Source organism: Dendropsophus ebraccatus, chromosome 2, assembly GCF_027789765.1.
Source record: "Dendropsophus ebraccatus isolate aDenEbr1 chromosome 2, aDenEbr1.pat, whole genome shotgun sequence".
In the NCBI taxonomy this organism is placed as follows: Eukaryota; Metazoa; Chordata; class Amphibia; order Anura; family Hylidae; genus Dendropsophus; species Dendropsophus ebraccatus.
This window is the reverse complement of record NC_091455.1, coordinates 54,674,929-54,963,286: the sequence shown is the minus strand read 5'-3', so window position 1 is coordinate 54,963,286 and position 288,358 is coordinate 54,674,929. Positions and strand designations below refer to the sequence as shown.

At 42.2% G+C, this 288,358-nt stretch overlaps 1 protein-coding gene and 1 long non-coding RNA gene across 8 annotated transcripts; one reads left to right on the top strand and one right to left on the bottom strand.

The window, feature by feature from the left end:
• Positions 1-91,689: 91,689 nt before the first annotated feature.
• Positions 91,690-211,137, top strand: FAM110B (family with sequence similarity 110 member B). 7 transcript variants are annotated; one of them, XM_069960012.1, is made up of 4 exons: positions 91,690-91,806; positions 132,420-132,560; positions 177,771-177,862; positions 208,140-211,137. In XM_069960012.1, the coding sequence occupies exon 4, from the start codon at positions 208,453-208,455 to the stop codon at positions 209,566-209,568; it is 1,116 nt and encodes a 371-aa protein (XP_069816113.1). In that variant the 5' UTR covers positions 91,690-91,806; positions 132,420-132,560; positions 177,771-177,862; positions 208,140-208,452; the 3' UTR covers positions 209,569-211,137. The 7 variants fall into 7 exon arrangements, with proteins under 7 accessions (XP_069816113.1, XP_069816114.1, XP_069816115.1 ...); XM_069960013.1 differs by lacking the exon at positions 91,690-91,806 and adding an exon at positions 122,892-122,939; XM_069960014.1 differs by lacking the exons at positions 91,690-91,806; positions 132,420-132,560 and adding an exon at positions 138,879-138,978.
• LOC138784440 (uncharacterized) lies at positions 114,792-122,748 on the bottom strand. The gene is made up of 3 exons (XR_011361842.1): positions 122,651-122,748; positions 116,140-116,261; positions 114,792-115,120 (listed from the first exon to the last, which is right to left on the bottom strand). It is a non-coding gene; the product is annotated as an uncharacterized lncRNA (long non-coding RNA).
• Positions 211,138-288,358: the final 77,221 nt, after the last annotated feature.

Here is a 288,358-nt window from a genome sequence, read left to right as displayed (position 1 = left end):
ACTGTGACTGCCATGACTTGCCATGTATCAAAAGTAACCTCATTGTTTTTCAAGTGTCTATCATCAGTAGTAAACAGTATTACATTGCTTTCTAATATAGTTGTTGTTATTATTATCATTGTCATCATTATTATAGTTTCTCTGTGAGCTAACATAATATCTTACTTTTGCTTAAATAACTCTATCCAGGCTTCATTAATACTGGCATCACAACTTCCATAGTTACAGATACCATGGCAGGTACCTGATATAATCCATCTGTCAGATCTGTCATGATCTATTTGCCCCCCTTGTCAAAAATTAGGTGTATTAGAGGCCGCCAGTTTTTTTTTTTTTACCAAATACTATTGTGCAACATGCTATGTTTTGCAGTCTGTCAAAAACCTGACCAAAGAGAACAGATGGAAGTAAAGACTGAACCTTATCCAAGCCTTTATTTTTATTTGTTCCACATTTATATAGGACAATGTGTTCAATAGTGTTGGGTGCATTTGGCCTCATGACATCATTACATCACTGCACCAAACGGGAGGAAACAGAGGCATTTCTGTTTAGGTCCTATTAGAGGAGCTATATATCGAATGGAAGGAGGGTGTCTAAAATTATAGGTAATAGGGGGCCAGCCTTTCTACCTAGCCAGTGGTCTGCCTATCTATCTAATGTCATTTCCACTGATTTAAGTAGTAGGGGTCTGCCTATCTGTGAATGTAGGAGGTCTGAGTACCCAATGGGGGTGTTAGTTTGGTGACAAAATTAAGGGGGAAGAGATCTACTTACTGTGGGTACAAATAGTGCAAATGGTAGAAAAATAAGGGAGGGAGGGCCTACCTAATGGGTGGAATCATTGGCACAATTGTACCAATATTGTGGACTTTGCCCACCTGCTTACTTAAAGGGGTTATCCAGCGCTACAAAAACATGGCCTTGTCCTTCCAGAGACAACCCCACTCTTGTCTCCAGCTTGGGCGGGGTTTTGCTGCTGAGTTCCATTGAAGTGAATGGAGCTTAATTGCGAACCGCACCTGAGCTGGAGACAAGAGTTGTGTTGTCTCTGGAAGAAAGTGGCCATGTTTCTGTAGCACTGAATAACCCCTTTAATATGGGGTTTACCTGTTATATAGAATGTATATCTACCGACTGTATGGGGCCCAAAGAAGGCATAACATCTACATAGCAAGCAAAAAAAGGGTCACTATGTGGGGGCACCAGTAGGGGCATTATTACCATATGAGGCATTACAGATGGAGTATTTATAAAAGGATTCTGAGGTTGCCAGTAAAGTGTGTAGCCTAAGCTATTTGTTTGGTAATTCTGCAGAAATGAGTCTAGGTTAGAAGTTGTCATACTCCCAATCCCTAGTGCTGAAGTTAAAGGGGTTATCCAGCGCTACAAAAACATGGCTACTTTCCCCCTACTGTTGTCTCCAGTTTGGGTGGGGGTTTTGAAACTCCGTTCCATTGAAGTAAATGGAGCTTAATTGCAAACCACACCTGAACTGGAGACAACAGTAGGGGGAATAGTGGCCATGTTTTTGTAGCGCTGGATAACCCCTTTAAGATGCATCTTGTATGTGATATTAAAAGTATCTTGCACTGTATAGGATCTGAATATTATATAAAACCTGTGAGTTAGATCAGAGCATTGTACAACTAACACTATATAGTAAGTCGCCACATCTCTGCCTTCCCATACCACCATAGTCAGCATAAGTGTAGGGAAGCAGCTAGGAATATTTCCTTCACCGTTCTTGTGACTGAGCCGCTGATTAACTTCTTTTAATTATTTTCAATATAATGGTTTACTGTTAGCAAGACTGACAACTATTAATCACTAGGATATAGCATTACTTTCCAATTAGTGGGGTTTCATCTACCAGGACCCCCATTAATCCTGACTGTACCTAAATGCAGTTACGGTATCTAGGAATACGCAGCTTGCCGTGACAACACAGCATTACAGTATAATTCCCCTGTGTTTTCAAGCACTGATTTAATTAAGAAACATCTAGAAGGATGTGTGTTATGACCCGTGGTGGGTGGGAGATTGATCCCAGGTAACAGGTGGAAGTTATTTTTTACTTTTATATCCCTCGGATCTGGGGACCACATGCAGGCATTCATTTCTTGTGGTTATGTTGTAGACTTGCTATTTATAATAGTTAATTTTAGATCACTGCAAATTGACTTTATTATACTAATGCTATATTTCTCATAGGGCTAGATTTACATAATAATGCTCATAATAAATGAGCTATAGTTAAACAATATATGCAATTGACTGAAGATGGTATTATTAGAGAAGAAGGTCATGATCTGATTTGGGTTAGAATTGCAGATATCCAGCTGATATGTAATGCAGAATGACCCCCGCACTTCACAGGTAGGGCTTTTGCTAGTATTACGCTGGGTTCACACTACGTATATTTCAGTCAGTATTGTGGTCCTAATATTGCAATTGAAAACACAGAAAGGCTCTGTTCACACAATGTTGAAATTGAGTGGATGGCCGCCATATAACGGTAAATAATGGTAAATAACTGCCATTATTTCGATACAACATTGTTTTAAAATAGCAAATATTTGCCATTAAATGGTGGCCAGCCACTTAATTTCAACATTGCGTGAACAGATCCTTTCTGTGTTTTCAATCCACTCCTGGTTTTGGTTGGAATATGAGGACCACAATACTTACTGAAATATACTGTGTGTGTGAACCCAGCCTCCTACTGTATTTATGAGCATGGATTTGTGTGGATGAAGGCTTATACACTGGCGCTCAAAATTTAGAGCCAATTCTGAATGCCATAGAAATTGTGACAAATTCTAATTCTCCATATATCGATCTGAATAACCACGAGCAACTTATTCCTCCAGTGACTGAATTACGGACACTCCATAAGAGTATAGGCACAGATGGACATAATGGCACGTTTCAAACAACACATATGGCACTTTTTGTCAGTAAACCCACAGTGATGATTTTATGTGCGTTGGATATTTTGGCATCATGGAGATCCTCATACTCAGAGGCCCATTTTTCTGGCAGCTGAATGCCCCACATGTCTTTTTTGAAGTAAGGGAAGAATACTTTACACAGCAGCTCTTACGTGCACATTTTAGTGCCAGTGTTTGTGCTCCTTAAAGGGTAACTGTCATCATGATTCCCCACCTGAATGGCGTGCAGTCGCTCCTGCCGAAGCAAGTTTGAGTAACTATGGACGATCAGCAGGATTATGCTGATAAACCCACTAGTAGTGCATAATACAGCAGTTGAAATGCTTCCCTATCCTATGTTCATATACATGTCCGGTAACTTTATGTGCAGTAAATTCATCTTTTATTGCAGCCTGCAGCTGCAGCTGTGAACTAGGCATGGAGGCAGAGACAGGCAAAGAGGCTTCTAATGGGCAGAACAGAGCGCACTGACAGGCAGAGAGTCATGACTAGTTACAGCCCGGTCTCCTCCCCCATGCCTAGTTCACGGCTCTCTCCATGGCTCGCGCACCTGGCATAAAAGGTGCATTAAAGCAGATCTTATTCAAATATGTATCCATAAGCGATGCAGTTGTAGCAGTTGCAACCAAACCCTGATGTCTAAGGAGGCACAAAAGCCCCTCTGCCACATATGTCACCACTGCTACAGTATATACACTCACCGGCCACTTTATTAGGTACACCATGCTAGTAACGGGTGGTCTTCTGCTGCTGTAGCCCATCTGCCTCAAAGTTCGACGTATTGTGCGTTCAGAGATGCTCTTCTGCCTACCTTGGTTGTAACGGTTGGCTTTTTAAGTCACTGTTGCCTTTCTATCAGCTCGAACCAGTCTGCCCATTCTCCTCTGACCTCTGGCATCAACAAGGCATTTCCGCCCACAGAACTGCCGCTCACTGGATGTTTTTTCTTTTTCGGACCATTCTCTGTAAACCCTAGAGATGGTTGTGCGTGAAAATCCCAGTAGATCAGCAGTTTCTGAAATACTCAGACCAGCCCTTCTGGCACCAACAACCATGCCACGTTCAAAGGCACTCAAATCCCCTTTCTTCCCCATACTGATGCTCGGTTTGAACTGCAGGAGATTGTCTTGACCATGTCTACATGCCTAAATGCACTGAGTTGCCGCCATGTGATTGGCTGATTAGAAATTAAGTGGTAACGTGCAGTTGGACAGGTGTACCTAATAAAGTGGCCGGTGAGTGTATGTTATATACTGTATGTATGTGAAATGTACTGTAAGAAGTAAAAACATTGTAGACTAAATTAAACTATGCATGTAATATTTTATATACAGTAAATGTACAGAACTTTACAAATTATATATATTTATATATATTTATATTTAAAATGTTTATTTCTTTCTTCTGAAAAAATAGTGCACCGTCTCTGTATGATCTATGCAAAAACATCAATGATGTTTGAACCTTATAGAGACTAATGACTGGCTTCCATAATTACATGGAGAGATTCCAAGAAATCTGGGAACCTTTTGACTCACCACAGAGTCATCTTTACCAGGCAGAGTGTTATTATAGCATTCTATATTTTGACTTCCAGCTCTTCGTGTTCTCGGCATGCAGAAGTATTATTATTTTCCTTCTCCCTCCTTCTTTCCTTTTTCTTTCACTGTATTTTTAACTTTCCTTCCCCTCGACACCCACTCTCCTCCTTAATGATAAAGCATAATCTTTCTGTACACCTGTAGAAGTTTTTTTTTTTCTTTTGCAGTATGTCTTACTCGGTGGGATATCTTTTTTCTTTTATTCATTTTTATATTTTGAGTATTTGATGTTAGAGAGAAGAGTCTCTTATGTTTATTTGTGTTGTTTTGTCCAAAAACAAACTTGAAAACTAACTAAAATAGTGTGTTTTAAAAGTAAGGAAATGGTTTGAAAAAAAAACAAAACACAGTAATCACTGAACTCAAGGAGATCAGTGAAAAAATTCCAATGAAGTACTCAATCAAGAGTCTCCACTGATGCCCCCAAAAATTTAAATATGCAACACAAGAGTCCGTGGAGTCTCAGTTGCGAGTCTCAAAACACGGGATAGCCAGATATCTCTAGCCTGTTGCCACGGGGTGTCCCACTCGGTTGCGAGTATTGGAACATAAATAGGGAAACAACAATAAGGAAATGGTTTGGCAGATAATGATATAATTTTAGACACAAGCTCTGGGGGAAGGAGGAAAGATGTTAAGATGTGCCAACGGCAGCAGGCTGGCCCCAATGTTTGTGTACTGACCTCTGGAGTGAGAGACGTGGCGACCTATGTGTGTGTCAGTCTCCCAGACTGCTCGGTGGAATACTGCTAGAATACAGCTAAATTGGTGTGTGCCTCCTAAGTGCTACGACCTAATTACACTGTGGATCATCCACATGTACAGTAACTGCTGATGCCACAAGGTTCACCTGGATTTGGGGATTTTCTGCCATTCTTCTCCGCACATACTCTTTCAGGTTGGATAGGGACCATCAGTGGATGCAATTTCTGGGTTTCTTCTGGACATTTCTCAAGGACATTCATAGAGTCACTTCTGTGTTGTCTTAGCTGTGTGAAATTGTCTTGCTGTAAGGTGAACCATCAGAACTATCTGTACACTTTTATATAATTAAGCATTCAAAGAACCCTAACCAGTGTCCCTGTCCCAGCCATTCATAAGCACCCCCACAGCATCATGTTGTCTCCACCAGGCTTTACTGTAGGGATGACTCTTAGAATTGAGGCCAAAACATTCAATCTTGGTTTCATCAGACTAGAGAATCTGGTTTTTCTCAATCTGAGGGTCCTTAAGGTGCTTTTTTTCAAACTCTAGGCGGGGTCTCATGTCTCTTACTATGGAGATGTTTCTTTCTGGCAACTTAACTACAAAGCCTGATTGGTGGAATGCTGCTGACCTTCTGGATGCTTGTCCTGTTGCTGTCAACAGTTTATGTTGCGGCCTCAAGCCTGCTGGAGTGATCATCCATGCTGGTTATTTAACCATTTAAATGCTGTTGTCAAAACTGACAGCAGCAGCATTTAAATGGCAGAGCCACATATCATTAGTGGTGCAGTGGTCTGGATTGAGACCCCACACCGAGATTGCAAAGCCTCCCATAGCTGCCTGCCTGAGATTGATGCAACCTGTCTCCAGCAGCAACTGAGTACCGAGACGATGGATCAATGTAGTATATACAGTAGGTACTACGTTGATCTATATGAACAATCAAGATTGGGGGGACTACTGTAGTGTTATAAGAAAAAAATGTCTAAATATAAGTAAATACATTTAAAATAAAGTTTAAATGACCCCCCTTTGCTATTTTTCAAATGAAAAAAATATTCAAGCAAAAAAATAAACATATTTGGTATTGTTTCATGCTGAATCGCCCAAACTATGAAAATATAATGTTATTGATCCAGCATGGTGACTGTCGTGAAAGTTAAAAAAAAAAAAAATGGTCACAATTTTTTTTTTTTGGATCACATAACTTTTAAACTGTTCATATACATTATACTATTTTCAGGGGAGCCTGACGATTTCAACAGAACCAGCCAACAACCCAAAGTTTACATGGTCATCTGACAAATGATGTTGAAAGAGAGAGGGATCAGCCCACTGTGTTTCAACATACCAGATGAGTGTGGTACCACCTTACTCCCCTCCCGTTATGGGGGAATCAGAAAAGATCACTTTCCTCTGCTATATAATGAGTATGGTTAGATTTAATTTCTTGCTTTCTTGCCAATGATATAACGTTTTAGCACAATTATTTCATAGAATACCTATGTATTGTCTACTCTGCTGTGATTTTTTTTCTCAATCCAAACAGGTACAATCTACATGTTAAGAATCTGAGGAATTGGTAGATGTTGCACTCTAATCTAAAGTCAACATGAATAATATTTTTTTTATTTTATTTTTATCCATATAAAGCATGTATTTTTATCATAGGTTAAAGATCCTTTTTGATGATTATTGTATATCACAATAGTGAACCTCTTTATGCTGCTCTCAATGTTGTTGTCATGGAACGGCTGCATCTTCAATAAACACTGCACAGAAGTAGGTCAAGTATTTTTATTTACCATGTTTTTCTAATACACTTAATACATAATGTTGAATCTTGTCTTGTCCATTATACTGCGGATGTGAGCAGAACGCACGGTTCCCCGATATTTGCAAATATGTGATTTTTCTTCCAAGGACGGTGGGCTAGACAGACATTTAAAGGCAGTAAGGGGGATGTTAAACCCTTATTAAGAGAACAAACCACACTGTTAAAATAATTAATTGAAGACATTAAACACAAAACAACTCAGCTTAAATACTGTATTGAACCCGGCACAAAAGCACATGGGATATAGCTGGTAATGCTGATGAGAGTTCTATTTAGGCTGATTAACATTAAAATGCTTAAAGAACGGAAGTTTGGCAACCATGCTTTCGAAAAAGGAAAACCAAACAAGTTGGATTGCAAGAATGGGCGGCAGAAACACTTTGTACCCTTCCAAATAGTGAAATGTGAATTGTTTCAGGGGCCAGGGACCCATAAGTCATTATCTTTCACCCCACAAAAACATTTACTAAATAGCCATTCAGAAATAAGCATATAAAAGAAATGCATTGCTGTAGGAAATCCAGAGAATCCTCAGAGCCAATATGTTCCTCATCCTAGATATAGTGCAGGATTAGATTTCTATGTTATCAGTAGTGATGAGCGAGTACTAAAATGCTCGGGTGTTCGTTACTCGAGACGAGTATTTCCCGATGCTCGGGTGCTCGTTTCAAGTAACGAACCCCATTAAAGTAAATGGGAAACTCAAGCATTTTTGCAGGGGACCCAAGTTCGGCAGAGGGAAGGTCGTGTGAGAACCTGTCAACCACAGAAAATGATGGAAACACCACAGAAATGGACAAGAAACAGCAGTAATACAGGGATCGGCATTACCGGGGTTAGTGATCCTCTGCAATAATGCCGATCCCTGAATTAGTTAATATAATTAATTAATAAAACAAAGTTTCGTTCTAATAAAGTTACTTTCGTTGTTCAATAATTTAATTAAACCGAATCCATACTTGTGCAATTAAATATACTGTTAAAATATATATATATATATATATATATATATAGATATAAATGTATATTTATATATATTTATTTATTTATTTATTTACAGTATATTTAATTGCAAAAGTATGGATTTGTTTTAATTAAATTATTGAACAACGAAAGTTACTTTATTAGAACAAAAATGTGTTTTATTAATTAAATATTAACTATTACAGGAAGCTCTATTAAAGCTGTTAATTCATATTGCCGGTAATAAAGCTGACTGTAACAATTAATACTTTACTTTGATTAAACATCAAATGTTTCTTCTAATTATTCTATCACAATAGCATTAGGTGTTAAGTGACCCCCCTTCCTTGCTGGGATGGGTGCAGTGCTGGGGAAGAAGTGGGGAGAGCTTTATACTCACCCTCTGATGTCTTGATGTTGTCTCTTCTATCTTCTCTCTTCACCGGTCCGCGGCACAATAAAGTCACTGTGCTGCGGACCGGCTCTTTATATGTGCGCTCAGCCAAACAGCTGAGCGCACATATGAATCAAAATTTTTCTTCTAATAATGCTATTGTGATAGCATAATTAGAAGAAACATTTGATGTTTTAATCAAAGTAAAGTATTAAGTATTACAGTCAGCTCTATTACCGGCAATATGAATTAACGGCTTTAATAGAGCTTCCTGTAAAAGTTAATATTTAATTAATAAAACACATTTTCGTTCTAATACAGTCACTTTCGTTGTTCAATAATTCAATTGAAACAAATCCATACTTTTGCAATTAAATATACTGTAAATAAATATATATATATAAATATACATTTATATACATATATTTATTTTAACAGTATATTTCATTGCAAAAGTATGGATTCGTTTTAATTAAATTATTGAACGAAAATAACTTTTTTAGAACGAAAATGTGTTTTATTAATTAATTATATTATCTACTAGAAAATGTACCCGGCGCTGCCCGGGTATAAAGTGTCAGTGTGTTAATTAGATTTGTTCTAAGGTGCCCAGGAGGCCAAGCTAAAAGTATTGTTTCATCTGAGTTAATCAGTGGAATTAGTGTATACCTGTAGTGCATAGTTGGAGAGGTTCTGTATACCCACAATGTATAGTTTTTAGGGGTCTCGCATATCTGTAGTGCATAGTTGGGGGGGGGCTGTATACCTATAGTGTATAGTTGAGGGAGGTCCTGTATACCTGCAGTGTACAGTTGGTGAAGGTCCTGTATACCTGTACTGTATAGTTCGGGGGTCCTGTATACCTGTAGTATATAGTTGGTGCTGTATAACTGTAATGTATAGTTGGTGGAGGTATTGTATACCTGTAGTTTATAGTTTGAGGGTCCTGGATACCTGTAGTGTATAATTGGTGGAGGTCTTGTATACCTGTAGTATATAGTTCGGGGGTCCTGTATACCTGTAGTAAATAGTTTGAGGGTCCTGTATAACTATAGTATAGAGTTGGTGGAGGTCCTGTATACCTGTAGTGTATAGTTTGGGGTCCTATATACCTGTAGTATATAGCTGGTGGAGTTCCTGTATACCTGTAGTATATTTGGGGTCCTGTATACTTGTAGTATAGCGTTGGTGAAGGTGCTGTATACCTGTAGTGTATGGTTTTGAGGTCCTGTATACCTGTAGTGTATAGTTTGGGGTCCTATATACCTGTAGTATATAGTTGGTGGAGTTCCTGTATACCTGTAGTGTATAGTTTTGGGGTCCTGTATACCTGTAGTGTATAGTTTGGGGTCCTGTATACCTGTAGTATATAGTTGGTGGAGGTCCTGTATACCTGAAGTATATAGTTGGTGGAGGTCCTGTATACCTGTAGTTTATAGTTTTGGGGTCCTGTATACCTGTAGTGTAAAGTTTGGGGTCCTGTATACCTGTAGTATATAGTTTTGTGGAGGTCCCGTGCACTTGTAGTGTATAGTTTTGGGGTCCTGTATACCTGCAGGGTTGTATTTACCCGTATGGCAGTGTTATTCAGTCACAGTGTGTCGGTATTGGTCATGTCTGGTATGGGGGTGTTATCCAGTCACAGTATGGCGGTATTGGTCAGGTCTGGTGTTGCGGTGTTATCCAGTCACGGTATGGTGGTATTGGTCAGGTCTGGTATAGCGGTGTTATCCAGTCACAGTATGGCAGTATTGGTCAGGTCTGATATGATGGTGTTATCCAGTCACAGTATGGTGTTATTGGTCAGGACTGATGTGGCGGTGTTACCCAGTCACAGTTTGCCGGTATTGGTCAGGTCTGGTATGGCGGTGTTATCCAGTCACAGTATGGCGGTATTGGTCAGGTCTGGCAGTGTTATCCAGTCACAGTATGGCGGTATTGGTCAGGTCTGGTATGACAGTGTTATCCAGTCACAGTATGGCGGTATTGGTCAGGTCTGGTATGACTGTGTTATCCAGCACAGTATAGCGGTATTGGTCAGGTCTGGTGTGGCGGTGTTATCCATTCACAGTATGGCGGTATTGGTCAGGTCTTATATGACAGTGTTATCCAGTCACAGTATGGCGGTATTGGTCAGGTCTGGTATGACAGTGGTATCCAGTCACAGTATGGCGGTATTGGTCAGGTCTGGTGTGGCAGTGTTATCCAGTCACAGTATGGCGGTATTGGTCAGGTCTGGTGTGGCAGTGTTATCCAGTCACAGTATTGTGGTATTGGTCAGGTCTGGTGTGGCGCTGTTATCCATTCACAGTATGGCGGTATTGGTCAGGTCTTATATGACAGTGTTATCCAGTCACAGTATGGCGGTATTGGTCAGGTCTGGTATGACTGTGTTATCCAGCACAGTATAGCGGTATTGGTCAGGTCTGGTGTGGCGGTGTTATCCATTCACAGTATGGCGGTATTGGTCAGGTCTTATATGACAGTGTTATCCAGTCACAGTATGGCGGTATTGGTCAGGTCTGGTATGACAGTGGTATCCAGTCACAGTATGGCGGTATTGGTCAGGTCTGGTGTGGCAGTGTTATCCAGTCACAGTATTGTGGTATTGGTCAGGTCTGGTGTGGCAGTGTTATCCAGTCACAGTATGGCGGTATTGGTCAGGTCTGGTATGACTGTGTTATCCAGCACAGTATAGCGGTATTGGTCAGGTCTGGTGTGGCGGTGTTATCCATTCACAGTATGGCGGTATTGGTCAGGTCTTATATGACAGTGTTATCCAGTCACAGTATGGCGGTATTGGTCAGGTCTGGTATGACAGTGGTATCCAGTCACAGTATGGCGGTATTGGTCAGGTCTGGTGTGGCAGTGTTATCCAGTCACAGTATGGCGGTATTGGTCAGGTCTGGTGTGGCAGTGTTATCCAGTCACAGTATTGTGGTATTGGTCAGGTCTGATATGACAGTGTTACCCAGTCACAGTATGGCGGTATTGGTCAGGTCTGGTATGGAGGTGTTATCCAGTCACAGTATGGTGGTATTGGTCAGGTCTGGTATGGAGGTGTTATCCAGTCACAGTATGGCGGTATTGGTCAGGTCTGGCAGTGTTATCCAGTCACAGTATGGCGGTATTGGTCAGGTCTGGTATGACAGTGTTATCCAGCACAGTATGGCGGTATTGGTCAGGTCTGGTGTGGCAGTGTTACCCAGTCACAGTTTGGTATACCTGTTGTGCCCTGTATATACATGTACTGTATGGATGGAGTAGAGGGTCCTGTATACATGTACTGTATAGATGCAGTAGGGGGCCCTGTATATACATGTACTGTATGGATGGAGTAGGGGGTCCTGTATATACATGTACTGTATAGATGGAGTAGGGGGTCCTGTATACATGTACTGTATAGATGCAGTAGGGGGCCCTGTATATACATGTACTGTATGGATGGAGTAGGGGGTCCTGTATATACATGTACTGTATAGATGGAGTAGGGGGTCCTGTATATATATGTACTGTATAGATGGAGTAGGGGGTCCTGTATATACATGTACGTACTGTATAGATGGAGTAGGGGGTCCTGTATATACATGTACGTACTGTATAAATGGAGTAGGAGCTCCTGTATACATGTACTGTATAGATGGAGTAGGGGGTCCTGTATATACATGTACTGTATAGATGGAGTAGGGGGTCCTGTATATACATGTACTGTATAGATGGAGTAGGGGGTCCTGTATATACATGTACTGTATAGATGGAGTAGGGGGTCCTGTATATACATGTACTGTATAGATGGAGTAGGGGGTCCTGTATATACATGTACTGTATAGATGGAGTAGGGGGCCCTGTATATACATGTACTGTATAGATGGAGTAGGGGGCCCTTTATATACATGTACTGTATGGATGGAGTAGGGGGTCCTGTATATACATGTACTGTATAGATGGAGTAGGGGGTCCTGTATATACATGTACTGTATGGATGGAGTAGGGGGTCCTGTATATACATGTACTGTATGGATGGAGTAGGGGGCCCTGTATATACATGTACTGTATAGATGGAGTAGGGGGTCCTGTATATACATGTACTGTATAAATGGAGTAGGGGGCCCTGTATATACATGTACTGTATAGATGGAGTAGGGGGCCCTGTATATACATGTACTGTATGGATGGAGTAGGGGGTCCTGTATATACATGTACTGTATAGATGGAGTAGGGGGTCCTGTATATACATGTACTGTATGGATGGAGTAGGGGGTCCTGTATATACATGTACTGTATAGATGGAGTAGAGGGTCCTGTATATACATGTACTGTATAGATGGAGTAGGGGGCCCTGTATATAAATGTACTGTATAGATGGAGTAGGGGGTCCTGTATATATATGTACTGTATAGATGGAGTAGGAGGTCCTGTATATACATGTACTGTATAGATGGAGTAGGGGGTCCTGTATACATGTACTGTATAGATGGAGTAGGGGGCCTACCAGTTATTTCTGTGGATGTTGTGAGGCAGCTTCCCTAGCAACCATTGCTCCCTGTGAAAATGAAAGCAGTAATCCTATTGGTTGCTAAGGCTCCAAATGCCGTGTCTGCTGCAGCTAATTATATCACCTGTGTTTGCAGTGACGAGATTTTCCCATTCATCTCTATGGGGCGCCTCTCTTTCCCCTCCCCCTCCCCTCCTGTACATCTGGCGGGGACGGGACCTTCGCAATAACCTTCCCGGGCACCCAATGTATCTGTGTGCCAAATTTGGGGTCAAACGGTTCAGGCGCTTGGAAGTCTATAGAGGACAGACAGACAGACAGAAGGACAGACAGACTTTGATTTTTATTATATAGATTACAGGAAGCTCTATTAAAGCCGGTTCATATTGCCGGTAATAGAGCTCACTGTTTTTGATTAGTGATGAGCGATTCCTTATAAGTAACAAACCCCATTGAAGTCAATGGGAGGCTCAAGCTTTTTTGCAGGAGACTCAAGTTCGGTAGAGAGAAGGTCGTGTGAAAACCTGTCAACCTCAGAAATTGATGGAAACACAACGGAAATGGACAGGAAACAGCAGGGGCAGCATGTATGCATGCTTCTGAGGCTGCCTAATGGCACCATTATGCTTAATTCCCAGGGAGCTTTAACTTTATTAAAACAGCTAAACAAACAATTGTTTAGCTGTTTTATAGAACTCGAACCCGAATCTTTGCAAGATGCTCGTCCGAGTAACGAGTACCATTGAGTACCCTAATGCTCGAACGAGTAACAAGCTCGGACGAGCATGCTCACTCATCACTAGTTATCAGTCAAGTAATAACCAAATACCTTATATGCTATATACTAGCCTAAAGTGAGTTTACCACTAGGTACATCACTTTGTGTTTTTTCTACATGGATAGACTGTCGCTAGTGCGGGGATGCCAGTGCCACAGACTTTTTTTTATAACCGCCGCAGGTTTATTCCCAAGCACCAGCCCGACATGAAGCACTGGAGGGGGCCCAACAGCCCCCGGTGTGATGACCTCCCCTCCCCTCTGTGATGCGGCTCCATTGATTCTGGTACATATATGGATAGGACGTAGTAATTTTGTGACTGTGTCGTGTTCATTTCCCAGATGTATACTTCTTTTGTGCAGGACTCAAAAGTGTGAACGACTTTGCTTTTGAATGCTGCACAAAAGAAGTATACATCTGGGAAATGAACATGACACAGTCACAAAATTACTACGTCCTACCGATGCAGGCTTGGACTGGCCCGCAAGGGAGCCCCGGTGGGCCCTACCCATTGTTGGGCCCTGAGCAGGAGGTTTGCATCCCTGTTTAGCAGCTTCAGGATGACATATAATCCCCCAGTTAGTTTCATGGGACTTCCCCTTTAAGAAACTTAAGTGGACGGCTGTGCTGTTTGCATAGAGCAGGGATGGGGGACCTTCGACCCTCCAGCAGTTGCAAAACTACAACTCCCATCATGTCTGGACAGCTCCTATACACTAGAACAGGGATGGGGGACCTTCGACCCTCCAGCAGTTGCAAAACTACAACTCCCATCATGCCTGGACAGCTCCTATACACTAGAACAGGGATGGGGAACCTTTGGCCTTCCAGCTGTTGCAGAACTACAACTCCAATCTTGCCTGGACAGCCGAAGGCTGTCCAGGCATGATTGGAATAGTAGTTTTTACAACTGTAAAATATTCCCTGGTGGCCCAAGGTACCCCAGTCCAACACTGTACCCATACAAGTGAACTGGGCCATCATCCCCACACCAGGCTGCCCGTCTGGCTTACTTCAGCACCCTTTTTTCATAGTTTACCGATGCCTAGCCAACGTAAGACTGTAAAAAGGGTGTGAACCTAGCCTTAGTTGTGCAAGAAATCCCACAAACAGTTAGTATATAATAGGAAGATAAATAGATTGCCATGCATTGGTTTAGCAGGGGTTGCTGTGTACTGTGCAGCTAAGACACTGCATAGCAATTTATTTATCTTTCTAATGGTGCATTTACACAGGCAGATTTATCTGACCAATTTTAGAAGCCAAAGTCAGGAATGGACTTGAAAAGACAGTGAATCTCAGTCTTTCCTTTATGACCTGCACCCTGTTTATAGTCTGTTCCTGGCTTTGGCTTCAAAAATATGTCAGATAAATCTCTCAGTGTAAATGCACCATTACATGTACTGATCATTTGTTGTGCGTTTCTGGAGTTACAGATACATCTGCGCAAGCACAGCATAGAAGTCCCTGCTGTCACCCCTCTACTATAAGTTGTAGAAGTTGCAAGAGACAGATTTGCCGATTGAAAGGTAGTGGATGACAAAACAGACATAAGGTAGACCCCTAGTGGCCAGAACTATTTCATACTACATTTGGGGGGATCCGCACATTAGACAGATTGTTTTAATGTTATGGCTGACTGGTCTGTAGATGATAGATAGATAGATAGATAGATAGATAGATAGATAGATAGATAGATAGATAGATAGATAGATAGATTTTTTTGCCCACTAGGGGTTCCCCCTTTTGTTTTGTTTGTCATCCACTAACTTTCAATCAACAAAAAAATAAAAAAAATATATATATCTACTGTACATACAGAAACTTTCAAGAGTTTGTGTTAATTTTTTATGAGTTTCCTGTTGACCTCGTGTAAGCCCTTGGGCCTATTCTTTATTTTAATTCACAAACTAATCCCAGGTTTGCCATCAGTAAATATTTACATGTTTATATATCTAGAAACCTAGCATTAATAAACAGCAAAAATAAGCTCCAACATCCTGTGTGATAAAGACTAATAAAGTCTTCTTATTTATATATCTGACCATGCATAGTGGTATTGAATCAGCGCCAGGGAATGTAAAGAGAACATGGACTGTGGCATATGGTTCTCATTAAAGGAATGCTCATAAAACTACCATAAGACTAACATTTAATTGTTTTACATAACAAATGGTCCGTACAGGTTCAGATAACATCAAACTACATACACCCCACTCTGAAATGATTTCCTGATCTGCCCATAAAAGTAACTTTCTTGTTAATCTTGTACTCAGGGGAATGTAGTATTTTTTATTAAACATAGGTCTTCGAAAATTATTGGTTTTCTTTTCTGTTGTTTATATATTATTTAACAGAATGTAACAAATTGCTGTTGTTTTTTTTATTAGGGGTGTATACAGATGACAGGGGTCCAATAGCAGAAATCAAAATGGAGCCTGTTCTTGTCACAAACAAACCTTGATTAGGGGGTTATCCGGGTAGCAAAAACAATATTCTAAACATTCCCCCATCCCAATACCACCATCTGTCTAATATACATGTATAACCTACCCTGCACCCAACTCAAACTTATCTGATCTGGACTTCCAAAATCTTCTTCTTTGTGTCCTTTCCGACTATGCTGCTCCTTTTTCCTCTCTGGGGGCCGGGTTAACTGTCTATTGACTGTTGACAGTGCTGGCTCCCTCCTTCCCGCCCGCTAACCAGAGCCTTTCCACCACTTCATAGCCAGAGCAGGCATCTACCTCCCGCACCACCTGTCAGCAGCCCCCCCCCCACACACACACACAGAAATGACAGGTACTGGAGCGGGCATCTCGCTTCCTCGCCACCTGTCAGCACACACACACACACACACATTATTAACAGGAACAACCCCCACACAGTAATGACAGGAGGAGCATCTCCCTCCTGCATCCCCTGTCAGCATTTCCCCAAAGAGATGGCATAACCCTGAGTGGGCATCTCCCACCTGCTCCCTCCTGCTTGAAAGAAATTGCTCAGACCTGCCAGCACCACCCCACCCCACCCCCACCCTGGCAGCTCTGATACATCACCCGCACAGCTCTAGGCAGAAAAGAAAACTAAGGGGACTGGACCAATCATGGAGAAGCACTGCATGATAAGAAATGTAGTTTCCCGGCTTGCACCATCCACCATCTTGGATATAGACCAGCTTTTAGAAAAACATGTACCCCAGGAATAGCAGCACCTAGAAAAATGGGAAATAAGACCACCTGGGGCCATTTCATTTTTTTTTAGCTCGAAGGTGGATAGCCCCTTTAAAGTGTATGTACCACCAGGCCCAGGCTGAAGCACTGGAGGTGGGCCGACCCACCCTTAGTGGGAAGAAACTCCAGGCCCTACATGACGTGACTCCATTAGAATCAATGGAACCCTATCATAGAGGGGCTGGGGTTTCCTCCCACTAAGGGTGGGTCGGCTGGCCTCCAGTGCTTCAGCCTGGGCCTGGTGGTACAGTCACTTTAAGAGCTTACTGGGGTAAAGCATTATGGATTTTGTAATTTTGCTTTTTATACACCTTTCATGGGTGTATGCATCCTATGGTGGCTTGCCAAAAGAATTCCAACACAGTATACACAATTGTGGTTCAGATGACCGGTCTTAAGCCCCTATTACACGCGGCAAATAGAGAAGCAATGAGCGCTGTCAGTGCTTATTTGCTCCTTGTTCATAAGTGCAGGGGAGGCAGCAGGGAGCTATGGGGGGGCTGCCCGGGTAATCGCTAGATCATGCGGGCAGCCCATAGAGGATAGCAGTGGTCTGCTCCTATTCCATCGAGCGACGGCAGCAGATCGCTGTTATATGAGTCGTTGGTCTTTCACAGGTTGAAAGACAAACGACTGCAATGATCAGCCGACATCGTTCATCAGCCAATATTGGCCGAACACGGCCGATAATCGTTCCGTGTAATAGGGCCTTTACAGTGTGTTTACACAGACACAGATTTATCTAACAGATTATTGAAGCCAAAGCCAGGAACAGACTATAAACAGGGAAGAGGTCATAAAGAAAAGATTGAGATTTTTCTTCTTTTCAAATCCATTCCTGGCTTTTGCTTCAAAAATCTGTCAGATAGTCTGTGTAAACACATCATTGGCCCCTGTTGTCCAATAAGTGACTGGCATCCTCCTATACTCCTGATGCTATTTCACACCACCATACATTTATGGACACCACCATTATGTCCATACAATTGGACGTTTTTCCTTCTGTTCTGTAAGAGAAAACGGTAAGGTGTCCAATGGCTTAACTCTCCAACCTTTTGTGAGCCACGTTCAGATGCAACAGATGGTGTTGGTCCCCACTATATAGAAAAATAAACAGAATAATAAAAAATAGAAAAAGGTGATAAAAATATGGCTGAGCAATACTATTACTACAATCTAGTCATTGAGGCAGTTAGCACAATAATACATCTGCTGGTCTGAATTGTAATTACTCCTGAAAGGGTGTGAATACATTTACAATTACCATTGTGATTGCCTAAGAAGTCACACCTGTACTGATTGTAATTCTTGTTTTATTCACTAAACTGCAGGAAGGGGATGAAAAGGACTGCTCATCTGTAATAGTATAGTCATACAGTTCTCTATGAATTGGCAGAGTGACTCAGGAGTATTCTGCCCTTATGACTACAGTCACTGGAGGAAACACTCAGCGTAAGGGCCGTTCACACTATGAATCCGCGCGGATAACCTCCAGCAGATTATGTGCGCGCTCCCGCTTGAACATCGTGCCTTCTCATAGCCTCCATTCTATGCTCAGGCAGATTCCGCCGTCCCCCAAAAAAAGGAATATGTCACTTCTTTTTTTGGCGGACGTCGGAATCTGCCTGAATAGAATAGAGGCTATGGGAAGGCCAGATCTTCAAGCGGGGACAAGGGGGGTGGGGGTTAGAGATGGAGGTTATCCGTGTGGATTCCATAGGGCCCTATTCCACCCGACGATTATCATTCGCATAATCGTTAACGATTAACGATCTCAAACGACCGCTATTGCGAAAGACCTGAAAACGCTCACTCATTTCCATGGAACGATAATCGTTTCTTATGATCGTAGCTGCTATCATTTTTTCTTCGCTATTGCGTTCGTATCTACTGCGAACGGCCGAACGACGTCTTATTCAATGCGAACGTTTTGCGAATGATCAACGATAAAAATAGGTCCAGGTCTTATAAAGCGATCAACGATTTCTCGTTCGGTCGTTAATCGTTAACTGCATTTCAACCGAACGATTATCGTTTAGATTCGAACGATTTAACGATAATCTGAATGATAATCGTCCGGTGGAATAGGGCCCTTAGTGTGGAGAGTGGGGTCTGTTGCAACTGCAACCACCGCAACCCATATAGCCATGCTGGAGTTCTTTCTTATATTACCAGATGGATAGGCGCACAATACTGTCATATAATTACATATAGAGTTCCCAAAGAACTCTTTGTTTTACTCCTATTCCTCTACAGAGTAGCAGATGGTACACCATTGAGTTTAAAGTTGGACTCATTAGTGAAAGTGGAACAAACTTGTAATTCTAACTTTCTCCTCAGTATCGCTGGAGGGAACATTGCATCCATTTTTTGTTGTTTTTTGTTTTTTTTGTTTTTTTTTTACTCTCTAACTATTGAGTATATATTGTTTATGATGAAGATTCTTACTGACATGCCAGATGTACTGCTGAAATATAGATAATTCTCAATACTGTCTGGGGTGTTATGCGTATAGCAGCGGGTCTCAGATGAGCTGTAGTACTGGTGTGCTCAATAAAAAAGAACTAATGCTCAAATCCAAAAGTATACTTGCCGATCATTTCAAGAAAATAGAACAAGGAGAACTACATTATTCTCTGTCTGACACCACCTCCATGGAGTCCATGTGTAGACATGCTGGAAATAGACAAATAATTTCGGAGATCAGAGTTTAGGAAAATTATTACATTTATTATTATATATGTTATTATTATAGTTTCTATATAATTTCTAAATTTCTAGTTATAATGACTTATATGTGCAGTTTAGGCACAATTCTCTCACAATTTGTATGTTTGTGTTACATTAATGGTGCGTTCACACCTACAGGATCTGCAGCTGATTTTCTGCAGCAGATTTCAGTTAAATAACTGAACACAGCATCAGATTTGATGCTGTGTTCAGTTATTTAACTGAAATCTGCTGCAGAAAATCAGCTGCAGATCCTGTAGGTGTGAACGCACCCTTATATGGGAATTTAAACAAATAGTTCAAGGCTATTGAGGCATTCACAAGGTCTCACAGTCCCAACTAAAGTGAAAGAATAGTTGACTTTGTCTACAATATATAGCATCATTGGATACAGGTTTTCTGCTGTTAAGTGTCAAAATTTGATCAGGTGAGGGGGATACCAGAAAGTAACTGGGTAACAAACTCGGCAGAGAAACAATTCCAGAGCAGACTGTACCATTACTCTCTGCAGTGTTTATTCTATTCAGTACTGTAGCTACTTGTATGGACTATAATGGCCAGTTCCATTCTGGTTTGTGAAACTTCCAGCATACCCTTACTAGTGGATAGATTTGGATTCTGGAAAACATTTTAAGGGAGAGGAGGCTTCTTCCTGGATTAAAGTGAATGTATCACCTAGATTTATTTATACTGATTAGATCCATATACTGGTACATGTTTTTTCTTTCTAATCTGTTTCTAGTTCTGATTGTATTGTTTTTTCTTCAAACATTATTAATGGGCTGCCATCTTGCCTGAGCTGTTTGTCTTCTGTTTACTACTGTCACCGTTTGCTGTGATAATAAACATTACTTTCCAGGAGCTTCTTCCTTATCATCACAGATAGAACAGGAAGTGTTAGCAACTTACCTGACTTTGCATCAGCAGCGGTCTCCTGTGCTCAGGGCATGCGGACAAGACGCAGCTGATGGTAATCTGTACACTGACCTATTTCTCTGCTCAGGTTGCCTCTGTTGTGTTCTCTGGCAATTGCAGGGTTAACCTTGGTTTGGCTTGCATTCTGTGACAGGCAGGTTTGCTCCCAGTGTGTGTGTGTGTGTGTGTGTTTTAGGTGTCTCTGGTTGGAGATTAGGGGCTGGGCCAATCCTGTCCTGAACCAGATTCTTGGTTCCTCCTATAAGACAGTCTGTGTCTGTAGGAGTTGCTGGGTATTTTGGTGTGTATCCACAGTGTCTCAGCTCCCTGGTTTGTATTGTCTCCTGTTTCTGACCTTTTGGCTTGTTCCTGGACCTTCCTTGTTTGCTGCTTGCCCTGATCTTCTGCCTGTGTTCTGACCTTGCTTTTGCCTTGTAACTCTGTACCTCTGCTACCTGACAGTGTATGACCCGGATTGCTGACCTTTCTTTATTGTGTTTTGTTTGTCTTGTTTTGTCTTGTGTTTCACCTACTCAGTGTAGGGAACGTCTCCAAGTTACCCGCTGTCATCTAGGGCAGATTGTGGTAAGTAGGCAGGGGCACTGGATTGGGTCAGTTCAGGGCTCACTTGTCTGTGTCTCTGCTCTTGTACCTGACTAGTCATTACAGGAAGTCTCAGCTTAAGTCCCTATTACACGAAACAATTATCGGCCGTATTCGGCTGATATCTTCCTTTACAGCCGATAATCGTCTTGTGTAAAAGAAGGCAACGATCAGCTGACATTAAAGGGAACCTGTCACCCCATGGCCCCAGGCAGCAACTGACATACAGGGACATAAAGCTCAATATAATTACCACATCAGTCCCGTCCCGGATCCCGCTTTTCTCCCGGAGAAATCGCTGAATCTTCTTCTCTCGCCCTTTATGGTAATGAGCCGAGATGAGTCCAACGTCCATAGGAATCGACGGATGAGTCCAGCTTATTCATGAGGTCCTCTTCTCATTGCCGCCCATCCACGCCTCCTGGAACTTGATTGACGTCTTCAGTCTTCTCACGAATTCCCACGCAGGCGTCGTTGCGGAGGTCTCCTCACTTCTTCTGCGCATGCGCGGTCAACAGTGAAGCTGTGGAGCGGCTTCAATTGTGAACTGCGCATGCGCCGAAAACGTCCGTCACGGCGCCTGTGCGGGATCCAGCGAGAAGAAAGAAGACGAGGAGGAAGAAGACCGGCGTCAAACAACAGTCGGAGGCGTGGAGAAGGCTGGACTTCAGGCCCGGCGGCGCTTATTACCATAATGGGCGCGAGAAGAAGAATCGGCAATTTCTCCAGGTAAACATCGAGATCCAAGATGGGACCGGGACTGATGTGGTAAGTATATTGAGCTTTATGTCCCTGTATGTCAGGTGCTGCCTGGGGCCACGGGGTGACAGGTTCCCTTTAACAATGTCGGCTGATCGTTGCTGTTGTTTGTCTTTCTACAATGTTGAAAGACAAACAACCAGTATAACAGCGATATGCTGCCGTCGCTCCGTGGAATAGGAGCGGCAGCAGCAGACCGCCACTGTCCTCTATTGGCTGCCCATACGAACTAGCAATCACCCGGACCGCCCCCCACAGCTCCCTGCGGCCCCCCGTACTCACCCGCTCGCTGCCACCGCGTGTAATATCGGTGGCAGTGTGCGGGGAACTGCAAGATTTCAGGTTTTAAAAAATATGTTTAACGTAAAAAACCTAATTTAAACAATATTTCATTCTCTGATGACACTTTCCCTTTTCGGTGGGTGTTCAAATAGAAATGTGCAAATTAAGATGCATTATGGCTTGGTGTATTGCTATTTATGTTATGTAGGGTATCGTTTTTAGGTTTGTCGTTATTAATTTCTACACTTCCCTTCTGTAATATTTATATGCTAGAAATCTTACCTTACCCTACAACTTACATGACTTAAATGGGCACTGTCGCAAAAAAAACAAAAAAAAACCTTTTGATATGTGACTTCCTGTTCTGTCTGTGATAATAGGAGGAAAACTGCAGTAAAGTGATCAGTGCAACAGTCGATAGAAAAGGTGACAGCAGTAGATAGAGAAAAATAATTGAAGATCTCAGTTCAGCTCAGCCTCCCCCTCCTTGGGAATGACCTCCTCAAAGGTCTCAGAGTCTGCCCAGTAACATTTCTCATTCATGTCAATGTGACAGGTCCTGTGTATTGTTGCCTATGACCATTGAGCTTGCTGTAAAGCAGGGATGGGAAACCTTCGGCCCTCCAGCTGTTACAAAACTACAATTCCCATCAGTTTTGCAACAGCTGGAGGGCCGGAGGTTTCCCATCCCTGCTGTAAAGCATAACTCTAAGTGCTGTTATAAACAACTCAGGTAAGATGGCTGCCCCCATAATATGGTACAAAAAATCAGCTATTAATGTTATGGTTGTTTGCCTAGTATATATTTATGTTGCAGAATGGCTTTTTATGCCCAATATTCTGGGCAAAAGTAGTCCTGCAGTAAAGCTTTACTTTTAAAGCGACTCTGTTCCCACAATCTGACTCCCCCAAACCACTTGTTCCCTCAATAACTGCTTTTAATCCAAGATCTGTCCTGCAGTCCGTTTGGCAGGTGATGCAGTTATTGTGCTAAAAAAACAACTTTTAAACTTACAGCCCCATGTCCTACGGGCGTGGCTTAGAATATCTGTACCCTAACTTTGCACCATCCCTCCTCCCCACCCTCTTCGTCATTAGGAATGCAACTGGAACATTTTCTCCATGCTGAACATTGCACAGGTGTCTTAATGATCAAGCCCATGTGCCGGGCTGACATAGCTGACGAATAGTAGGCAATCTGCCTGGAGCATTTCTAATGATGAGGAGGGCGGGGAGGAGGGACAGAGAGATTGTGCCAGCCTAATGCATACACAATCTAGGCCACTCCCATAGGGCACGGGGCTGCGAGTTTAAAAGTTGTTTTTTTAGGACAATAACTGCATCACCTGACCAGGACAGATCTTGGATTAAAAGCAGCTATCCAAAGGTTCAAGTGGTTTGGGGGGGAAGGGGGACAGATTGTGGGTACAGAGTCGCTGTACGTTACACACTAGTTTTTTTTTTTTTTTTTTTTTTTTTGGGGGGGGGGGGGGGTTCTTTAAAGAAAAAAACTTCCTAAACCAGTATACATCTTTTTTCCTAATGCTGAAAAGCTGTCTAAGTTAGAGACATGAAGAAATTAAATAAGAACTAAGAAAGAACATTGTGAGACCATAAAAGCAATGATACTTAGAAGAAATCCTTATCATATTTATCTGCCAAATTATTGCTACAAGGGGAGCATTGTTTCTCTGATGTAGATCTATTCCCAAATGTCAGCTTCTGACCCTCCTGGACCCTTCACTATTATTTTTGGCTTATTGGGTCATGTATCCTACCTTTTTATGTTTTCTCCTATGAGAGCCAGGTTTTCCGGTAAAATATATTGCCACTATCACAGTGCAATTTTCTGAACTGGTTTCAAAATGAAAATGACTTAGCGTAGTAGCTGTAAATGCAGCTTGCCCTCTATTCTGCAGTGTATTAACCCTGGAGGAATAGATTCTCCCATCATGCAAAACTTTTCTAATCCACAACAATAAAAAAGCGCAAAGTTGCTTGCATATATTTTCATGATGCGGGGAGAAGATGCGATTCATTTTACAGCCATTGATTTCTCAGTCCACGAAGGAGGCGATTATTCTTCTCTCATTTACAATGCTGCAAGATCACATTGTAAATGAGCTGCTGAACGCAGAACTTGGCTAAGCCGCCTAATATGTTGGTTAGTCAATATTTATTTTACTTGGACTTCTTAGAGCTCAGTTTTGTTTAAACTTGGAATGCTGACAAGCAGGCGGTGAGGGAAATGTGTACTGAATGCAGGAGGTACAAATGCTCTATTACATTACACTTTTTATTGGCACAGAGAGATGACTTTAAGTCTAATGACATCTACTCTTAGGCTATGTTCACACTACGTAAGTCTCCGGACGTAGCGCGTTCCGTAAATAAGCGGACGGAGATTTACGTAGTTTGAGTACAATAGAAAGTATACGATGTACGGCTGCACAGTTCACACTACGTAAGAACTTACGTCCGGATCGTACGCGGCGCCGTTAAATATGAACCAGACCATTGTTTGAGGACGAAAATGCCGTAACTTACGCCCGTAGCGTAACATACGGTCCCGTACGTAGTGGTGATTTCTTCATTTTTGCACTTTTCTTTGCCGATCCAAAAGTTTCTGTGGGGTGTCCGGGGCTAGGCGAAGATTTCCAAGTAAAAGACCGCAGTCAAATCGCTACGTAGGGCGCTCGGGAAGCGTAAGCAGACTACAGGCGTAAGCCGTACGTACGTAGCCGGCCGCAACTTACGTAAATCCCCGGCCGGAGTTTAACACGTATATGTCCGGCCGCGAAAATATGCGGCCAGAAATATACGTAGTGTGAACATAGCCTTAAGATGCCTGGCTACTAATAAAATCTCCTGTCATTTCCTGTTGTTTTTTTGTGGAAATGAATACATCAGGGAGGGATTTATTAAACATGGTGTAAAGTAGAACTGGCCCCTAGCAACCAATCAGATTCCACCTTTCATTTTTTGAAAGAATCTGTGAGGAATGAAATGTGGAATCTGATTGGTTGCTAGGGGCAACTGAGCTAGTTATACTTTACACCAGTTTGATAAATCTCCCCCATGGTGTTTTATAGGAAACATGCGCCATGATATGTTCTTTCTATCGGTACCTTGATTGCGGTACCTTGACTTATTGGTACCTTGACTTATTGATCACTTTTTAAAAAAAAAATTCTGGATTTGATGCGACCAAAAATGCGCAATTTTGCACTTTGGGATTTTTGGGCGCTTACGCCGTTTACCGTGCAAGATCAAGAATGAAATAAATTAATAGTTTGGGCAATTACACACGTGTTTATTTATTTTTATTTATAAAATGGGAAAAGGGGGTGATTCAAACTTTTATTAGGGGAGGGGATTTTTTATTAATAATAGAACATTTTTTTTTTTACACTTATACTAGAAGCCCCCCTGGGAAACTTCTAGTATAAGCGCACTGATCTCTCATAGAGATCTATGCAGTATAGTTATACTGCATAGCTCAATGAGATAGGCACTCTATTGCTTTCGGTTGCTGCAGCCGAAAACAATAGAGTGCCGAGCCAGGATCAGCGCCATTATAGCGCAGACCCCGGCCCAAGTCAGATGCGGGGATCGCTCCTTTGCAACCACGTCGCGGGATGTGAAAACCAGGCATGTGGAAAAGCTGCTTTTCAAATGCAGCTGTCAACTTTGACATCTGCATTTGAAAAGCTAATTAGCGGGCACGGCGATTGGACCGTGCCCGCTAATAGCCGCGGTCCCGGGCTACAAGAGTCACCCGGGATTGTGGCGGCTGAGAGCGGGTTTGCAGCGCGGCCCCCCTCTGACCTCCCTTGACCTCAGGGTGTAAATTTACTCCCGTGGTCGTTAAGGGGTTAAACTGCATACATTACCTATCCATGATCCAGGGCTCCTCTTGCGGTCTTCTACCTGAGTCCCGTGCTGCAGCTTCAGAGTGTCCTGTCTTAGCTGACAGGCCGCTCAACCAATCACTAGCTGCGATGGTCCGGCTAGTAATTGGCTGTGCGGCCTGTCAGCTAAGACAGGCCGCTCTGAAGCTGCAGCATGCGGGACCCAGGGAGAAGCAGAGCGCAGGAGGAGCCCTGGACCATGGATAGGTAATTTATGCACTTTGCAAATCATCAGCCGCCGGCCGCACACCGCTATTACACGTAATGATTTGCGGTCAGTGCCCAACAATTATAGGTCCAAACCTTTATCAACGATCAGCCAATGTGTTTATTACACAGAACGATAATCGGCCAGATTCACTCGATTATTGTTCCCTGTAATAGGACCCTTAGGAGAGCATGGAGGAGAAGACTGTCACCCTGTAAAGCATGACCTGCAGGCAATCTGCTGTTTACAGCTTGTTATCTGTTATTAGTTACATCTCTAGTAATAGATACAGCAACACAGAACTCAGGGAGTGGGGGTAATTTACAAGTCTATGTAACTTTCTGGCACAAGCTGATAAGTACAGGAAGGCATACATTGTTTTTTTTTTTTTTTAATACAGTCATTTATAAATCTTTTTTACTTTAAAACCTTTTGACACTAGTTAATATTAAAAATTTTTTCTCTGCAGTACCACTTTAATGCTATGCACAGGAGAGAGATAAAGCTTGGGTTGTGGACCTACAAGGGGAGACAGCCTGCTGAAAATGATCCACACTGTGCATAAAAGGTAAATCAAGGCTTCCCTCTCATTTCCACCCATACAGTTTAGGGTAGCTGTGCCTCGTGTAAATACCACTGTACCTACTACTCAATGTCCAGAGTGTGATCTCACCCCTCCTTTTGGTCTGCAGGCTTGTCATCATCATGGTGGTGTGGCATTGGGGCAGTTGACCACTACTGTATAGTGGAGTCATTTCATCGCTTGTCATCTGTAGGAGAAGAACTGCAACACTCTGGCACAGACAACAGGAGAAGGAAGAGGACCTGGACAGTGTTGTGGGTTGACTACACTGCTAGATACAACATGGGGGTTAACTTTACTGCTAAGGGCATCATCCTAGGAGGAGCCCAGCTCTTGTCCTGTTTTCTGAAATAGAATGAGAACTAGCTGTGCTATATGGAGGGGATTCTTAAGGGGCTCAATGACAATAGTGAGAGCACTAAAGTTTCCTTTCCACCATTCTGCCTATCTTAAAGGGGTTATCCAGTGCTACAAAAACATGGCCACTTTCTTTCAGAGACAACACGACTCTTGTCTCCAGGTCAGATGCAGTTTGCAATTAAGCTTTATTCACTTCAATGGAACTGAGCAGCAAAACTCCGCCCAAACTGGAGACAAGAGCGGTGCTCTCTGGAAGAAAGTGGTCAGGTTTTGTAGCACTGGATAACCCCTTTAAACTTTTTTTAAAGATTACAGATAGTCAACCAATAGTAAAACCCTACTAAGAAGGCTACATTTAGTATTAGACACAGGTGCTCTTTAAGCACTTTATGGTTGCATTATTTTTATACTTTATGATGGTATCACAGTATATTTGAAAATAAAGAAAGAGACAGCTATGGCAATGTTCACCTCTGTGAAACAGACTCCATATCTGTCAGCATTTTTTTGTCTGGTCAAATTTTACGAAATGATGGACACCAGTTAAAAACCCAATGGACTCAATTAAAATGAATGGGGTATATTGGTGTCTGGCATGCAGCTGACCTACTAGCTCATTTACTGCTGTTGAATGGAATATACGACAGAGGCCCCAAACCGAGTGTCCAAGGCAGAAGTGAACCTAGCCTTATGTTTATTGTATTGTATTTTTTTAACTAGCCATTATCAGGGTATTATATAATATAAATATAGGAAAGTAAATGTATTAAAATTTTACTGAAGTATATTCTCCTTAATTTATTTATTTCTAAAAATGACCAGGTTCGGTTATGGGAACATATTCAACTACATCTAGTAATACATCTTGATCTCTACTTTTTCATCCCTGAGCTTTATTCACTTATCATATTTTATGCTCTTTGGCAGCTCATTTCCTCAAGTGGGCATAAGCAGTTAGTGTGTCAAGAGTGTTATTTGACTCATGTTAATAAAAATGTCAGCAACAATATGTGACTATGTATAAAGGATTTAACAGATGAAGCACAATTTTTGCCTCAAAGATACCCAGAAACTAAACCAGGACTAATGAATGTCATAAATTATGATTCTCTTTACAGGAATATAAGTCAAAAGCAAAACTGTCTGTCTGGGTGGATCCAGGAATGACAGCTACGGTAGGAAGGAGGAAAAAAGTGGAAAAATAGTGGCCCCCATATGGCTGTTTGCTTTATTTTGTCATGCATCATCATATTGAATCAGATAAAGCACAGATACCTTCTTGCAAAAATATCACCCCTGGGCTCAGGTTGTGTGTGGTATTACCATTCTGCACTATCCATGGTTGTTTTTGGATAAACCTTTTCAAGGGATTTTCTGGTGCCATGACATATTTGCCCAGAGGGTATGGCGGTAGAAATAAAAAAAAATGTACTTAAAGTGTCACTGTCATTATAGCTTTCAAAATCTACATCAACAGTAAATGTGATATAAAGCAAGTTTTCCATATACATTCATTATTTTTGTTGTTGTTATCATGCTGTAAAACAAAGCTGAACTTACCAGAAATCCAGGTCCATTCTCCAGAAGGCAGATTTTCTGACTTCTGCTGGTTGAAAAAAAAAAGAGTATCACAGGAATTCTGGCCAGTACAGAGTTATGGCTCAATGTGTCCATCAATTACATGACTGCCTTCTCTCTGTGAGTGCTCAGATGGCCTGGGAAAAACAGGACTTCCTGTTTTCAGAAAACAGGACGTGCCGTGTTTTCCATGATCATATCTACTGCTGATTTAGATTTTGAAAGTTATAACGACAGTGACACTTTAAGGCTGAGTTCACACTACGTTTTTTTTTTTCATTTGTTTTTTGCAAAAAAATGAATAAAAAAAACTGATGCATTTGTGTGCATCCATTTTGATCCATTGACTTCCATTATAAAAAAAAGGCGACCTCATTTTTGTGCCCGTTAAAAAAAAAGATCCGTTTTGATTTTTTTTTTTTTATAATTGAAGTCAATGGAAAAACAGATCAAAATGCATCAGGTTTTTTTTCATTTGTTTTTTGCAAAAAAAAAAAAAGAAACATGAACAAAAATGGATTGCAAAAACGTAGTGTGAACCCAGTCTAAGGGTGGGTTCAGACTGAGGAATTCTCGTGGAAAATGTCAGCGGAATTCCGTCAGCTGTCCGCCCGCACATCTGGGCGCTTTTCCGCCGGTCCCATAGACACCATTCTATGGGCCCGCCATATTCCGCTATACGCTGAAAGAAGTGTCATGTCACATCTTTCAGCGGATCGCGGAATACACCGGCCCATAAAATGGTGTCTATGGAGCCGGCGGAAAAGCGCGTGCCCGTGCGGGCAGACAGCTGACGGAATTCCACGGACATTTTCCGCTAGAATTCCTCAGTTTGCACCCACCCTAACTCTCTGGTTGCTCCACTGTGGCCACCACTTCAAAGACCCTGGAGGAAGTGCCCAGGTGATATCACTATACTCTACGCATGCATGAATTATACTACTTGGGGGCACATTTGGGGCATAAAACTACTTGAGGCACAGAAGTGGAAATTACTACTAGTCTGGAGCAAAGAAGGGCAATAGACTATGTGTGACCACAGAAGGGGGTATTCTACTACATAGGCGCACAGAAGAGGCATTATTTTAATGTGGTGGCCTAGAAGGGGCATTATAGTTGGGGGCACAGAGGGGAGCATTATGATAATGTGGGGGCACTGAAGGAGAATTTATTATTATTTAGGGCTCAGAATGGGCATTCTTTTTATAACATGAGGGAAAGGAGCATTATAATAGCGTGGAGGCACAGAAGAGATCATGATAAAGTGTGGGGGCTAAAGTGGGTTACTATTCCTCTCAGTGCTCTATGAATGCTGAGTTTGTATAGTGAGGAGGATGGTGCTGGAAAAGTGTTGAGCCTAAATTGTTTGTCTAATAAGTTCTACAGAGACGAGACATGGCTGGAAGGCCGCTCCATGACAGCATGGGTTAAATGGAGAAGAAAAGGGAAAGTGAAGGGCTCTGATAAGTCATCACCTATGAGTAACTGGATGTGACTGTCATCTATTCACAATACTGTCACTGGCTTTTATTCAGTAGCAGCATTGGGGGTATTGTTTAGTTAATAGGCAGTGAAAATGTATAATCAGGATTTGGCAGTAATATTTGTCCCATGTGTAAGGTTAACATTGGTAATATTTGGCTTTGACATACTGGGCTTATTCAGTAACAGTATAGTAGTGGTAATATGTGCTCATTGTGTGGCAGAATTATTTGGCCTTAGTGTAGTAATATTTGTCCCTGGTATAGTGGTATTATTTGGTAACCGTATATATATAGAGAGAGAGTTATACAGTCAGCATTGCTGATTCAGTTATATACTGCAGATTTTTTGCACTGAAGACCTTCTTTATTATTTATTATGATTATCAGTGGGGGCGCTATTTCTATTTTCGCACAGGGAACAGAGATGCTAGAATTGGCCCTGGGTTTCTGGGCACTTGTTATACCAGTATCGGGGGACATTAAAATTAGATTATCTTGGCTAATTTGCAGCATAGCCATCACCAGAAGTTGAGCAAAGTGGTGTTGATAGAATCTCATAATGTTACAACCTTCATGAAAGGCATGGCTAAAATGCCTCCTTGCATCATGCTTAGTATATATTCAGCCTCATTTGTGATTTTTCATCTGTATTTTTCATCTGTCAGTATCTGTTTCCTTAGCGTTCACTGCTGTGATAGAAACTAATAGGGCCACATGTATCATCCGGCGAATGGATGATTTTCGGCGGAAAGTGCCGATTTGCGTCTTTTTTTAAGCAAAAATGGCGGATTTGCGAATAAAATATTCGCAAATCGGCACTTTCCGCCGAGTACGCCAGGGGGCGGAAAGGGGGCGGAAAAGGGGCGGAGAGTGGGCGTCATGGAGGGCGCGGACTCAGAGTCCGCGCGATTTATCATATGTTCCGCCAAAATATACGCCGAAAACCTACTCCAGTCCTCAGCTGGCGTAGGTTTTCGGCGGTGCGCAACGGCGCGCACGGGATTTATGTAGAGGCAGTCCGCCTCTACATAAATCTCCGTAGCGCCGGAGCTGCGGGGGCATTTTTACGTCCGGCGTAAAAAACGCCGGACTTAATAAATGCCTCCCATAGTGTTTTTGGAAGGGATCGGTTAAGAAAAAATGTTGAGGCAGAAATGAAAGCAGATGAGAGGTCAAAAATGAAATGGGATCAAAAGAGTAAGGTGGGACCAAGAAAGAAAGTTTTATTATATTATATTATTATATTATATTATATTTTATTATATATGAAAGTAGCAAGACAGTAGAATTTTATGCCGCACTGTGTTTTAATGGTTAAACTGTTATAGGAGTTTTAAAAGGAGCCTGGGCACCTTCCTTTAGATATACAATATAAAAAGTTATGGATTCACCAGTACATTGCTGGAATGTAGGAAGATTATTGCAGGAATGGAGACTACAATAGGCATTTGATGGCATATCCTTTCAAGACTATGGTTATGAGACAGTGGAAGTAAGGCTATTTAGCACTGGGATTACTAAGACTGAGTGAAGTTTGATTCTACTTGAAACAAAATAAAGTTAACTCACCTTATGATGGTCCTGCTGCCCTCTTGAAGCACAGATTAATAAAGTAGACAGGAGCACCAACACATTTCGGACTAAGCATCTTTTAAGTAGTATTCCTATCTTCATAACTATATCTAAAACATTAGGTAATTAAAAGGTAATCAAAAAGGAGCACATTAGTATATGTACAAGCTCCCCTGCCTGCCAACTTGCCATCTGCAGTAATCCATTGCACTGACAGCTCCCAGCACAGTGGAGCTGTCAAAGTTGGTGTAGCTGAGCTCAGCACAGAACAGCAGAGCACAGGACAGCAGCGGTGGAGCAATCTTTAAGTAATGTGCAAGGTAAAAAAAGGTAAGGTGGGAATAACTCCTTAAGCATGGTCAGACCATGATTAAGGATAGTTAGTCCACTGATCTTCTCACACACATGCTGCATGCATTAAAGATACTATTTTAAAAGGAAGATGCTAGTGTCTTCTTTTCTTCTAATAAAGTTTGAGTCACTAAGAGAGTCAATTATTGGTAGTGTAATGAATAGATACTGTCTCATCTATTGTGTCAGTAAGGGAGAATATAGATAAAATGTTAGGTATTGCTTGAAAGAGAAGTCCTACTGAATTTAAAAAAGCGGGAAAAGAATAAAAAACCTTAACTCACCCGTCCCTGTGCCTCCATTGCGCTGCTCCTGGGCCATACTAGTAATTTTCTGATGGAAACTGGGTATGTCACGTACCCGGCTTTTCCAGCTGCAATGTTACTGCCCCGCTGAGCAGCCAATCATTCAGCAAAGTATGTGATGTTGCAGCTGGAATTTCTGCAGGTCACCAGTGGCTGTCAGCAGGACCCAGGAGAGGTGCTATGGGGCACGAGGATAGGTAAGTATAGTTTATTTATTATTTTCCTGCACCCCCCTGGCTTCCTGACTTTTTTTTATTTGGTGGGATTTCTCCTTTAAGCTAGACTCACAGGCTCTCAGAAAACAACCAATCACAGCTTATTTTTAAAGCTTAAAGCCAAGCTGTGATTGGCCTTAGAGTGATAAAGCTGGGATTTTTGAGCAATTGTTGTATGGGTGGGTCCAAAACATAGATAAATTAGCAAATCTACATTTTAGTTTTTTCTCTTTCTTGGTTCTGTTCCTGGTTTTGGCTAAATGTAGTGACCTAAATACTGTATATAAACACAATCTCAAAGTGTTTTGCAATGGAGGTGTCATCTGACATCAATTAGAGACTGAAACAGATAAGTAGCATTTCTCTGGAATAAAAGCCCATGTTATCATCACAATGGGGAGTGCCAAGAAGTCCTCAAAGTGGGTAATCAGTTTACTTCACTTCAATGGGATTATAGCTCCAGCCAGTCACAAGTCAGTGCAGCAGCTGACCAGTGATATCTAGGCTGTTTCTAGAAACTATAGCACAAGGAGTAGGCAGAATGAACTGTCAGTATGTATATATATACCGTGTTTCCTAGAAAATAATACAGTGTCTTATATAAAATTTTGCTCCCAAAGAGGCACTATGCCTTAATTTCGAAGTCTTATTCTAACATCTCTCCCCCCCCCCCCCCTCCTTCCCACAAGAATACTCCCCAACATCCTCAGTGTGTTCTTGCAGGACGGATGCTGAGTTACGTCATCCAGCAGTAGCATGGACGAAGAGCGCACGGTGGCGGGATGTGCGTCAGGTGACCTCTGGCATGCGTCTGGACGTGCGGCAGGACGTGGGGGCCACGGACCAGTACGCTTGCGGCACTGGCTGTAAAGATCCGCAAAGGGATTAGGTGAGTCCCAGGTGGTGGTGGGCAGCGGCAGGTGGCGGAAGGCAGACTTACTTTAGGGGGACACCTTACTTTCGGATGGTGCTTTACTTTAGGGTTGGGGAGCCTTATTTTCGGGGTATGCTTTACTGTAGGCTATAGCAAGAAAGAGAAAAACGGGGGGGGGGGGGGGGGGAAAGGGCGCTTCCTAGTGCAGTATTGTATAGATGGTATGTAGCAGTAGTGCAGAGATCAATCCCCAATGCACTCACCTTCTTGTGTTGTGCAAAGGATAGGCACAACACTATCTAGTGCTTCAATCAAATATCGCAGCTCAGCACAAGATCATCCACACAGCATGTGGAGCACATAGACAAACAGCAAAGGAATCCTTCAAGGACTTGGGGATCCAACAATGATCTTCTAAAGTGCCAAGCGCAGATAAAAACTAGGACCGGGTAGTCAATGGTACATAGCCGCATATGCGGTTACCAAAATAGTAACTCCCAATCAAACTAGTTATAAAAACAAATAATTTATTGGTAGCAGCGACGCGTTTCGGCACCAGCATCCATAGGATGTAGGCTTGAGAAAGGCACCTATGGATGCTGGTGCCGAAACGCGTCGCTGCTACCAATAAATTATTTGTTTTTATAACTAGTTTGATTGGGAGTTACTATTTTGGTAACCGCATATGCGGCTATGTACCATTGACTACCCGGTCCTAGTTTTTATCTGCGCTTGGCACTTTAGAAGATCATTGTTGGATCCCCAAGTCCTTGAAGGATTCCTTTGCTGTTTTACTGTAGGCTAGTTAGTAGGCTAGTTGGGGTGTCTTATTTTAGGAAGATGTCTTATTTTCAGGGAAACGCGGTATCTATATATATAAATTCATAAATAGTACAATGCATAGATTGAAATTTTTACAAGGGAATCTCAGAAAAATTAGATGATTTCAGGATAGAATTCAGCTAAAAATGCCAGTGCATCCCCCAGAAATGGTTTCTTATTAGTTATTTACTTCTCCATTGTTAATAATCCAGGAAATACAAAATTTAGAGGACAAATTTAAGACTGCATTAAAAAAGACTCCCACAGGAGGAATACTTCTGCAGCCATCAAAGACAGTTTCCATATTGCTGGGGTTGAAATTTATATATTTCTCACTGATGACTAACTGTTATAATAAACCATGTTTAAGCAACAGACAGGAAATCGTTGCTTGGAGCAATTAATGTCTAGTGCCGGTCATCGTCTCTTCTACACTTTATGGTTTGTTTATGCAAATAAACACATAGGAAGGAAATGTATCGAATAAAAAATCACTTTAGGATCAACACTTTTCCATTTCATTTAGCTGGGCGATATAGTCTGTTATAGCATCTAGACAGTTAATGTCTCATTGATTGCTATTTATTACAGATTGATTTGTGCTAATTATTGTTGCATAATAATGAGTTGATTTTTTCATTATTTTCTTGGATTTTTTCCACCATGTTAGAAAAGCAAAATAATGTTGTTTCCGAATATGACATTGCCACTAGGATTCTTTCCAACACAAGCAAAAATAATAATAATCTAATAATGGCCAACATAAAAATATGACTTCCTATGTTTATCCGACATTAGCTAGGACCTATGGCATTTTGGATTATGTGGCACTTCACCATACCATCACACTATGCCCACTGTATACCTATTTAATTTGCTGTGGCATGCATAGGTTTATCTGCCATCTTTATTCTTATTCTCATCCTAATACAGCCTACATTTTCCATGATGCCTATGGCTTTGCAGTGGCAGAGGGGGTGAAGCCTCAGTTCAGTAACATAGAATTTGTGTAGCCATAACTCCCACTGTCGCGTATCACAGGGGTACTCAACCACTTTTAGTGAAGGTCCACTTACCGGGGTTTATTGTCAGGTGAAGGTCCGAGCTGAACATCTGTAGTAATCGTGTTGTTTTGTCATTGAACTATTTACATACAGAATTGATGCTTATTAGTGGGAAACTGGCATTTTGTCTCAATTACCAGCCCTTATATAGTCCCCCTGTGCGCTCCCCCAGTAGTATATAGCCCCCCTGTTCGCCGCTCAGTAGTATATAGCTTCTATGTGCGCTCCCCCAGTAGTATATAGCCCCCTGTGCACTCCCTCAGTAGTATATATCCCCTCTGTGCGCTCCCCCAGTTGTATATAGCCCCCTGTGCACTCCCTCAGTAGTATATAGCCCCTCTGTGCTCTCCCCCAGTAGTATATAGCCCCCTGTGCGCTCCCCCAGTAGTATATAGCCCCCTATGCGCTCCCTTAGTAGTATATTGCCACTCTGTGCGCTCCCCCAGTAGTATATAGCCCCCCCTTTTGCCCCCCCAAGTTGAATATAGCCCTCCTGTGCATTCCTCTAGTAGTATATAGCCCCTCTGTGCGCTCCCCTAGTAGTATATAGCCCCCCGTGCACTCCCCCAGTAGTATACAGTTCCCTTGTGCGCTCACCGAGTAGTTTACAGCTCCCATGTGCACTACCCTAGTAGTATATAGCCCCCCTGTGCGCTCCCCCAGTAGTATATATCTGCCCGCTTTGTGTTCCCCAGTAGTATATAGACTCCCTGTGTGCTCCCCCTCCCATATAGCCCCCCTATGCACTCCCCCAGTAATATATAGACCCCCTGTGTGCTCCCCCGTTTCTATAGAGACCCCCTGTGTGCTTACTCCGTTTGTCCAGAGACCCCCTGTGTGCTTCCCCCATTTGCATAGAGACCAGCTGTGTGCTACCCCCATTTGTATAGAGACCTCCTGTGCGCTCCCCCTGTTTATAAAGACCCCCGCTGTGTGCTCCCCAGTAGTATATAGTCCCCCTGTGCTTCCCCTCCCATATAGAATATAACATAAAAAAGAACAAACACTTATACTCACCTGGGTACGGGCGTCTCCTCTTCTCTTCCCCTTTTGTGGCCGCACTGCAGTGGTCACAAGAGGCTGCTCTCCCTTTGTCCTGGCACCGGCGCAGTGACATCACTCGAGCGCCGAAACCAGAGGCAGAGTGCGGTCTCTTGTGACCGCTGCGCTGGGGTGACTGACAGGTAGGGAGTCGATAGCTCCCTCTCTGTCAGTACTGCTTCTGCACGGTAACTATGAGTGCTCATTATGAGCGCTCATAGTTACTGTGCAGAGGGGAGCAGGGTAGTTCAGTATACAGGTATACTGAGCTGCAGTCGGGGTCCGGACAGCTGGCCAGTTGAGGACCCCTGGCGTATCATATAAAGTGCAAATTTAGCCTGTTTCCTTGTGAGGAGTTTCTCCCTGTTACACACAGGAGAGCAGTGTCAAGCTGCATCTCACAGGTCACACTAGAAAATCCAGACCCCTGTGCACTCCCTCAGTAGTATATAGCCCCTCTGTGCGCTCCCCCAGTTGTATATAGCCCCCTGTGCACTCCCTCAGTAGTATATAGCCCCTCTGTGCTCTCCCCCAGTAGTATATAGCTCCCCTGTGCGCTCCCCCAGTAGTATATAGTGACTGACAGGTAGGGAGCCGATAGCTCCCTCTGTGTCAGTACTGCTTCTGCACAGTAACTATGAGTGCTCATTATGAGCGCTCATAGTTACTGTGCAGAGGGGAGCAGCGCAGTTCAGTATACAGGTATACTGAGCTGCAGTCGGGGTCCGGACAGCTGGCCAGTTGTGGACCCCTGGCGTATCATATAAAGTGCAAATTTAGCCTGCTTCCTTGTGAGGAGTTTCTCCCTGTTACACACAGGAGAGCAGTGTCAAGCTGCATCTCACAGGTCACACTAGAAAATTCAGACACAGGCCCATCCTGCCTTGCGGCAGGCACTGGTGAGGGCCAGCAGCTCCTTAGACTCTGCTCCATGGTGCAGCTTACGTCATTGCTAGTGGTGGCACAGTGGATCCACAACACCCATCGTTAGACTTACTTTTACATGTGCATAATATTCAATACTTCACCAAAAGTGGTAGAAGTGGCATCAAGTTTCCTAAAATAAGGATCAGAAAAGCTCCTAAAAATCTGTTTCCCAGCAGAGCATGGGTTAGCTGGACTTGTGTAGAAGTGCATACACCTTCATTAGGTTTTAACTACAATTTACACCCGTATTTAGGCGTAAATGTAAGTTAATTTTGTGCGTGGAGTACAAAGTCCTACTGTGTCATCCCCCTTTGCCCGCCAACTTGGAGAGTGAGGCGCAGACCCAACAAAATGTCATATTTTTACACAAACAAAAAAAGTTGCAACTTTCTGCAGGGTCTGTGCCTGGCATGGGATAACTAAGCCTGGGCCTTTATGTATATAAGGCAAAGGTCACACCTAGTATTTTAATATATAAACTGTTTTAGGATTTACTTTGCCTTTTGGTAATAAACATTTCTTCAATACAATTTTTGATATATTGTGAAATAAGCCTCCTTGAAGAAATGGTTTTTTAGGGCATGCTTAAAGCTGGGAATAATAATAGGGAGGCTAATGTTCCAAGGCAGTAAGTTTCATAGGATAAGTGCAGAACGGAAAAGTCCTGGAGGTAAAAGTGAAGAGATGTAATGAGGGCTTACGTGGTAATAAATTACAAAAGCAAATATAGGAAATGATGATTGATTACAGAAATATTCATCTACATGTTTTATTCCGTGCTGTAAGCACATTGTCTGCTATAAACTTACAGTCAGAGGACTATTTAGAAGTATAACCACATGAAGAACATTACACAAGAAAGCAGTAAATAAAACAGTACCTCTATAAAACGTTCTCTGTTTATGTATATAGTAATGCAGTCAAATAAAAAGGAAGGGTTGGGGGGGGGGATCCATAAGGTTAAGTAAGTCTTGACAAAAAGACACACATTTACTAGTGTTGTGCTTTAATAGGCACAAAGCCGCTGCACAGTTTATATGGAGATGTCGCCAATGCCCGATTCCTTTCCTTTCAAATGCCGCTTCATGTCAGGGAAACTCTGAAACTGCAATACCAAGAGGAAAAGGTCAAGGAATTATGGAAATCATAGGAATGATAGATATGTTAATGATATGCAAATAAAAAATGGAAACAGAGAATTAAAAAAATCTCGATTTATTTAGTACAAGCGCCTTGTGTAGAAATACTTGCACTTGCACACCTTGGCATGCTACCTGTGAGGGTATTAATGGTTGTCTGAGGAATGTTCTGCCAGGCTAAATGCACTTGGCCATGCAGATCATCAAGATCCGCTGCTGGCACTTCTCTTCATAATTGCTGACCAATGATGCCCGGATGTGCTCAATGGGAGACAAGTCTAGAGATACCATGATAGCACATCTAGGCCATGGATTCTGCTTTCACAACCACAGACAACATGTGACCTGGCATTGGAAGTGTTGAAAAACAGCTCCTTGATGAGAAATGGTCATACTACTGGTTCCATGATCAAATCAATGTAATGCTGAAATGTTATTGTGCCTGGAATTAAGGATAGGCAGCCTGGGAACCCCATTTTGCCACGCCACACCATGATCCCAGAGGTAGGACCGTGGTGACGTTCCCTTTTGAAGACCTCTTCATGGTGTTGCCCATGTTGTCTCCAGCATCTTTGGCTAAAAAAAGCAAGTCAAATCACTGAAGAGGATAAACCTCCATATTCTCTAATTTTACTCACAGTGGATCACTGTCTAATCGCTTCCATATACCTGGTCGTTCCAGTTCATCGTTGCTCTCTCAACCACTGGGACACAAAGTGCTGAGCAGTGCTGACATCTCGATTAATGATGAGCGAACATGTTCGTAAGTGTTTGTATTCGCAGATCATGAACAATTTGTTGAATATAGTTGAACTTGTGAACCTACGCAACTGCGTGACTTACGCTTTGCACTTGATAATATGTATGCAAGTGCGTACAGCGAAACGTATGCAATCTGTACGTTCGTCATTTGTTTGTGAATGTTAGGCAAACACGAATTGATCACTATAATTTTATTTTTATGTTTGTGTTAAGAACCAAACATCGGGATGTTCGCTCATCACTAATTTTGACCTGCACGTTTTTCGGTCTGTCAATTCAAGGATTTTGTACCTCTCAGTTCGCAACAAGTGGTGATAACTCTGCGTCGATGAATTGGAGGTACCACACAAGTACTGAATTAATCAGATTTCTATGGTTTCAAATAGCTAAAAATTTTTGATTTTGATTCGGTTTTTGTACCATTGAAGTCCCTGCCTCAAGTGACAATGAGTTCCAGGTGCATCAAAATTTGATCAGATCTTAATGACATCTGCCACTCACTCAATATGTATAAGCTTATGACTTGTTGCATATTCAATGTTGAGGAATATTGATTTCATAATATTCAGTACACCATTGTATAAAAATAGCCACCTTCATGGTGCAAACAATAAACAGCAATAGTATTTAACAGGTTAACAGTATGGTATATCTTATTATTTTCATAGTCTCTGCTTACAAGGTTCCTGCCCTTATGCTCTAAATAAAGACTGACATAATAGACAAAGTTGCACGAATAAGTCAGTGCACTCAGGATTGAGATAATAATAATAAGGGAGGCTGAGAGTAGTAGGAGCATGAGTAGATGGTGATAACAGTTGACTATTAGAAATTAACATGGTGCCTTATTGTGCAGATAGCTCCATGCCAGGCAGGTAATATACCGTATGTGATGCAGTAATCTGCCTATCTGCTGAGGTTCTGCTTATTACAGACAAAAAGTTGATATAGACACGAACAAAGAAGTCACATGCAGAGGATGAATTAATGAATAAACATCGCTGCTGACTTCCAAGGAACTAAAATAAAGAAGACGTCATTAGGGTGCCTTCACACACACTGGATCCGCAGCAGATTTGATGGTGCAGATTTGATGCTGTGTTCAGTTATTTAGATCAAATCAGCTGCAGATCTGCTGCGGATCCGCAGCAGAAAATCTGCTGTGATGCGGTGTGTGAGAAGCTACCCTTAATAATAAATGGCTATGCAGTTTGTCACCAAACTATTGCCTTCAGCAGGCGTAATAATAACAATAGTAACACACACTATATATTTGTGAAAATTTGTTTGAATTTATCATATCCTAGGTTCAAAATCACAGGTCAACCTGAACACCAAAGGGATGCAACAAGAAATGTCATGAGAGTAAATATATAAGTGTAGGAACAAGAATGCGAAAAATTAAAGTTAAGTAACAGATAAGGAAACCAATGTAATTGTACGCAAAGGAAGTCAGAGCTACGCACATAATGTTAAGTCAGAGGAGAAGTGCTCAACCACTACAGAAGAATAAGCCGATCTGCTCACAGATGCCAAACAATAAGTGACCTTATGTAAAATAAGAACATAAAAATGCAGCACAAAAATTTAAATGTAAATATAAGAATGTGAGACGGCCATGGTAACAGGATGCCACAGGCCAATCATAGAAAAACCTGAAGCAATCAGATTGCCATAAGCATAAGACTTTACAAGTGAAATAGTGTGGTGGCTGTTAAGTTAAAAACAAGTTGGCTAGCAAATTGAAAATAAATAAATAAATCAGGAGCTTAGAAGCTTGCCAAGTGAAGGTTATAGTTAATTACATACTGTATAATGGCTACTGTTGTTTCAAACCCTCTTCTTCTTCTTCTAATGTGATTCCTAACATATTTGTGAATCACTTCATTGATCAAAAATGACTCCCTTTCCTAGAAAAACCACACATCTACCATCTTCTGTCCACTGCTAAGTTTATCTCTTGTAACAGCAAGTGGTGTTGGGGCTTAGCATATGCTATGTGCAGGAGAGAGGGAACCTATAATACCTAGGCTGTGGACCTGCAAGCTGAGACACCCTGTCTGCTTAAGATGATCCACATTGTTCCCAAAATGTAAATCACTGTTCCGTCTCATCTCTTACCACCCTTAAATATCAGGGCAGCTGTCACTTGTACTACTACTGCTTTGTGCCCACAGTCCTGCCGTAGCAGAGAGGAGTATGTAGTGTGACAAAGAAACTGTGTGTGTTCTACTGATAAACACCCCAGCTCTCACCCTCTGAAATGGAGAGAATAAGGAATAGCTGCACACCATAAGAAGACTATAAGGGGTTCAATAAAAGCAAGGGAACTAAATTCTTTGAACTCAAACAGGTCTATGATTAAATAGAGGAAGAATTAAAGTAAATGAGGATTTTCTATTCCCATTGATTTATAGCAGCAAATAGAGGACAGTAAATTAACCCCTTCACGTTAACCACACGGCTATATACATCCTTACTGCTGATGTCTCGTGAAGTAAGATTGTGTATAAAGGTTCCAGGCATAAAGACGTTTTATTGTGTGCAGGGCATTAGTGTCCGTTAGTGTCCCAGCAGCAGAGCATAATAACAGGCAGCCACGATCACACTGCTGCCTGTCATTAACCCATTAAGCACTACGATCTGTAGTGGTTGCTGTGTTTAAAGAAGTCAGTGACAGGAGAAGTACCTGTCACTGACTCATTGGGACCGTGACATTGTGATCACTTTTCCTGACAGGCGGACTCTACGAGAAGAGTGCAGATAATACTGATTGCTTATAAAGTGTAAAAATATATATATTTAAAAATATTTTAAAAACCCTTCCCCAGTAAATTTTAAATCAGCCCCTCTCCAATTATAGAAATAAAAATATGTAAAAAAAAATGAAAATAAAAAGGATTGCTGATATTCTTTTATATATATATATATATATATATATATATATATAAAATGAAAAGTGATCAGAAGCTTTTTACACCAATGGGTTGGTGGAAAAATAAAAGTGCTCCTCCAGCGAGAAGAGTGCTGCTTCATTGTGACCTGGACATTCATGCATCAATGACCTTTGGTCATGAAGGGGTTAAAATCCATACAATGCCCATCTATTGCAGATGTATTGCAGGTTTCACCATAGATTTCCTTAACTGTAAAAAGCAAAATCTGCATATTATCTAAGATGTTAATCAGGGCCGTATTAACAACTGCTGCTGCCCCAGGCACTAAACGCCCCATCTTCACGCACCGATTGGCCTAACCAGACCTGACCAATACCACCATACCCCCCACCCCCCCCCCCACCCCCCCCGGAAAAGACAACAGATTTACTGGCAAGTCTAAACAAGAGGTGGGAGACTAAAAAAATAAAAACCAAAAAAATTGTTATTTCCCTTCCCCTGCTCGATGGTGCTGCCCCCCTGCAAGGTGCTGCTCTAGGCACCGGACCACGGGTGCCTAGTGGTAAATACGGCCCTGATGTTAATGTATGTCTCACAGCATGTGAACCCATCCTACCCCTAGCCTTAATCGGGACCAGTATAGTTTGTCACAGTAGGAAAATAATCAGCACTGGGTTTCCTTTTCTGGGGGAATAAAAGCAGTTGTGAATTTTTTTTTTCTCCTTTATATTGTTAGTAGTTTCTTTGTTTCTTTTTTTTTTTTACGTATTTTGTGTCCTGAAATGACTGTCTGTCTTTAACAATACACTGGATACATGGCACGTAGCTGAAAGTCTAGAAATATCCAAAATGAAAAAATGTGGCACATACTTACTTTCGATTTGCTTTGGCACAACCTGAGACCACCATCACAGAGGCATGCTTTAAAAATACTAGAGAAAATCCTGTGACTTATTTCCCCAATAATATCAATACATCAAAACAGCTTTCAATGTGGACGTTTGCAAAAACAAAAAAAACTCTGTCTGAAAGTTGTCGGTATATAAAAGTTTTAGTGTTACCTCACAGTGGATGATCAAAATAAAGTTACCTCATCTAAAATTAAAGTGGCAGGCACACTATCTGAGTGAATGAAAACAACTGCTTCTGGTCCTGTTCACTGTGTACTATGGGTGCCAAACTGCAGATACGCATGGGGGACGGGTGTCAACACCCCGCTGGTCAGTGACTGGTGACTGTGCATAGCTCATAAGTCTATTTTGCCCTGAAAACCCCTTTAATTTTTTTTTTCTTTAGAAATATTGGCCATTCTATGTCTATTCCTTCATATACGGTATAACAGAAATTCAGCTAAGCACATGTGCATGTCATTGTGTATGTAGGTGTTTGTGTGGACGTGTGAATGTGAATTGAATTACTGTCTGCCAAACCAGTTTCATTTTATAAGGGTGTTTCCTTACTTTACTCTCTCTTTACTTTTGAGACACCCTGTCCATTGATCTGAATGAAGAAGAAAGACAGAAAGCTGTGGAATATATGTGTCTTGGTTAGCACAAACCAAAAAGGAATACATTAACCACATTAAGTTCCTGGCAGCTTTTGGTGAATGAGTTGTGCAGATTTATTTTTCTGGGAAGGCAAAACGTTCCATATAAATAGGGATTAATATTTTCTATTTTCTAAGGAGTAAAATTTGTAAAACTTAAATTGTTCATTGCTTTATTATTTCCTCTTAGGTGAAATGTTCAGAAAATAAATGTCTAGATCTTATACTGTTGTATTATGTGATGACTGTAAGTATTCAGGTCCTTTTTGCTAGACTGGAGGGGGGGGGCATGGGACTTTAAAAGGTACTGCTATCACTTCACTAAGGAATCAGATTACATATTGCCTATAGAAGTCTTTTTAGGCTGCGTTCACATGTAACGGATCCGCAACGGGTTTTTAGCTGCAAATTCTCCTGCCAGTTCTCAGCTGCTGCTTTCTGCTAAAACACAAAAATATGTGTGTGAGCCTTTCGCTCTGTCTCACCTCCTCCCCCCGTCCCTTCTGAGACAGCTGATGCAAGTCCTTGACTGGCTTTATCTGCAACTTTGTAGCTTCTTTCTAATGCTGGTAAGGTTATTCTGAGGACAAGTTGCTAATGAACTCACTGTGATTTTCCCTCATAGCATTACAAAGAAGCTACAAAGTTGCAGATAAATCTAGTCAGGAACTTACATCAGCTGTCTCAGAAGGGATGTGGGAGAAAGAGGAGACAGAGAGAAAAGCTCACACAGATTTTTTGTATCTTCAGCAGAAAGCAGCAGCTCAAAACTGGGAGTAGGAGACTGAATAGATAATAAGTATGGAATGAATTGTCAGTCTTACCAGCAACAAATCATAAGTTACATTTGTGTGAAATACCAATTTATAAAGTGTAACTACCATTATCACTGGAGACAGGATGCCTGTTCAGGCGTACGTCGGAGATACAATGGTGCTGCTGGAAAAATTCTGTCTCCGTTGTGCCTGAACAGGGAGCACAGCGGCAGGATTTTGACAGTGTATCCTGCCACCAATGAAGACTGATAGTTTAAATTACCCATACATAATGATCAAGTATAGTTTCCCCGTATTCTAATATATACGCAGCATCACAATTGTGTCATCCTATGTCTACCTTAACCCTTTAACGACCTGGGATCATTGATTCCTCAATTCCCAGGTCGTGATTTGACATCAGCTTATGGGATCATAATGATCCCATAAGCTGATGTCCGGGTGTCTGTCCCCTCTCCTATGTCCCCTACCGCTGTCAAGATCTTGTGACAGCGGCAGGAGAGAGAGGGGAAGGGGCAGAGCGCACAGCCTGAGGCTTCCGGTTTCTATGACTACCATCGGGGCTCTGCGTTCAATTCGGAGAGCCCCGATGGACACCAGAGAGACAATTCTCCCTCTGTAGAGGGAGAACTCTCTCTCCGGAGCCCTATAGATGCTGCGGTCGTGCTGACCACAGTATCTATAAGGTAAACTCTCAGCACCAGAGTGCGATTCCGGTGCTGAGAGTTGCGGCGGGTCTCCAGCTATCACGGATAGCTGTGACTTGCCGCGGATGACACAGGTGCAGCTCCTACGCCTGTGTCATCCTGTGCAGTAAATTAACGTCGCTGCAGCACCAGGCATAGGCTGCAGCTACGCTAATTTACTGTGCAGCGGCGGGAGAGGGTTAAAGGACAACTCCCATGAAAAACTTTTTCCCAGTAATTGAAGCACATTACAAAGTTATATAACTCTGTAATGTGCTTCAATCACCTATCTGCCCCCTTCCCTATCTTTTCCCCCCTCCACCCCCCACCAGGAAGTGTAGGAAAGTCACACATACCTAATTACTGTCGTCACCAGTTTCTTCTCTCATCTCCTTCTTGTGACGATGAGTCATCAGCAGGAGGGCTGGGCTAGCTCCTGTTACACCAGCCTCCCCCTGCCCTGCCTTGTCAGGTGACTCAGCTTGCTCAGCTCCCATTGGCTGAGCAACTGCAAGCCATCTGAGTCCATGTCACTTGCTTATCTTCCCTCGTGACAGACTCCTGGCACATAGGTAGCTCCCCCCTCCCCTCATACTCTCTCCTGCTGCCGAGTGGACTCAGTGAGTGAATGAGTTATGTCACTAGGGAAGATAAGCAAGTGACATGGACTTAGATGGCTTGCAGTTGCTCAGCCAATGGGAGCTGAGCAAGCTGAGTCACCTGACAAGGCAGGGCAGGGGGAGGCTGGTGTAACAGGAGCTAGCCCAGCCCTCCTGCTGATGACTCATTGTCACAAGAAGGAGCTGAGAGAAGAAACTGGTTACGACAGTAATTAGGTCTGTGTGAGTTTCCTTCACTTCCTGGTGGGGGGTGGAGGGGAGAAAAGACAGGGAAGTGAGGCAGATAGATGATTGAAGCATATTACAGAGTTATATAACTTTGTAATGTGCTTCAATTACTGGGAAAAAGTTTTTCATGGGAGTTGTCCTTTTAACTACTTTTCAACAATGGTTTCCAAAAGTGGAAAATAAAAAACTTTGCAAATATTCATGTCCATGATAACAGACTACAGACAACCCCTGTGTATTTCCCATTGAAGTGAAAGGAGCTTAATATCAAACCACACCTGAACTGGACGAAAGTGGCCATGTTGTTGTAACGCTGGATAACCCATTTAAAACAACGGCCGTTGCTTGATCCTCAAAACAACGACCGTTGTTTTGAGTGCCAAATAACGGCCATTGTTTATGTGTTGTGTGAACATAGCCTATGCCTGTAAACATTTTATCGAGATGTATTTATATTGTAAGAATTTTTTGCAAGACCTAAACTAAAATGCTGCCACCGTATATATCAATGGCATACGGTATAAATAAATATACTATATTTCTTCAGGATTTGCTTTGTCCCTTGTGTCTCTTACTCCATATTTTCAACTCCCTTTAAGTAAATTTAGCTAGTAACAGGAAATAACTTTTGGGAAAAAAAGCACATTAGGTAGAATTTGGTGATAAAATACATTGCAAATCCTCAAAGCGCTCTCTTCTTATAGAAATAAACATTACCGTCCAGCATTTGCTATGTAAATAGATCCCATTACTGGAACTGATGGAAGTGTGTTGAATGGCTAATGAGAATAATTGATTTTGCCAGCTTTTTATCTTAATTCTTAATGTGTTTTTTTTTTTTAGAGAGACAAAAGAATTCCAAAGAAGTAAAAGGAAACAGGCAATATGATTCTTGGCTCTTCATGCCGCACTGACAGAAAATTTCGAACTGTTTAAAACAAAAGAATATTCATGTTGCCTGACAAGTTTTTGATGCCAGAACTAACATTTTAAGGAAAACAACAAAAAAAGCTAAAATGAAACCGCGTGTGTATTCTGTAGCCAAAATAAACAAGTAACATTTTATGTTATTCCGCTGGATTTGTGAAAGGAAGGTCTTTAGTGATACATATTTATCAAAAATATTTTGGACTTATATATAGATATTTAGGAACGGTTATCACCGGTATCCCAAGGATCCATACTTTCATACTTATTATGATTATTGAATAAAGAACTGTTCTCACTCCTGGGGGTTGCTAATATTTGTCCAATCTAGGATAAATAAATTTAAAGAATAATATTCTTATGGATTTTATATTTTTTGTAAAAAAAAAAAAAAGTCTACAAGATGTCTGTATGTTATTCTGAGGAAGAAAAACAGCAAAATCACGTAGGACAAGACAAATGCTTCTATGATAGAAATTATTAACAGAACACAATCCTGATTCAAAAGCAAACTGCTATGTATAAAAAATAATTGTACATGTCTTAAAGGGTACTATTACACAAAGCGATTTTTCAACGATAAACGATCTCAAAAGACCGCTATTGCGAATGGCCTGAAATCATTCGCCCAATTACACAAAACAATGATCGTTACTTATGATCGTTCTTGCGGTTATCTTGTCATCGCTATTGCATTTGCCGCTACTGCGAAAGACCGAACATCTTATTCCATGCGATTTGCAAACGATCAATGATAAAAATAGGTCCAAACTCTATCAAACGACTAACAATTTCTCGTTAGTCGTTTAATCGTTACCTGCTATTACACTAAACGATTATCGTTCAAATCTGAACAATCTAACAATTTTTTAAACGATTATCGTCCTGTGTAATAAGGCCCAAGGGAACCTCTCACTAATTAATACTATTTAACCCTTAGACGACCCAGGGCGTATAGTTACGCCATGGAAGTCTGTCCCCAGACGACCTAGGGCGTAACTGTACGCCCTGGGTGTTTCTCCCGCTATGAAGCGTGCTCCGGAGCGGAGCGCGCTTCATAGCAGGTGGGGGCCGGCTGCAATCAGCAGCCGGGACCTCACCGGTAATGACACGCTGCAGCGATCGCGCTGCCGCGTGTCATTAACTCCTTAAACGCCGCGATCGCGGCGCGACCGCGGCGTTTAAGTGTAAGTGACAGGGGGAGTCCCCTGTCACTTACCGATCGGGACCCCCGCAGTGTGACTGCGGGGGTCCCGATCGGTAAAACGGGCCGCCGGAGCTCTCTCACCTGCCTCCGTGCGGTCCGATCGGCGCTCTGGTCACTGAGCCTGCACAGGCAGGCTCAATGAGCAGAGCGCCGATAACACTGATCAATGCTATGCCTATGGCATAGCATTCATCAGTGTAAAAATCCAAGTAGTGAATGTAAAAGTCCCCCAAAGGGACTTCAAATGTGTAAAAAAAAAAAAGTTAAAAACACTAACACACTACCCCAAAACCCCTCCCCCAATAAAAGTTGAAATCACCCCCCTTTCCCATTATATAAATAAAACATATAAAAATAAATAGATAAACATATAATATACCGTAGCGTGCGTAATTGTCCGATCTATTAAAATATAACAAGCGTCATTGCGAACGGTAAACGGCGTACACGAAAAGAGGGAAAAAAGTGCACGGATTACCGATTTTATGTTACATTATATATATAAAATAATTAATAAAAAGTGATCAAAACGTCCGATCTTCACAAATATGGTGTTAATAAAAACTAGAGATCATGGCGGAAAAAAAGACACCCCATACAGCCCCGTAGGTGAAAAAATAAAACCGTTATAAGCGTCACAATAGTCCCATTTTATTTATAATTAATTGCCAAAAAAAAAGGATTTCATTTAAAAAAAAATATATAACATTAGAGAATCTGTGTAACCTGCATATGGTTGTGTTCGTACTGACCTATAGAGTAATAGTATCATGTCGCTTTTACCATATAGTGCATTACGTAGACACAGGAACCCCCCAAACGTTACCATATTGCATTCTTTTTTACGATTTCACCTATTTATATCTTCATAAATAATATATTTGGAATTCCATCATACATGTTATGGTAAAATGAATGACGTCATTACAAAGTACAACTATTCCTGTAACAAATAAGCCCTTACATGGCCTGTAGATAAAAAACTGAGAGTGCTAGAGCTCTTAGAAGGGGAGGAGGGAAAAACGGAAACACTAAGATCAAAATTTGCGCGGTCCACTGGGTCATTTTGGGCCTGGTCCTCAAAGGGTTAATCTATCGGCAGTATATAGTGGAAAAAGATTCAGTATAACTTGTAACATGTTTACTAAAATCCCTGCTCATTCTGCGTTAAAGGAGAAGTCTGGCAGGGGAGAATAATTTCATTGTGGGGGTGGGGGGACACAATAAAGAAGGTATATTTATTTACCTGTTCTGGTGCCCGCGCAGTGTGTGTCCCACTCCTGGACCCCGCTGACAGCCTGCACATCTCCCCCTGCTGCTACATCACGACCCAGCTGACAGATGCCCCACTCAGCCAGTAAGTGGCTTGGGTGGGATATGGGCTAAATACCCCCCTTTAGTGATGTGGTAGCTGGGTTGCGGCATTTGAAAATTGGGTTATCCGGTATTCGAAAATTGTATTTAAATAAACTGTTACCCCAAGATATAGCACTTACTAAAACACTGTTATGACTAATAGTACTGGATTCAGCATGCTTGATTCAACCCTGACAGGAAAGCAAAAATAGAAAACCTACAAAAGGTGTATTGTCTCCAGCTCTCTGACTCCTCCCTCTTTTTTGAGACAAGGCATCATGCCCTGATGTCAAAGGAAGCTTGGCAGGATTTTATCTCTAAGCTCTAGAAATGTTACCATCTTTGATCAGCCCCTTCCGCCTACATCATCAGCTCACTCTTGTGAGAAGTGCTGTGGGAGGGGAATAGGTAGGGTGGGAGTACTGTGATCAATAGCTATGGGAAATCAGTATGGTAATTGTAGTACTGAGTATTGTAGTACTGAGCAACTGCTTGACCAAGAAGTCCAACCAGGAAGTACAGAACTAAGATCTCCAAAACAAATGGATTTTTGTTGGTTTCATAACTGGCATGTAGTTAAGCAAGGCATATTAATTATTTTTTTTGTTTTTGCCTAATGTTGGAGTAGCCTTTTAAAATGATCCCATGAAATCTTGTGAATTAAAGGAGAACTCCTTTAAATTAAAGGAGACACCTTTCCTACTTGTCTACGCTGCTTCTAGCTCCTGATTAAAACTTTTACAAATGAACCCAATTTTACATCACGGCACCTGGCCGGGAAACCACTTTTTTAAGCATGCATTGCACATCAGAGCCAGCTATCTATCTATCTATCTATCTATCTATCTATCTATCTATCTATCTATCTATCTATTTATGTATTCAACTACATAGATAGATTAAAGAAAGAGAGAAAGCAAGATGAAACCACGGGGTCTCCTTTCCCCTATACTACTCAGGAGAGGCGATTGTTTTCCCGCCCTTGGCCAGGTGATCACTACAGATGAGGTGTTACAACTTGCCTGGCAACATAAGAGACAGATCATGTGACCTCTGTCTAAGAAGGGAGGGGGAGGACAGAGGAGTGGAGACAGAGTGGACCAGAAATTGAGTATTTTCTGCAGCTTCAGGGTGTGAGTCAGGATGTGCTCTCACTGCAGCTTACCCCTATCAACAGAGAACACAGCAATGTAGCCATACAAACCGTTCCTGTGTATGGGGAGGACAGGTGCCAGATGGGAAACATAACTAAGAGCTGGATGATCCTTTTGCCATCAGTTATTGAAGATGTAAAGAGATGAAGAGTTTAAATTAACCTCTTACAAACATTAACCTTTTACAAGCAGTGGTGTCCACGCGCTTGTGTCTGTTTATCTGTTTTGGGCATTTGTCCTGATCTGGTTGTGCAGGATTTTATTGGTGTGGGCTATTAGGGTCAATACGTTTTTTACTGCTGTACTTGTGTGGTGTGTTTACTAGAGTTAAGTAAACTTCAAACATGTTGGGGTTCAACTGTGTCTCATAAGACCCAATGGCTCCTGAATAGAGATGAGCAAATATACAGTAATAATAAAGTGAATTGCTTTGTTAGCTCTGCAGTCGGCATATCTGTTTTTTAACTCAGTGCCGTTCAGTGCCTCTCCTCCTCAGGTGCTTGAAAAAGCTGGATCCTAGTTTTCCAGGACTGGATCTAGCTTTTCCCGGCATGCGGATCGGCATTGAGTTAAAGGACAGCTAGCTGATAAGCCGACTGCCAAGCTAACAAAGTGATTTGCTTCATTAATACTGTATATTCGCTCATCTCTAACCCTGAATACTATGAAACATACGTATACTGCACACCACCTGTGACAAAGTTAAAGGAGAAGTCAGCTGAAAATTTTTATTTAAGTATCGTATTGCCCCCCCAAAAGTTATACAAATCACCAATATACACTTGTTAGAGGAAATGCACATAAAGTGCTTTTTTCCCTGCATTTACTACTGCATCAAGGCTTCACTTCCTGGTGGTGATGTCACGACCCGACTCCCAGAGCTGTGCGGGCTGTGGCTGCTGGAGAGGATGATGGCAGGGGGACACTGAGGGGCACTGTAGGGACACTGAGCATCTCTCTGCCATTATCCTCTCCAGCAGCCACAGCCCGCACAGCTCTGGGAGTCGGGTCGTGACATCACCATGTTATCCAGGAAGTGAAGCCTTGATGCAGCTGTAAGTGCAGGTGAAAAAGCACTTTATAAGCATTTCCTGTAATAAGTGTATATTGGTAATTTGTATAACTTTTGGGGGGCAATACAATACTTTTTTTAAAAAAAATTGCCGGACTTCTCCTTTAAGGACCCAATTTCTCGCTTACAAATGCACTCTTAAAACTTCCTTATTATTATTATGCATAAGGTTCTTTCTGAAACTTCTCATTAACTTTTTCAGCTTTTGTAAATGTGTTATTTTATGCTTCTCGCTGCAAAGTTGTTGAGCCCTAGAAATATTCTTACTTAATTAAAATGCTTCATCAGTAACCACAAAGTGTTCTTAAGAGTGTCCCGGATAATCCCCCAATTTATCCATCAAAACCATTTAAAGAACCCCATGGATCAACTTTTCCGAAATGAAGTATTCCTATTTCATATCCAAACAACCCTTGTTTTTAGTGCAATGTAATAAGGCCCTTTAGTGGTAATAATACCTGGAGAACAGTCAGCCTGCATTCAGCTCCCAATATTTCTCTGGAGTGGACCAGCAATACTTCATTATTATATACCACGATGAGCAGTATAAAGCAGTCATTGACCTCATTTTACCTTTATGACTCCATTATAAGCTCTGTATGCCATCCACCTAAAGAACCTGACTCCCATTCTAATAATGTTGCTATAAATGTGGTGATTGTGCTGCCTGTGAATTTATGGATCATAAGAAATGCTCTTTCAGAACAAATGAAAATAGGAAAGAAATGAGATATTCTGGATTTTATAACTTGGGCGCTCACCATCTAGTCTAATGTACTGTGTTTGTGGTTTGCAGCGTTCTGTTGGTTCCAACGGGGCATTAAATTGTGTTTGTTATAAATTATTGTGAAGAGCCAACCGTCTAGTATAATCTACAGACTGAAATATTAGTTTCCATTTAATTAGATCAAAGGTATAATCTTGGCATATCAATGTGCTTAGAGCCGAACAGAAGTAATGCTGAAAGTTTGCTTTTTGAAGGAAAAGATATGCTTAGCTGTAAATGATTAACTGAATATAGATCTACCCTGACAGCTCTATTTATTTAGTACTGGAGGCATATCTATACCCAATGCCAACCAATATAAACAATGTACAAAGGGGAAAAGAGGTATGGAGGGGTGGGGGTCATTTTTAGACCTTGCTCTTTGGTGCCCCTCTTTGGAGGTAGTATCCCTGCAAATCCCTAAGAGCTTTGGAGCATGACTGGGGATTTTAGTAGCTGAGACAGAATCTCTTGTAAAAGGAAAGTTTCCCAGCTGTAGACAGCTGTTTTGAAGTTGTAGCCTCTTGGTACAGCACAAGGTGCTAGCTGGTTACCAGAGAAGTCTTTATAATAGGACTAAAGGAGTTATGTTTCTCCTTGAGAAGAGTGCCAAAAAGACACGGGGAGACTGAGGCCCCCTTCACTGGTCCAGGAAATTTACCCGGATTTCTTATCAAAAAATCTCGGTATATTTCTGCACCCATGGGGTTCTATTGGGCGCAGATGGCCTTCCAGATTTTTTCTGAGGAGTGTCTGTGCCGGAAAGTAACTCCGGAAAATATAGAACATGTCCTATATTTGTCACAGATGCCTTATAGAACCCTATGGGGACATTCTAGATTTCTAGATGCACATCCAGAATCTGCCTGCAGCCGGTGAATTAGTTTTTTTTTTTTAACTTCTCCATTTTGACCAGTTGAAAACATTAATGGGCTGAAAGGCTTCAAGAGTAGTGTTTCCTGGCAGTGAAAACAGCCAAAGATGTGTGAACGAGGCCTTAGAGTGTAGGCCATGCATGCTGCATTGCGATTTAGGGGAAAAGGATATGTAAAGTAGGTCTCTTCCAAAAGGAAAGGAGCTGGATCTCTGGTGTCACCTTTTAAGAACAAACTATTGCCCATACTTATTTATCGGGTTACACCAATTTATGGCATACACTGTCTTAAAAAGTTCACCCTTGTTACTACAGGTCCCCGAAATCATCAACGGAAAAGCTGTGTACAGACATTACATTTTTGCCTGTAATTGAGACTATGCATTAACAAACAAACTGCTGACCCCTTCATTTGAATCCCCCAATTCACGTCCATGATCTGTGCCACAAAAATAACTGACAGGTCCTAGTAAGGACCCGCAAACGCAGCATGAATCACTATTGTCTACTGAATGGGTCCGTGAATTGTGGAAAACTACGGGTGCACATCTGTAGGGCTGTCCATAGCTACGGGTTTGTGGCTACGAACAGCCATAGGGAACATGTAACTATAGCCTAAGGCATCCAAGGGCCTGAATAGTGAAACAAAGTATACCTATAAATGACATTCTGCACTTGCCTGCATATAGCTCTACTCTGTAACACTGGTACGGAGATTTTTTCCCACATCCTTATAGCATTGTCGCATGTTAAAGCACAAGAAGTTGGTCATACATAAACTGAATATATATATATATATATATATATATATATATATATATATATATATATATATTGTATATTCACTCACCGGCCACTTTATTAGGTACACCATGCTAGTAACGGGTTGGACCCCCTTTTGCCTTCAGAACTGCCTCAATTCTTCATGGCATAGATACAACAAGGTGCTGGAAGCATTCCTCAGAGATTTTGGTCCATATTGACATGATGGCATCACACAGTTGCCGCAGATTTGTCGGCTGCACATCCATGATGCGAATCTCCCGTTCCACCACATCCCAAAGATGCTCTATTGGATTGAGATCTGGTGACTGTGGAGGCCATTTGAGTACAGTGAACTCATTGTCATGTTCAAGAAACCAGTCTGAGATGATTCTAGCTTTATGACATGGCGCATTATCCTGCTGAAAGTAGCCATCAGATGTTGGGTACATTGTGGTCATAAAGGGATGGACATGGTCAGCAACAATACTCAGGTAGGCTGTGGCGTTGCAACAATGCTCAATTTCCGCCCACAGAACTGCCGCTCACTGGATGTTTTTTCTTTTTCGGACCATTCTCTGTAAACCCTAGAGATGGTTGTGCGTGAAAATCCCAGTAGATTAGCAGTTTCTGAAATACTCAGACCAGCCCTTCTGGCACCAACAACCATGCCATGTTCAAAGGCACTCAAATCACCTTTCTTCCCCATACTGATGCTCGTTTTGAACTGCAGGAGATTGTCTTGACCATGTCTACATGCCTAAATGAGTTGCCGCCATGTGATTGGCTGATTAGAAATTAAGTGGTAACGTGCAGTTGGACAGGTGTACCTAATAAAGTGGCCGGTGAGTGTATATATATATATATATATATATATATATAAACACACATAGGGCCTTTTACATGTTGCTATTTCTACAGAGCTGTTTCCCAGCAATATAATCTTCTGAGAAATTTGTTAACTCCAAGCAACCAAAGCAAATCTTTTTCTTATAAACCACACACTACTTTCTCTGGCCAGACACCTCTCCTACTTCTGGCCAGACCGTAATACGGCATACAGTGTAACAGGCTGACTTCTAATTTCAGAATAATATAGGAAAATATAATCTTATTAATCATCCGCTTCCTGCTGGGATATGAAAGCTGCATTTGTTACATGTCAGGAGATAAAATTGTGGAACCTAATTGAACAAACTGATAAAAGGGTCTCATTCATAATCCTGTATACACAACCAAGGCGGCCGCCAAGCTACTGTAGACAGGACTCTAGAATATGCCAAGTCCTCATTGTTAAGAGAATGGGATTGATAAGGGTTGATAAGTCTCATAATATATTAATTCTTATCATTTTGCTACATTTTAAAGAATCATATATCTTTAGCTATAATATATCAGTCATAAGGCAAGGTGAGAGCTTTATGTCTAGTGGAAGGATTTCACAGGTCAAAAGAAGGAGTGTTTGATTCTCCGGTATCATCCCGATAGGAGTAGTAGTGGAGTGTCACTGGAGAACTATGCTGCATGCATCTTATGCAGGGATGTTCAATATGCACGGTGAGGGGTGCACATTTAATGCTTTAAAGGGAACCAAAGGGATATGGTTCCCTGAACCGCTGTATACAGCTCCTGCAGCAGCCGTGGCACGTACCGGCCGTGGCTGCAGCATTAGCTGTATACCCAAAAAAGGGACTTAAATCCCCCGGGCGCGTGACAGGCAGCTTCCTACTGAGATATAAAAGTAGTCATCTGGACAGCTTCCCGCCCATATCTAGTCACCGCGCTCTGCCTGTCAGCAAGCTCCGAGGGATGATTGACAGGCAGAGAGGCCAGTAAAGGACCTTTCTGCCTGTCATTCATCCTCTCCGAGCATGCTCACAGGCAAAGCACGGTGACTACATATGGGCGGGGAGCCACCCAGATGATAACTTCCCTGGAGCTGCCTGTCACGCGCCCGGGGGATTAAAGTGCTTTTTTTCAAGTATACAGCTCCTGCTAAAGCCGCGGCTGCTGCAGGAGCTGTATACAGAAGTTCAGGGAACCATATCAGCCCAATTGGGATGATTGGTTCCCTTTAAGTCAATAAAAGGTCCTTTGTGAATGGACTTGTGCTTGTCCTTGCAATGCTTTGTGATGACAAAAGGCAGTGTTACAGTGACAGCTATATCCACAGCCCCCAATAGTAGTGTCATCCATAGCCTTTCAAAACAGTGACGGCTATATCCACAGCCCCCAATAACAATGTCATCCATAGCCTTCCATAACAGTGATAGCCACAGCCTTCCATAATGTTGTCATATTCTACAGCAACAGCTATGGTCTTTTTGTCAACCCTGATATAATGTTTTTCTGTCACATATTGAAAACATTGATACTGAGTAGAGATCAGCGAACCTAGAGCATGCTCGAGTCAATCCGAACCCGAACTTTCGGCATGTGATTAGCGGGGGCTGCTGAAGTTGGATAAAGCCCTAAGGCTATGTGGAAATCATGGATATAGTCATTGGCTGTATCCATGTTTTCCAGACAACCTTAGAGCTTTAATCAAGTTCAGCAGCCCCAGCTAATCAAATACCGAACGTTCGGGTTCGGATCGACTCGAACCCGAACCCAGTTCACTCATCTTTAATACTGAGTAAATTACAAGTTATATTAACTTTTATGGGAGAACAGTTAGTAGGACTGATATACAGTACAGTTCGGACATAAAAGCAAAGGCTGCACAGACATCATTATTATATTATTATATACTGTATATATAGCCCTTGCTGCATGATTATCAAACTGTGTATAGGCTCGGTAAGCAAGCCACGATCTAGCAGATCAGTGCTCGCTTACTTGGAAATGTCATGACATTCAATACAGCACTAAGGGCCGTGTCAACGGGAAGATTATCGTTCTAAAAATCGTTAGATCGTTCAGATTTAAACAATAATTGTTTCGTGTAATAGCAGGCAAGGATTAAATAACCAATGAGAAATCGTTGAACGTTTGATAGAATCTGGACCTATTTTCATCGTTGGACGTTCACAAATCGTTTGAACATCGTTTGGTGTAATAACACGTCGTTCTCTGGTCTATTAGCCAGGAAAGGACAAGTGCAAGAACAACTGTAAGTAATGATCATCGTCCTGTGTAATAGAGTGAACGATTTAAGATAGTTTGTCATAGTGGCCGTTTGAGATAGTTTATTGTTAATCGGCCGCTGAAAAATCGTCCCGTGTAATACCCCTCTTTTTTTTCCCCATAAGGAATCTGCAGGTACTTAGACCCAGTGTAGCCTAGTCAATGGATGAGTCTTGGAGTGTTTATAATTGAACACAAGGTTTCATGAAGACAGATTTTAATATCCACCAATCGGCTGTTTGCCAAGCATGTTACATAGTTACATAGTTAATATGGTTGAAAAAAGACACATGTCCATCAAGTTCAACCAAGGAGGGGATGGATACAGGGAAGGGGGAGGGATGATAAGTTCTATACAAGAGCCATAAGAATGATAGATAACTGATAGTCTTTTTTTTTTTTAAATAAGGGTCATTACAAAGAAAGTGGAAGCAACGTGGAGAGGCAAATGCACAAGGTAGAATATGAAACAATTTTCTTATTATAAATTCATGTACAATGTATGACTTTCAAATCAATAAGAGACTTGAGCATTTACCCAGGTGCCCCCTGCTCGGCAGAGCGGAGGGTGCCCAGTTAATCTAGTACATTTTTTTGTTCTAATTATTGTATTTATCGTCCCTTGAAGGGATGTTTACACGAAATATACAAAAATTTGAAAAATGATTTTTTTTTATAGTTTTCTGCAAGATACATTAGAACTTTGGCAGTGTTACTTTTTCTGTTCTAATTTTTGTATTTTATTTTATTTAAACATCCCCTTAAAGGAGAAGTCCCTCCAGTGCCCTGTGTCCCTTAGGGCACTATTACTCGGAACGATAATCGGCCGAATCGGCCCGATTCGGCCAGTTATCACTCCATGTAATAAATACAATGATCAGCTGATCACAACGATCATCGGCTGATCGTTGATATAGGTTTGGACCTATTTTCGTCGGGCGCTGACCGCGCACCGCTACGTGTAGAAGCGGTTTGCGGCCGGCGACTGATGATATACGCTACCTATTCACGTTCCAGGACTGCTGCTGCGGTCTTCTTCTCCTCGGGTCCTGCGCGCTCTAGCTTCAGAGTGGCCTGTCAGCTGACAGGCCTCCCGGCCAATCACAGGCCCCGGCGGCCCCGGCCTGTGATTGGCTGAACGGCCTGTCAGCTGAACCGGGGAGAAGAAGCAGCAGCCCTGGAACGTGGATAGGTAATGTATGTAGTTTAAACAAGGGCTGCAAGGACATCGGTAACGATGTACCTGCAGCCCTTGTTTAACGATTATCGGGCCGTGTAATAGGTCCAGTAAACGAGCGACGATCTAGCAGATTGCTGCTAGTTTACAGGTATTATCGGGCCCCCATCGGCCTGTGTAATACCACCCTTAGGGCCCTATTCCACAGTAACGATAATGGGCCAAATCGGCCCCATTCGGCCGATTATCGCTCGGTGGAATAGAGAGAACGATCAGCCGATGATCGTGTCATCGGCTGATCGTTTATTTAGGGCCAGACCTAAAATCATTGTTCCCCCACCGCGCATCGCTACGGTTGAATAACGGTGCACGGCGGGCGACCGACGATTTAAGAAGCAGCAGCAGCATACATTACCTGTCAGGTCTTCTGCTCCGCTCCGTCCTTCTCCCCGGGTCCTGCACGCTCTGGCTTCAGAATGGCCTGTGAGCTGACGGAGCGCTCAGCCAATCACATGCCGGGACCCCTGCGGCCTGTGATTGGCTAAGTGGCCTGTCAGCTGACAGGCCATTCTGAAGCTAGAGCGTGCGGGACCTGGGGAGGAGGACGGAGCGGAGCAGAAGACCTGACAGGTAATGTATGCTGCAAGGGCTGCAAGGACATCGGTAACGATGGAATAGGCCCAGTAAACGAGCAGCGATCTAGCAAATCGGCGCTTGTTTACAACGTTGATTGGGCCCTCCTCGGCCTGTGAAATAGTACCCTTAGTGTCTCCCAGCCATCATCCTCTCCAGCAGCCACAGCCCGCTCAGCTCTGGGAGTCGGGTCGTGACATCACCATTTTGTCCAGGAAGTAAAGCCTTCTCCTTAAGGGATAAAATATACAAAAAATTAGAACGAAAAAATGCAATAGGTATAACTGACAGCCAAACAATCAGCCGTCAGTTATTGAAGGTGTGTGACCACCTCTACCCAAGTCGGCTCAGTCCAGCATCGAGCTTGATTAGGCCCCCTGATGCATACTAGCTCAACACTTCATCAGTCCTCATCACTGTTATGGATTTCCATTTTATTGATGATATAAAATTTTAAGCTTTAGGAAAGTTATTCTGTATAAAAAGGGCATACTGGGCCCTTGTGGGGCCTTATAAAACATGCACACACCAGAGGATTCTCCAGTACACTTTTAGGCTAGTCTGACTAGAGCATAATAAAATCATTACACTCTAAGTTGGATTCACCACTAAGAACATAGCTTAGCATGACATACAGTGACATAATTTTCCACTGGTAAATTCTACCATAGAACATATTCATACAGTAAGTTTCCAGCACACTAATGTTCTATATTACAATATAAATGTTACCTTCAACTGCTGTTGCTTAATACGTTTTTTGAAGACAACAAGAAGGATTTGTAACTAGGTTTAATTCTGTACAAAATGGGAAATAAGTTTAATTCTGGTAATGGGGAAACAAGGACCCCAGGGGAAAATTACAGAGCATGACGCTCCATGTTACATCTGCTCCCAGTATTATAGTATTATTTTAACAGAAGTGGATCATTTCTTTTCTACCATTCTACTATTGTACTCTTTTACAGTATTTACTGGCTACAAAACATATATAACTAAGTGCTGCTGAAACTGGTGGCGCTATAATAATAATAATAATAATAATAATAATAATTATTATTATTATCTAATAATCCAATAAAAGATATTTGATTGATACTATCTACTACTAATGATCAACCATAATGACACAATTTATTAGTGTGCCCTATGGGTATTTGCACAAGAGAATTTTGTTATGTCACAAGTTTACAGTACACTGCAAGCGCGCTTGTTTAAATGGCCTTTATTCGTATTGGTCACAAATAGCCATTGTCTATGGAGATGAATATAAGTGCATAAAATCACAGTTAATAATGTTGCTATGTTTATTGTCCTCATTACAATTCATGTACAATTGATCATTTTTATGGTCACAAAGGGGATGATCATGATGCTCATCCTGTGCAATGAATGGCATATGAGATAGATTTATCAATACAGGCGTAGGGGCACGTTCTAGAGCTATGTAAATGCTGGCATTACTTTGAACAATGCCTGGAGTATATTTGTAAAACTGTTTTATGTCTCATGATTTATGTCCCCAATAACTGTTATTGCTGTAAAGCAGGCATAGCATCAGATCAGGCCTCTCGTTCATTTCTTCATTCAAGTTAGGCTCTTTTTACATCATGTTTGTGTGTTGTCCAGCATAGGTATACATTGGAAGACTGCCTGATGTATACTTTCACCCAGCAGCGTATTATAACAGGCCCATTTTGGGCGGTAGCCCGGGGCCCTGAGCTCCTGGGGGGCCCATGGCCACCAAAACAGACTTTTACTTTAGGTGTGTATTGTCTTCTGGCTAAATTCTGCCATGATTTGCAAAAAAATGCTGCTTTTTTACAGTGATTTTCCAGAAATTAGGGTATTATGACATTATTTATCCTGTACTATGAACACCACGCTAGTGCTGCCATAGTTACAGAAGTTTGGGGGGCCCAGGCTTAATGAACAGCCCGGGGCCTATGGTAAAGTTAATCTGCCCCTGCTTCCACCGTATAGCACTTTGTGACATGTTTCAAAAACTTATATTGCATTTTTTTAAGTAGGATCCTGTTCTTTGGAATAGCACAATTCCATTTGGCAGGAAAATGGAAACCCCACTGGAAACCGCCCAAACAGAGCCCAAAATTACACTTTTTTGGCCTTCATCAGGTGGTTAGGGTCTGTGGGTAGATTTTCTGTATGCACTGGGAGATTTCCAGATGCATAAAACAAATGGACACCACTGACGTAGTGTGAAAAGACCCTCAATTTCCCTTCACATGTCTTCACACATATTGAATTTGCTCCCCCGGTGCATTCTTGCTAGGGTTTCTGGGTCTAGGCTCACTGACAGCCCACTTAACCAATCACCAATTGGCTGAGCGGGCTGTCAGTGAGCAGGGTCTTGGAGAAGCAGTCGGGAGCACAATGGGGGAGTGCTGTCAGGTAAGCATTGGCTGTTTATTTATTTTTTTAACGCCACAGCAGCTAAGTGGTTAAACAAGACACCTGACTTGACAAAGTAATGTGTGAGTATGACGCCTCTGACCTTCCTGTATGCTCCCGCTGGACATCTTCCCCCTGCACATCTGAGCCCATGTGTCTTGAATAAACTGCACATTATATTCATCTGACTGGTGAGTCTTGGACTCTGTATTTCCCAGACATATCCAGCACATGTTTATCTGTATTTCCCATATATTGCCAGCACAGGACTGGCAAACAGCATTTAGCAGCGTACACATACTGCAAGCAGAGCGCCATGTATAGACCCCCACCTCCATGTATAGACCCCCACCTCCATGTATAGACCCCCACCTCCACTTTTGAGTTCAATAAACATATTTAAAATTACAATACTGCTATAGAAAATGGAGGTTCTTAGAATACAAATTGATCAAATAGTGTGTACAAACCCTTGATATATGCAGTATCTTAGCATTTGAAGTGTGATGCAGTGAGCACCTGCGTAGTAATAATGGTGGTGTAGGATCTGCTGACCAATTTTGTTGTAACTCTGTGTTTATGTGGGGAAAGTGGATTTCGATTCTGTATAAAAAATACAAGTCCTGATGTATTTAGTACTATATTCATTTCACTAGGACCAAATGAGCCCACAAATGTCCGTATTCTCGCCACATGACTTGCAGAAGGAAATGCTGGTGGTTTAATGTTTCCGTGCCATCTAGAAGGACACACAATGTGACAGGTTCCCTCAGTTGAAGAAGAATCTGTTGCATTACAGTCTGAGTTCCGGACTATGAATTAATTTCTCCCGAATCCCTCATCATCCATCACAATGACAAGCGAAGAGATGAAAAGTTCTGCCCATAGTCCTCTGATCAATCTTGTCCACAGGCGGATACTGCTGAACGTTGCAGGCACCATCTCAGTGGAAGATGACATCTGCAGACAGTAAATCATGACAACAAATACATTCTAGAGGTGTGCAATACATCTCTTCCATGATGGTACAAAGAGTATTGTGCCTTTTATGACCTGAAGCCGAAGAAATCAAAAGAAAATGTTTGCAGGCCATGCTGTAACATCCAGCTGATGTCTCTCCTCACATCGGCTAGATAGATTGCTCTCTCTACACACAAATCCTAGGAGTGCATTCAGTTTACAGCAGAGTATTAAAAAAAAGGAGGAGAATTAAGTTATAATCCATTTCTCTAACACCAAACAAAACTTTTTATTGAGTTAATAAAGGACTTTGTTATAAGTTGGTTTCTAGGACTTTCCGTGTCACTAGAAGAGAATTTGACCGCTAAGTAGTTGACGCTATTGAGTTCTTTGGTGATTATTAGGCCATAGTGACACAGCTTTATTATAGGTCTTTGCAACCTCTGAAATGTATGGAGCATAATACAGCATCCATGGGAGTTTATAAGACCCTACTGGTCTGATATTCCACGTGCATAAGAGATCTCTTAAAGAGTACCTGTCACTATGGCCACTGACAGATCAACAGTGAATTCGACTCTGCACCTGGAAGTATGGATATCCATAGCAACAATCAAATCGACGGTCGCATTTCTGTCACATCGTGTTTGTTGCTATGGTTACCCAAGCTCCCAAAGTTGAATTCCCTGCTGATCCAGCAGTGGCCGTAGTGACAGGTGCTCTTTAAAAGAGAAGTCCCATAAGACGGCAGTCAATACACTTAATACTAATGTCAACTGAAACTGCTACTGGTGGTGGGTTTGACCGACAGTATAAGATTTATAGGGGCCATCGACTCTTCACTGACAGATGATGTCAGTAGAGAGGAGGGTCAAGATTATGGATTTTCACTGCCAAACCTTTTGTTCTCAGAAGGATAAGCCAGTACAAGAGCTACCTGGCTGTGGCTAATCCCACTTCCTCATAGACAACAGATGAACGTCGGTCGTGCTGAACATTCATGTGTATGGAGAGGATAGGCAAGATAATTGTCAGCTGAACAATCATTGAACCAAAAGTTATTGGAAACACAAAAAAACACACACAAAAAAAGCAACAGCTCACCCCTAATGGCAAGATACAGACCCTATACAGATATGAAAAATCGCTCAAAGCAGCCCCCCAACTGCTAAAAAAAATCTCCATAAAAATAAATCTGGAATACAGGCAAAAAGACAAATTTAGTCAGCTCTCTTAAAACACCATTCACACTAGGCAGGAGCACGTTGCTATGGCTGAAATTGCAAACTCACAAAAACACACACACATAAAATATCTTTATGAAGATTTTTTTTTTTAGTAGTTGAGGGGCTGCTTTTTTTTTATTGATTTTCATATCTCTATTGGGTCTGTATCTTGCCACTAGTGGTGAGCTTTTCCATTTTTTGTGTGTTTTTGTGTGTTTGCAATTTTAGCCATAGCAAAGTGATCCTGCCTAGTGTGAATGGTGCTTTAGGAGAGCTGACCAAATTAGTATTTTTGCCTGTATTCCAAAAGTTATCAAAGGTGTATAGGCACCATGGACTCTACACCTCACTTTAGATGCTGGGCTTATATGAGCCACAGAGTCCCCTTTCAAGTTTAACCTACTAGTTTAACAGGGACATACATTTAGGCATAAAGCTACCAATTAGAGTCGGTGGGTAGAGAGAGCTGCTGAACAGGAATATCCAGGACTTTCCATATTGCCTGGCAGTACTGTTGACTCATTGTCAAAAATCACTACTCCTAAATCCTCCTCTTCGGAAGTCTTCACTAACACAATTCCTTCTCCTTAAAGCGTAACTGTCATATTTTTTATTGCAGAAATCAGTAGTATAAGCGATTTTAACCCCTTCACGTCAGCAATCTGTATATATACGTTCCTATTGCACATGCCCTGTGCAGTAGAAATGTATATATACGTTCCTGACTGACAGGGGCTTTGTGATGAGAGTGGGATCGCTGCAGGGACAGCGATCCCGCTCTCATCTGAGTACAGCACCAGAGATAATGAGGATCAGCTGCGATCCCGCAGCTGACCCCCATTAACCCCTTAGTGACCGCCGAAACGGCGGTCACTAATGGGCCGGTGCCGCCACTGCATTTCATCTCCCCCCACCGTGGATTTACTTGAAATAAGTAAAATCAGACCCCAGATCAGCCCCCCTAGTGCCCCAGTCACTAACCCCCCCTCCCGCGGCGGCCATCGGATCCAAGATGGCCACCGCCATCACTGTGAACAGACTAATGTCTGTTCACAGTGATCTAAAGTAAAAAATGAATGAAAACCCCATGCACTCCGCCACCGGAGGTAGCGGAGAGCATGGGGCAGTCATCGGGACCCCCCTGTGGGGTCCCGGTACAAGCTATCAGCGGTATATACTATATACCGCTGATCGCTTGTGCCATGTGGAGCCCGGCAGTTTTTATCCCCTGTCACCATGAATGATTGGTGACAGGGGATAAAAAGTGATGTCCCCCCACCCCCCAAGTCGACCCCCACCCCCCCCAGTCACCCCCCCTGCCCCATATACGTTACCTGATCCTGGAGCTCCTTCCTCTTCAGTGTCCTGGGTGGTAATGAAGTGCGCATGCGCTCCACAACCAGCCAGCTCTGAAAATTTTAAGTGACAGAGACCAATTTGGTCTCTGTCACTGAACTATGATTACTGTGATAGAAAATATCACAGTAATCATAGAAATATAGTGAAAATGAATGTATAAAGTACAAAAAGTGACAAACATACAAAAAAATAAAACACACACTTTTTATTATAGTAATAATTGCAGTTTACTCCCAAATTACCCCTAACCCCCCCAGATTACCCGTAACCACCGCACATTGCCCGTAACCACCCCAGGTTGTCCGTAATCACGTCAGATTGCACGTAACCCCCCAGATTACCCGTAACCACTGCACATTGCCTGTAACCACCGCAAGTTGCCCGTAACCACCTCATGTTGCCCGTAACCACCGCACGTTGCCAGTGACCCCCTCCAGATTGTCCGCAATCACCCCAGATTGCCTGTAACCACCCCAAATTACATGTACCCACCCCAGATTACCTATAAGCACTTCAGTCTATCCGTAACAATTCTAGATTGTCTGTAACCCCCCCAGGTTGCCCGTAACCACCGCAGGTTGCGCATAACCACCCCAGGTTGCCCGTAATCATGCCAGATTACATGTAACCCCCCAGATTGCACGCAACCACCGCAGGTTGCCTCTGACCACCGCACCTTGCTTCTGACCACCGCACCTTGCCTATGACCACCGCACGTCACCTATGACCACCGCACGTCGCCTCTGACCACCGCACCTTGCCTCTGACCACCGCACCTTGCCTCTGACCACCGCACGTCGCCTCTGACCACCGCACGTCGCCTCTGACCATGCACCTTGCCTCTGACCACCGCATGTTGCCAGTGACCACCGCACCTTGCCTCTGACCACCGCACCTTTCCTCTAACCACCCCAAATTGCCAGTGACCCCCTCCAGATTGCCCGTAACCACGCCAGATTACAGGTACCCACCTCAGATTACCTATTAGCACTTTAGTTTATCTGTAACCACAGCAGGTTGCCTGTTTGCCTCTGACCACCGCACCTTGCTTCTGACCACCGCACCTTGCATATGACCACCGCACGTCACCTATGACCACCGCACGTTGCCTCTGACTACCGCACCTTGCCTCTGACCACCGCACCTTGCCTCTGACCACCGCACGTCGCCTCTGACCACCGCACGTCGCCTCTGACCACCGCACGTCGCCTCTGACCATGCACCTTGCCTCTGACCACCGCATGTTGCCACTGACCACCGCACCTTGCCTCTGACCACCGCACCTTGCCTCTAACCACCCCAAATTGCCAGTGACCCCCTCCAGATTGCCCGTAACCACGCCAGATTACAGTTACCCACTTCAGATTACCTATTAGCACTTCAGTTTATCCGTAACCACAGCAGGTTGCCTGTTTCCCCCCCAGATTGTCTGTAACCACCCCAGATTGTCTGTAACCACCCCAGATTGTCCATAACCACCCCAGATTGTCCGTAACCACCCCAGATTGTCCGTAATCACCCCAGATTGCCTGTAACCACCCCAAATTACATGTACCCACCCCAGATTACCTATAAGCACTTCAGTCTATCCGTAACAATTCTAGATTGTCTGTAACCCCCCCCAGGTTGCCCGTAACCACCGCAGGTTGCGCATAACCACCCCAGGTTGCCCGTAATCATGCCAGATTACATGTAACCCCCCAGATTGCACGCAACCACCGCAGGTTGCCTCTGACCACCGCACCTTGCTTCTGACCACCGCACCTTGCCTATGACCACCACACGTCACCTATGACCACCGCACGTCGCCTCTGACCACTGCACCTTGCCTCTGACCACCGCACCTTGCCTCTGACCACCGCACGTCGCCTCTGACCACCGCACGTCGCCTCTGACCACTGCACGTCGCCTCTGACCACTGCACGTCGCCTCTGACCATGCACCTTGCCTCTGACCACTGCATGTTGCCACTGACCACCGCACCTTGCCTCTGACCACCGCACCTTGCCTCTAACCACCCCAAATTGCCAGTGACCCCTTCCAGATTGCCCGTAACCACGCCAGATTACAGGTACCCACCTCAGATTACCTATTAGCACTTCAGTTTATCCGTAACCACAGCAGATTGTCTGTAACCACCCCAGATTGTCTGTAACCACCCCAGGTTGTCCGTAACCACGCCAGATTGTCCGTAACCACCCCACGTTGCCCGTAACCACAGCAGGTTGCCTGTAACCACCCTAGATTGTCTGTAACCACAGCAGGTTGTCCATATTCACCCCAGGTTGCCTGTAACCACCCCAGGTTGCCGTAACCACAGCCGGTTGCCTGTAACCACCGCAGGTTGCCTGTAACCACCCCAGATTGTCTGTAACCACCCCAGATTGTCTGTAACCACCCCAGATTGTCCGTAACCACCCCAGATTTTCCGTAACCACCCCACGTTGCCTCTAACCACAGCAGGTTGCCTGTAACCACACCAGATTGTCTGTAACCACAGCAGGTTGTCCGTATCCACCCCAAGTTGCCCGTAACCACCCCAGGTTGCCTGTAACCACCCCAGATTGCCGTAACCACAGCAGGTTGCCTGTGACCACCCCATGTTGACCGTATCCACCCCAGATTACCCGTAACCACCCCAGATTACCCGTAACCACCTCAGACTGCCCGTAACCACCTCTAGATTACCCGGAACCACCCCAGACTGTCCGTAACCACCCCACATTACCTGTAATCTAATTTTTTTATTTTATTTTAGTAACTGCGCTATTCTAATAACTATTACTAGCTGCGGTTTTGCTCCAGCAAATTGGCGCTCCTTCCCTTCTGAGCCTTGCTGTTTGCCCATACAGTGGCTTATGCCTACATATGGGGTACCATTGTACTCAGGAGGACCTGCGTTACAGATTTTGGGGTACATTTTTTCTCCTGTTCCTTGTGAAATTTAGAAATTTCAAACTAAACCAACATATTATTGGAAAAATTAAAGTTTTTCATTTTTACTGGCCAATTTTGAATACTTTCCTCTAATACTTGTGGGGCCAAAATGCTCATCCTACCCCAAGATGAATTCTTTGAGGGGTGTACTTTCCGAAATGGGGTGACTTTTGGGGGGGTTCTATTCTGTAGACATTACAGGGGCTCTGCAAACGCACCTGGTGCTCAGAAACTTCTTCAGAAAAATCTGCACAGAAAATGCTAATTGGCGCTCCTTCCCTTCTGAGCCCGGCTGTGTGCCCATACAGGGGTTTATACCCACATATGGGGTACCGTTCTACTCAGAAGAACCTGCGTTACAAATTTTGGGGTACTTTTTTTCTCTTGTTCCTCGTGAAATTGAGAAATTTCAAACTAAAGGAACATATTATTGGAAAAATTCGAGTTTTTCATTTTTACTGTCTAATTTTGAATACTTTCCTCTAACACCTGTGGGGTCAAAATGCTCATCCTACCCCAAGATGAATTCTTTGAGAGGTGTACTTTCCAAAATGGGGTGACTTATGGGGGTTTTTCTCTCTGCTGACACTACAGGGGCACTGCAAATGCACCTGGCGCTCGGAAACTTCTTCAGCAAAATCTGCAATGGAAAAGCTAATTGGCACTCCCTTCCTTCTGAGCCCCGCTGTGTGCCCATACAGTGGTTTACGCCCACATATGGGGTACCGTAGTACTCAAGAGAACCTGCGTTACAAATTTTGGGGTGCTTTTTCTCTCATGTTCCTTTTGAAAATGAGAAACTTTAATCTAAACGTATATATTATTGGAAAATTTAAATTTTTCATTTTTTTTACGGCCTAATGGTGAATACTTTCCTCCAGCCCCTGTAGGGTTAAAATGCTCATTATACCCCTAGATTAATTCTTTAAGGTGTCTAGTTTCCAAAATGGGGTCACTTATGGGGGTTTCCAGTATACAAGCCTCCTAAATCAACTTAAGAAAAGAACTGGTCCCTAAAAAAAATCAGTTTTGGAAACTTTCACGAAAATGTGGTAATTTGCTGATAAATTTCTAAGCCCCGTAACACCCTAAAAAAGTAAAATATGTTTATGAAATGAAGCAAGAATAAAGAGGACATATCGGTAATGTGACTTAGTAACTAATTTATGTGATACGACTTTCTTTTTTTAGAAGCAGAGAATTTCAAAGTTCATAAAATGCTAATTTTTCAATTTTTCATGATATTTTGATGTTTTTCACAAAAAACACACAAAGTAGTGACCAAATTTTGCCACTAATATAAAGTGCCATATGTGATGAAAAAACAATCTCAGAATCGCTAGCATACGTTAAAGCATCACTGAGCTATAAGAGCATAAAGTGAGACAGGTCAGATTTTGAAAAATGAGCCTGGTCTTTTAGGTGCAAATAGGCTTTGTCTTGAAGGGGTTAAGAAACTCTGTAATAGGTTTTATCAGCCTCAAGAAGCAATCTCCCAGCCTCCCCCCCTGACTTCTTATCTGTGCATTATCAGGCAAACACGTCTTCATTACAGAGAAGCCAGTGAAGACGGGTTCTGCTCTCTCCATTCTATCCTTATGGAGGGGGGAGGGGCTGAGGGAGATGAGGGAGCAGGAAGAGGTGACATGAAGGTCAGCTGTTTGTAGACTCTCTGGGCACCTAAAATGCAGGATTCTGGGGTCAGAAAGGTCAGTCCTTATCTAGGAACTTACTGAGAGAAGATTGCAGGGTGTTGTGCTTTGCAAGACTGCTCCGTGCTCAGTCACTCCTAACAGCCCCTCCCCTCTCCATAGCCACATAATGGACACAGAAATCCTGCTTCTTCTGAAGAGAGGGGGGAGGCTGGGAGATTGCTTTTTAGTCCAGAAGAAAACTCTTTTGGTTTATAAAACCTATTACAGAGTTTCTTAAAATCGCTTGTACTGTTGATATTTAATGTTTTAAAAAAAAATGACCCTGAAATGACAGTTACGCTTTAAGTGAATTATTAACAGAGATGAGCGAACCGGGTTCGAGTCCATCCGAAACCGAACGATCGGCATTTGATTAGCTGGGGCTGCTGAACTTGGATAAAGCTCTAAGGTTGTCTGGAAAACATGGATACAGCCAATGACTATATCCATGTTTTCCACATAGCCTTAGGGCTTTATCCAAGTTTAGCAGCCACCGCTAATCAAATGCCGAAAGATCGGGTTCGGATGGACTCGAGCATGCTCGAGGTTCGCTCATCTCTAATTATTAAACATGGGCCTGAAGTTTCCAGCGCTTTGACCACCTATTAAGTAAAATTAGATCATTTTCCATGAAACAAACATTCCCAGGAATATGAGTCCTATATGAGCACTTTAGCCTTGGCTAAGGACATGATTCCACAGATTCTCTAAGGAAGAGAAGTAATTGCTATGTTTGGTCATAAATTTCTATCAGCAGATTGATCTTTGCGCCAAACAGGTCCCATTATGTATGGCATCAATCAGATACATACATCTGCAAAGTAAGCACTTCATGCCAGCAGTCAAGCATGGCGGTGGTAGTGGTGGTGGGATTTGTGGGGATGCTTTGAATTCTATTGTGAAATACAATGAAGAACAATGAGGCAGTGGAAACATTGTTATTGTGAGAGTTGTATAATTATATGAAATGCATTTAGAGACTTGTTTGTTACATTTATCTCATATAAACAGTTCATAGTTAGGATATAATTATGTCGCTATAATTTCTATTCTTGTTTTCTTTTTCTATTCTTCTTCTTAAAAGAAAATAGGATAGGAAGTTTCTGTGGCTTACCTGACAGTGATGTATTTAGACGTTGTATATGACTAAAAGTAAATGTTTAGCCTTAAAAAACCATCGAAAAGCGACATAATGATAAAAGTAGGAGAATAACTTAAAAAATGCTAAAAATGTACAGTATGTCCAGCTAGTGACCAACTTACAAGTGTTAAGATAAAGTTTATTATTTTTGGTCTATTTTTCTAAATACAAACTATCCAGGGAGCAGATTACGACATAGCATAAACTTTTTCCAACATCTGAAAACATAGATAGGTTTAGATATTCATATCTTCTAATAGTGGCAGGAAATATTTGTCCATTTAGCTTACATACTGTAAAGATTATGTCCACTTTAGAGTTTCTAGATTTCATAAATTTGACTGAAAATGTGTCCAGATCTTTATTTTTTTTTTTTTTCAAACTTTTTTTATTGTTTTAACATATAATAGCTTACATCGTAAAGAGAGGACACCTCAGGTGTCGTGTCCATAAAGAAAAGAATCACATATAGCGCATATTCATGTCCCAGAACAATCAGTGTGGTAGTGAATAAGAACATTAGGTCTAGCATACAAAATATCCAACCGTATTCCTTCTATAAACAAACTAAACCCTGCCCCCCTAACTCCCCCCTTACCCTCCCCCTTCCACAGATGCAGGTCCCTAGAATCAAAAAGAACAATGCAAAAGTATTACAATGAGTGTTGTACATACTCGGGTATCAGACCATTAAGCTTTTAAACGACCCAACGTCCCAGCAATATCAGAAGTCAGGTACCACTTGGTCCCTCTAAAAACCTTCATGAGATCCTTAATTTCCATATCGGTATAAAAGAGCTCAATAAAACTTCTCCATTTCTTAAAGAATCCTATCGTGCTCTTTTCCTTAAGAGTTTCGCATTCTATCCTGTCCATAAATAAGAAGTGTTTCATCTGTAAAAATACCTCTGTCATAGAAGGCATGACTGGCTGAAGCCACGCTCTCAGTATACACCGTTTGGCCACCAATAGCAATGCATGGAGGGCCAATGGAATATGCATGGGCTCCGGAGCCGAATGGAAGAGAAGAAGCTGTGGCGACATAGGAAGCTTCAGTTTCCACTTGGCCTGTACTATCTTTACCAAGTGGGACCAAAAGTTACAGGTGTGGGAACATGACCATATGCCATGTGTTAGGTCTGTTGCCGGTTGGTGGCACTTAGGACAGGCTAAAAGTCTGTCTGGGGCCAAAGGATGGGGAGGAATGTTAAAACCATAGATGGCTCTGTGTATGAGTCTATACTGCGATTCTCTCCACTTCTCATTGGGTACGGCCCGCCGTACCGTGGCCCAACCCGATAAGATTTTTTGGGGCAGATCTATATCATCAAATATGGTGGCCCATTTATTAAACATGTTGGCACCTAGTGAATCACTAGATCTGTCGCCTAGTTTACGGTATAAATATGACAGAGATGGGTTAGAGGGTGGGGCAGTAATCATTGCGTCCATCTCAGTCAGTTTGGTCAGAGGTGCTAGATTTTTTAGGCGTGAGGTCAAAAACCCCATCAGTTGAGAATAAGCCAAGAACTGAGATGGAGGCAACGAGAACCTCCCACATAGCTCCGGGAAAGTGAGAAGCCTCCTCTCCTGAGTATGAAACAACTGTTGCAAGGTAAGGATCCCCGCAGCTCTCCACTTTTGGAACATCGGGTTGTTCTTTCCCTGAGGGAATTCTGGGTGGCCCCATAAAGAAAGGTATCTGGAGAGTGATTGGGGTAAGCCGTACATTTTCCGCACTATTTTCCATGTTGCTATGGTATCCTTTAGAAACAGGTTATGTTTGACCTCCGGGGGTAGGGCAGCATATTTGGTATGTAGTAAAGCGGACAGGGACCAAGGGTATGCCAACCCCGCCTCCAAAGCCCAATTAGAATAAAAGTTAGACCCCTGAATCCAATCTATACAGTGCCGTAGGAGGCATGCCATATTATATCTTCTCAGATCAGGAAAGTTTATTCCCCCCCTCTCCCGGGGCAGTTGGAGCTTGGCCATGGCTATCCTAGGCCTCTTCCCAGACCATATATATTTGGAGAAGGCGGACTGTATCTTGGCAACATCTTGGTGGCGTAACAGCAGTGGGATGGTTTGGAGCAGGTATAATAATTTCGAAAAACTGAACATGCGAATCAGGTGGCATTTGCCCAGGAATGATAATGGTAAGTGTTCCCAACGCCTCAATTCTGAAAGGATTTTGTGAATCAGTGGGGGGTAGTTTAAATGGTAAAGTGTTTCTGGGGTGCGACCAATATGTATGCCTAGATATTTGATCGGCTTAGAGGTGGCTTTTATCGGTGTGTCTTGAGGTAACTGAGAGCGTAAAGATTGCGAGGCCGATATGTCCAGCAATTCACTTTTGGAGAGATTCACCTTAAACCCCGAGTAATTGCCAAATTGGTTTAGCATATTGTAAAAGATCGGCAAGTCATTCACTGGAGAGGCCAGGAACAACATCAGATCATCAGCGAATGCTGTTATTTTAGTTGTCACTCGCCCCACCCTAATGCCTTGGACCTTACTATTCTCAATCCATCGGAGGAAGGGTTCCAGTGATATATTAAACAGCAAGGGCGACAAAGGGCACCCTTGGCGTGTCCCCCTCTGTAGGGGAAATGGCTTTGACAGAAACCCTGAGGTATGTACCCTAGCTTGCGGTTCAGAATATAAACCCCCTAAGAAAGTCCTAAATGTCCCCGTGAAGCCCATTCGATCAAGTACCGTTCCCAGCCATCCCCAGTCCACGCTATCGAACGCTTTCTCGGCATCTAATGTGAGGAGGGCTGGGGAGGGGTGGGAGGCCGGTTTAGTACGTACATTATGCAACACCGCTACCACTTTTCTTATATTAGCAACCGCCGATCTTCCCTGAACAAAGCCGACCTGGGATGAGGCGATGAGGTGCGGTAAAAGAGTAGCAAGTCTGTTCGCCAGCAATTTAGACACTAGCTTTAAATCAACATTGATCAGGGAGATCGGGCGGTACGCTGTCGGGCTCGTAAGGTCTTTCCCTGGCTTTGGTAACACCTTAATGTAGGCTGTGTTAACTTCCCCTGGAATCCTATCACCCGCTAAGTAGCTGTTATATAGTGTTGTAAGGGTAGGTGTGATTTGGTCAACGAGTGCCTTAAAGAATTCCCCTGTGTACCCATCCGGGCCAGGGGCCTTATTGTTTGGTAATGTCTTGATGGCCGCCGCGACTTCCCCTTCAGTGAAGGGGGCGTTCAACATGTCTCTATTGTCCGGTGTTAAAATGGGCAAGTCTATGTCGTCCCAAGGAAAGGGACATGATCCTTTCCCTCCCGTCCCTCCTGAATACAGCTGGGCATAAAAATCTCTCAGTAAGGTGTTAATTTGGTCCGGCCGGGAGACCAAGGATCCCGAGGGGCTACGCAGTTGTGTTATAGTGGATAAGGGATGCTTGCCCCTGGCCAAATTGGCCAAGAGCTTGCCTGACTTATTGCCAAAGCGGAACAGTCTCGCTTCTTGGCGGGACAGATACCATGATTCCCTTGTTCCCAACCAGTATTCATATTCCCTCTTTACTGTCTGCCATGCTTGTCTGGTAGTGTCTGAAGGGGAAGACTGGAAGTTAGTGTAGGCCGCACGCAAGGCAGTCCCCTTAAGTTCTAGTTGTGTCACGATTTCCTTTTTTCTTTTAGCCATGTAGGAGATTATTTGTCCCCTCAACACCGCCTTCGCCGCGCTCCAATACAGCTGCGGATTTTGCACATGCTCCGAGTTGTGGGTCTGGTATTCAAGCCACCAGCCCCTCAACAACTCCAGAAAGGAGTCATCCGTTACCAGCTGGGTAGGAAAGCGCCAAAGGAAGTCAGTACCCCAAGTATGGGCTGGACGTATGTCTACAAGCACTGGAGAGTGATCAGAAATCAGTAGGTCGCCTATATCTACATTCGTGACGTGGGATAATAGGGGCTTCGACAGCAACATATAATCAATACGGGACCACGAATGATGTACCGCTGAGAAGTGGGTATATTCCCTACCTTCGGGGTTCCTATATCTCCATATGTCCGTTAGTCCCGAGGCCATCAGAAACGTAGGTAGGGGGGTGTCCCTTCCACTAGCGCCTATTGTAGTCGGGGCCACAGAGCGCCTGTCTTCCAAGGTATTAGATACAACATTAAGGTCTCCCCCTACTATTTTCATGGGGATCGTATCATTCAATAAGGTGTCCCTCAGGGAGTCTAGAAAGGCCTGCTGTCCCGTGTTTGGAGCATATATGCTATAAATGCTAAATGATTGAGGGGTTCCTTTGAGAACAAGGCTTGCCACCCTCCCCTCAGTGTCGTGTAGGGCGTTGGTAACAAGTGAGGCGAGGCGTCTGTGTATGAGGATTAGGGTACCTGCCTTACCCCGGATTGCCGGAGATCCCACCACTTTGCCAACCCAGAGTCTCTGCATACGAATAAAGTCCGCCTCCTCCAGATGCGTTTCCTGCAATAGAGCAATATCACATTTGAGACGTTTTAAATGCCTAAGTACCATTAGCCGCTTTTGTGGTGAGCGTAGTCCCTTTACATTCCAAGTCGTAACCCGCATAAAGGCAATTTAAGTTGTGTAAAAGAAAGAATCCTGCATCTGTGGAAGTTCCCCCCCCCCGCCCCCCCCCAACAGAAAACCGTGGCAAACAAGAAAACCAAAACATAACATCGTCTAAATGACTTCCTTTTTTCCACCATGCCCGGTAAATAACCCGGACTGGGCCTGTGGAGGTAACTCCAGAACAACCAGAGTCCTGGCATTACGCTAACCTTCTTACACTTATCAGATATAGGGAACGCTCTTCACCCCTCTGGAAGCGGTTTGGTAAGCTGTAAGGGTAAAATCAGATTAAGCAACATATAATAGATACAGAGAGTAGCTATTGACACCACATACGTTACGTGTGTCCCCCCTCCCCAAATAGTAGGATAATGAATCAATGCTGATCCCCTGTGGGTGTATGGAGAGTCATGATATCTTCATTTGGTCATCCCTCCTCCTTCCCTGAAGAAAGATCAACTGTTGATCTGGCCCTCCTCAGGCCTCTGCGGCGTTGGGTCTTTGGTGCCAGAGGTGATAATGATGGGGCCGTTCCCTGACCCAAATCCTGCTGGTCCCAGGACGATCTACGTGTTCCTTTGCCGTTTGACCTGGAGAAGTCACTTGGGTTATTCACGGAGGGGGAGGGATCAAATCCCAAGGTGTCTGCAGCTACCTGAGGATCCTGAAAAGTCATTGTAATCCCATCTGGATGAAAAACCTTCAGTGTCGCCGGATACATCAATGCAAATTTCAACTGTTTGTTGTGAAGGATTGAGCACAGGGGGGAGAACAACTTCCTCTTTCTTGAGACTTCTGCAGAATAGTCAGCAAAAATTAGCAGTTTGTATCCTTTGTATAGGACAGGTTGGTTTTGTTGTTTAAATGCTCTCAGGATCGCCGTTTTATCCGTATAATCCAGATAACGCACGATTACTTGTCGTGGGCGGAGATTAGTGGGAGTCTGTTTTTTGTCCATGTCGTCCGCCGAGCGGAGATCAGGTCCTATGCGGTGTGCTCTTTCCACCTTACACAGTCTAGAGATGCGGAGCAGATCAGGCAATTCAGACTCGCATAATTGGCGCAAGTCTTTCTGTGGCACCGCCTCCGGAATGCCCACTATGCGCAAATTATTGCGCCTCGATCGGTTCTCCAGGTCCTCCACCCGATCCCACAACTTTCCATTTTCACGCTGTAACTCTCTGAGCCCTGTATAGGAAGAATCCATATCGTTCTCCAGGGAGAGCAGTCTTTGGTCTAAATCATCGATGCGTTCATCATGTTGTGCCACTTTTTGCTGCAATTGTTGGAACGAGCGGGCGACCGTGTTTGCCAACGTCTCTTGTATGTCAGGTGCAAGATGGCGAGCCACCGCCTCCACCAGACGTCTGTAGTCTATGGATGCGTCCTGGAGAACGTGTTCTCCCTCTTGGGTGCATTGGGGGGGTGGAGGACCCAGCGCATCAGGAAGGCTGGAATTAGATGCCACGTCATCCATAGGAAGATCTGGGGGGGTTGTTGTCAGTTTCGCGGATTTTACCCCCTTGTTTTTAGTCTTTCCCATTTTGACCAGATAGGTATCCATTAATGATTACCTGTGTCTCCTGCACACATAAATAGATGTGGATGGTTAAGAATCTTATGAGACAGGGGCAGAACAGAGCTGCAGATATGTAGGCTGGTATATGAAGCTGACGGCTTATGCCCGGTATAATGTGTGCTGCTATGAACGGGAGGGTAGCTGGTAATGTCTCTGGGCACTAGCTGCTACTGTCACTATGACAGGGCACAGTGAGGCAGGCGTACTGTATGTAGCAGATAATGGCGTCCCGCGTCTTTAGCCGCACGTGGCTTCCGCGTGTGGGTATAATGTGAGGGGGCTGATATGACCACCCGGGCCCGTTATACTGTCTGTGCGGGGGGTTATCGGTTCCCCACCGAGTACCTCACTGCTCTCCTTCTGGCTCTGCCTCCCGTGCTGCCTCTCTGCCTCTCTCTCTGCCCGGCTCCTGTGTGCGGAGGGAGCGTGTCTGCTGGCAAGATGGCGCCGGGTCCTTATGGGAGCTCCTCACTGCTGGAGGCGCCGGCCTCGGTGTGCGTTCCGGTCGCTGGACTGACCTCCCGCTTGTCTGCCTGTGGTCCGGTTCTTCCACCCTACGGGGTGCAGCGCATGCGGCCGTGGTAAGGGGGGGATCTCAGCTGATGTTCGGGGTGAAGGCGCGGAGCTCCCTCTCCACACAGCCTCACATGGCGGCGCCGGAACCGGAAGTCCAGATCTTTATTGACGTCCTAAATTAGGAATATAAAAAAAGTAGGAAAGGAACTCTTACACACCCTTTTCAAGGTAACTTTCCTTTAAAGGGGTTATCCAGCGCTACAAAAACATGGCCACTTTTCCCCCTACTGTTGTCTCCAGTTCAGGTGCGGTTTGCAATTAAGCTCCATTCACTTCAATGGAACAGAGTTTTAAAACCCCACCCAACAGTAGGGGAAAAGTGACCATGTTTTTGTAGCGCTGGATAACCCCTTTAAAGTCTGTGTCTTACTCCAACTTGGAGTTTTAAATGGTCACTGGTCATTACCAATAAATAACGTTACATCAGCAGGGGAGGTGATATACTACATCTCAATTACTAGAAGACTGCAGCTAAGGCTCCATCACTAAGGCCAGTTGGTCTTTATTAAAAGCAAAAAAAAAAAAAGGCAAAATGCAGAAAGTGATGTCAGTTATCTCTCTGCTCTGCATAGGCTGGCCCAGTGAAGGTGAATTCTGATTGGCCAGCAGCTGTGCACACCCCTGTACACGCCCCTGTGCACTGCTGCAGCTGAGTAAACTGATCTAAAGCACATACATAAGACAAGCATTACCTATATATTTGCTGTTTTCTTTTTATATGTCATGACAGGTACACTTTAAAATGTAAGTGGAAATGTATGCTCAGCTGGAGACCTCTCCAAAGGAAGAGATCACCCATCTCTTTTGTTGAGAGTACTGTGGCTTAGCCCACATTCTGTTACAGCAGGTGTCGCTGTGCCCCCTGCCGGACATCTTCTTCCTCGGGCTCCTGCTCCTACTCCCGTCAGCGGTCTCTCTCTTCTTTGGGCCGGCGCATGCGCCTCTGTCTCCTATTGCGCACACGCTGGCTCTACTTAAATTTAAAGGGCCAGTGTGCCCCTAATTGGCTGCTGCATAAGAAGCCTTCTCCTATAAATTGCAGCCCTGCCCTGCCATATCTGTTGGAGCCTCTGCATGCTTCCTAGCCTGTAGCCCCAGCAAGCCCATGATATCTGCCTTCTGCGGTTCCAGTCCTGAGTCCTGCTGTGTTCCTGCTGCCTGTGGTACCAACCATGAGTCGAGCTTTGTTCATGCCAGCCTGCCTGTCTACGGGTCTCCAGCTGCACCTCGCCCAATGACGCTAGCAAGCCAGGGGTAGCAGCCTAGGGGCCGCCTGCAGCACCAAGTCCATCCCAACTTGCAGTGGGCACCGGTGAAGACCAGCGGCCCCTTAGACTCTGCTCCCTGGTGTAGCTTACGCCATCACTAGCGGTGGTACAGCTGATCCACGACCCCAGTTGTGACACATTCCCAGTCTCCTTGCAGTTCAGCTTCGGGACACTTACGGACACTTAGGGACACTATTTTCAGGAGTATAATGTATGGCTTTATTATACACAGGGGCACAGTGAATAACACTATGAAACACAGGGGGCATCGTGTGTGGTACTGGTATATTCCCAAACACTATTGCACTGTTTTTAAAGGGAATAATGTTTTGAAAAACGGTTGAACCTCATTGGCCCATTGTGGCACAGTCACAGTCTCGCCTCAGCTGTACTATGAGAGCAACAAAAAAACGTTCTTTTTCCACATTTACCATGCTTTTTATGGCTGCAATTCCCGGCATATGAGTATACTCAGCTAAGAATTGATGATGTCATAGACCAGCCGTCACTCTGGGTTTAATGGCCAAAATATAAACACTAAACTGTGGCGTCCTTATAGTCTATAGTCTATACGAGGCCTTATTCTTAGCCAAATTATCTACATCTGTAGCCTTCATAAACCCACTCCTCTTTTTGAAGATGCAATTAGGAGCCATTAAACTCTTAAAAACTTTATCTATGTGAAGACGACATATAAAGATCCGTCTCGGCTTTGTTGCATAACAATCCTGTGCAGCAACATCTGTTCATAATGAGCGTGTTTGTGATCATTGTCTAGTTTAGCTTTTGCCTCCCACAAAGCTGAAGCATCTATAATACGTCCATATGTAGACGATGCGTCTGTTATCTGTCCTTTCCTCTTTCTGTATGTTTTCATTAACCAGCAAAGATTAAAGAATAATCTGAGAAAATGCCATTATAATTAAATACAGTTGTGGAAGTTTCTAGAAAAAACAGATCTATACCCAAACAGTAAATTGTAATCAGATCAGCGGTGTGGGAAATGTAGAAACTGCCTTGGATGTGTACAAAGATTCACTTCAGTGTTTTATCATGTTTTCCAGGGACATTCGAGATGGTAATCATAATTTAAAATGCATTTAAAACTGATTTCAAACTTTGAATGTGGATAGTCAGTTCTATGTTCCATAGTCATGAGAAAGTTAAGATAAGTACAGCATGTTTCCTTATGGAGTTAGGTTAGTCTTTGGCTAGTTCAGCACATCGTGTACTTGTCACAAAATCCTCTAAAATATTCAACAACAGAGCACAGTACATGTTAAAGGGGTATTCTGCTCAGACATACCTTTTCATATGTTGCTACCCTTAGTGAGACGAACAATTCAGTCCATACTTGTTATTATCTATTCAGTCTCCTTCCCCCTGTTCTGAGCTGCTGCTTTCTGCTGAAGACACAAAAAAACTGTGTGAGCTTTTCTTTCCGTATCCCCCTTCGCCCTTTCGAGACTTTCGCAACTTTGTAGCAGCTTTGTAATGCTGGGAGGGTTAATCACAGTGAGTTCATCAGCAACTTGACCTCACATTTAGCCTCCAAACATTACAAAGAAACTACAATGTTGCAGATAAAGCCTGCCTGGGACTTGATTACATCAGCCATCTTGGAAGGGTGGAGGCAAAAGCTCACACACAGAATTTTTTGTCGTCACCACAAAGAAGCAGCTGACAACTGGAGGATGGAAGCTAATTAGTTAATAACTAGTATGGAATAAATTGTAGGTCTCACCATGGGCAGCAACATATGAAAAGTTATGTTTGAGTGGAATACCCCTTTAAGTAATAGGGGGTTTAACAGCCTTGTTCACTCACAGCTCACAGGCTTTGCCTGTTAAGGAACTGCTGTAGATTCCCACCATAGACTTTATTTATTTCAATGGCTAAAGTACACACTAGAAACAACAACAGAATCCACAAATCAGTCACATTATTGCAGATGTCATTATGCATCTTCTAATAGGTTCCGCGGGTTAGTTATGTGTTATATGAACATAACCTGCAGATTAGTAAATAAAAGATCCTTTTATTATGTAGAACTAATGTGTTATCTTTTTTGAATTGTCTGTTGCCATTTCTAAAGGTGCCAAAAGGAACAAAGGTAAAAATTAAGAAATGTTGTCAATTTTAGTTACAGGCAAATGCTGTATATTTCTTGTATCAGCCAAATACAAAGGGTTTACAGAGGCCGCACTTGATGCAGATCTATTTCTGGGCGAGGAGTAAGAAGTGGCCACATTCTACATTTGGATGGACCATGTAATTATGTTAATATGACTCATTGGGTAAGCTTGTGTCAGAGAGCGCCACTTATAATTCAGAATACGGAGTGGGCCAGATGGCTGTGTAGGTATAATCAGCAAGCAGGCTAAATAGGGAGCACTCAGTCACACGCCAGATACTTCGTTTGCCAAAGTCACCTGCCAAAGAGGTTTTACACTTACCTATTATCAGTGAGTTTAAATACACTGGGAACTAAGGGAAATAAAATAATAAAACATGCTTTACTGAATTGTGCTGGGAATTATGTATAGGTTACAGATTTTAAAGGGGTATTGCGGCTTAAAAATTATTCACAAAATAACACACATTACAAAGTTATTCAACTTTGTAGTTTGTGTTATGTAAGTGAATGGCCCCCTTACCCGTGTCTGCCCCCCCCCTCTGCTCAGCCACGATTGGCTAAGCATAACTGAGCCGTACTTTTCACGTTGTGGAACACTGCCTCTGCTTCTGTGGGATCCCGGCCGGAGAGTACACACATTGTATACGCTCCGGCCGGGATCCCGTGCGGCGCCGCAAAGAACTAACTAACAATTCAATGAATTGCGGCCGTAGGAAACCCTGTCAGTTCACACAATGAAGCGAGCAGCTCCGGCCGCTTGCTTAATTGTGAATTGCGGGAGGTTCTGATGCGGGCGCGCGCTGATCCGGGCAGAGACCGGCCATTCTGTGACCCAGCCGGGTCACAGAACGGACGGTCTAATACGTAGTGTGAACATAGCCCAAAGTTGTATAACTTTGTAATGTGTGTTATTTTGTGAATCATTTTTAAACGCCGCACTACCCCTTTAAACTCCTCACCCATAAAGCTCTCCACAATTCTGTCCCTCCATACATCTCCTCCCTCATTTCCACCAACCATTCTACCCATGTTCTTTACATCTGGAGAAGAAAGCTATGTGTCATATTCACAAATCGCCCGTTTGCGCTTAAAATCATTCACAAAACGGCACTTTGCGCCAAAAACACACATTCCGCCACATGATACATGTCCCCCTATGTCTATGGAGCTTCTATAGAGAAAGATGGGAAAAGAAACACCTAGCTGAGTTTTTTCCCTACTTTTTCTAGCAATCAGTGGGGATCTGAGCACCCAGACCCTGACTGATTTAAACTTAGCTCTCAGCTAAGTGCTTCTCTCTCCATCTTTCTCCTTGCTGCAGGAAACAGGCTGTATGACATACAAAAAGTTTTTAGATTCTTTTTTAAATGCTAAAAAAAAAATTAAGTTGAAGTGATCTGTCCTGGTGACATATACTCTTAATACCCCCCCCCCCCTTTGGTATTTCTTTACAAGAACTCCTGAATAACAATTAAAAAAAAAAAGATCTACGCTAATTGTATAATGTAATGAATAATACCACGGCTACAGACTGGCACTTCAATATCTGAATCCTTATTCTCTAAGGTAAAGGTGGCGATGCTTAAGCCTCAGCAGCCATTAGTGCCGGTATAAACCACGCAATGTCTAATGTGAAATGAATAGTGTAGACAGGCAGAGGCTCATGTAGCATCATGACCTCATCTCTATCAATAGGTATATGACATCATCAACTCCTAAGGGCTCAGCAAGGGACTTTAATTTCATTTACAACATTACCTCGAGCCGGTTTAATAAATGTTGTTCTTATGAGAGCTGATGGATGGTATACACTATACACTACAGGGCAGCTACTCGATCACAATTCATCTGCTTCCCAGACAAAGGACATATTGATGCAGTAAATGCTGCTGCTGCTTTTTAGGACAGGCAGATTTGGCTTTGTGCCTCCTGTAATGTCTCGAGTTGACGTGATGTGAAGTGCAGCTTCTGTGTGCTTGCTCTTTTGTTCTCAATGTCAGGAAACATACTGTCATACTGTCAGGTGCGTGTGACTATGAATAGGCAATGCATTTCTCCAATTTTGCACTGTATACAGTTAGGGTGCCCATAAACATTTAAACTTTCGCTATGATTTACTACCTATATACAAGCATTGGGCTGGTACAATAGAATACTGAGGTTTAATGTTCCTGTTTTTTGTCTATTGTCTACAGCCGACAATAAGTAATGCATACAAATAAGGCACTACTATACGGGGTCAGCTCAGAGCAATCGATGGTAGTTTTGTCTAATTTGACGGTAAGAAAAAGTGCAGTGTGCTTCACTATTCTTACTGTAAAAATAAGAGCCTCCATAATGCAACCTGGCAGACCCGTTATGAGTAAAAGTGGTCTGTCGGGTACAGTTGTTGTCTATCAAATGTTAGGAGTAGTTAAAAAAAAAATCTTTCAAATCAAATGGTGCTAAAAAGTGCCAGAGATTTGTAATTAACCTCTATTAAAAAAATCTCAAGCCTTCCAGTACTTATCAGCTGCTGTATGTTCTGCAGGAAGTGGTATTCTCTCCAGGCTGATACAGTGCTCTCTGCTGCCACCTCTGTCCATGTCAGGAACTGTCCAGAGCAGCAGCAAATCCCCATAGAAAACATCCCCTCTTCTCCAGACTGGAAAGAAAACCACTTCCTGCAGGACATATAGCAGCTGATAAGTACTGGAAGATTGGAGATTTTTTATAGGAGTAAATTACAAATCTCTCCTCCTAAAGTTAGACAGGCCTATGTGTAGACAGTTCATACCTGCTCAATAGTAATTCCAAGAACCCTGAAAGAGCTATCCTAGGTAGGTCTCTCTTTCATTTGGAGGAGACTGTGAAATCCTTAGTCATGTCTCATGTCTTTTTATTGGGTCAGAATTTGACTTACAAATTACTTGGCTTTAAAGAGGCAGTTTTCTTCCTTCTAAAGAAGAGTTAATTTGCAAAATGAAAAAATTTTCAATACCCCTATTGTTATTAATACTGGTTCCTGTCATACATTCACTTCCATCATCCTCTTACAGCATCACCCATGACATAAGTTCCCACAGCAGTAAAATAACAGCTAATGCTAGAAACATTTAGAAAATAAGGGCCATAATCTCCTTAACCCCTGAACTTATTTTGACATCAGACTGCGTCATAATGGTGTTAAAGGGGTTGTCCGGCGATAAAAAATTATTCACAGAATAACACACATTACAAAGTTATACAACTTTGTAATGTATGTTATGTCTGTGAATGGCCCCCTTCCCCGTGTTTCCCCCCACCCACGCTAGACCCGGAAGTGTGGTGCATTATACTCACCGCATCTCGTGTCGTCCACGGTCTCCGATCGTCAGCAGTGACGTCTTCTTCGGGAGGCTGGCGGATCTTCCCGAGTGCCGGCCGCCCTCTGCAGCGTCATTCGAAGCTCAGCCGCGATTGGCTGAGCATAACTGTGCTCAGCCAATCGCGGCTGAGCGGCTGATGACGCGGCCACGTCATCAGCTGCTCAGCCGCCATTGGCTGAGCACAGTTATGCTCAGCCAATCGCGGCTGAGCTTCGGATGACGCTGCAGAGGGCGGCCGGCACTCGGGAAGATCCGCTGGCCTCCCGAAGAAGACGTCACTGCTGAGGATCGGAGACCGTGGTCGGCACGTGACAGGTAATGTATAGCGCACCACACTTCCGGGTACACGGGTGGGGGTGGTGGGACACGGGGAAGGGGGCCATTCACAGACATAACATACATTACAAAGTTGTATAACTTTGTAATGTGTGTTATTCTGTGAATAATTTTTTATCGCCGGACAACCCCTTTAAGGGTGGCGACATTTAATTGGCTTTTAAAATGCTTTCCTGGTTGCCAAGAGGTAGGTTCACCCACCCGCAGTGCTATTGGGGGAGATCCGTTATACTTACCAGGCTGGGCCTCAACAACGTAATGACGCCAATCCCGGCTCAGCAATCTTTTACTATGGGCTTCAGCAGCCCTTAGTAATCGAGCATAGAGTACATAGATCAATGCAGTACATATGTACTGCATTGATGTCTATGAGCAATCAAATTAGAGTATGAAAAATAATTTTAAAAATTTATTTAAAAAATCCCATAAATATAAATTTGCTACTGTATATCCACGTGCGGAATCACCCCAACTAATAAATTATCACATTCCTTATGGTAAATGGCATAAGCACAAAACCCAACCAACCAAAACCCAACCAAAGCGTAAAATTGCAGATTTTTGGTCACCTCGCATCCAGAATATTTTTAACTAAAAGTTGTCAAAAAATTGTATATACGTTAGCAATATACTGATGAAAAGTGCAGATCACGGAGGAAAACATTATGCCTCACACAGCCGCATAGACCAAAAAATAAATAAAATCGTTCTAAGGATAATAATAGAGCAATTCTGAAAAGAAAAAAATATATATTTATTTATTTGAAGTAGAATCTTTTTAAAAGCAGTAAAATAAAACTTAGATAAATTGCCTATTGTAGTAATTGTACATAGATAAAATGTTAGTTTTACTACAAAAAAATGCATAAAGATAATTTTTTTTCCCCTTTTTTATAGTGGAAATAATTTTGTATAATATTTTTTTGTATTATATAATATAATTCGTGTGGAGGGGGTGGAACGGGGGCGCGGACTCTGTATCCGCTTCATTTATCATTTTTTGCTACGAAAAATGATACTGAAACCTTTAAAATTTTTGCACAGGCGGGCTCCGTGCAATCGGGATTTATGTAGAGGCAATGGGCACCTTGCTACATTGTAGCCATCTCAACATGCCAACAGATCAGCACCTTGCCTTGGGTAAATTATACAGAACTGCAGGCCACACTGCTCATTGCTCATAGGCTACTCCCCTCCTGCTACCCCCTACCCCCAATTTATCAAAAGTGCTTTAGGTGTCATAAAAAAGGTAAAAAGTTGCAATTTTTTACACACAAAAAATTCACTTCTTTTATGCACGAGAAAACTGACATTCCAGCATGATCGCCTCTATTTCCTGCACTACTATTTGATGTCTCTACGTATATATGTCTGTATTCATCTATTAATTGTAGCATGATGGTTTTTTGATTTTAGCATGCGTACTCTTTGTGGTGATATGTGATGACAGGGCTGGCTGGCTGCTTTGCTTAACCACAGGATATTTTTCTCTGCCCTTTTTGGTCCATCTGTTTTTTTCTTTGCTTAAACTTGGCATTCCACCTGCTAAGCCATCATCCCTGACATATCACAAGGTTGCATTCTCCGGAATTTTCTGTGTCTTGGAATGTGCCGGTATCTTTGCCTGAGCTTCAGCCTATAGCTGGCGGCTTGTGTTCCAGCAGCTGCTGCAGCCTCAGCTATGCCAGCTCGGAATAAGCAGCCCAGCTAGAGGGAATGGCATTGTAATGGTTATAGGAACAGTTGATAAGTGACCTGGTGTCAGGACCAGGAATGCTGTTTTCCACTCTCACTTTCCGTTCTGTAAATCATCCCCAAAATAAACGTAATCCTTTTAGCACTTGTACAGACTTGTGCGTGAGCAGAGTCATTTAGAGGACAGGTGTAGTTCTATGAAGATGTAAAGATTTCCTTCTATATACTGAAGCTCCTGCTTGTTGTTTATTGTCCTTATAAACTCCTTATTAAAGGGGTAGTGCGGCGGTAAACAATTATTCACAGAATAACACACATTACAAAGTTATACAACTTTGTAATGTATGTTATGTCTATGAATCGCCCCCTTCCCGTGTCCCACCACCCCCGCCCGTGTACCTGGAAGTGTGGTGCATTAAACATTACCTGATCCGTTTCACGCATGTCCGCCATCTTGTGCCAGGACGTCATCTTCGGACGGATGGCCGATGTGCTCCGACCGTCCCTAGTGCCGGCCGCCCTCTGCAGCGTCATCAGATGCTCAGCCAGATTGGCTGAGCATAACTGTGTAATCCTGGCACAAGATGACGTCCTGGCACAAGATGGCGGACATGCGTGACACGGATCAGGTAATGTATAATGCACCACACTTCAGGGTACAAGGGCGGAGGTGGTGGGACACGGGAAGGGGGAGATTCACAGACATAACACACATTACAAAGTTGTATAACTTTGTAATGTGTATTATTCTGTGAATAATTTCTTAGCGCCGCACTACCCCTTTAAGGTGCAGCACCTTTACCACCACCACAATATCATGTCCCAGTCTGCTATAGGTATATTCCTATAAATCAATGTAGTTTTTATATATGTTTTACACTTTTGCAGTTATATACATGTACTATGACAACAATATACATATTGCAATTACATGTTCTTTCACTATAGTAGTTAAGCTGGGTGGGGTGAAATAATTATGGTCTTCCTGTAATGCTTTTTATAGTTAGACAAAAAGCATGGTTGGAACTATATACGTGTAAGGCTGGGTTCACACTGCGTTTTTGCAGTCTGTTCTTTTCATCCTTTCTTTTTTTAATAAAAAATCGAAAAACTGGATGTATTTGTTTTCATCTGTGTTGATCTGTTTTTTCCACTGACTTCTATTATAAAAAAAAATATATCAAAAGACGGATCAAAACGCATCCGTTTTCTTTGGCGTACACAAAAACATGGTCAACCACATTTTTTTTTCCATATTTTTTTCATCCATTTTTTGCAACAACAACAAAAAAAAAAAAAACGCATGAAAAAATGCATTGTGAACCCAGTCTCACTTTATAGGATTCTACAGTAGATAAATGTGTCCAATCATTTAAAAACATCACTTACCTCTTTTTCTTAAAGGGTTACTCTGGAGAAAAAGTGGTACTCTATAGATCTGCTACTGCTCTGGACAGTACCTGACATTGACAGGGGTGGCAGCAGAGAGCACCGTGTCACACTGGAAAAACAAACCACTTCCTGCAGGACATACAGCGGCTGAAAAGTACTGTGATTTGTGATTTTTAAATAAAAGTCATTTACAAATCATCTTAACTAGACTTTTTTTTTCTTCAGAGTACCCCTTTAAGATAAGATTCCCTTAGAGTTTATACTATATTGTATAAGTAGAAAGACAAACAGACCAACCTCCATCATATGCTACATCACTCCTAATCTGCTGACCATTCATTGGGGTATGTGACATTCTGCAGACATTCCGGAACACTTCTTCACAAATCAAACACAGGGGTCTGAGTAAGACTTTTACAATGTGGATGAACATAGAGGAGACCATAAAACAGTCCCGTATGATTCATGCTGGTGTGAGAAATATCTGGGAAGTGTTTTACAGCATTCCTGTACAGCTGTTTTCCATAGCTGACAATCCTTAGGAAGCTATAATGGCCGTCCGTGATTGTGGTTCACTTTGTATTCAATGCAACATTAAAACAAGGGAGACGCTGCACTATATTCGGCTTATATATACCATGGGGGAGATTTATCATGTAACATGAAACTGGCTCAGTTGCCCCTAGCAACCAATCAGATTCCACTTTTCATTCCTCACAGACTCTTTGGAAAATAAAAGGTGGAATCTGATTGGTTGCTAGGGGCAACTGAGCCAGTTTCACTTTACACCATGTTTGATAAATCTCCCCCCATGTCTTCTGTAGTACACAAGACATAGATCAGGGGAACTGATAGGAGCACTGTCGCATCATCTGACCCGCCCCTTCTAATGATAATCAATGGAGGGGGCGGGCCAGGCGGCAATGCTCCTAACGGTACTCTGGAGTGGAGTTTACTGCAGGACCGGCACTGGGAAGAAAGGTTAGAGACGTACCTCCTCAGCGTCCCGTGTGCTATAGGGGACTATCAGTAGATTAGATTCTTCTAACCTGATAATAATTGCCCTTTAAACTATGGGTCTGTCTTTTCTTGTGTGTATGGACGGTATAGGGGATGAGACACCTATAGGGATAGCACCACATTATATATTTTGGTATGACATCACTAGAGCGGTCCAGTAACAGTGTAGCACTGCAGTTACTTTCTAGCGGCAGCAATCGGATAACAACTAATGGCTTATACTGGGCCTTCATCTCCCCGCAGTAACAGAAAGCAATGATACCAGGAGGGATTTGGCTGCTCAATGAGGAATGACAGGATCTTTTCCAATTTGGCCACTTATTTGACATTCAACAATGATCTTGTCACTTACTCTCCGAGAACAGGATCAGACATTGTGCGGCTTTCATGTTTAGAAGAGGAAGAATGGTGAGCGTAAGAAAAGAGCAAGAAATACAGGAGGTTACCGCTTGGCTACTTAGAAAATCTACCAAACATAGATCATTTGGATTTGTTGGAAGTGATGGGTGGTCTAACCCCACTACTTCTAGGCCATGAAGCCATTAATATTGAAGCTTTTTTTTTCAGCCAAATCCCATTGTTGTCACTGAAGACAATGATATTTTCACTTAGACTTTCATCCAAGCAATAATATTGCAGCATTTCCCTACATGACCTACATAGTAACATCTTCCTGTAGATTTGCAGGCAAATCTAAGAAGACTAATGTCCATACCAAAGTCCTTAGCATTATTTTATGTTTATGGTTAGCACATGAACAGAAGAGATAATATACCGTCCAACAGACACTCTGACTGGTTTATACCTATGCAACGCCATATGCATTATTCAGCAACATTCAGAAGCCCCATAGACAATGAATGGAGGGCTGGTCGAGCATACAAGGTGATCTGATCTCCATTCTTTCCAGAGAACATCTACGTTCTCAGGATCAATGGGGGCCCTAGTGTTTGAATCCCCACCACTAAAGGGGTAATCCAAGAAAAAAAAACTTGTCCCCTAACCACAGGATAGGGGACAAGTAAGAGATTGCAGGTTGTCCATCTATTTAACTACTAAGGCAGGTGGCTGCTGGGCAGCTCCTGTGCAGTCAGTGTGTCACAGGACCCGCATACTGGCAGAGATCAGCGGAGGCTGGGAGACATCAAAATGACCGAATCAGTTGTAGGGAATCAGGAGAGATGACTATAAGACTTATGTTCTCATACTGTTTAGGGACAAATATGAGAATGCAAACTATGTGCACCTCTTTAAGGAATCTTACTTTAATAAGTTCATGTTTGGACTAGATAATACAACGTCACTCTTATGGTACTTTTACACGGATCGATAATTTGCCCGATCGCACGATTAACGATTTTGAATGAACAATGTTTTTTTTATAACGATCAGCGTTTAGACGGAACGATACATCGTACGGAAAATTCGCTTTGCGATCGTTTTGTGATCGTTTAAGCCTATCTCACACATAGGTGAAATCGTTGAAAGAATGTTTACACGGAACGATCTGCGAATTTTTTTCGAACGATCAACGATGATTTGAGAACATGTTGAAAGATCAAAATGAACGATTTTTTGCTCGTCGTTTGATCATTCGCTGCGTTTACACGTACGATTATCGTTCATATTCGACCGTTATCGTGCAAAAACGAATGATCAATCGTTCCGTGTAAAAGGACCATTAGAGGGGTTGTCCATTATAAAACAAACAGCCTGCTTTGGGTACAAAATAACTAAATTACACTCACCTTGTTTTGTCCAATGCTGCTGCTCTTGTCTGCCCTGATACCTCAGTTACTTCCCCTGGTGGCTGCTGAGGACGTTCTGACTATACTTACCTGTATCCAGGTCCAGTCTCCTGAAGGCAGCTTTTTAATCTTGTGCTGGTTAAAAAAAGAGACTAAACACATGAAGTCCCGGCCAGTACAGAGAGTCACGGCTCTAAAAGTCCATCAATGAAATGATTGCCCTCTCTGTAAGTATGCAGATCATCTGGGAAAGACAGTACTTCCTGTTTTTGTCTCTAAAAAAACAAACAAAAAAACGCGTCAGAACACAGGAAGTGCTGTTTTTTCCATAATAACTAAAAAAAAAAAAAAAAAATGAGTGTTGCAAACTTGCTTTATTTCCATCTCATGTTGATTTAGTTTTTGAAAACTATAACAACAGGAACACTTTAAAGGTAAGGTATATGCTTGAGACGACCAGAGGGGGGGAATCAAAGCACTAGAGAGCAGCACAGGTAAGACCCTTTAAAATGACAGCTGTCAAGGAATGCGTCTGTAGTAATCCCCTATGAAACTGGCCTTAAAGAGGCACCACAGAATAGGGGATAACATGCTGATCAGCTGGGGTCTTTAGGACCCCCACCAATCATGAGGATAGAGAATGAATGGAGACCTGGCTGTGCATGCATGGTGCACTCTCTTAATTCCTGACATCATTCCCTTTGAGCTTAGATATTACATTGATGTGCCTTCTTTTCAGTCAGGAATTGAAAACACCCCAATGTGTTTTTTATGTTATACCGAAAACAGACTGCACTGTACCTTTCTGTGTCAAAACTTAGGTAAATATCCATCACAGTATGAAAAAATGTAACTTTCCAGGCATAGAGATGATCAGAAAACTAAATACATGTACAGCTCCTTCTCCAGCTTGCTGCCATTAGCAAGCTGACAGCTAGGTGGCGCTAATACTCCCCGTCCATCAAGGTTAAAATCCCAATAAAACGCTAAAAAGCAGAAGCATTGGTGAGATCCCTCCCCCTCCCCAGGAAGTGGAAGGGCTGAGCTGTTCCTGCAGGCTGGAGAAGGCAGAGTAATTCACAAGCCCAGTGCTGTGTCTGCACATCAGCAGAGACCTCTCACCCCCTCAGCCATTGTGCCGGTGCTGCAGCCTCATACACACAGGTGAGACCCTCATTCTGCTTCCCCTGGCTGCTGCACAGTCTGGATGGATGACTTGCTGAGTGATCAGCTGTGCATGGTCATAAATCTGCCAGAGCATGCAGGAGGTCCAGCACCGGGTATAGCAGTTGTCACTTAGTGTATAGTAGTGTGGGCTATGCTAGGAAGTATAATGGGGCTAGGTGTGCAGCAGTCGGGCTCTTCCACTGACTGCTCATTGTTTGCTTTCCTCTTCCCTTTGTCAGTGGCTCCTGGATTACTGACTTGTGCTGTACTGTCAGTGTGTTCTCAGGGACTTGGCTTTCTTATCATCCTTACTGTTGACATAATAGATTGTCAGTGTTAGAAGCAGAAGCTCTTCCAGGTGTATACATGGGAAGCTGTCAGTGCTCCTTTGTTCTCTAAGTATATGAGGCTATATAATAGTGTAATAGAAGTAAGTGATTGTTATGGCATTGTTCCTGCCCTTATTACATGCTTATGGATAAGACCATTACAATCTCCTTCTGCTATATATATATATATATATATATATATATATATATATATATATATATGGATCTATTGTACTTTGTCTCATTTTAAAGCTCTCCATATGACCTGTGTGCGGTGCTCATACCAGCCAAGTTCTAAAACCCCCCTAAAGGTCCAAATGATGTGAGAGCCAGGGCTTCTTTGTTCCAGACATACTTGGAGTGAGTCTGAATCAATGATGTCTTATGACTTGTATGTTATTGTTGGTGACTGATAAAGGGTTAATGATGGATTCCTCTTGGTTAAGGTCTTTTTGCATGTCGTGTGTCTGGTGAGCTTGGATTTGTGCAGCTAATGTGAGTGTCTGGTTGCCATGGGTGATACGTGTTTACTAGAACGCTGCGCTGTTCCAGACAGTTTACTACTTATTCTGTGAAGATGAGACTGCCTGGCTGCTGTGATCCTCCATCGGAAAGCCTTATCTGCTTTTCTATGCATTAGGCTCAGCCAGGCTTCCAATTACTATAGTAGCTGTTTATTGATTTGGTGTGTATTCACTCTCTTGTTGTGAGCCCCTTGCCCTCTCATAGGGGCTGCCTGAGGGGAAAACACAAATGGGGAATGTTTGAATAGGGACTACGCTTGTACCTCCTTCCATTTTGATGGGTGTATGTAAATAAACGCCTCTCAGTATTTCCAGGACGCCCATTTTAATGGTTGGGGTTATTGGCGGATACAACGTTTGAGAATGTAGAATTAATTGGATTGATCTTTCCTGTTATTCCATTGAATTACATGAATTATTTTTACTGTATTAGTAGTCTGCTTTCTTTGGGGAAGTATTTAATCCTGTAACTGTTATGGATGGCATTATGGGCACAGAGAACTTGTCATGGCACAGCCGTTCATTACTGATATCTGCCTGTTGTAGCTGCTTCCAATTTTGGGGCTGGTATTGGCTTCTATCTCTTACATAGAATCTTTCAGGTGATCTCTATTTTAAGCAGTTGACATGTATATAGAGAGGGAGCAATGAAGAGTATTTTGCTGGGACTTGTAGTTTTACAGCCCCTGTAAACGTTAAGTGACATAAATGCACAAGGCATGTAGATTACTATTTTATGCCATTGTGCTTTGGTACAACCTTAAAGGGGTTATCTGAGGACAATTTTTTTTTTTTTTTTTTTTTTTTTTTTTTTAGAAATAACATATACCTGCCCCTAATTCCTGTCAATGCTGTTCCAACAGCTCCTGGTCCTCAGTGCCCTTTGCCTCTGACACCGTGTTTAGGGACTGACAGCAGCAGTGATCAACCTATGCCATGTATTGGCTGAGTGGGCATGTCCTGCAGGGTTGGCATCAGGAGGGGAAAAAGCTGAGAGCACTGGGGACCAGGAGCCATTGGGATGGCAGCTATGGCGAGCCAGTGAGTATTTTATTCTTTGTATTTTTATTGTATATTCACATAAATTAAATGGGTCTCATCCACATCCCTGGATTTGCTAAATAAGTTTACTGGGAAGAGGAGCTTTGGCGTTTTTCCCTGTATTCTTGGATTCTGAACACAAGCCGCTATAACATAATAAATGGGGTGGTACTATTTAGCCTCCAGCTACTTATACATGGTGGTTAGTACGACTTGTAGGGGAATCATAAAGCTTATCAAAATATGTTTTGGTTGGGGCACAAAACTTTATCTCTTTCCCAGGCAAAGGAAAGTTTGGATTAATTGATTATTAGCCAGCCAGGCACTGCTGGAATCCCTAGAATGAAGGATTTGGCACAGCATTGTGGCTCTATAGTTAGGTCCTTATATAATTTTTTTTTTTTTTTTTTTTTACTCCTGTTTACTAAAACATTCAAGTTACGGTTACATATACTGCTCAAAAAATAAAGGGAACACTCAAATAACACATCCTAGATCTGAATGAAATATTCTCATTGAATATTTGTTCTGTACAAAGTTGTATGAGCTGACAACAAAATCATCAATGGAAATCAAATTTATTAACTGATGGAGGCCTGGATTTGAAGTCTCACACGAAATTAAAGTGGAAGCACACACTACAGGCTGATCCAACTTTGATGTAATGTCCTTAAAACAAGTAAAAATGAGGCTGAGTATTGTGTGTGTGGCCTCCACATGCCTGTATGACCTCCCTACACTGCCTGGGCATGCTCCTGATGAGGTGCCAGATGGTCTCCTGAGCGATCTCCTACCAGACCTGGACTAAAGCGTCTGTGGTGCAACATGACATTGTCAGATGGAGATGTGCTCAATCAGGACTGGGGAACGACTTGGCCAGTCCATAGCTTCAATGCCTTAATCTTGCAGGAACTGCTGACATACTCCAGCCACATGAGGTCTAGCATTGTCATGCATTAGGAGGAACACAGGGCCAACCACACCAGCATATGGTCTGACAAGGGATCTGAGGATCTCATCTCGGTACCTAATGGCAGTCAGGCTACCTGCGGCCCTCCAAAGAAATGCCACCCCACACCATTACTTAGGGTGTGTGCACACTGAGGAAATTTGACAGAAAATCCGTTGCGGAATCCGCCCGTGTCATAGACTCCATTCTATGCACGGGCGGATTCCTTTATCCGTCCAAAGAATGAACATGTCACGTGCTCAGTGCGAACCTGCTTTCATCTGTGAAGAGCACAGGGTGCCAGTGGTTAATATGCCAGTCCTGGTATTCTCTGGCAACATCATGCACGGTGTTGGGCTGTGAGCACAACCCCCATCTGTGGATGTCAGGCCCTCATACCATCTTCATGGAGTCTGTTTCTGTTTGTGCAGACACACGAACATTTGTGGCCTGCTGGAGGTTGTTTTGTAGGCCTCTGGCAGTGCTCCTCCTGTTCCGCCTTGCACAAAGGCGGAGGTAGCGGTCCTGCTGCTGGGTTTTTGTCCTCCTATGGCCTCCTCCACGTCTCCTGGTGTACTGGTCTGTCTCCTGGTAGCGCCTCTGGACACTACACTAACAGACACAGGAAACCCTCTTGCCAAAGCTCGCATTGATGCACCATCCTGGATGAGCTGCACTACCTGAGCCACTTGTGTGGGTTGTAGATACCGTTTCATGCTACCACGAGTTTGAAAGCACCACTTACATTCAGAAGTGACCAAAACATTAACCAGAAAGCATAGGTACAGTACTGAAAAGTGGTCTGTGGTTACCACCTCCAGAACCACTTCTTTATTGAGCGTGTCTTGCTAATTGCCGATAATTGTTTCTTCCTAAGTGGACAGTTAGATTTCACAGAAGTTTGATTTACTTGGAGTTATATTGTGGTGTTTAAGTGTTCCCTTTATTTTTTGAAGCAGTGTATATAGGATATGGACATAAAGTCCAGACTTTCAGCTTTCATTTGAGGTCATCCATGTTAAAATTTAATGAATGGTTTAGGAGTTTCTTTTCTTTAACCTGTTACTTAAAGGGACCAAAAGTAATTGGAAATTGACTCTTGGACTGTTTCATGGGCAGTTATGGGAAATTCCTTTTATGTCATTCTCAATTAAGCAGATAAAAGGTCTGGACTTACGGCCCTGTTACACCAAATGATTATCGCCAGTACTTGATCATTTACCAGTTGTTCCAACTGATAATCGCTTGGTGTAATAGGTCATGTTAAAAGGCAAAGATAGGTCGACATGCACAATTTTGGCTGATTGTTGTCTTAAAACATGTTCTATTAACCCCTTAAGGATGGAGCCAATTTCGTTTTTTGCGTTTTCATTTTTTCCTCCTTGTGCTTAAAAGGCCATAGCACTTGCAATTTTTCACCTAGAAACCCACATGAGCCCTTATTTTTTGTGTCACTAATTGTACTTCGCAATAACAGACAAAATTTTTTCATAAAGTACACTGCAAAAGCAGGAAAAAATAAATCTGGTGAAATAAAAACAAAACAAAACTCATTTTGTTTATTTGGGGGGGTATTTGTTTTTACGCCATTCGTCCTGGGGTAAAACTGACTTTTTATATATGTTCCACGAGTCGTTACGATTATAACTATATGTAACCTGTATAACTTTCATTGTATCTGATGGCCTGTAAAAAATTCAAACCATTGTTACAAATATATGTTCCTTAAAATCGCTCCATTCCCAGGCTTATAGTGCTTTTAACCTACAGTCTATGGGGCTGTATGAGATGTCATTTTTTGCACCATGATGTGTTCTTTCTATTGGTACCTTGATTGCACATATGCAACTTTTTTAATTGCTTTTTATTACAATTTTTCTGCATTTGATGCAACTGAAAATGCGCAATTTTGCACTTTTTATTTTTTTGCGCTTACGCAGTTTACAGTGTGAGATCAGGAATGTGATTAATAGTTCAGGCGATTATGCATGCGGTGACACCCAAACAAGTTTGTTTATTTATTTTTATTTATAACATGGGTAAAGAGGGGGTGATTCAAACTTTTATCAGGGGAGGAGGCATTTTATTATTGACCTTTTTTTTTTTTTTTTTTTTTTTTTTTTTTTTTTTTTACATTTATACTAGAAGCCCCCCTGGGGGACTTCTAGTATAAGCACACTGATCTCTCATTACGATCTATGGTGTATAGATATACAGCATAGATCGATGAGATAGGCAGCCGGAAGCAACCGAGTGACGAGCCGGGATCAGCGCCATTACGGTGCAGACCCTGGACGGAGTAGGATGTGTGGATCGAGGAGAGATCCACCCCACTAGACACCAGGGAACTGCTCCGGAAGGTAATCTGATGCAGCTGTCAACTTTGACAGCTGCATCTGATTACCTGATTAACAGGCAGGGCAATTGGACCGTGCCCGCTAATAGCCGCAATCCCGGGTTACATGCGGCACCCGGGACTGCAGCGGTTCGGAGCAGGGTCGCCGCACGGCCCCGCTCTGAACTCCCTTACCGACCGCAGGGTGTAAATATACGCCTGCGGTCATTAAGGGGTTAAAACAGCAACTATAGTGATGGTCTGCTGGCCTTTGCTCCCTGTAATAGGAGCAGCAGCAGACCTCTGTTATCTTCTATGGGCCATCCGGATGATCTAAAGATGATCCGGGCAACCCCTCCCACTGCTCCCCAGGTTTGCATAAAAATATAAGAAACTAAAGCATTTTTTAAAAAATTCTATGACTTTTTTCAACCCATTGAATTAAAGACAGTCTGTACCGGGGTGTGCTGAATATGAAGATGGGCAAGGAGAGGCGCTGCATGCACGGGTGCTCTAGGCCACGCTACATTGACTTCTTGATGCAGAAATAAAACTTTTTCTCTAAAATACCGGCACTGGGAGAAAGGCCAACCCTTGAACCGGACACTGCGTGAGGACCTGTACAACATGGTACTTGCAGTTTGCCGGTGGCTGCATGCTGGTACAGATTCGCCTTAAAGCTGAACTACATTGAGATATTTTTGTTCAAAGTTCATTGTGGTAATGTACAGAACCAAAAGCGTCTGTCCAAATATTTATAGACCTAGCTGTATATATATCAGTCTATATTTTTGCCATTTGTGGTCTATTGTTGTGAAAATTAAAAATGAAGAGGTGGCCTGTGATATTGTATGCACTGGTAATGTGCCCTCAAGGTGTAACGTCACAGTAGCCATTGAGCCCTCACCTTGGAATAGTGGAATGTAAGCCTCACCCACCAACGGGGTACTTTGGTACGCCTCAGGATCCTTCACCAGTATATCATGCACCAGTGGTGAAAAGTAGTAGAGTTAGACCTGAAGGCAAAGCAATGGGCGCTGCCATTTATTAGCTTTTTTTAATATATCCACATATCATATAATTTCAATTTGATAATGTGTATCACCTCCTCTGTTTTGCTGCAGGGACGATCGCAGTGCATTAGGTTTCGCTGCAGATATATATATATATGGTTCAGTAATATTGTTAATGGGGGCATTTCCATATCTGGCCCATGGGGATCCTGGAGAAGTGTTTTATACTACTACAGCCGGATCCTTATCTAGTGTTTCAAATCTGGTGCACATCTGTCACAACATTCAATAAAATCCACCTCCTGGTAGTCTGTGCAGGAGGAAACAGCTGTGGTAAATAGAAAGGGGGAACTGTATAGAGAGATTAAGTAATGAAGCTTTCCCCATTAACTGTATCATGTTCTACATATGCATTCCTGTCACTGGGCATTGAGACATAGGAGCACAGACAATGCAGCAGTGTATGGGGGATATGGAGCAAATGCTTTCTTTGTAACGCTAAATTTATTTTTCTTCAGGAGTCGTGGGAAGGTATTTCTCTATATTAACAGATTGTCCCAATGGCTGATGCCAAATCCCTTTGACTCTTCTCTAGTATCTTGCTTACAAGCCTATATTAGATTATTATTAATAAAGTCTTTGCACAACTTTTTTTTTTTTTTTTTTATCCTCTGACTTTATAAAAGATACATTTCCATGTCTCCAAGCTATGCTGTAGATTCTCGCTGACTTCGGAGGAGCTCTCACGCACATTTTCATATTTTTAATGTGGAAGTCATAAGCTATCCGCCAGAGGTGAGCATTGCTGGGTGGGTAGCACTGCTTGGTAGGGATTCCTGTTTATTTTGACATTTCGGTAGACTGAAATATGCTCAAAGGTGCAAAAAAAGCTTCCATGTCTGATTAGAATTTTGAGCAATTTCATAAAGTTAGTAAAGTTGGTATATCTAGTGGCTGAGTTGATATATCTCCAGGGCTGAGGTTAACCTGAGAGAGTTGTGATCCCAAGACCTGTAGCCAACCATCAGAATGAGAAATTTCTCTACCGGCAAATAGCTAAGGAGACCCGATTACATAACTTTATACAGTTTGATTCACCCTCCTGTCCTCGAGATATTTGGGTTAATAGATTGTCTGTCTGACAAAACTGTAAATAGTCAAAGGGGCGTAAACTAAATCATGGCCGTTTTATATCGCGATGGATGTGATGATACAATGAGAGGCGTAAATGTCAAAACCCCTGAATTTGTAATTGCACCCATCAACTGATATTCACCTGATCACCCATCACCTGATTTTTAAAATGTATGCCCATTTTACAATTTACTGAATTATCAGACATATAAGCTCTTATATCTCGGCGATGTGATGGCGTATCCCAAGCTAATGGTCCTTTTACACAGAACGATTTATCGTTCGAATTTGCACGATAACGATCGAATTCGAACGATAATCGTACGTGTAAACGCAGCAAACGATCAAACGACGAGCGAGAAATCGTTCATTTTGATCTTTCAACATGTTCTCAAATTATCGTTGGTCGTTCGCACAAAATTTGCAGATCGTTCAGTGTAAACAGTCATTCACCTATGTGAGATAGGCTTAAATGATCGCATAACGATTTTTCCGTACGATGTATCGTACCTTGGAAACGCTGATCGTTATAAAAAAAAAAAACATAGTTTATTCAAAATCGTTAATCGTGTGATCGGGCGAATTATCGCTTTGTGTAAAAGTACCATAAGTTATTGGCAATCATGCTCAGGGTTCAGGACCTCTTCCGCACAATCCTTTATCTACAAGCGGCTGAGATTGAGGAGATTTTGTGGGTTAGCAACTAGAGATGAGCGAACTCTTGGCTTTTGATTACTGGCGGCTGAAGATGTTGGATGCAGCAACAATGGTCCTTTTACATGGAGCGATAATTCGACCAATCGAACGATAAATGATTTTAAAGTAAGGATGTAGGTTTTTAAAATTTTTGTAACTATAAGCACTTAGACGGAGCGATATATCGTTTGAAAAAATTGTAATTGATCGTTTTAAAACGGCTTAAGCCTATCTCACACAGGCAAAAGACTGTTTACACTAAGCGATCTGTAAGTTTTCAGTGAACGACCAACGATGATTTGACAACATGTTGAAAGACCAAGATGAAGGATTTCCGCTCATCACTTGATCGTTCGTTGTGTTTACACGAGGCGAATATCACTCAAATGTGATCGTTATTGTGAAAATTCGAACGATAATCGCTCTGTGTAAACGCACCATAAGACTGCCTGGAAAATATGCATATCCGTGTTTCCCAGGAGTCCCTAGGGCTGCATCTAGTTTCTTTAGGCACTGGTAATTAAATACTATGGGTGCAACACTCTAGGATGTGCCAAGAGAAAGTGTTTTTTTTTGTTCCTACTGTGCGTACAATAGCCTGTACAATATTAATAAAAAAATAATAATAATAATATGTATATATATAATTTTTTGTATAATACAATATCTTAGTGTGTTTAAATTCCAATTTTGATGAGTGAACAGACCAGTTGAAGAGAGAAAATGGCCATAAAATTCAGGACTCGTGCACATGGCAGACCTGTGTGTGCAGAACCTGAATGGTGGAACACAGCGTCCCTGCTGCCCATGTGCTGCCATATGGTGCCTCCGTACGGCATCAGATTATGGCGTTATTCTTACTTAGAAGTATTGCTTTCCAGGAAGAGTCTTGTCATAATATGGCATCAAATGGAACATGCTACAGTGTTTTTTCAGTCTATTTAATCGAGAATAAGCCTCTGTATTACTTCATTAAAAAGGAAGGAACACCATAGCCCTATAGACTTGGGTACAGTAGAATTTCTGTGACTGTTCATGTGAATAAGGTATTCTGATATCCATGCATGGATTCTGATCATCAAAGTTGCTGGGTAGCTCTAGCAATTAGGCTAAATATATTTGGATCAATCACAAACTTACAATATGATATTAGTATTGTGCCAATGTACCATGTCATATACTTTCTGTCTAGCCGATATTTAGCCCCGTATCCCTGCACTGTGTATGTCCTTTGGTGATGTTTGTAGTATTAATTATATGCTGTTTAGCATCCATTCATGAAAAACGTTATGTTCTGTAGAGTCAGTAGATGTTCATCAGCCGTCCCAATGGAGTGATGTAATATTTTGCACTTTATATCAGGAACATAGCAGGGAATTAATTTCAATTTCCAAGCATGTATTTATTGGATACCTTACACTTGGCTCACAGGTTTGTGGCTTGTCTGCGTCACATGGCGTGCTCCTTAAGCCAAATAAAATTCTGCAATTAGTAGTATGCATTGCCAAGTCTTGATAAAGCGGCTTCAGGATTTTTCTGTTCGGAGTATGATGCCAGAGCATATAATTAGAGAAGAATAATTGTAAGGCTCAATGGTGTTGTCTTTCAGTGGAGGAGAGTGGAGCACAATTACTGCACTATAATTTATCATCCCAGGAGTAAGTTGCTTGTGTATAATTCCTTTCAAGTAGGGCTGGAAAACTGATGAACATTTTGTTGGATGAGAAACAAATGAGGTAACTGGGAAAGCGGCTATTATGTCAATTATATTGTACAGCGAGGAACTTCAACTTTTTGTCCCACTAAAGCTGCAAAGTCTTTTACATGGCGAGCTATAGGTAAATGGGCAAATCCACGTGATTGTCATCTCTCACACACATTTACATCTCTCGATAATCGTTCATTTGAATAGCAGTTAACGACCGAACAAGAAATGGTTGATCGTTTAATAAGACCTGGACCTATTTTTATCGTTGCTCGTTCGCATTGAATAATACGTCGTTTGGTCGTTCGCAGTGGTGACGGAACGCAATAACGACCACAAGATGACTGCAAGAACGATCATAATTAACGATTATCGTTCCATGTAAATGGGTGAACAATTTCAGGTCTTTCGCAATAGGGATTGTTTATCGTTAACGATTATGTGAACGATAATAGTCCCATGGAATAGGGCCCTTACTCTTTCTCACCCTCCCTCTCTATCTCTCTCCCCTGTCTGCGATGCTCGCTTTGATAATGTAGACACAAGAAATTTTAAAAGCTAAAGACCAGAATTAGGCTAGCAAGAACACTTGAGGATGGGGTCAGACTACACAAAGTTCCATCTGCTACTATGACAACACTTGGATCAGCACTGTAGAATATTTTGAATCAAAACTATATGCAAAAAAATCTAAAAGGCAGTACACCTGCCTTTAAAGTGGTTGTCACATCAGGAAAGCTTGGGACCCACGTCTCAAATACAGCCGAAACCATGCCAATCTTGATGATTGGCGCTTGTTGCATCCCTATATTGCCCCATATCTGCCCATGTAATAGAACCTTTACACAGTCCTTATAGATTTATTTGGCTAATAATTGCCTACAAGGGGTATTCCCATCACAACAACTATATCTAATGGTCCTTTTACACGGAGTGATAATTCGCCCAATCGCACGATTAACGATTTTGAATGAACAATGTTTTTTTTTTATTTATTATAATCAGCGTTTAGACGGAATGATACATCGTACGGAAAATTCACTATGCGATCGATTTGCGATTGTTTAAGCCTAAGCCTATCTCACACATAGGTGAAATCGTTGAAAGACGGTTTACACTGAATGATTTGCGAATTTTTTACGAACGATCAACGATTTGAGAACACATTGAAAGATCAAAATGAACGATTTATCGCTCGTCGTTTGATCGTTCGCTGCGTTTACACATACGATTATCGTTTGAATTCGACCGTTATCGTGCAAAAACTAACAATCAATCGTTCCGTGTAAAAGGACCATTAAACAGTAGCTCATTAAGAGTTAAGAAACTTTTTTTTTACTTAAGCTGTGTTTCCCTGCTGGGCACTCTGAGCTGTCTGTCATGTTTACAGACCGCTCCCAGCCTCATGGAGCTATCAGGAAGGGACTTTAGCATAGCAGAGCTGAACACAGAATAGCAAAGTGCAGAGCGGATGAGGACAGTGCGGCTGGCCATAACAGTCAATCACTGTGGAGGGGTCCAACCTCCACCCAAAGCAGGAAGTGAAAACAGACGAAGAAGCATGGGGAGGTCATTTTGGCAACTGAACATACCTCTTTAATGAATCCCTGATTTTTTTTTTTTTTTTTTTTTTTTTTTTTATTTTTTTTTAAGGAGATAACTCTGCCTGTTCTTTTGACATGTCGAAAGTTTTTTGACCAGTCCAGGATTCAGACCCTGACCAATCACTTCCCGTTCTTTGCCAGTGAAAAGAGACTGGCTCGTAGACTTTCCTTATCAGTCTGACTCATCACTTGACATAGAGCCGGGAGAGGACAGAGCTGAGCGCAGCTCGTTTCCAGTTGGTTCTCACAATCTGTCAGGTTCCCCAATTTCCAAAAGTTTTCAAAAGTAGTATGAAGGCAACTTGTAAAGGAGTCTCCTAGAAACAGATGAAAATTCTAGCTGTCATTATACTAAGGCCCATTTGGATTATGGATACAGCAATGTTCTACAATATGTTTAATACACTAAGTTCCCAGACATCCAGCCGTGAAGTGACCCAATATTGATTTCACCCCCTTGTGGTATTGAGAATGTGACATATGGATTATAATTCACCATACTGTCACTGCATGAGTTGTGGCGAATAATATATAAGTCATGCCATCCACAGGAAGGATTTACTAATCTTATTAAAACTCCAGAACAGCCTGGCACAGTTTTGATGTTCTTAATATGGAATAAATCCCATGTATTGTTTAAGTATAAACCTTCTTCTTGGTGTGTGTGTTTTTTTTTTTTTTTTTTTTTTTTTTTTTTTTAGATAAGGCTTTATAGCATATCTGTATGCAAAAAAAAACACAAATGTCTTGCATTTTTCAAAACCAAGCCCATCAGTTGATACATTATTCTTCCTAAGGGGATTTTCGTACATGTTGAGTTTCATTGCGTTAATGCAATGAAGGACGGCAATTAAATGATAAATTACTGCAATGAGGTGATGCAGTAACACAATGAAATGATCAATTACTGTAATTTAAAGGAGATGTCCGGCTGTTTTGAAAATCCGGCAGGAGGGGAATTTGATAACGAGTACAAACTTACCTCTCCCCGTGCCCATGATGAGTGGCGGGACTGTGCTCGGATCTCCGGGGTGGATACGTTGTGACTTTGCTGATGGACTGGCCAGTCAGACAATCAGTGACTGGAGCGGCGTCCTGACCTGGCCACTTGGGACAGGCATCACAACTCGGGGGTGGGTGGGGGCAGTTTGTGCCTTCCTGGCGGGGGTTCCAAGACCTGTCACAACACGGTGGCAAGGGGAGACGCAAGTGCCTACTTATTATCAAATTTCCGCCTGCTGGCTGCTGGATTTCGAAAACGGCCAGACTTCTCCTTTCAATAATACATTTTAAATTACATTTTGGAAGCCAAAAGCATTCTTACTTCATACTTTTTAAACCGATTGCGACATGTTCCTCAAATTTTTATAATATCCCCAAAACTTGGGATATAATGTTTCCGACATTCCACATCACACTGCGGGGTGGAGGGGTTAAGTCTACCGTATTACGAGCGTTCCCTAATTAAAATTGTTCCTTCGTTACCTTCCATTAGATCCCACCTGACAAGTACATTAATATAAGAGATTAGCTGGATCCTTTTGTTTGTGAATTGGCAGTATACACTACAGCTACCGGCGTCAGAGCTGCTACTTTCTCATGTTATTTGGATGTGCTGGGAATCAGATGGGTATTTTGTTCTTTAGTTTATAAAAGACGTTCAATGGAAAATCTAGTTCTGGATTTCATCCAGCATTGCTATGCATGTTTTCAAACTTGCTGCTTTCATGTGATTTAACACTTGGCATATTCTCAATAGATAGACACAGCATGAAAATGCAAGCTAGGCATCGAAGATACTCTTAGCAGTTTGTGTACATCTTGGCTAATTTGTCATGCCCCCTTGGGGTCTATATACTTGATCAAATTTGCCCATTATTAAAAATGTCAGACGTAGGTGGCATTGACATGGGAAAGCTTGCTGAACGTTTGTTTTATTAGTTATTTGATTTGTCTTTGCTAATTGGAACAAACGCTGCCCTTATGTTCAGTTGTTCTAGGTTTTTACACTTCATTCGGTATATTACTGTACATTGCAGCTTTAAGAAATACTCAGTGGTGGAGATTTAATAAACTGATGGTCCCAGTTGCTCCTAGCAACCAATCAGATTCCACCTTACATCTTCCATGGAATCTGTAAAGAATGAAAAGTGGAATCAGATTGGTTGCTAGGGGCAACTGAGCCAGTCCTACTTTACACCCTTTTGATAAATCTCCCCCATTGTGTTTAGCCAAGATGATGACTGAAGTTCAGGCATATGGGGCTACTTTTTTTTTTTTTTTTTAACTTTCCTTTTTACTGCAACAACTGAAGTACAGAGAGAACCACAAGTGCACACACTAGAACTGAATGTGAATCACGGCTGAATGTGAGCAGCGCTAATCTTCCCCTATAACAATGCTGACCACATGCGCCCTATAAGTATCGGCTATAACAATGAACCCACTTTACTTTCATGCCCCTCTTACCCGTTCTATCATTTAGGCTTTTACTTAGGGTCATTAGACCTACCGTCTGGTCAGGACGTGTCTGTTATGCTCATCTGATATAGGCCTATACATTTCAATAACTGTCAGCTCTACTAACCTCATCATACACAAACTTTTGGCACAGCGGATTGTCTGTTTTCTATATGGGGAGGGGTAAGCCACAGCCAGACTGTTCTGGGGTCATTTCATCTCTCCCATAACAAAAGGGTCAGGCGGCAAAACTCTAGCACACCAAACCTTTTCTCTACTGATATCTGTCTGTGGACCGCTGGGAGACCTCCCCCATACATCATCTACTTTAATCAGAACCGAACTGCCCGGGGCCAATATTGGCTTCAGTAAAAAATGCATAGTGTGTGGAGCCGCATCATAGAGGGGCCGGGGTTTCCTCTCACTGGGGCGGGACTGCCCACCTCCAGTGCTTCACCCCTGGCCAGTGCTCTGTATTAGACTGGCGCCATGGTTCTAAAAAAAGGGCCCTGGCACCAGCTTCCCTGCGTCATTCTATTCATGTGCCAAACTTAAAGCGAATGTACTGATGGTACATTCGCTTTAAGGTTCTAACAGACTTTTTTTTTTTTTTTTTGGTTTAGGTGCCTGACATTGTTAACCATTAACACTAGATAGTCACGCAAAAGCCACTTATATTGGTCTTCACGAACAAAACAAAAATACTCATTATTGAGGGAGGAAGAAGTGACTGAAGTTGTCCAGAGATAACCTACTCTGCTAGGGGATAAAACCTATTTATTTTTCACATAGCAGAATAAAAGAGCAGTATTTGCAAGCTGAATGAATTACTGTTTACATACTTGTTAGGGCTTAGGCCGCACCTGTGCAGGGTGCCATCCTTCTGGTATGTTTAGTTAATGACACACCACACTATCCTATGTTAGGAAAAAAAATGTAGTTACTGAAAGAGTAGTAGGTACTTGGAAAAAACTTCCAGCAGATGTGGCTGGTAAATCTACAGTAACTGAATGTAAACCTGCCTGGGATATCCTTTCTATCTATCTATCTATCTATCTATCTATCTATCTATCTATCTATCGTCCATTTTTTATTTTTTTGCTGACAATTACAGATGAGCGAACCATAGGCTGTATCACAGTTTTCTAGGTGTTCCTTACGCCGTATCCACCCGCTGCACGGAGCCGGCAGACAGCGGGAGTCAGATGCCGAGATTTCTGGTTTGTTCTAGGGATGGTCCGAACCTGCCGAGGTTCGGGTTCGTACGAAACCGGACTCTCTGTAATGATTCCCGCTGTCTTAAACCTCCGTGCAGAGGGTGGATACAGCGGGAAGACCGTCGGGAAAACTGGGATACAGCCTATGGCTGTATCACGGTTTTCCAGGCAGTCCTCCCGCTGTATCCACCCTCTGCACGGAGGTTTAAGACAGCGGGAATCATTGCCAAGAGTCCGGGTTAGTATGAACCCGAACCTCGGCAGGTTCGGACCATCCCTAGATTCGTACGAACCAGAAATCCGGCAGGTTCGCTCATCTCTACTGACCATCTTCTATGTAGTTTTCAGTAACCATATGACCTGCTTGTGAACTATTGTGTTGAGAACAGTAGACATGTGGTTCAGGCTTTGTAATGTGCTTGGAGAAGGTTTAGTAAGGGTCATGGTATGACTTTGTGAGTCTATCCGTAACTCCTTGTATATCTTGACCAGTGGTATGCACAAATTGTAAATTTTTTCTTTAAACAAAGCTAATATTTTACTGTATTCCCATTTCTGTGCTTCTATCTTTGAATAGGCCCAGTCTAGTACAAATACTAAACATATCCAGGACTGGATTTTATTCTAGCAGCATTTGTAAGGTATTTTTGAGGTGTCTTGTTGGGAAATACATTAGGGGATTAATTTAGGTTTACATCCAGTGTACATGTATGAGGGATGTCACCGCATGGTATATACGATATGGTTTTCTACTAAATGCTGATGTATGAAATACATTCTAGCCAGCAAGTTTACAAACTCCAATGGAAAACATCTGTGTTTGGGCCAAAGTAACACTCTGGGTCTCCTTTGGGAGATGGGGAGTGTGCAGACACTTGTTGCGCAACATGCCAGGAGATTCCCAACGCATATGGCAAACACACCACAATGGTGTAATACTAGCTTTATGCTATGAAGCAAGAATGGCTCAGAAACCCATCAGGTATGGATTTAAAGGAAAAATAAAGAAATCTCTAAGAGTGGAAAAGGACATGGCCATATACACTGCAGTCCTAGCCTATATTTAGTCTAAAAATAATACAAATAAAAAAATATAAACCAAAATGTTTTAATAAATATTATATATTTTACTGTTTGGTTTCCTGTAACAAATTGTGAGGGGCATTACAATAACCAGATGGATCGGTAAATATACGGATTGCTTTTCCCTCCCCGCAGCTTGTTGTAACATGTGGAAGTAATTTCCATATTTTTGTATGTGTGTCATACTACTTTGGGAACGAAACTCGCAGGACACTATTTATATGGACATAATCTTACTCCGTGTCAACACTACAGAACATTTCTATACTTTACTACAGTATATTGAGCAGATCCTCCCCCCCCCCCCCCAATGAATCAATTTAGAAAAAAATAAAAAGTATGACTGCATACAGTTAAAATCTATTAATATAATATTTTTTTTTCTCTATCACTTCTTTTTTGACAGTGAGATACATAGGAGTACTGTGTAAACAACAATATTGCTCACCACTTGGTGCGATCAATTTATCTGCCTGTGTAAAAGAATCCTTCCTTGCAAATTGACTCTGTAGCACATGGATTTTCTTACTTTTAGGTGGTTTTCTGTTGAAGACATTTTGGACTACTGAAACAGATTCTTAGAGTGATATAACTTTTAAAGTATGCTGTAATTTGTTTATGGCAGCTCCTCTTAGAAATAGACCACTGCTGAATAAAAAGAACTGTGCGTTACACTATATTTTCAAAGTCTTATTGAAATTTGTGAGAGATGAGCTAACCCCGAGCATCTTCTGTATATGGACCGTATTCATGAAAAGTGTGCCTGCCCCCTAGGGCTGCCTGGAAAACAAAGATACAGCCCAGGGGCTGCATCCAAGGTTTTGAAAGCCTTCTCTCTAGATAAAGATGTTTCCCTAATGGTTAAAGGGGTTATCCAGCGCTACAAAAACATGGCCACTTTCCTCCGGAGACAGCACCACTCTTATCTCCAACTTCGGTTGGGTTTTGCTGCTCAGTTCCATTGACGGAAATGGAGCTTAATTGCAAACTGCACCTGAACTGGAGACGAGAGTCATTTTTGTTTCTGAAAGAAAGTGGCCATGTTTTTGTAGCACTGGATAACCCCTTTAAAAATCTAAATTTTAGGGTGTGTTGAGAACCCACTTTTGCACCTGTGTGTAGCTTTGTAGTTGCCCTTGCTCTGATCTGAAGGTAAATTTCCGTGCTATAATTTTACTTTGGGTTGTAATGTTGGTTAGTGCCTCAATCTGTAGCTGAGGAAATACACATAAAGCTGAGACCAGTGATCAAACACAATGTGATCACACTGCAGTTTCAAGGGTGACTATTAATTTCTGTGTTTTGGTGTATTATCCAGGTTATTAGGCTGTTTTTACAAGTATGTTAATTGTTTAAAACTTTATAGGTTATCCTTAAAGCATACATGCACTCCGATGCCCTGCTTTATATTTTAAGACCTATAAATTGGCACTTTGTTTCTAATATATGTACAGACCCCATTACTGCATTCTCTTCCTTCACTAGGAGGTTATGTTCAGTCAATAAAATACTTAAATCACCACATAGAGAAAATGAAGACCAGCACTTACCAAACCCAGCACTTACCAAACTTGCTGTGATAGCAGTCTGTTTATTTTATAGACTCACGAGTATGAGGGAGGGACGTAGTCACAGGTGCATCCTGGCGACAGCCTATTTCATACCAACAAGTACTTCTTCCGACCAAGGTATTTGTTTGGCCAACGCAATGCAAAAATCAAATGCTATTTTTACTTTTATAAAATTTTTCTGCTCCCCCAAGGGCAGTTAATGTAATGAATTTGATAAACTGCCCAGCCCCTACTGGGACTATAGAGAAAAAGAGGTCAATTGATAACCAAGATCGGAGCTGTGGTGGGACCTTTTTTGACATTGGGATATCCCTCTTTAAAGTGAGAACAAACAATCCTTTTAGATGTTGCTCCTTGGTTCAGACCTACACCAGATCCACAGATGCACAAAAAAGTTAAACCACCTGTAAAGTCAGTGTACTTTTACTGATCTCTAGATCTTTTTACTTATGGCTCTATATCATCACCAAAGTACCACCGAGTATGTGTCACCATCTGTAAGGGTTGTATTTTTAACAATTACATCATAGTCACAATTTATTTTCTGTGACAGTCTCCAGGGTTTTCCTCAGTTCAGCTCAGTTTCACAATATTGCGTTAATGATTGCTTAGAAAATAGTAATTTGATAGCTAAAGGGAGTAATGGATAACGTAAGTGATTCTAAAGCACCATTGCATTAAAATGTCAAAAGTTTTTAAAGATGGTCATTAACTGAGAAATGTAATGCTATCTGAAAGGTGAAGGACACCTCATTTGTAAAGATAATTTGATTTAGCAAGGACCCAAACGTCAACTCCGAGAAGAGTAGCTATGTTTTCGTGAGTTATTCGTGTGTGGTGTCTAAATGTGAAGCTTTCTATCAGCCTGACTTTTACTGCAGTCCAGTTGGAGCAGATGGGATGTATTGTTTGGAGACATGATTGGGGCTTTGAAGGTAATACGCTCCTCACTGAAACTTTTCAAGTTTACGGACCCACTTTGGTGTATTTGGAGATTGTCCACAAATCTGTAGATTTTCTGCACAGTAATTAGGCAAGTACAAGTTCTTGAGGAACTGACTAGGGATTCCTAGCCAGATACTCCTCAAATCAAATTTGGAGTGGAATTTTATGCAATGGCATAATTCCAATTGGAATCCTCATGAACAATTTGACAAGTCAGTTCTGGAAACTAAATTTCTACATGGTCTCCCATTTAAATCAATTTGACTCAGATTCCATGAAGATTTCAAGTGGATTTTGAGGCTTCTGGAAATCTTTGGATTATTTGAAATGTTTCTTAACATACCTTAAGGCAGGGCTGAGAAACCTGCAGTCCTCAAACTAATGCTAAACTACAATTCCCATCATGCCTGTACAGCCAAAGCTGTAAGGGTATGTGTACAGCAAGTAGTGTCTGGCAAAATCCATGTTTTATATGATTGATATGACCATGTTCACAAGTAGACGTTTCAGGCTATGTTCCCACAGTATTTTTGCTCAGTATTTTGCAACCAAAACCAGGAGTGGATTGAAAACACAGGCTATGTTCACACACTGTTGAAATTGAGAGAATGGCCGTCATTCAGTGGCAAACAATTATTTCAAAATAACGGTCGCCGTTTTAAAATAACTGCAATTTGGCATTAAATGGCGGCCATCCACTCAAATTGCTGTTATTTTAAAAACTGGGTCCATTGTTTTGAAATAATTGTTTGCCATTGAATGACGGCCATCCACTCAATTTTAACAGTGTGTGCACAGTCTTTCTGTGTTGGTTTTGATTGCAAAATGCTAAGCAAAAGTACAGTGTGAGAACATAGCCTCAATGTGTAAAATTCTGACATTGAACCGAATTTTGCTAAAAGAATTGACATGTCACTTCTCGAAACCAAATCCACATGAAAACAGACCTTTGATATCAATAGGGCTTTGTGTTTCCACCTACAATTCTGTGCCATTTAAAGAGGTTTTCTATTCATGACTGTTTTAAAAATGGTTTGCAGGTAGGGGTGGTGGTGGGGTGGGTCAGAAAACCATACCATCTGCCGTATTGAACTTCCTAGTTAGTGGTCAGCCCTGGGGATGGTCCGAACCTGGTTCGGGCCGGGTTCGTGAGAACCCGAACACTTAGAAATGATTCCCGCTGTCTGTCTGCCCTCTCCGTGGAGAGGGTGGATACAGCGGGAGGACTGCCTGGAAAACTGGGATACAGCCATAACCATAGGCTGTATCCCAGTTTTCCAGGCGGTCCTCCCGCTGTATCCACCCGCTGCACCAAGCGGGCAGACAGCGTGAATCTGATGCTGAGCGTTTGGGTTCATATGAACCCGAACCTCGGCAGGTTTGGACCATCCCTAGTCAGCACGCCAGCTTATATAGAGAGCTATAAGAGATGGCTAGGACCCAACTTTACCTTCAGTGATTGATAGCACCCCCTGCTTTTTTTTTTTTTTTTTTTATAGAATCACCCCTTCTTGCCAAAAAGATCTAGAAAGAGTCATTGTTTGTCGGACAAATATTAAAGGTTTATGGACCCTTCAAAAAATCACTAACTTGCTTTTTAGAAGACGCTAATTAAGCTTCTGTCCCTCATCTTCATTATAGAAATCATCCCAATAGCTCTAGTTCTCATGTGAGATTGTGAGTTGCCCAGGCATATTATAGGTATAGGTAAATTTAAATATGTCACAATTAATATATATCACCCCAAATTCAGGATGCCGGAGAGACTCCTTTGCTGGCATAAGTAATGCACAGGAGAGGGTTGTTGTCACCCAGCACCCAGGACAGTCCGGAATTGGATTATTGGAGAATAGCCAAGGAACATTCTAGCTTGTATTTTATTATCTAGAGAGCTATAGGAGACAGCTTAAAGGCATACAGCTGTAATGTAGAACTTGTAGATGGAAGTCTAATGTGTCGTGGTTTAGATTTTACTATAATGCAGTAGAGCAGACGAGATTGCCCTTGGCTGGCAAGCTAAAAGGAAACGTTAACTGATAATGGTAAACTAGCGATTGTTAGCAGTGTGTATTATACTGTGTATGCATCACTCCCTGGGAAGTATTAGAACATGTTTTATAGTCCTTTTATAAGATTGTTTATACACTGAGTGCAGTAGATCTTGTTTATTTAACCACACACGATCTTGGATAGTGTTGTCAGACAACATTCCTGCACCAGATTCTACCTAATTCCTACCTTTTTATTGGTTTCCTATGTCTTCTCCTGGCCGGGGTGTATGTGTTTTACATTAGCCATGGTTAGTTGACTTGATTAAAGTACTGGAACATCTGGACTTCCTTTTTACCTTTCAGTTCCTAACCTCTGACTGGAAGGAAATTCAATCCACTTGTATTTGTTAGGACCCTCATTAATCCTGCAGCGCTCATTTGAATAAATAGAGGTCTGGGGAGGAAGGGTGGGGGGCCTCGGCTATAGGTTTTGGAACTAGAATAGAAAACTCATATTTTGTAGTACTATTTGGACTCGGCTAAACATATACGTTTTATACAAGAAGCTTTTGAGTGTGATTCCAGTTTCCTGTTCCTCTCTTCTGCACAGGAGGAATGTTCAGTTGTCATAATGATTCCAGTGTGTGACTTAGTGGCTGACTGCGAGCCAGCAGAAACTAGCAAAGCCTTCATGACGTGGCTGGAGTGTTCGTTTAGGGTTTGTGTTGTCTTAACCCATCGCCAGGGTTCACATTTATACATTGTCTATAGGGCTAGACTGATGTGCTTATAACAATTGCTTTGTCAAGGCTTTATATTTTGCCTAAAACATGAAAAGTTTTGCAAAAAAAAAAAATTCTGACTAAAATAGCAATTCGAGATGGGCAGGCATGCTCGATTAGGTACAGTATTCTCTTGGGTATTGGGCCACTCGAAAGTACTCTATACTGAAGCGAGTACTACACCCTGCTCGGAGCTTTAGGGCTGTGGAAATGCATAATGCATTTCCACAGCCTTAATAAAGTATACATGTAATGATTAGATCTTCTGGATCATTGGCAAGATCCTCTGCTAATCTGGAAGGTCAGACATTAACATCTGACTGCTTCTCCATATCCATGGAGACCTGCCCTTCCAGATGATCTTGCCGCTGATTCAGAAGGTCCCATTGTGACAGGTACACTTTAAACCACATGGGGCTAAGGAGTGGGGAAAGCATACTTACAGCTCTGGTCTTCTGTTGGCACGGCAGACGCTGATTGGCTGAGTGGCAGAGAGAAGACCAGAGCAGTATTTATACTTCCCCGCTCCCCTTTTTACCAACAAAGCAGTCTTTGCTCCTAGAGAGTTAACTTAACCCCTTTGGGCCAGACTGTCACTTTTAGATTAACCAAGGCGGGGACACTTAGAAAAAAATGGGAGATTCAAGTATTTAACAAAGTGGTTCTACAAGAAAAGATTTCTTGACAATGGACACTTTTTTGGAAAGGGAACTTGTTTAAGGTCTTGACTTGTCAGCAAGTTTGGAAACTCAGAAGAGTTTTTGATGATCCAAACAGTTTTGAACTATCAGCCTTCTGCTGACAGAGGTCAGGTACCTGCTGCTGTGGTCATGCAACTTGACTGAAAAACATTGGTGTGTTTCACAGCCTTGAGTGGCCAGGAGACCTGCTCTGCTTGTTCTTTGTGTTTTTGTCTCCTTATGTCAAAAGTTTTCATCAGTCAAGGTCTAGGTGTTAAGACCCCACCGATTGCTTGATAGAACTGGGAGAAGTGTGTAGCTGAGAATTTCATTCCACTGCTTGTTGCCTTTTTCTTGCGGCAGGAGACTGTGTCCATAGACTTACAATGGAGCGCAGCTGCAGCGCAATGAGGAATGCAGCAAGCTATGGAGGGAAGCACTTGGCCATGTCTACCTCCTGGCTCTGTCTAGCTGTTGGTGGGGGTTCTGAACAACAGCAGACAGACTCTTTTAAAACATTTGAAAAACTGTTCAGCTCCTCTTTGTATATGGATCCTGTACATTGCATCATCACTAGAGATGAGCTCAACTCCAGCATGGTCGAGTTTGATCATTCAGCATTTGATTACCAGTGGCTGAAGAAGCTGGATGCAGTCCTAAGGCTGCCTGAAAACATGAGAACAGCCATAGGCTGTATCCATGTTTTCTCGGGCTGCATCCATCTTCTTCAGCCACTGGTACTCAAATGCTGAATGATCGAACTCGACCATGCTGGAGTTCAGCTTATCTCTAATAATCACACTTAGCCATTTTCTCAAAGTTTTTACTATTCTAATTTACTGCTGTGAAAACGTTTCAGAAAACTTTAGAATTTCTACTGCTGCACATTTTTTTTTTTTTTTTTTTTTTTTGTCCTGGCTTCTGTGATACATATATTTTTTTTTATTTTCTGTATAAGCATTAGTCATTTGGGAAAAATGTGTCCATGGTGACTTAGTTTGAGTCTCTCATAAGCATTTAGTATATGAACGCGCCCCATGTAATTCAGCTATTTCTGGATGTGTATTATTTTTCTGATGTGGTTGTTGGACAGTAATAAATGGTGTAATTTCCACAAGTAGTATAGTAAATAAACAGTGTGTACAGTCGATAAAAAGAATCACTTGTGCTCCTTCCCTCCTGAGTACAGAGCCCGACACTGTTAGAAATGGAAACTGGTCCAAACGCTGTAGGATCACAGAACATGCAGCAGCTAGAGGAGAAAAAAAAATGATAGGAAAATAAATCTTGTTCTGATTTAAACAACATAGTTGATTCCACCTTACCCCCCCCCCCCCCAAAAAAAAAAAAAACAAACTGCTTTATATTCATCCATTGCCCAGCCACCTTGGAGGGATTGGGCTGTTCTACAGTACTACATACAACCTGTGGACAGACTTGGCACTGTTTTTAGAAGAAAGCAACAATGTTTTTCTAAAACTGGACCCCATTACCCTTTGCTGGCATCCACCGCAACTTGCTGCACTCCTGTAGCACACAGTTGGCTTTCAAAGTAGGGATTATAGTATATAACTACTATGTCCCTTACGGGTTAAGATTGCAGGCCATCACAGTCATTGTAATCATACTGGCAGAGAAAAGAATGGCAAGTTTAAATATTTGGACCCCTCATTTCCATTTTGGTTTTTTTTGCAGTTCCCAGTACTGCAATTGAATGTTATAATACTATAGGAATCTGGGGTGGATCAGTCACAAACCACTATGCAGCTGCTGCCCAGACTGATGTTGTGTTTTGACCCTCGGCATTGGGAAGACCGTTGCCTGATAGGATTGCCAATCCAGGTTGTCGGTGCTCATCAATAAGATCCTTTACAGAGGCCAATGGGAAAACACTGCCGATCATTTCAAATATTTCCAGGAGCAAAGCCCTGTATTAATTGTGAAGATGTGCTGCTGACTATTTTTAAGGCTGCACAAAAGGTGCAGTCCGCTGAGGAGCAAGCACATGCTCATTCGACAGCTGATCGATGGTTCTATTAAACTAGGCAATAATCATCCTGTTAAACTGATAATCACCTCTACAGTAAAAGGGATGGGTGAATAAGGATTGTTTAAGGTCCCTATTACACAATGTGATTGATTATTGGCCGCATTTGGACTATTGTCAGCCATTACAGCCTATTGTCAGCCATTACACTTTGTGTAATAAGAAGCAGCGATCCCCCACCCCCGCGCAGCTCCTTGTCTGTCCAACCAACCCCACACACTTACCAGCTTGCTGTCTGTGCGGGTAATAGCACCGAAAACAAGTGGGGAACAAGGAGCAAGGGAGTGCCGACCTGTCAGGAGATTGCTCCGTGTAATAGGGGCTTTAATTTGGTTCCCAACAAGAGCTAAAAAGGGAAAGAAACTGTTTACATAAAGGTACTGAATTGAGTCATGCACACTGCATATACTTTATACTTTTTGTCAGCTGAACTGAAGAATGATATTGGTGAGTATAGGGTGGGCGTGATAGAATTATACTGGCCAACACCTTTGTTCTCTGAGAGATAAACTGCTGCCCGAGCAGTCTGGCCACTGCTTACTTCTCCCCATAAAGAGCACAGTAACATTCAGTCTTGTTCATGTGCATGGGGAGGAGGACGGGAGCAATAATTGTTTGGCGACCGTTATTAAAATGTATGGTGGACCGGAAGTAACCTTTTTTTGTGTGGAAAAACCTAGGCACAAACTGCTAAAGTTGCAAGAGCAACGTCATAGTAACTGTTGTGGAGACAATCAAGTTTTTATTTTTAGTTGAAAATGTCTTTTGATGTCTTAAGTTACGGAAAAAGTACTAGAAGTTCTGTAAAGGTCACGTCCTACATTACTAAAGGTGAACCCATTCATCAAACTGCATGAGTTCTTATCTCCTCAGTATCATGGTTGGCTCATTGGACTTGGCGGACGATGTTATCCACTAGGAATGAAGGATTTGGGGGAGCAGGTGACACATGAAAAGTATTTCATACAGTGTGGAGGTGGACGCTGTTGTCTACTTACGTTTTGTGGTAATGGACCCTATTTTAAACAAAGGCATGAGTAATGACTACTGTCATCCATGACGTCTTCCTACACCTGTATAGTGGATTTTACTGTGAGATGTAAAGTTTGAATTTAAAGGACAGTTTTGTGGTTCTAAATATTTTATCATCTCTGGTTTTTGGCAGAATGTCACAAATAATTAATGTGCGACATTACAGAAGCTTTTATAAGCCCTTTATGAAATTGTGTCGGGATGAGAAGTCCCGGTGTGAACTAAACGAGTTGAGAGATATCTAACCCAATTATCACGGTAAAGTAAGAAATGGAGACTTTTTCACTTGGCCAAGGCGTGTAACATAACTTATAGTGCTGGAAGACACTAGTGGGATTGTATTCAGGCCATAAACACATCATTCAGCAGTGATTTGGATAGAACATTTCTGATTGGCTGCTTGTGGCTTTTATTACATACATTCATTAGCTCAGTTTGTATGGAAAAGCAATGAAGGAGTGAGAGAGTCATGAGTTAAAGGGCACCTGTCACATTGAATATGAGGTTCAATCTAAAGGTATCCTGGTAAAGGAGGAACGGAGTGGATTAATATGTATTTTTGCAGTCAGGTGGGTGGTTCTAGTCAGCTTCGCTTTGGCTGTCCAGGCATGATGGGAATTGTAGTTCTGCAACAGCTGGAGGGCCGAAGGTTCCCCATCCCTGATATAAAGAGTTGTCGATATTGTAGATATTTACATGAATAAATGACAACTTTCCGACAAAACCATGTATCGATCTGCTCCATAATATGCTGTCTGCAGATAAGACCACATTTTCCATCTGATATCCCCTTAGTGTCCCTGCCACTTTAATAAACTGCCGCCTGTGGTCCCATATTAGAGACCATCTCGACAATGCGGTACAGAGCTGGGAGACAACGCACTTGGGGTCCTATTAGTCCCATTAGACAAAATAATTTTTAACGATAATCAATTGCAAACGAGAGCTGCTTGAAATCATTCACCGTATTACACAGAACGATAGTGGTTAGTTACCATAGTTACTACGATCGTTTACGCCATCTTATCTGAAAGAGCGAACGATGTGGAATTACTCAATGATTAGTGAACGACTAACAATGATTTTGGTGTCAGCAGAAAATAATAGATCAATGACACATGAACGATTTCTCGATAGTCATTTTATCTTTGCCTGAATTTGAAACATGAAACAATTATCGTTTAAATTGTAATATAACAATTTTTCACGTGATAATCATCTCCTGTAATAGGGCCCTATCTGGCCTCAGTCTATCTGGTGATCAGATTCCGTCTGGACACTCAGACCCCAAACCAATAAAATCTTTTGATGTCTCTGACATATAAAAAGTTGTGGTGGGGGGGATGTTTTTTTCTTTTTTTTTATTTATTTATTAGTAACCGTACCCATCCAACTTGCAAAGAAAGATTAACCCTATTAACCCTTAGGCGACCCTAGACGTACCCGTATGTCCAGGGCCACCTCACCACGTTCAGAGCGGGGCGGTGCGGCGGCCGTGCTCTGAACCGCTGCGGTCCCGGGTGCCGCTCTTAGCCCGGGACCGCAGGTATTAGCGGGCACTGTCCGATCGCCGTGCCCGCTAATACAGTAATCGGATGCAGCTGTCAAAGTTGACAGCTGCATCCGATTACCGAATGCAGCTGTTCCCTGGTGTCTTGTGGGGAGGATCGCTACTCTGGGACGTTGTCCCGGAGGAGCAATCCACACATCTTACCCCTTCCGGGGGTGCATTATAAATTACCTGATCCGTGTCGAGGGCCGTCCGCTATTTTGTGCCAAACGTCATCTTCGGACGCACGGCCGAATCCCTGTCGCCCCCCCCCCTCCACCGCGTCATAGCTGTGCTCAGCTGTGATTGGCTGAGCACAGTTATGCTCAGCCAATTGCGGCTGAGCAGCTGATGACGTGGCCTCGTCATCAGCCACAATTGGCTGAGCATAACTGTGCTCAGCCGATCACGGCTGAGCACAGTTGTGACGCGGCGGAGGGGGGGGGGGGGCGGCGGCAGGGATTCAGCCGTGCCTCCGAAGATGACGTTTGGCACAAAATGGCGGACGGCCCTCGACACGGATCAGGTAATTTATAATGCACATCACACTTTCGGGTACACGGGCGGGGGTGGTGGGACACGGGAAGGGGGCGATTCACAGACATAACATACATCACAAATTTGTATAACTTTGTAATGTGTGTTATTCTGTGAATAATTTTTTAGTGCCGCACTACCCCTTTAAGGGTACAAACACACGTACCAGATCTGCAGTGGATTTCTTGCTTCGAAATCTGCTGCGGATCCCTTGCCTGTCAGTTTCTAAGAGAATACATACTGGCAGCTGGATTCGCATCCCGCAGCGAGTGTGTGAGAGCCCCCTTAACCCCCCGCCGGCTGGCCAAAGCATACTGTACCTGCTTTGGGGGTTCCCGGCTGGACGTCCCGGTCAGCCAATCAGTGCTCTGCCCTGCTGTAGTTACTGATTGGCTGAGCGGGGTGTCCAGACCCCGGTGGCCCCTGAAACAAGCCGGCGCGCAGAGCAGGTAATGTATGCTTTGGCCGGCGGGGGTTAAAGGGGTAGTGCAGTTATGCTCCACCCTGGGGCCTCCTTGTTTTTGTTTTGCTTTCTGATTCATAGAACATCTCTATATTGTTATCAGCAAAGACTGTCTGGTACGTAAACGCTTCAGGATTACTGATCTCTGCAAAGTAACGTACTACCAAGACTATTAGGGCTCAGCCACACTAGCGTTTTTCTTTGTTTCTAACGAATCCGTCTATATTAATTAAACGGATGAGCATAAACTGATGAGCAGACTGATTCAAACTGATTGCAAAATGTTCATCTTTTTTTAATGGTCCGTTTGTATTTTGGCTTAAAAAAACTGACTTTTGTACATCAGTTTGTATCAGTCAGCATCCGTTTTTCTATCAGTTTATTTTTCTTCTTTGGTTTCTTGCTGCTTCTGCGCCTGTTCAGTGCGAAAACGCATGAAAAAAACTGATGTGAACGGAAATACCTTCCGTTTTTAGAACCGTCCTCATTGACTACAATGTCAAATAAAAACGGAAGTGCACTTTCCATTCGTGATCCGTTTTTTTAAGCGAAAAGAAAAATACTGCAAACACTATTTTTTTTTTTTTTCTTCCGTTCAAAAAAACGGATCTTGAACGGATTGCATGCAAACGGAGGACACTAAAATATCATGGGAATCTATGGGGATTTTAACGGATCCGCCAGTTTCCATTTTGCTTACTCCAAACAGAAAAGGTAGACGGAATGGTGCCGGATGGTCAAACGCTGATGTGAACGTAGCCTTACTTTATTTTTTTTCTCCGTCTTCCCATGAGATCCTGCATAAGCTGGAAATGTTGAGTACAAAGCGTGTTGTTTTGTGCTGTGTAGCTCATGATTATTCTATAGGTAGCATTCACAAAACTCCTCTAAACTATCACAAGGAGTAATCTGGATTAACTTGTTTGTGCTTAGTTTATCCCTAATTGGAAGATACAGAAGCCGGGAACCCATCCTGTCTATGTCAGAGTTAAATAATTTGTCTTCAGAAACAGACAGGTAAAAGTCGGGAATGTGTGTGAACAATGTCCTGTAGATAGTGGAGGATAATAGCTGAGTGTTAGTTGATGTCCCTAAAATAATAGCACATAGTATAGTAAATAATTATGGGAGAGATTTGAAGCTTTGACTAATCCCTGAAGCTGTGTCTGACTGGGATTGGACTGCGACAGAATCCTTCCATCTGCTGGCTGTAAAACAAGGGGTGGGAAGGGAATAAATGTAGCTGTTCCACATGGTGTTGGATCAAGGATCCTGTAGGTAAGTGCCAGCAAAGTGAGTCAACAATATAAAGGTTTAGTCTATGCGAGAGAAAAAAAAAGTGTCGTCCCTATAAATCTGCATTTAGTACCCCATAATGAGATGTAAAAACTGAATGTTATACATGTTTTTCAGTGTATTAAAAAAGCAACAACTAAAATTTTACTTAGACTTAAGTATTCAGTGCCTTTGCTTTGGCATCTCCTATTTCTCTTGATCATCTCTGACCTAATAGGAGTCACCAGTGGTAAATTTAATGGATTGGATGTGATTTTGAAAGACAGTCCTTTCTAAAGGCCCTATTACACCAACAGATATTTTTGCAACCAAAGCCAGGAATGGACTATAAGTAGAGATCATGTTATAAAGGAATGAATTTTTCCTCTTTTCCAATCCATTACTGGCTTTGGCTTCCAAAATCTGACAGATAATCTGTCAGACATGTGTTGGTGTAATAGGGCCCTAAGGTCTGACAGCAGTAATGAGCAAAAACCAAGCCATGAGGAGGAAAGAACTGCCTATAGAGCTCACAAACAGGATTGTGGAGGTACTGTTCCGGAGAAGGGGACAAAAAAGTGCGTGTAAAAGTCTCAAAAAGCACAGTGACCTCCATAACTGTTACGTGGAAGAAGTTTGAAACAACGAAGACTGTGTTCCTTAAGCTGGCCGCCCTACTAAATTGAGTAATTTTAGAGCGAAACCTAAGAGTGGATTCAAAAGTAATGGTAACTATAAAGGAAGGACGTATACTTCTCATTCCTGCCGAATCCACTCAGGCTTTGGCTCAAAAAGTTCAGCCGCAGTTTCCAGAAAACTGCCATGTGTGCAGCCTAAGAGAGGTGACCACAAACTCAATGGTTACTCTGGCTGATCTCCAAAGATCCAGTGTGCAGATGGGAGAAACTTCTAGAAGGTCAACCATCACTGCAACACTTCACATTCTGGGCTGTACGGTAGAGTGGCAAGAAAGTTGTCTCGTGCATAAAAGACACCAGCCGACCCGGAGGCCTTTAAGGTACTTTTCACTTTTCAGTGGCTGGGATAGGGAGACTGGTCAGGATTGAAAGCAAAGAACAGAGATATTATTAATGAAAACCTGATCCAGAGTTCCCTGGACCCAAGATTGACCACCAAGACAGCATTATGGGGTACTGGGTGCACAATTATATATTTTTTTAAGAGGCTATGGAGTGCTTCATTTTGTTTAACCTAAAATTTCTGGTGCTGATTGGTTCAGTGGATAACATAAGAGATTGTTGCAGAAGACACCAGACTCAGAATCTCCTGGGTGGACCTGTGGCCAGCCGCTGTAATTACAGCTTTTAGCACCAGTTGACCTCTAGAGCGGCGTTCCCCTATAGCCTTTGATCTTGTGGAGCTGTATGTCAGACAGTGGGATGACTCACTAATTTTCTCCTCGCTGTTAATTACAAGTAAATTAATTTAGTGTTATGACGCACAGCCAAGATAATATGTAGAATACTGCAAACCGCAACGTCTCCTAGCTTATTTGTTCTATCATAATGGTCCACTGAAGAGACTCACATAGCAGTCATATGCAGCTTCCCTACATTTGAAGGGAACCTTTCATGTTAAAAACACAGTGCAGTCTGCTGGCAGCTTGTTATAGAGCCAGAGATGAGTAGACTGCTATATAGTTTTGTAGAAAGAGTACCAGGATAACCTCTCATTTATTCATAAAATCCTTTGCTGGGTATATAATCATATAATACTTTTGTTTAGTATGCTTCCAACAACGATAGATGGACAGACAGAAAACATGGTGAATAAATTGGGTGTAGTTAAAGGGGTATTCCGGCGCTGATTAAAAAAAAAAAAAAAGTCAATCAATCATAAACATAGTTTTTACAATTACCGTCCCTCCGGAGTCTGTCTCCATTTGAATTTCCCGCTGTTTGCGGGTCCCTGAAGCTCCAGTTGGTGGCTTCACTTTTTCTTCCTGGTTTGGGCTTCCCATGATGCACTTTGTCTCCTGTGATGTCTAACTGACTCTGTAAAACTGTTAGATGGCTTATATCTTGCTCAGCCAATCAGAGTCATGTGACAAAGAGAGGCTGACTTAACAGGGCTTAGACCTGCCTCCCTCTTGATGATGTCATTGTCACAAAATGGCTGCCACAGAGCAGCCTGGGTACAGTCATTAGGTAAGAATGAGTTTACTTCACTTCCTGGTGGGGGGTTGAGGGGGGAAAACATAGGCAAGGGAGGCAGATGATTGAAGCATATTACAAAGTTATATAACTTTGTAATGTGTTTCAATTACTGGGAAAAGGCTTTTCGCTGGAGTACCCCTTTTAATTTCTTGCTCATTTCCGTTCTCCTCTGTCATAGACTGATCATTGCAAGAGTTAACATTTGTTCCAGATAAATGTCCACTGCAAACATCTGTGATAGGCGAACTAACAAAGATTTGTCAGCTGATCGCATCCATTATATAGACATAAGCGTTTGTTGGCATGACCCAACCGAGAATGTGCTGCAGAGAACCAGTACACGTCTATGATTTTAGGAGGAATGATCCCAATAATTGGCCAATGAAAATAAATGATCGCTGCTTGATTCCCTATACATTTACCAGTATATAAGGACCTGATGGTGTATGGGGGGGGGGGGGGGGGGGGTAGACTTGTGCACTTATCCTGCACCATGACAGTCCACTGTGACACACTCATTTACCCAGCTCAGAGAACCACAATCATTATTGAATAGATGTGGCCTATTTAAGCAGTCTTTGTGCAAACCACATGACAAACCATATGACTGGACAGAATAGTAGCTCTTTGTATTGAGGCCGCTGGTTTCATACCACTACATATCATTGAAGACACCATTGTTAACCTTTCAAATGATGTTTGTGACTCCTGACAAGTCTGGCTTTCCAGTTCTTTCTATGTTTCTATGACATGTCAAAGGTTTTGTTAAATGACAGCAACTTTTTAAATGAATTCCCCGTCATCATAAGCAGCTGACTGTGAATCTTATGTTTCAAACAACCAGAAGCCTAAGGGGTCCGAGAGCCCTGTGGAGTATAGATCTGTGTGGCAATGTAGAGAAATGGATGCCCACCAGGGAGCCAACAGTCCCAGGTCAAGGCTTGTAAAATTTTACAAGGTGGCAGTCCGACAGCTTTCAAAATAATGTGGCAACTAGAGATGAGCAAATCTTGACCACACTCTGGTCCATCTGAACCTGAGTGTGCAGCATGGGATTACTGGTGGCTGCTGAGGGTGGGTTCATACGGACCCTTGCATGCTCGAGATTCCCTCATCTCTAGTGGCAACACATCCCTGGAAGCCGGGTGTACAGAGACTGGTAAGGGCCAAAGGAAGCATTGCCCCTAGAGCACCAGGTCAATATAGTGGATTTACTTTTATTTTTTTTTTATTTTGTGTGCTCGCCTTTAAAAAAAATAAATAAATTGTTTCCATTTTGTTATAACTGGAAGTAACAAACCAGTCCAATCTACTGTGGTCATGTTAAGGCTAAGTAAAGTTAGTGCTTGCCCTCACATTACATCGCCTATGGCTTTAAAAAGTCACCTTACACCTTTGGGCTTTGCTTGTCTAAATTTGACCTGTGAGCTATACCCCTAGTGTCATCAATAATTAACCTCATTCTGGGAACCTCTTTGAAGTTGCATGTATGTTTTTCTTTATGCTGTTTGGACGCTGCGGGATAGAGTTTAGTTAGTGTTTATGCATTTTTAATGCTTCTGCTCGGCTAATAGTTGAACAAATGTGTGTACTAAATATGACGGGTTATGATCGTAGGTTATGTGCAGATCACCTGATACATCAGCCATACTTTCTACATAATATATAAAAGTAATCCAAAGATGACACAAGTAATATGAAACTTGGTAATGTGCTTTTGGTCTCCAAACTCCCCCTTCCCACCACCCCCACCCCCAAACTATTATTGTCAGCATCCCATATCCTTTGTTCTAAGAGGGGGGGAGATGTCTCAAATCACCTATTTCCCTCCTCTTCCATATTTGTTTTTTGTTTTTTCGCTCCAATATTTTTATATATTAATAATTTTAAAAACTTTTGAAAGTCCACTGTAGCCTAAGTTCACACTGAATTTATAGAGCATTTCCCATGTATCCATCGGCATCCCATATCCCGGTGTGGCATACAACAGCAGGCATATTTCATGCCAATGATCCATAATCAAATTTGCGATTGAGTCCTGGTAAGTGTTATCCAAGATTAGTAAAACACTTTTCATCCAAAACAGCGCCACCCTTGTTCACAGGTTGTTTGTGGTATTACAACTCCATTACAGCTCCATTAACACAAACTGAGGACAAGAGTGTTGGTGTTTCTTGGCGCAGTCAATGGTAACACTTTTGGTTGGAAGGACATTGTTTATATTTTGTTGGTTTTAGAAGGATGTAAAAGTGGCAGTAAGGTGTACAATATAAGTTCATTACTGATTATACTAATGTCCCTTATTAACTGAAACTCCAGGTTCACTCTGTTCTGCAATCTGACCTTGCTGTTACGGAGAAGGTCATCCTGATGTTTTTCACTTAGTATTAGTCAAAAGTAAAGGTCAAATAAAAAAAAATATTGTAATGCTACCCTCTGTCAAATTTACTTGTGTCTCCTATGTTTCCGAAGCTTACAGGCATATATTTGAATAAGGTCCTAACCGTTGGTTTTATATGGAGCATCTCAGGGTTCACAATTATTCCCATGGCAGGAGCCGACATGCATACTCATCCCAATGTAAACATGAAATACATCCTGTGCCTTTCCATATAGATCGCTGACAGTGTTTGATTGCTTTATTGTTTAATCTATTTATTTGTTTTCCTAGCAGCAGTAACATGGCTTTTATAGATGGAGTTTAGATTTTCACTGTTTGCTTAATGGATTAAATTAATGCCAGATGCACAGTGGGTCACGGGAAAAGTAATATGAAACCATGTTAGCAGTTTTTCATTGGAAGCCCCTCATGAGAATTTTAGTGAGTGCTTATAAAATGAGTAGTCTTGCTGCAAGTCGGAGCCCTCATTTAGTTTCGCCACCTAACTTAGAGCTTATTATGTGTTAACTGGGGACCTATGGGAAAAGGCTTGTTGTTGGCTTCCTATACTAGGTGTCGCTGAGCACATTGAGGTTTTACTCTAGTGAGAAAGTAAATGTAAGCTGGAAATTGAGCTGAGTAGTGAGGTCTTTTATATTTCAATTGCGTTTTTTCTTTCCTTTCGGCTGAGAAATGGATACAGTTGTAGCCAGTGTAGGCAACGCTCTGCGAGGTATTAAGGCTGACCATTTGTTAGTGTATCGGTCTGGAGCCTAGAGGGATATCTTCAGCTCCCCGATCATTGCATAGACTGGACAGAGTTGTATCCACTGCTTAAGCAGAACTAGGTGTCTATGGATAGGCATCCTCTGTTCTTCATTGAGGACAATCCTTAAAGAATTATGAACAATTAAGCACAAGTATATCACACTGTGGAATACAATGGGAGAATCCGCAGCCCTCGTGCATCTCCACCCAAGCCCTAGACTCCATTCTATGGTCGGCAGATTCAGCCGCCCACCCAAAGAACTCATGGATTTGTGGACACTGCGGACGTTTTAATCTGTTAAAAAAAAATTACGGTTCCACAAGAATTACACTTCTATAGGACAGTCTGTCACATTTACAGTGCATACTAGAGCTTCTCTGTAATTTTTGTGGATTGTGGAAATAAAAATGTCACAAGGGGAAACTAGTTAGAAAAACAGACCTAAGAATGCAAAAAGAGGAAGAAAATAACATGGAAATAAAAGGCACAGTAGAGGTAGTTTTTGTTTCTCCTGCTGGTTCCCACCGAACATCTAGCATCTCTAAAAACAAAACAAACAAAAAAACATCCCTTTCGGTCGTCTTGACAACTGTTAGGGAGATTAGGAGGCCCTCATACATATTATACAGTCAGATGGCCCCTCCAAAATCAAAATCAGTGGGCTTGACCAACTTTTTTTCCTTAATGTATAAGAGAGCCTTTAAAAGTTCCTGTGTGTTGGGGATTGATACATTTGTTTGGTACTCTATAATGGAAATACTTTAATATTCTGCTAATCAGGCTCAATGACAACAAAATGTCAATGACCTCAGCGCTACAAGACAAGGTGAGTTCCCCAAAGACTCTTGGATCAGAAGCAGTGGTGGGTTGACCTTTGCTTCCAGCAGTGTGATCTTTTCTCGGGGTGTTATTACATCGACACCATTTTTTTTCAAAATTAATGTAATGTAAGTAGCTTAGAGTTCTTATTCTATTTGGTTTGTTTTCTCTACTTATTTCTGTGTCCCCGATAGAATAGCTATTCTCGTTCCTGACATTTGTAACTGATTGCAGAACCCTTTTCTGCTGCTCACTTGGCTGGAGAGGACATGACTAGAGAGAAGCACTCCATGGTCCATCAGCCCCAGTATGGTGCTGTACAGTAACATTAATCAGTCTCTCAGGTTGCAGCTTGCGGCGGCTCATGTCTGGCTGTTCAGGGAAAATGGTGCATTGCAATGTGCAGAGAGAGAGAGACAGTCTAAAACAAACAGAAACAATACTGAATGGCTCAAACATAAATTGTACAGAGTAGTTAGCATAATTTACATTTGAGGGGTTTTGCTTGCTCTTATGATAGACCAGTGGTGGTTGATCCGTTGGCTCCAAGTCCTGCTAAACCTTGTCCATTGGATACAGGTACTGTACATATGGAACGGCTGCTGTGCCTTGACTAACATTACGGAGACTGTGGCACACCATTGAGTGTTTAGTTCTTTCCTTCTAATAACTGGTGAAGGTTCCAATGGGTAGAGCCACTCTGATTCCAAAACCGATACCTGCCAATCCACAGCATACACATATTTTGCTATGGATTTCACCTCTCTATGGTTATCCAGGCTTAAAAAAACCTGAACAATCGACACTTGTCCAAGGTTGGGTTTGGTTTAGCGACTCTTTCATTGAAGTGACTAGAGCTGAATTATAATACCACACACAACCTGAGGACAGGTGTGGTGCTGTTTTTCAAGAAAGTAGCTGTTTTTTCTTATTCTGTGTAACTCCTTTAGTTCCTGCACCATAGATACATTTCCATGTAGATAGACTCCACATCATGTGGTCAGAATTTCTCCAGACCTCATCCACATGGCTGGTATTGTAATCAGTTCTGAAATTTTGAAGGAATATTCCAGGTATATGTGGCCATATGCTAATGGCCCCCAAAGCTGCGGTTCTGCTACAATCTTTCAGAAGATGAACAGCCTGGGCTCCCAGCTGTTATATTTTATGTACAGTTTAGAGATATCGGAACATGAGTCAGACTTGTGCTATGGTGTATTTGGTATATATAGACTGATGACAGCTTAGAATGGTTTCCATTCTGTGTTTTCATTCACTGACAGCAAGTAGAAATCTTGAAAATGGTATGGGATTAAACGGCTTTTTACAGGATCCCTTCCAGGTAGAGAGGTAAGTGTGAAATAAGACATTTCTATCTGTTCTGACTACATTCTCACTATGAACAGAACATTTTAGGTGATCCGTGCCATTTATATTAACAGGACTACATTATTAAGTTGCCATGCAGAACTGATGTTGGGAAAATCTACAGTTTGATCTGCTTGGATGGGATAAAACTTGTGGCTTTTTTTTTTTTTTAAACGCCATCTCCCTATGGGAATATCAGATGGAAGTCCTCACTGAAAAAGTTGACTGTGAAAAATGGAGTGTAGAGTAATCTGTGATCCTGGGAAAGGCAATGTATACACACATCTGTTTTGACGTAAGTGAAATCTGAAATGCTGACTTTCCTAAAAGTTAAACTCATGTTTTCGTGGAGTTGACTTGGTTAGACTTTCCATTATTTGATACATGTAGAAAACGTATACAGAATTCTTGACATTTCCCTAAGTTTTGAAGGTTGGTAAATTTTATTGATTTCGATGCGTGGCATGCGCTGATGTCGGCTTTGGTTACAAGTAATACAATGTGTTCACTTTCTATAATGCTTTTCTGTGGTTCTATGAAATCACTATAGATTTCTGCCGCATTATGTTTACACTGAAGATCCACAAAGCTAATGCTTGAGTCTGAATGTCCGTCCAGGGAATGCTGCAAGTCGGGAATAGTTTTATGGCTCAGACATCTGTGTCATTGAAACTCTGTTTAATGGTGGTTTCACAGGCAGCATTTTTTTTTTCTGGAAAATGCCACTGTAGTTTTCTTGAGCCAAAGCAAGAAGTGAATCAGGAACAAGAAGTCCTTCATTTTATAGCTGCCATTAATTTCAAATCCAATCCTGGTTTTGATAATCTGAAAAAAAAAATTAAATATTGAAATGGATAAAAACAAAATTGGGAAGCCACTCTTAAAGGCGTATTCCTGTAAGTATTATATACCACCTATCCACGGGATAGGTACAATTATTGGATTAATTAAAAAATAATAAAAATAACTTCTTTCAAATCAACTGAGATTTGTAATTTACCTATTAATAAATTACTATTAAATAAAAATCCAGTCTTCCAATACTACTTAGCTGCTGTATGTCCTGCAGGACGTGGTATTCTTTACAGTCTAGTAAGCAGGAGAGGTTTTCTATGGCGACTTGCTACTGCTCTGGACAATTTTTGACACGGACAGAGGTGGCAGCAGAGAGCACTGTTTCAGACTGGAAAGAATACACCACTTCCTGCAGGACATACAGCAGCTGATAAAGGTGAATTACAAATCTCTGGTACCAGTTGATTTGAAAGAAAACATTTTTTGGGGTGAACAACCCCTTTTAAAGTATTGCTAAGAAAACATCCATGTTTAGCCACCACTTTGTCTGGAAAACATGGATACAGCCAATGACTATATCCATGATTTCCACATAGCCTTAGGGCTTTATCCAACTTCAGCAGCCACCGCTAATCAAATGCCGAAAGTTCGGGTTCGGATGGACTCGAGCATGCTCGAGGTTCGCTCATCTCTACACCTGACCCATACAGAGCAGGAAGCTGCCACCAGAATGTGGTCCCAGAGCTGCTGTGCATCTTCCTCCTTGTGGCGTGTTCCATATTACAAAGACGTTACTTCTAGTGGTCACGAGAAGGCGGCACAACCTAATCTGGATAAGTAGTCAGTCTGCCACCATAGTCTAATCTCACAGCTGTACTGTGTGTGTGTGTGTGTGTGTGTGTGTGTGTGTGTGTGTGTGCCTTGCAAATGTGTGTTCCATAATTAAAGGTAATTTGCATACGTTACAGTCTGTATGCAAATGAGGTTTGTGTCACTTGATTGTATTATAAAATTAGTATTGTCACTTGGTTGAACACTTAATACGTTTCACCTCCTTATGTGATCTGATTTAGCTTGACTTGCTGTTTTATTTTCTGTTTGTGCCCATCTGGGTAAATCAAGCATCTTCGATGTGTTCATGAACTCTTGGTCTTTTGGTGTGGGATTTGTTTTATTTTATTTTATTTTTTCTCATTGCATATTTTAGAAATAAGCATTTGTCGATCTTCTCAGGATATATTAGTGGTAGCAAAAAAACTAAAATAAAAAAAACTGCATTGTATTAATGTAGATGACCCTGCTGTTAGAGCAGCAATATGGTGGCTGCTCATACGCATTAGAGAGACTATTGAACGCAGCCTGTTTGTTGCCTAGAAAAGATGAGAAAAACTAATGGTGCCTGAATTCCCGCAGTACACAGCAGACAACACACATTATGTCGGGTTTATTTAGTAGTTCCTTAAAGGGGCTTTGCAAACATGGACTCTTATCTCCTGTCTAGTGGATAAGCGATTGGGGGGGTTCATTTGAAGGGTTCCCCATGATCTCAAAAACATGAATCCATTCAGACTGCGGCTTCCGTACTGGCAGTTCTCATTTTGTCCCACTGCTCCATTTATTGTCTATGGGAGTGCGGAAGCTAGCCAGGTCATGTATACATACTGCGGCTTCAGATGTAGCATTCTCCGGATCATAGGTTTCCAGTGGTCAGATCCCTAAAGATCAGACACAGCCTATATCCTGTGGCTATGGTGTCAAACCCCTTTTTGTTTATTATGTAAAATTTTCCTGGATGATAGGGGGGGGGGGAATATATAAACAGATTCCACCTTTCATTTTCCAAAGCGTCTGTGAGGAATGAAAAGTGGAATCTGATTGGTTGCTAGGGGCAACTGAGCCAGTTTCACTTTACACCATGTTTGATAAATCTCCCCCTTCTTAACTCTATTACACATACCGTGCACCTACTCTTGGACCACGCTGTGTATATAAATTGTTATTGTTTGTTATTATTATTATTTTTATTATATTTTTTTTTTTTTTTTTTTTTTTTTTTTTTTTTTACCAAAGTCCCGAGCCTACAATCATACTCTATTATCTGTCCCAGAATTCTTTCTAATTTGCCTAATATGCATTACCCATCTGTGAGGGAAAGATGTGAAGTTTTCCAAGTTTGACAAGTTGTGTGTTATGACCTTTAAGGGTAGCATAGTTATTTGTATAGTACATCAGTATGGCACAGAACAGCAAAAGTATAGCGATTTAGATTGGTTTCTGACTTCATGGTGACATTGTGATACCTGGCTTTAATAATTAATAAGAATTGTCATCAATATCTCAGCTTGAAGCCTACACAGGGGTCATTGATCTGTATGGAAAGATGCAGTTGTAGAACTTAAGTGGATAATGGGGTGATGTCATGTTCTTTTTCTTCATCTAATCTGGAAAGATGAGTCTGTACGTGGTATGGTTTTTTACATATCGGCCTTCTGTTTGTAGGTTGTAGTATCTAATCCATTCACTTAGTATAATGTAGAAGAGGCTATAATTTCCTTTAAATCTATCCTTTTTAATAATATCTATTTGTGTAGAGCCAATAAATTTCGCAGCGCTTTTGGTTGGCCGCCAAAAGCCTAACTTAAAGCGACTCTGTGCCCACAATCTGACCCCCCCCAAACCCCCAAACCGCTTGTACCTTCAGACAGCTGCTATTAATCCAAGATCTGTCCTGGGGTCTGTTCGGCAGGTGATGCAGTTATTGTCCTAAAAAACAACTTTTAAACTTGCAGCCCTGTGTCAAATTGGCGTGGCCTAGAGTACCCATGCTCTAGGATTGTGACACCCCTCTGTCCCTCCTGGATAGCGGGATAAGCCAAAGGGGAGTCTTTGTTCCCTATTGCCATCTGTTTTAAGTTGGTGGCAACATTTCTCCAAGGAGACAGTGGTCTTAAAGCATCTTTGAAAGCAAAATCTCATTAACCAGATGAGCATTGTACAGTCATAGGCTCGAGATAAGACCTGGTCAAAAAGAGATCTCTAAAGTTGAATTTATTAATGTTCAAGTGTGTCTGCACCCACAAAAACATACTGTGGCTGTTCTGTAACCATTGAGCTTATTGTGCCTCTCTGACTGCAACCCTTAAGAATCTGTGCTACTGTTAGGCTGAAGAAACCTTCGTAAACCCACCTGCTTTAATCCATCCATTATTTAAAGGGAACTCTGTAAATCACCTCTTGCATGGTGTAGCTGAGCAAAAATCACAGTTCTTTGAAACATTGTTATATTTTTATTTTGATTGTATTACCAACATTAATTTTAGTTTTCCATCTCTTTTTACAGATAAGACAGCTCCTGCAAAAAAATAATAAAACCTACAGAAGACACATCTGCCTTATGACATGACTGCCCTCATCCCTCTGAGATAGTAACATAACCTCACCAGACCTCTTCCTGGGAGCAGAAATTGGAGTCCGCCAGGAGGTAAATCCAGAAGTCATATTATTTTTAAATTTTTTTAAGAACAAAGAAAACTTCAAATGTTGTGATCAGGAGAGAGTGAAAAGATGCATGCTACACTTTCCTCTTCATGCGTCCATCCATAGACTAAGGGTATGTTCACATTGGGAAATAGGTGAGAGTTTTCTGCTTAATATTTCCTCCTCTTCAGCTCTGGTGGAATGCGAGTGGGAAGCGGAAATTCAAAGCCTTATTGACTTCTATGGGATTTCTCTACCGGAATCTGGGCGCAAAGTGGATCTGTGCGTAGATTCTGCAGTTTGCAAGACAGAGGAAATCCCAATGGGACATTGCTCTGTACATATTTTACAAGCAGAATTTCAAGGGGAATAGAAGCATGTAAAAAGCATGGATTCCGCTTGAAATTCCTTGCCTGTTCCTTAGTGTGAACATACCCTTAGAATGGAAGCGACTGAATGGTGGTCACTGCAAGCTGGCTTGTTCTCTTGATCAGTGGGGATTTCGGCACGGAACAAAACTTGTTGAATCAAAAGTTTTTTGTTTATTACATAGTCCAGTTTACCTTTTTTATGCTGTTGTATTTTCATAGTAATGTTCATGTGCAGAAACTTGTGTTTCCAGACCCAAAAGGTTGTCCTAAAAATCCTTTCACTGACAACCACATCAGTGACTCAAGCAATTACACATCCCATTTTCCGATAAGAACATCAGTTACGCTAACCAAGCTTCTACTTTTTCAGCAGTGATGATTGTTACCCATGGGAAACCTAGAGTTCAGTTTACTACGAAGAGATATTTCTCATGATTTGCCCCATTTTGGTTAACCTTGTACTGTGAGGTCACAAAAGCCCTATTGTTACTGTTTAACATTCCTTCAATTTGTTTAGGCTGAGCGATAGCAGATATAAAATTCTACAGTTGTTATACCACCAGATGTTCTTTCTGCAACTGCACGGCTGATAAAATGTGAGGACTACAGATCCAAGAATATATAATAAATATAGAAGATATAAAATATATTGCCTTTTATTTCCTTTTAACATAATATTAGCGTTTTTTACTTTTTTTTTTTTTACTGCCAACAACTTCTCATACACTTTGAATACCGTACTGCCTTCAGGCTTTCAACAAAAGACAATGACTCTGCTTTTGCTCATCAGCTAAGTTGTGGGGGCATGGACATGGAAATGACAAGATAAGCATGTTCAGTCACTGTGTAATTGCCTTCGGAGAAGATACAAATGGCTTGGTTTTTAAATATGAAGGAGTTCTGACTGAAGTAAATTCCTCCACCGGCTGAAAAGTTTTAGTGGGCTGTCAAATGTTCCTGCGATTTTGTGTTTTGGCATGCACACCCAGGCTAAGGAGTGTGAGTCTCATCGTATATTACTATAATATCATATAATAAGTTAGGCTTTATATTCAGGTGCGTAATTGCCTGGGGTGACTCCTTAATAAACCTTATTGCCTGTAATAGCTCATAAAAGACCCAGTGATGTATTATGACAGTGACCATTATGTAGTTATGGATACATGTGTCATTGGTAACTATCTAAAAATAACATGAAACTCTGCATCTGACCTGAAGAAAATATCATACCATTGTGATGACCTAAATGCTTCTGATCTCATTTTTAAATATTTTTTTATTTTGAGTAAATGCAGTTTTTTTTTTTTTCTTGTACAAATACCAGTGAGACATAACAATAAAGCCATCTGCCTAATAGGAGGAAAAAAAAGTCAGTACATCCAAACAGTAATGAAGTAAATGTACCGCTGCATGATGTAGTGGCTGAAATGCAAAAACCAATATGCGAAAATGACAGCAGCCTAATGTATACTGGCAAAACGGCTCCGACCCATTGGGGCTTGGACTCACGAGACTACTGAAGAGTATCTTGCTATTGCAATAGATTCGGTGTGTGATCAGGTGATTCTTCCATAAAGGAAACTTGTTTTTCCACTACATCCTGTGAATTCTGTGTTAAGATCTGGTGATTTTTGGAGGCCAGGTCAATTTGACATGTTTCTCGAAGGATTCCTGAACAATTTTTGCAATGTGGCTGGGCACATTATCTTAAGCCACTGCCATTACAGAATACCATTGCCATAAAGCAGTGTATTAAGTGTACAATTATATTTGGGTAGGTGGTTCAAGTCAAAGTAACATTTATATGAATTCCAGAACCCAACATTGCCCTGTTCATTATACTGCCTGTGCTTCGCCAGCTAAGTGACAAACATGCACATGTCCCTATGATGTAAAACATCAGATCAGACCACCCAGGCTTCCTATACCATTTCTGCTGCCACTTTTAGCAGTGGGCAGGGGCAGCATGGGCATTCGGAGTGGTCTATAGCTGTGCAACTCCATACAATGCAAACTGCTATGCTATGTGTGTTCTGACATTTTCTATCCTAGCCACCAGCCACAGCTATTTGTACTATAGCAGCAGTGGGTACAGAGCAGAAATGCTAGCCATCCATACCCACTTGGATCACCAAGCCTTGAATGCACATGAACTTGTTGCTGGTTTACCAGTTGTCTTTACTGGGACCACCATTGGTAGCTTCTAACTGCTGCTTACTGGGAATACCCCATAAGACATGACCCAGTCACCTGGTCACCATTTGGCCCTTGTTAGAGCCACTGAGATTTTTCCATTTCTTCCAACACCTCATCTTGGTTAGACCAAGATGGGTTCCCTATTGGGCAGCCCTGTAATGCATGATCAAGGTCAGTCCTCCAGAGTGAACCATTCTATGCAGTAGCTCTCCTCTCTGGCTAATAGAAGTATGACATCCATATGTTCTTCTGGGACATATGGACAGAGTTTGCTGTAATGGACAATCCCTTTAATCTTGATAGCTTCCATCTACAGAAAGACACAGGAATAGATCTTAAAGATAATAACCTTTCAGCCTAAAGGTAAAGACCCATTCAAGCATATTATAACGTTGTAAATGGTTCACTAGGGGCTGTTCGCTTATGGTTTGTGAAGTTCAAATGGGCATTTACTCCCTCCCAGCCATTATGGTACTGGTGAACACTGGCTCGTGGCAATGCATTCTGTTGCAATTTCATACATCTGGAGAATATTATCAATTTAAATGGTATGAAGTAGTATATATTCTTCATGGTCAGCAAACAGGATGCTATGTCATTGCATGTGCTTTGTAAGCATTCAGGAAATGCCCCAGATCTCCTTTACATGATTTCTTGCACACTTGTTTTTACAAAGTTAAATTGAAATAATCAGGGCTTTTGCTGGGCTAGTACTTTTTTTCTTGTCTGACCGCTGCACATTCTCAGCTCTCTAGCCCTCTTTTATATATTTAACCTCTGTGTATGTGACTCCCTTTGGCTTGTGCAGCCCGCGTCGTGCATTTGTAAGTAATTCCACTCCTGGGCTGTTGCTATGACAATGTAAGCCTTTGGTTTCAGCTTCTGCTTTAGATCAATTTGGGTTTTTTTTGTGTTATTTCATTTAGCGTTCATAATATTATCAAAAATGCAATTAATCTTAAGTCAGATGAGAAGATTTCCATTCTGCTGAGCAGTATAAAAAAGAATTAAGCTTGCAGAGTTGAACATTTTTAGCAAATTTTTATAAAAAAAAAAATAAAAAATAAAGGCAACTTGTAAAGAACATTGTAAAAACCCCTCTTAAGGTCCTTTTTGACATGGAACGACTATCTCCAAAATCAGGTAGAGATCTCATTTTTGATCAGCCAAACGTTCGAAAATCATTGGCCGCACATTGCTCGGTGTAATAGCTGATGGCAGATTAAAGCAAGGGCGACATGTTTGATGTTTGTGCAGGGCTGCCAGCACGGTTATCAAGTCGTGTAAAAGGCTAAGCGATTGCTGTTCTAGCAGATTGACCCTCGCTAAGGGCGGGTTCACACTACGGAATTCTCGCGGACAATGTCCGCGAAATTCCGTCAGCTGTCCGCCCGCACATCTGGGCGCCTTTCCGCCAGCCCCATAGACACCATTCTTTGGGCCGGCGTATTCTGCTATACACTGAAAGAAGTGTCATGTCACTTCTTTTAGTGGATCGCGGAATACGCCGGCCCATAGAATGGTGTCTATGGAGCCAGCGGAAAAGCGCGTGCCCGTGCGGGCGGACTACTGACGGAATTCCATGGACATTGTCCGCGAGAATTCCGTACTATGATCCCGCCCTTACCCTGTGTGTTGGGCCATCTAATATGGTCTTACTGAAACATTTTATTTGCCATCTCTTCCACAAATCCTGGTGCACCTGACCTCACACAACAAAACACTGATCTAGACCAATGTGTTTTCTGTCCAATACTGCCAGCAGTTCAGTTTGAAGGTTGCTGTTCATGTACTGATCCCCTAACGCTTACTAGATCACCTGTGGTTTATGAGCAGTTTATATTTGCCTTTTTAAAGGGAACCTGTCACCCCCTGTGCCGCGGTGACAGGCTCCTGACCCCCCGTTAGAGCCCCCTATACTCACCTAATCCCACCGGGTCCCGCTTCTGGAGGTGGTCGGGTGACGGAGATCTCAGCCGCTGCAGCCTGACGCGTGCGCTGAGAGATGAGTCCAACGCTCATAGAGAATGACGGAGCGCTGGACTCTCCTGTCATTCTCTATGGGTGTTGGACTCATCTCTCAGCGTGACCACCCGACCACCCGACCACCTCCAGAAGCGGGACCCGGCGGGATTAGGTGAGTATAGGGGGCTCTAACGGGGGGTCGGGAGCCTGTCACCCCGGCACAGGGGGGTGACAGGTTCCCTTTAAGGTCTTTAGGGAAAGACAGTTTAAGGGTGCCTTCACACGTACCGTATCGCTGCTTATTTAACGCTGCGTTTTTATCGCTGCGTGTCTTGTGCGATTTTTACATGAGAGTTTTGATTTTCACGTGATTTTTATGTGAAAATCGAAACTCGCATGTAAAAATCGCACAAAACTCGCAGCGTTAAATACGCAGCGATATGGTACGTGTAAAGGCACCCTTAGGGTAGCTTCACACGTACCGACTCGCAGTGTTAATAACTCTGCGAGTCGGCTAGTTCCTGGCTAGCTACCCTAAGGGTACATTCACACGTACTGTATCCGCAGCCGATTTCATGTTGCGAGTTCGCAGCGAAATCTGCTGCGGATACCTGCCCATTCACTTCAATGGGATGACAAACTCTCATTGGATTTTCATCCCGCTGCGAGTATATCAGTCAGTGTGCTTAACCCCCGCGGCTCTGGTACATACTTTACCGGGCCCCTGCTCCAGCTTGCTTCGTGGGCTCCCGACGCTCAGGCAATCGGTGCGATGTGGCAGGGCAGCACACTGGCTGAGCACCAGCAGCCCCCGGAGCAGGGACCTGAAAGTATGTACCCAGGCTGCGGGGGTTAAGGGCGCAGACTTTGACATACACTTAGTATGTCATCCCATTAAAGGAATGGGCAGGTATCCACAGCGGATTTCGCTGTGAACTCCTTCCGTATGCCGTTGTGGATACGGTATGTGTGAACATTTTATCATCAGTAAACTCCTTTTAACAGTCAAATATCTGAATACGTATTGCTAAATTAAAGTTCTGTTACTATGGTCTTTCATTTTTTTCTGACACATCCCATCTACACTTAATGCAAACTATATGGTGTCTTCATTAGCCCAACTTTCCAGTGTACATTACTACAGCTTCTTAACTATAACTACTGCCACCTAGTTATACAAAACATCAGTGGAGCCCCAATGAAGAGTCTGAAAACATGAGAATAGCCAGATATCCCTCCAGGTAAGGACCTTACAAAGGAGACCACCCTTTCAGTCAGTATCCAACTCTGTAACGAGTCTAAGGATATGGCAAAGGCAATACTAAAGTCAGGTATCCCTGCACAGACAGCTGTTTCTGGCTGTTGCCCCACATAGTGGGAGGTTGATAGAGTTGACCGAATTCTTGGCTAGAGTCTACACAGGAACAGGAAGTCTCTTACAGGATGTACACTACACAGGAAGTTGGGCTAAAGACAGCAGAGCAGACAGTTTGCATTAAAAGCAGAAGGAAAACATTAGTACAGTAAGAAAGACTATGAAAAGGCGGAAAACCCCTTTATTATAAAGTTAGCTGAACCCACCAACTGGCTTTCGTGTATAGGAGCCTCCTGACCCTCCCCTGACAGATGATGTGGGAGGGGATAAGAGAAGGATCAGGTTTATTAACCTTCTGTTCTATGAGAGATAAGCCAGCTGTCAGGCAGCCGCTTGTTTTTCCTCTCTCCATTGAGAATATGTGAACGTTGGCCGAGATCAGGATAGAACTGTAGGCCCAACAAACATTGGGCTGATGGCTATTGAAGGTGTATGACCACCTTTACTGAGAGGGTGATCTGGACAGCTGACGTTACTACAGCTACCTAGCCTATAGCATTGCAGCATTCTTATAGGTAGGATATTTTCCAATAAATTGTAGTAGAGCGGAATAAGAAATACATGGCAGCTACGTCTGAATTTAAAAATGTAAAAAAAAAAATGTTTTGTAAAGTCGCACACCCATCCCCTACCTTGACTCTTTGAATAATATAGTCAGTGTTTGGTTTTTATTAGAGATGAGCGAACTTTGAGCATGCTCGAGTAGATCCGAACCCGAACTTTCGGCATTTGATTACCGGTGGCTGCTGAACTTGGATAAAGCCCTAAGGCTATGTGGAAATCATGGATATAGTCATTGGCTGTATCCATGTTTTCCAGACAACCTTGGAGCTTTATCCAAGTTCAGCAGCCCCAGCTAATCAAATAGCGAACGTTCGGGTTCGGATTGACTCGAACCTGAACCCGGTTCGCTCATCTCTAGTTTTTATTTTTCGTTCTTGATTACATAGTCCTTTCTTTCTTTATTTTCTTTTTTTGTACAGAACAAGCGTTGTGCCTGCAGGTACATACGTAGTCTTGTTCGTGTGAATACTTGTATAGTGTTTTAATATACATTTAATTATTCAACAGATGACCTTTTGCTGTAAATTTCTGTTATGATTAGAATATGTATGCATGTGGTTATGTTTTTTGTTTTTGTTTTTTTCTGGAGTTTATCTTGTTTGATTTGTGGTCTCCACACTGTGGGGGGGATAGTCTCATGAAAGCCTATAGCACACGATTGGTAATTGCAGTTTGAACGCTTTGAAACGTCCTCTATGGATTTTGATTGTCGACGGCTACAAATAAAGAGACTCATCCTGTCCATTCATCGGTCATTCTCCACAAAACAAAACCGAATAGATTGTTTACTTCATGTACATGTATTCATATGCAAAATGCTAATGCTTGAAGGAAGCACAAAGCCCTGTCTGAAGGAGAGAGGAGGAGACGGCTGGAACAAAGAGTTTGTGGTATGAAATAGTAATGCTCGCTGGAACATTACAGGCACAGATGCTTAAAAGCCTCGGCAGCCAGACCTAGTAGAGAATATTAGTGTTAAGCGGAGTCTCTTGTTCAGCTGAGGTTTTTTATTAATGAATGCTTTTTAACAGTCCTGTACTGCCAATAGTTATTATTGGGCTCTCATTGTTTCTCCATGCTTCAGTAGCCAACATAAGCTGCAGGGAAATATATAAAATTACTGTTAAAAAGTTTAATTATGTATACCTAAAGTTTTTGTTGATCATACTTAGGCCTAATGTAGACAGTCTTATTATGGATCCATTACATGGTCTCTTTGGGCCTATGTTGTACTATCCTGTCACTTTTACTTAGAGGCAGACTTGTCATTTTTCTCAGATTCAATAGGAGTTTTGGCATGTTCCATCACTACTTCTATGATACAATTTACTAACATGCTATGCATGCCACCAATATACTAACATGCTATGCTTGCCTAATGGTTTGCCATAATACAGAGCCATTGCATAAGTTCAATTCTGTCGCATTCCATGCTTTATCATCATGTAACATAAGTTTGTTAAACTGATTCCTGCCAAAAGACTTTCCTACATGCAGTACTATGTTTTACCACTGATGGGTTTAAACCTTGTATATATAAGTTGTAAGGACTAATGCCAAGGCCATAACATAGCTCTTTCTATGACCTGTATATGAGCCAGGATGGGATTTTGTTTTGGGAGATTAGGAAAGTATAAGTCCTTTTAAAGAAGGCTTTTAGGAAAGTCTTTCCTACTCTGAGAGTATGGGAGTGGCTCTTGTCCTTGGCTGTAAATATGAGCTTATTGAAGGATTTTGTACATGTTTACGGTTTTGGCTCAATCAATAGAGTATGTTCCCTGTAATCTATAAAAGATGAGTATGTTTCCTAAAACGTACTGACTGTGAGCAGGCTGCCTACGATGTAATGACTGTGAGTAGGCTGCCTACAATGCAATGACGGTGAGGAAGCTCACTACGATGTGAACCCCCTTCATGGTGGGAGGGATGTTGTGAAACAGTGACTATATATTGCAAGGATATGCTGTAACATTATGATGATCTGTGAGGATCTAGTTCCTGGGACCCACTGCTGATCCTAAGGGCCGTATTCCACCGGACGATTATCGTTCGCATAATCGTTAACGATTAACGATCTCAAACGACCGCTATTGCAAAAGACCTGAAAACAGTCACTCATTTCCATGGAACGATAATCATTACTTCTGATCGTATTTGCGATAGTTTTTTTTCTTCACTATTTCTTTGCTATTGCGTTCGTATCTACTGCGAACGACCGAACGACGTCTTATTTAATGCAAACGATTTGAGAACGAGCAACGATAAAAATAGGTCCAGGTCTTATAAAGCGATCAACTGTTTCTCGTTGGGCCGTTAATCGTTAACTGCATTTCAACTGAACGATTATCGTTTAGATTCGAACGATTTAACGATCTGAACGATAATCGTCCGGTGGAATAGGGCCCTAAGAATGGTTCTGTTAGTCCCCTCCTTCATAGTATATTTAGGGCACAGAAGACCTCTAAATCTGTTGCTCCAGATCAAAAGGAAGGGATTTGAAAGGGCACATTTTTTGTTTGTTTTTTTACTGTAAGTTTTAGGAAAAAAATTTTTTTATTAAGGCTGAAAACACAGTTCTAAAGTTTATAAAATCCACATTGGGTGCGGGATTCCAGTTTTGCGTCATTATGTGTCCAAAACATGTTTGTATAATTTTTGTGTTAAAAATCTTTTTTAACAGAATTTCAGAATTTTATTTGTGAGTTGACATATATTTGCTTTGTTTTTAATAGAAAAGCATAGGTTAACCCTGTGGGGTCATTGTCCTGTCAAAAAAGTTTAGCTAATATACTTCTGTCAAGGGCAACTTGTAGTGATGGAAAGCAGAGGGCTTAAAATGGCCTGACGACCGTAGAGTCATCATCTATCAACTCATAATTCTCATTTGAAGTCATTTTCCTAGTCAAGTTTGTGGACAACTATACATCACTGGTCTTTGTCATATTTCTGCTAGCATAACTGAATTATTAATGAATTATAGTCTATTTATGCATGTGGTATTGCTACGCAGACTGCTGGAGATGATATGTGTCTATATTATGATCAATTATCTTCCTTATACCAGTAAGAGTTTTGATGTCTAATGTTTCTTACCGATCTTTCCTAGAACTGCCTGGCAATGAAACCGCATATTAGCTAAGTTTGACGGAGCTGTAAATGGCTGTCATCTGGATGTCATAGAAAAACTATATACCTGCACATTACATTTAGGAAACGCTTATTATGAGCTGTTGCACGGTGTCTAACATTTGGTTATGATTAAAACTGCTTAAACCTGTAGAATTGTGGACCCATACTATGTCCAGCTTTATTGGCTATTGACTTCTTTGAACTCCTTTTTCTATTGCATTCACTACTGTATTACAGGTAAAACAAATTACTGTTTGGTTCTCTTAAATGATCATTGTTTCAAACAACCTCCAAAATCGCTTAATTTAGTCAAAAATGACACTCTACCCCAGAAAAATGGACCTTAAACCTTGACCACTAGGTTTCTCCCTCCCTTGCAATCTGCTATCCACTACCTATTGCCAGGGAATTTTTGTCCCTAGTAACAGAGACCCAGAACAAACCACAAGGACATGGTTTAGCATGTGCTATGTGAAGGGGATGGTGAGAGTCTGGGCTGTGCACCTGTGCTGGCAATCTGAGTTAGTCTGCTAGCGGAAAATGACCCACCTCATTCCTAGAAGGTAAATAAAGGCTTTCCTTTGTGTACCTTCTGCTGTCTGTCCACAGTGCTGCAGAGCAATCCTCACTCCCTATAGCTGCTTAGTAGCAGCAACAGTAGTAGGAGTGTAAAGGCCCTATTCCACCAACAGATCGGACGACAGATTATCTGCCAAAGATTTGAAGCCAAACCCAGGAACGGATTTGAAAAGAGAAGAAATCCAGTCTTTCCTTTATGACCTGATCTCCGATTATAGTCTGTTCCTGGGTTTGGCTTCAAATCTTTGGCAGATAATCTGTCGCTAGATCTGTTGGTGGAATAGGGCCTTAACTCATTATAAAGGCCCTATTACACCAAAAGATGTCTGACAGATTATATGACAGATTTTTTTCAGCCAAAGGGTCCTATTCCACGGGCCGAGGAGGGCCAGATCAACTATGTAAACGAGCGGCGATCTGCTATATCGCCGCTCGTTTACTGGGCCTATTCCACAGCCCGATGATCGTTGAGCGAGGGCTGCAAGGACATCATTACCGATGTCCTTGCAGCATCATACATTACCTGTCAGGTCTTCTCCGCGCTGTCTTCCTCCCCGGGTCCGGTGCGCTATATCTTCAGAATGGCCGGCGGTCCCGGCCTGTGATTGGCTGAGAGCGCCGTCAGCTGACCGACCATTCTGAAGATAGAGCGCGTGGGACCCTGGGAGGAAGACAGCGCGGAGAAGAAGACCTGACAGGTAATTTATGATGCTGCAGCCTGTCAAATCGTCGGTCGCCCGCCGCACACTGCTATTCAACCGTAGCGATGCGCGGTGGGGGAACGATGATTTTAGGTCTGGCCCTAAATGAACGATCAGCCGATGACACTATCATCGGCTGATCGTTCTCTCTCTATTTCACCAAATGATAATCGGCCAAATGCGGCCAAATCTGGCCGATTATCGTTACTGTGGAATAGGGCCCAAAGTCCGGAATGGACTATAAACTGAGAACAAGTCGTAAAGATAAGACTGAGATTTCTCCTCTTTTCAAATCCATTTCTTGTTTTTGCTGAAAAAATCTGTCAGATAATCTGTCAGACATCTTTTGGTGTAATAGGGCCTTAAAGAGGATGTACCACCAGGTACATCCTCTTTAATCTGACACAGGGATAGAATGACGACTTCACAGGCAAGCCGGGGCCGCGGCCCGTCTTTCGATCTGCGGCCAGGTTCCCGTTTACGGTGCCGTTCTATCCACGGGTCCCAGGCCGCAGCTCAAGCACTGATGGCGGGCCGGCCTCCCCCCAGTGGGAGGGAATTTCCTTCCCTGTATGACGCAGCTCCATTAATTTTAACGGAGCCGCGTCATACAAGGGAGGGAATTGCCTCCCAATTGAGCACTGGCCCGGGACCCATGGATAGAACGGCGCTGTACACGGGAACCGGGCCGCGGATCGAAAAACGAACCGCAGCACCGGCTTGCCCGTGACGGCACTGTTTTATCCCTGTGTCAGATTAAAGAGGATGTACCTGGTGGTACATCCTCTTTAAGTGAAAGGAAGTCCCTGTGTAAGTCCAACTGCTAAACAGCCCTGTTGTGGTCCTGTCCCCTAAAATAGAGATAACGAGAAATAGCTGTTCTCCATAGAAGGGACTCTCAGAGGCTCAATAACTGCAATGAGAGCTGTACAGTCACTTTGCCACCACTTTGAATGGATAATCTAACATATCCAGGCAGTTTTTTAAGGGAAAACTTTAACAAATAACGTACCCATTAACTTCTGCAGCTTGCATGTATATGTACTACATTGCAAGCTGATCCATGCCTCTGATGGCTCTGTAGCCCATTAGCTCTTAGCCTAAAGGCTAGGCTTAGATGAAAAATAGAAGTGAATTAAATTAGATTTTTACTTGGATTAGTCCTCAGTAGAAATAAAGCTAACCATACACAACTGAAGACCGAACGATCGTTCGGCCATCAGTTATGTCTTCCAACCGGCCCCAGTCCTCCCCTTGCACAGGAAAGCTTGGAATGGCCAAGCGTTCCTGTATTGTCTTTTGGTGAAAACCAGTTGGAAGTCTTTAATCTGTAAAATTACATGCAATGACGTAAAAATGTGTCCATAGTTTTCACTGTACATTGTCAGACCCCCTATGCTAGACAGAAAGGCCAAAGGAATTATTTACCCTCTTTCCCCAACCTTTGCTGGAGAGAAGTATGACCCTTACGCTACCCTCGTACTTGTTTGTGAATGGTGGTAAACCCTGTGAATGAACACCCTGCCAGTGAACAAGCTGGTCGAAGCTGATCCAAGATTTCACGCTCTTTTCCATAGCTGTACCCCCATGTCCTCTTCACTTGACTAATTCCATTGCTGCGTACAGGGGATGACGTTGCACGGTAGCTACTTATTAGTCTGTCATATTTTTACAGTCTCTTACAGCAGCATATTCTGAATCTGTGAGACATCAAGCCCTCCGTGCATGGAGATCCACTGCCATAATTGACACGCTGCTATCATTTCAGTGTTGTGTAATATCATCTTCGCCTCCTGCACATCCAGCAGTATAAACATCATTTTCCGCTATTACTAGGTCACTTAGTGTTTTGTCTACACTTATGGACGATTTATATTGCGGTGACATTTGTCCATTTGGAAGCTAGTTGTAGTCTATTTGCATCACATCTTACAGACCAGGGTCATAGCTTGGGGGTTCTAAGTGCCGTATATTCCCTGCATCTTGGTACCCTTCCCCCTCCAGCAAGGCGCTCCATAAAGATGCTGTCACTACCAGCATTCCTCTGACACATAATGCAAAACTGCCTCCTTGTAACTGAGTGAATACTGGGGAGAGGGACAGTACAATCAACTATTAACTACTGCATAATCTTCTTAACTTCATTAACAGCAGTAATGTTCCTGTAATCCAGCATTAGCAGGACCTGACAAATTCCTGTTTATCAAATGTTCTGAATTACCAGTTGATTACAAAAATGGTGTCTGGTTGTGCTCAAAAGTTTACATACTCCAGCAGAATTTTTGCTTTCTTGTCCTTTCTTCAGAAAATATGAATGATGGCACAAACTTTTTTCCCACTCATGGTTAGTGGTTGGGTGAAGCCATTTATTATCATACTACTGTGTTTTTTCTTTTCTTTTTAAATCAGATCAACAACTAAAAGCATCCAAATTACCCTGATCAAAAGTTTAGTTCTTAATACTGTGTATTGCCCCCTCTAACATTAATGACAGCTTGAAGTCTTTTGTGGTAGTTGTGGATGAGGTGCTTTATTTTCTCGGATGGTAAAACTACCCATTCTTCTTGGCAAAAAGCCTCCAGTTCCTGGGCTTCTCGCATGAACTGCGCGCTTGAAATCTCCCCAGAGTGACTCAATGATATTGAGGTCAGGAGACTGAGATGGCCACTCCAGAACCTTTAGGGTATATTCACACGAACGGGCTCGCAGCGAGATTCTCGCTGCGAGCCCGGCAGGTCCTGGCAGTTCCCATACACTACATACTTGCTGCGGTCTAAACGACCGCAGTGAGTATGTAATTATACCGCCCTTAACCCCTTCTCCCGCCCGGCTCCCCCGCTGTAAGCATACATTACCTGTCCTCGCTGCACGGGTCCGGCGTCCTGCTCTCCTGTCCGGCCAATTAGTGTGTTGCCCAGCCGCAGCCACTGATTGGCCGGGCGGGAGAGCAGGACGCCGGACCCGTGCAGCAAGGACAGGTAATGTATGCTTACAGCGGGGGAGCCGGGCGGGAGCAGAAGGGGTTAAGGGCGGTATAATTACATACTCGCTGCGGTCGTTTAGACCGCAGCGAGTATGTAGTGTATGGGAACTGCCAGGACCTGCAGGGCCCGTTCGTGTGAATATACCCTTAATTTGTTCTGCTGTAGCCAGTCACATGTCGACTTGGCCTTGTGCTTTGGATCGTTGTCATGCTGGAACGTCTAAGTACATCCCATGCACAACTTTGCCTCCAGTATTTGCGGATAACATGCTGCATTAATCTTTCCTTCTACTGTGACCAAGTTTCCTGTGCCTTTTTGTAGCTTACACATCCCCAAAGAATCAGTGATCCACCTCCGTGCTTTACAGTAGGAATGGTGTTCCTTTCATCATAGACCTTGATGACATCTCTCCAAATGTAACATTCATGGCTGTGGCCAAGAAGTTAAATTTTTGGTCTCCTCAGTCCAAAAGAGCTTGTTCCAGGAGTTTTGAGGCTTGTCTCTGTGCTGTCTGGCATATTGTAGACAAGATACTTTGTGGCATTTGCGCAGTAATGGCTTTCTTCTGGCGACTCGACCATGCAGCCCATTTATGCCTAAGTGCCTCCTTATTGTGCATCTTGAAACAGCCACACCGCTTTTTTTCAGAAATGTTTCAGTTGATGTTATTTGTGGGTTTTTCTTTGCATCCCGAACAATTTTCCTGGCAGTTGTGGCTGAAATTTTTTTTGTTTGCCTACCGAACTGTGGTTTGGTTTTTACAGAGCCCCTGACCTTTTTTCTATTTGTTAATCACAATTTGACTGGCATTATCAATTCCTTGGGTAGCAGAACAAAGTGAAGGTTCTGGAGTTGCCATCTCAGTCTCTTGACCTCAATGTTATTGAGCCACTCTGGGGAGATCTTAAGTGCGCAGTTCATGCAAGACAGCCCAGAAGTTGACAGGAACTGGAGGCTTTTTGCCAGGACAGGGATTCCACATTTGTGCTTTCTGTGATTTATTTTTTTTTTTTTTGGTCTGGTGTGACGTTTTAGTTCCTAAACTTTTTGGTAGGCAAAAGATGATTTATTACTGTATCACTGTAAATCTATGCTTATTGTGAGGTCAATGTGTATTGATCAAGAAATAATTAAATCTTTATTAGTATGGAGCTCATTAATCCCCTCATTTATAAGCTAGAAATGTCTCTATAGAGAGGCATTGCTTTTAACAGGAGCTGTCTTATTTTATTTCTCCTGCAAATATGTGACTTGAATACTTGATGCCAAGTTTCCCCACAGGTTACGTTTGACAACTGAGGGGTCCTAGAAACGGACACATGTTATCTGCTTATCTTGAAGAATCTTTCCATTATACCGTTAATCCGTTACACCCCAATAATGCAACTAGTTTTTGCAATTCAGTAACAATGTGCTAAAAGACCACCACTAGTTCACACCTAGCATTTAGTGCATGTTTAATTGGCGCAAATTTGCCACATGTTTGCAATTTTGCTTTAAAATATCAATATTCTTGATGCGGTTTTGACGGAATCACAGAAAAAATGTTGATATTTTATTGTGAATTGCACAATTCAAGGCAAAGTAGTGCTAATTAAAGGTTCATTAAATGATATGTGTGAAAATAGCCTGAGTAATGCGTTTTGCGATCGCTTAAGCCTATCTCACAAATTGGTTGCGAACGATCAACGACGATTTGAGAACTTGTTGAAAGATCAAAATTAAAGATTTCTCGCTCGTCATTTGATCGTTTGCTGCGTTTACACGTACGATTATCGTTCGAATTCGATCGTTCCGTGTAAACGCAGCATTATATAGTTCAATTAGAGGAAATCCATGTTAACCCTCACAGACTAATGTTCTTCTTACAGCTCTTGACTGTGCAAACTTGGCAACAGGTTGGAACTCCAAGAAGAATGTAATAGACTGCAAACATAGAAAATCCTCAAAATACAAATATTCCAGTTGTTCCCCCCCCCCCCCTCCCCCCTTATGTTGGAATTAAAACTAGGAAATTATATAAAGAATAAATAGGAATCGTTGTGTTGCGAAGACTGCTACAACCATTCAGCATAGACCTTAGATTGTCTAGGGAGCCATCTTTTTTTAACTTCAACTTTTAACTTGGAAAGACCTCTGAACATTTAGTTTACAGAGTAGGGTAGGGGGATACTCATGCTCCCCACTGTATGGGGTTGTTTAGTCAGTGCTATTTCAGCCTCGGCTTACCTTGTTTTTTATTAGGGAATGTATAGGGTCTATGTTTATTACAGACTCGTCCCTATTGATTCCCTGTGAATCGAAATCCGCCTGACTCGGACCATAAACCTGGCCAATCAATTCTAGCATCTCCTATCGATAGCTTTCATCTGGTCAGTAAGTGTAGGCTCTCCTGCCACTAGTAATGTGTGCACGCTGACTTAATGAATTATGCATACGCAGGTTAAAGTGACAAACGCTTTTCATGATTAAGCAGGAAGAAGAGAAGAAAAGCTGCGTGGCAACAGAGTTTATAACCCAGAGAGCACATCAATTGAGGCTAACGTCTGAGCTTGATATCAAGCGGGAATCTTTAGATTATCTAAAAAGGTTTTTACTTATTAAAATTTAATTTGCTCCCGGGCTTTGCTTCAGTAGTACGGTCCTAGCAAATGGCTATAATTAGATTAGGAGGCTTCTAAGCGCTGGTGACAGTAGCAGAGCCTCAGTGAGCATGTGCTAATTTCTGCCATGGATCTCTTCCCCATTGGCTGCTCATGTTGCTGCTTACCTCCTTCCATAGGTTTTCTCAGTAATCTTTGTGTGCTGCGTTAGAAACACAGAGGTATTGTGTTCTCGCAGTAAGTGGCGAAGGAGCTTGGAGCAGAGGATAAAGAGAGACCCACCAGCCAGAGACATCCCTCTCCCTTGGAAGGATCATACTTGACTACAAGCAGAGGTCAACCAAGAGGGTACATCTGCCCTTTTATATCCACTCTCTACTATACGGCCATGCATGAAATGAATGGTCTTGATCATGTAATCTGTTTAATGTGCTGTGCCGTTCTATTACTGTGATTTATATTGTGTGCCGGGAATGTCACAGCGGCTGTGTCCAGTGCCTTTCTTCATGTTCTTGTTTCGTACGAGGGGTCTTGTTCTTTGAAAGTAAATTCTGATGACTTTTATGCAATATGATGATCAGTATGCAGACGCTACATCATGAGCATGATGTCATATGATTTTGTAGAGTAGGAGAGTAGGTTTTACTTTGTGCGTATAGACTTGAATGCACTCCAAACTTTATGATGTAGTGCGTGAGCTTATCTTCTAGATTAGCTTCTCGTGATCTCTCTTACTTACGCTCGGGAATTATATATGCTTCCCTAGAGTCCGTCTGGCACATGTCTGTGTTATTGTATGGTGCAAATGTAGGGCAGCAATAGGTGTAATAACTTACAGCAGGTAAAAAGCCTTTGCTACAGTTATTTTTGTTTTAGTCAAACAGTAAGATTAGAGGGGTATTCCAGTAATTTTTTACTTTTAATATGTTGCCGCCCTGGCAGAGAACATAACAAAAACGTCCAGTCTTACCATTCCATGCTCCGCTGTCATCCTACATGATTTTCGAGTCAATGGCTGAATGATCCCACCACCATTTCCGAGACTGGTCTTGGCAACGACAGCCCCCATCCGTCAATCACTAAACATGGTGCTGTCCCATCTCTGTCAGTGATTGGCTAAGCAGACTGTTCCTGCCGAGATGAGTGGAGATGGGATCATTCAGCCAGGGACCTGAAAAATGATGGCGGAGGAAAGGTAAGAATAGCCTGTTTTTTTTTTTTTTGTTACTTTTTGTCACCTTTTTCGGCTCCCGTGATTGCTAGGACTCCTACCAGTTGGCTTCCCAATATACACTGTGTATAGGAGATAACTTTGTAATTTGGAAATACTCCTTTAAAAAGGGTGGACTACAGAAAGCGGACTTTTACTGCCGAGACAAGGCAGTCTCTGAAATGGAGGTGGGATCATTCAGCCGGGAACCTCAAAAATAACGCAGGAGAAAAGGTAAGAATAGCCTGTTTTGTTATGTTTCCAACAACATATTAAATGTTAAAGATGAGCAGAATACCCCTTTAAATATCTTTTCAGTCATTAGCAAGCGACTCTGCAACTTTTTTTTTTAATTATTATTGATCTCTGTACAAATTGAGGAAACGTTCTTGCCTATTTGCCAATAGATCCCAAATCATGGCATGTTGTAAGCTTCACCTTCATTCTGTTCCCAAAAATGGCTACTATGTGGTCCAGTTTGCAAAATGAGACATGGCCGCACATTTGCCAGACTTTCAGGCCTGTTAAATATACTAGTTATGACCGAACCCAGACTAAAGTTGTGAGTAATTGTTCAGTGAATGACCTGACTGTTCCAAATTTAGGATAATTTTTGTTTTAAAAGTTGTTGTTTTTTTTGTTTTGTTTTTTTTTCTCCATGGACAAACTTTTTTTTTTTTTTTTTTTTAATTTATATTACATGCTCTCTTTCTGTCTTTCTTTCGGTCTTTCGGTCTTTCTTTCTTTCTGTCTTTCTTTCTGTCTTTCTGTCTTTCTGTCTGTCTGTCTGTCTGTCTGTCTTTCTGTCTTTCTGTCTTTCTGTCTGTCTGTCTGTCTGTCTGTCTTTCTGTCTTTCTGTCTGTCTGTCTGTCTGTCTGTCTTTCTGTCTTTCTGTCTTTCTGTCTTTCTGTCTTTCTGTCTTTCTGTCTGTCTGTCTTTCTGTCTGTCTGTCTTTCTTTCTTTCTGTCTTTCTTTCTTTCTGTCTTTCTTTCTTTCTGTCTTTCTTTCTTTCTGTCTTTCTTTCTTTCTGTCTTTCTTTCTTTCTGTCTTTCTTTCTTTCTGTCTTTCTTTCTTTCTGTCTTTCTCTTTCCTTTTTCTTTTCTCATTCAGCATATTTGTTTTAAAATTAATTTCCCTTTCACAATAATCCTTTTTGTCTTTTTAACCCCTGTAGATTTGGTGAAGGTCTTTTCCTGTGTCACTAAATAAAGGCAGACCTTCTATCTGTTTTCGCAGCCACTAGGTCATACAGCTGGCTCAGCGCCAAAATTTTTCTGAAGTGTTAGTTGGTTTTGTCTAGATAAAAATAAGATAAATGGCCATGTGTGAAGCGAGACGTGTGCTGATGCTGCACGTGCTTTCAGCCTCCTACACTGTTTGTTTTTTATATGTGTATTAGAACTTTAAAATATATATTGTTACTATATGTTTTTTACTATTGTTTATGAAGAGAAGACAAGATAAGAGTCTAATAATCTAGAGCACTTATGGTCTATAAGGTGAGCCCAGATAAGATGCAATTCTTAGAAGTCCCATAGGCAATGAATAGAGCGCTGAACTCCCGTGTGCAGTGCATACCATTCACTTTTTTCGTCTCTGCTAGGGCTTCCAGCAGTTGGCTTCCCAACATATACTGTGGATAAGATATAACTTTATAAGTTGGTAAGACTCCTTTAAGAAGGGTAGACTACAGAAAGCTACTAGTTGTGTCCACAACACAGAGCCAGAGGGGGTGACCTCTTATCCATGATAACGTTTTAAAGGGAATGTGTCACGTTAAACATCTACCAGCAGCACATTACAGATCAAAAGGAAATACAGTGGTGCCTTGGTTTAAGAGTAACTTGTTTTAAGAGCATTGCTTTGGTTTAAGAGCTCCCTGTACTGGGTGGCAGGGCAAGTGAAGGAGGGGCATGGTCTGCATAGCGTGGTCTACAGCACTGTACTCTGACCCAGGAAGTCTCCCTCACCTTCCAAATCATAGCAGATCCACTTCAGGCTGGGGCTTACATCAGGGGACAGGACTGTGGAGGTAATCTCTCCATAGCTGTAACCCCTCTCTCCCCGGACATAGAGTACTGCTATACTGTGCCCACATCTGCCCTGCTCATTCCTTCATGCTCCTTGCAGTCTCTGTCAGCCCTTGTGTTCCCCATCCTCTCCATTACTGTACAGTAACTTATAATATCACATGTTCTGCTGTTTCTGAATGTTTTTCATCTGTTTTACATGTTATTCAAAGTAATAAATCATTATTTTTGGGGTGTGAAACCAATTGTCTGCATTTCTATGATTTCTTATGGGAAAATTTGCTTTGGTTTAAGAGTGGATTAGAATTACAAGCATGGCCCCGGAACGAATTATGCTCGTAATCCAAGGCACCACTGTTTAGTTTTGTAGTAAAAGTTACAGTATCACTTATTATTTGGATCTGCTCATTCTGGACTTAGGAGTCCAGTGGGTGGCTCTAAACAGTAATTGCCTTTAAAGGAATAAATAAATTAAATAAAAAAAAAAAAAATATATATATATAAATATTCAAAAGTCTGTTTGTTGGTCAGCTCACCTGCTGTGGTATAGCCGTCGGTACACGGTAAGACCCGGAGCCAGGGTCACAGCATACCAGAGAAAAAAGTCCAGCACCAGGTCGGCATATACCATTAAAATTCCATACTTTATTAGAAAATCTTCACATAGGACAGTAATAAAAGTTTACGCGTTTCAGCGCTTCTCGCGCCTTGTTCACAACTGAAGCATGCTTCAGTTGTGAACAAGGCGCGAGAAGCGCTGAAACGCGTAAACTTTTATTACTGTCCTATGTGAAGATTTTCTAATAAAGTATGGAATTTTAATGGTATATGCCGACCTGGTGCTGGACTTTTTTCTCTGGTATATATATATATATAATATATATAATATATATATATATTATATATATATATATATATATATATATATATATATATATATATATATATATATATATATATATATATATATATATATATATTTTATATATATTTATATATATATATATTATATACTTAGACTATGTTCACACAACGTATCTTTTACAAAAATCACGGCTGTTGTTGCAAATTGCAACAACGGCCGTGATTTATGCAAAAGATAGGTTGTAATTGAATGAATGGAAGTGTATATAATATACGCTCCAGCCACTATTCCAACTGGCCACACAAAAAAACTGGCATTTCAGTTTTGTGCGTCCACTATTCATTAAATAGCGGCCGCACAGACATGTCAGTTCACACAATGGAGAGTGCAGCTCTGGCCGCACGCTCCATTGTGTGCAGCGGTGAATTGGGATGTGGGCGCATCCCGTTTCAACAGAAAGGAAGATCATCCGGCCGGGATGATCTTCACTGACACTGGCCATTCTGTGACAGAACGGCCCGTTTCATACGATGTGTGAACCCAGCCGCCTACAGTAACACTTCCCATTAGACTTAAAGAGCAGGGATTTTAATCAGTAAGTTACAAGAAACACTGAATGTCTTTTCTGTGAGTCAAACAGCAGAATTATGAATGCAGCTCTGGGTTACGAGACACGCTGTGATTCAAGATAAGTATGCTATAAGTAAACTACAGAAATTTTCACGGAACTATATCTATATATAAACTGCAAATAGTGAACATCTGTCATTGCTACACAGTTGTCGCCAATGTTTGCTTTTCATAAGCTAAAGTATGGAATAATGATATTATTTGGTGGAATTACTATAATATCTTTGCAGATCTATTTCTATCAACTCGTGGCATGTTTTGTTGCGTGTAAATGTTCTGAGTGGTTATGCCATTAGAGAAGTTGTATGAAATGATCGAATTTGACTCTAAAAATTGTTGGTTTTTTTAGACTTCTACATATAGGTGAGGTACCAACGAGCAGTGATGCCACAACCGAGATGGAATAAATCAATATGCAAACAGGCCTGCATCAGGCTCATAAGGAACCAGGCTCCACCCCCTCTGCAGTTCTCACACATGGAGGGGACTGATAGAAGTTCATTATCTCCACTCATGCATGCTGGGAAATTTTTAATGGAACCCAGAGGAAAATGAAATGGGGAATGCTTGGTATGTAATGTAAACGTCATTTCAAAAATCAGCCTGGAGGCGGCTTAAATTCATTAAATAAAAATAGCAGTAGAGCAGTATAGCTGCCTTTGACCTAGCTGTAAATTATGCAAAGTATTTGTCAGAACGTGACCAAAAAATGTTTCTCTGCCATTACCTTCTGTAGGCCACAGTGTGCTGTTTATGAGAAATACATTGTAGTGGTCGGCTCACCTGAAGCTGGTGGTAGGAGTTGGACACGCAGAACAGAAAGGGATTATGCTGATACATAGGAAAAAGGAAATCCGTATCCAGCATCCTTAAAATCCAGTACCTTTTATTGTTATCCACTTAAAATATAGGGTTAAAGGGGAATTCCAATTCCCCCCCCCCCCCCCCCACGATCTATCCTGTGAATAGGGGGCAAGTTAGTTTTATGTTGGAAAACCTCTTTAGAGTGAATGTACCAGCAGTACATTTGCTTTAAAGCGACTCTGTACCCACAATCTGTCCCCCCACCCCCAAACCACTTGTACCTTAGGATAGCTGCTTTTAATCCAAGATCTGTCCTGAGGTCCGTTCGGCACGTAATGCAGTTATTGTCCTAAAAAACAACTTTTAAGCTTGCAGCCCTGTGCCCTATGGGCGTGGCTTAAAATTTGGGCCCTAACCTTGCACCACCCCACCATCCCTCCTCCCCACCCTCTTCATCATCAGGAATGCCACTGGAGCATTTTCTGCATGCTGAACATTGCACAAGTGCCTTAACGATCCAGCCCATGTTCCGGGCTGCCACAGGTGGGGAATAGGAGACAATCTGCCTGGAGCATTCCTAATGATGAAGAGGGTGGGGAGGAGGGACAGAGAGGGTGTGCCAGCCTAATGCATACAGTCTAGTTTAAAAGTTGTTTGTTAGGACAATAACTGCATCACCTGCTGAACCGATCCCAGGACAGATCTTGGATTAAAAGCAGCTATCCGAAGGTACAAGTGGTTTGGGGGGGGGGGGGGGGGTGGAAGGACAGATTTTTTTTTTTTTTTTTTTTTATCATGGTCCACTTCCCGTGTACAGCGCTATTCTATTCCCGGGCACCTGCCAGGGCTGAAGCACTGCAGGAAACCCCCGCGCCAATGCCGTTCTTTCCCTGTAAAAATCTTAAAGTGAATGTACTGCTGCGCAGACAGTAAAATCCAGTAAACGTCTCTTGTGCTGGTTTATCCTTATGAGAACAAAGTGGTCGAGCAGTAAAAATCTATCAAGTCTGATTCCCCATCTCCACTGACTTCATCTGCCTGTGGAGTCAGAACCACCAGTGTATGGAGACCTTTAGTCATAGAAAGAGCTCATCAGCCAAAGTTTGAAATGCATTAGCCTGGATTTAGTGATGTGTGCCTTAAAAGGGAACGCCGGAAAAATGTTTTTTCTTTTTGTTTTTTTTCATATCAACTGGTGCAGATTTGTAAATGACTTCTATAAAAAAAAAAACTTAAGTCTTCCAGCACTTATCAGCTGTTGTATGTTGTGCAGGAAGTGTGGGAACTGTCAGAGAAATAGCAAATACTCATAGAACACCTCCTCTGCTCTGACACGAACAGAGGTGGCAGCAGAGAGCACTGTCATAGACTGGAAATAATACACCACTCCCTGCAGGACATTCAGCAGCTGAGAAGTACTGGAAAGCTTGAGGTTTTTTTTTTAATATAATTTACAAATCGTTATATACCATTTTAACTCTTAATTTAAAGGATATCAATTGATAGGATTATATTTTAGGGATGCTTTTCTTTAGTTTGTTCGGTGTGTTGTTCATGGTAACGTGATATGTAGGTGGACCTTAAACATTCCCTAAACAACCTGTATCTGCTGGGCTAGGTCAGGGAATAGTCTTTTCTGACCTTTTTAGTGCACATTTCCAGAGAAGCATATGTAGGAACTGCTATACATGCATTCCCTGAATAATTTCAGTTCTGCCCCAGGGTGATGGTTACACATGTGAAAATGCTGTGCAATAAGTCAATAGTTTGCTTACATCAATGGCATCAAACAACTATAAGTGAATATAACAGATTAATAAAGGAAACCTGTCATCACTTTCATGCTGCCTGAACCATGAGTCATTCCTAGGTGGTTTTCTGTCCTTAACTAAATTTGATTTGGTAAAACTCAGCCTTAATTGATAGATTTATTCCTATACCCAAACAGGATGATGGGGTGAGAGAAATCCCTATGGACTGTCACAATTACTGTTGGTTCAGGCAGCATGATGACAGGTCCTTATTTCACATCCCTGTTAGGATATATAGATACCATAAATTGGTTGGGTACCAATGTTCGACCCCTTTTGTCATACAAAGCCTAGAAAATTAAAGTAGTACACCGGCAACATTTTTCTCCTTTCACATTAACTGGTTTCAGAAAGTTTATGTAGATTTTAAATTTTACCTAAAATTTGAAAAATGTTAAGTCTTCCTATACTTATCAGCTGCTGGATGTCCTGAAGGAAGTGGTGTATTTTCAATCTGACAACAGTGCCCTCTGCTGCCACCTCCTCTGTCCATGACAGGTACTGTCCAGAACAGGAGAGGTTTTCTATGAGAATTTGCTACTGCGCTGGACAGTTCCTGTCTCGGACAGAGGTGGCAGCAGAGAGCACTGTGTCAGACTGGAAAGAATTCACTACTTCCTGCAGGACATACAGCAGCGGATAAGTGCTGAAAGACTTTAGATTTTGAAGTAGAAGTGATCAAATCTATATAACTTTCTGACACCAATTGATTAGAAATAATTTATTTTTTTTGCTGGAGTACCCCTTTTAAGGCCATGTTCACACCCCGTCATAATGATGGCCATTTTTAATCATCATGGAACAACATATAACTGCCGTTATTTTAAAATAGTTTTTTGTTTTTTTTAAATAACTGCCATTGTTTGCTGTTACATGATGACCGTCCACTAAAAACAGCCATCAATATGACGGTTGTGAACATAGTGGCTACCATCGCGGTTGACTAAGGTGCACTCTATATTATATGGGGGTCATGTGATGGCAGCTGTTTGTTGTTTACGTAGAGGAACCAAAATCTTTTCCCGACTATTATCATTGGTACCTATATGGAAGCACGAACATGCTCACATACAAGATTGCATCCTTGCTGTATTAGCCTTTTTATCTTCCTGCCATTATTACCCACCCCAATCAGCTTTTATGTTGCTGATGGGTAAAAAAAAAAAAAGGGGGGGGGGGGTTGGAGCGCGGGCTTAAAAAGTGTGTGTTTATAGCTATATTAATCATGGATATAGGACACTAAGGTTAAAAGATCTAGGCCAAGTGACAAGAATAGATATTATAGGGTGGATCAATGTTTACAAGACACAAGTGATTCAGGACACAGGAAAAAAGGGAATGGAATGTATGTGGACAAGGCCATAGAATAGGGGAATGAAAAGAAGCAATGACGTAACCAGAAAGCATTGACAGAAGTGAATGGCTTTATGATTAAACTCTAATTAGGTTGCAGAGGTTAAAATCAATTGTCATCACAGGAATCTCACTGAGGCTCCTGGGTCTTCATTCATTTAAGGCTCTCTAATTTTGGAATAGTTTATGAGTAAACCACACGTTTTAGGTAGAATCGGGAACTTACTGGGAATTGTCAGATTTTTAGACGCTTAGGGGGAGATTTATCAAACTGATGTAAAGTAGAACTGACTCAGTTGCCGCTAGCAACCAATCAGATTCCAACTTTCATTTTCCAAAGAGTCTGTGAGGAATGAAAGGTGGAATCTGATTGGTTGCTAGGGGCAACTAAGCCGATTTCACTTTGCACCATGTTTGATGAATCTCGGCCTTAGTCCTCAAAGTTGACAGAATTATTAAAATGACCGTGTTTGATTAGTCTGTTACATCTGTAGACTGTTTAGACCCCCCCCCCTAAAATGCAGTGATAAATCAGCCCTAATGTTTGAAAGGGGAAAGAATAGGTTAGCTAGTATTTCTAAATAGGCCCTGTCAATTTAAAAAGAACTTTCAACATGTCACACAGATGTGTTAAGTTTTGATCACTCATGGTCTGGGTTTTATAGACACCCACCAATCATTAGAATTAGGAGAAGCACTCAGCCAAGTTCTTCTCTCCCTGGCTTATCGCCCTTTCTGTCTGAGCAGACAGCCTCTATTGCAAGTCTATAAGCCTATCTCCTGCAGTGAGATGGGTAGAGCATCAAGCTATGGAATGAAGTACTCAGCCATGCACCTTTTCTGGCTCGATGGGTGTCTGGACAACCAGATCCCAGGAACCATTTCAGGGGTCTATGCACATTAGATAAAATTTGGTTAAACTGGTCTGTCGCGGTGTTGAGGTGGTTGGCATTGGGTTTGTTGGATTGCCACATGGCCCATTATTTTACTTGTGCTAAAGATAAGGCTCTGTCTCTCAGCAACAGATTTCATTCAAAGTTGTAAGTATATGTATAAAGAGGCTTGTGGAAATGCTCATTCATTAGCCCCGCCAATAGCTGAGGACTCAATGTGCATTTGCACTGACTACAGTTAAAGGGGTTGTCCAGCGCTACAAAAACATGGCCACTTTCTTCCAGAGACAGCCCCACTCTTGTCTCCAGCTTGGGCGGGGTTTTGCTGCTCAGTTCCATTGAAGTGAATGGTGCTTAATTGCAAACCACACCTGAACTGGAGACACGAGTCGTGTTGTCTCTGAAAGAAAGTGGCCATGTTTTTGTAGCACTAGATAACCCCTTTAAGGTGAGGTAGGCCTATAAATGTGCCCATTAACTCAAGATGGCTAAGGTGTTTCAAGGGGCCAAAATATCCTTTGTGCTGACGGTGCAAAAGACTTGGGGGTCTTCCTTGTCATGACAGCCTAGGGACCTTTTATGGAACAGTGTTGTGCCTGGTACTTTGTATGAATAATTTCTCTCTAGATATTATTTATATGCAGAGGATGGGACTGATCATGATAACACAATGTCCCATATTATGGAGACTCCTGAGATCTCTGCTTCATGTCACCCAAGGGAAGGACAATTTTGGGGTTTGTGAGACTGATGCTCCTGGGCTGTAACACTTTAATAATATGCCTGTCGTTGGCAGCCCTGCTCATTTCTTGCTGTAAATTGCCCGGCTAGGAAAGGAAGTGCTGGAGAGATGGGAGTTTCGCGTGATTGCATGCTTTGAGGCAGAAACTTTGGTCTGAGTGACAAGCACTTTTCCCAACTTGCCATAAGTAATTGTTGGGTAGATTGATGGAAGTCTTTACCAAGCTCACCGCTACAAGGATTCCTATCACATTTTCAGAAGTTTCTCTTTCTTGGCTTAAATGTTTGGCTTTTTAATGTTCGTAACCAGACAATACTGTTTCAAACCCCATTATTACTATTATAATAGGCAGCGCGTCTCTGATTAGTTAACTAATCCAGAAATAGTGAGTACATAGAACTGTAATCGGAAAAGGGATGAGTGCAACTTGAGCATGCTAGAGTCTGATTGTTCAACATGTGAATACCAGTGGCTGCAGAAGTCAGACGTAGCTCTATGGAGTCCTGGAAAATATGGATAGGGTTGTGCTCATCTCTAATTCAGAACACTATAGAAAACTAGCAAATATCTACTAGTACTTGTATAAAGTTTAGTTTTTTAATGTATTTTTAAAAAAATATACATTCGAGTGGAGGTGCTTAAATAATAATAATAATAATAATAATAAAAAAAATATATATACTCATCTGCCCTGATCCCCTGCAGCTGCTGTTCTTATTGCTCTCTGTACATAAAGGTCCTCTGCTCCTGCAGAAATTACCAGCTGAGCCAGTCACTGGCCACAACTTTGTCCTGCCTTGGGCATTGATTGGCTAATCGGACCTTTTCTGCAGGGAAGAAATGTCAGGGAAAAGTGGAGAATTTCAGGGACTAGGAGCCATCCGAATGGCAGCTGTTGAGGGGTAAAAACAGGTGAGTATTTATTTATTTATTTTTTTTTACTTTGAAAGCACCCTCTTTTTTTATTTTTAAACACTTTGTATGCTTGGAATATCTTTTCAGTTATCATAAATAATAAGGTTTACAACTTTCTACTCTACTTTCTAATGAACTTTTTCAGCGTTTTAAGTTCTTCAATTGTTTGCAACCAGAGGCTGAAAACCGCTGTGGTGTCTTAGTTACTCACAGAGCAGAACGTTTGATATAGGGTTATGAATCCAAACAGTGCCCTGTGTGCTAAACAAAGCAGTAGTACAAACCTTTTTTGTCTTTGACTGCAGACCTATTGCTCTCATCTATACAAAGGATCTGTAATAAACTAGCTCTGTAAGGCTACAACGTCCTTTTTTGGCCGTATTTCTTTTTGGGTGACCTTCAATTTGAGACAAAAATACGTCCGTGTTATGCACATTGTGACCTTAATTTGCAAATACGCCTGTATTTTTGCTTCAAAAAGGCGACCAAAATTAGGCCAAAAAGATGCCACCTCCATAAATCTTCACTGCTCCTGTGTTTCTTATATAATGTAGTGAACTCCTATAAGGCTGCCGAACGCGGCAGCAGCGAGCGGGTGAGTGCGGGAGGGGCGGCGGGTACCTGCGGGGGGGGGGGGGGGGGGTGTGCTGCCCGGGTGATATCGATATCGGCCGAATACGGACGATAATCATTCCGTGGAATAGGGCCTTAAAGCACACAGCCACCAGCTCCACCCAGCTCATTCTAGAGATCAGTGGGGGGTGTAAAACTTTTCACTGTGACATGTAAATAAAGGGGACATTAACACTGTAATACCTGACACTGCCATACCATTGGGCCTTGATAAATATATTGATGTTGCTATAGAATTTGCCATCCGCTCTGCTGATCCTGGAGATGAGAGAAGGTCAGCCCATCATAGGTTTCCCCTTGATAGAAAATTCCTTTAATAGTCTTTCTCATGGTAGCTCCGTTTGTATGACTGCTCCATGTTTGTGTGGGTTTCCTCTAGGTATTCTGGTCTGCAGCGTAGGTTGGCGCTATATAAATTATTCCACAGTAAGTCACAGAGTATGCATAACATCATTTAATATTTCACCATTGTTTTAGCTTTGATATAGAAGGATATATATATATATATGTCCGAGAACATTTGGTAAAATCTATAAGTTGTTCTTAGTAATCAGTATTCATTAGAGAAGAGAAATTGCTGGTGCATATTGATTCATTTCTCGCCCAGTGGTTTAATCTCGGTTCAGCGACTCCTACTTGTGTGATGCTTATTACTATAATTCTGTTCCATTTTCTGGCTGAGCCCATCATAAATAATGTTATCTGCTTACAATGTAAAATGAGGGGGCTGTGATGTGTTACCACTTCTCGGGATGAGTCACTCGGCCATGTTTGTTCACCATTACTTTCTACAAAATCTACCTACTCTCTGTATCCTGCCGCCTTCTAGTTTATTATAGTTTGTAGTCAGAAGTCCAAAGGTGTCTCTGTTTTTTCATGTGGAAATTGCCCTAAGGCTGTGGGTTATGTGAGCTTTAGATGATCCAGTAAGTTATTCCTCTTATTATATTTCTTTATGTTCTAACATGTAAGTGTTGTATCATTAGAAATAGTGGTGGTAGACATTCTGAGGTAAGGCGAGCTTTCTTATCTGTGGTGCGGCATTGTGCCCAAAAATCTGGGTATAACCATTGAAATATATAGGCGATGTGCAAAACCTTAAAGGGGTTGCCCAGCGAAAATCTTTTTCTTTCAAATCAACTGATATCAGAAAGGTATATAGATGTGTAATTTACTTCTATTAAAAAATCTTAAGTCTTACCATACTTATTAGCTGCTGTATGTCCTGCAGGAAATGTTGTTTTCTTTCCAGTCTGACACAGTGCTCTCTGCTGACATCTCTGGCCTAGACAGGAACTGTCCAGAGCAGTAGAGGTTTTCTATGGGGATTCATATAAAACAGAGACAGAGTTTCTGACTCGGCCAGAGATGTCACCAGAGAGCAGTGTGTCAGACTGAAAATAAAACATTTCCTGCAGGACATAGAGCAGCTGATAAGTATGGGAAAACTTGAGATTTTTTAATAGAAGTAAACTACAAATCTATATAACTTTCTGATATAAGTTGATTTGAAAGAAAAAGATTTTCCCTGGACAACCCCTTTAAGACAAAAGGGATTAGTTCTTCTGGCCAATATTTGGGTAATGGAACCATGTGAACGCTACAGTTAGCACTGAAAAGGAATTTTAAGAATGGGAAGTCCCCATTAAAAAAAAAAGTTTGTTCTTAGGACTTTCTTTAGTTCATTTTGTAGATGCTCTGGTATTTTGGTTTAAAAAAAAAATATATTAAAAATTAAATGAAACCTGTAAATGGGGTAGACCGCCTTTGGGGCACCTTTTTAAATACTTGGACAACTGCATCTATTATACTGCTCTGGGAAGTACCCATTCAGTACATTTAGTCCCATCTTTGCTTGGTTTGGGTATGGTATGGTTGGGTATTGTGCAGCTCCATTCAAGAAAATGAAATACTCCACGTTACCTGAAGACTGGTGTGGTGCTGTTTTTGCAAAGAAGTAGCTGTGGGTTTGTTTTTAACTTTATATTTAACATTATACTTTGGTCTGACTCAAATTAAGGCCCCCTTTACACCTCCGTGGCCATTTTTATAGTCAGAAAATACTGGTCAGGGAGCCTTTCAGGAGGCTTCAGGAAACCATCAGTGTTTCCTAATCATAAAAACAGAGGAGGAAAAAGAAATTAAACTTGGTTACCTGCTGCAGACGGCTCCTCCAGCTTCTACCTCTGGCTTCATGTGCTTGCACATGAGTCCAGAAAAGTGATTGACAGGGTGGGAACCAATGGCTCCCGTCCCTGTCAAACACAGCATCACATTTAACTGTATGCTCTCCTGATTAGGAGCACGTACAGTTGAAGGGCCAGTGTTGGCCCCTTGCGGTACAGGCCTGGTGTTGTCCCAGGCTGTCAAGCAAAGCATCCAGAATATAATACCGTGAACATTTGTCTGGAGTTCCCTGTATAATTTCTGGGCCTATTTTCCAACATGGACAACAATCAGAAAAAATCCCCTTGGGGTCCTTTTACACACACAGATTATCTGACAGATTATTGAAGCCAAAAACAGGGAACAGACTATAAACAGAGAACAGGATTTAAAGGAAAGGCTGAGATTTCTCATCTTTTCAAATCCATTCCTGGCTTTGGCTTCAATAATCTGTCAGATACATCTGTATGTGTAAAAGGACCCTTAGAATCATATGGGTCAAGAAATGTATCTGGATTTCCCTAAAGTGTAAATGGGGCTTAAAGAGCAACCTCTCCTGACCTGTCTATTTTTGTAAATATTAGTTTTCCCTGTAAATTAACAATTCATCAGCATTTTGTTTCTTGGAACACTCCTTTACTATTCACCTGCTGTTGCCTTTGTCGATGTGCTGTCTCTGTACACTGATACTGTCCAATCGGCGCTGATGTGTCAGACTATTATACCCTATTGACAAGGGTAATGGTAACACAAAATGTTTACATATTTATTCATTTCCAGGGGGAATATCAAGAATGGTGCAATGCAGAGCTCTATGGGAATTTGCTCCAGGCTATGGAGAATTACTTCACTTTTCTAGAGAGTTGAAATACGTATTTTATATTTGAAAGTTTCCATTCTTCTGAATAGAAAGTAAAAGTTGTGATCTGATTGGTTGCTGCCTGAACCCGCTCTTTATAGCGTAGTGTTGTGTGTTTTTTTTTTTTGTTTTGTTTTTTTAATCTCCAAATATGTTTGCATGACTTCCTAAACATTGATATGGCTAGATACAGGTCACAGGATGACATTGGTTTTTGTGTGTTTCATAATTTCAGTTTGTGTAACACAAATACAGTTGACAGGTAAAGTGATTTCATCTTCCCCACACTGCACCTATTTTATGTCTCAGTGACCTAGTAGGATATGTCAGATTTGACAAACTGCGCTGACCAGGCATTCACAGTCAATAACTGCAGATGAATCTAGATCAGATGACATTGCTTGAAATGTGAGTGCCAGCGTAGAATGTACCAGGTGAACTTTTTTTTTTTTTTTTTTTTTTTTTTTTTTATAACATGATTTAAATCTTATTCTTTCCTATAATTATTTATGAAGAATCCTAACGATACAGAAAGAAATTTCAGAGCAACTAAATTCATAAAGGGTTATACTGATCTGATTGGTAACTTTTTCTAAACCAGTTGACCAAATTAGAGTCTTGGGTAACAGAGGGTAGATAGCCTGTTCTGTTTGCAGGGTGGGCTTCTGGACCTTTATCTGTTTGCTTATGTAGAATGCTATTGCGAAAGGCTTGTTTTACTCACTACACCATTTTATTATAGAGACAGTCTATTGATTTTTATGAGCTTGATGTAACGCTTCGTTTATCCTGTAGAGGCACTGTAGGGAAACTAAACACAGGGTACTATTACACGGGCCAACTACAGCCCGATCATTTTGCTAGATCGGCACTTGTTTACTTGAACTATTAGACGTCCCGATAATTGGGCCGTTAGGGCTGCATGGACATCATTAGTGATATCCATGCAGCTCTTGCCCAAACACCTGATACCCTTACCTCTCCCCGCTCCCAATCTTCTCTCCTGTGCTCCACATTGGCTGAGCGGCCTATTAGCTGACGGGACGCTCAGAAGCTGCAGCCGCCGGGACCGGGGAACTGCGGAGCACAGGTGAGAAGACCAGGAGCAGGGAGAGGTAAGGTATCGGGTGTTTGGCCAATCCTCAGCCGCACATCACTATTAAACGTAGCCAAACCCAAACAAACGATCAGGTGATGAATGTCATTGGCTGATCGTTGTCTCTCTTAGGGTCCTATTCCACGGGCCGAGCAGGGCCTGATCAATGATGTAAACAAGCGCCGATCTGCTAGATCACCGCTTGTTTACTGGGCCTATTCCACAGCCCAATGATCGTTGAGCGAGAGCAGCATACATTACCTGTCAGGTCTTCTTCTCCACTGAAAGGCCACTTAGCCAATCACAGGCCGCGGCGGTCCCAGCCTGTGATTGGCTGAGCACTCCGTCAGCTGACAGGCCACTCTGAAGCTAGAGCGCCCGGGGAGGAAGACAGAGCGGAGGAGAAGCCCTGCAGGTAATGTTTTGTGCATCTCAAATCGTCGGTCGCCCGCCGCGCACCGCTATTCCACTATAGCGATGCGCAGTGGGGGAACGATGATTTTAGGTCTGGCCCTAAATGAACGATCAGCCGATGACCCGATCATTGGCTGATCGTTCTCTCTGTTCCACCGAGCGATAATCGGCCGAATGGGGCCAATTCGGCCGATATCGTTCCTGTGGAATAGGGCCCTTAGGGTCCATTTACACAGAAAGATGATCTGACAGATTATCTGACAAAAATTTGAAACCAAAGCCAGGAATGGATTTGAAAAGAGCAAAAATCTCAGGTTTTCCTTTATGACCTGATCTGTTTCTAGTCTGTTCCTAGCTTTGGCTTCAAATCTTTGGCAGATAATCTGTCAGATATTCTTTCTGTGTAAATGGATCCTTACACTGAGCAATAAGCGGCTGAATTGCCCCAATTCGACCAACTATCGCTCCGAGTAATAGGGCCCTTACTCCCTGGTTCTCCATAGACTACCATATTATGATTTGCTTATTGTTGGAAGACCTTCCTAACAAAAGGAATTGACGGCCCCTCTATAGAGAGACTAAATAATTACTATACAGTTAATCCTATAAGCCTTCATGTAATGTTTCTAAAAACTTAGCCTGAACACAGCTTTATACTGGTTATGTACAGTACTTGTCAGTGGCCTATAAAAAATGGCCGCACACACGTCACGGCTGCTATGCTTTTTAAAAAGGTTAGTGCTGTCAGGTAAAATAGCTGGCGATATTAGCAGGACATAACCATTGCTCTGCTTTGCTTGTTTGCTTGTTTATTTTGTTTGCTAATTATCATTTTAAAAATTTTCCATTAGCAGCGACAAATACTTGCGGTTTGCTATTTATGCTATTTAGACATTAGAAATTCCCACATCCCTCTTTCATAGTTGGTTCACTGGGTTTTATACGTCCTCCTAGACCTACAGTGATACTGTGATTAGTAAAGGCTATGGAAGTTATAAAAGTAGATTTTATGGTGAAATACATTCAAGGATTTATTATTCTGCGGCATCTGATCTATCCTGTCCTCTTCAAGCTGAAAAGGATATAGGAGGAGATTTATCAAACATGGTGTAAAGTGAAACTGGCTCAGTTGCCCCTAGTAACCAATCAGATTCCACCTTTCATTCCTCACAGACTTTTTGGAAAATGAAAGGTGGGATCTGATTGGTTGCTAGGGGCAACTGAGCCAGTTTCACTTTACACCATGTTTGATGAATCTCCCCATAATGTACATACATGTATACTGTATATGCCACTTTTCCTTGTTTTTACCTCTGCAGGTTTCTTTTCTCATTCTAGTTGCCCTTGAACTAGTGGGCAGAGACTACCTGCTATGTGTTGTATACACTGCACACACAGTAGAGTGAATCTTGCCCCCCTATATCTGAATATTACAGCCCCAGAAGTGGGAGGGCATTCTACAAAAGAGTACAGTGAATGAGTTTATGGTAGGAGGAAGAGAGGGGTAGGAAAGTGTCTGTCATTTTTCTCTGTTAAGATATATTACTGTGTTTCTCATAGTCTCTTCATTTATTAAAAAAAAAAAAAGTTTGTAAAATGTTAAGTGAACAATGTGCAGTCGTAGCTAAAGGGCTGGTAGCATATTGCTAAGATACATTACATGCTGGTTATTCGGGGTCCATCTATTAGGAACTCTACAATTGATTAATAAAAGGGTTCAAAGGATAGAAGTGTCCCACTGCTGGAATCCCCACATAAAGGTAGATCGGGTGTCTTTTGTATGTTTGTAAGTCCCACCAAATTTAAAAACATCAGGCAGGGGGTTGCATGAAAATATTAAACTACTTCCAGTTCCTGCTCACGGCTGCCCAAAGTCATTTTCGGCTGTAAACTGGGTACGTCATGTACCCTGCTCTTCCAGCTGCAATGTCATGGCCCGGCAGAGCAATTGCCCACTCAGCCAGTCTGTGACTGGCTTGATTTTTTTTTTTTTTTTTTTTTTTTATTTGGTGGGACTTTTCCTTTAATGAAAACAGGACATTAGCTCAGTATTTCTTTTGTTGGCAGCGCCCTCATGAGATCTTTAGTGGTATATGTCTAATTCTAATTACACAGCAATTGGGATAAACTGTTGGTATGTACATGTTCACATACTGTAATAATAATTTACCTATAGGGGGAAAAATGAGAATCTATAACCAAGCAAGTTTGCATAGAAATCTGCATTCAATCTCTCAGGTTTGAATGGAATTTGGAATCCATTCCAATGTCATACTCAGCCGCCTTAACCTGTCCTGCTTCCTCCCCTCAGTGTGCATACTTCACATGCCAAGAATATACTTCGGTCACACAATTCCACTGTATGAACACATTATCAAAGGCCTCACCTCCACTAGTCGGTGACTGCGTGCCCTCACAGGCAACCATTATTTACGTATTGTACTCTTGTCATTTAATACAAAAACAGTGAACGTTACATGTTGTTGCTCATAGATTCCAGATGGTTATCTTAGCCTTTGTTCACATTATGTGAAGGTGATTGACTTTTTCTTGGGAACAGTAAAGCAAATGCCCAAGGCGGTACATAAATACCAGTGTACCTCAGTGATTGTAGGGGTTTCTTGACCCAAGACTTTGCCCATGCTAGATTCTTTATTTTAAATAAACTTGAACTTTGTAATATCCCCTCATCAATCCTTATATCGTCCTTATCTCTTTGTAGCCAGCTCAGGTCAATGGGGTCTATGTCAACTCGACCCTACTCAAAATAAATAATCTATCCTTATAGGTTTTGTTTTTGAAAAAAACTCTTCTGAGAGGCCCCAGTAGGGCGAAGTGTTAGAGAAGGGGAATTGCGGCCATAATAGTCAGAGCCAGGCCTATATTTGTATTCATCCTAATTCTCCTGGTTCATTAAAGGAGAAGTTCGTCGAACATTTTTATCAAAGTATTGTATTGCCCCCCAAAAGTTATACAAATCCCCAATATACACTTATTACAGGAAATGCTTATAAAGTGCTTTTTTTCCCTGCACTTACTTCTGCATCAAGGCTTCACTTCCTGGATAGAATGGTGATGTCACAACCCGACTCCCAAAGCTGTGTAGGCTGTGGCTGCTGGAGAGGATGATGGCAGTGGGACACTGAGGGACACAGAGCACTGGAGGGACACTGAGCATCCCTCTGCCATCATCCTCGGTCGTGGGTCGTGACATCACCATTTTATCCAGGAAGTGAAACCTTGATTTAGTAGTAAGTGCAGGAAAAAAAGCACTTTACAAGCATTTCCCGTAATAAGTGTATATTGGTGATTTGTATAACTTTTGGGGCGCAATACCATACTTAAATAAAAAAATTTCACCGGACTTCACCTTTTAAAACAATTGTAGAGATATGATTGACATGCAGACAGTTAAAATAAATTACACTAAATAGCATGTAAATCTGCATGAAGAGTTGTGGTTAGCTGACTGGCATGCCCTTTGAGTTATGCATTGTGTGAAATATGGTTGCGCACTCCTCTACGGGTGGTGCAAGTTGAAAACCGGTAGACTATTTGAAGAAATATCTACTGAATTAAAAAAATTTAGTTTTTAGTTGCTCTTAGCTGCTAAAGTTTATTTAGGTAAGTACTAAACTACAGTTGCATAACAAAAGAATACAGCATTTTATGAAAAATCAGCATTTGTACATTGATCCTGATCCAGATGATTCAATACTTAAACTTTATCAACAAGGTATACACAGAGAGATGCAAGAGGTAAGGGAAGATGGTGCCGACAAGCTGCCTCCATACACAGATGGGCACCACCTCCCTTTTCCTCTTGCACTTGTGCCCAGGAGCCCAAGGTGGTCCCTTTCCTCTCTATATAAAGAGGCTAGTACTATAAGGTTGAGGGCCCCCTTTGACACTGAGGACCACCAGCTTCAAGTTACACCCCTGCCTTATCTAAACAGGTTACCCATATAACAAAGAAGAGGGTCAGCTCGATAGCTTTAATTGGGAGTTTTTTTGTTTCTTAATTTTGTTTAATATATATATATATTTTTTTTTAATATATTTTGAGAATGAATGTGACTTATTGTTCATACAGAGTATTTTTTTCATTGTAGTCTTATTCGCATGTAATAGATGAGCAGTGTGCTTTTAAACTAAGAGGCTTTTCTATGGCTCAGACTGTGCTACTGCGTCAGCAAGTGCTTGGTCCCGCTGTAAAATATTTACTGAGAAATGTAAGAATTTCAGGGACATATATTTTAAAGAAAAAAAATGGAATTTTCCCTGTTATCAAGGCTGCAGCAGCTATCCCCACGTAAGTGAGCGGAACGCCAGAGGACGTCATTACCATATACAAAATGTATTCAAGGTCGGAGCTGAAAACTCTTTATTGAAAGTTTAATCCAAGGACATAGTAAATGACACCGCAACATCCCAAGAGATTACAGTTTAGGTTTCACCTTCAGCTCAGGAAATTCTTCTTTATATTTGTTACAGAGATACAGGAGGTCATAGGGCTGTGATGCTGGTAGACTAAAGAAGTGCTATAATGTCACTGTGATGTAGGAGATACATGCCTAAGGCCCAGCTTTTCATGTAACCAATATAGTTGATGTACTAGTTATACTGTGTGTCCTCCATAAGCAAGGATATAAGAAAAATCTAGTGTATTGACTTTACCTTAAATCAGTAAAATCTCTTTTAAGCCAGGGTGCCAGCAAACTATGCTGCTTGATTGCAGCTCTGAAGCCAACAGAATTGTGAATTCAGCTCTGGCTTTTATATTAGCTGAAACTTCTGATTAGTAAAATAATGTATTGTATTTTCATCCTTGTCCATACAACAATTCTATTTCTCTATAATATAGTTCTATATGTAAAATGACTTTCAAAAACCGACATATACATAGACATGACTGACAATTGGGCATTGCTACAAATTTCAATTTGATATGCCAGAAGCTAAACAGGGGTGTAAATATACACATGGTCAGATACAGCTTCTCATTGGGATTCTGGACTTATCTTTTTTTTTTAATCACCATTGTCTCAGCTCTAAGAAATAATTTTTGTTATTATTTAAATATGGTTTTGAAGTCTAGGGGGCGTTCCCCAGCATAGCAAAAGCCCTGGTATTTCCAGCCTATGTCCTCTTCACCACCTCTGTACCTGCCCACATACCCATTTGAACTGGCAGCCACTGGAATAAGAGGATATGAGCTAGACTTACCTGAGCTTTTGCCTTATTGGGGAACACCCCCTGGACTTTTAAACCTAATTTACATATTAACACAAAGGCTTCTATCAGGGTGCTGGAAAGGACTTTGGAGATAATAAATAAAGGTATGTCTAAAATCCTGATGAGAATCCCCATCTAGCTATGGGCTTCTTAACACCTCTATTTTCTTGCTGGCAAACAGATTGGCCTCTTATTCAGGTTAATATCTATTATGAATTGACAGCGGTATCCAGGAAATATTTATGACTCAGTTTATGTTTAGTCTGTAGTCAATAGTCCGGATCTTTGCTTTGTACTGTATAACTTATGTAGAGTTCCATTCTCTTGATCATAAGTGCTTGTGACACCTCCAGCTTGGTGTTGTGATACGTAATTGTCTTTGGATACACTGATGGGACAGACCATTCATGTGAATACTACACTAGTAGCGGCATATTCACTGCTGGATTATCCGGGCTTTTGACATACAAAACCTCCAGATAGTGTTTGTTGTGTTTTGTTCCCCTTTAAAAGAATAACCAGGAATTGGCCTACCGTTCAATATGCGGACGTGACCTCTTCTGCCCGTAAAAGGAAGGAAAGTCAAACCGCGTGTTCTGTTGTATTTTCAGGGCCTGAAATGTGTGCAGTAAAAGAAGAGTAGGAAGTGAAAAGTGCTGCCTTGCCTGGTCTCCCTCACTTGTCAGTGTATGACAGATATATTGTGAATATGGAATGCGCTTTTTTACCTGCAGGAGGGGGTGAGGTATTAGCAGAGAATGCTTTCTGTACCTCTGGGTCCTGCTTAGATTCTTATTTCAGCCCTTTGTCACCTGAGGCAATTTTTTGTTTGTTTTTGTCCTTCTCTGTAAAGTTAGAAGAGTTTGCAGATGAAAACGGGTTGAATCAACAGCTTTGGGCTTTCTGAGTTGTCCATTCACAGAATAGCATAGCAGCACCTGTGTACTGAGAGTGTTCGCTGTAAAGTATTACCGGGAGCTGTAACATCACAGCATTCATACAGTTAAAAAACAAAACAAAAAGGACTTTTAGGTAGAGATTAGAGATGAACGAACTTCAAGCATGCTCGATCCGAACCCAAACTTTTTAGCATTTGATTAGCGGTGGCTGCTGAAGTTGGATAAAGCCCTAAGGCTATGTGGAAAACATGGATATAGTCATTGGCTGTATCCATGTTTTCCAGACAACCTTAGAGCTTTATCCAAGTTCAGCAGCCCCCGCTCATCAAATGCTGATAGTTCGGGTTCGGATGGACTTGAACCCGAACCCAGTTCGCTCATCTCTACTTTTAGGCTATGTTAACACACAGTATGGCAACGGACGTTGTTATACTGGCCGAACATAAGCTGGTGTTTGACTGTTCCTGCGGCCGTCAGAGCTCTGACAGACACAGGAACCTTTTTTTTTTTTTTCAAAAGGCTTTGATTTCCAAACACACTATGGAGTGTATGCATGGAAGGTTAATAACAGCCACTGCTTATAGAATTGGCATGCAAATTTTTTTTTTGCATGGCCGCACCAAACAATGGTGGTTGTAATTTGTGCCATGTTCTCACATATTATTAATAATAATAATATTATTATGGCATAGAAACTTCAAATGAAAGTAGAGGCCTTCAAGCAAGTACTCCAAAACTTAGAGATGAGCGAACTGTTCGGACTTTTGGTCCGAAAGCGGTTCGCTCGATCGTGATGCCTGTGATCCCGGGTGCAAAGTTGCGATCCCAGGAATATGTGGCCGGGATATTCCAGGGAATTGATCTGAAATTCCCTGGCCGCATATTCCCGGGAGCGCAACTATGCACCCGGGATCACAGGCATTACGATCAAGCGCAGATGCCATCTGACAAAAAGTTCAACGGTCCGCGCAACTCTATCCAAAATAAACTAGGATACTTCATGTTTTCTTTTTGTTTTTTTATTTTGTTATTTTCTTCAAAGAAAAGTATTGTTCTTTGTTGCCTCTTCCATTTTTATTAATGTCAATATTTAGTAGTTTTGTTGGAAACAGTAAGTTATCTGATGAAAATTTACTCTTCGTTACTTCAGTCTTTGTTTTCTCCCCGCCTTCTATGTGATACCTTGTAAAGCCCCATTTAACATCTCCTCATGCGCTTAGAAGTTAAAAGGTCTGTTCTCTTTAGACAATTTCTTTTTGTTCCCTGATGATAAACTGATCACAGGGTGTCCCACTGCTAAGACCCCCAGCAATCTACTCTAATCTGTTGTGGAATCCAACAGAAAGTGTTCAATGATGCATTTCACAGTTTCCATTGAAAACACTGACCTGTTAATGTAATGCAGCCTTTTTTTTTTCTTTTTGTAGCTGCCTTCCAGATGAGGATCCTGAATAGGGACCTCAGTCTATTAACTCAGAATACTCTAATAGGGATTTAAGCTTAGTTTTTTAAAAAAAAAATTGGACAAAAAAAAGTGTCACTTTGTATGATCACCACAATTTGCTCCTTGAGTATTTGTTCCTCTTTAAGCCTCATTCACACATCAGTATATTTTTGCTGACTGAAATCTGTGTCCACATTTTGGTATCGGCTAGTACACATCAATAGAAATTGTACAGTAATTTTTCAACTAGTTTTGTTGTGATCAGCACTTTTTGTTGATTTGTGGAGGCTCTAATTAATTTCTATGGGGACATGTGCTGCAACTGTGGTCTGAGCTACAACATGTCATGCGTGTGAATAACCTTATTGAAGACATTGTAATCATCTTTGCCAACAATTGCGGATCCACAAGTACGGACTTTTTTGCGGACGTGTAAATAAGGCCTTACTCTTTAGAACATGTCTTGAGGTTGCCATAATCCTACTTCACACTGAGGGGCTAATACCCCGAAACAGCTGTCTGTGGATGGATACCTTGCTTGGGTGGTTTCCTTCATTGGAGACATTCCTTGGCTTTGTTGTTTCTTCCGGGAGGAAGGTCTGGCTAGTTCACTGACGTCGAGACATGTGATGGTATCTCTGCAGTGTTGTTTTGCATATTTCATTTCCCAGGGGGCAATGTTCTAGAATACACTGGCGTCGAGACACATGATGGTGGTGTCTCTGCGGTGTTTTGGTTGATCTCCCTGAGGTCAGCCAGCGTCCTTTTGCATGCCCTTACTAGGCATTGCTCCCACTAGCCAGATTCCTACTCCACACTGATGAGGGGCAAATACCCCGAAACAGCTGTCTGTGGATGGACACCTTGCTTGGATGGTTTCCTTGACTGGAGTCATTCCTTGGCTTGCTTGTTTCTTCCCGGAGGAAGGTCTGGCTAGTTTACTGACGTTAAGACACGTGATGGTGTCTCTGCAGTGTTCTTTTGCATATTTGAGGTTGCAGGGCACACTGTCGTGGTAAAATTTTGGCATTGAACCATGTGTACCTCATCTTGGGGAACACAGTATTTTGGCCAAAAGCTGAAAGCCGCAAAAAATATCTTCAGAGAACTTAACCTATTTTTACTTTTTCCATGTAGTTTTATACATGTACTTCAAGAAGGAAACTGTGTTAATTTGCTGTTCCAGGTAAACCCATTGAACCTCTTGTATCTTGGAATGGAGCCTGCCTTTAAAACTTGGGCAGGTTTTTAATCGGATAGAATATTCCCTTGATGGTTTTAATCTGTGCTTTAAGATCTGAGTATAGAATGAAAATCCAGATTTTATACTGATCTCCAAAGGCTCTTTGGCTTCCAAAGATAGCATGTAATAGCGAGTAACTTCAGCTAATTACCAACATAATCATTTGCCGGTCAGTAAATTTAACCTTTTCTTTCTGCAGCATAAATTCACATTATAAATCTATAGTTTTCATATTTATAAGTTTTATGTGTGTAAATGCAATAACGTTACCCTTCTCCTGAATAGTTTTATACACTGTGAAATATGTTTATACAGTGACAAATACATTACAGAAGTAATAAACCACTAATATATAAACATTGATGGTACTGAAGAGGCTGAATTATGTGAAGCCTGAAAACAGAGGAACTTTATGGAATTCTCTACAGCTATGTTTTTTTTTATTTTTTTTGGATTGTCATATATTAGAGGGTGTTATACTTTTGTCACAGACTTCTGGGGTTCCTTTTTTTTTTTTTTTTTTCTATACTCATGAGAGTGTTGCCCTATCAGTAACTGTTCCTTTGCTGGGGTAACCTTTCTGGTTGTATATTTACTGTTCGTTAAATTAAGAATTGTATTTTTTATTAAATATATATATATATAATGGTAATCCTGGCTCTTTTTTTCCCTCTTTTCGTTTACGCCATTCACCGTACGGGATGGCGATTGTTAGATTTTAATAGATCGGACAATTAAGCATGCCACGGTATATAATATGTTTAGTTGTTTATTTTTATATGTTTTATTTATATTATGGGATAGGGGGTGATTTTACTTTTTATTGGGGGAGGGGCTTTGGGGCATTTTTAAAAACTTTTTTTTACACACATTAAGTGCCCTTGGGGGGCCTTTCACATGCAATCATTACATTGCATACACTGATCACTGCTTTGCCATAGGCATAGCATTGATCAGTGTAATAGACTCATCGGTCCCGATCGGACCGCACAGAGGAAGGCAAGAGACCTCCGGCGACCCACACTTACTGCGGGTGTCCCGATCGGTAAGTGACAGGAGCTGCTCCTGTCACTTACACTCAAATGCGATCACGGTATTTGAGGGGTTAATGACAGGCTGTAGTCCGATTGCTGCAGCCTGTCATTTACGGTGAGGGCCTGGCTGCTATGAAGCGCGCTCCGCTCCAGAGCGTGCTTCATAACCCAGGACGTACCTATAGGCCCAGGATCGTCTGGCAGCTTGTCTAGGGGTTAATCATCCTTTTTTTTTTTTTTTTTTTTTTTACATGATTTTGGGTGTGCACATTTGCTTTTGTGTAGTTGCATTTAACCAGTAGGCATATGGACTGGGATTGTCTCCTGAAGTAAGTATGTTTATGCCCTGTTATACAGGGTTTGTACACTCTCCTTCCTCACTGTAGTATTCCTCATAAAGTCACTAAGTGGGCCATTAAATGTAGTTCTTTTTATAGCTACATCAAACACAGTAACTTTCTTCTCTGACTAGGGCTTGCTTGAGTCATGACTATTAAGGGGTAAATAGTGACACCTAACAATTCATTATGTAAGTATACATTAGTTGTCATCTTGACACAAATAGCCCTTTTCTTTGAAATCTGAAGACAACAGAAAGTCCCACATAATGAATGGGCCATAATGGCAGTGATTTAAAGGCAGTCTGCATGTATTCCAGTAGGTTTTCCTCCGAAAGACAGAAATTTAGTGTCTACTTAATCCTATTTCTCTAGCTCCACCTGCAGGCCGGTACTCATAGGTTACAGTTCACTGTCTTCTGAAGGAGAACTAGTTTATGTACCCTTCTTAGATCTTTGCCTATAAACACCCTTTTAAATGGGCCAGTTCTCAGTCCAGTGGGCATTCATAGAATTGCTTGTTTCCAACAATTGGTCAATGGAAAAGGGCTAGTGATTCGCAAGTTTATTAACAAACTAGATCTTTTTTGTGGCTAATGAAGTCGACATTATCATCCGCACGTGTCCTTTTGCATAAATGATACATGTGCAATCCAGTAACTGCTTATATGGCCGTCTACACCATTAGCCTATGTAAAGGCTCTGTAAATGAGTGCCATTCAGAGGTCTGCACTTGTTATCCACCACTCCACATTTAACCCTGCTGGCTTATTATGTTCTCTCCATTTATGCAAATGATTGGGCAAAATTAAGGGATTGTGGGGGTCAGACCACTGGGGCCCACCACAATTTTGAGAATGGGGCCCCTGAAATTTCCATAGAATAGAGCATACAAGCCACAATCCATTCATTCTTTATGGAGCCACTGAAGAGAACTGGAAGCTGCGTTTGGGTATAACTACCTAAAGTGGCAATACTCCTTTTATACAACAGCTGAATCTCCTTAAAGGAGAAATCTAGGAAAAATTTTAAAGTATTGTATTGCCCCCAAAAGTTATACAAATCACCAATATGCACTTATTATGGGAAATGCTTATAAAGTGCTTTTTTACCTGCACTTACTGCATCAAGGCTTCACTTTCTGGATAAAATGGTGATGTCACGACCCGACTCCCAGAGCTGTGCGGGCTATGGCTGCTGGAGAGGATGATAGCAGAAGGGCACTGGAGGAACACTAAGCATCCCTCTGCCATCATCCTCCCCAGCAGCCCACACAGCTCTGGGAGTCGGGTCGTGACATCACCATGTTATCCAGGAAGTGACATCACCATGTTATCCAGGAAGTGAAGCCTTGATGCAGTAGTAAGTGCAGGGAAAAAAGCACTTTATAAGCATTTCCCATAATAAGTGTATAATGGCGATTTGTATAACGTTTGGAGGGCAATACAATAATTTAATTAAAACTTTCCCCGCACTTCTCCTCTGAGAACCACTACCCCGTAAAGATGAGCCTTTGGTACATAGGGCTGCTGTAGTGAATAGTGTTAGTGTAATACACTGGCATCAGTGAAAACAAAACTCATCTTGACTTACAAAGCTGTCCTTATGTTGTCTTTGATTTGAGATAGTGTTAAAACACAGCCCTGGCTCTTTCTCAATCTCAGTCGTTTTTGGCAGTAAATGCACAAGTACAGTGATATTTGAGCCATAACACCTATTTTATGTGGTTTTAGAATTACATATATTTTGTGCTGGCTTTGCTCTTATAAGACGACTGTTCAGCTTTTAAATGATGACCTCAGATGTACAGTATGGAGGAGTGTGGGTTACTTGACTACTTCTAGCTGTCTTGGTGAAATTTAGAATTTGTTTTCATTTAAAATGTATGGTCAGAGTTAAGGCTAAAGCCTCATATTCCAGTTTTCGTGATATTTGCAGAATTCTGCGAAATCCAATCCACAGTGGACTATTGGTGTTAACACAAGTAACGCATTTATAAGAGACTCTTCTAACTCTGTAGGAGGCGAGCAGGAGCCTAGATTGAGATAATCTTGCTTACACTTGCGTACTTTGATGAATATTAACTGATATGAATACCTTACTTATTCCGAGTATTTATTTATTTTTTTTCAGATCTGTAATGCCTTGAACAGAAAAATTTAGAAGTGGGGAACCATAGTTTGCACCTTTTTACAAAGACCCATACCTCTACAAAACTTCACGCGGTAAGTTGCAGCTCTGGTTTTTTTTTTTCAGTGTGTTTATACTGTAGGGTTGGACAGAAGTCGTGGACAGCTGTTCTTTTTGGGAGGTTTTGTGATAGGTCTCTTAGACCTTATTCACACGTTCAGTGATTTTCAAGGTCTATGGATGAAGTCCACTATCTACCTCCATGATCCATGAAAAAACATCCGTGACTGCTTCCATTTTCCATCCGTATCCGTGTCCGTGTTTTTCATGGATCTGTGTAAAGCTTTTTAAATTACACGGATTACATTACATACGTGTTTTTCACATATTGCATGGATGTCTGATCCGTGCTATCCGTGAAAAACATGGATCTTATAGACTTCTATGGGGGGATCAGTGCCATCTATTTCTTTCATGGAACGGATTGCGGATCGGTGGAAAAAACGGAACATGTGAATAGCTCAATAAAAATCACTGGGCTATATCATCCGTGATCACGGGCAACTTCATGGAATGTGTAAATAATTCCTTACTCCCTTTTTAGAGGACTTGGCACATTTAGTACAGTGATCCCTCAAAATATGATATTAACCCCTTCCCGCACGGGGACGTAACTGTACGTCCTCGTGCCAGTGGGGGGCGTTCAGAGCGCGGCGACACCGCTCTGAACCACCGCGGTCCCGGGTGCTGTTAGACTTCAGAGAAGCTTTTCCCTGGTGTCTAGTGGGGAGATCTCTCCCCCGTGATGTTGTCACGGAGGAGCGATCTCTGACTGGTGTCGGCTGAGGTCTGCGCCGTAATGGCGCTGATCCCGGCTCTGCATTCGGTTGCTTCCGGCTGCAGCAGCCGGAAGCAATTGAGTGCCTATCTCATCGATCTATGCTGCATATCTATGCAGCATAGATCTGTATGAGAGATCAGTGTGCTTATACTAGAAGTCCCCTTAATAAAAAGCTCCCTCCCCTAATAAAAGTCAGAATCACCCCCGTTTCCCATGTTGTAAATAAAAATAATTAAATAAACAAACTTGTTTGGTATCGCCGCGTGCGGAATCACCCAAAATATTAATTTATTGCATTCCAGATCTTGTACGGTAAACGGCGTAAGCGCAAAAAAATCTCAAAAGTGCAAAATTGTGCATTTTTGGTTGCATCAAATCCAGAAAAATTTTAATAAAAAGCGATCAAAAAGTCGCATATGCGCAATCAAGGTACCGATAGAAAGAACACATCATGGCGCAAAAAATGACACCTCACACTGCCCCATAGACCAAAGGATAAAAGCGCTATAAGACCAAAGGATAAAAGCGCTATAAGCCTGGGAATGGAGCGATTTTAAGGAACATATATTTGTTAACAATGGTTTGAATTTTTTACAGGCCATCAGATACAATAAAAGTTAGACATGTTACATATAGAGATGAGCGAACCTCGAGCATGCTCGAGTCGATCCGAACCCGAACTTTCGGCATTTGATTAGCGGTGGCTGCTGAAGTTGGATAAAGCCCTAAGGCTATGTGGAAAACATGGATATAGTCATTGGCTGTATCCATGTTTTCCAGACAACCTTAGAGCTTTATCCAAGTTCTGCAGCCCCCGCTAATCAAATACCGAATGTTCGGGTTCGGATCGACTCGAACCCGAACCCGGTTCGCTCATCTCTACTTACATATCCTTGTAATCGGAACGACTTGAGGAACATATGTAACATATAACATATTAACATATGTCAGTTTTTCCATAGGACACATGGCGTAAAAACGAAGAATTGTGGGGGGGGGGTTCAATTTCACCGCGCATATAATTTTTTTTTTCTGGTTTCGCAGCATCTTTTATGCAAAAATTCAGCCTGTCATTGCAAAGTACAATTAGTGACGCAAAAAATAATGGCTCATGTGGGTCTGTAGGTGTAAAAATGCAACTGCTATGGCCTTTTAAGCACAAGAAGGAAAAAACTAAAATGTAAAAACGAAAATTAGCCTGGTCCTGAAGGGGTTAATTGGTTCCAGGATGACCATTGTATGTGGAGACCAAAATTCTCTGGAAAACTGGCCCAGGTAAAGAGCAGCACAGGACATGGTAGTATCACACTATACTCTGAGAATCACTACTAGACAGCCAACCTGTGCATGCATTTCAGTAATACTGGGGTTTTACCAGTAAAATGGCCAGTTTCATTGGTCAATTATCTGGTTATTTACATGTGCCGCAGATCCTGACTGTAGCATTGTAGGTTGAGTCTGGTCTCAAGTTACGATGGTCCAGAAAGGAACATTGTATGTTGAAAATATTGTATATTGAGGGCTTTGTAAGTTGAGGGATCACTGTACTTACATGACATTGATTTCCATGGGACTTTTGTGATGCTTTGCTTCCCTTGTGGTAAAGCTGATGATCTGAGGATCCCACCCTGTGATTGTAAAAGCGATCTCAAATAGGATTTATCCAATGCTGCCTCAAGCTACTATTTGTATGTCTTTACACTATAACCAATGGGGTCTGGGTTGGATGTACACTGCAGAAGACCCCTGTACAAGCAGTGTGCTGGACCCACCCTCAGAGCTGTGTAAGGGCTTGGTTTTTTTGTGGGGTGAGTATCAGATTTAATTGGATACATATAATGTTTTGACTTTTTTTGTTTAATAAATTGGGCCTACTTTTTTAGTTGTTGAGAATGACAACAGTAGAGGGTGTAGAGCCAACTCTCAGCTTTCCCTCCCAATCTTCCACCCCTGTGTAGTTGTATGTGGTGAGGCTGGATGATGGACCATGGGTCCCTTTCATTGTACAGGGGTTATTCTGGGATAAGAATAATCGCTACTTGCAAAAACAGCATGTCCAAGTCTCAGGTTGTGTGTAGTATTACAATTCACCTCCATTCACTGTATTAGAACTGAGCTGCAAAACCACATCCAAACTGCAGACAAGAATGGCGCGGTTCATGGAAGAAAGCAGCTTTATAAGCTTGGATAGCCCCTTTAAGTACTATAGCTGGCAATGACAATGGTAGGCATAGCAGAACTCCTCATGGAAACATTTCACAGGAGAAGAGAGTAGTTAGTGAACCAGTGTTTGTAACAGCTGTCAAGGCCCCCTGCCCCTGGGACCTTTGTGCAGCCAAAGCCACAGGCAATACGTCTGCCCAAGTGATTATTCTTTATTAATAATGTCATGTAATCCACAATTAATGATACTATATCCGTGCACACTGTTGGGTGCAATTAGAACTCCAGTATAATATTTTATAATATTAATTGCACACCCGGAAACAGTAATCTTGCTTGTTTCTTAAGAAACAAGCAAGATTACTGTTTCCGGATGTGCAATTAATATTATAAAATGTAATCCACAATTATGGACAGACTAATTACTGTGAAGCAGGATTCGCTCTTTTAACCATAGGATAGAGTTAATCATTGATTTATTTCCAATGGTATATTCACAACCTCTGCAAGGTATGATATGGAACACTACGTGCATAGTAAATAAAAAAAAATAAAAAATTCAAGTTTGGATTTATTTAGTATACATGCTGGCATCTTCTACTTTAATGCATTGGAACCCAGGGCCCAATCATTTTAGTGGGCATGATGTGATACTTTATCTCACCTGTAGGGGTGCTGCAGGAGAATTGAACACTTGCTGCCTTGTATTGAAATGAGATTGCCCAAAGCTGACAACCTACAGAAAATTGCTCCTTGGAGTACTTATTATGGAGACCCAGGCAAATAGAAGAATAAAATGGTTTTACTCTGGCAAATGCCTCCTGACTTTATCAAATAGTTGTATTCCTAATATAATTTTTGGTGTACAATTTGTGAGCAAACTCACTGATAGGAAGCTAAATGAAACTCATTTTCCAGCTAGTAACAGCTGCTGTAAGTTAATGCAGCATAGACAGTCAAGAATAAAATTAAGATATCACTGGATGAGGTGCTGCCGCTTAGATAAATTGGTAATGGCAATGAGGAGTGGCCATGCACAAAGCATATGATGAGCAATCTAGAAGCAGCTGATGAATGTTTATTACCTTGACGCGTTTCAGGTCTGGTCCCTTCACCAAGCCTACATTATATAAACCAGTGCTTGTTATAGCTTTGAAATTGAAATCACTTTCTTATATAGATGTATGACTTTTTTTTCAGCATTTCATCTGTTCTCTTTGAATCGTGACAGACATTTCTATGTTGTAACTGTGAAATGTGGTAAACAGGATAATCCCAAAATATAGTTCCTGTGACTCAGAGAGAACATAATAGCCATAATTGTACGCTACTGCTAGTGAGGCTGAGGTTATGTAAACTTCATAGACGATCTGCTGCACTTAAAGGGAAGTGTGAAGAACAGAGGGGCAGAGGGTTGATGTTTGGGCTATCCTTCTTCTGGCCGCGTCACTTTTGTGATTTGCTATTTTTAGTTATAGTCAGAAGTGCCAAGAAAAAGTAAGTTTGGCACAAATGTCTGGCTGTCTGTTTCCACTTTTTATATCTTAACAACAATGCTTGTTTTTATACAGTCTTTATTCTATGCTGCCAAATTGTGCCATAAAGTAGAGACTGCATAAGAAATTGTGCATCCACGTGTGTGTGACACTTGGCTGTCATCCACAGAGCAAGAAATAAGCCCTATGTAGAAATTACTCTGACTATAGTTATATTTGCCTAGTCATTTTGCTTGGTTACTTGATCAGTGAAGGCACAATATACATTATAATGGCACAGCTAAAGCTTTTTATAAAAAAAAATAAAATAAAATGCACACCTCAGCCCAATAGGTACTGACCTAAGTATACAGTAATCTACTCAGCCAGAAGGATATAAACTATAAAATGTGTATACTGTATGGACTGTAGGGGTATGTTCATGTAACAAAAACAAAAATGCACCGATTTGGGTGCGGAAACATTGGGTGCTGAATAAAATACAGTAAATGTTAGCTATAGATGATCCTAAAGACAATACATTACATAAAGCTTGTCTGTAGGCTAAATGAGGGCAGTTCATTATTTAATCTGTAGATGTTTTAACACATTAATAGCATTTGTGTATGGTTTCAGCAATTGCTAAGTTACTGTATCAACTGTATTGATGGCTATCACCTATATTAGCATAGTAATAGGTATAGCATAGTAATCTAGTCACTATGTGTGGATTACAGATCCGTATTTTTGGAGATCGCATCCGCAAAAACCGGATTCCAGATCCCATAGGGTTCTATTGGTGTCCCTGTGTAGGAATTTCAGTACGCACTAGGGCCTGTCCTTTGTGTGTTTTTTTTTTTGTTTTGTTTTGTTTTTTTTATTTTGTTTTTTTTAAATACATCGATCTTGTTTTCTGCCCTCAATTGCAGATCCGCAATCTATGGACTAAATTGTGGGCGTGTGAACAGTTCCATTGATTTAATTATACAAAAGAAGGATCAAAACGCCCCTGTTTTTTTACGTACACAAAAATAAGGTCCGCTACATTTTCATGTACGTAAAAAAAAGTGTTTTGATCCTCTTTTTATAATGTAACTCAGTGGAAAAATGAATGAAAATGGATGTACACAAATGCATCCATTCCATCTGTTTTTCATCAGATGAAAAAACAGTGTGAACCCAGCCTTAAGGCCCTATTCCACGGAACAATTATTGGCCGTTACGGCTGATAATCTTCCCGTGGAATAGAAGGCAACGATCAGACTGCATTGTCATGTTGGCTGATCGTTGCAGTCGTTTGTCTTTCAGCCATGTTGAAAAACAAACGACTGTGATAGCAGCGATCTGCTGCCGCCACTCTGTGGGATAGAAGCGGCAGCAGCTGACCGCCACTATCCTCCATGGACTGCCCGGACGATCTAGCGATCACCCGGGCAGCTCCCTGCGGCCTCTCCCGCACTCACTCGCTCCCGCCGACGCGTGTAATAGCGATGGCAGCAAACGGGGAACGAGGAACAAACGAGCGCTGACAGCGCTCCTTTGTTCCTCACAGTCAGCCCGTAGAATAGGGCCTTTACCCATAGGTTATATTGGAATCGGTTTACCGGATACATAATGATAAGCTTACGACCTGTCAAAATGCAGCTTTAGTTGTGATCAGGTCCTTACGTCTTACTGAATTTATGGGCAACACATGATCAATATACACTCACAGGCCACTTTATTGGTACACCTGTCCAACTGCACGTTGCCACTTAATTTCTAATCAGCCAATCACATGGTGGCAACTCAGTGCATTTAGGCATGGTCAAGACAATCTCCTGCAGTTTAAACCGAGCATCAGTATGGGGAAGAAAGGTGATTTGAGGGCCTTTGAATGTGGCATGGTTGTTGGTGCCAGAAGGGTTGGTCTGAGTATTTCAGAAACTGCTGATCTACTGGGATTTTCACGCACAACCATCTCTAGGGTTTACAGAGAATGGTCCGAAAAAGAAAAAACATCCAGTGAGCGGCAGTTCTGTGGGCAGAAATGCCTTGTTGATGCCAGAGGTCAGAGGAGAATGGGCAGACTGGTTCGAGCTGATAGAAAGGCAACAGTGACTCAAATAGCCAACCGTTACAACCAAGGTAGGCAGAAGAGCATCTCTGAACGCACAGTACGTCCAACTTTGAGGCAGATGGGCTACAGCAGCAGAAGATCACACCGGGTGCCACTCCTTTCAGCTAAGAACAGGAAACTGAGGCTACAATTTGCACAAGCTCATCGAAATTGGACAGTAGAAGATTGGAAAAACGTTGCCTGGTCTGATGAGTCTCTATTTCTGCTGCGACATTCGGATGGTAGGGTCAGAATTTGGCGTCAACAACATGAAAGCATGGATCCATCCTGCCTTGTATCAACGGTTCAGGCTGGTGGTGGTGGTGTCATGGTGTGGGGAATATTTTCTTGGCACTCTTTGGGCCCCTTGGTACCAATTGAGCATCGTTGCAACGCCACAGCCTACCTGAGTATTGTTGCTGACCATGTCCATCCCTTTATGACCACAATGTACCCAACATCTGATGGCTACTTTCAGCAGGATAATGCGCCATGTCATAAAGCTAGAATCATCTCAGACTGGTTTCTTGAACATGACAATGAGTTCACTGTACTCCAATGGCCTCCACAGTCACCAGATCTCAATCCAATAGAGCATCTTTGGGATGTGGTGGAACGGGAGATTCGCATCATGGATGTGCAGCCGACAAATCTGCGGCAACTGTGTGATGCCATCATGTCAATATGGACCAAAATCTCTGAGGATTGCTTCCAGCACCTTGTTGTATCTATGCCACGAAGAATTGAGGCAGTTCTGAAGGCAAAAGGGGGTCCAACCCGTTACTAGCATGGTGTACCTAATAAAGTGGCCGGTGAGTGTATAATGTATGTGTGTGCATATCTTTATAATTTCATCATGATGAGTTCAGGACATGACTGACAACCTTTTGCTTTCTGTTGTATTACTTAATTGTATGATATGACCAATAGTGAGACACTGTGATATTTGTATGTATAATAAATGGTATGGAATAAAAAGGGATTTTATTCTTTACATTGATGCTTTGGTATTAGTAAAACCTAAATGCCAAAGTATCATAAAATCTCAGTAATTCAATGACCTTTTACAAATGAGTGGCTTTTGCATTTGTGCATTTTTGTGGTTTTGTATTGTAAGTATTCGGTCTGCACATTCATGAATTGGTATCTAATAGATTTATCTGTGTAATTTGTATTTCTTTCTTCTCCTTTTTGGTTGATCTTATTGATGTACATGTCATGTTTCCTCCTCCTTCTATTCGCCCCACCCTACCATCTCGCCTAAAACAAGAAGGGGGGAAAAAAAAACAAATAAGAAAAAAAGACAACAAAGTCACTTGTCTGGATGCCAAGTATGTGAAATGAGTTCACTTAGTTAATGCAGCCGGTTGCCATAGAAACCTGAGAGTTGGATATCCCTCCAGGCTTGTTTCAAAGAAATTAACTCTATGCTAGTGCAGGAAACTACTTTAAAGTCCCATTGCATATGTGCTCCCTTTTCCCTTCAACATCTAGATAGAAGTGGCAATATTTTTAATAGTTTCTTTTTTTTTACCATCTAGTAACAAATGTGTCTGCGAATGTGCAAAGGCATTGACGAGGCAGGCCATTCCTGGTAGCTTGGCAGAGATTGGCACCATTTAGAGTAATAGGGAAATTCAGTCAGTGTTTAATGGCAGGGATGCATATATACTTTGTAAGCAGCGCCTCAGAGCCACATCTGTGTGAAAATGCTTTATAGTGAGTCTTAAGGCAAAATCCCCCCCCCCCCCCCAACTTTGGTTGAGGACTCCCTCACTTACACCCTGCCATTAAGTCTCCTTTTACTAGTCATGGTGTTTTCAATATGAGGAGAGAAAGTCAGGGCACAGTTCTACCTTACGAGGCACATAGATGCCAGCAACCTACCAAAATGTAATGTTGCCATATCTGAACATGGACGTTATTGACACTAGTGGTCAAAACTTGGCTAATAACCATGTTCGGGTCATTTCTCAAGGTGTATTAGTCTCCTACTCAAAAGCATGGATTTCTAATCTGTACCCACTGCCCCACCCCAAACTACTATTACCGTGCCTTAGATAAGGTGAAGTTCTTCCCGGATGTCTTTTTCCAACAAATGCGTCACTGTGCCTGTACTGTGTAGGATCACTACGGCACATGCGCAATTGAAGATTTGAGTGTTGGTGACCAGAGATCCGGTCCAGGGGCGGAATGAGAATCGGGGGTGGGGGGAGAATACCACCACAGAGGCTGCATAGGCTTAGGGCACAAACGCGCTAGGCCTTGCGTCATTGACACCGCTACTGAGGAATAAAAGATTATTTTCACCCAAAAGACTGCACCAGCAGTATTTTAGAAAAGACATCTGGGAAGGACTTCATCTATGGAACAGTACCAGTAGTTGGGGGAGGGTGGGGGGGGTCAGTGGGTACAGATTCGCTTTAGGGTACCTTTACACGTACCGGATTCGCAATGGATTTCACGCTGCAAGTTTGCAGTGAAATCCGCTGCAAATCCTGGTAGTGTGAAGTTTTATGGGGTTACATACCCACAGCGGAATTTTCATTCTGCTGCGGATATGTAACCCGGCCTCTCTAACCCCCCCGGCCCCCGGCCCGGAGCATACATTACCTGCTTGGCACCGCGGCTGTGTGTAAGGTTCCCGGCTCCCCTCCTTCCCCATCAGCCAATTGGTGCACGGCAGCACTTATTGGCTGATGAGGAAGGACAGGAGCTGGAAGTCTCACACACAGACGCAGCACCGAGCAGGTAATGCATGCTCCGGGCCAGGGGTTAAAGGGGCCGGGTTACATATGCATAGTGGAATGAAAAATTCCACTGCAGATATGTAACCCCCATAGACCTTCACACTACTTGGATTAGCAGCGGATTTTGCTGCAATCTGGTGCGTGTGAGGGCACCCTTAATCGGCCCCATTTGGCCCGATTTGACCGATTATCGTTCGGTGAAATAGAGAGAACGATCAGCCGATGATCGTGTCATCGGCTGATCGTTCATTTAGGGCCAGACCTAAAATCATCGTTTCCTTAAAATCATCGGTTGAATAGCGGTGCATGGCGGGCGACCGACGATTTGACAAGCAGCAGCATCATACATTACCTGTTCAGGCTTCTCCTCTGCGCTGTCTTCATCCCCGGGTCCCGCGCGCTCTATCTTCAGAATGACCGGTCAGCTGACCGCTGCAGCCTGTGATGGCTGAGTGTCGCCTGTCAGCTGACCGGCCATTCTGAAGATAGAGCGCGCGGGACCCGGGGATGAAGACAGCGCAGAGGAGAAGCCTGGACAGGTAATGTATGATGCTGCAAGGACATCAGTAACAATGTCCCTGCAGCCCTCGCTCAACGATCATCGGGCCGTGGAATAGGCCCAGTAAACGAGCAGCCATCTAGCAGATCGCCGCTTGTTTACATAGTTGATCTGGCCCTCCTCGGCCCGTGGAATAGGACCCTTAAAGTCAATAAGGTCTGTGCCTGTGTGTACTCGTGTACGTCAGCATCTTATTTTGGGTGCCTCGGAAGGGAAGATTGTGGTAGGAACAAGCCCTTTCCTCTCCTCATAAGAAAAACACTGTTCTTGGTAAAGAAATTACTGTAAGTGTTTGGGTTCTGATAAAAATAGAGTATTGTTGTACACAGAATATGTATACAAAAGCAGTTGTTATAGTCTCAAAAGCCTTGCTCACCTTTACGCAAGCTACTGTATACTGACTTCAACCCCATCCTTTACCTTTTTGAGTGTTTACAAAGAGTCATACAGATATTGTGCCACCTCTACCCAGAAGCACCATGTTACAGTGCTTACATTAGATAGACATTATCGATCCATAAAAAAAAGAAATAACCAGTGGCTGTATTGGGAACTGCAGGGCTTCTGAAGCCCTGGCACTGCCACAGTTACATCTCTATTGCAGCTGTTTCCGCTATCTATTGTATAGAGCTCTGGAATTATTAATAATAATAAGATACTGAGCCACTTCTGTTAACATGCATAAGAATAAGTTTACATCACTCTTTTGGCCCCATGATGGGAATCTATGAAAAATGGATGCTGAAGTAAGAAGACTACGCAAAAGAAGTATACGTCTGGGAAATGGGCAGAACGTAGTCCTACCCGTTTAATTCAATGGGACCATAGGCTCCACACCAGGCTGCATCTTGGGGCCTAAAATGTGATGTAAACCTAGCCTTTGAAGGAAAAAACAAGTGCCCATACTCTGTATCTTGCATTCATGCACGGTCACCCTTCTGTTGAGTACAGGTTCATTCCCTCTCTGGATCATTACAGATGCCAGTGAACAAATCCTGACCAATCTCTGCTTCTGATCCTATAGTACCCTTCACGTAAGGGTTAGAAGCAAGTGCTTGTAATTCTTGACTATAGCTAATGCCAAAGTATAGGAATTTTACCCAGATTTTTTTCAAACAAAACATATGTACATTCCTACCAATACTTTATTACAACATGTGCTTTACCTTGTGTCTTTTTTTATTCATTTCTTTTTGCCTGGTTTTAGAGCCTTGCTAATCCCATATAAATATTACTACACAACTGTACTCGGGTCCTTTCTGTCCCATCTGTTTCAGTTTACGATTGCTTGTAATAACATAAAACATGTTAGTTAAATGGGTGACTGTAAAATAACCTAATGTGGTGTTAGTGTTGTAAATCTTTTTCTGTTATACATTTTGAGCAGTTGTGTCACTGCCTTGGGCTAGAATATAGGCTTTGTTTCCTTCCATAATTCATTCTAACCCTAAAGTGTCACTCACCATATCTCCTGGCAAATGTTTGCTTTTCGTTTTCAGCAGCACCTACTTATGCAGGTCTATTATGTGGAGGTTTTCATGTTGTCGTTAAGTGTCAAATTGAATTTCGGCCAATATTTGCATTCACCTGACTGTTCCATTTACCTGATGGTTAGTACAGGAACATAATACTGAAAAATAGCAGTGGCAATTCCAGGATGTAAAAAAATGAGCTAAAACTTGTCGTAGAGGAGCAGAGTTTATCAATGCGATAACCAACTGAATTCTCAGAAAATTCTTTAGATAATTTTATTCTGCAAGTTAAAGGGATACTTCAGGGAAGTTATAAATGTACTTGTAAATGACAAGAAAGTTATACATACTTGTAAATGACTTCTATTAAAAAAAAAAAAAAACACCAAAAAAAACCTAAAGTCCTTATCAGCTGCTGCATGCCCTACCTGAAGTGTATATTCTTTGGTGCTCTCTGCCGCCACCTGTCTCTGTCAGGAACTGTCCAGGGCAGTAGCAAGCCTCCATAGAAATTCTCTCCTGTTCTGGACAGTTCCTGACATGAACAGAGATGGCAGCAGAGAGCACTGTGTCAAACCGTTAAGAACGCACCACTTCCTGTAGGGCATGCAACAGCTGATAAGTACTGGACAATTTTTTAGATTTTTAAATAGAAGTTATTTACAAACCAGGTGATTTAAAACATTTTTTTTTCCTGAGTACCTCTTTAATACTTTTGATCTTCAAATATTTACAAGTGCAACATGGCACAGATAACCACAAATAGAGAATGGCGGCACTACAGGTAAATATAACTGGTATACACTGAATACGATATCCAGTGGTGAGCTGCTGTGGGAAAGGACCCATCAGGTGGTGCAAACTCCAAAAAAAAGTTTAAAGTCCAATGTGAACAAGCTCAAAAATAGAGAGACGAAAAGGTTGCACTCACCAAAGAAGTCTTCATGAGCTTTATTTCTTCATATCAAACGATAAAAACTGGACATGCAGACATGGACACAGCAGCCGCTAGACAAACAAGGAACAGACCGTTTCACGCATAGCCGTGCTTCTTTGGGCCTCCAGGACCTCTACGGAGGTCCGTAGAAGCGTGGCTACACGCGAAACAGCCTGTCACCGCCTTGTTTGTCTAGCGGCTGCTGTGTACATATTAGCACTATGTCCAGTTTTTATCGTTTGATATGAAGAAATAAAGTTCATGAAGACTTCTTTGGTGAGTGCAACCCATTCTTCTCTCTATTTTTGAGTTTGCAATATGGCACAGAGTCTTAGTGGTGGTTGGCAAGTCCATTGGTTTTATTACATTTGCACAGCAGTAAGTAATTTTGTAGTTCTCAGAGCATCATTTTAGATTTATAAAGGATATTTAGGTCACTTGTGTCGGTTGTCTTGATACAGATTTTGACCTTCACTGCGACCTTATCCCTTGCAAAACATTATTAATTCTTCTATCATGGTTGTAGCAGCAATTTGTTCTCGTGAGTCATCCCCTAAGACTCTGAAATGCCCTTATGTACTGATACAGGCACAGTCTCTCTGCAACAAGTAATTGGTCTTCCTATCAGTAATACATACTGTACTTCATAGCTTATGTTGAGAATATGGAATATGCAAGTACTAGCTGATGATACACATACAGAGGTACATTCATAAGCCTAAAGGAGTCTCCCACATTACTGTAAATTGTTTCCCTACTACATATAATTGTTTATTCTGCGCTTGCTTTATCCTTATCAAACCTGGCATGCAATACAGTGGCTAATTACAATGTCTAAGAACGTAATCCTATTGCATGAGGATTAAATAAAAGCTTTTAAGTGCATCCTATCTGTGTGCATAGCAGGACCCAAAGCCTAGCCCTCCAGCTGTGCACAGGCTGGATGCTGTTTGGAGATGACAATGAAATCTATATAACCTGTCACCATGGCTATTTTATGAACAACTAGGCAGCCTAGCTCACAACTGAAGACTACAGCTGACAACTTACTGTTATATGATATCCTGCCTGTCTTTAGTGTAGGGATCTGCTAAAGACAGTAGTGTGGAGAGCCGTTATGTATATTGCAGGGGTGCCAAAGTGATCTTTGTTTGACACCACATTAGGATATGTTCACATGTATTAGACATGCTGCAAATATTTAGTGTATACCCTGCAGATGTGCGGATTAGACGCGTGCAACCTACAGTCATGATACAATTTACAGTGCCGGTCATTTGTCGTAGCGAGGATTAATAAGTCTATATAAGAGGACACCCCTAAGGGCCCTATTACACGGGACGATTATCGTGCGAAAAATCATCATATTGTTTGAATTTAAATGATGATCGTTCTGTGTAATTGCAGGCAACAATCAAAAAATCGCTTGTGTGTCGTTGATTGTTGATTTAGATCTGAACCTAAAATTATGGTTAATCGTTCGCTGTAATTCCACATTCGTTCGCTCAGGTTCCGCATTTGTTCACAAATTGTTCAGTGTAATTGCACGTTCATTGTTTTGCTGGGATCAGAAGGAATAAACCATCATAGTAATGATCGCAATAACGATCATAACTAACGACCAACGGTCTGTGTGAATGATTTCAGGTTAACGATAAACAATCTCGTTTGGGATCGTTAATCGTTAGTCGTTAATCATTAAAAAACGCTCCGTGTAATAGGACCCTAAGGGCCCTATTACACAAGACTATTATAGTGTGAAAAATCGTTATATCGTTTGAATTTAAAAGATAATCGTTCTGTGTAATTGCAGGCAACGATCAAAAAATTGTTTGTATGTCGTTGATCGTTGATTTAGATGTGGACCTAAAATTATAGTTAATCGTTTGCTAATCGTTCGCTGTAGTTCCACATTCGTTTGCTCAAGTTCTGCATTTGTTCACTAATTGTTCAGTGTAATTGCACATGGTTCATTGTTTTGCTGGGATATTAACTATCATAATAACGATTGTAACTAACGACCATTGTTCTGTGTTATATGGTAATCTATTTCAGGTTAACGATAAAAAGTCTCGTTTGCAATTGTTCGTTAGTCGCTAATCATTAAAAAATGCTGCGTGTAATAGGACCCGAAGGGTTCTATTTCACGGGCCGAGGAGGGCCCGATCAACTATGTAAATGTTTACTGGGCCTATTCCACGGCCTGATGATCGTTGAGCGAGGGCTGCAGGGACATCGTTACTGATGTCCTTGCAGCCCTGTCAGGTCTTCTGCTCCGCTCCGTCTTCCTCCCCGGGTCCGCGCGCTCTAGCTTCAGAATGGCCTGTCAGCTGACAGGTCACTCAGCCAATCACAGGCCGCAGGGGTCCCGGCCTGTGATTGGCTGAGCGCTCATCGGACTGATCGTTCTCTCTATTTCACCGAGCGATAATCGGCCGAATCGGGCCGATTATCGTTACTGTGGAATAGGGCCCTAAGTCTATGCCCCCCCCCCCTATGCTCAGACTGCCTCAGGCACAGATGATCATTGCAACTTGATGGTCACAAGTAGTGGAACTGTATATGCTGCGGTATATCATGATTATATTTATATAACCAGTTACCATGACTATTCCATGAACGCAACAGACCTAGAGATCTGCAAAAGACAGGAGTGGACAGAGCTTTTACTCAGGGAAAATTAGTATTTGATACACTGCTGATTTAGCAAGTTTTCCCACCTAAAAAAAATGGAGAGGTCTGTCATTGTTATGGTAGGTACTCGTCAACTGAGAGAGAAAAATCTATAAATAAAAAAAATCCATAGAATCACATTTGTTTTGATTTTTAAATAATTAGCATTTTATCGCATGACATAAGTATTTAATACAATAGGAAAACAGAACTTAGTATTTGGTGCAGAAACCTTTCTTTGCAATTAAAGAGGTCAGATGTTTCCTATAATTCTTGACCAAGTTTGAACCACGTTGCAGCAGGGATTTTCTCCAGATCTTTAAGGATTCTGGGCTGTCGCTGGATAGCATCCAGTTTCAGTTTTCTTCATTAATTTTCTATTGGGTTCAGGTCTGGAGACTGGCTAGGCCACTCCAGGACCTTGAAATGCTTCTTATGGAACATCTCCTTAGTTGCCTTGGCTGTATGTTTTAGGTCATTGTCATGCTGCAAGATCCAGCCATGACCCATCTTCAATGCTCTTACTGAAGGAAGCAGGTTGTTGGACAAAATGTCCTTTAAGTCAGTGTAGTCATCTTGTTTGCTTTGCAGAAAAGCACCCCCAAAGTGTGATGTTTCCACCCCCATGCTTTACAGTTGGGGCTGTGTTCTTGGGGTTGTATTTATCATCCTTCTTCCTCCAAAAATGGCGAGTGGAATTGATACCAAAAGTTCTATTTTGGTTTCATCTGACAACATGACCTTCTCCGATGCCACCTCTGGATCATCCAGATGGTCAATGCTGAACTTCAAACAGGCCTGGACATTTGCTGGCGTGAGCAGGGGGGACCTTGCGTGCCCTGCAGGATTATAATATATATATATATATATAATATTCATATTCTGTCTCTAACATGATCTATAAAAGCTGAAGTGTGCTCACAATAAAAAATACACATCTCTTTTTCTTGTAGGTAGAAAAACTTGCAAAATCTGCAGTGTATCAAATACTTATTTTCCCTACTTCATTAACCAGTATTTAATACTAGGAGCATCTTTTTTCCTTATGATCCTATTAAAACAATATTGGAACCTTGGGTCTATGTTTATACAAGACCAAGCACCAAAGTATTACATAGAGTCATAGAGATTGTTATCCAGACATTGACTTGTCAACAGTTCAGGCTCTGAGCGAGTTAACATTTTCTTGAACCATAAATCCATAAGTGCCCAGTCACATGACTTCTTCAGGACAATGGGGAATCTGTTCTCAGTTGACCCCAGTAACGGAGTTTAATAGAAAACGCAGAAAGTTATTTCTACATTCCCATCGCATTCCCTAAGGGGAATGTCCATTACTGTCCATTATGTTCATTACTGTTCATTTTGAAGGCAAAATTAAAAGTAAGCCATATGACCGATTTTTACCATTCTATTAACCTAGAATATAGTCTATTGATGTAGGGTTTTCATACGCTAATACAGATTTTTGAGAGTTCAGCATCATATTTACTTAATACAGCTTGATTTCTTTAGACCGGGCTTTATTACAGGTGCAGAACTTTTTTGCTGAACTGTTTTTAGAAACATAGAAGATTGTCGGCAGAAAAAGACCACTGGGTCCATCTAGTCTTCCCGTTTAGTATTTGCCTTCTTATTATCTTAGGATAGATATATGTTTATCCCAGGAATGTTTACATTCAGTTGTAGATTTACCAACCACCTCTGCTGGAAGTTACTTCCAAGCATCTACTACTCATTCAGTAAAATGATATTTTCTCATGTTGCTTCTGATCTTTCCCCCAACTAACCTCTCACTGTGTCCTTTTGTTCTTGAGTTTATTTTTTTTTTCTAAAAACACTTCCCTCCTGAACCTTATTTAGTCCTTTAACATATTTTAAGGTTTAGTTCATGTACCCCCTTTCTCTTCTTTTGTCCAGATTATACAGATTCAAATCCGTAAGTCTTTCCTGATATGCTTTTATGTCTGACACATCCAACATTTTTGTAGCCCGTCTCTGGACCTGTTCTATTTTATCAATATCTTTTTGTAGGCGAGGTCTCCAGGACTGGACATAGTATTCCAGATGTAATCTCACTAGAACTCTATACAGCAGGGTCACTGGTTAAACCTCTAGCTACACAGCCCAATATACGATTCACTTTCTCCATAGCCTGGTTGCACTGGTGACTCATTTTAAGGCTGTCAGAAATTACTACCTCTAAATCCTTCTCCTCTGCAGTCTTTGCTAATACAGAACTGCCAATATGATACTCTGATGTAAGATAATGCACTTGGGGAGAGGAAATCTTCTATTTGGAAACCTCAAACTACAGTTTCCTTTGTTTGGACCACGTATCTAGTAAAGCTAAATCCTTTTCCAGATTACTGACACCTCCAGGAATATTAACCCTATTGCACACTTTTGTGTCATCAGCCAACAAACTTTACCTACCAATCCTTCTCCTATGTCACTAACCTTACCTACCAAACCTTCTCCTATGTCACTAACTTTACCTACCAAACCTTCTCCTATGTCACTAACTTTACCTACCAAACCTTCTCCTATGTCACTATCTTTACCTACCAAACCTTCTCCTATGTCACTAACCTTACCTACCAAACCTTCTTCTATGTCACTTACAAATATAGTAAAAAGAATAGGACCCAGAACAGACCTTTGTGGCACACCACTTGTAACCAGCAATTTACACCATCAACGACAACCCTCTGATATCTATCCTTCTGCCAACCACAAATCCACTGAACTATCCAGGGATTAAGCCCCTATTCCACGGGGCGACATTGAGGAGCAAACAAGCACGATCAGCACTCGTTTGCTCCTCGTTTCCCACTCGCTGCCGCCGCTATTACTAGCGTCTACAGCGAGCGAGTGAGAACCGGGGGGGGGGGGGGGGGGGGGGGCTGTCCGGGTGATCGCCTATCCTATTCCACAGAGCGACGGCAGCAGATCGCTGCTATGAAACGTTTCTCTTTCAACATGTTGAAAGACAAACGACTATAACGATCAGCCGACATCGTTCATGTCGGCTGATCGTTGTGTTCTATTACACAAGACTATTATCGGCCATACCGGCCGTTAATAATTTTGTGTAATAGGGCCTTTTAAGTCCAATTGTCTATTATCTCTTTATGAGAAATTGTATCAAAGGCTTTGCTGAAGCCCAGATAGATAAATTTTTTTTTTATTCTCCAGAGCTTTAAAAATCATGTCCTCCGTTGTGCACACTGGTTTCTAACAGTATGAACATTCTGCAGGCTGATTTTAATTTAGGAATTGTCATATTCCACTGTCAACCACTAGACTTAGTGCAGATTATTTCATTGATCCCTGGATTATAGATGCTATGGAAAGTATGTAAGCGCTGCAAATGTTATGTAGTCTGAAAACTTCTCTCCACTAATAAACACCAGCAATTACAGACTCATGGAGAAACAATGGAATAAATGCACTTGTCAGAATCTTTGAAACATTCTTGTTCCTCCATTTATTTTAATTAGTGACAGTATCCTTTATTCTTAGAGGCTAATATTAGATTGGGTGCCCGATATTTGATTAATTTCGTTGTAACAGGTTTAATTATTTTTCCTATAAACCGCAAGTCGGTTAGTTAAAAAAATTATAGCTTATATCAGATTATTGTAAAACGCTAATAGTGATATCTGGTCAAACCCAACTATAATTATTGTCATGTCAGAACTGAGTATCCGCTATACACTGGCATGACAGGAGGCTCAGTATGGCAGATGTCTCAGCAAAAACAGATGTCTGATGCATCAAAATATGTGGTGCCTGTATGTTACAGAGATTGGATAAACCGTTTTCAGGTTAAAATCGGCTTGGCATCTTACAGGCCTGGCATCAGAAACCTACAGCTGTTCTACCTGGAGAAAATAGCAACTTACATATACCATATGTTTTCTTCTCAGTGGCCACTGCAGGTAAAATGTAGTAGTACAGGCATTCAAATGAATGGCCATCTATGTAATGCATGGATGTATGACATGTTTCTGTTGTATGGTTTCCCATTCTGGCAACTGGACCCCCGTATTTCCTTGTAAAGGAGACTGCCGACAAGAGGGGATACAGTACAGAATGGGGGCAAGGCACTGTTGCTGCTCATTTGAAGAGATAGTTATACTCTGTTTTTGTGGAGTGCTGCGGTATAATAAGCATTTGCCACGGCAGACTCCAACTGATCTCTAGAACAAGCCGGGAGAGGAGTGCAAGGTTCCAGCAGTCGGTTAGGCTAGATTCACACTGCGCTTTTGCAATCCTTTTTTTTTTTTTTCATCCGTTTTTTGCAAAAAAACGGATAAAAAAAGGGATGAAAAGAAACGGATGCATTTGTGTGCATCCGTTTTGATCCGTTTTTCCATTGAATTCCATTGTAAAAAAAAAAAAAAAAAGGATCAAAACTGTTCCGTTTTTTAAGTAGTGTCAGCTACGTTTTTGTGTCAGTCAAAAAAAAAGGATCCGTTTTTTTTTACAATGGAAGTCAATGGAAAAATAGATCAAAATGGATGCACACAGATGCATCATTTTTTTTCATCCGTTTTTTGCAAAAACAGATGAAAAAAAACGGATTGAAAAATCGCAGTGTGAACATAGCCTTAGGGTCTGAATGTCCAAACCCTAACTGATTAAAAAAGCAATCTCTCTTTACTGGGAGATGTCATACAAAATAGCTCATAGAGCTTACATATCCCCACACAGAAGCTCGCTTATAGGCAACACCACAGATCATACCTGCCCCAAGTGTGGTGCCCCTCACGCCGACCTCCTTAGCTGCCTATGGTCCTGCCAACACATCCAAACATTCTGGAACCAGATAAAAACCTTCCTCTCCACTCTTCTCCCCCTTACGTGCACCCTCACACCTCAGTGGTTTCTCTTCGGTATTCTCACAGATGACTCCGATAACTTCACCGCCCACCATGCCACTCTTTTTGGAGAAAATAGTTTACCTCTTCCGTATGGACTGGATAGAATCCTCCCTTCTTAAAGAAAAGGGGGTGCAGAAGTTCTTCCACACCTGGGAAAGGTTCATCCCTATTTTTCCCCTTCATATAAGGAACAAATTGAAAAATAGTTTTCATACTACTACCTGATACTTGGAGCAGGAGGTAGCCCATCGCATATAAACACCGCTAACTCCTAAACTGACCGTTATGTTCCCATGATGTGAATCTTTCCCCTCCCCTGAACCCCCCACCTCCCACCGGGTGCCCAGGTCTCTTCCCCCCCCCCCCTTTTTTTTCTGTTCAGGTATTGTGATACTTTAATGATTCAAATAGAACGTAGTAATCTGTGTTCCTGATTTTGTATGATAAAATGTAAATGTCATATGTTTACATGGCTAATGTATCTTTACTGATTGCTACTACTCTTAAGCTTCTTCCTCCCCTTCTCCTTTCTGTAACTCCCTTCCTCATTTTATTGAAAAGTTAATAAAAGCATAATTAAAAAAAGAAAAAAAAACAATCTCTCCAGGCCCTTAGAGCCTTGTGTACCCATGACAGGGGACAGGCTGCCTTTGTCATCTCACATGGGTCACATGCTAACCGCAAAAGTATCACTAGGCCAGTATACCTGGGTCCCACAGATTTTGGAATAACATTAAGGCCCAGTTCACATTGAGCAAAAACAACGGAATTCCGCAGCGGAGCTCTCCACCACGTAATCCTGCCGCACTCAGTGACCTGCAGTGTCTGAATGGGAGGGTGCGCACACCGCCGCTCTCTGCTCAAAGAATTGATGCGTCAATCATTTGAGTGGAGAGAGGACTTGTCAATTCCGCCATTTTTGCTCAGTTTGAACTGGGCCTAATATAACATTCCAATATCCTTAGCATGGCGGCGACACTAACTGATGACGGGTACAAATTATACTTTTTATTTCGCGGAATAACTGACATAACAGCAAGTACATTCCACAAATCGAGCAACGTACATTTTGTGCTTCCACGCTCCTTCCGGTTCCGGTGACACAGTAGTGCCAGCTGCTTTCTCATTGGATAATGAATATAACATTGCAGGGTTGTTCTACTTGCACCCCAATAGACAATGGATTTTTGTTATGATATAATAATTCCAGCGAAATCCAAAACTTGAGTACTGGCAGGGTGGCAAGTGTTGAGGGAAAACATAATAAAGTATACCTACCAGACCCTGTGCCCATGCAGCGCTGCTTCACCAGGCTCCCGGACCCCATCAGATGTCATTTTCAGGAGTCCTGGAGCAAAACACAGCGCTGCGTGGGAACGGGGAATAGTATATTATACTTCTTTTTTTATGTCCCACCCCCACCCCCGCACCCCCCTTCCAGAATTTTCCTTTAAGTCAAAGCATCAAAGAACTCATAAAAATATTATGTAACTGGAAATTTATTTTAGTCCAGCACCAGATGGTCCGAAATATTCTGCAATCTATTATATTTATTATATATTCTGCACTTATAAAAGTATTTTCAAAGTCCAGTTGGGAGTCACTAGCATTAGAATTGAACTATAACAAACAAGTGGAACCTGAAATAATAAAGCCAAGCACTAAATGGCCGCAGGGATGAAAAAAATAAATACCACCAAAATGTCACCATTCATTCTCCCACCATAACTAATATTATTCATGAATACAGCCGGCCTCTCCTGTACTGTGTGAATAGAGAATGATCACTTGTATGAAACCATGGACTGGATGGTAAAATGCCTAGTTTCTGCAACCCACTGTCCAATGGCCTGTACTCCGTAAACTTGGACTCCATAAAACTCCATGACGTGTGTTGTGGTTTCAGTTCAAGGCATTTGCGATTGAAACTCCCAAATCTCCTACACTACAGAATAGTAGCATACGGGCACTTACAGATTTTAATGAAAGAGCCCACTGTATGAAATGACTGGTTCTTTATCTGGCAAATTGCAGCGTTTGGAATAAATGTGTAGTTCTGTGCATTTTTGGGCTGATAATACTTTCCTTTACCCGTCTTAATTTCTGTGCTGTATGAAGCCGATGAGTAAGGAAAACTAGGATTAGTTCAGCCTTTGCAGTGGTATATTGCTTGGTCTCTTCTGTAGAATGACCCAAGAGTACAAGTACAACCTATTCAAGCCCACATTATATCACAGTATAGTGCTGTGATGATATGACATATGTTTGGAAGAAGGACGCACTGAGCAAAAAGGGGATCAGGCTAGAGGAGTTCTTAGAGAAGTTCTTAAAACCCAGACAACCCCTTTTACAAGTAAATTAAAAACTTCAGAATTAGAACTAGACTTAATTTTACTTTATTTTACTGTCTGCCCTAGATTTGTAAGTATACCCTGTCTGTAAACTACCCTGACAATCACACATGCACCACCAGTTTTATACCTTTATTGGAGTAGTCCAGATTTTACCGTTTGTCTTGTTTGTTTTAGCATGCTCATTTTTTTTTATTGCACGTTTCGTGCTTTGTGTAGTGTGGTTTTTTTTGTTTGTTTGTTTGTTTTTTAACTTTAATTCTTCAACTTGACGAGTGGTTCGGAAGTAGCAGTAGGCTGTCCTGTATCATGCAATAGATAGATAAATACCAGGTAGCCATTTCACCACATCTCGACTGAATAAATTTGAAGCATTAGCATGTATAGCTTACTATCATGTTCTCAGAACTGTCAGAACGCTCAACAGAATACAAGTCTACAGTGCAAATGGGGGAAATCTGAATGACCCCACACCCCTGTAAAACTATTATTTTCTAGCTTTGGATTTAAGGGGTTCCATAATAGCTTTATACAAATATGCAATTAAAGTTTGATAAACAGGCAATAAAGGTGGAACTTCCCTTTGTAAAAGCAAATTAATTGCTGAAATTCTGCTGTTACACTTACATTGAAATTAGATTGCTAGGAAGTTTTTGTTAATGTTTTGTCGGTTCTGTGGGATATCTCATGTTGTCCAATTATATTCTAACTACCACTTTGTGAAAGAATCCTTCGGCAGCAGGCTTGTATTTAACAAACCATAAGGCACTATGGGCATTACTTGTAAATTTGCCTTTATGTTCTTTTTTAAACTTTGCAGCAAGAAAATGAGTAATACGTGTTTGGCTCAAGGCTTTGTGATAGAATTAGCAAATAATCAGAATCTTGAATGTAAAGCAGCACCAACTACCAAGTATACAGAGTCCGCAGAGATGTGTGCATTAAAAGGAACCAGTCAGATTCCGAACGCCCCACACACTGGCCCCAGTACTATGTAGATGGCAGAACACCATTCCTATGCTGCATGCTACATTTTCTCAAAAATAACATTTTTGATTGGCGCTCTCACCATATGTTTGTGATAGCTAGTGTCACTGGCTGCACCCTCCCCTCCCCCCAGACTAGCATGACTGACCTACTGAGTACAGGTAAAAGTCCAGTGTGTGGGGTACTAAGGACCTGACAGATTGCCTTTAAGAAGAATGAACAGAACTTAACTGGTGACCACAGCTTTAGGCTGCGTTCACACTACTTATATTTCAGTCAGTATATGTATATTTCAGTCAGTATATTTCAGTCAGTATTGTCGTCCTCATATTGCAACCAAAACCAGGAGTGGATTAAAAACACAGAAAGGCTCTGTTCACACAATGTTGAAATTGAGTGGCTGGCCGCCATTTAATGGCAAATATTTGCTGTTTATCTTAAAACAACGGCTGTTATATTGAAATAATGGCAGTTATTTACTGTTATATGACGGCCATCCACTCAATTTTAACATTGTGTGAACAGATCCTTTCTGTGTTTTTAATCCACTCCTGGTTTTGGTTGCAATACTGACTGAAATATACGTAGTGTGAACGCAGCCTTGAAATGTACCCGTCACTTTAAAAAAAAAAAAAGATACTATGTAGATACTGAGTGATAGGAAGAGTGGAGAGTGAAGTGCACAGATGAGTGCTTCTCCTCTTGTTCTCTGTGTACATGACAGAGACGGTCCCATAGATTTCTACTGGGAGTTTTGTCACATAACAAACCTTTCTAAATTCCTTCTAGCAGTTGGTTGGGGTCTAAATATCCAGACCCCCAACCATTTAAAAGTTTAGATTTTTGAGTAGTGTAGAATCTGTAGTTCCCTTAACCTCAGCTCAGTAGAATCTGGGCTTTGATCTTAACACCTGAGACGGACAGATCCAACCATTTTGGGCCTTCAGGCTTGCCATATCTTCTCTTAACTTATCATATCATAACTTTTTTGCATTGTTCCAAAATCCTCCTAGTGTTTTAAATCTATTGTACAGATTATTATTTTATAGCATTCATTTAGATTAAAAAATAGTATATACCCTGTATATGTTAAATAAAAAAGGCATTGCTAGGGTGTGCTTACTTAAAGGGTTTTTCCATATTGCCTATGTATTCGGTTGCCTCCTTGATGTGAATTAAGCTATTTAAATTTACAGCTCATTCTAAAGTCTTTGCATTTCCTTTTTACCTTCCAGATGCATGAATACATCTGTACAGCATATTTAACACGAGTCATGAAAATCTTTCTATGTTCTGTGAAATATGTAGAAAAAAAAATTCTCAACTTTTTTTTTTTTTTACATCTGACGTCTCTGGCTGTCGAACTGACTATTTTATTCATATGAGCAAGATGGTCCCTCTCCCACACATTAATCATTATCACGTTCCTGTACACAAGCACTGCTCTGAATCATGCAGCTTTTGTCATTTGTTTTGGCATCCTGACACTGTGCCCCTACTGTGCCACCCCTGAGTCCTTCAATAGGCCCCCCCATGCCACCGCCATGCTGTAGTTCTCATTGTCACACCCTTGAATGTATTGTGCAGTATAATTGCAGTGTACTCCTTGTATTCAGCTGAGAATGTGTGGTCATCAGTCACCTTTTGTCTTTCTAAACCTTTTAGTGTTTCGATTTCCCTTTTGCAGGTTGAGCAACTACTTTGACTAAAGGAAAGACATGTGGAACAGCAACCAGCTTTGATTTCATAACATATTTTTAGCATAGTGCGCAAATAGCACCATATGTCTACTAACACAAGGCATTTCTTGGCAGAAGGTTTTAAGGATTAGATATTTTAAGAAAAAAAGGATAGAGTAGAAAAGTAAATACAGGAAAGCATATAGGGCTCACAGGTTATAGCATGGATCCATAACCATGTGGCCTCAGAATTGGAGACTGTGATGCTTTGCCTGATACCACTCAAAACAACAATGCTCCAATCCATCTATTACTGCAAATCCGCTGCAATACTCATTACCATTAGAGTCTATAGCCCTGACTTTAATTCCGCTATGAGAATGTGGTGACTGCTTTTATTAACTACTTCCATGCTGGTAAAAATAGTAAAGACAGCATGATTACCCTCACCCTCCCCCCAGCACGCTCCTGTCTACTTCTCCAGTTCTGACTTGCTGACAGCCCGCTCAGCCAATCATTGAAGTCTCCCGCCGCAGCCAGTGATTGGCTGAGCAGACTGTCAGTGATCCCAAAGAAGCAGATGGGAGTGCACAGGAGGAATGGGAGCAGGTAAGCATGGTGTCTTTAATTATTTTACCAGCATAGAAGTAGTTAATGAAAGCAGCCACTACATTCTCACAGCGGAATTAAAATCCTCTGGAAGAATGCAGGGCCATAGACCCTAATAGAAACAAGTATCACAGCGTGAAATCCACTGTGAACTAGTTAAGTGTGAATCTACCCTAAGGGTGCCTTCACACCTACCGGATCCGCAGCGGATTTTCTGCTGCAGATCCGCAGCAGATTTGACTAAATGAATGAACACAGCATTAAATCCACACTGTAAAATCCGCTGCGGATCCGGTGTGTGTGAAAGCACCCTAAGGCACCCTAATGTTCTCGCACAGTATTTTTGCTCAGTATTTTGGTCAGTATTTTTCAACCAAAACCAAGAGTGAATTTGAAAGCACAGAAAGGCTATGTTCACACACTGTAGAAATTGAGTGGATTGCCATTATTTTAAAACAATGGCCATTGTTGTAAAATAAGGGCCATTCTTTGCCATTAAATGATAGTCATTCACTCAATTTCAACAGTGTGTGTGAACATAGGCTTTCTGTGTTTTCAATCCACTCGTGGTTTTGGTTGAAAAATACTGAGCAAAAATACTGTGTGTGAACATAGCCTAAAAATAGATTTGACCCGGGATTCTTGTTGCCCGATTTCCACTTGGGTTAAGGTCCTTTTTTTATTTGGCCCAATTATCATCCCAATAAGCTTTCCTAGGAATACTAGTTGTCCATAATGGGCTCTTGTAAAAGGGCCAGCGATCAGCCCATAAAGAAGCAAATGGAACTTTTGCTCAGCCATTTAAATTTTTTTCCTACATGACGTACATTTCCCTGTGTAAACAGGTAACGTTCAGCTCACAGTGATGCATTTAATGGCAGCATTGTTGATTTGATTGATTAATCAGCATTCGTCATCGGTAGCCTGTGTAAAAGGGCTTCTAAGATATCAGCTAGTAGAATCTGTGCATAGGATAAAACCGGTATATAAGTGACCAGATGTTAGCTAGGGTTAAGCAGTTCAATTGCGTATTATGATTGGCAATGAGCAACAAATCAAACTGTTCTTGCTGATCTTTCTTTCAGCATGCCAGAAAATGTATAGCTCATCATGCGACATGCGCATATTCTAATGTGTGATGTGCCACTCATTGCCGGATCGGTAGCGATGAGTGATGACTTCATTATTAGTGTATCATGTTCAAAGGTTCAAAAGTTGCTTTTCTATAGCTAAATTGTTGATTGAGGTGTATTATGCGGCGTTTACACGGAACGATTATCGCGCAAATTCGCACGATAACGGTCGAATTCGAACAATCAGCGTACATGTAAACGCAGCGAACGATCAACGATTGATCTTTCAACAGGTTTATAAATCGGCGTTGGATCGTTTGCAAAAATTTGCAGATCATTCCATGTGAACAGTCGTTCGCCGATTAAGCAATGTGTGAGAGAGGCTTTAAGCGATCACGAAACGAATTTCCGTACGATATATCGTACTGTCTAAACGCTGATCGTTATGAAGAAGTAAACGTTTCTCTGACATCGTTAATCGTACGATCGGGCGAATTATCGTTCCGTGTAAACGTAGCAATAGACTTCCAAATTTTAGGATCACCAAGTTACATTGATATGGCTTCACTTCCTGCCCCATGATGATCCTGTACAAGGAGGCATCGGAAGGGCTGGGGCGCTGTTGCAATTTCAGCAATTTCTCTCCATGGCTACAGACCATCCATAATATTCAGCTGGATATGTAGACTGCACATTCAGTTAGCCTGCAGTGATTGGTCAAACTGAGGAAAAAAATAAATGTAACCACTGCCAAGTAATAACAGTAAACCACCTGGTTCCTCAATGGTCAAGGGTAAAGCAAGTGACGCCAGAGAGAGCCCCCACACTGAGTTGCAGGTTTCAGACTAAACACTGTACTATAGGAAAAGTATAACAGGAAATCACAGTATACAACCCGATCCTATCCTGGATGCAGCATCACACACCTGAGATTCCCTATGTGAATATCCAGGATCTGTGGGTTGTGCGCCCTCTGGGCAATGGACTATGGGGAACAGTCGCAACTGTGACTACTGCGACAGTTCTTTTGCTAAAAAGTCATCCTGCTTTCTCCTTTTGTTGGTTGTACACGGAGTACAGTTGGCCAACAAATCTAATTGACTCCACTCTGAGGAGAACTAGACTGTGTGCTCCCCCGGGAACAGGATCAGATTTTAGCTAGTTGGTGTACCTTGCCGCAAAACGTGGGTATTCTGTTAGAAATGGGAGCTAATACCAGGGCCATATTTGGCCCATTAGGTGTGTGATACCTAAACTTTCAACTGTGTCATGGCACAGGATCCCAGCATATTGTGGCAAAAAAATTGGATCTATACTGTTCTCCTGATGTGTCTGAAAGCTGACACTAAAGGAAAGCACTGAACCCCAACAGCCATAGCATTACGATATAACTACAACGCTTATGTCCGTAATAATCTTGTAACATCATGGGTATGTCCAGCCATCACATTCCTGCCTACGGCTCTGCGAGTGGCTTTGGGGAGATGAATGTCCTAATCGCCCCCCTGGACTTTAATGAGGCTTCTGATGTCCATAGTGTTTCAGTCAATTTGAATAATTCTTTATAGTCTGCTTGAGGCATGGTCTGCTAATGGTTTCTGCTCCGCTGGGCTGACCTTTCACTCTCCTGCTGTGGCGGAGACTTCCATCTGTGTTCTCCAGTCTGATGGGGCAGGGAAGATTTGGCTTCTTCACACTGATACTAGAGTCAGGCTCTCGGTATTTAAATTAAAACCTGCCCCTGGGGCACAGCTTTGGAAATAGCACCGCGTTCAATATTACAGTGGGTCGAACTACAGCCCAAGCGTCTGTCAGCTATGAAACCACTTGATTGCATGACTCGTATTTCAACATATGGGTACTTTACATGCCAATTTCTATAAGATTGCTGTATTCTATTTCCAAAGGTTAATGTGTTATTTATCTCTTACAGCTTATTGTAATTAACTCTGCAGTTCATCTCATTGTTGTTATAGCATTAGAATTTATATTCAACATTTATTAAAATGGACCTTTAGGACAAATCTTTCAGAATAGCTTGGGGCCAGTAATGCCTCCAGAGCAGAAATCCCAACATTCATGGTGATATCTTCCCTGTTTTTCACTTAGTGTGTGTGTGTGTGTGGGGGTGGGCGGGTGGGGGGGTGGGGCTACTGTCCGTTTTGGTCATCTACCGTATGTTTATTTTCTTGCCCAGCCACCCCTATAGCAAAATTGTGGTCCAGGCTCAAGTTGTTACTCTATTCCGACCTTTATGTACAGATATTTCGAGCCTTGCTAATTTCTGTAAGTGTGGATGAATATATGTTTCGCTATACAAATGCACAGGCAGGTGTCTTAATAGATGGACACATGGGTAGATAAGCTGCTTATACACAAAGATAGCTTTCGACTAAACGCTTATTCTCCCCAATCCCCCTTACACAAAGGCATGTTTAGCTCAAACCAACCCACATATTCTCAGTACTGAGAAGACTGCTGCCAGAAAACTTTGGCAATGGCTTACCCTTCTAAAAAAAAAAAAAAAAAAAATCAGGCTGTTGCACTTTATCATACTCTCCTCTTCTCTCCCCCAATACCTGCTGCCAGGGGAGTATTGGAGTTTAGAGGCCATCATCTAGAATAGATGGTTGGTCGGTGGTGTGGAAATCACTGAATTTAGGCCTCATTCACACGTCGGGTTTTTTTTGCGAACCATATTTTGAGTCCACAAAAATATGTCCACAGTGCATCCATAGTATCTGTATTTTCTGTTAATCTGTAAAAGTGGAAAGTACTTTGTAAGATAGAAGGCTTGGTCAAAATGATGGCACTAGCTAGAATGTTACAGAGGTAAAAAAAAAACAAAAAAAACCCAGATCCTATAGACTTCTATTGATGTGCTTGTGCCGTAATTATGACCAGCACAAGGACACAAAATTTGCAGTTGTGTGAATAGGCATATAGAAACCAACAAGATATAAATTTGTCCATAGTTGTGGATCCGCAGTTAGGGGCAAATTTAGCAGACGCGTGAATGAGGCCTTACATTGTGTGTGACTAGATAGATGGGTGTCTCAATAGATGTCACGAAGGATAAAGGTGTGTGTGTGTGTGTGTGTGTATATTTGTGTGTGTGTGTGTGTATAAATACATTATATATATATATATATATATATGTATTATATAATGTGTGTGTGTGTGTGTATGTATGTATGTGTATATATATATATATATGTGTGTTTGTATGTATTTTATATATTGTGTGCGTGTATGTATATATATATATATATATATATATATATATATATATATATATATATATATATATATATATATAATGTGTTTGTGTGTGTGTGTATGTATTTTCTATATTGTGTGTGTGTATCAGCATGTATATTTGTCAGCATTGTATTACAGACTATACTCTGCCCAGTATTTTATGTTTACATAGATCAGCAGAAGAGATATTTTTGTTACTTTTTGTTCAGTTCCATGTTCAATGTGATATTCTTTATTAATCATTTATGTTTCTAATAATGTATTCATCTTTTAACTTCTAAAACTGAATTAATATCTTTTGGGGTGGGGTGTGTGTGTGTGTTTTTTTTTTTTTTTTTTGTTTTTTTTTCTATTAACCATCTGTTGTCTGGCTTCTCTTGCCCCTGAACACAATTAACACAGTCTCTCTTGGGATTGAGGAGGTTAAAAGCCACCTAATGCTTTTTTTTTTTTTTTTTTTGTACTACAAACTAAAACTGCTCCAATATTTTCTGTTGCTATAGCCGTGATGTCACATGCTGTTACTAACATACGATTGGTTGTTTTGTTTTTCAGATCCCTGCCTGTAGTAGAACACAAAGAAAAGACGAGACACCCACATCCTTCTGTGTGAATAAAGGATTCGGCTGAGCAGATTAATACAGCCTTCTGTCTGGTGGCCTTTTTGTATCAGGGCTGCCTTTTAAATGATAAATTAAAAAAAAAAATGTCATTTAATGAGCAGTGAGATGATGAAGAGCTGCTGCTAACCCTCAGATTTCAAGATTCAGCTGTTACTCATTGTGCTTGATGCACATGTTTCTGCACAGTGAATTCAGAAAACACAAGAAGAGAATCCAAAACGGCTGCGGGGGAACAATTGCCAAACATGCCTACAGAAACACTACAGACAGGTAGCATGGGGAAACCTGGTAGCCCAGCAGTGGCTTTCGCGTCTGCTGTCCCTCTCCGAATATTGAACAAAGGACCTGACTATTTCCGCAGGCAGTCAGAACCTAATCCCAAGAGACTCAGTGCAGTGGAAAGACTAGAAGCTGATAAGGCAAAGTATGTCAAGAGCCAAGAGGTTATCAATGCCAAACAAGAGCCTGTGAAGCCAGCAGTACTTGCAAAGCCTCCCGTATGCCCCGGGGCAAAAAGACCTTTAGCAAGCCCAACCCTGAAGATGTTTAATAACAATGCAAAGTCTGAGAGCTGTGTACAAAGAGAGAACTTAAAGCTAGAAATCCTTAAAAACATTATCAATAGCTCTGAAGGCTCCAGTACAGGTTCCGTGCACAAGCAAAGTTCTCGGAACTGGCCTCTAGGTAGACCAGACTCTGCTGACCAAAACCGGCATTCTTTTGCAGAATCCTTAAAGGTTTACCCTACGCAAAGTCATGGGAGCCCCCAAGAAACCAACTCCAACATCAGTAGGAGGCTTCTAGAAAAATCAGGTGATACTTTTTTACATGTTTCTCATAGTAGTTCAGACATTAGAAAAGTCACAAATGTGAAACAGATAAAAGCGATACCTTGCAGCAGTTCAGCTCCACCTCTTCCTCCAAAGCCCAAAATTGCCACCTTATCCACCCTTAAGACTCCAGACAACGATAATTTGGAACCCACCACCTGTGGCGTAACCAGAAGGCCATCCCTCCAGCGATCGAAGTCGGACTTAAGTGACAGATACTTTCGCGTTGATGCCGATGTTGAGAGATTCTTTAATTACTGTGGACTGGATCCTGAAGAGCTTGAAAACCTCGGGATGGAAAATTTTGCAAGGGCTAATTCTGACATAATTTCTCTAAACTTTCGCAGTGCAAGCATGATCAGCTCAGACTGTGAACAGTCTCAGGATAGCAACAGTGACCTTAGAAACGACGACAGTGCCAACGACCGAGTGCCGTATGGTATTTCTGCCATAGAGAGAAATGCCAGGATCATCAAATGGTTATATAGCATAAAACAAGCCAGAGAGTCACAGAAGGTATCCCACGTGTGAGGACGAGGCAGCGGTAACTTAAGAGACTACGTTTTGTCTGTGAATATTCAGTTGTGAAGGGTTGTAAAGTCTACTTGAAGTCTTGTAAACTTTTCAAACTGCTCTGTGTTGCTTGTTGTGCAATGTTTTCAAGTTGCATGCCTGTCAACATGTGAACTGACCTGGCTTTCACTTGAACAAATACTACAAAGCCTAGACGACTATGCTCACGATCTGCCAAAAGTTTAAGACCAGTTCAAAGTTTATTGGCTTTGTTTTCACAATGTATCACCCACACGCAGTAGAGGCACACGTTTGAAAGGCTAGATCTATATGAAGTCTGTCAGTTTACTAAGAGCTAGCAATAGTCGCTGATGCAAGGAGGCCCAAAGTGCCACATGCCTCAGTCAAGTCTATAGTACCTGGGGTATTGTCAAGGCAGTCTTTAGTTCTGCTCGGTGAAGCCTGTCTCTAATGTATACAGGTGAGCGATAGACTGTACTGTTTACATGACGCTAAAGGTAGACATAAACATGCATAGGTCTTATTGTGTTTTTTATATACATTTATATATGTACTTTATTAATGACATTTTAATTAAAAAAATGAGAATGCTGTCAAGTGCTTGCTTACACGTCAGGTCTTTTTCTATTCAAAAGAGAAAAAAAGTCATACTGATTTTATTCTTGCAACTTTTGTTTAGTATTTTTAGTTGTCATCTTTCATATCAAACAGGTATGGCACTGCAGATAGTTATTCCCTAGTTAAACGCTGGTTCAAAGTATAGTGCAGGGGTATCTGCAGAACAAAGCATTTTATGACTTTTTTTTTTTTTTTTCCCAGTCTTAAACTTTTGACCAGAATAATGTGATGAATCCTACAACTCCTATAAGCTGCCTTTAACCAGTCATTGCAGATCCATGCTACCATTTTTTCCAGTTACATTAAGTAAGATGGAAATCTACAGCCATATCAGTATGAAACAAATCTCCAGTCCTGGAATAGCCTCACTAGCTGGACTCTAGCTGAATGAATTGTATTTGTTGTCCTGCATCTCAGTCTATGAATGTTTGTCTCACTTGAAAATATTGTAGTTTTAACAATTTAAAACTGCTTTCATCTCCTCATGGCAGTTCTTCTGCACGTCAGCCGCCTTCTATATTTTTTTTTTTCCTCTTTTTCAAGTTGACAACGTGTCTTCCCAGTGGATTTTTAGCTTGCATTCTTCTGAGTAGCATTTAGATATGCACCTTTTGCCTGCATCCGGTAAAGACAGCCATTTTGTAGGTTAAGCCAGTATTTATGAAAATGCAATTTATCAATTCACTAGTAATGACATAACCGATAGTCAAAATGGCTGCCTTTTGTTGTAAGGCGACAAGTGTACTTGAACAGGAACTGCAGGGCCAGCTACTTTGTTACAGTGCTTAGGGGTCCTCACAGTATTTTGTTAACTTTAGCAGGCCGATAAAAAATAAAAAAATAAAAAAAAGGACAAAAAAAAACAAACACTTTTTTTATGGTGTAAATGCTGTAAGGATTTGTAAATACTTCATTTGCTATTGAAACTTTGGGAAAAAAAGTGTTATACTAATAAATAGCTCTTGTTCAGCAGCAGAGATCAGCGTGTTGTTTTAAATGGTTGCCGTAATTTCAACAAACATTTGCATATATCAATAACACAAACTAATATAAAAAAACAAAGGAACTTTTTAAAAAAAGAACTTTGGCTCTCTCCAAGATCAAATGACAAGCTTCCAATGTAAGTCTATGAAGTGCGAAGGGGTGAGGAGAGAAATGAGATGGGCAGTGAATGAAGAGACTAGAAGATGTAGAAAGAAGGCATAGGAGCTACAACTTTAGTTATCACATCTCACCCAGGACACAATTTACTGTTTAGTTTATGTACTACTGCTTCATAATGCCTTTTATGCCTTTGCTGCTGCTGCTTCTTTGGATGTATAGAGACATAGAAGTGCAGGATCTCCTCTTTTGTGTATGTGTTTTGTCCAGACACCATAGGTGTTAGGCCTTATTCATACATCCAGTAATTTACGGATCCGTATTTTCGTATCAGAGTTAGTGCACATTGATGTCTATTGGGCTATTCACAGTAGATCTACATCAGTAGATGAAACGGATGAAAATCAATGCGGAAAAAAAGGACATGTCCAAGTGCAGACACAGATTTTTTTTTTTTTTTTTTTTTTTACGGATCCTCTCATTCAAATCAGTTGTTTACAGATTGCAACATGTTTGGCATCCGTGTTTCCGTATTCCCATAAAAAAATACGGATGACTCATAGGTCACAAGGTTCTGTTTCTAAGCAACCACAGGCTGACAAGCGATCATGTGACTTATTTTAGGGGTTGGGCAAACTGGTGCTTTTTTTTTTTAACCTACTCAACTTTATTAACTTATTTAAAGCAGTCAGTAGTAAAAACGGATTTACGGAAATACGGATGCAATACAGATGTGCTCCGAATGTCCAATCTGTAATTTTTAGCGGGTTGTTTCAGGACTAGAAAATATTACTGAACGTGTGAATAAGGCCTTAGGCTCCACTTACTGACCGATGTCACATACAAGCTATAACATACACATTCCTCATACACTTTCAGGACAGCAGTGATAGGTAGTTGGTGAATGATCAGTTCAAAATGAACTAATCTTTAAAGCAAACTATCAACTTCATCATGAACTAAAGCCAGGGGGTGACGGCACAGCAGTCCCAGCTCTCTCTGTCACACTGCCATTTGCTTATAACTTATAGGGCCACTTAATATGTTTCCCTACAGGAGCCACCCCTTGGCTGGGTCCTTCCCAGATGGATATCTGGATATCCCTGTGTTTCGAGACTCTTAAAGGAGACCTATCACCCCCCGTGCCGGGGTGACAGGCTCCCGACCCCCCCCGTTACAGCCCCCTATACTCACCTGATCCTGCCAGGTCCCACTTCCTGATCCGGTCAGGTCACGGAGATATGAGCGCCTGAAGCCCGGCGCGCGCACTCACAGGAGAGTCCGACGCTCATAGAGAATGAATGGGGAGTCCAATGCTCCGTCATTCTCTATGGGCAACTACAAACTGTGTCATCGCTTGGCGCCACTAGCTTAACTCTCTCCAGGATCTCCTCTTACACCTCCAAAAGCACTTTTAGTGTCTCCCATTCCCACACCAGCTCTTCTCCTCGCCCGCTCACTGTTGGTGTTCCCCAAGGCTCTGTACTATCCAGGAACCCAGAGTGTCTATCAGCCATATTTTCCTTCTCCTCCCGCTTCCTAATCCTCAATATGGACAAAACAAAACTAATCATCTTTCCCCCGTCTCTTTCCACCCCACCGTCTAATTTGTCAATCACCATAACTCTGTCCCCTGTCCCCAAGTCCACCGCCTTGGGGTCACCTTTGACTCTGCCCTGTCTTTTAAACTGCACATCCAGACCCTGGCCACATCTTGCCGTCTTGACCTCAAAAACATTTCCCGAATCCCCTCTGTTCTAACCCCTGACTCCACCGTACTGCTGATACATGCTCTCATTATCTCTTATTTAAACTACTCTAACATCCACCTTTTCTGGTTTAACATCTAACACCCTTGCTCCCCTCCAGTCTATCCTTGAGGGTATGTGCACACTACGGAATCCCGGCGGGCGACCAGTGGCTCGCACCAGCTTGTGGACGCGCGCATCTCTGCTGGTCCCCTAGACTTCATTCTATGGTTTGCCAGATTTTGGTGCCAGACTGAAAAATGAGCGGGTTCGGGGAAACCATAGAATGAAGCCTATGGGACTGGCGGAAATGCGGGCGCCTGCGAGCTGCGTAATCCCTGGCGGGATGCCGTAGTATGCACATACCCTAACTCTGCTGTCCGACTAATCCACCTTTCCCCTCACTTTTACCTCTGCCTCTCCTCTCTGCTAATCCTTTCACTAGCTCCACATTGTCCAATGTATTCATTTTAAATAGTTAACCATTTCATACAAAGCCATTCACAACCTGTTCCCTCTGTACATCTCTGACCTGATACCCCGCTACCGTCCCTTATGCAACCTTTGATCCTCTAGTGACTTCCTTTTGTGCTCCCCCCTTGTACTCACACTACCGCCTCCAAGACTTTGCCCGAGCCTCCCCCATACTCTGAAACTCTCTACCCTGACACATCCATCTCTCATCCACCATCACGTCCTTCAAAAGTAACCGGAAAACCCATCCCTTTAACCTCGGCTTACCTTATAGATTGTAAGCCCTCACCGGCAGGGTCCTCTCTCCCCATGTACCAGTTGGCCATTTGCAATGTTCCTGTTTCTTAACCCCTATCGCTTGTATAGCGGTCTGGAATTAAGGGCACTTTAAAAATTTATAATAAGAGCTCCCAGAGTGGTTATCTGTGACCAGGAGAAGGTTGTGAGGCCGCAGAAGGGAAGGAGCCAGTTCTGTCATCCCATTGAAGAGATGGAGATGATCCATGTCTCGGAAAATTGGGCCAGGAGGAAGAAGCGTGACAGAGTTGACTCCGTTTAGCTCTTTATTTTTGCATGGAGAAGGGAGTCAGCAGTAATAGCCCCAAAATGGCTCACAACTTGCTTTAAACAATATATGGAGCTATGGATGGGCTATTTTAAAATTGTAAAAGATTTTGGGTGGAAAACCCCTTCTAAGAATTATGGTCTGCCTTTTTTTAACCTCTGAAAAACAGCACTAAGTTAATTCATGGCATATGTGCCATATTGCAGCTCTGCCTCTTTCAGTGCTGCTGAATTGTAATACTAAACTCCTTCCTATGGCAATAGTGGCTCTGTTTCTTGAAGAAAAGGGAGAAAAAAAACACAACCCTTTTTGTAACCTTGGACAACCCCTTTTACGAGTAATAAAGCAGCACAAAGGATTTCAGCTCACAAGTGCTAAGGCTCTGTTAAGTTAGGTTTTCCTATTCCTTAACCATTTTAATGGTTAGTAGCATATAGTACTAAGAAGCAGATGGTCAGTCATATGTTTATGGATGTGCTACCTTGTTGTTGTTTTTTTTTCCCTCTTCACAGAATTACTTAAAATGACTTACCAGTATCTTTTGCAGTACATTTATGGATGAGTAAAATTACAGATGTGTAAAAGGGTACATTGAAATCAATGGATACTATACTGTCTGCAATTGTGGATCTGTAATGAAAAGGGCCTTAAAGGAGAAGTCTGGCGAAAATTTTTATTAACCCCTTAGTGACGGCCGCACGTCTCTTCACAGCGGTCACTAATGGGCTTTATTCCGATGCGTACGCCTTTTAACGGCTGACGCATCGGAATAAATTACCGCCCGGCGGCAGCAGAGGGGGGAATCAGCTGTGACAGCTAACCCCCCCCAAACTGCCCGGAGCGGAGGATTCTCCGCTACGGGCAGTTTAACCCGTTAAATGCCGCTGTCAAAGCATGACAGCAGCATCTAACGGGTTACGGTGGGTCCCGGTCAGCGCCGCGGTCATACTCGCGTGATTGCGACGTCCCGCGGTGCCGTCCGGTCCCCCCGATGTCGTCATGGTAACTCCAGGGGCCTAATGATGGCCCCCATGCTTACCATGCATATGCCATCCTGTTGACGCGCTGGCTGTGGCTATTGCTTGTCAGCAGGATGGTCACATAATACAATACACTGTACTGCAGAAGCAGTACAAGTGATCCAAGTGTTACACTAGTGTACAGTAATGTACACTAGTGTAAAAAAGTAAAAGTGCACCAAACACAATCACCCCCCCTCCCCGATAATAAAAATGCATTACATTCCCAATATACAATAAACCATTAGATAAAACAGATCAAAAACACAAATCCTATACATATTTGGTATCGCCATGTCCATAACAACCCAATCTGTAAAACAATATCAATAATTATATCGCACGACACACGCTATAAAAAAAATAAATAAAAAACCAGTACCAGAATAGCAGTATTTTATCAATCGACTTTAGAAAATACCTCATAAAAGAGATCAAAATGTCATATACATATAAATTTTGGTATCAATAGAAACTACAGATCTTCCTGCAAAAAAAAAAGCCCCAAACCAGCTCTGTCGCGCAAAAGATAAGAACGCTATGGATCTTGCAATGCAGTTTTTGTGGGTTTTTGCTAGGAAGATAGTTTTTCTATTGTGCCAAAGCGGTAATAGTTAAAAAAAAAAACCTATACAAATGTGGTATCGCCGTAACCGTAGTGACTCAGAGAATACATGTATTATGTTATTAGTGACCGCCGATACGGATTTTTACGGCGGTCACTAATGGGCTCTATACTGCTGCCATCAGCTCTTTATGGCGATGGTGCAGAATAGTGCAGCAGCGTCGGTAAGGCCCGCAGCCCCCTCCTCTCAGCTACCAGAGGTCGCTGAGGGGTTGGGGCAGAGTGCAGGGTCAGTCCCGGCCAGTCCCCGCGCCGACGATCGCCGTTATTACCAGTATAACGGCGGCCACCGGTAATGGGCACATGGTGACGGGATAAAAAGTCAAGTGCCCCGCATTACCTGTAACCACCCCGGATTCATAACCACCAGGAACGGCCTTCGGGTAAATGGCGCCCTGTGCGTACCTTTTTTTCGGCGCCCCCCCCAAACACACACACCTTTAAAGGGAATGTACCATCAGTCTTGGGCTGAAGCACTGGAGGCGGGCTGACCCCTCTATGATATGGCTCCATTAGAATCAATGGAGCCATATCATAGAGGGGCAGGGGTTTCCCTCCACTTCAGGTGGGTCAGCCCGCCTCCAGTGCTTCAGCCCAGGCCTGATGGTACAGTCCCTTTAAGGTAACATAAAGCTCCTTCAGCCTCCAAGCCCTCCAGACAACACCCATGACCCGACCATACACACAACTACCCCCGCCAAACACACAACTACGTTAACCCTCAGCCATACACACAACTACCCTACCCCCCCCCCCCCCCCCCGGCCATACATGCGACTACCCCTCCACCATTCACACATCTACCCCACCAGCCATATACACAACAACCAACCCCCCTGGCCATACACACAACTACCCCCCGATCCATTCACCAAACTACCCCCCAGCCATACATACAAATACCACCCCCAGCCATACACACAAATACCACCCCCAGCTCCCCAAACTCAGACACTCAGACACACACACACACACACGACAGAGTTATGTACACACACACACACACATGACAGAGCTATGTACACACACACACGACAGAGCTATGTACACACACACACAGACACATGACAGAGCTATGTACACACACTCAGACATACACATGACAGAGCTATGTACACACACACAGACACACACATGACAGAGCTATGTACACACACACATGACAGCTATGTACACACACACACACACACAGACACATGACAGCTATGTATACACACACACAGACACATGACAGAGCTATGTACACACACACAGACACATGACAGAGCTATGTACACACACACAGACACATGACAGCTCTGTCATGTGTCTGTGTATACATAGCTCTGTCATGTGTCTGTGTGTGTGTATACATAGCTCTGTCGTGTGTGTGTGTGTGTACATAGCTCTGTCAGGTGTCTGTGTATACACAGCTCTACACACACACACACACACACACACACACACACACGACAGAGCTATGTATACACACACACACACACACACACACACACACACATGACAGAGGTATGGCAGCCCCCCCAGTGTATACAGGGCTCCTCATCACACACTATGGCAGCCTCCTCTGTGTATACAGGGCTCCTCATCACACACTATGGCTGCCCCATGTATACAGGGCTCCTCATCACACACTATGGCAGCCCCCAGTGTATAGTGCCTGTCACTGGTATGATGCTGCCCTGCAGCAGGTAGATGGGAAGGAGCTATGAGGAGAGTGTATGCCCGCCATGGGGTTATCAGTCTTTTAATAACACAGAGGGCAGGTCATTCCAGGCCATCCCCTGCCATTCTTTATGTACAGGAAGCACAGCGCTCACCTTTGCCCCCAGCTAAGAGCAGCATTCCCGGGTGACAGCCCTTCTCCTCTCCTCAGTGCTGGTGATTGTGTTCTGTACCAGCGGCACCACAGCTCTCACCTGCCTGTTCCCGGGGGGCCGTGTCTCCTGCAGCACTTCCTGTGTGTCTCCTGCAGCACTTCCTGTGTGTCTGCCCTCCCCCGTGCAGCTGCTGTCTCTCCCACCTTCTGTCTGTGCCTCCTCCTCGGTCCCAGTTCTCCCTCTCTGCTTCTCCCTCAGCGTTCTTCACCCCTGCTGCATGGAAGAGGCAGGCGGCCAGCTGGGGGGGCGCCCCGGCACACAAGCAGCACATCTAACTTCCATTTCTAAGTTAGACGTGCAGTGCAGCTCTCTGTCTGCCAGAGCGCCCCCTAGCTGGCCGGGAGTGAGGCGCCCTGTGCAAGCGCACAGGTCGCACACACTAAAAGGCCGGCCCTGATAACCACTCCAGATTACCCATAACCACCCCAGATTGCCACAGACTCCCGTAACCCTGCCCCCCCCCCCCATATTGTCCACCACCAACCCAGATATCCAGTAAACACCCCCAGATTGCCACAGGCTGCCCATAACCACTATAGATTGCCAAAGATTGCTCATAACCACCCCAGATTGCCCATTCCCCCCAGATTGTCCGTTACCACCCCATATAGCCAGTAAACACCCCCAGATAGCCAGTAACCACCCCAGATTGCCCATCACCACCCCGATAGCAAGTAAACACTCCCAGGTTGCCCGACACCACCTGTAATCTCATTTAAAAATACATTTTTAGCAACTGCACTATTCTAATAACCGATACTAGCTGCGGTTTTGCTCCAGCAAAATGACGCTCCTTTCCTTCTGAGCCCCGCTGTGTGCCCATACAGTGGTTTATGCCCACATATGAGGTACCGTTGTACTCAGGAGAGCCTGCGTTACAGATTTTGGGGTGCCTTTTCTCTCCTGATCCTCGTGAAATTGAGAAATTTCAAACTAAACAAACATATTATTGGAAAAATTCATTTTTTTCATTTTTACTTTCTAATTTTGAATCCTTTCCTCCAATACCTGTGGGGTCAAAATGCTCATCATACCCCAAGATGACTTCTTTGAGGGGTGCACTTTCCAAAATGGGATGACTTTTGGGGGGTTTCTCTTCTGCTGACACTACAGTGGCTCTGCAAACACACCTGGCGCTCAGAAACTTCTTGAGAAAAATCTGCACTGAAAATGCTTATTGGTGCTCCTTCCCTTCTGAGCCTCGCTGTGTGCCCATACAGTGGTCTATGCCCACATATGGGGTACCTTTGTACTCAGGAGAACCTGTTTTACAGATTTTCAGGTGGGTTTTCTCTCACTTTCCTTGTGAAGTTGAGAAATTTCAAACTAAACAAACATATTATTGGAGTAATTCTAGTTTTTCATTTTTACTCTCTAATTTTGAATACTTTTTTCTAATACCTGTGGGGTCAAAATGCTCACCGCACACCACAATGTATTTTTTGAGGGGGTGCACTTTCCAAAATGGGGTGACTTATGTTTTTTTTTTACTCTGCTGATACTACAGGGGCATTTCAAACGCACCTGGCACTCAGCATTTTCAGTGCAGATTTTGCTGTAGAAGTTTCTAATTGGCGCTCCCTTCCTTCTGAGCCCCGCTGTGTGCCCATACAGTGGTTTATGCCCACATGTGGGGTACATTTCTACTCAGGAGAACCTGCGTTATCGATTGTGGGGTGCCTTTTCTCTCCTGTTCCTTGTGTAATTGAGAAATTTCAAACTAAACAAACATATTATTGGGAACATTCTAGTTTTTCATTTCTACTGTCTAATTTAGAATACTTTCCTATAATACCTGTGGGGTCAAAATGCTCACCGCACACCAAGACGTATTCTTTGAGGGGTTAACTTTCCAAAATGGGGTGACTTTTGGGGTTATCACTTTACTGGCACTACAGGAACACTGCAAACGCACCTGGCGCCTCAAAACTTGTACAGCAAAATCTGCACTGAAAATGCTAATTGGCGCTCCTTCCCTTCTGAGGCCTGCTGTGTGCCCATACAGTGGTTTACGCCCACATATGGGGTACCATTGTACTCAGGAGGAACTGCAATAAAAATTTTGGGGTGCTTTTTCTCTCCTGTTGCTTGTGAAAATTAGAAACTTTAATCTGAACGAAAATATTATTTGAAAATTTCTATTTTCCATTTTTTTCTGGCCTAATTGTGAATACTTTCCTCCATCCTCTGTAGGGTTAAAATGCTCATTATACCCCTAGATTAATTCCTTAGGGTGTGTAGTTTCCAAAATAGGGTCACTTATGGGGTTTTCCAGTATACAAGCCTCTTAAATCATCTTAAAAAAATAACTGGTCCCTAAAAAAGTTTTGGAAATTTTTTGGGGAAATTTCATGAAAACTTGATAATTTGCTGATACATTTCTAAGCCCCATAACACCCAAGAAAAGTAAAATATGTTTACGAAAAGAAGCCAGAATAAAGAGGACATATTGGTAATGTGCCCTAGTAACTAATTTATGTCATACAACTTTCTTTTTTTAGAAGCAGAGAATTTCAAAGTTTGTAAAGTGCAAATTTTTCTAATTTTTCATGATATTTTTGTTTTTCACAAAAATACAAGATAGTGACCAAACTTTGCCACTAACACAAAGTGCCATATGTGAGGGAAAAAACAATCTTAGAATTGCTAGCATATGTTTAAAGCATCACTGAGCTATAAGCGCGTAAAGTTAAACAGGTCAGATTTTGAAAAATGAATTTTATTGCCCCCCCAAAAGTTATACAAATCACCAATATACACTTATTACAGGAAATGCTTATAAAGTGCTTTGTAAGCACTTACTACTGCATCAAGGCTTCACTTCCTGGATAACATGGTGATGTCACCACCCGACTCCCAGAGCTGTGCGGGCTGTGGCTGCTGGAGGGGATGATGGCAGGGGGACACTGAGGGACACAGGGCACTGGTGGGACACTGAGCATCCCTCTGCCATCATCCTCTCCAGCAGCCACAGCCCGCACAGCTCTGGGAGTTGGGGTGTGACATCACTATTTTATTAAGGAAGTGACATCACCATGTTATCCAGGAAGTGAAGCCTTGATGCAGTAGTAAGTGAAGGGGAAAAAAACACTTTATGTGCATTTCCCGTAATAAGTGTATATTAGTGACTTGTATAACTTTTTTTGGGGGGGCAATACAATACTTTAATAAACATTTTCGCCAGACTTCTCCTTTAAAAGGTAGTATGCAACTAGTCCTACTGTCAGCTGAGAAGTGGACACAAATATATTCAGTCTAGGCAATGCTCTGTGAGTAAGCAAAAACAGTTTTAACTAGTCAGGACATTGTTACCTCCCTCCATGTATACATCTGTACAAAAGGTTTACCTTCTGACATTCACATTGTATACGTACCACACATTACGGGGGTAGACACTGAGCTCTTTTTATACATAGAATTTCATCATGTTTGAATTAAAAGGTGGCCGCACTGTAGTATTTTAAATTGTTAGGAGAGAAAAAAAACTTTTTAAACCAATTTAAAACACATGACATTTTATTTCTACATAAGCACATGAAGCATTTGTGGAACATAAATCATAAGAGAATAAATCCCTGTAAAATGTTACAGTTCGATTTGCATCACGTATACTGTTTATATGCCATAAATATAGATAATTATGTGCAGGTTTGGTGGTGCAGCCATGTACAGTCCAGCACCAGATTCGACATTGAAAACATGAAACGGCTTAGTCTTAGTGAAAGTAGTACTTCAAAGGGGAAAAATGTTATCAACTAGTGTCAGAAAGTAATACAGATGTGTAAAACTATTCTATTAAAACAAAATCTCAAATCTTCCAGTATATATCAGCTGCTGTAAGCCCCACAGAAAGTGGTGTATTTTTCCCAGTCTGAAACACTACTCCCTGCTGTCATCTCTGTCCATGAAAGTAACTGTCCAGAGCAGTCGTAATTCCCCATAGAAAAACTCTCTCTATTTTTGGACAGTTCCTGACATGGCCGCAAAGAGCACTGTGTTAAGGGTGGGTTCACATTGAGGAATTCTCGCGGATAAACTCAGCGGAATTCCGTCGGCTGTACGCGCGCCCTTCCGTTGGCTCCATAGACACCATTCTTTGGGCCGCCTGATTCCGCATTCCGCCGAAAGAAGTGACATGTCAGGCGGAATGTGGAATCAGCTGGCCCATAGAATGGTGTCTATTGAGCCGGCGGAAAGGCGCGTGTCCATGATCGAGTACAGCCCGCGGAATTGCGCGGAATTTATCTGTGAGAATTTCGTAGTGTGAACCTACCCTTAGACTGGAAAGATTAAACCACTTCCTGCAGGGCATGCAGCAGCTGGTAAGTATTGAAATACTTGAGGGTTTTTTTTTCTTTTTTTAGTTGAAGTAATTTACAACTCTGTATAACTTTCTGATAGCAGTTTATTAAAGCACACACACATAATATATATATATATATATATATATATTTATTATTATTATTATTATTATTATTTTTTATTATTATTTTTTTTTTTAATCATACCCTTAAAGTGTAACTTTCTATTGCAGAAATCAGTAGTATAAACGATTTTAAGAAACTCTGTAATAGGTTTTATCAGCCAAAAAAGCCTCCTTCTGTACTAAAGAAGCAATCTCCCAGCCTCCCCCCTGAGTTCTTATCTGTGCATTATCAGGCAAACACGTCTTCATTACAAAGAAGGCAGTGAAGTCTGGTTCTGCTCTCTCCATTCTATCCTTATGGAGGGGAGAGGGGCCGAGGGAGATGAGGGAGCAGGAAGAGGTGACATGAAGGTCAGCTGTTTGTAGACTCTCTGGGCACCTAAACCGCAGGATTCTGGGGTCAGCAAGGTCAGTGCTTATCTATGAACTTACTGAGAGAAGATTGCAGGGTGTTGTGCTGTGCAGGACTGCTCCGTGCTCAGTCACTCCTAACAGCCCCTCCCCTCTCCATAGCCACATAATGGAGACAGAAATCCTGCTTTATCTGATGTGAGGGGGGAGGCTGGGAGATTGCTTTTTTTTTTAGTCCAAAAGGAAACTCTTTTAATACATAAAACCTATTACAGAGTTTCTTAAAATCGCTTGTACTGTTGATATTTAATGTTTTCAGAAAAATTACCCTGAAATGACAGTTATGCTTTAAGTAACCAGGGTTCTATGATTTTTTTCTTATTCCTCCTGACTTTATAGGGTACCTGTCACAAAACTGATTACTACCAATCGGTGTGCAGGTGCAATTGCCGCCTGAAGATTTTGGTGCGTTTACACAGAGAGATTTATCTGACATATTTTTTAAGCCAAAACCAGGAATGGATTTTAAAAAGAGGATAGATCCCGGTCTTTCCTTTAGGACCCGTTCCCTGTTTACAGTCTGTTCCTGGCTTTGGCTTCAAAGATCTGTCAGATAAATCTCTCTGTGTAAACGCACCATTAGTTATGATGATCACAGTCCGATTCTCATGAAGGTGCCAGCCACAGTCTAACTCTACTCACACCTCAGAGACCACGTGCTATTGTGTTGAGCAGCAATGGAGGAGGATTGAATTGCTCTTGCTGCAATGGACGCATCGTAACCAGGAGGCATCTGCCAGTGGGGCTTAAGAGATGCTGATAAAGTAAGAAAGATGACGTATATAATGCATTTACTGGGAATTTACTTAAGACACTTAGCAGCTAGTAAGGGCCATGACTTGTCACAACACATTCAGTTTCCCACAAATTAACTGTGAAAAAAACTTAACTCCATTGATAATCCCCTCATGTTGATAGCTAGTACAAGTAACAACTAAGGGCTGATCTAATGTTCATCTACAGTATACCAGCCAGGGCTCATAGAAGCACATAACCCACACATCGCTGTGGGATCTGTAACTGGACCACTGAATACCACATTTGTACTTATGGCAGAGATGGAAGGCAATCGCCATACCATTTTTTGGCTACATATAGGGGAAGATTTATCAAACGGTGTAAAGTGAAACTGGCTCAGTTGCCCCTGGCAACCAATCAGATTCCACCTTTCATTTTCCAAAGAATCTGTGAGGAATAAAAGGTGGAATCTGATTGGTTGCCAGGGCCAACTGAGCCAGTTTTTAAATCTCCCCATAGTGTATAAAAAAAAAGGCTTGACAATTTATAATTACTATTCATTTTACTAATGTTAATTCTGCGAGCTAAAGCCTTACATAAGGTTGTCCGGATCCAGTTACTGTATGTCCTATAAGTCACTAGGTCTTGCCATAGGTGGCCTCCAATGCTATTTTTGGGCAGTAATCCTTTGGATGAGAGATCATTGACAGCCCTTCAGCTGTTGCAATACTACATTTCCATCATGGCTGGACAGCCAAATCTAAAGCTTTAGTTGTCCGGACATGATGGGAATTGTGGTTTTGCAAGAGCTGGAGGGCCGCAGTTTGTAGACCCATGATCTAGGCCCTTCTGGCCAAAGTGTTTGGAGGTGTTGGAGCAATGGCTACCTGAGGACATGCACACAACGAATGAGCCCGAGATGGCCTAGAAGGAAATTTGATATTGTGGCACCCATGGTGTCATGAGCAAGGAAAAACCACACTTACTGACTGGAACTGTATCCTCTTTACTGACGAACCCAGGTTCTGTTTGGGATCAGACAATGAAAGCCTTGTGAGCCAAATTCAATGGGAGAATTACTCCCTGTTTCCACAAAGTTTTAATGTTGGGGTGATATTAAGTGCAACTAATTTTTATTTATTTTTTTTAATTCAAATATACCCTGTGTTTTGGGACATAAATGTAAAAAAGGCTCCTCTGTAAGCAGCCATTTTTAAAGCTCTAGCTTTGCTGCAGCCAGAAAACAAATCTTTACATATGGCCCAAAAACAGCCAAAGAGGTTTATTTAAAAAATAAAAAAAAGCCACATTAAAGACTGGGGGAAAAAACTATCTGGAATTTTTCCTGTAAAACTGCAACTTTTTAGTCTTAAAATTAATCTTTCAACATCAGTATAAGAACCAACCCATTTGTCTTGAAAGAAAACCAAATGATTTGGACCTTACCTTTCATTATTGACTGTTCATCTTACTTGCATATATGACACGTCAGATAATTTTTTTTTATTGATTTTCCTTTTAAATATAAATATGGAGTGTGCAAGATTCTGGAGGAAGCCTCCATTGATTTGCTACTTATTGTATTGATCTACAAATTATTCTCCACAGTAAAAGTTTGTTTGGTAAAGATTTTCTTTTTCATGCCGCTTAAGATGCGTATCGCAAATCCACTTAAAGCTGATTGTAAAAAATAAACAAAGCACAAATCATTGTTATCATACAGGGCTATGAACCATATAATGTCACCATGATGAAGTGCTTTGCTTTAATATACCAAGGAAAAATAAGTGTCCTCGTACATAAAACAAATAGTAATCATTTGGTCAAAAGAAAAAAAGCAATAGGATATTATCTAGATTACAAACAGTCAATAGCAGCTCCGCGTTTCTTTACTATCAAAGAGTCGCTTTCATGCTGCTTAGATGGAAATTATAAGCAGCTGCTAGAATGTGTGTGGCTTCAATAGACATCACAAAGAACAATTCCCACTTATAACGCTCAGCAACAAATAGTTCATATGTTTTATTTATTATGATGGGATCAGTTTACCTGGGGCAAGCCAACTTACGGTAAACAATCCCATTCACAATAGGTACAAAGCAATGTGTTCACAGATGCATGACCACAGATATAATGTGGAAAAGTGGCAAATTAAAAAAAAAAAAAAAGTTAATTAATAATATAATATATATAATCTCTACAGGATTTTGTGGCCACAGGCAGCATTCGACCTACAACCACAAGAGGCTCCTCCTCCCTGCATTATGACGTAGCACATGAGTGATGTCACGTGTACACACAGAACAGGGAGAGGAAGCAGCCGACACTGAAAAGAGTTTCCTTCTGTTTTCTTACCCTCCCCCCTCAGTTCAGAAGAAGCAGGATTTCTGTGCCTGTTATGCTCTATGTAGAGGCGAGGGGTTGAGCGGGGTGAGTGAGCATGGAGAGGAGAAAAGCAGGGCTGTACAAAACAATATACAGCACTTTATGTGCCCAGAAAGTCTGCAAACTATAGCTGCTTCTTTGCTCCCCCTGCTCACTCATCCCCCTTGACTACAATGGACTTAGCAAACCCGTCTTCACTTTGTTCCTCTATAATGAAGATGGCTTTACCTGATAATAAGAAGTGAGGGGGGAGCCTGGGAAATTGCTTTTTAGTAAAGAAAGAGGCTTGTTTGCCTACTTAAACCTATTAGAGTTTCTTAAAAAAAATTTAAATGACAATTTCACTTTAAATTCAAACAATATAGCTATTTTTTCCTTGTAATAGGGCCCTTTAGGGTGCGCAGGTGATAAGTCCCGTAGAGTTGGTTAAGATGCACCATGTTACTGTTTGGGATATACAGTATGTTACTGTAATGGATATACAGTGGTGCCATGGATTACGAGCACAATTCGTTATGGGACTGTGCTTGTAATCCAAATTTTCCCATAAGAAATCATTGAAATGTAGACGATTGGTTCAACACCCCAAAAGTAATGATTTTATATTCTGATTAACATGTAAAACTAATTAAACAAACATTCAGAAACAGCTGAATGTGTCATATTATAAGTTACCGTAGAGTATAGCAATCAGCATGTGGAGTATAATGTATAGCAGGTGCATAAACTTGATAACACAGCAGCAGTTTGTAGATACAGGATGGAACTGCAAATCCCCATAACGCAGTAGCATAGTACAACAGGCTGGAATAGAGAAGCAGGGCTGCTGTCAGAGGTCTGTGTGGTCACATGACAGCAATGGGGAAGGGTGTGTGTTCAACCTGGACCAATCAGCACTGACAGACTGCAGGGAGCATGAAGGAATGAGCAGGACAGATGTGGGCACATAAATGCAGCACTCTCTGTCCAGGGAGAGAGGGGTTACAGCTATGAAGAGATTACTTCCACAGTCCTGTCCCCTGATGTAAGCCCCAGCCTGAAGTGGATCTGCTATTTTGGAAGGTGAGGGAGACTTCCTGGGTCAGAGTACAGGGCTGTAGACCCCGCTATGCAGACCATGCCCCTTCCCCACTCCCCCTCCCACCTAGAACAGGGAGCTTTTAAACCAAAGCAATGCTCTTAAACCAAGTCACAATTCTGAAAAACTGTGAGCTCTTGAACCAAAACGCTCTTAAACGAAGTTACTCTTAAACCAAGGTACCACTGTACATTAAAGTGTTAAATCAATGCAGTTTTAGGACAAGAATACATAATGCAAACAATGCAAAAATGTTTGGGAACTTGATAAGGAAATTGTCATGTGTTTGATTATTCTGTCTAGACACCATGTGATGTATGAAATTATTTGCAGTATGTAATGTTTTTCTTAAAGGAGAAGTCTAGTGATTTTTTTTTTATTTATTAAGTATTGTATTGCCCCCCAAAAGTTAAACAAATCACAAATATACACTTATTACGGGAAATGCTTATAAAGTGCTTTTTTCCCCCTGCACTTACTACTGCATCAAGGCTTCACTTCCTGGATAACATGGTGATGTCACTTCCTAAATAACATGGTGATGTCACAACCCGACTCCCAGAGCTGTGCGGGCTGTGGCTGCTGGAGAGGATGATGGCAGAGGGATGCTCAGTGTCCCTCCAGTGTCCTGTGTCCCTCAGTGTCCCCCTGCCATCATCCTCTCCAACAGAGTGCACTGCTTCTGGCTGCCATTGCTTTGTTGGTAATAGTTTATACAGTTTCTTATGACATGTTCTTTGCTCCCCCTGCCCACCCCCAGACATTTCCTTTCACTGACACAGTAATTCATCCGAACAAACTCAGTGAAGACCACTGACAACCTGTTTTCTGCACCATCAGAGAAATGATGACAGGTGCAATTTATGATGCTTGAAATCACGTATCAGAGCTGAGCAGCCAAGCAACTGTAAGGTAACTTGGCGAACCCGTGAATCTTATTGCTGCATGTAGGGGACACCTTAGCACAACTTCATGTTTTAATTTCATTAAATGACAATTTGATGGTAGTTTTTATGTGGTGATTATTATTATCACTATTATGAACTGCACATAAATTAATCCTGAAATGTAAACATGATTTATTTTTTACAAGCCATTTCCAATACATTGAGAATTCATGAGAATCAAACAAGTGACATGTTAATGGTGATTACAAAGATGGAACCCATTTTTGTTCCGTCATTCAGTTGACTTTGATGTATTTGTGTTTTATACTTTCATATCAGACTGTAAAGCAGCATGCTGTAAAATGTGCATTATGTAATTCATTTTAATATTTATACAGATGAGTAGGATTTTTATTTTTATATTTATTTTACAGCCATAAATCTCAGCCGTTATTGAGAAGGTGATCCCTGCTCAAGATCAGACTTGACAGTAAGTGTCCACATTAAATAAATTTTCTTTTACATAAGCAGTCATAGATTTCAATTTGATATGCAACACACCGGAGACAGACTGTTGGTTCCACTGAGTGCTGCTGTATAAAGATGGGGTAAAAAGGGCACAGTATGAGGCCTGCTTCACACTTCTGGAAAATATATCCAAATTTCATATCAGGATACATTTCATTACTTACATGAAATGTAATGTTTCTAAAGGCTGTCCATGCTAGAAAATATGCCCTGAAATTTTTGGACATGTCCTATAATTGTCTGGAATTCTAGCATGGATGCTCCATGAAACCCTATGGGGGCATCCAGAATTCCAGATGCAATGTTTGGCTGCCCGGGCCAGCGCAAGCACCTGGGCAAGTGGTCCCGGGTGCAGACGGTGGCCCTTTAACTGTAAGGAGCACATACAGTAAAAAGTGGCGCTTTGTTTGCAGGGACAAAAACCATTGACTCCCAGCCCTGTTCATCCCCCTTCTGGCCGGAGGCAGCATTATGCCTCCAGCCACAAGACGCCGCTCTCTCCCCCCAGCTTTGTGGTGCACAAGTGACGTCACTTGTGTGCTCACGGAGCTCGAAGAGAGAGAAGCCAAAGGAGTCTCTTCTGTTTCTACAGGCAGGAAAGACTCATTGTTTCCTTAAGCCTCCTGAAAGGCTTCAAGATCAAAGGAAGATTACATGATGGCCATTCATGTAATACAAGGGAGGGCTGGGGAAGGCAGGAGGCATACGTGTCGCATTTCATCACAGCCACTAGGGCATTTGACCTTAGATTTTATAACTCTGCAAGCAGCCATCAACCAAGGGGGCATTCACACATCTAAAAATTTGCGGACATTAAAGAGCCGCGGCAATTCAAAGAGTTTCCCTGCTGGCAAGATATTCACACTTATGCCAGGCGGGGAATGAATCCATTACATGCCTTCCCCATCTGTAATGCTGCGTTTACACGGAATGATTATCGTTTTGAATTTTCACAATAACGGTCGCATTTGAGCAATAATCGTACCCTGTAAACACAGCAAACGATCAAGCGATGAGCGAAAAATCGTTCATTTTGATCTTTCAACATGTTCTCAAGTCATCGTTCATCGTTCGCTTAAAAGTCGCATATCGTTTCGTGTAAACAGTCTTTCAAAGATTCACCCTATGTAAAAGATGGGCTTAAGCAATCTTAAAAGCGATTGCGTTAATGATTTTTCGTTACGATTTTTCTAACGATTTATTCGTCTAAACGCTGATCGTTCTAAAAACCAAATCGTTGCTTCAAAATCGCTAAACGATCGATTGGGCGAATTATCGCTTTGTGTAAATGCAGCATAACGTCCACATATTTACTGACACATGAATGCCCCCTAAGAGACAGGTGTTGCTTGTTTTATCTTCCTATGAACATACTATAAAATGTCCGCTGAAAGCTTACCAGAATATTTCACTCCCATCACACCAGAGTCCTGATTTTGTCTTTGAGCTTTGATTCACACACACTTCGGCAGCTGTTGCCGATAAACCTACTGGTTGCTGCAGCAATTCAGAGTAATTGTTAATGTGGAGAACAAACAGATTTCACCACATCAATGGTAAAAGGCCATTTAATGCCAGAACACATAATACAAACACTTCACTTAGTATGTTTTATTTAAAGAAAGTTGAGTTACACATTCCCTTTGGGTATATGATTTGTGAGACGCTATTGTGTTAGACAGGCAATGAACTCAGTCTGACCTGTACATCATAGATTATTAAAATGTCAGGGACGTAATCCTAGCTTGGTAAGGATTAATAATTTTGAGTGCTTTCACAACAAATCATTTTTTACACTAAAATTATTTAAAAGAGAATGTACAATCAGACCTGTAATATGGAGATATACATACCATTCTGTCGGCGCTGACCAGTACAATCTGCTGGTGTGGAGCATTTTTCAATTCGCTGATCGGTCGCCATTATTTTAGCCGCCGAACGTATACGCTAATGAGACTGGGTGAAGCACCGATGGTGGGCCCTGAGCGTGCTTGTCAAATCCATCTTCTTCCCATCCCCCTCCTGTGACGTGAGCTGCTTCCTAGCATCAAGCACGCCTCTTATTCTAATATAGTAATGCCTCCTATGCTAATATGGCAGGTCCTATAGTGTGCCACACAGCCCCACCTCCTCTTTTTGGCCTGGCTGCTAGGTTATCGCGCCGGAATCCCAAGTGGGGACATCAGAGTGGGGTATGAGCCTGCGCAATAGGACTCATACCCCGCTTTGATGTCCACACTGTAGGACCTGCCAGATTAGCATAAGAGGCAATAATATATTAGAATAGGAGGCGTGCATGATGCGAGGATGATGTGCATGAAGCACACATGACAGGCGGGTGGAGATGAATTTGAATAGCCCCGCCGGGCCCGCCTCCAGTGCTTCACCCTGGCTCATTTGCATATCCGTTTGGCAGTGAAAACGATAAGAATGTTACATATATTAGTTATAACTAGAGTTGAGCAAACTTCGAGCATGCTCGGTTCCTCCTAACCCAAGTGTGCAGCATTTGATTAGCGGTGGCTGCTGAAGTTGGATGCAGCCCTAGGGAGTCCTGAAAACATGGATATAGCCTATGGGTGCTCGAAGTTTGCTCAACTCTACTTATAACCAATAATGGTCTTAAAGGTTGTCCAGGGAGAAATAAAGAAATTACGCGACACCCCCGGCAGCTGCGCAGCAGCCGGGGACAGACCTAAGGAGTGAGGATCAACGTGGGAGCGCGTTGTCTGGTGAGTTAAGTTTTGTTTTGTTTTTTATCAGCCTGCAGGGTGGGGGGAAAGAGGGGGGCATCTATGAGGGTGGGGGGAAACGGGACCATCTATAAGGGAGGAGGGGGGGTGAAGGGGACCATCTATAAGGGAGGAGGGGGGGGTGAAGGGGACCATCTATAAGGGAGGAGGGGGGGGTGAAGGGGACCATCTAGAAGGGAGGAGGGGGGGTGAAGGGGACCATCTAGAAGGGAGGGGGGGGAAGGGGACCATCTATAAGTGAGGGGGGGAGAGGGGGCCATCTATAAGGGAGGGGGGGAGAGGGGGCCATCTATAAGGGAGGGGGGGAGAGGGGGCCATCTATAAGGGAGGGGGGGAGAGGGGGCCATCTATAAGGGAGGGGGGAGAGGGGGCCATCTATAAGGGAGGGGGGAGAGGGGGCCATCTATAAGGGAGGGTGGGGGGAGAGGGGGCCATCTATCAAGGAGGGGGGAGAGGGGGCCATCCATAAGGGAGGGTGAGGAGAGAGGGGGCCATCTATAAGGGAGGACGGGGGGGGTGAAGGGGACCATCTATAAGGGAGGGGGGGGTGAAGGGGACCATCTATAAGGGAGGGGCGGGAAGGGGACCATCTATAAGGGAGGGGGGGGGGGGGAGGGGGCCATTTATCAAGGAGGGGGGAGAGGGGGCCATCCATAAGGGAGGGTGAGGAGAGAGGGGGCCATCTATAAGGGAGGGGGTAGAGGGGGGCATCTATATGGAGGGGGGAGAGGAGGCCATCTATAAGGGAGGGTAGGGGGAGAGGGGGCCATCTATAAGGAGGGCAACATGGGGGGAGAGGGGCCATCTATTTGGGGGGGGGCAACATAGGGGGAGAGGGAATACACAGAGGGGGGCATATATTATTAGGGGGTCACACTAAATGAGGGTGTAAAGGGGCCAATACAAATGTGCAGTATGTATATAGATGAGGATGGTGCCAGAGTGAGGAGACTAATATATCTGTCTGGCAGATTCTGTGGATTCGTGGCTCGGAGAAGTTCTCATAACGGCCCAGGGCAGATGGAGAAGAAGATGAAAAGGGAAGAACTCCGATCAGTATGGCGGTAATATGTACGGTGATAATACTCTTCTTCCAATATGCTGGTGTTATTGGTAATATCTGTCTTGGTGTGTGTGTATATATATATATATATATATATATATATATATATATACACACCAATAGCATCACTTGGTCGTGAAAGGAGGGGGGGGGGCCCAAGTTGGCCTCTCGCACCAGGGCCCAGGAGACATTAGCTACGCTCCTGCCCGTGCCCTATGGCCGTGGCTTAGCTTGTGTAGGCATTAGGCTGGTACAACCTCTCTGTCCCTCCTTCCTGCCCTCCTCATCATTAGGAATGCTCCAGGCAGATTGTCTCCTATTCCCCACCTGTGTCAGCACGGCACATGGGCTGGATCGTTAAGGCACCTGTGCAATGTTCAAACAGGACAAAATCTGAATCTGCCTGGAGCATTTCTAATGATGAAGAGGGCCGGGAGGAGGGACAGAGAGGTTGTGCCAGCCTAATGCATACACAAGCTAAGCCACGGCCATAGGGCACGGGGCTGCAAGTTTAAAAGTTGTTTTTGAAGACAATAACTGCATCACCTGCCGAACGGACCCGAGGACAGATCTTGGATTAAAAGAAGCTATCTGAAGGTACAAGTGGTTTGGGGGGGGGGGGGGGGGCAGATTGTGGGTACAGAGTTACTTGGAAGGGCTACTCTGGTGGAAATATTTTTCTTTCAAATCAACTAGTTTTAGAAAGTTTATGTAGATTTGTAATTTACTTCTATTTAAAAATATCAAGTCTGCCAGTACTTATCAGCTGCTGTATGTCCTGCAGGAAGTGTTGTTTTCTTTTCAGTCTTTCTGCTGACATCTCAATCTGAGACAGGAACTGTCCAGAGCAGTATCAAATCCCCATAGAAAATCTCCTCTTTTCTGGACAGTTCCTGTCTCGGACAGAGGTGGCAGCAGAGAACACTTTGTCAGACTGAAAAGAAAACATTTCCTGCATGACATACAGCAGCTGATAAGTATGGGAAGACTTACAAATCTATATAACTTTCTGAAACCAGTTGATTTGAAAGAAAATATTTTCGCCAGTGTATCCCTTTAAGGCTGAAAACAACAGCTGCTATTTTGAGTATCAAATGTTGGCCATTAATGTGTGAACATGGCCTAAAGCTGATTCCTGTGATTGTGGGGATACCACAGAATATGGTATTAGTATAAATATTTAAGAACATTGCAAATACTGGCATGCTTCATCGTCACCTTCCTCATCATTACCACTAATGAGGTACAGTACTATTATAGTGTCCGGATTTTGGGAGAAATGTAGTGATCATTGTTAAGTGTGTATCCTGTAAAGCTGATCTTCAGACAATGCAAGTCACGGAGAACAACGCTGCGGTTTTATCATGCATGAAATATATTTGTTATAGTGGGCTCTGGAATTAAACCGCTCTCAATGCCTTGTTTGTTCTGGTAAAATAGCTAATGCGATTACTCTGGTGACTACTGCATGGTCATACTATGAGGCTTGCTGACCTTTCAGCTAGTGGACATAAAGGGGCTGAATTAATTAGAAAGCTTCTCATATTTATGACATCTGCGTGTTTCTCAGAAGATAATATAGTTATACAGGTCATTGCCTGGAGAACATGGAATAAGTTTATTTTTATTTATATTATTCGTTTATATAGGGTCAACAGAGATGGTACTGCCGCTGTACAGGGATGACGTGTAAACAGGCCATTTGGCACCATTAGATTACTGTTCTCAATGCACCCGATGCACTATATACCGTATACAACATATAATTATAACTCAATGCTGGTAATTCTGTATATCACTCAATAAGAGGGACAGAAGCAGATGTTTGACTCCTTTATCATATATATATATATATATATATATATATATATATATATAATGTTAATTTGATACAACACTAAAAGTGTAGTTGCATTTCAGTCAGCAGAGATTTTGTGACCTACATCTGTTTGGAGGTCGGCGGTTGTCTGGCTGCCTGCCAACATTAACTCTTTTATAGTTAATGTTTTTTAGTCCACAGTTGTCCAAAGCCATCCAATAATACACAACAAAAATTACAAGTGAACAGAATATGTATATGAAAGGCGTTTACTATCAATCATGAATCTACATATGTCAAATATTGTTAGGGTAAACTTACAAAAGGTATTCCAGCCCAAGCAAAATTTTTGGAAGTTAGCCAGGGTGCTATAAAAATGAAAAGCAACCATACTCACCTGTCCTGATTCCTCTGCTCTTATTCTGACAGCATGTTCTGCTGTTCACCACTGGTTGCTTTGATATGTTGTCCCTGCAGGAGCTGCCCATTTAGACAATCCATTTTGCATTGTGCATGTAATGTGTAGTTTCACCTAATGCTGCGTTTACACGGAACGATTATCGTGCAAATTCGCACGATAACGATCAAATTCGAATGATAATAGTACGTGTAAATGGAGCGAACGATCAAACGACGAACGAGAAATCGTTCATTTAGATCTTTGAACATGTTGATCGTTCGCAAAAAAATCGCAGATCGTTCTGTGTAAACAGTCGTTCGCCAATTTAACCAATGTGTGAAATAGGCTTTAAAAAATTGTTACTCCGACATCGTTAATTGTACGATCGGGCCAATTATCGTTTTGTGTAAACGCAGCATTAGACGCACCTTAAAGTATGTGCACACTGAGGTATCCGGGCGGATCGCCTGGCGCAGATTTCGCAGCTTGCCCCTACACATCTCAGCACATGCCATAGACTCCATTCTATGGTCGGGCAGATTCCGCTGTCCGCCCGAAGAATAAACCTGTTCATTGTTCAGGCAGACGGCGGAATGTGCCTGACCATAAAATGGAGTCTATGGGACCGGCAGAGATGCACCGCGAGTGAGCTGTGGAATCCGCAGCAGGTGATCCACCCGGATACTTCAGTGTGCACATACCCTTTATGGTCCGTTTGCACGTAATTCGCCCAATCGATCGTTTAACGATTTTGAAGCAATGATTTAATTTTTATACCGATCAGAGTTTAGACGAAGAGATAAATCATTAGAAAAATCGCTATTGCAATTTGAGAACATGTTGAAAGATCACAATTAGGGATGAACCAGAACGCTCGGCATCAGATTCCCGCTGTCTGCCCGCTCTGTGGAGCGGGTGGATACAGCGGGAGGACCGCCTAGAAAATTGGGATACAGCCTATGGCTATGGCTGTATCCCAGTTTTCCAGGCGGTCCTCCCGCTGGATCCGCCCGCTGCACGGAGCGGCCAGACAGCTGGAATCATTACCGAGGGTTCGGGTTTGTACAAACCTGAACCGAACTCTGTTCGGACCATCCCTAATCACAATGAACAATTTTTTTCGTTCATCGCTTGATTGTTATCGCGAAAATTCAAACGATAATCGTTTCGTGTTAACGCACCATAAGACAGATGCTTATATTTCAGTACATAAAATCTCATCCACCTGCCTAGTATTGAAACATGCCAGTGGGTTTTACCTTTGCAAATCCATAGAAAATTATTTGGATACACCCTAATGTTTTATATCTAAAGTCAGGAAATACTTTGTATGAATGCTATAACATTGAGTTTTATTGTGTTGCATCTCCACAATGAAGACATACTTGAAAAAAAAAACAAAAAAAACACCAATATCTAAGAATTCAAATTCTTTTAAAATGTTCTCTTTCAAGGTAACTACGTTTACTTGTCTTATTCATGACTTACATTATGGTTTGAGCGCACAGCATGTTGCATTATTAATCACTATTCATTTCTACTTGTAACAGCAATTCCCAGTGTTCTACGATGTTTTCCTTTTGAGATTGTATCTATGAAGGGGTTATCCAGGGACAAAAAAAAAAGAAGTTATTTTTGGTATAAAAATGTTATATATTAAAACTAGGGATGAGCGAATCACTTGGAAATATATTTTGCGAAATTTGAGAATATTTTTGAATTATACTATGTGTTCACTGTGACTTCCTACAATGCACACCCAGCACCCAGTGACGTGGTATAATGAACAACAGTCAGCCAGTTACTTGACAATGGCTTCACTGCTCCCACAGAAAACCACCCACAATCTCCTTTTTGTCCCTATCTCTCTGTATTTCTCTCCCTGCTCTAACTGCCTGCTGCAACCTGCCCTCCACTATACACAGCCGACTGGCCGCCTCCAGGAAGCCAATCACCTTATATAGAGGGTGAGGGGGGTGCTGACTAGAGATGAGCGAACCGGCTTAGGTTCGGGTTTGTATGAACCTGAACTCTCGGTTTCTGATTCCTGCTGTCTGCCCGCTCCGTGGAGAGGGTGGATACAACCTTGAGGACCGCCTGGAAAACTGGGATACAGCCATAGCCATAGGCTGTATCCCAGTTTTCTACGGTCCTCAGGCTGTATCCACCATCTCCACGGAGCGGGCAGACATCGGGAATCAGAAGCCGAGAGTTCAGGTTTATACGAACCCGAACCTCGGCTGGTTCGCTCATCTCTAGTGCTGACATCACAGTGGGGTTTGCAGCTCATTGGAGAGCACAAGGGGTTATAATTAATTCCTTGCCCCCGCTAAAAGACAGTAGTGTAAGTTAATATGTGCGGCCAGCATTGCGGCTGCCATGTTTGACGAATTTGTTGAACGAATGACTGTGAATTCACTTCTATAACTCTGCAGCTTACCAGGAGAAAATGTTCTTTATGGCTGGGTTCACACTACGTATATTTCAGTCAGTACTGTGGTCCTCATATTGCAACCAAAACCAGGAGTGGATTAAAAACACAGAAAGGATCTGTTCACACAATGTTGAAATTGAGTGGATGGCCGCCAAATGGCAAATATTTGCTGTTATTTTAAAACAACGGCTGTTATATTGAAATAATGGCAGTTATTTACTGTTATATGGCGGCCATCCACTTTCAACAGTGTGTGAACAGATCCTTTCTGTGTTTTTAATCCACTCCTGGTTTTGGTTGCAATATGAGAACCACAATACTGACTGAAATATACGTAGTGTGAACCCTGCCTCAGTAACAAATTAGTCAGTATAATGTCATTGTGTGGTTACATGGTTTTGGTGCTGGGTAACAGGAGAGCTGACCATACAATGCAAGCATCCCCAGGATTCTCTGCTACTAAATGTAGATTCTTCTAACCTGCTCATAATTTCTCTTTTAATGCAGTAATATGATAAGTGTAAAAGAAACGTATAATAATAAAACTGACCAATGAATGGATCTAACTGATCTACATTCTCTAATATTAAACACATATGAGAGAGTTTGCAATTGAAGCGTTCACTCATATTATGTTTACAGAAGTCCAAAGCATGACTTTTGGATATGCGATGGACCCTTGCTTTCCCTTAAAAACACTCCAACAATAAACACAGACTATGAAATGAAGGCTCAAAACAAACTTTTTGGTGTTAAGATGGCCACAGCTTTATTTACATCACAGGACTAAAACAATCCCAGGAGTCAGGTGAAGTGCTAGGTCACTGGGATTCACATGTACTATAAGAACCAAAGCTGTCTGCCAGACAGAACTCGGCCAGACAGCAATAAAGGGTGCGGCACGTTCTGGCTTGCCATTCTAGCAGAGCTAGTCTACTTTAAGGGCCCCAATGACCCTACTGAAGATCCATACCCCTGTGCTTAACCACCGTGCCCGCACCTGGATGAAGTTACCATTCTGACATCCTTAAGGCTGGCCACTTCCAAGGCTTAGCCTGTTCACCACCATTTAAAATCCTCTATGAGTTAAAGGATACCTGTCACCCCCGTGCCAGGGTGACAGGCTCCCGACCCCCCGTTAGAGCGCCCTATACTTACCTAATCGCGCCGGGTCCCGCTTCCTGATGCGGTCGGGTCACAGAGATTTCAGCTCCCGAAGCCCGGCGCGCGCACTGACAGGAGAGTCCGATGCCCATAGAGAATGACGGAGCATCGGACTCCCCATTCATTCTCTATGAGCGTCGGACTCTGCTGTGTGCGCGCGGGCCGGGCTTCGGGAGCTGAAATCTCGTGACCCGACCGCATCAGGAAGCGGGACCCGGCGCGATTAGGTGAGTATAGGGGGATCTAGCAGGGCGTCAGGAGCCTATTACCCCGACACGGGGGGTGACAGGTCCTCTTTAAAAGGAGTCCACCATAACTTGCCTGCAACTTCCACCTGACTCCTGAGCCGCCAGACCAAAGCTGTGACAGATAATAAAATATGCATATTTTATTTTTATTTTATTTATTTTTAATCTTTTACACATTTTTGCACACTTAATTCAATGCCATTACTGTATAACTTAAAACTAAAAGTCAAGGCAAAACTATGAAAATTGTGCAAAACAAGGCGAAACCTCGACTTTTAAAGAGTCATCCTTCAGCACTCAGGAGAGGAAAAAACCCCTGTGGAGGAAACCTCTAGGGAACCATGGCTGAATGATTGCCCTTTCCTTGGGCTTAGAGGCTTAATGCCAAGTTGTAACTATTAAAATGAAAATAAAATCATTTTTGTCATTGCATATGGTACCATACACAAACATAATATTTACAATACATGCATTATTACACTTACAAAAGAAAATTAGTTTTAAAGTTAAGATGAAAAAAGGCAGGGTGGGAGAGAAATGTTTTCTTCCAGATCTTCTATTGAAAGAGAGGAAGTGAGAGAGCGACAGGAAGTTATATCTATTCCTAAACCCCACCCTGCTCATATACTCCTCCCTCTTAAAGCAGAACCATGTGTGCTTAAATGTATAGCATTATACAGACAAGACTGCTGGGGCTATAGGTTCCCCCCTCCCAAAGTCATGTCCCCCTTTGCTTAGGGCTCTGGGGGATTCTATGTGATTGGTTTAACTAGACAACTTATCCACTTCTGAAAATATCTACAGCCTGTGGCTTTCCTGGTATTGACAAACGGCATCACCCATCATAGTTCTAGTTTCCCAACTTTTAAAGAGATATAGATTGGAGACCACTACAACAGAGCGACTAAAATAACTGCATTCACATAATAATGTAATGTGCACTGTGACATCATTTAGGGTTGTGGACTTCCCCAGACTAATAATATCTTTCTTCTTTCTGTATGGGACAGTCTTCAGTAATGAAATGTTGTTTTCGTGAAATGCTGAACATACAAACAAGAATCTAAATTGCAGCCAGTCGCATTGTTATTTTCAGAATATTCACTAAGGCATTGCAGTTGGAAGATAACATACACTCCTGGATCCACTGAAGGCACTCGGCATCAAGCTGCGTCCATATTATCCCCAGACATATGTTATCTGTATAAAGCATATGCACCCGCTTGTTTAATGATCTCCGTTTTTTGTACCGCAGCCATTTCTGAAAATCAAAGAATACAGACTATTGGAATTGGGAAAAGAGCGAATATAGTGCTGTTTTGTTCCATGCATAGTTTCTATTTGTGCATGGATAGACATCCAATAAATGATGAAGAAAACAGTAAAGGGGCTGTCAAAAGATGTGGTAAAAACAAAAACAAAAAAAACACTTATGGCCCTATTCCACGGAACGATTATCGGCTGTATTAGGCCGCTACGGCCGATAATCGTCCCGTGGAATAGAAGGCAACGATCAGCCGACATTGTTCATGGCAGGCCAGAAATAGGAGCGGCGGCAGCAGACCACTGCTGTATGCTATGGGCTGCCCGTACGATCTAGCGATCACCTGGGCGGCCTCCCCACAGCTCCCCATGCCCCCCCCCCTTGGACTCACCCGCTCGCTGCCAGGCGGAATAGCGGCGGCAGCGAGCAGGGAACAAGGAGCAAACGAGCGCTAATAGTGCTCCTTTGATCCTCAGTGTCAGCCCATGGAATAGGGCCTTTACCTTCCCTGCTCCCCTGCCTTCCAAAATATCCTGGAGCTGCAATCTCTAGAGAGTAGCACATATGGGTCTGTAGACAGAATGTCACTAGCCCACCTAACCAATCAATAGCCACAGTGGTGTCCTGCCTCAGCCATTCTTACTTTGTTCTGAAGTGTGTTGGGTTCTTGCTTCTATAACTACAAGCTTTAAAGGAGTGATCCAGAATCTTTAAAAAAAATTATCCTACTTATATCCCTTTACTGTTTTTCTTCTCCATGGGTTTAATCACTTCCTGGTTTCCTTTCTGAACTTTGATCCTGCTGTTTCAATACAACAGGTAACACTTTCCTACAACTCCCAGTGGAGGCCAACTGCCAGTACTTCCTGCAGATTACAGTTGATCTAAGAATGCCTGGCCTGCCTTAGTGGGTCGTAATTAGAGATGAGCGAACTGGGTTCGGGTTCGAGTCGATCCGAACCCGAAAGTTCGGTATTTGATTAGCGGGGGCTGCTGAACTTGGATAAAGCTCTAAGGCTATGTGGAAATCATGGATACAGCCAATGACTATATCCATGTTTTCCACATAGCCTTAGGGCTTTATCCAACTTCAGCAGCCACCGCTAATCAAATGCCGAAAGTTCGGGTTCGGATCGTCTCGAGCATGTTCCAGGTTCGCTCATCTCTAGTCGTAATCATGCATCAGTTTAGACTTTGGGGCCTATTCCACAGAGCGATAATTGGGTCAATTCAGTCGATTATCGCTCCATGGAATAGAGACAACGATTAGCCGATGATTGTGTCATCGGCTGATCATTTATTTAGGTTAAAACCTAAAATCATCAGGCACCCACCTCGCATCGCTGCGTGGAATAGGGATGTGTGTCGGGCGACCGACGATCTCACAAACACCATACATTACCTACACATGTTGTAGGGCTTCTCCTACGCTCCTTCTTCTTCCCAGTCCCGCGCACAGCAGCAGCTTCGGTGCGGCCTGTCTTAGCTGACAGACCGCTCATCCAATCACAGGCCAGGACTGCCACGGCCAGTGATTGGCTGAGCGGTCTGTCAGCTCAGACAGCCCGCACCGAAGCTACTGCTGCACGTGGGACCCGGAGGAAGAAGGAGCGTAGGAGAAGCCCTGGAAGATGTTTAGGTAATGTATGGTGTTTAAACAAGGGCTGCAAGGACTTCGGAAACGAGGTCCCTGCAGCCCTCGCTAAATGATTATTGGGCCGTGGAATAGGCCCACTAAACGAGTGCCGATCTAGCAGATCGGCACTCATTTACATTATTGATCGGGCCCCCATCGGCCCGTGGAATAGGACCCTTAGTTTTCCTTTTAAGTAAAGTTTATCCTTTTTTTTTTTTTTTTTTTTTTTTTTAGAACATTTCATGCTGTTACGTTAATTACTTAAACTCATGGGCAACACCATTAAATCATTCTTTACGGTCATCCAATGACGAGAAAAACTTTAGTGATTTTTTTTTTCTACAGAATACTTTCTTATGTTAGAATATTTCAATATAAAAGCCAGAAGAAGCTTTTCCTGTAACACTTGATATATGATAACTCTTCTCTTCCAACTTCCTGGGATGCTGCAGGATTGCACTGACAGTAAGTGGTACAGAGCTATATCTAGTATAATGGTAGAGAGAAATGTACAAAAAAGGTAAATGGACGGGGTTACTGGTGATTTAGCTAAGTGTGCCCGGTATTAAATCATGTTATTCTCCATATTTCACTTGACAAACAGAATTATTTTAGAAGCTTTAGAGAACATCCAGGCTGACATCTGGCCAGACCTCCTCTAGAAATGTTCCTTTATTGGTATGACTTCAGCCACTTTGCTCTGGTGCATGGGGATTACTTCAGATGTTAAAGCCTGCAAAGTGCTGATTTATTAACTAAATGTAACATTTATCTGCACAGCAAATACAGTTGTAACATCTAACATGGCTTATTTTATGTATATTTTACATACCATTCAACACACATCGGAAAGGATCTGCAGCAGATCCGCAGCAGATTTGATGGTGCAGATTTCATGCTGTGTTCAGTTATTTAAATTAAATCTGCTGTGGATCTGCTGCGGATCCACAGCAGAAAATCAGCTGCGGGTCCGGTAAGTGTGAACGTACCCTAGGGCTGGGTTCACACTACGTATATTTCAGTCAGTATTGTGGTACTCATATTGCAACCAAAACCAGGAGTGGATTAAAAACACAGAAAGGATCTGTTCATACAATGTTGAAATTGAGTGGATGGCCGCCATATAACAGTAAATAACGGCCATTATTTCAATACAACAGCCGTTATTTTAAAATAACAGCAAATAAAATGTTTGTTTTAAAATACCAGTAATAATTTGCCATTAAATGGCGGCCATCCACTCAATTTCAACATTGTGTGAACAGATCCTTTCTGTGTTTTTTATCCACTCCTGGTTTTGGTTGCAATATAAGGACCAAAATACTGACTGAAATATACGTAGTGTGAACCCAGCCTAAAGGAGTATTCAAATCTGGACATTTATGACATAGCTATAATATATAACATAAATGTCTGCTAAATGTGGGTCCCACAGATATCTCAGGATGGAGGGTGCCCTGATCTCCCTCTGTTTGCTTCCATCTATAATGAAAAATTAACAAATGCAAATAGTCTTTATTAAACATGTTCTTCCGTTTTGTGCTTACAGTTCTATGGCAGACCTATGTGTCTCCATGGTAAAAGCCATCAAACAAAAACCTTGTGTAGTCTGACAAGAATATAAAGTGCTGTGGTGTGGAATTCGTTGGCAATATATAAATATGTCTGTTACCATAGACACATATAGTTATAGAAGGGAGCTGTAGACACAAATATTAGGATATGTATGAGGCTTTTAAAGAGAGTTGTTAAAAGAGAAATCCAGGCTGGGGTGATTTTTGGCTGGGGAGGATGACAGAAGTAACATGCTCTCACCTCCCCCACTTCAGCACTGGTGGCGGTATCCCTGGTCCCGGATGGGAACCCTGGACATAATGTGTTAGGCCCGCTCAGCCAGTCAGCGGCCGAGGCAGGATCCCCCTATGGTCGCTGACTATCTGAGCAGGCCTGACACGTCACGTCCCAGGACCCCACTCAGACCCAGAAGCTGTGGGATAGCGGCACCAGTGTTGGAGCGGGGAAGGTGAGAGCATGTTACGTCTTTCATCCTCACCCTCTCCAGCCAGAAATCACCCAGCCTGGAGTTCTCCTGTAACTCTACACAGGGATTGATGAATTTTGTTAGCCAGTTTTCTTAATGATACAACCCCTTTAAAGAGAATCTGTCAGCTCCCGGGCCCTATCTAAGGTACTTACAGTGTGCTGTAGTTGGCAGTCCCCTAGTGAGCATGAATAATCAAGGCTGCCCGGCCTCCTGCTCGCTCAGCTGTCAGCCAGTGTATCTGTTTACAGATCAGTCCTCTGTAGGCAGTTTGTCTGAAAGAAACACCCAGAAGTCGGAGCTGTGGTCTAGGGGTAACTCTCCTGTCTAGTAGACCTACCAGCAGTCCATTCTCTGGTTTAAATCCCCTGATGAAAATGAAATGTAGGTCTTTATTTATTTATGTTTTTCTCATTATTGTATCATTTTTAAGGCTATGTTCACACACAGTATTTTTGCTCAGTATTTTGCTCAGTATTTTGCAAACAAAACCAGAAGTGGATTGAAAACACAGAAAGGCTATGTTCACAGACTGTTGAAATTGAGTGGATGGCCGCCATTTAATGGCAAATTATTACTGGTATTTTAAAACAACGTCCAATATTTGCCATTAAATAACGGCCATCCACTCAATTTCCTTTCTGTGTTCTCAATCCACTTCTGGTTTTGGTTGCAAAATACTGAGAAAAAATACTGTGTGTGAACATAGCCTTAAAAAATGATACAATAATGAGAATTTAATTTTCATCAGTGGATTCAAATCAGAGAATGAACTGCTGGCAGGTGTCTAGACAGGTGAGTTACCCCTAAACAACAGCTCCAACACATTAGGGAGAAGAGATTCAATTATACCTGAGTGTTTCTTTCAGACATAACCTGCCTACAGAGGACTGACCTGCAATCTGACAGCTGAGTGAGCAGGAGGCCAGGCAGCATTGATTATTCATGAAGAGGGAGGAGGATGCATGACAACTGTGGCACGAACAACTGCTCTTTGACTCTTTAGTACAGTAGGAGACATAGGATTGTACATAATCCGCTGCACAGAAAATTACCAAAAAGGCACCATGCTCACTGGGGGCTGCCAGCTACAGCACACTGTCAGCACCTCAGGTAGGGCCCAGGAGCTGACAGATTCCCTTTAAGGATGTCTACAACCACCAGCAATGCAATGTCATACACCTGTATATGGTGTCATACACCATTATATAAGTGAAGAACAAATATTAAACCAAAGGAAATGTCAACTTAAAATAAAGAATAATTTTACCAAGTGGCGAGTTGCTGAGCAGTAAAGGGACGCCGTGCCATCGCTAATCAAATATTGATGGCCTCTTCTTAGCATACTGCAGGCTATTAGTATTAAAACATCTCTAAAGAGAACCTGTGGTCAGTATAAAACTCTCTATTGAGCCCGTTTCACAGTGTCTTCTGCATATATTCTACATGGAATAGAGATTTTTAGATTTTTAAGAGCACTGTAACGCTTCTCTCTATTGTGCTATACTTTATGGACCTTGCTATTGTTACTGTGCACCACTGGCTCATTAACTTCCCATGTGGTTTCCATCTGCCTGAATAGTCTGCATAGTGCCAGTCTTAATTCCTCTCTTTGTGGATTATAATAGATAATAAATTGATGGGCTACTGGGAGCTTTCAATTCTTCTTTTCCTTTTGTTGTGTGTTTAGCATTTTGTGTCAAACGTTCTCCAGAAAAATTATGTTCCTCTAAAGGCCGTATTACACGGCACGGAAATCCAGGGGAAGCTAGCGCACTCACTTCTCCTTCATTTTCTGCTGGCTGCCTGTGCTATCACACGGACAGGCAGTGTGCGGGGGGGGGGGGGCTGGGGGAGTAGTGGGAGGGGCTACCTATTACATGGAGCAACGCGCAGACGGTTGCTGCACAAATCCTGCTGTTTCAACATGTTGATGACTATGATCAGCCAACATCGAGCATGTCGACTAACTGTGGCCTTTTAAAATGTCCTACTACATGAAACTATTATTGGCCCGAATGTCTGGTAATTGGCCAAATGATAATCGTTTTGTGTAATAGGGCCTTAACTGTCTGCTTGTCTATCTATCTATCTATCTATCTATCTATCTATCTATCTATCTATCTAGGGTTGGATACATTGTGAAGGCTGGACAAGTGGGTTAAAATGTCTCCAAATATCAGGCGACAGAAAGACACACACTAGTGACAGGGTCATGGGCGCTTAAGGCTAACTGACAGGTGTTTCTGTAAAAGCAAATCACTTTAGTTAGGGTGGGTTCACACTGCGTTTTTGCAATCCGTTTAACGGATCAGTTTTTTTTAACGGTCAAAAAAGTAGTGTCAGGGTACAAACCCACTTGACGTATTTGCTGCGTGAATCAGTCTTAAAAATAAGCAGGCAAAACGCAGGTTGGCTTTATACGATTGTTCTGCGTTAAAATACGCAATTGCGTATTTTTGAAGCATGAAGCTTGTTGTTAGCAAAGCATCAGTTGTTAACAACCTGTGCGAAAAACGCATGTAGCTTCATGCTTCAAAAATACGCAATTGCGTATTTTAACACAGAACAATTGTATAAAGCCAACCTGCGTTTTGCCTGCTTATTTTTAAGACTGATTCACGCAGCAAATACGTCAAGTGGGTTTGTACCCTCAACAGTACTTTATTGTGCGTCAAAAAAACGCATCCGTTTTGATCTGTTTTTTTTTTATAATGGAAGTCAATGGAAAAACGGATGAAAAACGGATGCACACAAATGCATCCGCTTTTTTGCAATCCGTTTTTTGCAAAAAATGGATCAGTTAAACGGATGCTGAAAACGCAGTGTGAAACTAGCCTTAGTGTGGTGTGCTGTTTGTACTTTGTACTTTTTTTTCTTCTTTCCAGCCTAATACAGTGCTCTCTGCTGCCACCTCTGTCCAGAGCAGTAGCAGATTCACATAGAAAACCCTCTTCTGCTTTAGACAATTCCTGACACGGACAGAGGTAGCTACATAGAGCACTGTGTCAGACTGGAAAGAAAACACCACTTCCTGCAGGACATACAGCAGATATTAAGTACTGGAAGAGATTGAGACTTGATTGAGAGTTGATTTAAAAGAAAAAAAATCTGGCTGGTACTATTATTGGTGGCTGTAAGAGCTTTTTCCACTATTTTAGCATTCTAATGGTGCCATTAATGTAAGGCACTGCAAATGGTGACTGTGGTGGTGGGGTAATAGTTGGAAGCACTTTTGCTTTATTAGCTTGGTTTGTGGCCCAAAAGGCTCAGTTTCTTAAACATGCATTTCTTTTCTTGTAGGAGATCTTCAGAGCTTTCTGTATGAAAATCTTTGTGTGTCCAAGGCTGACTACCCCTGTTGTGTACTCCTAACTGTAATAAAATCTAAGCAGATTGCTACAGCTGTGAATGGAAGGCATTTTATTAGAGGGCCAACAATTCTGCCTTTTATATAAGTTTGCCAACTGTTATCAGTGTACTTACAGGAAATTATTTTGGCCGTGCAACATTTGGTGAAAAAAAGCCTCTAATCTAATTCATAGTATACATATTCTTTAAGAAGTCCAGGCCAATATCCTTCAAAGTGCACAGGCTAAATGGTGCTCTTATTCTCACAAAAACATCTTTGTCTGAAGTCCCTGCTGTTTACATGAAAGCAGAACAGTGCCGGACAATATTTTATTACATCTAACAATTAAGACATTAAAACCGACATCACTTCAAATGCTGGTTTGAAGTAAAAGATATGTTTTATCAGAGGGAATCGACTCGGTAACATGCAGCTTTAAAGACGACAGGCGTACAACATCCCCCTTTATTCTTTATTCTTAAATGGTGAAAGTGACATTTTAATTGAATACAACTATTCTCATTACAAACTGAATAGCAATCTGAATATCAAAGATATTTATATATGATATATGATATATATATATATATATATATATCATTTATTTATAGTGTATATATTCTATATGCAGTATATATTTATGTATTGTGTACCTTGGATATCCCCACATGCAAAAAAAAAAAAAAATTATGGATTTACTCAAGCAAACAATTTCAGAAAACATTAACTATGGATTCTGACTGTCTTCAGGGACTAATAAGGACTAAACAATACGGTATGCAGTGAGCTCATATGCGCCCTCTGTTGGCAACAAAAGGCAGTCAGAATATTATATTTTACATGTATATCCATGGAGAACAACTTTAAAGGGATACTCCGGCCCGACCGTATTTTTCAGATAAGGACAGGGAGGGGGTGGTTATGGATGCCGGAGGTCACTTACCTCCTTGTTTCCAGTGGCGGGTCCCGGATCGTGGCACCCCGTACCCCGTGGCCGCTGCCTGGTCTGATCTGCCACACGAGGCGTGACGTCTCCAGGCAGCTCAGCCATTCAGCGGCCGAGGCGGGACTCCTTTACGGCCGCCGAATGACTGAGCTGCCTGGAGACGTCACAATTTGTGCGGCAGCTCAGACCAGAAAGCAGCCGCAGGACGGGGGTACGGGGCGCCACTATCTGGGACTCGACGCTAGGACTGGGGAGGTAAGTGACCTCCAGCATCCATAACCACCCCCTCCCCAGCCATATCTGAAAAATACGGCCGGGCCGGAGTACCCCTTTAAGCTGAAACAAATCACTTGGATGCTTTTCACCCCGAGGTTCAAAAATGTAAGATATTATTTGGGGAATGTAAAGGCCAGGGAAGCAAAGAAAATTTGCTGTCATGTCCCTAGAACAAATCCATGATTACAGTACCCTTGTGGCATGGTGCATTTTCCTAGTGAAAGTGTTCTTTTGCCATAGGTAATGACCTTGGTCAACTGCAATGCTTAGATAAGTCTTACTGTCCTCAACAATAACCCACTGGGTAGGTCAAGAAAACATTCCCCACACCAATATGGCATCTCCACCAGCTTTAGGTTTTATAACAACCAAAACCCTACATATTCTAAGTTAACACAGGCAAGACAATGCATAATTAGGCTATGTGCATACAATGTTAGAGACCGGCGCATCGCTAGGGATCCAGGCCGGAGAGTATACCATGTGTATACGCTACGGCCGGGATCCCATAGACGGCAAGGTAACGTATATTTTCGCAGTAATCATGGCCGTTGTTGCACTGTGCAACAATTGCCTTAGTTTTACGAAAATTTACGTAGTGTGAACATAGCCTAATACTGTAAATATCTAAATAGCAGTCTTATTCACCAGTAAACAGAGAAAATAGTATCACCATATTTTTTACCATCATAATCTTACCGACCAAATACCGACCAGGATCCAGAGACAAATATTACCAATAATACAAGTATACTTGGGGAAAATATTATCACTGTGCTACAGTCACTGACATGAACACCACATAATGACTAATAACACCATACTGAATAAAATCTAATAAATAAAAGACCAATAGTCCCACTAGGCAGTGACCATACAGTAAAAGATACCAGCTATACAAGGCTCTGCAGAGCATATAAGTGATTACAGTGCAGTGACTTTTTTTACTTTTCCTGGTAAACTCCATCTGGCCTGGGTCATCATGAAGGTTTCTACTAGCCACAACTCATCATTTTGTCTTCCAGACAAAAACTATAGGTCATAAACACAGAGAAACAAGAGAAAAGGAGAAAAGTTACCAATCTATAGAATACTTCTTCTTTATTAATAATCCACTTAACAGGATACAAATGGGGTACGAGAGGACAGACAACACGTGTGTATAAAATCAGCGACGATCGTTTCTTGAGACTCGCTCACTTCATCTGGCTATAGGTTCTTCTTCAGCACCATCCACATCTCTGTACAAAGTCAATGCACAGATGCCGCTTGCACAAGTTTCTGTTACTCTGCTCCACCCGACTTTCCTTTGAGCTATATGAGTCTTAAAGATGCACACACAGCTGAAAGTTACATTTGTCCAGGAATCTAGCACTCGAGTTCCAGATCCCCAGAAGAGCCTCCCTATCTCTGCAGGCCTAGTTAAAACGTACGGCCACAGCCCTAAGCATCTACTGGGAGACCTGCCAAGGCATATGCCACCCTGCTCTTTATAAAGTTATGAATCCCCTTACCTCCTCCATGTTTCCTTTTAAAATTATAAATAGTGTAAAAAATTAAATAAAACCGCTTGATGTGACATTGGGCGTGAAGAATAGGGTCCATGCACAATACTGAGCAGGTGTACTGAGCAGTTTATAGAGTGCCTATCATGAAAATAACTTTTGACATGTCATCAGATGAAAAACAGAAGGTGCAACAGCAACCCACAGGTGCAAGGGCTTACCGTATATACTCCTCCCAGCGTACACACAGTAAACACCTGCTCTCTAGATATCAAACAGTGAGGATCTTAAAAAACTATTTGATCAAACAAAGTGTACCATGTACACTCTGTTAGATCAAATAGTTTGCTAAGATCCTCACTTTTTAATATCTACAGAGCAGGTGTTTACCGTGTGTACGCTGGGAGGAGTATATACGGTAAGCCCTTGCACCTGTGGGTTGCTGTCGCCTTCTGTTTTTCTGTCTGTACTTAAGCCACAGGCAGTGTGCAACCTGCAGTGTCAACAGAGTCATAGATGTGCTGCCAATTTTTCCTTTTTTTAATGTCATCAGATGTGTCAAAAGGTATTGATCTTACTGAGTCTCACTGCTGAGACCCGCTGGGATCAGGGGATACAGTCAGGAAAAGAGAGCGTGGCCGCCATGACATTCACTCTCCAGCCATATCTCAGTTACAGCTGAGTGTGCCAGTGGTAGTCTATGAGACTACCTAGATGGGCAGAGCAGAAAACTGAGGAGTGGGCTGCTGCCATGTCCTCATCCTGGCTATGTCTCCTGATCCTGAGACCCACTGGGATCAATGACTTTTGTCATGCCTGATGCCATATCAAAAGTTATTTTTAGTGACAGGCACTCTTTAAAGTTGGTCAGATCACTTTTTCCACTATATTGAACATGTATACATATGAACATATTAAATGAACTTCTATAGGTAATATGTTCTCCTTTAAACATACAGCTTGGGGTATGTAAAAATATTTGTGTCAGATGTAATTTTATTTACATATAACATGAAGACGACCTGCTGCTCCGCTAATTGTACAGAACATTTGAGCAGTCTAAATGTCGCTTAAACTGAAGTCATTGAAGTGAAATATGTTTGTAACTGCTACTAAGATGTCTAAATGTCAGTATATGGAAACAAGCTCAGTTTGTACCATTTTCCTTCCAGCAGAAGCTGTCACTGTGATTTCTGTCAACCGATGTCTCAGACATTTTGAACTCTTTACATATATATTGCCTGGACAGTTGCAGATCAATATAATTACAGATTACAGTCTAAGGCTGGGTTCACACTACGTATATTTCAGTCAGTATTGTGGTCCTCATATTGGAACCAAAACCAGGAGTGGATTGAAAACACAGAAACGCTCTGTTCACACAATGTTGAAATTGAGTTAATGGCCGCCATTTAATGGCAAATATTTGCTGTTATTTTAAAACAATGGCTGTTATATTGAAATAATGGCAGTTATTTACTGTTATATGGCGGCCATCCACTCAATTTCAACATTGTGTGAACAGAGCCTTTCTGTGTTTTTAATCCACTCCTGGTTTTGGTTGCAATATGAGGACCACAATACTGACTGAAATATACGTAGTGTGAACCCAGCCTAAAGGGGTTTACAGAGTAATGAAAAAATCACCAATTATTCTGATGTAATTAACCTTCATTCCGTCAAGCTCAAAGCTCTGTCAGGGTTTTGGCTCTAGGCCTTCCATTTCTACTGCTTCATTGTCATGAAAGTAGGTGGATGGAATGTGTATATGCATTGCTGTGCAGTTTAACCCTTTTGAGACCTATCTTAACCTTCATGACAGTACAACCACAGTTTAAATATGCTCATCAAAATTCTTCTTTCCATGAGTCCGTAGGCAGCACAGACAACAATTGGGTAACCAGACATTGTATCCTACTAGGCAGAAGAAACAGCTAATTAGTTACTCACAGGTTAGTCAATACACTAGACTTTTATAAAAGACCCCAGAAACAGTAACCAGACATGTAAGTTTAAAAGCAATAACACTTTTACTGCTTACGGACTCATGGAAAGAAGAGATTTTGGTGAGTAAATTTAAACTTTCCATATCATCCTATGGCAGCTCATATAACAATTGGGATATAAAATCAATAACCAAAAGAAAATAGGGAGGGATTATAATGAAGCTGCAACTTCTGGCACAAAGGACGCTCCTTATTAGTGATCACATCAAGCTTGTAGTGTTTGATGAACATATTTGGAATGGACCATGAAGCAGCTTTATAAATCTCATCAAGAGATACTTAAGCCAGCTCAGCCCAGGAGGTGTCAGTTGACGTTGTTGAGTGGGCTCTGATGCCTGAAGGACCATGCTAAGTAACAGTTCAGGATGACATAGTTAATCCATCACAATAGGGCTATAGATGTTGCTTCGCCTTGACTAGGCCCTTGAAATTGAATAAACAAGGAGATTGAATTTTTGGACTGCTGAGTCTGTTCCAGGAACATTAGGACCCACCCTCTTACCATGCAACTGATGTAATTTCTCATCCTCCTCTCCTTTAGGATTTTCACAAAGGCTTAATAGGAAGATATCCTCACGGATGTTTACTGTAGAAGGATCTTCAGGAAGAAACCCTTGACAGGTACGAAGAATGAGATAGTTTGGGCTGATTCTCAGGTAAGGCTGTTTACAAGGCTGGACTTTGTGTTGTAATTTAATTCTTGCTAAAGCCATTTCACAAGAATTTCAGAATATCTGGAACTGATGAAGAAGATATATTTTGGGAATTAAGAATTAAATATCCCAGCAATATAGTTCTGATACACATTAAATTTATCCAAATTACATGCAAAACAGGTATTACAATTGTACTAACCGTTCCTGGTCCCTTAACCGCTTTCTGTAGTGGGGACCTGGGTCATGATGTGTCAGGCCTGTTCATCCAGTCAGCAACCATAAAGGGGTTCCGCCTCGGCCTGACATGTCACAACCCAGGTCCCCGCTCAGACCAGGAACCAGCCGGCGGGCTGGGAACCAGAGCAGAGGAAAACGAACCCCAGCACTGGAGCTGTGGAGGTAGGTGCATGTTGTTATGTCCAGCCACCTCCTCCCTGGCTCTTTTGAGAAAAAAGGATGACCCCGGACTTCTTCTTTAATTGAGTTGTCAAATTTTAAACCCACTAATCACGGGAGTGGGAGGGCAGATTAAGAAACTGTAAGAAGATGTGTAAACAGTGCACCCTAACCTATTTGATGATAACATTTAATTTTAATAGAATACCTTCAGGAAATAGACAGAACTATTAGACAATTGACTTCTTGGAAAACATAGCAGAATACAAATCTTTCTGATGGGTTGCCAATATACTGGGGGCTTATATAGAGATTGTGAAGTGAATACGGCCTTAGGAAGTTTTCCCAGCTTATATACTGACAGTGCATCACAGACATGGTGTTGTGAATTCCTAGTTTTCAGCAATACAAAATGCTTCAGTTCCTTACGCAAGATATTTTCTAAGCCGCCTCCAAAAAAAAAAAAAAAAAGATGAATATGCTATGTTGATCCAATTAAGTATCCTAAAGGTAATGAATTTTGATAACGTTGTCAACACATGTATAAATGCGGCATAACTGAAAAGTAAGTATTCTTCTTCCCGAGTCAAGTCTCACATTCTAATAATGTCTTCTTAATTACAAGCGGAATGGTTTACTGCATTCATTTCACTGTTTACAGCTTAATACCTTGTACATAGATCATTGTCAGACACTTTGAATGAACAATCTCTTTGCAAGAAGCGAGTCTCTTCAGATCATAGCTAAACACATGGATTCGAATAAAAAAAAAAATGGAAGCTGTTGTCTTGGTGTTATTAAGGATAAATTAGACATCAGAATAATACATTAGCCTGGGATTGCAAATCCTGCAGGAAAATGTATGTTTTTTTAAAGAATTAGCAAATGTTATTGAAGGTCAGGGCTTACAAATATGGGTATTTTGTTTATATTTTATGAAGGTTGCTGATGTTGCAATAGTTGGGTGTCAGGATATGGAACAGGATGACAAAAGGACAGGTGTGGCCCTGACGCTGCCACCCGCTCCGCTGTCCCTGCCTATTTGCCTCAACAGCCCTAGGTGGCAGCGGACAACTGGTCGACGGTCCCTAATCCTATATAAGTGAGAACACAAAACAAAGACGACAGACAAAACTCAATAAATCAGGGTCAGGGGTACGAGGAGGTAACAAGCAAGTGGCACAGAAATACCAGAAATACAATGCAGGAACAAACACTAGGTCAAGACACACTAGTAAGCTAGGCTCTATCACAGGCAAGGAACCAATGGATGGGGAGGATACTTATAGGGACCTGGAGTCACAGCCCCAGGAGTGATTGGGGCTGAGACTCCAGCCCCCAGGGTACATGAGACAGCTGGCTGTCGGTGCCGGCCTTTAGTCAGGAAACATAGGTGGGAGACACCTGATGTTGATCGGCCAGAGTTGGTGAAGCAGCATTAATAGGAAGTGCCATATGTCAGGGCCGGTTGTCAGGGAGTCCGTCAGCGTGCAAGGGACGCCGTCAGGATGGGGCTGTCTGGCTTCTGAAATTGAGTTCAACTACTGTATATTCTTGTCTGCTAGCCAGCCTGCACAAGAGAGAGCTGTATGAACTGAATCCTTTCAATTGCATCTCCTATTCCAGGCTTACAAATCCCCCTGCCAGTGCATGGGCATGAAAGTTTTATGTAGAGGTGTATGTCTCTACATAAATGTAAACCACAGATTGGAGCGGTTATCTCATGAAGAGAGTATTTATTAAAAGTCACGACGCGTTTCGGCCGCCAAGTATGGGGTGGCCTTTTTCAAGTTGTACAACTTGAAAAAGGCCACCCCATACTTGGCGGCCGAAACGCGTCGTGACTTTTAATAAATACTCTCTTCATGAGATAACCGCTCCAATCTGTGGTTTACTGAACATCTGCGCCCTATCCAAGCCGGGACCCCACATGGTCCTAAAGCCCGATACGGCTACTTCTTCCTCTGACTATACGACTCTCTTGGACGTACCCCGGCAGGAGCTGCGGTGTTCTACCTCACATGCCTAACATAGAGTTGTGCCTATAATTCAGCACAACTCTACCAGGTGAGTGCAACACTTCCCTTCCCTGTGTTTGCCACTCTAGCTATCTTTTATTGCACCAGGAGGCGCCCCCACCTCTTCCCCTCTTCTCCCTTCTCTACATAAATGCCTTGTGAACCAGATCCCTGTGGGCACATAGTAACATCTGCCTCCATGTCTGCAGAGGGCAAAAATTTGCATAGGTTTTGCGCAACACAAGTGATTGCGCATAAATTATACAAAAATTTGCCCTCCCCCTGGGTTATGTATGGCCACATGCCGCCATGTCGCCATGTCATGGATTGTCACTGCAGGATGGCACGAGTAGCCCTCCAATTGAGGGAGAAGAGCTTCAGTAATCTCATCTAGGCAGATTTGATATAATCTAATCGTATATATCAACTATTTTATTCACTTATATGGTTTTTGAAAACGGGACAACCCCTTTAAATTTGGTTGATAATATCAAAACTGTGAGAACTGTATGGCATTCCCTGGAACAGCTTCAATACAATTCTACAAAATGGTAATAAATCCACTGATTTAAGTTACTGCCTGCATTTACAGCAACAAGGAGTAGGGCAGGAAAATGAAAACAGTTTCTAGCAGAAAATCATTTTTATGATCAATTCACCTAAGACAGTAGGCAGCCGTCATAATCACCAAGCAGAGATGCCAATAATGTGACAGCAGGGGAAGGAAGAGGTGAGTACAGTATTTTTTGTTTGTTTGTTTTAAATAATTTTATAACATTTGAAGAACAACCGGTACCAGATCATTGTATACCACAGCTGGATTATACCATAAATATACTTCTAGCTCTAGTTAAAATATTCATGCCTGTGTTAATCTGACAATGACATTGAACAGAACAGTTTCTGTCTAACTGTACAACTTAGCAGGAAATATGCTTCACGCTCCAAATATATTAAGGATGATCCCTTACATTAATCATTTTAGAGGGAAAGTGTTTGGATTGTGGAATTTATACTATAAAAAGAAATGGTAAATGGTAGTGAGCTACAGTACAACTTTACATAGACACTACATAAAAGTGACTGTGTCACTTAAGAAGGATTTCTAACAGAACCTAAGCATTACATAAGCTTTTAATAGAACCTATTATTTAGTATCCAATTGATATTGTTCTTGCATTATTACTGTGTTTATGGTTTGTAAAGCAAAGAGTGAATGAATAGCATTTACCACCTAAACAGATTTTGTGAGTGAGTTTATGATTCCATGGTTGAGTAAGTGCACATAAAGCAAAGATCACCATGCACTATGTAATGTAACTCATGCTACCACTGGAATCTGGAGTAATGGCCATATCTGTATGTGGTGGATGCCCAGAGAGTGCGCCTTACCGGAACTCATAGTGCCTGATGTATATTTTGGTGGAGGAGAGATAATGGTATGGGCTGTTGTTTAGGGTTTAGTCTAGGAGACATGCAGGCATGTGTATGAACTTCTAAAAGTGTGTTACAGTTTTGGCAATTACGGTTGATTTATTGTATAGTGTAAAGTTGTACAATTTTCTATTATACTTTATGTATAATGTGTAAGATTCACGGTCACCAACCAGAATTATTCCTCTTTCTAGACAAGTTATCCAAAAATTACAGATAGACAAATGTTTTACAGATAAATTGGAAAAAAAAAATGTTAGTAGGTCAATGTACTGCTATGAACTCATGAATAAAGATTTGCATACAATTGGACTAATGGCACATAGATTCTAGCAGGGCCACCCATTCCGTGTATCGCTGCCTGGTTCTTGAGATCTCCTCTGGTTTGCATATATGCAAATATTTAGTCTGGTGCACTGGAGGCGTCTCCCGTCAGTCCCCAGTGCACCTATATTTCGTCCCCTCAGTGACGCATAAGGCCGGAACAGACTTAATCAGGCTGGGGAAAGACTTCGTCAGGCCGGGGACAGACTTCATCTCTGACGGGAGGCACTGGGTCCGCCTCCAGTGCACCAAACTAGACATTTGCATATATACAAACCAGAGGAGATCTTGGCAACCAGGCAGTGATACAGGGAGTGAACGGCACCGCTAGAATCTGTGACAGGGCCGATCCAATGGTATACAAATCTTTATTTAGTAAATCTTCTGGTACATTCACTTTAAGCACAACCTGCCTCCAAAAATCAAGGACACTTTTTTTTTTACTGCAGAATTCTAGACTAGTTGCATCTTTGGGTGAGCTCCTGTATAATCAATGACGATATCCTGTGAATAACTGAACGTAAAGTTCTTTAACAGATTACATTACACCCTTCAGCGCAATGAGGAGGTGATTTTTAGGCTCCTACTGTTGTTAGTGAGCCCCTGAGAGTCCCCTTCATGGTACACACCTCTGTATTTCACGGGGTGGGACTAGAGGTGGGCTGTTTGGCAGCAGTAATTATATGTAGACTTTCTTTCCTTTACTTCTCAGACCAATCACACAATAGCACATAGTACTTTCTGTCATTCCATAAAATAGTGCCGTTCAAATCCGGCGCGCGCTCAAATCCACCTCTGCTGTGACTCCTCTTCTCTGTCCTGTGATTATACGCCAGATCTCACGCACTTCAATGCATTCAATGCATTCAATGCTTCTATGGAAGCGCGTGACTTCTGGAGTTCAATTACAAGACAGAGAAAAGGAGTCACTGCAGAAGCTGCAGTGAGCGTCCGCCGCAGGATCGGAAGGAAGCCGCGCCGTGGGACACTGCGGTGAGAGTACGAGTCAGCGCCAATAATATTTTTTTGTGAACTGCTTCTTTAATGTATAAAGGCTGAGGGGGCACAAATTGATTTGGTCAAATTGTTTATCCAGCTAATGATACAAGCTAAATAAACGCTAGTAATCCTATTGACAATATTTCCCTTTTATTTTTTTCTGCTATCTCTTTGATCAGACAATACACAGTTGGCATTGCAAAAAATCACGTTTTCCCTAAATACTTAGTTAATCGTTCTGAAAGAAGCAGGATCGCTGTTCTCTTACAGCCTGCAAGACTTAAATCCCTTCTGAATTAGGTTTCCCTTTCCTTTTTTCGGCTTTATGTTCACTTATTCAGAACTACTTCTATTCCTCGCCCCCTCCCCCTCCCAGTCTGGGATGTCTTGATAGACTCTGATAAAAACAGAGGCATGTGTGATTAAAGACTCGACACAAACTAAACCATCTCCATAGCAACAAAGAAAGTCTGTTTCATCTTGATTTTTGTACTGCTTTTAGAAATGAAAAGACCTCCATTGCAGCTGGGCGGGCAATACCGCTAAAATTTGTGGCCAGACAAGAAATAATTATAATCCTGGAATGTTGGTGTTTTGCATGCCAGAAGTTTTCACTCAGATTCCTATAAATATAGTTCCATGGAGGTTCAATTGTTCTCATGCATTTATGGATACAGAGAGTAAGAGTGCGCTGACATGTAACGGATCTGCAGCAGATTTCTCGACATCCCGTTGTGAGTATGTCAGCAGCCCGCCCCGTTACCCTGCTGCCGGAGTATATACATCATCTGGTCCCCGCTCCGGCTTGCTTTGGGGGTTCCTAGCATGTCCCGCTCAGCCAATCAGTGCGCTGCCCCAGCGAACTGATTGGCTGAGCGGGATGTGAAGACACCGGGAGCCCCGAAGCAAGCCGGAGCAGGGACCAGGTGAAGTATTGGCTCCAGCGGCGGGGGGTTACCGGGGCGGGCTGCTGTCAAACTCGCAGCAGGATGTACATCCTGCCGCGAGTTTGTCTGCCCATAGAGTGTACAAGGCACGGATCCGCTGAGGATCCGTTACGTGTGAATGCACCCTGAAGGAGATATCTTGTGATCCTGAGATACAGCCAGGGGGAGTGGATAATGGGCACATAAAATGATGCACTTGACAGTAATAACATAAAAAAATTAGGACAAATAGTCACCAATATGTAGCCGATATTCAATAGGTCCTCCTTGGTTTTCAACATTGTTCTGTATTTGTGAAATCATGTTTTCCACTGCTGATCGCTAGAACATCCTGATGAATACCTTCCTTTAGATCTGACACTGATGCAGGTTTGTCACAGTAGACCTGGTCCTTCGTGGGGTCAGATTGGGTTAGCGTTGAGGTCACACTGTTTGTAAATAACAGCTGATCACCCATGTATCTGTAAAAGCCTCAATTTATGCAAATAAAAAACTGTTACTGTTGCAGCACCGCTTATTTGTAACTTTTTGAACTTTTTTTTCCCTTCAATTTAATAAATGGCGAGTGCATCGTCTGAAGGGCCCCATGTCTTATTTCTGTCTCATTGGAGCAGCAAACTGCCATACAGCCCTCTGAGTTAAGTAAAGATAAAGGAGTATTCCACCCAAGAGCTAAAAAATGAAATGCTACTCATCTCCCGTGTTTCTAGCTGCCACAGTTCCTGAGTTAAACATTTTTCTAAAAGCCAGTCTATACCAAAGATGGTGCCGGCCAGGAAACTACATTTCCCAGCACCTCTGAGCCAACTGCCAAATATCTGCCTCATCTTATAGTATCTGCTGATTGCTGGCTCAATCTGCTTCTGCTGTAGGCTATGTTCATAATTACGACCATTTTAGTCTACGGCTGTTATTCAACAGCAAATAAGGGCTGTTGTTTAGAAAACAATGGCCATTATTTTGAAATAACAGATGATATTTGCCGTTAAATGACGTCCGTCCATTAAACACTGTAAACCAAATATCTATCTACCTATCTACATAGATAGATTAGAAATAGATGAAACATCTGTTTCCTTTCCCCTATACTGCTCAGGAGGCTGTCATTGTTCTGTTGTTTCCTTGCCCCTTGGCCAGGTGCTCGCTGATTGGTGTGATATCGCTGGTGGCAGGGTTACAGACAGTGTCGGACTGGGGTACCTTGGCCCACCAGGGAAATTGATTCTTGGGGCCCACCCGACATACACAGACAAAGGCAATGTTCACACTATGGAGGAGACCAGTTGTTCCGTGACTCCGGCCGGGTCACGGAACGGCCGGTCTCAGCCCAGATCATCACGTCCGGTACTTAAGTACCGGCCGGATGATGTTTCCTCCGTGGAGCTCTGATGCGGGCGCATCAGCGCGCGCCCGCATCAGAGCTTCCCATAGCACAGAGTGAAGCAAGCGGCCGGAGCCGCTCGCTTCACTGTGTGAACTGCCAGGTCCTTCTGCGGACCCACAGCAAACAATGCTATGTTCCACGCCGCACATCTACGGCTGTAGTTCTGCGGCGAGAACTACGGCCGTAGATTTACGTAGTGTGAACATAGCCATAATCAGCGGCAAACCTTTCACGTTACTACAGTGACTTTGCATTGAGCTGTGTATGTGAGCAGCAATGCTAGTGCACTGCCAGTCACTTGTACAGTTGTTACTGGTTTATGCAGTTACGGTAAAACAGGATTATTTATGTAGAAACCTAAATGAAATTTCAAGAATATTGCTGCAAAAACATATGAAAAATGTCATGTGTGAACACAGCCTCAGAAGATGAAGGAGAAAATGACCATCTAGTCTTCTCTTCTATTACAATTTCCAGCAGAGGAGACCCATGACGGTTTATTCTAGCCTCACCACAAGCTGTTGGGCTGGAATAAGACTTTTAAGGACCTTCATGAATGGCATATCAGTGGTCATTAAAGCGTTAAAGGGGTTATCCGGTACAAAAAAAACAATTTTCAACTCTGATGTCAGAAGTTACAGATCAGTAAATTGCTTTACTTGGTGTATTCTCTCCAGTCTGACACAGTGAGACTGTCCAGAACTGTCTCAGAACAGCAGCAAATCCCCATAGAAAACCTCTCCTGCTCTGGACCGTTCCTGACATGGACAGAGGTGGCAGCAGAGAGCACTGTGTCAGACTAGAGAGAATACACCACTTCCTGCAGGACATACAGCTGCTGATAAGTACTAGAAGACTGGAGATTTTTAGTTAGGACCGGAAGAAGCAGATGGGAGTGCACCAGAGGATTCGGCCCCAATTCACTGAATTGCGGCGGGCGAAAACTGACATGTTCTTTGTGGCGCAGTATGGGATCCCGGCCGAAGCGTATACCATGTGTATACTCTCCGACCGGGATCCCATAGCAGTAAAGGCAGTGTCCTACACCGTACAGAGTACAGCCGTTGTTGCAAATGGCAACAACGGCAGTACTTTTACATAGTGTGAATCTAGCCTTATCAAGGTGTGATCTGCCATTGTATACATGTACAAGGAAATGGCAGAGAACACCATAAGGCGCACATGGCGTATTACTGCAGAACAGATTTGTGCCAGTAGCTAAACTTGCTGCTCACCATGGGGGCTACAAGCCCAACACTGCCAGTCACTTTAGTGGTGGTTTATACACCTTGGCGCCATCTGCAGCCCTTTCCACACAACCAGGAGACTCGGTACAATCATTCCGCAGGAGAGACAGCACCAAAGTGACTTTATTCACTCCCTCTTGTGCCACTAAAATTAAAACATCACACTAGAGGGTTTGAATAAAGTCACAAAATTTTTTACTACTTCGGTGCTGTCTCTGCTGCTTTTTTAAAACTCTGTTCAGATGGAGTGCATTATCCTACCTGCGTCTACTGCGGCAGCTGATGCTGCTTATATATTTATTTTTTGAGTCGGTGCAATAATTGAGAAGACGTTCGCCTTTTGGAGGTCCCAGTTGTGCAGGAGATCTGTGAGGCTTAGGCGCCGATCAGCTGATTGAGGATTCTCACATCAAAGATGATAGGAGTTGTAGTAGACCTAACAGTAAGACTTTAATCAATGGATGTTTTGAGGGGAACCTTCTTCGTTAGATCTATTGAGGGTTTTCTACAAAACACATTATCCATTGATTAAAGTCTTACTGTTACGTCTACTACAACTCCTATCATCTTTGATGTGAGAATCCTCAATCAGCTGATCGGCGCCTAAGCCTCACAGATCTCCTGCACAACTGGGACCTCCAAAAGGCGAACGTCTTCTCATCACATACACATACATACATACATACATACACACACACACACAAAATGACAGAGATACACAAACATGCAGACACAACACACCTTACATATATACATACATCTAATCATACTAACACACACACACACAGGACAGACAGATACAAAAGCATGCAGATTACATATATACAATAAAATATCTATAGAACTACATTACATAATATACACTATATACATGGTAGATGCGCACACACACACACAGGCACATTACATAGATATAACACTCACATGCATAAACACATGACACAGATGTACAAACACACACAGATGACAAAGACAGACAAATATACAGTAAACAAAACTCACATGTTAAGCAGGGCAGGAAGCTCCATGGAGTCCTCTGGTCTCCATCTTCACTTCCTCTTCTCCCAGCCAGACCCGGCAGCCTGCAGCCCCTCCCCCTTCTCTTCTGCACCGACAGCACACACAGTAGCAGAAGAGAAGAGATGTCACTGCAGAGGGGAGGGGGATGGAGGGGCCCTGCAGCTGCTCCTTCTCTCTGCATCTTCCTGATAACAAGCAGGAAGAGAGCAGTGCCGGGAGCTGGGCCACACTGACTGAGCCACACTGACTGAGTGCAGGGGGAGGGGAGGGCCCATGATTAGCTCATCGGGCGGTGCTGATGCCGATCTTTACTCACCACAGCAGTGTGGGAGCCAGCAGGGGGCCCCCTTGAGCTCCCCATACTAAACGGGATCTAAACAGGAGGCCCCTCTCCGGCTCAGGGGCAGGGCCCAGCAAGAGGGAGGAGGGGGCGGGGCCCACCGGGGAATCCCCCGGCTCCCCGGTGGCCCAGTCCGAGCCTGGTTACAGATGAGGTTACAGCTTGCCTGGCAACAGAAGATACAGAGATCATGTGACTTTGGTCTCAGAAAAGAGGAAGAGCATAGAGGAGTGGAGACAAAGTGGACCAGGAAGTGAGCATTTTCTGCAGCTAGAAACATAAGTCTGTTAATGAAAATGAAGGTGTACTCCCTGAAATGTAACCTGTATAGAATAGAGTCTATATGGCTACTCACAGACCTACATGGCCTCTGTGCTTTACTGTACAGTCTTTTTTGGGTAGATAGGAATTCAGATATAGCACACCTTATGAAATTTGTGATATAGTAGAGGCCACATGTACCTCAATACAAACCTTATTAAAGTGCTGTCATACTGCTTTTGCGTGAACCCAAACTAACAGGGTGTTGAAGATTGAAGTCACCATTAGGGATGGTCCGAACCTGCCGAGGTTCAGGTTCGTAAGAACCCGGACCCTCAGCAATGATTATCGCTGTCTTAAACCTCCGTGCAGAGGGTGGATACAGCGGGAGGACCGCCTGGAAAACCGGGATACAGCCACAGCCATAGGCTGTATCCCAGTTTTCCAGGCGGTCTTCCCGCTTTATCCACCCTCTCCACGGAGATTTAAGACAGCGGGAATCATTGCCAAGAGTCCGGGTTCGTACGAAGCCGGACCTCGGCAGGTTTGGACCATCCCTAGTCACCATCAGTGCTGTCAGCTGACCTTATAATAAGAATATCAAAATATTTTAAATGAGTCAGAGGCTTCCTCATACAATGTGAGGCCTGGCTGAACATACAGAATACACTGGGGAAAATTATAGTTCTTCCTGGTGACAGCCCCACTGTAAATATTCATTACAATGTACTTTTCAAGTAAGTAGAACATGGAGAGAAGAATATAACAGAATGAAGAATAACTGTAAGCGGACATGAGCTCAGACAGGCCACCGGAGATCAATAGAAAGTTATTAAGGGAACATGTGATTGGTATGCTAGGCTACACATCCATCTCTTCTGTCACCCTTCTGAATGGATTGCACAGTTCACTTGGTAACAGAACTAATTTATGGGACCTGTTAAAAAAGGTAATAAAACTTTATTAAATTGTAGTACAATATTGACAATGGGTCGAAGTTTAAGAATTTGCAGCATATAAATCAAGTGTTTTCACATCAGTATTTCTATTAAAAACTGTACACTTTTGGTTATTGCTTTCACCTTTTAATCAACGTTATTGCTAAAATACATCTTCTAGTTAAAGTAAAAGTGTTTTTTTTTGCACTCTGCATTATGGTCAGTTCAAAGTCACAAAGTCAGTCCTTATTTTGTGAGTTTTTGCTTTGTCCTTTGTGAAAGCACCAGTCACAGTTTTTTTTTAGTTTTTTTTTGACACACAATATAGGAGTTACATTTACACATTATAGAATTAAATAATTAAAATAAATAAAGATACAAAAGGAGTGAAGGTCCAAGAGCTTACAGACTAGGCGGACTGGGGGTGACAGAAGAGGCAACAAGTGCTTTATTTGTCAATGGTCCAGCCATTGTACATAGAATCAGAAAGTGCCTATAAGTGTTTGGTGAGCCAGTCACACCCCATTGTCTGAGTAAGACTATGTTCACACTACTACAATACTGCCGGGGTAGCGTTTGGCACGTTCCTGCTGCCGATACCACTGCATCGGCTGCAGGAACATAATCTTTTTACAATTGAATTGCAGGCACCATTGGGCGTTCCCGCAATTCAATTAACAATTGACTACAATGTAAAGTACTGCCACTGCTGTTTGAACAAAGTAGAAAAAAAAAGACATATGCAAAATGATTTGAATTACAATCACAAAGACCTGCTAAGATGCTAACAGTATCAAAAGATCACAGGAGGTGTATATTTCTGGACAGTTGGAAATGCTGATAAGGAGTAGCTCTATTTCTGGCTATGATATAATATATTATATAATAGCATATGGGGGACATTTACTATCGAGTCTAAAACGTGTGATTTTTCTACAGAGAATTCATTTCTTTTTTAAAACCAGTCGATTAGGACTAATTTGAAAAACATTCATAAATTTGTGACTAAAAATAATGGCAGAATATTTGCAGAAAATCGCACAAAAAAATCACCGTACGTGACATGAGCCGGCACTTTTTGTGATTTTTAAAATTGCGCAAATGATAAATTAGGCACAAATCCCAGATTATGTCAATGTTTTAGGAAACCACCGTTGGTCAGATAATACTAAAACTTAGCCTTTATTATGAAACAACTAAAAGAGGAATACGCCTCTAAGATACACACAAAACCATTACTAAATAAGTACAGGTGCTATACACGATGAGCAGGGATATATGTGGTGTCTAGATGGTAATAGGAGTGATAATATATGATGAACCAAGACATAGGGGAAGTGCGCCCTGTTGTAATAGGCTCAGTCTTTCCCTGCCTTTTGGGGTGCCCACCTCCTTAATAGGGTGGCCCCAACCACGTTGACAGTCCCTACTCTATTTAAGTGCCCAGGAGAAAATAAAAAAAAGGACAAACAGAAAAGAAGACGATGCACTGTGGTCATAAACACCACACCCAAAAAAACTTACCAAAATACTAATATATACAAAAGTTACAGAAATGTATGGATATCATATCTGTTATACCACAACTACGCTATTGATATAGTGAGATCTATTACTGTTCCAACGCGTTTCCCCTGAGAAAAGATACCCCAGGTTCATCAGGGAACATTGCTTTCATTATGCTAAGGTAAGATACTGAGGGCGTATATGGTATGTATGTGCTGCAAATTGGAGGCAATACCCCAAAGTAATACACATATATATATATATTGTCAGCCAATGGAAGGTGTATGTCGAGACACCTCAACCCCCTAGATAAAAGATACAGACAACCATGTACACAATGGTGGTATCGTCTGGATTTAACGACAGTCGGCAACCGGAGGTATCGCTCGGCTGTGCACTTTCCTACCATGTAAAATTAGGGGATATCACTAATGGGGTTATTGAATATTTCTTGTCTGTATCTTTTATCTAGGGGCTACCTCCCATATCTCTGGGACTGAGGGTCTGGAGTCCTATCTTTGAATTAGTTCCTGCTCCCTGACCACCAAAGCTAAGTTATCTGCTCATCTATGCAGATGCATGCGGTTTTCTTATTTTATGCATAGTTACCATTGTGTGATGTAGTTCCTCCGGCATTTACCTATCGCAAAGGGTCCATTGTGACCACATGGTCTTTAGCTAATGCATTCTCTAAGGTCCATTGTGACCACACAGCCTCTGTAGGACAGCTGACTAACCTATTTATTGATTTATACGCATTTCTTTGTACCTGTGGGACATGGTTGAGGTGTTGTGACATACACCTTCCATTGGGGCATTGCCTCCAATTTGCAGCACAAACATACCATATACGCCCTCAGTATCTTACCTTAGCATAATGAAAGCAATGTTCCCTGATGAACCTGGGGTATCTCTTCTCAGGGGAAACGCGTTGGAACAGTAATAGATCTCACTATATCAATAGCGTAGTTGTGGTATAACAGATATGATATCCCACTGTGTTGCTCCTTCTTATAACCTGTTACCCCCACCCCCTGCTACTCCACACCCTCTCTTAGCCAATCACCCTTATTGCCCCCCCCCCCCCGACTAAAAAAACCCCTTTTCACATCCACCCCCTCCTACACCAATCCACTCACACCATTCCCCCTAGCTAATTTCTACCATCTCTCCACTAGAGATGATCAAACATCTGGAATTTTCAAGTTCAAATTGAATGGAAAGCTGATGGTTCGAGTTCACACAAACCTTAAAATTCACGATGTTTAATCATCTCTACTCTCCACTTGCTGGCCTGTCAAATCATTGTCATGAGGGACTCCCCCTAGGCTATGCCCCAATCCATCCCCACTTTATTGACTCATTTTGTACTTATTTTGATGTTATACAGAGTTTAGGGGCCAAATGAAGGGTAGACTGAGCAATATTTTTTTTTTATTTTTGCATGGACTTCCACCACAAACGGTGAGGGCCCCAGCATCCTCTTGGTCAGTCTGGTGAGGCCTTGGCATTCTCTTGGTCAGTCTGGTAAGTCCAAGGGATCACTTTGCTCTGTTGGGTAAGGCTCCAGTAGAAAAAGTTTGCAAGCACTGCTCTATAGCATACACTAAGAAGCAACACGAAGGACATTATACAGCAGTACTCAGCAGTGTAAACTGAGTTCATAGCTGGAATGAGATATGTCACTTAAAGGAAGAATACATAAAGTACAAGATGGTTAGATATATGAAACTTGTCCATCCAAGGCCAGGTTCACACATATGTAGTGCAGTCTGCAGTTACAGACAACACTACAGATGAGCCTCTATAGCTGTCTGCAACTGCACGGACCCATTCATAGGTAAATGGTGATCTGTGATGCAACTGTGGTCGGTATTGGGTCAACCCCCAATTTTTGTGGCTTGGCTTAGACCCGTAACACCTACGGAGGTGTGAACTAGGCCATAAAAAATTAATGGGTCCATAGTCTCTCCACAATTGTGGGTCTACAATTATGGACAGAAATATCAGATACAGTATGTGAACATACAGTACAACATACACTACACAGTATTGTAATGTACTTTATGTAACATTTCCTCACCATTGTTATCTCTGTTGCCGTCATCAAACGTGAACCTTATTTGTTTACTTATATACAATGATAACCTATCCTGGTCACGTGATGGGAAAGGTCAATGAACTATTGTGAGTTCAATACAGTTATCAGATCTGTGCTTTGTAATGAACTGTTCACCTGTGTAATTGTCACATGACACGGACAGAACCTCATCCTCTGAACGAAATCAGAAATTTCATCGACTACTGGAAAAGATTTTCCAGTCTATGAAGAAATGATACACAAGTATATTAGAAAACTCTCATTATATCCTAAGTAATCCTAATTTGCATAAAGCACAAGACCCAGACATAAAAGATGTTTATGTGCATTTTATTTCCTACGGTTGTATATAAAACGTGAGGTTATGATTTATGGGATTTCGAATCCACACTAGAAACGTAGGACACGTTACTGCTTGTCTCACTATTATGAAGGCATGACACATAATATTTTTCAAATCAGCATTTATTCAAGGATATTGTGCAATAGTAATGAAACATTATCTACCGCAGGAGTTTAGAAATGCTTAATCTGAATCAATTCTTTTAAAATAATAATATGAATAGGTAGGGATTGAATAACCAGCTTCAAGGTGATCCAAGGGGTACAGCTGCCTTTGTTGAGCATACGGATGGCACAGATCCAAATACCCTTAAATAATAGACACTAATTGACTTTTCACAGTCGTATTATGTTTGCTACACTAAGACCTAGTTTAGACCTATTTTCCCGTAAAATTCTCTGGGCCAGAATGTGTTTTAAGTGGTAGTGCAGCACGTTTTATACGTACAATGAATAGGTATTACAGGTCCTTTGTCTGTCTGATGAATCATGGTGCTTGAGGGATAGTATTAGTGTCCTAGAAGCACAAACATTTTCTCACAGACCTTTGAATAATATTCAGTCCCTGGGGACCCAGGAAGTAGTGTGTGGATATGTCATGAGCTAGTGATGGCTTAAACCCAGCTTATCTTTCTGTCAATGGCGATCTGGTGGATACTGTGATATGAAGCTTTTGGCTACATCTTAAAGGGTTTTCAGGAACTCTAGTGCATACTAATTGGGGGGGGGGCAGACTTCCACAAGTCAGCTGAAATAATGACGTGTCTGTCCCTGGTACTTTAGCTTAGCCTAAACGTTCCTTTAGATGACCCGATTGAGGGGCAGTTTACGTAAGCAAGATCGGCTCTCGTTTGCAGTGCCTTTACACGACCAACCAATTGAGCGTCCAAGCTGCACAAACAATCCTTCTATCATTTGGGAGACCATTTAAATATATTACTATCAGCTTACATACTTTACACACGGCGGTAAACAATGATTTTTAGACCTGCTAAAAAAAGATTTCATCAGCTGACGACCGGGCGTTTTTCAGCTCCTTGGCTGATCACTGATATTTTTTACATGGGCCAAATATCGGCCAAAAGAGCGTTGCTAGCAATTGTACATAATAGGCATGCGATCAGCGACATATAAATTTTCGTTTTTCATTTGATCGTTGCTGAGTTTACACCAGATCATTATCGTTTAAATTCGAACAATTTAACGATTAGTTGCACAATAATCGGCCGGTGTAAAAGGCCCTAAAGATTTCTTTCATCAGGGAGGCATCTGATTGGCTCCAAATTTTTATCCTGTGACAGGACAACAAATTCAAATATACAGACAGTATCATTAAGAACTAGCAAGAAACAAGGAGTCTTGGAGGTGATGATATGGCCCGTACAGAGCTATGAACGTAACATGATGGAGTCTGTCTGGAAATAAATGATGAGACAGAAGGACTTGTGCAGTGACATCCATAGAAGATCTGTGGTTAGTTCTATAAGATGTTTGGAACAAGCTCCCTACTGAGTTCCTTCAATAGCTGTCTACAAGTGTATTAAGACCGCAAAAGACAGCCAAACCAAATACTGTACTCTGTTCTCTTTCTCTTCTGTTCATTTGCTTTGTACGTAATTAATAAAAATGTACAAATTTAGTGGTACATTTGCCTTAAAGGGAACCAATCAGCACAAGTGTGCAGATATAGTTCCCAGCTGCACAGGATAGATCTACCGTACAGCTCCCCAGAGCTACTAGCTGCATCTGTGGTGGTAGCTTTACGTTGGGTGGAAATAAGTTTTATTCCGGCACGTGAAGTCAGGAGAGGGGTGACAATTAGTCATCCGGGCAAGGAGCCGCCTGTGACTAGTCACGGCCCCCTGCCTGTCAGCGCGCAGTGCAGAGATGATTGATAGGCAGAGAGCAGTGACTAGTCACAGGCGGCTCCCCGCCCAGATGACTAGTTGTCACCCCTCTCCTGACTTCACGCTCTCTGCCCAGATGACTAGTTGCTTCCCCTCTCCCGGCCTCACGTGTTGAAATGAAATAAAACTATGTAAAGGTAGCGCTGCAGAAATGGCTGGTAGCCTCAGGAAGCTGCACAGTAGATCTATACTGTGCAGCTGGGAACCATATCAGCACAATCGTGCTGACTGGTCTAGGAGCACCAACTTAAGAAATTATATCCAAGCAAGGAGGCCTACAAACCTGAGAGCTAATGAGAGGCTACCCAGAAAATGTTACCAAAGTTAGACAATTTAAAGGCAATGATACCGAATACTTACCTTGTAAACTTCTGAGCCCCTGGAAATGTGATGAAACTATAGCTGTGATCTTAAATGTCAAGATTTATGAAATTGTATGACTGTGATGTACATAAACTTATACATATACATGAGGATTTTTTTAACAATGTTGATTTATGTGTAATATTTAACATTTAGGCTATGTACACATGCTGTATAAACGGCAGCTCCACATGAACAGTCGTTGTTTACCCGCGGTCGGAATTAATGTGTGTGATCACCCGCCATAGGTAGCGTTAAAGGGGTAGTGCGGCGCTAAAAAATTATTCACAGAATAACACACATTACAAAGTTATACAACTTTGTCTGTGAATCGCCCCCCGCCGCGTCATCAGCTGCTCAGCCGCGATTGGCTGAGCATAACTGTGCTCAGCCAATCGCGGCTGAGCACAGTTGTGACGCGGCGGAGGGGGGATGGCGGTAGGGATTCGGCAGTCCGTCCGAAGATGACGTTTGGCACAAAATGGCGGATGACCCTCGACACGGATCAGGTAATGTATAATGCACCACACACTTCCGGGTACACGGGCGGGGGTGGTGGGACATGGGGGGCGATTCACAGACATAACATACATTACAAAGTTGTAGAACTTTGTAATGTGTGTTATTCTGTGAATAATTTTTTAGCGCCGCACTACCCCTTTAAGCAACATCCGTTGTTAATACAGCATGTGAACATAGCCTAACCTTGTTCACACTTCTGGATTTTTATCAAGATTCCCAAAGTTTCCAAAAGTAACAGTTTAAAACCAGTCATTTATTTAAAGGGGTTGGCCACTTTATAGTAAAACTGTTCAGTGTACAGTATAAGTAAGTGCACTCACATTACTTACTGACAGCAGCTCCCTGTGTACCTCATAGAGTTAAAATCAGACACTCCTCCCTCCAGGTTGTGCTGCCCTGCTCTATGGTGAGTCTGTCTATAACATGTGTCCACCATAGGCATATACAAGCTCAGTGGTGGACACAGGGGGTGGGGCATGGTCACATGCTCCTCCATGTCAGCCATCTTATGGACAGACTCACCACAGAGCAGGGCAGCACAGCCTGGAGGAGGAGAGTCTGATATTAGCTCTATGAGGTACACAGGAAGCTGCTGGCAGTAAGTAATGTCAGTACATATATGAATACTGTACACTGAACTGTTTTACTATAAAGTGGCCAACCCCTTTAAATAGTCATTTTGTATGTATATTTTGTACAGAAACTACATTAGGGATCGGCTCAACCTTGATTGTAATGCTTGACATAAACCTCTAATGAAAGTCATCAGACTATGCCAATGTATATCCATGCCGAGCCCATCTCGGACCCATCTCACGTCTTGTAAGAAAATAAAACTATACTGTGCTGTTCTTTTTCCTTACAGTATCTGTTTGCATAGGAAAGAGTAGTAAGCTCTACTCTACAATGAAACAATTCATAAGCTGATACATACAGGTAAAAGTATGTTGACCACATGGGGGCCTATGGATACATTTAGTTTGTTAGTGTGTAGTCCAGAAATAATGTATGCAGAAATAATTACATATTAAGTCAGATAATTTTTCTGTCACTGATAGCATTATGAACTATGACAATACAGAATATCCAGTAATTTGCTGTTATATGAAATCTAATATTACGTTTTGCATTTTCCTGTCATCTGCAGTTTATGGAGACCCCAGTAAAATGATCCATCACTTAAATTATATTTTGAGTCATACAGACCTGATGCATGGGACCCATTTAAAGGACAACTCCCATGGCACCCCCCCCCCCCCCCCCAAAAAAAAAAAAAAAAAATCACACACACAGACACCGTACTCACCATCCCTCCGGTGACGATTGCCCTCGATTCGCCCGCCGTCCGCCTCTCTGTCCGTGGTCCAGCGATGTCTCTCACTTCGGGGTCCATGGGAGAGAAAAGGCCCATCACATGGCTTCCAGCAAGCTCAGCCAATTAGGGCTGAGCAAGCTGGAAGACATGTGATGCGCTCCAGCCAATGAAAAGGCTGCTGGTGCGCATGTGCACCAGCAGCCTTTTCTCTCCCATTCACTTTCTATGAAGACGCCAAGGATGAAGAAGACCCGGACCGCCCCCCGGCTCTGACGTTGTCGTGACAAGATGGCGCCCGGGAGAAGATGACGGTAATGACCGTAATAGGTAATGTAGAATTTTTTTAACTTTCGGGGAGGGGGGAGGGGGTCCGAAAGTGGGGGAAGGGGGCCAGACCGGTTATTTAACCATATTACAAAGTTATATAACTTTGTAATGTGTGTTAAATAAGCCAAAAAAACTTTGTGGGAGTTGTCCTTTAAAACTCTAAAGATAGATCAATGTCCTAGCAACTTCAGGGTCACTTTAGTATGAATTCTTTTCAATCTAGATATATTAAGTATTCTGCAGTGTTTCCCTCAATGTGTACCTCCAATAATGGAGTACATATGACACGACATTACATAGCATGACTGGCACAATTACTAGAAGGAAAAGGTTACGGGGTGCCATGACCCTCCAATTCTTATTGGTTTCTCTTGACTTCATTTTGGGAGATAAGAAAAAATTCTATAGAAAGTGACAAACATCAGATTTTCACAGAATTCCTTAAAGTTGACAAATGAGTCAAAAATAGTTAACCCGTTAACGTCAGCCAAATGGCTATATACGTTCCTGCTGCACATACCCCATGCAGCATGAATGTATATAAACATTCCTGGCTGTGAAGGGGTTTTAATGGGCAGTTTCAATTCTTTCATCCGTGCAAACATTACAGCCCCTAGACCCTGGAATGACAGGCTGCTGTGGTCCCCCAGCTACCTTTCACTAACCCCCTTAAATGCGTTTAAGGTAGTCAGTGACAGGACAAGGACATGTCACTGACTGATCAAGACATAGCATAGCATTCATCAATATATGCAATCAGAGCATTGCATATATAAGTCCCCTAAGGGATTTATACATGCAATGCAAAATATGTAAAAAAAATAAATAAAAAAAATAAAGAAGTTTAAAAACATTTTTAAAACAACATAATAAAATGCCCCAATAAAGATTTAGATTACCCCTTTTCCCATTATACAAATAAAAATAAAAAACCATAAAAAATAAACATATTACATATTATAGCATGCAAAATTGCCCGATCTATTAAACTATACCAATATTGTTCCTGCATGGCGGTGAACAGTGTAAATAAAAAAACACCAGGATTGCTGATCTTTTAGAATTTTATATATTAGAAAAAAATTAATAAAAAACAATTAAAATTTTTCTCTTACACTAATATGATACCAATAAAACAAGAGATCATGGCGCAAAAAATGACACCCCAACCAGCCCTGTAGGTGAAAAAATAAAAGCGTTAGAGCTCTTAGAAGACAAGGAGGAGACACGGGCATCAGTCACCTCGGTCATGAAGGGGTTAATTACTTAAGAAAATTATCCAATCACATATATGTAATTGGAAAAAAATATATATATGAACCCTTGGGATTAATGGAGAAGATGTAATAGAGTCAGGTATGTTCAATCAATGGATGACAATCAGGAGTAAGCACAGATTTCGGAGGACTTCAGAAGAAGAGTAGTTGATGCTCCTCATGCTAAAGAAGGTTATAAAAGTATCTCTGGAGTTTGGACTCCACCAATCCAGTCAGATTCTTTTTTTTCTTTTTTTTAGAAATGCAGGGGATTCAAGACTATTATTACCCTCACCAGGAGTAGTTGATCAACAAAGATTGCAAGAGCAAGGAATGGAATAGTTGTAACGTCACAAAGGAACCCAGGTTAACCTCTAAGCAACTAAAAGCCTTTCTTACATTAGCTAACGTTCCTGAATCCACCATAGGGAGGACAATAGACAACAATGGTGTACATGGCAGGATTGCAAAGAGAAAGCCGCTGAGCTCCGAAAAGTAGATACAGGAGAGGTAAGTCAAGAACAGGAGCATATGAATCTCTTACTAGAACAGATGACACATTTCAAAAGCTAAAAAGCCCTCATCATCAGGAAGATGTTTGTATAGAGGAATAGGCTAAGATTCCTCCAAGCTGAGGTTCAGGACCAATCAGGAATTACTGATAACGCTTAGATGCAATTATAGCTGCACAAGGCAGACCTGCCAGATACTGAAGCATAGGTTCACATATCTGATATTGGATCATTTTCCTTAAGGGTGCCTTCACACCTACTGGATCGGCAGCAGATCAAGTCCCATTCATTTCTATAGAGCACAATCAGTACCACTGATTGGCTGAGCGGGACTGGAGCCGGGAGCCTGACATGCAGCCGCGTCGCCAGAGCAGGTAATGTATGATCTCAGCTGCGGGGCTACAGGTGGCAGGGCTGCGGGCAACAGGGGGTTAAAGCACATACTCAAAGTGGGATGTGCTGCGAGTATGTGTTCTATAGAAATGAATGGGACCAGATCCGCAGCTTATCCGCTGCGAATCCGCAGCGGGAAAACCGCTGCGGTTCCGGTAGGTCTGATGGCACCCTAAAGAGTTCCTGTCATTAAAAGTGACTTTTGACAAGTCATAATCATGTCTAAAGTTATTGATCGCAGCATGTCATTATGCGATCCCCTCCCTGGTTGTATTTCCTGATTGGCTAATTCTGACAATGTAAGTCTATGAGGCTCTATTGTCTGAATTAACAGACGGGCAGTGGATGGCGCTGCTGCTGCGCACTCTCCCCGGCTATATCTCTTGATCACAGCGGGTCTCGGCAATGAGACACGCTGTGATGAATAACTACTAACATGCCTAATGACATGTTAAAAGTACTCTTTAATAGATAAATACATTTGATATATGTTTGATTTGATTGATCTACTTTATCTACTTTTAATACTTGGAAATCTGCTGTAGTTTAGGTCATAATTATGCAGACATATAGAGAATCCTGAGGGGTTCGGAAAACTTTTAAACATCACTGCAAGGTATCAAATAGAACTTCTAATATTCTTATTAGTTTGTACACAGCATTTGCTCCAAGCTCCACTTCAAACCTACAAGCTTGGTCTAGAATGCAAATTCATTTCAACAAGGAGAGAATTGCCAGACCCTTCTAGTTTATCCATGACATCCCCTCTCCCTTCTTTCTCCTGCACCTGTCATTGTCGGAGTGTTGGGAGAGTTCCATGAGATCATTAGAAGGTATACAGTGATGGGAGATATACATAAGATCATTGCCTATTCCCACCACATATGGACACCTTGATGCTGACTAGTGTTGAGTGGTGATGAGCGAATTTGCTGAACGCTTAAAATTTTGACTCTCGCTTCCTGGAGTAGTTGGATGCAGCTCTAGGGATTCCTGGAAAATATGCATACAGCCCTGGCAGCCCTAGGGCTGCATCCAACTTCTCCAGCTACTGAGAGTCAAATGCTCAGTGTTCTGGTTCGGCCAGTTCGCTCAACACTAATGCTGACCCATTGATCCCTAAGAAATCTGTAAGGGGATCCCCAAAAGATCTCAGTCTGAAACTGGCAAGAATAATTATTTAGCGCAAATTAATCAAAAGTATTCACAATTAAAAAAAAAAAAAAAAAAATTCATTCTAAGGACTGCAGATTTCCAGTTGTGCTCTTTTTTGTAATACAATAATAGGGAGTTGTAAGTAGGGAGCCAAAAATCAGCGGGCAATGTAATGTAAATGTGTGTTTACATATGCAAAATTACAATTGTTCATTGTTTTCAAAGGATAACAAGTATAAAACGGTCATAAGAATCCAGAATACTGAATGTTACTATGGTAGCATATGTTTTTTTTTTATTCTGTTCGCAATAACATAAAAACATCCATTAGGTGGAAATACACACACTGGATCCACAGCGGATTTCATGTAGCGAATTTGCAGCAAAATCTGCCGATTATTTTTATTGAGAATATATGCTTGCGTGGGATTGTCATCCTGCTGTGAGTATGTATGTGACAGCCCCCTTAACCCCATGCCGGCTGGTACATACGTTACCGGCTTCACACTCTGGCTTGCTTCGGGGGTTCCCAGCTGGACGTCCCGTTCAGCCTTGGCTAAGCAGGACGTCCAGCCGGGAACCCCCGAAGCAAGCCAGAGTGTGAAGCCGGTAATATATCTATTGGCCGGCAGGGGGTTAAATCCACTGTGGATCCGGTGTGTGTGTTTCTACCCTTGAGGGAGTTCTGACAGCACCTAATGTGTGCTCAATCTGTTGCGAAGTCCTAACCCTGACATGATGAGGTCCAGCATCAATGTAGGACTAGTGGTAAATGTCAAAAATACTACAGCCTGGTATTAACAGAGCTTACCATTATACAATAAGGTGAGTTATATGTGAAATAAAATGGCATTTATAGCAAACATTAATATATCAATTCAGACATGAAGAGAAAGAAGCTGCTGCACCTCACACCTATTGCTGACACTTATGCCTCTCGGCTACATTTAAAAACCAACGCCAGCATGTTGGTATATAATTTGATCAAACCATATTGCCTCATGTACCACGTGTAGGTCCCCTGGTTCACATGAGTCCCCTTGGGATTTGGTCCTGTGAGAGTGGGGTTGAAGGGCCATCCCGTGGCCTCCCTCCCCTGTTGTCATTTGCTTTACGGGGTTGGCGGTCACTGACTGACACAGTGTTGAGTTAGTGTAGGGACTCGTGAACCAGGGGACCTGCACGTGGTACATGAGGCAATATGGTTTGATAAAATTATATACCAACCTCCTGGCGTTGGATTTTAAATGTAGCTGAGAGGCATTAGTGTCAGCCATAGGTGTGAGGTGCACCACTCCTTTCTCTCCATGTCCGTATTAATTTATCAATGCTTCATCATTTGAGTCATGTTCCAGTTATGATGCTCAAAAAGCTCAGTGTAGGTGCTGGATAGGGATCACCCTGGTCACTCTGACTGGTCTACACTGACATGCCCATTGTATCTGCTTCAGGTATAGGACATGGGAGAGCATGGGCACTCTGACTGGTCTGCAGCTACATATTACTAGATACTAGATATTCTTATATATTCTCCCACTGGCCTATATAGACCACTTCTTAATAGGCGCCATAGTAATAAGATAATCAGAGTTATTACCTTCACCTGTCAGTAGTTCTAATTTTATGGCTGTTCAGTATGTATATAGGACTAGACATTTCCACCAGCTAAATGACACCTAGATAAAACTACTGGCCATAGAAACACCCAAATTTCTTCAGAAAATGAGCTCTCTGATCTCTTCATATCAAATCAATTCTGCCTTGGGGAGATGCATTCTCTGATCTCAGATATGATGAAAAAACACCAAAAAAAAAACATTATACAATCTGAAAAGAGCTGCCAGCAGTCCGTGTCAGACGATCTGCCTGACCTCGTGTTTCTGAGGATCTCTTTGCCTGTCAACTTCAATTCCTCCAGCAGATACAGGGGAAAATACATATTTCTGCATTTTATATTTCATGTGGTTCAGTTATGTATCCTAATATTTATTATCAGCCTGAATAATTGATAAAGCTTGCATTTTGTGAAAAAGGGATAATTTCCCTGGTATCAGAGAACTCTGATAGAAGTCTTACCAAATATATACAGTAAGTAAATATATTTTATATATAATAAAAAATTTTTTATAAGAAGTGATAAAAACGTCCTATTTACAAAAATCGGATACTAATAAAAACTAGAGCTTGTGACGCAAAAAATGACATCCCATACAGCCCTGTAGGTTAAAAAAAACAAAAAAAAAATACATTATAAGAGTCATTATAGAACAGATTTAATCATGATTATCTGCAAAAAAAAAAAAAAAAAAGTTTTATTGTAAAATAAATAAATAAAACATTAGAAAAGCAATGTAAACAAGCATATCATTGCACTCGGACTCATGTACAGAATAAGGATATCATGTCAGTGCATTACGTAGACACAGGAACCCCCTAAAAGTTATAAAATAGCTTTAAATTCTACCACATGTTTATCCAACTGAGCCTTTATTGTATGGCCAGCCTCAAAATATACTGGACAGACCTAAAGAATCTGCTGCTAACCTCTTGGTGCCAAATGTCAAGGGACACCTATAGGGTGGGTTCACCAGTATCGGAGTTGCAGCGAATTTCACAATGCGAGCTCTGCACTGAAATCTGCTGCCATTCCCAGTACTGTCAGTTTGTATGGGATTACATACTTGCAGGCGAATTTTCATTCCACTGCGAGTATACAAATGCTGGCCCCCCTTAACCCACCGCAGCCTGCTGAATACTACCCGTCCAAGCTCCTGCTTGTTTCTGTGGCTCCCGGCTCCCTGACATCTCACTCAGCCAATTAGTGAGCTGTCCTGCCGCAGCCACTGATTGGCTGAGTGGGACGTCAGGGAGACGGGAGCCACAGGAGAGGACCAGAGCACAGACGGGTGAAGTATTAAAAGGCCTGCGGCATACTATACTTGCAGCGGAATGAAAATTCTGCTTCGACTATGTAAACCCATACAAACTGACAGTACTGGGAATTGCAGCGGATTTCATGGCAGAACTCGCGGCGTGAAATCCACTGCAATTTCGGTACGTGTGAACGAACCCTTAGGCTATGTTCACACAACGCATTCCGTAGTAATCACGCCCATTGTTGCCGATTTGCAACAACAGCCGTGATTACTATGGAACTTAGGTAGTGCTGCCCTCTATGGAATACCGTCCGGAGTGTATACACATAGTACACATCCCTAGTGGCGCTGCAAAAAACTGACATGTCAGTTTTTTGCGGCCGCTATTCACTGATTAGCGACCGCAGAAAACCTGTCAGTGCACACAATTGTGTGCAGCGGCAAATTAAGATGCTGGCATGCACGGATGCACCCGCATCTCAATTCATCAGGAGTTAAGATCATCCGTCCGGTACTGCATTATCAGCCGGTATGATCTTCTCTGACACCAGCCGGTCCAATAGCTCTTTGCACCAAGTTAAAGAAAACATAGCTACAGATCTCCGTTTTGTGGTAATGGTTCTCAAACCTTGCACGCTTTGGCTTCCCAATGGTTCTTGCAGTCTGTCATTTGACTATACAAGTGTAATTTGGGCCTAGGGCATTATGTAAATATTTTACTATTACTTTAAACACTGCTTAAAGGAAATCTGTTCCAAACTGCAGACACTGTTGGATAGCTGTTAGAAAAAGGAGACACACAGTACCTTTCAAATATCCAGCTGTGCTTCCAGAATATAGACACATGCTTTTATGCTCTGGTGCAAGGAGTCAAAGGGGTTTTTCCAAGCTTCTGAATACCTGCAAGCTGTCATGCCTCTTCTCTCTCCCATCCCTGCTTGACGTACACCTGGAAGCTAAGTCCCAAGCAGGGTCAGGTATGAGATGGGGCGTAAGATGGTGTTACAGCTTGCTGCACTTCAGAAGCTCTTTGACTCTTCTTACTATATAATAAAAGCATTTTCTACATCCTGGAATCACAGACAGATATATGAGAAGTATCATGTGTCTTCCTAACAGTATCTAACAGTGTCAGCAGTTTGGAACATGAATTACAGCTGCTGGAGAGGTCAATGTTTATTCCCTTTGTTGTGTCTGATATCCAATATATGTGTGCCTCGGGTCATTGTGTGTAATGATGTTGTACATAGTATATGTTCATGTTCTTGCTTGTTACACTCATTATGCTGCTGGTCATATGTAGGAGCCACTGTAGCCACGCTGACCATGTAGCACTATCAATGTGTCACTGTCCCAACTGTCGGAAGAAACAGAGCACATAAAAATCAGCGTACTGTGTATCTGCGGTTGGTGTCAAAAAATTAACATGAGAAAACTGTGTCCTGTTAGTGCAGTGTCCCAGAGCAGGTGCACTGCTCTTGTGTCAGCATGTATAGGTCGGTACTATGTGTTATAGGCTCTGGGGCTGAGGTCCATAGAATACTGCTCTCGCCACCAGGTGTCACTGTTAAAAAAAGATTTAACTGATGTCTCTACTTATTGTGTGACTCATGCCACGGGGTTGTCTGGTTTCCTTGTCCAATTAGATTCCCCCTGAAGAGCCTTATGTATAGTGAGGTGGGACTTGTTGTGTGCAGTTTGGCTGCTTGTTCAGTATTAATCATTGATTATTACAGAACTAGTCAGAGCGTAGAAAGATTCTTGAAGGCCCTGGCCAGAGGCCAGGACCCGCTCGTGGGACTATTTCTAATTCTTTATGTCTGATGTTACCCTAGCCATGTCCAGCTAGAGCCCCTTAAGGAGGGATTGTGGTAAAAACCGGGACTAAATCTGGTTATGCTGGGATCCACAGATAAAATGTAAAATATTAAAGAGAGGTGATATATTCAGTGCATCTGGACAGGGCCATAATAGTAAGTTGGTGGGAAAATAATTGTAACTTATACTCCCCCCTCCCCCCATGGAACAAGCTGAAAAATACATACTTACATACATACATACATACCTGGCTTGCTATGTCCTCCAGCATCTACTTCTTCTCCCTACTCTGCAACGTTGCTACAGAGAGAGCTACTCCTTGTGGCCAGAGGGGCTTGAGGTGACAGAGGTGCCCCAGGATGAATGAGTGGGTGCCACTTTGAATGTGGGCGTTTCAGGCCATGGGCTCCCTGGGAGACACAGGACCAAGGTCGCCACCCGAACTGCAATATTATAGTCGCCACTGTGCACATAAATGTTTATGTACAGGAAATACTCTTCCTTTTACACACTAATGGTACTGTCTGTCATACGCGTCATTCGATTTTCTCATGGTAAAACTTTCATATAGTGTTAAATGAGGATAAAAATACAAAATAATCTAACATCAGTGTTGACAAAAATGTTTTTAGTAAACAAAATGTGATTGTCCAATAAGATATCTATTGACTGCAACGGTATAGATTATCAAGGGGGTTATCCAGCGCTACAAAAACATGGCCACTTTTCCCCCTCTCTTGTCTCCAGTTCAGGTGCGGTTTGCAATTAAGCTATATTTACTTCAATGGAACTGAGTTTGAAACCCCACCCAATCTGGAGATAAGAGAGGGGGAAAAGTGGCCATGTTTTTGTAGCGCTGGATAACCCCTTTAAGTGGATCTGTTATCACACTATGCTAGAATGTATAGGGACATATCCATTCTCCTTTTAGCTCAAATAGCATAGAAAAGGTTTTGTAATTTAGCTAAAAGAGGCAGTCGGAGAATACACAGGACATATAGGGGGACATTTCTCATTGTTGCATCCCTGGCGTACGCTGTGGAGTAGGTGTACATCATGCAGACCTAAATCATTGCAAAAAGTTCTGCGTCTGCCAGACTTACCTAACAGACGGGCCCCTTAGTAAATCTGGTGGGGTCAATGGGGACGGGGCCTAATTTAAGACAGGTGTATAATTATGTCAATCTTAATAAATGTCCCCATAGTTTCCCGTGAATTCATTTAAAGAATGGTCTGCTTATCTCCATAGTGCCTGATGGGCTTCTGTCTACCTGCATGTATTACATACAGCCTGTCAAGCCCTGCTGACAGATGACTGCTATGAGCCAAACGGCACAATATTAGATTATACTTATGCAAGTAATTTCTAAGTGATATAATGTCTAGTAACTCTACCTGTAAGTGACTGGAGGCCATCTTGATGCTATTTAATAACCAGGGTGCCCTTGTGATCAGATAACATCCTGATAAGAGAATTCCTGCTCCGGCAGGACATGTAAGCAGATAAAAGGGGTTTGTAACCTGAAGCAATGGGCTGGCTATCATAAAAATGTAAGGCTAGGTTTACATGCTACAATTCAACCATCAATCAAATAGATGTGTGGCATTGTTCAGGATATAGAATGTGAGAAAACCACTGCAGTATAAATCCATTTTATAGACCTTTAAAAGTAGGCAGAGGCAAACGTGTCCTATATAGTTTACTCTGCTGGGTCTAACAAGCCTAGCCCTAATCTTCCATCGCATTTCACAAGTGTTTTAGTTCCTTAAAGGAGTCGTCTCACTTCAGACATTTATGGCACACCCACAGCATACAATATAAATGTTTGAAAAGTGCTGCACTTTCCAATGAGGAAGCCAAAACAACAAGAAAGGCCTAATATATGTGAATTAAAGGGGAACTATCAGCAGTTTAGATTATTCTAACTGCTGATAGCCCCCTATTGTGCAGGGGGTACTGAGGATGAAGGTAAGTTGCTTACCTTCATCCTTGGCGCTGTTCCCGTGCAGCTTTAATGTAGACCTATGTCCGGTAAGGCTGCTTGGAGCACTGCCCCACCGTCACGGCCGGATCCGTGCTCCAAACGGTCTTACCGGATAAAGGATTACATTAAAATTGCACAGGAGCGGCACAGAGGATGAAGGTAAGACAATTAATGTCATCCTGAGCACCTTGTGCACAATAGGGAGCTATCAGCAAGTTAGATTTCTCTGAACTGCTCATAGTTTCCCTTTAACCCTTAGAGGACCGGACAATTTCAATTTTTGCGTTTTTGTTTTTTCCTCCTTGTGCTTAAAAGGCCATAGCACTTGCATTTTTTCACCTAGAAACCCACATGAGCCCTTATTTTTTGCGCCACTAATTTTACTTTGCAATGACAGGCTGAATTTTTGCATAAAGTGCACTGCGAAACCAAAAAAAAATTAAATGTGTGGGGAAATTGAAAAAAAAAAGTATTTCTTTTATTTGTTTTTTTTTTCGTTTTTACACCGTTTGCCCTGGGGTAAAACTGATTTGTTATATATGTTCCTCAAGTCGTTATGATTACAACGATATGTAACATGTATAACTTTTATTGTATCTGATGGCTTGTAAAAAATTCAAACCATTGTTAACAAATATATGTTCCTTAAAATCGCTCTATTCCCAGGCTTATAACGCTTTTATCCTTTAGTCTATGGGGCTGTGTCAGGTGTCGTTTTTTGCGCCATGATGTGTTCTTTCTATCGGTACCTTGATTGCGCATATGTGACTTTTTGATCGCTTTTTTATTACAATTTTTCTGGATTTGATGCAACCAAAAATGCACAATATTGCACTTTGAGATTTTTATACATTTACGCCATTTACTGTGCGAGATCAGTAATGTGATAAATTAATAGTTCGGGCGATTACGCATGCGGCAATACCAAACATGTTTATTTATTTATTTTTATTTATAACATGGGAAAAGGGGGGTGATTCTGACTTTTATTAGGGGAGGGGGCTTTTTATTGATAATAACACTTCTTTTACACTTATACACTTATACACTTTTACACTTATACTAGAAGCCCCCATGGGGGACTTCTAGTATATACATTCTGATCTCTCATACAGATCTATGCTGCATAGATATGCAGCATAGATCGATGAGATAGGCACATTGATTGCTTCCGGCTGCTGCAGCCGGAAGCAATCAAGTGCCGAGCCGGGATCAGCACCATTACGGCGCTGACCCCGGAAGGGGTAAGATGTGTGGATCCACCCCACTAGACACCAGGGTGGCTGCATTTAAGTAATCGGATGCAGGTGTCAACTTTGACAGCTGCATCCGATTACTTTATTAGTGGGCATGGCGATCGGTGTCACGGCCGCGGCGGCTTCCCGCGTCCCGGGTTGCCTCCGCGACCGCCTCCTGTCCCGTGCAGCCGCCGGGGTCCTTGTGTTGGGACCCGGCGCTGCTGCTGCTTCGGCCCCTGGGGCGCCTCACCTCTCCTCCGTGCATGTCGCCGGCTGTCTCAGATTTAAAGGGGCAGTGCGCTCCTAATTGGTTAGTGGCACCAATCACTCCCCTATAAATCCCAGCATGCCCTGTCCTTAGTGTTGGAGCCTCTACATGCTTCCCATAGCGTTGGCCCAGCCCCCTGTTGTTCCTGTGTCCTATTCCGCTACCTGGTCCCAAGTCCCTGTTCCTGAGTCCTATCCGTTACCTGGTCCCTAGTCCCTGTTCCTGTTCCCCTGTCTCTCCATCTGTTCCCGTGTTCAGCCTGTCACGTGCGCTCTCACCTGCAGACCATTGCCTGTGCCAACTCCTGCCACGCCTCGCCTGCCGACACCAGCAACCAAGCCAGGGGTAGCGACCTGGGGGTCGCCTGCCGCAGCAAGTCCATCCCGCCTTGCGGCGGGCTCTGGTGAAAACCAGCGGCCCCTTATACTCCGCCCCCTGGTGAGGTTAGTGCCATCGCTGGTGTCGGTCCAGTGGATCCACTACTCCAGGCGTTACAATCGGACTATGCCCGCTACGAGTGGCACCCGGGACTGCGGCGGTTCAGAGAGCGGCCGTCGCACGGCCCCGCTCTGAACACATGGAGGCGGCCCTGGACGTACCGGTACGTCCAGGGTCGCCTAAGGGTTAAGGCTAGAGGGGTAGATTTATTAAAGTAAACCAATCAGCCCAATCGGACAGTAACCGACCTCTCTGTCTGTCATTCATCCACTCGGAGTGCGCTAACAGGCAGAGAGTGGTGACTGGATACGGGCAGGGAGCTGCCCAGATGTCTACCTCCCCGCCACTGCCTGTCACGCGCCTGGGGGATTAAACTACTTTTTTGCGGTACGTGCCGCGGCTGCTGCGGGAGCTGTATACAGCTGTTCAGGGAACCATATCAGGCTGATTGGTTCCCTTTAAAGCCCTACACCCATTTTTCCTGCTAGATTTACCAAGAGGTACCTGTGGGTGGGACCTGTGCTTTCCACAGGATTGCACAAAAATCTACACCAGCTTCAGAGGCCATGCCTCCTCCTCAGCTTTCTGGCACCAACCTCTGCCTGCCCACAAGGCGAGCAGTGGTTACGGCTGGAGTATGTCACCTAGATGGTAAGAATCTGTGCCTTCTCTGTGGCGTACGCCAGTGGCCCAAGTTTAATAGATCTGCCCCACAGTATCTATAGCACTACACTACCTTCCACATTCTCATAGAGGAGCATGCAGACAGCTGTAATAAAGACCAGAGGAATCACAGCAAACTGTAGTCTTTATATTGGTTTACAGCAAGCCCCGGCAACTACAGCAAGCATGAGCACAACTGTACTGTACACTACTGGGCTACATTAAGAAAAATAGAAATTATTACTTTTAAGCTATAGTGGCATCATCTGGTGACCATTCAGATAAATAAAGATACTTTTATCTATTCTTCCAAAAACTTATATAGCTCCCTTACCAACACCGCTCTTGAATCATTGTGGTCCTCTAACAGGAACACCTATAGACAGGGCCGCCGATAGGGCAGTACAAGTGGTACTGCCGTATGGGGCCCGGACCCTAAGAGACATGGGGGGGCCCGCCGCCCCCCGTCCGCTACGCTAGAGGGGCCCGCATGGCCCCCCTTGCCACCTGTTTTTGAGCATCCCGAGAAACTGCGGCCGCGAGCTTCTCGGGATGCACTGATCGCTTTGATGTTCCGCCCGCAGAGTACAGGAGCAGGACCTGTCAGCATCCTACTTATGTATTCCCTCCCATAGGCTGCCGGCACTTCATACCAGCAGCCTATGGGAGGCCGGGACGTGACCTCTCCGGCAGGCGTGATGATGTGATGTCATCACGCCTGCCGGAAGTCCCGTCCCTGCGGCTCGCAAGATGGAGCCCGAAGAGGAGGAAGAGCTGCTGCCTTCAGCCACAGCGCGGATTAGGTGAGTAGGATGTTTTTTTAGGGGCACCTCTGGGGGCATTATTAGTGTATGGGGGCACCTCTGGGGGCATTATTAGTATATGGGGGCACCTCTGGGGGCATTATTAGTATATGGGGGCACCTCTGGGGGCATTATTAGTATATGGGGGCACCTCTGGGGGCATTATTAGTTCATGGGGGCACCTCTGGGGGCATTATTAGTTCATGGGGGCACCTCTGGGGGCATTATTAGTTCATGGGGGCACCTCCGGGGGCATTATTAGTATATGGGGGCACCTCTGGGGGCATTATTAGTATATGGGGGCACCTCTGGGGGCATTATTAGTTCATGGGGGCACCTCTGGGGGCATTATAAACTCATGGGGGCATCTCTGGGGGCATTATTAGTGTATGGGGGTACCTCTGGGGGCATTATTAGTTCATGGGGGCCACCTCTGGCGGCATTATTAGTTCATGGGGGCACCTCTGGGGGCATTATTAGCTCATGGGGGTACCTCGGGGGGCATTATTAGTTCATGGGGGCCACCTTTAGGGGCATTATTAGCTCATGGGGGCACAGCAGGGAATCCTACATACAGGGGGCATCCCACACAGCGCAGTTACTATGGGAGCCTACAGGGGGGAGAAAGGAAAGGAAGCTGCTAGAAATGTGCGGAGCCTAAATTGTTTGTCTCGCAGGTTCTGAAAAGATGAAACATATCTGGAAGGAATCAGCATGGAGGTCTGGGCCGGATGGAGAGGAAAAGGGAAAGTGAGGCCTCAGATCAAAGAAGACGTCACCTTTGAGTCACTGTATGACACTTTTCTTATTTTGTAGAACATCATTTAGTAGGGGTGCCCCGAGGTGACAGCTACTACATTATCTGTACTCAGAGAGATCACTGTGTTATCTGTGGTGTTACATAGGACTGCAGGTGACATCTACATTATCTGTACTCAGAGGGATATCACTGTGTTATCTGTGCTGTTACATAGGACTGCAGGTGACATCTACTACATGATCTATACTCAAAGATATCACTGTTATCTGTGCTGTTACATAGGACTGCAGGTGAAATCTACTACATTATCTGTACTCAGAGATACCACTGTGTTATGTGGTGTTACATAGGACTGCAGGTGGTATCAGGTGATTTCTCCAGGTTGCAGAAGTTCAAACTTCATCGTGCCCTGGTGTGCTGGTGTCTGTATGTGTGTATACATGTGTGCTGGTGTCTGTATACATGTGTGCTGGTGTCTGTATACATGTGTGCTGGTGTCTTTGTGTGAGATCAATTCTAGAGAACTGGCTCATATACCCCATTTTCCCCCGTGGCTTAAAATGTAACCTGTTATACAGTTATAAAATTGGAGAACCTAAATGTGAACAAGGTGCAATTCAAATAGGCACTTACTTGTATAGCTGTCTCGTATGCTCTGTATGCAGTGCATTATATTCACCCTTGCAAAGTACAATTTATAGTGTGTCTACAAGCCCAGCGGGGCTCATTATGATGGAGACTAAAACTTATACAAGAGTGGGGTAGGGGTTCCCCTGTATTCAGAATGCTGTTGAGTGCTAGGCAATGCCACGTCTGGGATTATTGAATTTCAAGGGTCTATGCAGAGCAGGATAAAGACACCTCTGCTGCACAAACAGGATCTCCTAGAAAGCGTTCTCACCGCCATGTATTTGCTATCACTGTCTTGGGTGAGCTAAACTAGTCTGCCTGGGGGGGGGGGATTTGTATATGCTCACTAACATGGAACAGCCTCATTATATTAGCCTTATCAACATATTCTATGTTAGTGAGCATACTGGGGGGGGGGGGGGGGGGGATATTGGTGAACATATACAAATCAAACTGCCCCCAGACCCTCGAAATTCAATAACCCCAAACGGGGCATTGCCTAGTACTCAACAGCATTCTGAATACAGGGGAACCCCTACCCCACTCTTGTATAAGTTTTAGTCTCCATCATAATGAGCCCCGCTGGGCTTGTAGACACTATATAAATTGTACGTTGCAAGGGTGAATATAATGCACTGCATGCAGAGCACAAGAGGCAGCTATACAAGTAAGTGTCTGCATGGTGACATTTAAATTGCACCTCGTTCACATTTAGTTTCTACAATTTTATAACTGTATAACAGAGGTTACATTTTAAGCCACTGGGGAAAATGGGGTATATGAGCCAGTTCTCTAGAATTGATCTGAACCAAGGCGTGGGTCGAACACACAATTTTTTTTTTTTTATTAATGTGGGGGGCCCAGACACTTTGGTTGTATGGGGCCCCGAAATTCCTGATGGCGGCCCTGCCTATAGACACTAATCTCCTGTACTTTTAGGAAAAATCGCTGTAAGGCATCATGTAAATGGAAGCAAAAAGAATATCACATCTCTGAAATATCAGAGACTATAACTCTCATATAACAGAATGTCTCAAGGGTGACATTCTTTAAATTACTTATTTTCCTCCTTTATATGATAATATATATGAAATCATCAGTGTCATCCGTGTCAGTGTCACCCGTGTCATTAGAGCCAATCTGTTATTTTCAAACTTGCTGTGAATGTGAAAAGATGTGTTTCGGCTACAGCCTGTCAATGGTGACTATGTGCCATCACGGTTTCCTCGAAGGTTGCTAGATATTTTCTAATAGTGCTTTCTATATTCTACGAGCGCCACCTAGGGTTTGCTTGGCTCATGACACAACCGTGCATGGCTTTCTGACATACTTTATGACGGGTGTGATTCACCAAAGTGCAAACTAAAATATAACTTTTATAATAACAATATGGAGAAAAAGAGTCTCGCACTCACCAACTTCAAAGATGCAGGTGGTTTAATTCAGACACATCGGAGCATATGCAGCAGGGAGAGGGAAGGTGGAATGGCAGGTGCGTTCACGGAGGAGCAACAATGTTTCACGCCCACTGAGGCGCTTCGTCGGGCTAGGAACCTGGTTCCTAGCCCGACGAAGCGCCTCAGTGGGCGTGAAACATTGTTGCTCCTCCGTGAACGCACCTGCCATTCCACCTTCCCTCTCCCTGCTGCATATGCTCCGATGTGTCTGAATTAAACCACCTGCATCTTTGAAGTTGGTGAGTGCGAGACTCTTTTTCTCCATATTGTTATATGCTCGTCTTTGCTTTGCCTCTGCACCGCAACTCAGTGGTAAGGACACCATCGCTGACAGCTGCGCACCTCCTGTCCTATCTATCCTGATTTAGTGTGCCCCATATCAGCGAGTGCCGGACACCGTTTCTCCCCTCACCATAACTTTTATAATGATGCTAAAATACACCCAATATAATAGTCTTCTGATCTCAACAACCACAACAACAAAAAAAGAAAACCCACCCCATTGGGCACACAAAGACCTGACACTCACTATTGTTTCACACTCCACATCCTGTCAGAGGAAGAGGGAAGAGAAGGCATAGTCGCTGCTGTATGCTATGGGCTGCCCGGACGATTTAGCGCTCACCCAGGCAGCCCCCCCGCACCCCCCACCCTCACCCCGGACTTACCCGCTTGCTGCTCCCGCATGTAATAGCGGTGGCAGCAGCAGCGAGCGGGGAACGAGGAGCTCCTCATAGTCGCCCCGTGGAACAGGGGCTTAAATGTGGGGCCTAGTGATGGATAACCCTATTATGGGGATGT

Coding starts and splice junctions, on each gene's coding strand:
- FAM110B (XM_069960012.1), top strand. CDS start 208,453: ATGCCTACAGAAACACTACAGACAGGTAGCATGGGGAAACCTGGTAGC.